Source organism: Arctopsyche grandis, chromosome 1 (assembly GCF_051622035.1).
Source record: "Arctopsyche grandis isolate Sample6627 chromosome 1, ASM5162203v2, whole genome shotgun sequence".
NCBI lineage: Eukaryota > Metazoa > Arthropoda > Insecta > Trichoptera > Hydropsychidae > Arctopsyche > Arctopsyche grandis.
This window is the reverse complement of record NC_135355.1, coordinates 35943978-36232335: the sequence shown is the minus strand read 5'-3', so window position 1 is coordinate 36232335 and position 288358 is coordinate 35943978. Positions and strand designations below refer to the sequence as shown.

The following is a 288358-nucleotide window of genomic DNA, read 5'->3' as shown; positions in this document are numbered from 1 at the left end:
TCCTGTGTACATCACGGAGAATTCCTACGTTGGATGGGGTTGTATATTCAAATATTGTTTCGTGTCGAACTCGGGCCACTGCATCGGGCATACTACGATTTATTCGGTAGATACGTTTGATTTCGACTAACCATAAGTTAGACTTGTCGTGTAGTTGTATGATCAAATACGTATCTGATATCTGGAATATTTTTATTACAAGCTTTCTATAAGCTTCACTCTGTTATGTAGTTCAGTGACATTCCTGCCGGTTTTGTGACGGCGCTAGTTACCTTATATGTGTATGTATGTACATATGTAAGTTATGTAGTCGTGGCGCAGTTTATTGATAAGTTAGTTCCTTAAAAGTTTTTTGTGGGTTCAAATTTAGATCAAAATCCAAAAAAAAAGTTTGATTTTATTATTGGTGGTAGCAATATTTGGATGTTTCTAAAGGGTCTACCTCACGGGCCGAAATGTGAAATTACCGAAAACGCAAATATCGGAAGGCAAAGATCGAAAATCGAAAGATCAAAAAAAAGGGTACTTGGTAAATGGTACATACTCACGTACATACATACTCACTTAATTTGCGCGAGCAGGATACAACAGGAACAAGAGGAACAGGCTTTTCCTCCCGTATTCTGCGCGCGCACATTAATACGGGAGGAAAAGCCTGTTCCTCTTGTTCCTGTTGTATCCTGCTCGCGCAAATTAAGTGAGTATGTCCGTTTACCATGCATCCTTTTTTTTTGATCTTTCGACTTAAGGTCTTTCGATTTTTAATCTTTGCCTTCCGATATTTGCGTTTTCGGTAATTTCACATTCCGGCCCGTCACGGAAACCGGTTTCTGAAAACATAAATCGTCTGTCAAAGATTGCTAGGTTTATTGAGATGGATGAAAAAATCTAACTCAACCATCAAAATCACAATCTATGTATTTCCACTTTACATTCTTGGATTTTGATTTTAAATGATTTTTATTATTACTAAATTTTCTTCATAATACATCTTATATATGTATATATTTTAATAGCTACTGATAATTTTCTATTTAACAATTTTAATTTAATTTTGTTAGTAATCATAGTATTATATTATTCTAATGTTAATGTACAGCATAATAGGAAATAGAGCTCGAAAACCTATTTACAATTCTTATAAATGCTCATAATATATATAATACATAATTTTAATTAAGAGGGCTGGACAGCAGCGCCTTGTCCATATAAACGTACTATACTTCTCCCTTCCTCAATTATGGCACTAGAGAAATTATTTTTTAATATGCTATGGATATCTACCATTGGGGTGCATCTATCGTTTTATTTTTTTGATTAATTATTTTTTATATGAGCTAGGAGCCGCCAAACATCTATAAAATCGCCTCTTTTTTACACCCACGAAACGAGTCCAGCGTGCTTATTTAACGGTCGATTTAAAAAAAAATTCGCCGATAGATGCACAGAAAGAATCTTTCTCAAACCGATGATGAAATTTTTTCAAAAATTGGTCCAGTTTTGGAGGAGAAAATAGGAGAATATGAAACTTCGATGTTGTCAATTAAAAATACGTTTTATCTGGTCGAAGCGCAACTGTCGCATTCACTCAATATATATATATATATATATTGATATATATTGTCGCATTCACTCAATATATACATACACTCAATATATATATCGAAGAAAGGAACGGTAACAAAATTAAGGTTTCGGGTGTACAGCCCTCTTAAGGACTCTTTAAAGTCGATGATCTAAAGCAGATTGTGTTTAGGTAATCTGTGTTTATACCTGAAGGGTATAGACATTTTGTCGTAATAGTGTGTTAGTATGGTTATTAGTGATTCTGTCATAGAATCTATGTACTGGTTAGTTTGATAGTAATGTCTGTAACTGACGGAATATTATTTATGCCATGCAGTTTTTTCAAGTTAGTATATTTGAGTGTGTTATAAATTATTTTTAGGTATTTATTTTGTATTATCTTGGAAAGGTTAGTATTCGAGACGTTATTCCATACAGATGAAGGATTTACATTTTTGAGCTTCTGAAGACAAACGGCAAACCATAAGAGATACAATTCTTTCCCAAGACAGCTTCACTCATTATGCATATGTAAATAGTACAAATGTTTGACATTTGGTGGAGCCTGCTACGCATGGAATAAAGTAATAGGTATTGTTTATATTATGCATTGTCTTCCGTATTAGCGATGCGTTATTGTTTTCCCGGGCGACGCCGGTTATATCCGCCGGTATTACATATTCTGAAGGCGTATAAGATTTTAAGCAATAGCGAATAAATCATGCATTAGGGAGGAGTTAACTTCTTCTGCGTTGTAAATCCTTCGAGATTTGTTCGCTGTAACCGAGCCAAAGTTGTCTCGATCGGTGCATGCGGAAATTCAAAAATGGTAAACAGGATTTTGTGTGGGTGCTATTTTCAGAAGTATTTTTTGCGAAAAATTTGACTTTGTGTTTGTATGTGTGTGTGTGTGTGTGTGTGCTGAAGGGGTTCAGGCAGAGGCGTTCAGATTTTAGGAGAAATTTCCGCATAGGAACTGGCAATTTTGCGCATATTTGATTCGTTTATGGAAAAAATCCACGTATGAAAAGATTCAGCTCACGTGTATATTCGAAACGGTTCAATAAAAGTGCGTGCAAAAAAAAAAACCGCACACCGTTGAGAAGTGGCGTCAAAAATAAACGTACGCACACATGTGTATATAAAAAATACGTGAGGTGTCTATTTATAAATTTACCTATCATTTTTACAATGTTAATTTTTTTTTATTTTAATACTATAAACTAGTGTACAGCATTATAAACTAGTAAACAGCAGTAAGAAAAGAGTAAACAGCAGTAAGAATTGTACATTTGATATTTAATACTATAAACTAGTAAACAGCAGTAAGAAAAATATTTTTTAGAACATTCTACATATTTTTTATTTTTTTATTTATTTTATTGTTACAAATCAATATACACTCGCCATTACATATTTGCTCCAATGCGACGGGTGTACGTTAACGAAATACAGAATACATAAACAATCATAAATCAGAAATACAGTAATACATACATATACAATTAGAATATATAGCATATAACAATTAATCAGAAATAATAATCATAGAGACATCTATGGATTATTTTTAGATTTTTTTTGTATACAATTTTTATACATATAATAAATACGAAATTATAGAGATATCTATAGATTTCAGATTACTGTGTATAATTATTACAAATTATACACGGGCAGATTTTTGTGACAACAGGATTAGATCTAATACCAATTTTCAGGAACCGTTTCAGCAATGATCAGATAAAATTGGCAAACTCTGATAGAGAAACGATCGATTTGGAGTCACAAAACCCCCAAATCTAACCAGCAGATGGCGAGGACTCGAACCTTTGACCTCAGTGGTGCTAAATATATACGCTACCACTTAGTCAAACTGCTGGCACATTATGGACACATTCATATGTTCCGTAATGTGCTATATATGTAACGAAACAGCAGTAACCAACACGATCTATAAATGTTACCTATGTATATACAGCGGTATATGTCACCAAAACGTATCATGCAAAACCGGTTTTTTTTGGAAACTGTAATCCAATTGAAAAGACTAGTGGTTAGCATATAATGCTTTGAACAAAGTGGTCATGGGTTCAAATCCCACTGGTTTTTGCTGGCCAGACCTTGGATTTGTGACTCCAGGTCGATCGTTTTCTATCACAGTTTATCAATTAGTGTGATTTTTCATTGAAACGGTTCCAACAAATTGGCAACCTTGTTCATTTTCTCGCAAAATATCGAGTTTTCAGCAATCTCGATTTCACTGAACTGTATAAAATGCTACAAATATTCAAATTTGAGCATAAATGTCTCTGTGGATTTTAATTGATACGTATTTAATGAATTCGCTGAATTGTTTAAAATGCCGCAAATTTACAAATTGTCGATCGTTTCCTACCAGAGTTTGCTAATTTATCTGGTTTTCATTGATACGGTCCTAAAACATTGGCAACCTTACAGATTTTCTCGCAATTGTCGAGTTTTCAGCAATCTCGAATTTCACTGAATTGTATAAAATGTTGTACATTTATAAATTTGACCATAAATGTCTGTGTGAATGTTAATTGATATGCTTTTTACTTTATGTAATACTAATAATAATCGTATCAAATGTACAATATTTCTGGTCAGGAAGGCGAATTGAGGGTTACTTGTTAGGCCTTCCTGGAATAAATTAAAAAAAATAAAGTATTCACGCATGACGCGTGACGTCATAGTGGCATGTGTACGCGTACTAATGAAAGTGATGCAATGCGCATATGAATATTTTCGGAAACGTCATATTGTGACAATATCGACTCGATGATATGAAACAAGCAATATTGGGTCGTATTGTCGCGCCCTGTAATGTATATGTTAGTCGATTTTGCCTTGCACTCGTCTAAAACAAGTATGAATGTAACGAAAACGAGCGATGCCGTATAGTATTTATTTATTTATTTACATACATATTTTTACATACATATATAAAAATATACCAGGAAGACTTAACAGGTAAACCCCAAATGCGCCTTCCTGGTCCACATAATTATTACATAGATACATGTAAATCTAAACAATATCTGACATCTATCGTCCGATATTACAAATATAGTATTAATACGATAAATAACGATGAATAACTTTCATGTAACAATACGAATTTTATATTCGATAAACAACCACAGAGACATCTATGGTGAGCAATATGGCGAAACCTAAGATATGACAATAACTACAGGTTCGCAACAGAAAATTGGGAAGGAAATGCCAATTTTTACAGGAATCGTTTCAATGAAAATCAGAAAAATTGGCAAATTCTGATAAGAAACGATCGACCTTGACAAATCAAGGTCTGGCCAATAGCGCGACTTAGCGGGAATCGAATACCGCGCCGATATGGCCGTGCAGGATAAAATGCCCATTTCATTCTTTTATCGAACGTTACTCCTAAATATTTTATTATGTACTAGTGAATAGCCCGATGAAACATCATCGCATGGGTATAAAATTATTATGTATATACTTGTATAAACCTAAAAAAAAATCCGGAACCGGAACCGTTATTTTCGTAGACTCTCATAGATAGTTTTCAATTCTTTATTTGTAATAATTTTCAATTCTTAAAGTTAAAGTTAACAAAATGTAAAATTTTCCGATTATACACAAACGGTCATTGACCTCGTAACGTTGAATATTATTATTACATATAACAAATTAAGTACATATTCATATGATGTGTATTTACAACACATTTCCTGGGCGAGGATATGGCGTGTGACGCGGGCCCGTGAGCACATCGCGTTTGGAATCAGAGGTCCGAGGTTCGATTCCCAGCGCCTGCCAGTAAATAAAATCAATTTTTTTCGAATATAAATAATTTAAAAATATAAATAATTTCAATTTCAATTTAATTAAAAATATATATTTAATTGTTTTATATGAAAAGAAAAAAAATGGTTCAAAACCTCGCTAAATAAAATTATTATAATTACACACACACACAGATTACCGTCTTTATATATACATATGATGATATTTTTTTTCGTCTTATAAGGTCTTAGGAATTGATTCCAATCGCCTTTATGCCGGAAAATTGAAATATTTTAGTAAAGCCTCTTTATTTTGTCGACGGATCAAACGTTTCCAATTCATGACATAATATTGAAGTGCTTTACGTATTCCGGATAAAAATAAATAAATAAAAAAAGGGGAGCGCTCAGCGTTTGTGAACAATGTAAGAGGGGGAGGGAAATAATGATTAATGACTGGTTGAAAACTGGATCCTTATATCTTTCGGTTTATTTCTCGATTTTCACGAAACGTGCATCGCGCATACATACATACATATGAAGACAAATGTGTTCAACGATAAATTGAGATATATCGAAATGTTCAAAAACACAATGCTCACCGATACGTCTTTTTTTTTAAGCCGAGAGACATTTGTACGTAAGCGCGTGCAGTTAAAATGTTTTATTTTGTACACACACAATGTCCGAGTGTTTCCTATATAGTAATAATTTACGTTTATTTTTCACGTGTTTTATAAAACCCCGGTCGAAGTTTTGCACTCGCCGATTTATTTTTTTTTCACCCGGGACAAGAATGAACTAGTAAAAAAGGGGTGTAAATAGGGTTTGATACGGTTTTCGGGACTTATGGCGATGATAAACCGTGTTTGTATGAAGGGAGAAGTTACATTTGCGAATTGGAAATGTATTAAACGGTCTCGAACGGCATCTAGTGTATATATGTATTATAATATTATTATATATAAATTTACGCGTCGGTGATTTTAACTCAAACCGACCCGCAGCTTCACCGTAAATCCGGTTCTGCGGTTCAAAAGGAATTTCGAACATCTCTTCACTGGTGTAATCTCGTCGGGTTATACATATGTATGTATGTATGTATGAATGTAGATTGTGTGAAGACATTTTCATATTTGACTCTGGGAAATGTCGAAGAAAAATATTGCGATTGCGTGAATTCCGCGGATCAGATATGCCGATTTAAATTGTTCACTATATGTATTTTGCGGAAATTTGAGTTTGTGTTTAAATTTGTATAAATGTTTAAAACCAAATGTAAGATATAAATTCGAAGTGTTCTGGTTTTAATTTATTGGCTTGGGTACATATATTTATGCCCAGCGGAAAAAACACACAACATAATGTATTTTTACTGAATTTTTATTTTTTTATTTGGAGAATATCATTTTTTTAACAATCTTAAAATAAAACTCTCACGTTTAAATATCTTTGAAAAAAAATATTTTTTAATACTTTTTGTGTTCATAAAATATACTGTAAAACATTTAGTTCTTGAAAAATCTGTCTCTTTTCCATATACATATGTACTAATTTTCAATTTATTGTGTATATAATTAAGTAATAATGAAAAGCATTTAAAAATCAAAAATCAACTTTAAATAAAATGGATAAATACGTTCCATGAAAAATGGGGTTTTTCTTTAGTTTTTCATCGCTTCTGTTTTTCATCCAGTATTGATCATTAGCTGACTTGTATTCTTCAAATGGACTGCGCGAAAAGTCATAGAAGATGAATTTATAGAAGTTGCTAAGCCGCTTTGAGTATAAAATCGTGTAAAAAAAGTTTGCATGAATTGAGGGACGTATCTATACATAATTCCCGTAGGTTTGAACGAGTAAGGCGACGCCTTGGGGCGGCACGTTTTAAGGAGCGGCAAACCGAAGAAGAAAAATGTACAAAAAGCAATTGAAATTATTATATTCCGTTTATATTTTAATACAAATAATTTCTCATACAATAATGTGATATAGAAAATAGTAGAAAGCTTGTAAAAAAAGGTTTTCAACGAAGTTGTTAAAACTCATATAAGCATTATTGAATAATAAAATGTAATCGACGTAGAGTTACGTGTTCAAGGTCTGGCCAGCAGCACCTATCCATAGATTGAACCCGTGACTACGTACTAGAAAGCATTACACACTGACCACTGATATATGCTGCTGGTTCACATATATAAATTTGTATGTACATATGTATGTGATCCCCGTAAATATATAAAGTGGAGACATTAAACAAACGTAGACGCAATGAATCATAAAATAAAGTTTGACGAAAAAATAAAAGGAGATTATGTGAGTTTTTGTAGGTGTTTTACTCGAGTGCGTACAAAAATATCATCAAAATATTACTTGTACGTATGTACGTACGCTTTTACATTGAAATAAAAGATATGGGGATGTTGTAGTTATGTTTTATATTTTTCCGGAAAAAAGCAGTTAATTTTTCGGTCATCCGGTGTGTTTTGGTGCTTATTTCCGGGCAGTTGCCTCCAACGAAGGCTTGTCACGCCACACCCAAGGCAGATACGTCAAGTGCTTAGACGGGTCTAACCAATGTTCTCCATAAGCCACCTATTTCCGGTTTATATGTATACGTTTGAGTGTTTTGGTTGCTGTTTAGAGTTTTGAATAATTCATCGCGAATGCAGTTAATTTACTGGAAAATATAACAGGTCATATTGTAGCTGATGATGTGCAAGTTATGAGTGATATTTTATCTAGGGAATTACAGTATTTAAGTGATTGGTTATGTGAGAACAAACTGAAAGTGAACTTAAGTAAGACTAAGATGATGTGGATGAATAATAAAAGAGTTGTGAGTGATGTGATTATGGATGGGAGAGTGGTAGAAGTAGTAGATAATATTAAGTATTTAGGCATTTATTTGGATTGTGAATTATGTTTTAAGGTGCTTGCAGATTATATTGTTAAAAAAATGGCAAAAAAAGTTGGTGTACTTTGTAGGTTAAGGAATTTATTAAGTATAAAAAGTAAAATATTGATATATAATTGTATTGTACGGCCTCATACTGTATACTGTGCTACAGTGCTCAATCTATTTAGTTGTTTGTGTATTGATAAACTGCAGAAAGTGCAGAATAGAACAATGCGTGCAATTTTGAATGTGAGGAAATGTAAGAAGTATGTTAGATGAATTGAAATGGTTGGACATTAGAAATAGTCTTAAAGTAAGCACTTTAAAGTTTATATATAAGCTAGATAAGAATCTATTACCCAAATATTTTAATAATCATATAGTTAGGAATAGAGATATACATAATTATAAAACGAGAAATAGGAATAAATTGATTATAGGTAGAGTTAAGAAAGCTAAAACTGCAGGAGGTGTTTTTCACAGAGGTGTTCAAATGTTTAATTTATTTTATTTATTTTATTGTCACAAATCAATACACACTCGCTATTACAGATTTGCTCCAATGCGACGGGTGTACGTTAATGAAATACATAAACAATCAGAAATCAGAAATACAGTAATACATACATATACAATCAGAATATATAGAATATAACAATTAATCAGAAATAATAATCATAGTGACATCTATGGATTTCAGATTACTGTGTATAATTAATACAAATTATACACAGGCAGATTTTTGTGACAATAGTATTAGATTTTTTAATACCAATTTTCAGGAACCGTTTCAGCAATGATCAGATAAAATTGGCAAACTCTGATAGAGAAACGATCGATTTGGAGTCACAAAACCCCCAAATCTAACCAGCAGTGGCGAGGACACGAACCTATGACCTCAGTGATGCTAAATATATACGCTATCACTAAGCCAAACTGCTGGCTGCAAACTAATGCCCTTCCTGAAGGCATTCGAAGTTCTAATAACATTGATGCTTTCTTGAAGGGTGTTAATGGATACCTTTGTGGAAGATGATTTATAGTTTTTTGTTATTTTGTGTTATATGTATTAGCAGTTTGCTAAATAAATATTTACAATATCCTACGAAGCTTGCATGATTTAGACATGATCTACAATATTTTATTTTATTTATTACTAACAATTCAAAACGTTACAAATACAATTATATTCATACAAAACTGTAACGTACGCAGCCGGTTAAGTGTAATCGGAATTATCCAGCGGCTTTATTCAGTGCATTTGAGGGCAACAATGGAGACCCTCGGATTAGAAGAGCATGAGACGGTGCGTGTTTGAGACTGTGGGACCGTACGTGACGAAATAATAGGTAAACAAACGTGTCGAGGAAGATGCATTGAGTGACCTGCCCTTTATAAGCTGGTACTTAGGCCATATCAAATCATTCTGGAAGGACCACTGGTGTGTAAATCTCCTTAATCACCTAATAAATGCTGTGAAGCGACTTTGGCCTTTCATTTGGATCCTCCACCCACCCCTACACAACAATACCATAGAAAAATCTATGGACAAATTCGGTATACAGTACATTTTTGCGAGAAATACGTACATTTTTACAGTATGTACGTACATAGGTGGGTGGCGTATTTTACAATAATCGACAAATTCGAAATGCTAGAAACTCAAATTTGTGAGAAACGGAGATAGGTTGCCAATTTTGTGGAACCGTTTCTATAATGAAATCAGATAAATTGAAAAATTCTGAAAGGAAACGATCGACCTGAAGTAACATATTCAAGGTCTGGCCAGCAACCCTGGGCCAGGAATTGATCCCCTGATCCTTCAGTTGAAAGCATTATATGATAAACTATGTTGAGCTATGAGCTTGTTTATTTTTATATATACGGTACTGAGCTACATATGTTGCTGGTCAATCTTTATATATGTATTTATATAAAAATTAATACCTATATGTCAGCTATCAAAATCTACAGTTTTCAATTAAGAATCGCTAAATTTGATGTAGACTATATCATGCTGACTTCAAAGTTCAATTTTTGAAGGAAATTTTTAGATATTTTACCAAATTCAGATATTTGTGACGGCGGGTAGGATGATTTTTGCCAATTTAATGGAGGAACCGTTTCAAAAAGGAAATCAGATACAATGGCAAACTTTGATAAGAAACGATTGACTTGGCGTCACAAATATTCAAGTTTAAACAGCAGTATTATAGTTTAGCACGGGATCGAACCCAGTAATCTCTCGGTGCTAAACATTAACGCAACATCCAAGCCATACTGTTTGGCAAGTGGACAAGGATGCTATTAAATATAGTAAGGAAAGTCTTGATTGAATAATTTGATAGGTTTTAGTGTACTCAAAGATGTATGGAACCCTGTATGCTTGGCATAATGAGGAGAGATAGAGAATGAAATTTATGAGTGAGAAGAATGACAAGGGTGGTTGATATAATGGAATGAGTAAATATGTAGATTGAAATGGCTATGGGTGGAGCACGTAGTTAGAAGAACGGACAATAGATGGACGAAAGAAGTGCTCGAATGGTACTGGAGATAATGTAAACGGGTGCAATGAAGGTCACAGGGGAGATGGTTCGGTGGAATTAGAGTAATATGTGGGATGAGATGGATGAGAGTTGCCAAAAACAGACACGAATGGAGAGGAAGCAGTGGATGGCAAATGGCTGTAAATGATGTAGATTTTATCAATGTTTAGCTATAGTAAACTTAATATTGCGTCAAACGCAATCGAATGCATTTTGGTTAAGAATTGCTATATATGGTATATTCCTAAACTAGTTTCTGTGATTTTTCTCATTAATAATCTTATTTCATATTATATCACAACATTATAAAATTAATTATAAAATTTTCGTTGAAAACAGTAAATTTTTCAAAATCTCGTATCAGGCTATATATTATGTTCGAAATACAAAAGGTTGGATAATTTTTTTCATAATGTGACGAATTAAATGGTGTGCCTCTCTCGTTTTCGTTTTTATTCAAGTTGTTGACATTTTTCATTAATTTGTTTGCTCGAATGATTTTTGCGAGAAGGAAAACGTGAATAGCTAATTTTTTGTTTATTCGACTAGATTTTTTTTTTCAATTAACCTTTTCGTTTCGAATTCAATGGCGTATTGTTTTGGGCTCCAAATTTATGGAAAACATCAGACGGCTTATTAAAAATCAAACAAAGGGCCTGATCCGACCGAATCTGATTATTACACCTTCGTTTTTTGTTTTTCACTTCGGTTTTCAGAGGGAAAAACTCCTCGATATGTATATTGTAAATACTTTTTGAATGTTATAATAAGAAAATAATGTTTTCCTGGTGTTTATTATATTATAATATATTATATTTTCTTCAAAAGAAAATTTTTATTTTTTCAATAATACTATTCTGTATGGATTTGTAGTTCGGTTCGAAGAACCATGTTGAGGAGTGATTGAAATATGTCTCTTCCTTCTTTGTAATACTTAATTATTTAACGATACTGTAGCGTATGCTAAAAGGAGCCGCCGTTATAATTAGTTTTCGAGGATTATCTCCAGGCTAAGTGCAAGTAGGCTAAACAATGACCACCGAATTGGCTTAGTAACGCCACCCGATACTTTCTCAGAAGTGACAGCGATAGCGTGGGACTGAGTGTCGTGGGAATACATATCCGGGTATATGCCTAAACAATAGGGAAGTAACCGGGCGTCGAAGATTCCCTGAGTGACCTGTCCTTTATAAGGAGATACTAAGACCATATCAAGGCATTCTGGACGGAGCACTGCCAGTGCGTGTATCTCCTGAATCACCAATAAATGCTGTGACACTTAGATCCTCCACCCACCCCTACGCAACAATATGGATACTTTCTCAGAAGTGACAGCGATAGCGTGGGACTGAGTGTCGCGGGAATGCATATCCGAGTATATGCCTAAACAATAGGGAAGTAACCGGACGTCGAAGATTCCCTAAGCGACCTGTCCTTTATAAGGAGGTACTAAGACCATATCAAGGCATTCTGGACGGAGCACTGCCAGTGCGTGTATCTCCTGAATCACCAATAAACGCTGTGAAACTTGGATCCTCCACCCACCCTACGCAACAATATGGATACTTTCTCAGAACTGACAGCGATAGCGTGGGACTGAGTGTCGTGGGAATACATATCCGGGTATATGCCTAAACAATAGGGAAGTAACCGGACGTCGAAGATTCCCTGAGCGACCTGTACTTTATAAGGAGGTACTTAGACCATATCAAGGCATTCTGGACGGAGCACTGCCAGTGCGTGTATCTCCTGAATCACCAATAAATGCTGTGACACTTGGATCCTCCACCCACCCCTACGCAACAATATGTATAACTTTCCTAAATTGCCCAACGAGGTGAACTGCCGACGACTCTATGCTTTCTTGGTGATTCGAGCTGCACGTCAAGAGGTCTGCTTCTTAACAGCGAATAAGCGTGTCTTCATGGATGCGTCTATGAAGAGCACCTTTATTTGTCGAGATGTGTGTTTGAGGACCACCTTCGCGTGTCTGATCAAATGTTCGTGAGCAATTGCCCTCATTGAGCATTGCAACGAGTGGTGGAGGAACGTATGTCATAACAGATGTAAATATAAGTCTTTCCAATTACTGTGACATTTTTCACAACTAAATAAATAAAATAAATTAGATTTGTAAGCATTTTTCATTTTTTCTAGAACAAATTATTGCTGAGTTTGCCTTTCAAGGAAAAGCTTTGTTGATTTTTTCGGTTGTTATTAATATTTATATATTCAATTGAAGTTGGCCTACAAAACTCTAGGCTATGACGAACGAGCGCACTGCACTAGTTTTATTAATACCCGAGTTGCCAAATTGGCCGGTATTTATCAACATTGCAAAATTGTGTACTTTCGCATTTCGTGGCAGTGAACGATGGCCGGGGTTCTATCGTTCGAATATGTAAATTGGAATTTCGCCGCGTATTCGCTCCTGCTTAATTATCCTAGAATAAGGCGATTATTTTCGCTCGCTTAGGTTTGGCAATCTCAGTCTTTGCGGTCGGTTTTTGAATTTTTTCCTCTTCTTTTCCCCTTTTTTGGACCCCTTTGGCGAGACAAATGGTCCAGGATACTGGGCGGAGCTATGTAAATTCTCTCGACCGCGCGGTGACACATAATTGCCGTTTTCCTCGCTTTTCCGGGCCTTAATATCTGAAATCTATACGGAGGGCGTTATATTTTCGCCGAGTTTTCAAAACGACTATATCTGATCTATTTTGTATGCTTTTTTTAATATCGCGTAATATGTATTAGAAATCATGAACTTTTTGGTCAAATAATGTTGGTAGACTTCTTAAATTCGACTAATTTTGAAAGTAGTACTACATATTTTTGTATTAATATTTTTATATTGTCTTATATATTTATTTATTTTTATTTCAATCGAAAATGTACACTCGCCTTTACAGATAAAATAACCAATACAATCAATACAAGCATTTATATAATGCGAATCCATCCAAACATCATCCACAGTGACATATATGGATACATTTTTGCAGCATTCTATTATACAAACTGGTGAACCTCAAGACGTTGAATAATTTGAGATTTGCAAGAGGGATTGGATAGGAGATGCCCATTTTACTGGAACCGTTTTAATGAAAATCAGAAAAATTGGCAAGGAGTCTACTTGGAGTCACAAACTAAGGACTAGCCAGCAGCTACTAGTGATTTATTTATTTATTTATTTATTTATTCTAAACAGACCATTGTGGCATAACAGGAATTCCTAAAGCGCCACAATGGTCAAAAAATATAACACAAAAAAAAACAAAATAACAATTAAACATAAACATAAATACATCCATACATAAACATAAAAAATAGCATAATCGTGATAATCAAACCGCGACCACTCTGCTCGAAAGCATAATATGCTAACCACTAGTCCACACTGCTGGTAATACATATTTATTATATATTGCAGCCAGCAGTATAGATCAATGGCTAGCATGTAATGCTTTCAATTGTGTGGTCACGGGTTCTATCCTGTATGCTGCTGGCCAGACCTTGGATATGTGACTCTAAGGTCGATCATTTATTATGAGAGTTTATCGAATTTATTTTAAATTTTTATGAAATTCAATTTAAATCGGATTTTATATACACAAATTAAATGGTTTTTCAATAAATGGTCATTTGTGAAAAGATATCTGTCTTCATAGCATTAATATATTTTGCAGAATTGAATACTTACGTTGCAATTTAAATGACAGATTTAAATAATTTTTTTTTGTTTTTTTTTTTTTTGAAAACTTCATGGAAAAAATTCAATTGTTAAAGTCGCTTAAATGCACGAAAAAATACACCATCGCTTTGAATTCAACTGTTAATACATAAAGTGGCAGCAAAAATGGCAATCAAGCCCTTTATGACACATATGGAGTATACAAAGCTTCATCCTAGTTATATTACAGGTAGGTGTATAAAAATGTATACAAAAATACAAGTATATTTGGGCAGCTAAACTTTGTCTATTTTTGGACCGGAAAAATTGAGGCTCGTTCGAGTTGATTTGACCGAACTCGCGTTGAACTTTTTGTCCGTTTTAAAATTTTATTCAAAAATGTTTCTGCTTTATTCACGTGAAAACGTGAATGAAGCAGACAATAGATATTTCATTGCATGTCATGTCGGAGAGAAAAAAATTGACACTTTATAAATCAACTAATCATTAAAAAATTTATTTCAAGAATATATTTCTTTATTGAACTAATTGAACTAATATTATCCTTCGTTATAGACCCAACCTTCATTTTCAGACTTATACTTGTATATCTCTTCAGTCATCTTCAGTTTGCAGACGATATAGTTTTTATAGCTCGCGATCCAGCTGACTTACTTAACAGACTAACACAGCTGGACAGTGAACGTTAGATTAAAAATTAACGTAGATAAGACTAAACTAATGTTCAATAGTTTTTGCATGCCGGAGAGCATTTCATTATATGATAAAATAGTATAGTAGAAGTAAATAATTATTTATATTCAGGTTAAATAATTGACATGTGCGGTAGTAAAGAAGAAGAAATAAAGAGACGTATGAGATTAGGATGGAGTGCATTTGTACGAATCAATGCAGTTTTTAAATCAATAATGCTACTTATCCTAAAGAAAAAGATCTTCGATCAATGTGTTTTGCTAGTGATGACGTATGGATGTAAAACTTGAACGCCAAGTTGCTACACAAAGTCTAATGCACTCAATGAAATATGGAACGTTGTATGATTGGCATAACGAGGAACGACAGGAAACTGAATACGTGGGTGAGAAGTATGACAAGGGTTATGAATATAGTGGATAGAGTGAAAAGATTGGATTGGCAATGGGTGGGCCACATGGTTAGAGGAATGGACGAAAGGTGGACAAAATAAATACTAGAATGGTACCCGAGAGAATGCAAAAGAGTAAAAGGAAGACCGCAGGGAAGATGTGTAGACGAACTTAGGAAAATGTGCGGAGTAAGATGAAGGAGAGTTGCGCAAAACAGAGACGAATGGCAGTGTGTCGGATTGGCCTTCATCCATCAATGGATGGCGAATGGCTCTAGACGATGATGATGATGATGATTATTTGTATTCCATAAACTAATTTAATAACGGCTAATTCGACACCTTTTTATCACGGTAAAAATTTAAATGGGTTTTTTTCAATAAAATTTTACATTTTTACATATGTATATACCAGAAAGCCTGACAGGCAGACCCCAATGCGCTTTTCTAGAATATTAATTACAAACTTTGCAGCTTTTTTTTTTACTAAAATCGCTGTATTTCGATAAGCTGAAGAGCACGAAATTAACAATTAATCAATTAATGAACTAATCCATAGAGACATCTATAGATTTAGACTTGTACATAAATTTTTACATATTGTACATATGTATGTATATCAAATTCAGATATTTGTAACAGCGGGTAGGATGATTTTTGCCAATTTGATGGAGCAACCGTTTCAACAATGAAATAGATAGATAAATTGGCAAACTCTGATGAGAAACGATCAACTTGGAGTCACAAATATCCAATTTTGACTAGCAGTTTTGAACATTAGCACGGGATCGAACCCGGTAACCTTTTGTTGCTAAACATAAACGCAACTGCTGTAAACTGCAACGGCTATATATGTATGTACATATGTATGTATAGATAGATGAAGATGAACTGTCAGTATGTCGTTTATTTTTTGACAAACAGACAATAGTCAAGTTATTGACTGATAATGTAATTAAATGAACATTTATATATTGACCAAAATAAATACAGGCTTTTATATACATATAAAAAGTGTTATTCCATTTTGATTTCATATTTTGAATTTTCTTTAACTATGACTTTTTCCAAGGAATTACGGCCATACAAATACAGTATTTTCTGTCAAAAATGACTCACACATTTTATTGCAAGCATCAAACACATATTATTTAAATGGGTCTACGTGACGAGCCAGAATGTTAAATTACAGAAAACACAAATATCGGAAGGCAAAGATCGAAAATCGAAAGATCTTAAGTCGAAAGATCAAAAAAAAAGGGTGCATGGTAAACGGTACATACTCACTTAATTTACGCGAGCAAGGTACAACAGGAACAAGAGGAACAGGCTTTTCCTCCCGTATTCTGCACGCTCACATTAATACGGGAGGAAAAGCCTGTTCCTCTTGTTCCTGTTGTATCCTGCTTGCGCAAATTAAGTGAGTATGTACCGTTTACCATGCACCCTTTTTTTTGATCTTTCGACTTAAGATCTTTCGATTTTCAATCTTTGCCTTCCGTTATTTGCGTTTTCTGTAATTTAACATTATGGCTCGTCACGGAGACCTTATTTAAATATGTATGTTGTGTTTTCAATTAAAATATTATATTTTAAGTATAATTAATTCTCTGTACTCCGGGTCACATCTGGTGTACTCTGTCTGCGAACCTTTACCGTCGATTTAAACACGAGGGAGAATAAATTCAACGAAATCTCTTTCTCGAACACGTTTAAAAGTATGTACGTACATACGTACATACATATGTACATATACGCGGCAAAAAGTAAATGGAATTGTGCGAATCGGCAAAAAAATATCCAAGGATAAATGCAATTAATTTGTTTAAAATGAATCGGTCCAATTTGAATCAATCTTGTTCAAGCGCGGGGGGAACAAGTTCTCTTTTTCCCAGATTTATGGGAACATTTATCTGGAGGCCTATCACCCCTTGGGTGGGGGGGGGGGGTAGGTTCAGAGTATTACAGGAGGATGGTGGACCATTTAAAAGCAGATTACCGTCAATGGCATTGAATCAATTGCGGCACATCGCGAAATTCTCGCAGGGCGAATAAAAAACGATCTTTTCAATGCGAATCATCAATACGTGGGGACGGGAAGAGGGATTTGCGCGATTCCCTACCATGCAGTCAAATTTATCATCTCAGTTTTCCTTCACCCTTGTACGTTTCGGTTTTCCGGCATCCTCCCCCGGCTCCGCTCTCTGGGGTGCTATCGAGGATGTTCTGGGTGTCTTTGTTGACCTATATTCTTAGAGGAATCGATTCGATGATATTTTGACAGTGCCATTTGTTTCATTGTCGCCTGGATTTATATCCTTGCGCGATGCATATCGCCTCTGTCGGAATCGTTAATATCGAAGATTTTCCGTTCGTGAGAAGAAAAGCTGTCTTTTGGTTTTTCTTTTTTTTTTTACATGACTTTGTTCAACTCGGGTTCTTGCGATCAATTTTGTTTTGCAGTTGTGCGGATTTTTGATGGCAATACCATGTTTTGTCAAAATTTTAGTTGACCCGCCCCCCACTTTCTTAAAATTGATTCAAAAAGTTTATGAACCGTCGTGACAGTGATAGGTTTTCTGAAAACCCGGGTTTTCACAATCCGACGGATCCGGGTCCAATATTATGAAAACCTGACGGATCCGGGTCCAAAATCAAAATCAAATACAAAAACAAATATAATACATTAAATAATATAATACATTAAATAATAATATAATACATATAAAGCATTGAGAGACGAACTCAGTTTAGTGCAAAAAATCTTCGATACCGAAAATGTTCTCTCGTTATCCGTAGATGTTGGTTTATCGGTGCAAAGAGCATTATAAAGTTTATCAAGATTCACGGAACGCTTTGTGCGTGTTTTTAAAATGAGAAAACTCTTACTTTAAATTCCCGAAATGATTAGTTTTATTTGTATTAGGATTTTTTGCGTTTTCCAGAAACCCTAGTCAGCGAGCTGGATAATGGTCTGTATATATTGGCACAGCGCAGATCGGTAACAGCTGTATTCATATTTATTTTATTGTATTTTATTTTAACAAATTAGCCACAGTGACGTTACAGAGTACTCTAACGCGTCACTGTGGCCAGTCATACAATCATAACACAAATAAAGGTATATAATAACACAAATAAAGGTATATAGCCAGCAGTATGGCTCACTGGTAGCGTGTATGCCTAGCACCAAGTGATTATTAGGTTCGCTATACCGCTGGTTAGACTTGGGTGTTTGTAAGTCCAAGTCAATCGTTTCTTATCAGAGTTTGCTAATTTTATCGGATCATTGTTGAAACGATTCCTTAAAATTGGCAAACTTTTGATCCTAAACTCACCTTTCACAACCATATCAAGACAGTCGTTGACGTTTCCTTTCGTCGACTAGGATTTGTCTTGAGATATGCTAGGTTATTCTCCAACCCTTTGTCTGAACGTGCCTGAGCGTGCGCTGCTGTATAGCATGAATAGAATCAGTATTTGTGTGCACTTCTGTGCCAGGCTAATAAACGTGCAGTGCTTTATGATATAAATATACATACATTAAATAGTATTTTTCAATTAATGGTTAATTAATCAACATTCAGTATTTGCGTTTTTGTTTTTCCAATAGTTGAGTTTTAGAAAAGAAGCTACCTTGTATTTTAAATTACATACTACAGAAGTTAAACTTGATCACAGAAAATATCTAGTTGAGTTTGTGAGATAATTACACCGAGCAACAAAAAAAAAAATACCAGAGCGGAGACTAGCCAATCTTTACTAAGTTTGACCCACTGAATTCGAATATGATATTGATTTTTGTTGGTGGGTAATCGTTTATGAGATATGAGCGTTTAAAAAAATCCGCGATTTTTACAGTTTTTTGGATTTTGCGGTCTTTAACTCAAAATTTAAGATTGTTACGCTCAAAGTGAGTATTGGAATCAATAGTCAGATATTTTTCCTATTAATTGTTATATTTCATTGCTTTAAAGTACTTCTAATTAATTGTCCGACCGCTGTACTCTGTGAGGTAGATTACATCCCATCTCGCTTGCACCCAAATATTACGCGCTACAACCATATACACAACGAAAGCATTTAAATTGCAATTACCGCTTGAGTTAGTACGTTTAGATAAAAAAAAATATTGAAATAGAAAACCAATCCTTATAAACGTGGTGAAATAAAAAATTTGCCAAATAAATGAAAAATAGGACGGGAAAAAAATCCGTAAAAAAAAATATATTTTTGACTTTTAAAATTCGCTAGACAATTAATTAGAAGTATTTTACAGCAATAAAATATAACAATTAATAGAAAAATATCTGTCTATTGATTCCAATACTCACTTTGAGCGTAACAATCTTAAATTTTGAGTTAAAGATCGCAAAACCCAAAAAACTGTAAAAATCGCGCACTTTTTTAAACGCTCATATCTCGTAAACGAGCACCCACCAACAAAAATCAATATCATATACGAATTCAGTGGGTCAAACTTAGTAAAGATTGGTTAGTCTCCACTCTGGTAACTCAAAAACGTGATTTTTTGTTGCTCAGTGTTATCGAAATCGGATAATCGAAATCAAATAATTTTCATGTAGTGAAATTATGCAAAGACGGAATTTATCTTCAATGGTTTTTCAATTACCTTCTGGAGTGGAAATAAGCCTGGAAAGTGGGAATGGATTATGACTTGTGGTGGTGCGAATTTTGTACGAAGCCGTCTCGATAATTCTTTTCTTATAAACAAATTGGTAACAACTCTGATATAAATCATCCAGATCTTGTTAAAAACGATAGACTCATAATTACCGAATAAATGATTTGATTTGTACCTACATACATACATACATACATATATGTAAATTATGCTCTAAAAATTCCCTTTTCGACTTGAAAGAGTGTTGTCGTTGGGTTAAATTTTATGCGACCAAAGTGCATAATTGATGTTGTACCAGTTTTGGAGGTCTACCACAGCTACTGCTCGCTCAGGTTTATTTTCAACCACTTTGACAGTAGTACTTGGTTTCTGAAATAAATTACTCGGTTAGTGTGTTGTTTTACTTATAAATTTCGCAAGTTGTCTGAACTGTGCCTTTTTTAATTTATTTATTTTTAAACTTTCGACTTTGTAAATTTCCCTTTATAAAAAAATTGGATTTTTTTCTTAAATACACACAATTTTATTTTAATATACATGTAATCGATTTATAATCGACTATTATTAAATTTCAAAGTCCACTTTTCTGTGTATCAAATCTACTGAATTCGGGCGCATCAATAAATGTATAGGTTCAACAAATATGTATGTACACACAAAGGATTTCGATTTCGATTTTAAGTATCATTCAAACTTTGTTAGCTTCGAGAAAATCTAACATATTTTTTTTAGACCTTTGAAGATGTTTTGGTTTGACTCAATGATATATTATTTTTCTCTCCTACATACATACATATATTCCGTTATTCGGGATCACAACATACATAAATAGCTCTTCCAGGAGAAAGACTTTTCTACAATGCTTTTCCAATAATTTAGTTTGATCTTCAATTTTTGTTCTGTAATCGTTTTCTTGTAAGTCCTCTTCATATATCTTCACCCTTTGAATAGCTCTAGTCATCTTAATTGGGACCATTAACTCAATCTCTAGTGAGTGTCGTTGAAAAATACATTTGTACATCGCCATACAACGTTCTACATATTATTCATTCATCTGATTTAGTTTCATTTGAATTTCACCTGTTCTTAAATTTTTATAAAATTAAATTTTACAAAAATTCTATTGATAACTAACTGGCTTACCTCGATAAAAAAAAAAACGAATTTTGGTTATTAATCCACAAGAATAGTCGAAATATGATTTTTTTAAGTGGAATTTTATTTAAATCTTATATAAAGACAATTTAATATATTATCCCTATTAATTCAATTCAGATTCGTGTAAATACGAGTAAATACTAGTACGAGCTTTTAGCTCGTATTTTTACCAATTTAAAATTCAACACACTTACAATTAACACTCTTAAACAAAAACAAAAAATAGTGTGGCCAGAACAGTATCTCAATAAACATTTTTCAATGGAAAATACTCAATATAAAATAGTATTAACAGTGGGAAAAAATCCCAAGTGAAAATACGTACTTTTGACTTTTGATTTGAACTGGACGACTATTTAGAGAAATTTGATAGCTGAAAAGTACTACAAATGAAAGATAAAATACCCGACTATAGATTCCAATATTCATTTTGAGCAGGAAATTGACAGATTTTTAAACGTCGACCGAACAACACGAAGATATAGAAAAATCGCGCGATTCAAAAAACACACATATCTCCGAATCTCGACCCAATCAACATTTTTTATTACCAGATTCGTGTTTACTGGGCTTAGATCTATAAGAAAAGTTTCGTCTCTGAACCATTTTTCGTGTCGAACAGTGTAATTGTCTCTTCTGAGGGTTTTGAGGGATGGAATGAAGGTACACTTACGTATGGGATAATGAGTGTCGAAGTTCAAGAAGATTATATTGAAAAATAAAAATTACCCAAAAATTAATTAAAAATTAGACTGAAATGTTTCAAATACTAAATATGTATGAATAATACGACTCACAGGTGATTACAGCCTGCGTATAATCATTTCGATAATGGGCGTTGTCGACTAATTTGAAAATGTCGCTGTTAATTGAATTTGCGGTCTGTGAATAGATACTGCGCGGAGTTTGGTATTAAAATTTGGGAAAAGCGTTCGTTAAAAAGTTATGGAGCAATTATTACACAAAGGTCAAGTTCCGATAAGTATTTATCAAATTTCCCGGACGTTTCATGTAACGAGACCCAGTCGGAACCCGTCAGAACCACTTTCGGGCAAAAGGCGAGATTACCACCAACCGCAAAGGTGTTTTAGCCGCTCGTTACCAAACTGGAACAATTCAATTTCGTTATTTCGCAACGGTCGGATTAAGCGGAAACGTACAATTTTGAAAGCCGAAAAGGACTTTTGGGATTTCGTGTCTATACTTTATCATCAAACTTCTATTATATTATATTATGTGTATGTAAAATACACGTTCTGTTACGGTGATTTTCTTTTCATCGAATTACCTGTCGTACAAAATAATCCATGGATAATTTGATTGCGTTATATATATATGTACATATGTACATATGTAGGATGGGGTGGAAACAATTAGACGATCATGAAAATGGACACCGGTCATAACTGCTGGGACTTTATGTCCCTAATAATTATGTGCGTGGTAGACATCATCATTTGATATCATTTAGACCGGTCTCCGTGACGAGCCGGAATGTCAAATTACAGAAAACGCAAATATCGGAAGGCAAAGATCAAAAATCGAAAGATATTAAGTCGAAAGATCAAAAAAAAGGGTGCATGGTAAACGGTACATACTCACGTACATACTCACTTAATTTGCGCGAGCAGGATACAACAGGAACAAGAGGAACAGGCTTTTCCTCCCGTATTAATGTGCGCGCGCAGAATTTGCCGTATTAATTTGCGCGAGCAGCGTACAACAGGAACAAGAGGAACAGGCTTTTCCTCCCGTATTCTGCTCGCGCACATTAATACGGGAGGAAAAGCCTGTTCCTCTTGTTCCTGTTATACCCTGCTCGCGCAAATTAAGTGAGTATGTACGTGAGTATATACCGTTTACCATGCACCTTTTTTTTTGATCTTTCGACTTAAGATCTTTCGATTTTTGATCTTTGCCTTCCGATATTTGCGTTTTCTGTCGTTTAACATTCTGTCTCGTCACATAGACCCGTTTACTTAAATTAATCAATATTCATATAACTCAAAATTTAACCAGGACATTTTATGACACAATCACTAACAATTTGGGTTTTTATTTGCCTCAATGCTATGTATGTTTCTGGTCAAAATTTATTTGATCTATATTAGACAGCAGTTCAACTCGGTGGTTGCGTTAATGTTAACAGTTGAGGGATTCACTGAGTGTTCAAGCCCTAGGTTGACCTCAATTGAAAATAATTTATTTGGAAGTATTTCTGTAGTGCTGCTGGTCAGATTTGGATATTTGTGACTTCGAGTCGATCATTTTCTATTGGAGTTTGGCAATTTATCTAATTTCATTGTTGAAACTGTTCCTCATCAAAGTGACAAAGAACAAGAGGAACATGCTTTTCCTCCCGTATTCTGCGCGCGCACATTAATGCGGGAGGAAAAGCCTGTAAAAATTAAGTGAGTATGTACCGTTTACCATGCACCATTTTTTTTGATCTTTCGACTTAAGATCTTCCGATTTTCAATCTTTGCCTTCCGATATTTGTGTTTTCTGTAATTTAACATTCTGGCTCGTCACGGAGATCGGCGTGGTAGACATCATCATTTGATATCATTTAGACATCATTTGATACCAGCAGCGTGGTCTAGTGGTAAGTGTTGTATTCTATCGTGCTGGAGGTCACGAGTTCGCTTCCCGCTGGTGTCTCGTTGCTGGCCAGACCTTGGTTTGTCGAGGTCGGTCGTTTCATATCAGATTTGAAACGATTCCTGTAAAATTGGCTTTCTTATCCAATTTTCTATTGCGAAAAAACCTTGAGTTATTATTATCTCTTAGGTTTCGCCAGATTCTCTCCATAGATGTCTCTATGGATGATTATTGAAATTTAAATATATCGTATTGCTACATAATAAAAAATGTTATTATTCATATTGTTTACGATGTTTATATTAATGTCTGCCCATAGATGTTAGATGTTATTTCGATTTGCTTGTATGTTTAATTATGTATTTAATAATATATGTATAATATGATGTATCGATTCTTAATCTGTTTAGCACATTCGCCGCTTTGGAGCAATCTGTAAGGCGAGTGTGCATGATTAATTGAAAATGAAAAATAAAATTTGTACCTCCTGCTCGCACAGTTCTTTATCGAATGGCTCCTATTCCAAGAGCTATCTTCTTACCTTCTCAATGAAATCGTTGCTGCTGAGTTTGAATTTAATATTTTCCATCTTAGCGAGCGTAGGTTGTCGGAGGTTATTTTAGCCTATTTGTCTGGTAGCCTGCGCTCATCATTATTTTTATAATTGAATGTTATGAATGAGTGGACTTACATCTTCCCTCTTCCATTTGGGCCTCGCTGGGAGTTTTGTATTTGCGGCTTGTTCTTATATATTGGTGCTGGCTTTATAGGTGCAAGACATTCCCTACTTTGTGTTTTATTATTTAATATTTTTACTTTATCTGCTATTATTATAATGCAATTATTTTTTATAATTATGTATAAATTTATTTTTTGTCTGTGTATATATGTATGTATCTATTTTTATTTTTCTCATCTCTTTGTATTTTCCGACCATATTGGCGCATTAGGGACTCCTGTAATGCCATAATGGACCAAACTTAAAATTAAATAATTAATCACATATGAATATGTATTTTATATTTTTCCATTATAACATTACTGGTTTTACCCTGAGGGACACCCTTGGTATTAAATTTGTACATAAGAATATTAATAGATTATAAATTTGAAATCATATTCAAATAGTGGTGATGGTTTTCCCAATTTGATGACGATCCGTTTCAACAATGAAATCAGATAAATTGACAAACTTTGATACGAAACGATCGACTTGGAGCTACAAATATCCAAGTTTGACCAGCAGTATTGCAGAAATTCTCTTCAATCAATGTCAAACCAGGGCTTGAACCACCTTTCATTGGTTAGCATTAATGCTACCACCGAGGGTTGCATTAATGCTAACCAATGATATATAAGCTATAATGTCATTTTTTAAAGATAATACCACTTATTTGATTGTATTTAACACCACTTTTCACTTTTCCACTCGGATATTATTCTTTAACTACTGCATACTCTTTTTCCTTTCAACACCTTTACAAAAATAAATATTGTGGTGATAAATCAGGCTTAGAAAGCAGTCAACGCCTCCAAAACAAGATATGAAGTATTTTGGGATATTTTCTTTTAATATGTACGTGTGAATATTCGATTATATATTAATATATACATACATATTTATATCATATGTGCCATGGCAGGAATTCCTCAAGACGACACATATGGCTAGATTATTTGTGTACGTAAGTGCTAACAATTTTTCAAACATAACAGTATATAGAATACAAAAGAGACATCTATGGATAATCAATATTTTTTTAATACACAGCAAATTTGCGAGAAATACATTATATTGTAGGTAGGATATTTTTATATGATTCAACAGATTCGAGATGATAATAACTGGACTTAGTGAGAAACTGAGGCGTAGGATATTAATTTATCGGATCCATCACAATAATTAAAAAATTGGAATACTTAAGATCCTGCCAGCAACATATTTGTATGGTATTTTGACCCATGACCTCTCTAATGGTATGTAAAAGTTCTACTAGTGCACTAGACTGTGCCTCATCGTAGTAGAACTTCAGGATTTCAATTTAAAATATCTAAAACTGGATTATTAGGAAATTCTGGATTATTTATTTATTTTATTTTTTATTTTTACATACATATTTTCACATACATATATACAAATATACCAGGAAGGCTTTAAAAGGTAAAACCCAAATGCGCCTTCCTGGTCCACATAATTATTACATAGATACATGTAAATCTAAATATCTGACATCTATGGTCAGTATACATACATATATTATAAACATCGTATTAATACGATAAATAACGATGAATAACTTTCATGTAACAATACGAATTTTTATATTCGATCAACAACCACAGAGACATCTATGGTGAGCAATATGACGAAACCTAAGATATAACAATAAATAAAGGTTCGCAACATAAAATTGGGAAGGAAACGCCAATTTTACAGGAATCGTTTCAATGAAAATCAGAAAAATTGGAAAATTCTGATAAGAAACGATCGACCTAGACAAATCAAGGTCTGGCCAACAGCGAGACTTAGCGGGGAATCGAACTCGTAACATCAAGTACGAAATAATTCAACATTCACCACTAGACCACGCTGCTGGTTATTATGTTATTATGTTCAAAAGCGTGTTTGATGCACGTTACGTCTTATCTAATTAATATTTTATTTGAAAAAAATGACGTGTTGACAAAATGGTTTCCTTTGTAGCTTGTTTGTGTACGTATATGTATGTATGTAGCTATGTAATCAGCATTTGCTTTTCAATTAGTGTTCATTTTGAAGTTACTAATCGCCTAATCAATTTCGTGGTCTACCCTGTATTGTACAAGTATGTGGTATAATGTGTTGTATGATTTGAATCATTCTGGTGGAAAATCACTCGTTGCGGCCGTTATCTTGACACATGTCGTATAGTGGTTTTGGGCGATGAAAATAAAAAGAAAATATCCCGACTAATATCGGTGCCGTTCGGAACATTTTGCAGGATTGTTGTACAATGCCGCCATTATCCTCGAAGATTTAAAAAGATATATGAGGCATACATTTCGGAACGAGATTAGTCGGCCTTTTGGTCTTTTTGGCTTTTGCCTAACAACCGGGAATTAAGACTTGAGCCCGGAGCTTGATCATCATCATTAATTACTCGCACACGTTCCAATCTATGTGTGTACGTATTGTTAGGATTTTCGACGAGGCAATTTTGACGATTAAACTAGACTAGTATTGATCGTCTTCAAATAAAAGGGTTACTCATATATGTATGTAAGGGTTAATTATTATTTTTTTCTGAATTAAAATAAGCTGTTTTTCCTTCTATTGTAGACCAATCAATCATCGCTTGAATTGCGTGCCCTATTTTTTCACCATGCAAGTATATGTATATGTAGTTTGACACCCATTTAGAACTGGACCAAAAGCGCAAGACATCATGTGTATATATGTATACATATGGATTTTGCCGTCTGATTTTATTCGTCCCTTTTCTCTGTTTTTTTGCCGATCCTAGTTTTTTTTCTACTTTTGTATTCGAAAGGAAAACTTACACGTTGAAAGCGTCGGTGACCGTATTCACTGCCAGATATATTAATATAATATGTGGAAACCTTTTTTGCGGTGCTTTAAATTGAATTGAGAAAACATTATGCCGAATGTTTGATTTTTATTACACCCCTATTTGATTCGAACAAAATGTTTTGAAGTCGATTGATGGAATCGATTTATCTTTGTTTTTATTGCGTTTGGCTCTGCTCGTACGTATAACGTGTATGTACGCTCATTGTTTATATTATGAGGTATTGTCAGGCTCAATATATCAATTCGCGTCGAACGGGAATCATATATTAATTATGTTATATAATATATCTTATCGTGAAGGCTGCGATTTTTTTTCGGTCGACACATAAACGGGATGACGATGACCGCGGTGATTTTATCTAGTGGTGAAAAAATAAAATATCCCCCATCGACAGAAAGGAAATCCATAATAGGAAAAGGTTTGACGGTAATAAATCATCGTTAGCTGACATTGTTCGATAATATTTTGCCACGCTGACAGCGTGTTTCTATTAACGATCATACAATTGCTCGTGAGGCTTTTGTGGAGATTTCCGCTTTTTCCGAAAATTTGCCAAAGCCAAGAGTCGTATTGGAAAAATTAAAAAAAATAAATAATGTACACAAAACGCTGACCGATGAAGTACTCTCGTGTGAATAGTTTATATGTAGTACGTCGATGTGCACTAGGATTTGCAATTTCGGGATTGGGTCCAATTATGTATGTGATTGGTAAAGCTGACATATGTATGTATTGGGTCTACGTGACGAGCCAGAATGTTAAATTACAGAAAACACAAATATCGGAAGGCAAAGATCGAAAATCGAAAGATCTTAAGTCGAAAGATCAAAAAAAAGGGGTGCATGGTAAACGGTACATACTCACTTAATTTGCGCGAGCAGGGTACAACAGGAACAAGAGGAACAGGCTTTTCCTCCCGTATTCTGCACGCGCACATTAATACGGGAGGAAAAGCCTGTTCCTCTTGTTCCTGTTGTATCCTGCTCGCGCAAATTAAGTGAGTATGTACCGTTTACCATGCACTATTTTTTTTTGATCTTTCGACTTAAGATCTTTCGATTTTCGATCGTTGCCTTCCAATATTTGCGTTTTATGTAATTTAACATTCTGTCTCGTCACGGAGACCGGTATGTACATACATATGTACATATCTTGTGACTTTCGGAATAGTATGTATGTGAATTTTCGTTTGACAGCTTATGTATATTTTGTCAAACAAAGTCATCAACCAGCGGCGTGGACCAGTGGTTAGCATATTATGCTTTCGAGCAGAGTGGTCACGGGTTTAAGTACCACTAGAGTCCCACTGCTGGCCAGACCTTGCTCTGTAGCTTCAGGTCGATTGTTTCTTATCAGAGTTTGCCAATTTTTCTGATTTTCATTGAAACAATTCCTATAAAATTGGCATAGATTCATTAATGTATTATTGCTTGATAAATTAATATTTTGTTGGAGTTGAAAAGTCGTCCCTTTAATTTATTGACCAATAGTGGTGCTACCCAGCTAGGTAAATGGAAAGTAAATGAAAATCATGAAAAAAAATCTTCATTTGTTTGTTTATTAAATGTATTTGAATCGAAAAAAAATTATATTGTTGCGTAGGGTTTTCTTTTTGAAACGGTTCCTCCATTAAATTGGCAAAAATCATCCTACCCGCCATCACAAATATCTGAATTTGGTTAATGTACAATATCTAAAAATTTATTTCAAAAATTGAACTTTGAAGTCAGCATGATATAGTCTACATCAAATTTAGCGATTCTTAATTGAAAACTGTAGATTTTGATAGCTGACATATGTAGGTATTAATTTTTATATTAATAGATATATAAAGATTGACCAGCAACATAGCTCAGTATCGTATATATAAAAATAAACAAGCTCATAGCTTAACATAGTTTATCATATAATGCTGTCAACTGAAGGATCATGGGATCAATCCCTGGCCCAGGGTTGCTGGCCAGACCTTTAATATGTTACTTTAGGTCGATCGTTTCCTTTCAGAATTTTTCAATTTATCTGATTTCATTGTAGAAACGGTTACAAAAAATTGGCAACCTATCTCCGTTTCTCGCAAATTTGAGTTTCTAGAATTTCGAATTTGTCGATTATTGTAAAATACGCTGCCCACCTATGCACATACTGTAAAAATGTACGTACTTCTCGCAAAAATGTACTGTATACCGAATTTGTCGATAGATTTTTCTATGGTATTGTTGCGTAGGGGTGAGTGGAGGATCCAAATAAAAGGAAAAAGGCGCTTCATAGCATTTATTGGGTGATTAAGGAGATCCACGGACAGCCAGTGCTCCTTCTAAAATGACTCCGATGTGGCCAAGTACCTGCTTATAAAGGGCAGGCCACTCACTGCATCTTCCTCGAAAAGTTTGTTTACCTATTGCGATCTGCGAACTGGTGGAGATGCCTCTCTCAGTGCCTGAGAACTCTAGCGGGAAAATTCGAAAATTGTAAGAAAATCGGTTAGGCTACCAATTTTTTGGAACCATTTCAATAAAAGTCAGATAAATTGGCAAAATCTGATAGGAAACGATCGATCTGGAGTCACAAATTCACGGTCTGACCAGCAGCAACCGGTAGGATTTAAATGCTTTGACCACCTTGTTGGAAAGCATGCTAAATATTAGTCTATACTGCTGGCTAATATATATAGCCAGCAGCGTGGCTCGGTCGTTAAGCTTCTGCTTAACACTGAGAGGCGCCGAGTTCGATCCCTTGAGCTGACCTCGATTGAATAGAATTTTTCTGAGTATATCTGTAATGCTGCTGGTCAGACCAGGATTTGTGACTCCTGGTTGATCGTTTCCTATCAGAGTTTGCCAATTTTCTCTGATTTCATTGTTGAAACGATTCCCGATTAAAAATTGGCTAAAAATCCTTCCTACCCACTATGTCACCACTATTTGAGTATGATTAATGTAAATATTACAATAAAAATGTATGTACAATTCATAGATGTCTCGTTAATTGTCGAGTTTGTCAGTGTCTCGTAATTTAGCGACTTACATATGTATGTATATAATAAAAAATGCTGTATTGTTTGTAATTTGGCCAGGAAGGCGCATTGGGGTTTACCTGTAATGCCTTCCTGGTATGAAATAAAATAAAATAAAATAATATGAAAATATGAACAAAAGCCCATTTATAGCTGAAGAGTCAAATCGTGGACATATTATCAAATGTGTTCTAACGAATATTAATAATAGTAACTTTTTAGATTATAAATATTGAAATCATATTCAAATAGTGGTGACATACATAGTGTGCAGGAGGGTTTTTTTCAATTTGATGGGGACTTTTCAACAATGAAATCAGGTCAAATGGCAATCTCATACATATAGGAAACGATCGACTTATCCAAGTCTGACCAGTTGCACTACAGATAATACTCGGAATAGATTCTTTTCAATCGAGGCTAACCCACGGGATTGAACCTGGCAACCTCTCGGTTGTTAGCTTTAACGCAACTACTGGCTTAAATATACTATGTATGTATGTAAGTTTTATAGATAAAAATAATTGAGAGTTTTTCCCACTCAGACTATTCTGACACTGCGATCCCGATATCAATATCTAACGTTCATGTTGCTCAACGTAACTACATATGTATGTATCATCATCATCATTTACAGCCATTCATCATCCCTACTGGATGAAGAACTCTCCAACACGCATCCAGTTGTCTCTGTTTTGCGCAAATCTCATCCATCTCACCCCAAATTTTTTTTTAATTTCGTCAAACAATCTTCATTGCCATCTTTCCTTAACCCTTTTACATTCTTTCGAATACCAATCTAGCACTTGTTTTGTCTACATTTCGTTGATTCTTCTAGCTATGTGACTCGTCCATTGCCATTTTAATTTCTTCACTCACTCCACTATATCTAATACCCTTGTCATACTTCTCACCCACGTATTATTCAGTGTCCTATCTTTCTTCGTTATGCCAAAAGTATAGCCTTCCATACTTCTTTGAATGCTTTGTGAAAAATTTTGACGTTCAATGTAAAATTTTTACATTCACACGTCATCACTGGCAAAACACATTTATCCAAGACTTTTTTCTTTAGGCAAAGTGGCATTTTTTATTTAAAAACATGCGTTGCAATGCCATAATAACGCATGAAATCCCCGTTTCAAGTGATAGTTGGAGCTCAACTCATGTCTCTTCAAACTCCGTGTCGTCATAAACCAACTGGTAACGTGGTTACCAACGAGCAAATTTCTTTGACTACACAGTGGCGCTTCAAACTTTCGCGTCAGTAAAATCGTAATTACTAATATTATTATTAAGAGGATTTTTTTCATAGTAAGCTTTCCCGGGCATGCATACAACAAATCCTGAAAGTTCCATCGTAATCGGTTGAGTGTCTTGGGAACCTATACGAGACAGATAGACAGACAGACAAACAGACAAACAGACAAACATTCATCCAAATGCATTCGATCCTTATTTCATTCGTCTCTTTATTTTCTCTCCTAAACTAAACTAAACTAAACATTCAGTGTCCTATATTTCTTCATTATGCCAAAAGTATAGCCTTCCATACTTCTTTGAATGCATTGCACTTTGTGAAACATGCATACAACAAATCCTGAAAGTTCCATCGTAATCGGTTGAGTGTCTTGGGAACCTATACGAGACAGATAGACAGACAGACAAACAGACAAACATTCGTCCAAATGCATTCGATCCTCATTTCATTCGTCTCTTTATTTCCTCTCCTAAACTACCGAATTCTAGTACTTTTTTTGTTCACATTTCGTTGATTCTTCTAGCTATGTAACTCGTCCATTGCCATTTTAATTTCTTCACTCACTTCACTATATCTACTACCCTTGTCATACTTTTCTAACCCACGTATTATTCAGTGTCCTATCTTTCTTCATTATGCCAAAAGTATAGCCTTCAATGGATGCGGTGCATCCGCTCTAAAATCGCCAGACAAATTGAACGACAGATTAACGGACGGCTGCTTTAAATGCAATGCTCGTCTTCTCGAATGATAGATTGCACATCAGATGACGGGTAACCTTTCGATGTGCACAGATGCAATTATTAAAATGGTAATTATTAAAATTGAGTTGGATCTTTCAGGCGAGTTTAATAAGGGAAGATTCGATAAGTTCCAAATCTTGCCTTATTAAACTCGCCAGAAAGATCCAACTCAATTTTTATAATTGCATCTGTGCACATCGAAAGGTTACTCGTCATCTGATGTGCAATCTATCATTCGAGAAAACGAGAATTACGTTTAAAGCTGCCGTTCCGTTAATCTGGCGATTTTAGAGCGGATGCACCAAACCCCCTTCCATACTTCTTTGAATGCATTGCACTTTGTGAAACATGCATACAACAAATCCTAAAAGTTCCATCGTAATGGGCTGAGTGGTTTAGGAGCCTATACGAGATAGACAGACAGACAGACAAACATTCGTCCAAATGAATTTGATCCTTATTTCATTCGTTTCTTATTATATTATATTATATTTAATATGTATATTATTTGTCTTAAATATTATTAGTTACTGGCTACTTCTATTATTTTATCATCATGCATGCAGGCATGAAATAACTATTGAACATTAGTTTGGTCTTATCTATGTATATACATTCATACATATATAGCCCAAATAATCCACAGTTAAACTTACGATTTTTTCCGTGACGCGAAATTCGCTTAATAGCGTCCGCCTTCTGCGTATTATGTGACAGGAAAATGTCATTTAGTGACGTGTGACAAAGTGGCGCATTTATCTCACGGCTAGGTGTAGTATCTAGCCGCAAAGCCACGTGGCGATGACCTCATTTCACCAGGTCCGAGGGTGAGCTCTTCTGAAAAATGATCCAATCTTGACTTGAAGCAGTCGCTCGTTATGCCAGAATCAAAACCCGCCTTCTATAATTCATCCCAAATTCCTAATAGATACTAATAATCAAGATTATCGAGAACTTTGTGTGATTTTTACACGATTTCATTTAACTTTACATTTATGCTTATTGGGGTTGACTCTTGCAATCAATTTTTAACCACCAATTAAATTTTCGATAGTGATGCAACATTCTGTCAAACATTAGGTTGGTTCCTCCTTCCCAAAGCTGTTTAAAATTTCTTCGAAATCTTCAGTGAGAGTTAATAGAAACTACGTTGGATTAACGGTATATGTATGTTTACTTACGGTCTCCGTGACGAGACAGAGTGCTAAACGACAGAAAACGCAAATATCGGAAGGCAAAGATCGAAAATCGAAAGATCTTAAGTCGAAATATCAAAAAAAAAAGTTGCATGGTAAACGGTACATACTCACTTAATTTGCGCGAGCAGGATACAACAGGAACAAGAGGAACAGGCTTTTCCTCCCGTATTAATGTGCGCGCGCAGCCTACGGGAGGAAAATCATGTTCCTCTTGTTCCTGTTGTATCCTGCTCGCGCAAATTAAGTGAGTATGTACCGTTTACCATGCACCTTTTTTTTTTGATCTTTCGACTTAAGATCTTTCGATTTTCGATCTTTGCCTTCCGATATTTACGTTTTCTGTCGTTTAACATTCTGTCTCGTCACATAGACCCGTTTACTTAAATTAATCAATATTCATATAACTCAAAATTTAACCAGGACATTTTATGACACAATCACTAACAATTTGGGTTTTTATTTGCCTCAATGCTATGTATGTTTCTGGTCAAAATTTATTTAATCTATATTAGACAGCAGTTCAACTCGGTGGTTGCATTCACTGAGTGTTCAAGCCCTCGGTTGACCTCAATTGGAAATAATTTATTTGGAAGTATTTCTGTAGTGCTGCTGGTCAGATTTGGATATTTGTGATGTCGAGTCGATCGTTTACTATTGGAGTTTGGCAATTTATCTAATTTCATTGTTGAAACTGTTCCTCATCAAAGTGAAAAAAATCATCCTACCCGCAATGTTACCAATATCTGAATTTGATTTATGAACAATATGTAAAAAATATTTACAAGTCTAAATCCATAGATGTCTCTATGGATTAATTAATTAATTGTTTATTTCGTTTTGGATAAATGCTGCAATATTTGTAATTAATTGTTTAGAAAGGTGCATTGGGGTCTTCCTGTTAAGCCTTCCTGGTATATATCTATGTAAAATATTTGTCACCACTATTCGAATATGATATCAAATATAGTATCTATAAATAAAGTTTTGTACAAGTTTAATACCATAGGTGTCACTCGAGGATAAACCCCTTAATGGCATAATGGGAAGATATAAAAAAAATACCAAAATTAGAATTTGCATGTACTATTTGGAATTCTCGTTTTAAAAAGGATATTATATACATACATATGTATGTATTGAAAAGGTTCAAAAAAGAATTTCAAAAATGTCTTCCGTTCTTACTATATGATGAAAGATTGAAAAGAATGAATCTTTTCACATCGGAGACGAGAAGAATGAGAGGCAATCTATAGGTTTTTGAGCTCTTTTTCCTATTATGCTGTACATTATCATTAGAATAATATAATACTATGATTATTAACCAAGTGAAATTTAAATTGTAATATAGAAAATGATCAGAAGATCAGTAGCTATTAAAATAGATATAAGATGTATTGTGAACATAATTTCGTAATAATAAAAAGTATTTAAAAATCAAAAAATGAGAGGCAATCAAATCAAATTTTACAAAATTATAAATAGCCATTATAGTTCAATGATTAATCTTCTAGTGTTTAAAAATAATATTCATCTGGGAGGTCAAACTTTCTGAAAAGTTATTTCGTAGAATCTTTCCTTACGAATAAATTTGTTAAATTTGGAATAGTCTACCAAAGGAATTAGTATGTAACTTACAGTAACCTAAACCTCTTCACAAATAAACCTTATGATGAATGTGTTGTGTTATGAATATGTTGAATATGTACTTTCCAATAGTCGAGGGATGCAAAATTGAGCTTTATTAAACGATGTAATTTAAAAACTGTTTTAATTTGTATTTCAGGTTTGATCCCGTCCCAGTCGAGGCATATCAAAATGGAAGCCACAAGTTCGTGACGCCAAAATGCAAGGATGAACAATCTGCTGCTGGGGGCCATGTGGATCCTACTCGTGCTAGTATCAGGTACTACATACATATGTACATACTTACTAGATATCTAGAGGTACTACCTATTGATCTAGGTGTCTACCGACAGGGGGGGGGGGAGAAACTCTTAATTAAGCTAGGTCTTTATTGGAAAGTCGATACCGCGCAAAGGGTTTCACTTACTGAATTAAATTGACCCTTTCACATTGGCACCAAAGCCCCTCCAAAGACCGACCGCCGAAGAAAACCACTAATTGGATTATTCATTGGTTTCGTACTTTATCGATGGATTACTTTCGAATCGAAAATACTGCGAATGCCTCGCGTTCGTTATCTTCGAGTGTGTTGTTCGGGGTGCCCCAGTCTCATTAATCACTTTACGAAAATCTCCCCCGAGCCGGGGCAGGGGTTGTATAATATTTACACGTCCAAGTGCAAAGAAATATGATGCAGTTTTTAATTTTAGTGATTTATTGTCGTCCGATTTGAAAGGATTGGGCTAAAATGCGGTGCAAATAAAAAACAAGTGGGATTTTCGATCAAATTGTGTAGCACTAGTACATATGGTGCATTATATTGTTTCTGTGCTTTAGTTTAAAGTTTGTGGATATTATTTTTATTTTTTTATATTTAGAATGTATTTTGGAATTATTTGGGATTGAGTTTTACGGTTGGATATTTGGATATTCATTTTATTTGAAACTTTACTGTACTTCTATAATACCTATGTATAAAATATAATCGTATTCGTAAGAAAAAAGTATATTTTTGAATTTAAAAATTCGCCAGAAAATTTATTATAAATATTTTAAAGCAATAAAAAGCCACAATCAATAGAAAAAAACATATGCGACTATTGATTTTTATTGAACAGCATTTTTAACTCAATTTTAAATCATTAACTGTTTGAATTAGTATGATCATAAAAAATATTGAGATGTAAACCAATCCTTGTAAACGTAGTAATATATAGAACTGGCCTAGTGGATATACATATGTATGTTATAGCTCGTATATTTTCGACTTTTAAAATTTACTAAAAAATTAATTATCTTAAAGCAAAATAAAAAATCACAATTAATAGAAAAAAAACTTCCGACAGTTGATTTTTTTAACAGCATTCCTTAACTCAATCTTAAATCATTTACCAAATATAAAACTTGAATATATAATATGTAAAACTGGCCCAATGTATCTACTATATAATTTTGAAAGAGACTTTGTATGTAAGAAACATTGGTTGGGAACTTCGTAGACAAGTCAAAATTTCTATGACGACGAGTCGATTTTTTTGTCGATTCAAATAAATTTAATAAAAAAAACAAATGAATATTTACTATTAGATTACCATGTTTACCATTTACCATGTTTACGCTGTTTATATTACAAATACTGGACGAAGCCGGATAAAACAATTAGTATATTATATGTACATATTATATGCTCGAGAATAAAACGTGTAAAAAATGAATATTTTTGACTTTTAAAATTCGCTAGATATTTAATTATTAAGTATTTTAAACACGCTCATATCTCCATAACGAGAAGAAGGCAACAAAAATCATTTATTCCAACTTAATGGATCAAATTTAGTAAATATTGAATAGTCTCCGCTCCATTAATTTTTTTTGTTGCTCAGTGTAAATGTTAGGTCTGCGATATCAAAACTTAAATGAAGTTCTGACAATTTCTATGGTTTTTTATACTATTTTAAAAATTTATTAAGACACTCGGTTTTTAAGCATTTCTTCTCTCGAATTATTTTTCCGTTTCTGGGTTTGTTGTAATAAATTACAGCAATTAACACTGCATCATGTACTTATGAAATATGTGACGGGAAAATATGCTTTGTTCTTTTCATCTCTGAGACAGAAGGTGTTTTTTTTACTTACCTCTTATTAAGTTCACATGGCTTTCGTATCAGTGGTCATTTTTATCTCTTATCCGATCGTTTTCATACTTTGCCATATTGCTCATTTTGGTCATCAATATACGTAAATGTATCGTCTGCCATTACGTTGGAGATAAAATATCGTATACAATGCGTATCAAATATCCAGAATCTCGGGTACGGTGACGTCTATGACGGTACGTAAGGCTACCATAATCTATCTTCAACCTTTTCGCCTTGATATGGCCATTTCAGATTTTAATTGTTTAAACGCCTATAATTCACTCTATATTTTATAAAATTTGCTCTATAGGTTCTCGTTATCTCTAATATTTAAATATTTATAGTTTTAACTCTCATATGTATATATAAATTTCAAATTTGGCGTCTAGCTTCGTGTAATGTAATACACGATATATATTGATTTTTGGCCAAATATGTCATTTAATTTTTTTATAATACGACGACGAAGGCTGTGCCGCAATGTAGTTCAAGACATTGTTTGCTTGCTATTTTTGTCGAAGTAAAATACCGCATCTTTAAAGTGATACAGCGTACGACGTTCGCGAAGACAACTTAATTTCCTCTCTCAAAACTTAAAATTAACCGTCCAACGTCCTGTGGGTAACTTTAAGTTGAATGTGAAGAAGAAAACGGCATATAATTAATATTTAAAGTTAACCTTTGAGGCTCTATAAATTATTTATTTACACAGGATCGGGGCTACTCCACTGAATAAACATTTAAAGTAACTTTCGTCCCGCGAGATCAGTACACTGAACACTGCATTATTCACTAATAATAATCGTACTTATTTACGACGGAGCAAAAAAAAATAGAGAAAATTTCTATGCGTGATAAATGTAACTACCGAATACACATTTTATACTTCCTTTCTTCGGTTAAAGGAGGTCAGTAATCCATTCGGTCGGGTCGCGATCGTATCTGAATGGTTCCTCCTCGAGTTCATCTCATCGCAATAATCCCTATGACCCTTTGTGATATTTTTCATGCTCTCGTACCGAAAGAGCGACTATCTTTTGTACTTAATTGTACCGTTTAACCGTTCTTGACAAGCTAAGAATTCGCCTTATCAAGTGTATGAAAAAATCAATGTCAGAGAGGAATCTTTTGAATTGAGCATTGTTCCATTGTAATGTATCACTGTGTGTGTATATACATATATTATTATCATATTCTGACAACCACTACCCTGACGAGGGTCATAATAGTGGGAAGTCAACGTTTTGTCTTAGCGTTAGTAATCTATTTCAAATAGAATTGTATTTAAATCGACGCTGTGATATTATATTGCAAATGTACGTATTATATGGATATAATAGTGTGGTGCTCGTTGATTTCAATGGGTGGCCTCGGAAAGGAATTGATACACGAATTAAAATAAAGTTATATGTTATATACATAGCTAGCAGCATAGCTCGGTCGTTAAGCTTCTGCCTAACACCGAGAGGCACCGGGTTCGATCCCATGAGCTGAACTCGATTGAAAACAATTTTTCTGAGTATATCTGTAGTGCTGCTGGTCAAACCTGGATATTTGTGACTCCGGGTCGATCGTTTCCTATCAGAGTTTGCCAATTTTCTCTGATTTCATTTTTGAAACGGTTCCCGATTAAAAATTGGCTAAAATCCTTCCTACCTACTATGTCACCACTATTTGAGTATGATAAATGTACAATAAAATTTATGTACAATTCATAGATGTCTCGTTAATTTGTCATTTTTTTCTACGAATTGTATAAAAAAATGCTGTATTGTTTGTAATTGGCCAGGAATGCGCATTGGGGTTGACCTGTAAGGCCTTCCTGGTATAAAATTAAAATAAATAAAATAAATAATATATGCCAGCAGTATGGTTTGGTGGTTGCGTTTAGGTTTAGTACCGAAAGGTTACTAGGTTAATGCTGCTGGTCAGACTTGGATATTTGTGACTCCAAGTCGATCGTTTCTTATCAGAGTTTGCCAATTTTTCTGATTTAAATGTTGAACTATTTCCTCCATCAAATTGGCAAAAATCATCCTGCCCGCTATGTCATAAATATCTGAATTTGATTTATGTACAATATGTAAACATTTATGTAGAAGTCTAAATCCATAGATAGCTCTATGGATTAATTAATTAATTAATTAATAGTTATTTTCGCGTTCTTCAGCCTCTCGAAATACAGCGACTTATGTAATAAAATGCAGCAATGTTTGTAATTAATTGACTAGGATGGCGCATTGGGGTCTACCTGTTAGGCTTTCCTGGTATACATCTATATGTACATATATGTAAAATAAAATAAAATATAAATGTGTGTACGCTCCCACGTAGCGAATCCGACACTGACGTCTCCCTTTCCAATTCAGGTGCTCAATATCAGGAGCACTTAGCACGCTCAACATCCCCCCCCCCACTTCCCCGCTTCCCTGTGTTTCCTCGGCACGAGCGGATGTGGAATGTTGATTAAAATGCACCCATTGGTCGGAATGTATCGTAAAATATCGCTATTCTGGGTGTGTATCTTTGTAAGATAATGCTTGCCATACTATAATAGTCGTTTTGATTCGATATATGTATGTCACAGTTAAAACACTAATAACAAAACGTACGAAAATAATAACAGATCAACAAAAAACTTCTATATATACTGTTTGCTACCAATGTTTCCTCTGGGCAAGTCTGTCTCTGAGCATTTAGCGCCATTTATTGAAAATTTATTTAATTAATTAATTGATTAATAAACTTTTCTATTGGTGTTTTATATTGTTTTATACAATTTTTTTCATATTAAACAATTAAATTTTAATATTAAATTAAATATATTTAAAAGGTATCTGAAAATGAGACTTAAAACTATAAATATTTAAATATTAGAGTTAACGAGAACCTATAGAGCAAATTTTATAAAATATAGAGTGAATTATAGGCGTTTTATCAATTAAAACCTGATATGGCCATATCAAGGCGAACAGGTTGGAAGACACGGGACGAACGCTTGTTAAACGTCAGTAAGGTCTACGGGCCCCGTTTTTAAATCGCGTTGTATACGATATTTTATCTCCAACGTAATGACAGACGATACATTTACGTATATTGATGACCAAAATGAGCAATATGGCAAAGTATGAAAACGATCGGATAAGAGATAAGAGATATAAAAAATGACCACTAACACGAAAACCATGTGAAATGCAAAGGAGGTATGTAAAAATACGACCGCGTGCGGATCGAAACACGACCGACACATTTCTTTTAATTTTTAAATATTTAATAACTTGATATGCCATAACCCATGCGATAATATTTCATCGGGCACTACACTAGTAAATATATACACGAATACAAATGTTTTTATATACATATGTATATTATTATGTAGACCGGAATGGATGGTCTTATCTAACGTTGTACGAAACTTTTAAGAAAATTGTATGGCAAGATGAGGAAATTATAAAAAGTTTTCAGTATACGTAGTTTATCAGTTAGAGGGGTAAGCCCGGGATGAAATTCTTAAATTACCCATTTTGACGCTACTGGGGTTTATATCCCGCCTTATCCACCAAAAAAGGGGGATAAATTAACATTGTTTTTGTTAGATTTAAAATGTATATGCACAGCGTGAATTCTTTTAAACTGGATACCATTATGTTGAGTTTCGCGTATTGAATTTCAGCTTTTAATCAAAATACAACTTGCTCTTGTGAACGTATCGTGTATCCGGCGCTCTCATACGAAGTGTTGCAAATTTAATTTTGAGATCTGTCAAATGTGGTGCAATGTTTGTATGCTTTTGAACGTCACACGTTGGAAGTATAAAGCGATTTCAATGTAACTGTTGGAATTATTGATTTGGAAGTGTGTGGTGTGTGTGTGTTGGAAAACTGTATCGGAGCCTTGGCAAAGTTCTTTGGTTCGAAATTATAAATTTATACGATTCGATAGTGTGCGGTTTTGTGCAACGTTGAGTTTTGAGCTTTCGAATGAAAATTGAATACGAGCTGGCGCCCTTGGGGCTTCGGAGTTGGGATCTCCCGTTGCGATTCCGAACAAAGGAAAGTCACCGGAATAGTTCCTCTGCGGAAAATGGGGGAAAAAAGAAAAGCGTCTGATACACGTACGTATGTATGTGGCCGAAGATTTATTCTCGAGTTTAAAATTTTAACGAAACTCAAATTTTGTACCAAGGTTTTCATCACAGTAGTTGTTTAATATAAGGGGCAAGTTGTTGTAAGACAGATATGTATTTTAACGAATAAAACTATGCTGAGATTTTGAAATTGTAATGATAAATCAAAGAGGCAATATATTTTTACTAACCTCTTATACGTTTCATGTGGTTTTTGTGTAAGCGGTCATTTTTTATATCCCTTATCTCGCAACCGATCGTTTTCATACTATGCCATATTGTTCATTTTGGTCATCAATATAAGCTAAGGTATCATCTGAAATTACGATGGTGAAAAAATATCGTATTAGACACGTTTGAAAATACTGCATCGTATTACACGGTGACGTTTATCTGTCACATTCATCATTCACATCGGTAGTTTCATTACTTTTCGCCCTGCCATCTCGCTGTCAAATTTTAATTATTTAAACGCCTATAACTTTTTCTTTTTTCATTCTATATTTTTTAATTTTATATCAAGCCTTATTTTGTTCTTAAGAAGGCTGACACCAGCGCTTTGTCCATACAAACCTATTACACTTCTCCCTTGCTCAATTATGGCACTAGATTTATTTAATATGCTATGGATATCTACCATAGGCATGTTTTTGTGGTTTTATTTTTTTGATTAGTTATTTTTTATAGGAACTAGGAGCCGCCAAACATCTATAAAATCGCCTCTTTTTTACACCCACGAAAAGAGTCCAGCGTACTTATTTAACGGTTGATTTTTGAATAAATTAGCTGATAACTAAAAATAAAACTATCACTGTTTGATCTGTGTACATATGTAGCTTTGTTGTTTTGGAGGAATAAACAATGAAATTTGAGGTAACGAGCTGCCGCCGGAAATATGTATACTCATTTATGCCGGGAACCTTACAGTTTAGAATAGTTTATTAATACTAAGATTGCTTTAATGATTTGCTTTAAGAATAGTTTATCAATGTATGATTGTCCATAAATGAGTTTATGTATTTACAGAAATGAACTTTTCGATCATCAGATAAATTAAATCAGCTGATAACTAAAAATAAGTGTATGTGATGTATGTATTTAAGCTTATTGTAAAAAACGAAATGTATGTAAGCTTATTGTCAATCATATTAACAATTAGATACAACATAACTTCTTATTGAATACTTATCTCGCAGATAAAACCGACTGAGGAGATATACAGTGAAATGTCAGATTTGACATATTTGGCCAAAAATCAATATATATCGTGTATTATATTACATGAAGCTAGACGCCAAATTTGAAATTTATATATACATATGAGAGTTAAAACTATAAATTTTTAAATATTAGAGATAACGAGAACATATAGAGCAAATTTTATAAAGTATAGAGTGAATTATAGGCGTTTAAACAATTGAAATCTTATATGACCATATCAAGGCGAACAGGTTGGAAGACACGGGACGAACGCTTATTAAACGTCAGGAAGGTTTACGGGCCCCGTTTTTAAAACGCGTTTTATACGATATTTTATCTCCAACGTAATGGCAGACGATACATTAACGTGTATTGATGACCAAAAAGAGCAATATGGCAAAGTATGAAAACGATCGGATAAGAGATAAAAATGACCACTAACACGAAAGCCATGTGAAACTTAAAGAAGGTATGTAAAAACTACGAGCACACAACCATAGAAAATATCTTTCTCATACTGATGATCACTCGTCACTCGACGCTCCGTGAGAACGGACGTGCCGAAGACGTACTCTCTGTGCGAGCGCTCATAATACAGCGATACGCCATACCGTCAAAAAACCCACACCTTTTAACATACAAAACAAACACCCCCCACAAAACGAACACCAAACGAACACATGTTGGCACCATGCGAGGATCCAACCTGAAAAAGCGAATTAAGAAGACACTGATAACTACAACCGAAGCTCCTCAACCAGGCTGCTCTCAGACCGCTCAGATGGAGACCGAGTGGCAGTTTCCAAAACATACGGCAAAGAACGTGAAAGATGTTGCTCCTGAATTTAAAATTCAGGAGAAAAACAAATTTGAAGGGCTCTTGGAAGTTTCCGATGTCCCCAGAAGCGGTGGAAGAATCCCGCCCATCATCATGACAGCTACTGGCACTCACGGCAGCATGATCGAGTCGATCAAGAAGTTTATAAAAGACTTCACAATGACTTACATTGGTCAAAATAATGTCAAGATACAATGTAAAAGTCTTGAAGACTTTAAAAAACTTCGGGATGGATTGACACCAGACCGACAATTCCATACCTTTTCCAGGAAGGAGGAAAAGGAAATAAAAAGTGTCGTACGTGGCTTGCCGAAATTGCCGGAAGCTGATATTAAAGATGACATCATCAGACAGGGATTCCCTGTAACCAAAGTCATACAGATGAAGACGAAGGAGCCTAGGAGCAACGCCACCGAGCTATACTTGGTGTTCTTCGAGCCATCGGTATCGGCAAAGAAGATTAAAGAAATCCGGTACATCTGTTACACAAAGGTCAGTGTCGTTAAATATACTAGTAAATCACAAAATATTACTCAATGTTTCAGATGCCAAGAATATGGACACGCTGCGAAAAACTGCAATCGGCAGGCCAAGTGCGTCAAATGTGCCGGCACTCACCTCACCGCACAATGCAATAAAGGAATAGTTACCCCTGCTGTCTGCTCAGGCTGTTCAGGATCTCACCCCGCTAACTTCAAAGACTGTCCAAAAAGACAGAGCTATCTGAAAATGCTGGAATCGAGGAAGAATCGAGCATCAATTGTCAAAGCCAACCCTTGGAAACTCCCAGTGGCGCAGCCACAAAATATCCCGGTCGTTAACGATCATAACTTCCCAAAGCTACCGACCATTAAAACTCCTTCACCAAATATCCCAAATATCCCTAAAAAACCCCACCAACCAACCAATCCCAACATTCAACCAACAACAGACCTAACTTCCATGGCGTCTATGACGAAGATGTTGAAGATCCTCCAGGAGATTCGTGCCAAGGCCAGCGGTTGCACCGACAAACTAGAGCTGGCACTCATGCTTGTCGAATATCTCGATGTCTTTGATTAACGGGAGGCGCCTGAACATTCTAGCTTGGAATGCTCGTGGACTTAAGAATAAGATTGACGAACTAGAGTCGGCGATCGGTGAGTACTGTGTTGACATAGTTTTAATCTCCGAGACCTTCTTAAAACCTCATATCCGTATTAACCTACCTAACTTTAACTGCTATCGCGAAGACCGAGAACAGCATGGAGGGGGAGTTGCCATTTTTATAAAATCGTCAATTAAACATTGTCGCGTAATAACTCCGCCACTAAAAAATTTAGAACTAACCGCCATCGAACTAACAATTAACAACACCCATCACATAGTAGCATCCGCTTACAATCCTCCCCAAAAACGATTATTGGCATCCGATCTTAACAAAATATTTAACATTGGTAGTTCGGTAGTGGTAGCTGGTGACTTTAATGCCAAACATCCGTTATGGAGTTGCGTAAACACTGACCTACAAGGCACAACTCTTTATAAATACATTCAACTAACAGATACAATCTTACTTCATCCGGATACATACACACACTATCCCACAAATAACTCACAACCATCCACACTAGATCTTGTCCTCGTCAAGAACTGCCCAAAAATATCGACACCAAATGCCCTTCAAACCCTGTCGTCTGATCATCTCCCGATAATCTTCTCAATCGACGGGAAACCCGAGGAAATCATCAAGCATAGTTGGGATTACGGGAGAGCTAACTGGCGAGAGTTCAAGTCATACATAAATGACCAAACCATTCTAACTTCTACCACACTCACAAACAAAACCGAAATCGACAGCTCCATAATACACCTAACGGAATCAATAACTCGATCCAAACACCTTCACATACCTAAGACACAATACATTGAACACAAATTAGAGATAACTGACTTTGTTGCAAATCTAATTAAAAGTAAAAATAAACTCCGTAAAATTTGGCAAACATCAAAAAATCCAGCATTGAAAACATTAATTAATAAGCTCACATATCAAATTAAAATTAGAATCAAAGAAATCAAAAATGAAGCTTGGTCTAAAAAATTAGAAAAATTGAGCTCAGTTGATGGCTCTCTATGGAAATTAGCTAAAGCGATTCGCAGGACAAAAAACTCGATTCCTCCATTAGATGATGCAGGAATCTCAGTGACGCGTGATTGCGACAAAGCAGAACTATTATCAAAATCCTTCCAAAAACATCACACACTCACACAACATTACAATCACATACCAACGCATAATAAAGTCAACCGGTCCATTAAAATCATCACAAAAACTCCCACTAACAGTACTAAAAATATAAAATTGGTGCATCCGTGTGAAATCCAAAATATAATACGTAATTTAAAAAATAAAAAGGCACCTGGGCGAGATTCAATAGATAATATCACAATCAAACAACTTCCATTTAAAGCTTTAGTCTCACTATCTAAAATATTCAACGCATGTTTACTCACCGGGTATTTCCCAGAATACTGGAAAACAGCCAACGTAATTCCCATACTTAAGCCCGATAAAAGCTCAAAAAACCCGGCCAATTATCGACCCATTAGCTTACTTTGCACGCTTTCAAAAATTCTGGAAAAAATAATCTACACACGTTTACTTAAAGTCGTAAATAAGAAATTAATAAATGAACAATTTGGATTTCGCACTGGACATTCCACGACCCAACAACTAACAAGACTAACTGAACACGTGACGAAGAACTTTAATATGAAGAGAAGTACCGGAATGGTATGTCTCGACATAGAAAAGGCCTTCGACACGGTTTGGCACGATGGACTCATTCATAAGCTCCTTATTAACAAAATACCAAACTACCTAATTCTCATCATCAAATCGTACTTAACTCGTAGAAAGCTAGTGGTTAGCGTAAATAATGAATTATCGTCTCCAAAAATAATCGCAGCTGGCGTTCCGCAGGGGAGCTTGCTTGGCCCACTCTTGTTCTCCATATATATAAATGACATACCTATTCCAAAAAACTGTCACATAGCCCTATATGCAGATGATACAGCTTGCTTCACAAGTAGCAAAAAACCAGACACTATTCTTAAAAATCTTGAATTTGCAATTAAAACAATGACTGAACACTTCACTAAGTGGAAAATTCAAATTAATCAAACCAAAACAGACGCCATATTCTTTAGTGTTAGAAAACATAAGCCAAGTTCAGATCTGAAAATCCCCTCTGGAGAAAGTCTGAAATGGCAGTCAGTAATAAAATATTTAGGAGTAACGTTTGATAAAAGAATAAGATGGGCACCTCACATTGAGGCAGCGAAATGCAAGGCGATGCGGGGTATATCCTCAATATATCCAATATTTAATCGCCATAGTTCTTTATCAACGCTAAATAAAATAAAATTATATCGCGCGCTCATATTACCATTATTAACCTATGCTTCACCTGTATGGAATAACGCCTCGAATACTAACCTTTCCAAGCTCCAAGTAATACAAAATAAATCCCTTAAAATAATTTATAATACACCCATATATACTAACCTGAAAAAACTGCATGCTATATATAATATTCCGTTTGTTACAGACATTACTAACAAACTAACCAGTAGATTCTATGAAAGAATCACTAATAACCATACTAACACACTTGTGAAGAGTCTCGGTGATTACAACAAAATGTCTATACCCTTCAGGTATAAACACAGATTACCTAAACACAATCTGCTTTAGGTCATCGACTTTAGATAGTCTTTAATTAATATTATGTATTAGATGTATTATGAACATTTATAAGGATTGTAAATAGGTTTTTGAGCTCTTTTTCCTATTATGCTTTAGATTAACATTAGAATAATATAATACTGTAATTACTAACCAAATTAAATTAAAATTGTAAAATAGAAAATGATCAGTAGATCAGTAGCTATTAAAATAGATATAAGATGTATTGTGAACATAATTTCGTAATAATAAAAAGCATTTAAAAATCAAAAAAATACTGATGATGATTTTTTTTTTAATTGGTCCAGTTTTGGAGGAGAAAACTGGAGAATAAGAAACCTCGATTTTTTCGATTTAAAATAGGTATTATCTGGTAGAAGCGAAACTATCGCATTCAATCAATATATATATATATTGATATATATTGTCGCGTTCACTCAATGTGTACATTCATTCAATATACATATATATCGTAGAAAGGAAAGGCAACAAAATTAACTGGAATTAAAATAAAGGTTGAAACAAGAGAAAACATGAAATGAAGAAAAGTGGACTAATGCCATAATATAATATATGCATTTTATAATACCTTGAAACTTGTCATAATGTATGCAGTCAACAAAGGAATATGTGCATGAGAGATTAGAGTAAGATAACAAGTAAGATTAGGCAAGCGAAGTATGGAAAGTTTATATGTACATTCAATTTAATGGATCTATTGTGATTTTAAATGATTTGTAATTTTTTTAAATAATTTTATCGTATTCTTAGGAACCGAATTGAACGGATATGATTGTAACGTTCGGTTCAAAGAATCGTTTACAAAGGCAAGGCTCGGTTTCACGTAGTACGTAAAATTATTCGTCTCTGATTAGATAAGTATAATTGAGTTAAGAGATTTTCACGGTACGGGATAGGACGAGGGAGAGAATCACCCTCGTCTGTATTTTCTAGAACAAATTTCCGCTAAAGAATGAAAATTTTCCAACGGAATGGTCGGCATTCTCGCACTAATCCGTACATTTTGCATACGAAATCCGTTGTTTACTTTCCATTACGTAGTTCGGCCGTAGACCGCAGAAAAAATCCGGTGATAAATGTAATAAATCACTTTGCGCGTGTTTTTTTTTCATTCTCCACCATTTTCCTTTTTGCATTCAGTTATCTCTGTCAGAGGACGTAACAAAAGTAAGAGCATCCTGAGAATACTCGTCTTTCAACTGAAACATCTTAAGGGATGCTGTTGATAATTTATATTATCGCTTCGTCGTCGCCACGCGTCCGAATAAACATAATCTAATACAAAGGTGTGCGAAATTTTTCAATTTATACCTCAGGTTAAGACAGTTTTGAGATACATTCTAGATAATGAATATATACAGAGAGATTTCTCATGAAATCAATCAATTACACTGTTCGACACGAAAAATGGTTCAGAGACGAGATATGACTTTTCTTATAGATCTAAGCCCAGTAAACAAGAATCTGGTAATAAAAAATGTTGATTGGCTCGAGATTCGGAGATATTCGTGTTTTTTAAATCGCGCGATTTTTCTATATCTCGGTGTTGATCGGTCGATGTCTCAAAATCTGTCAATTTCCTGTTCAAATAAATATTGGAATCTATAGTCGGGTATTTTATCTTTCATTTGTAGTACTTTTCAGCTTTCAAATCTCTCTAAATAGTCGCCCAGTTTAAATCAAAAGCCAAAAGTACGTATTTTCATTTGGGATTTTTTCCCACTGTTAATACGATTTTATATTGAGCATTTTCTATTGAAACATGTTTATTGAGATAGTTTTTTGGCCACACAATTTTTTGTTTTCGTTTAAAAGAGTTAATTGGAGTGTGCTGAATTTTAAATTGGTTAAATTGCGAGCTAAAAGCTCGTACTAGTATTTACTCGTATTTACACGAATCTGAATGGAATTAATAGGGATAATATATTAAATTGTCTTTATCTGAGAATTTAATAAAATTCCACTTAGAAAAATCATATTTCGACTATCCTTGTGGATTAATAATAAAAAATCGTTTATTTTATTGAGGTGAGCCAGTTATAGATCTATAAGAAAAGTCATATCTCGTCTCTGAACCAAAGAAAAGTCATATCTCGTCTCTGAACCAAAAAAAAGTCGTCATTTGTCGAAAAGTGTTATATATTAATACTTTTTGTATAAATGTATGTATGTTTCTATATGTAAAATGCAAATATTTACAATTCTGATACTATGGATATATGTATGTATGTATGTACATATGTGCAATAAAATCCAATTAATTGGGTCATTGTTTATACGTTATTATATTAGCGATAATCGGGAAAGTCGTTAAACAATGTAAATTGCTTATATACTTCGCTTAATTGGGTCATAGTGTTTTAACCTGGATTTAATTTTATTATAACGTATTATGCCATGGTGACTTAATGGGTTGCACTGACATGTCACTGTGGCCATAAATACGTAAATTAAAATTAAAATGGTGTCGAAATCTGGGTTCCATAAGCATTAGAACTTCACTTTTCTTACAAATCGCTTTACCAATCTTTAGATCGCTTTGATATTACCAACATACAGCTAACATTGAAGTAACCTTATGCGTTCGAAATTAAGCTAGAGGAGTTTAATTATTGAAAATGTCATCGGAATCTTGTGTCAGCTAGCTATCTAGACGCCACTTTCTACCACCCCTTCACTACTCACTTGGACATTGGTCAAAGTCATTATTATTATAATATGTACCTAGTAATAAAATATGATGTTTTGTGATCGTGTAAAATTCGAACTCGAGATTTTGACTGATTTGAACTGAAAAACTATCACTGGTCACGCTTTCAATTTGGCTTTTGTATTGAAGTTTTTATATGCCCGTGTAACTCCAGACAATGTGGCTTGTAGTATAGGAAAATATGATACAAAGTAAAATAAGGATTTGGTAAATACGAAGGAAAAACATAATACATAAATCCAAAATTACATTTTGTTCAGCGGGGAATGAAGACTTTGCTATCGACTTTTTTTTGTACCACTTTTATAGTTTTGAAATTTTATGCAGAGGAATAGTTCTAAAATATGTATTGCTTTTGGTTGAAATTCTGTTGCAATGATCTTAAATAAGGCAGAATGTACTTTATTTTGGTTGGTTGGAAAAATTTACTCCTCATATATGCATATGTACATATTTTTACGTATCCTGTGCCGCTATAGCACACCTTGTCCTTATAATATACTAGTGGTTTTACCCGGCTTCGCTCGGTATTTGTAATCTAAACAGCTAAAACATGGCAAAACAATCATTAATTTGTTTTTTTATTAAATTTATTTGAATCGAAAAAAAATAGTATTCAACGATGTCGATATCGTCACCACGCTATTTAACATTAATTTTAACAATTATTATACATATAACTTACTAGTGAATTAAAAATATATAAGAGAGATAAAGAGTGAAAAAAGGTGAGATAAAGAGTTTTATTAAACAAATTTTATAAAATATAGACTGAAAAAAGAAAAAGTTATAGGCTTTTAAACAATTAAAATCTGACATAGCGAGAGGTTGGCGAAAAGGGAAAAAAACGATCGGAACAGTGTGGATAAAAGCGGCAACGTGGATAAATACGGCAAATAGACGTCACCGAGAATGATAATGGAGTTTTTAATTCAAACGTGTCTATTACGCTTATTTTTCACCATCAGCACGATTATTGATGACCAAGCCGAGCAAAATGGCAACGATAGGAAGAGTGTGGAAAAGAACCCAAAATTCATCAGACGAAAAAATCGAAAGCGAAGTGAGAAGAGGCTAGTAATAAAAATAATTGTATGTCTGTATGTAAGCTTATTGTAAAAACTAAATGTATGTAAGCTTATTGTAAAAAAATAAATGTATGTAAGCTTATTGTAAATCATATTAACAATTAGATACAATATAACTTCTTAACTCGCAGATAAAACTCCGTGAAGAGATATACTTTTAGCCGTGAAATGTCAGATTTGACATATTTGGCCAAAAATCAATATATATCGTGTATTAAATTACATGAAGCTAGACGCCAAATTTGAAATTAAAACTATAAGTTAAAACTATAAATATTTAAATATTAGAGATAACGAGAACCTATAGAGCAAATTTTATAAAATATAGAGTGAATTATAGGCGTTTAAACAATTAAAATCTGAAATGGGCATATCAAGGCGAAAAGGTTGAAGATAGATTATGGTAGCCTTACGTACCGTCATAGACATCACCGTATCCGAGATTCTGGATATTTAATACGCATTGTATACGATATTTTATCTCCAACGTAATGGCAGACGATACATTAACGTATATTGATGACCAAACTGAGCAATATGGCAAAGTATGAAAACGATCGGATAAGAGATAAAAATGACCACTAACACGAAAGCCATGTGAAACGTAAAGGAGGTAAGTAAAAAAACAGCGTGCCACGTGCACCGCTGTGTGTTTTCGCCCTTAGTCCATTATGTGCTTAGTTCATGCTGTGAATTTTAAATCTAACTACAGGGTGAGAGAAATGTAAATATGGTAATTTTAGTGTAAATAAACCGAATAATTAACGATTTCATTAGGGTAATTAAATCACAATCGAGGCAATCTCGTATTACGAGTACATTAAATGGCGCGTTTGGATTTGGCCATTTCACTATTTATGGCCCTCATTATGCCGGCGCGCGAGATTTCAAAAAAAGATATTGTCGTCCTCTCAAAAAGATCAAAGAGGACATTACACGAGGGGGAGGCCCTCTTTTCGGCCCTTTGGTTCCGTTTTCCCTTGGAAGGTTTCGCTTCCCATTCCGCGCCGCTATTATAACGCACGTTTACCAAAGCAAACATTTGCTTAGGACTCGAGTCTCGAATGTCGGACGCATTTCCATATTAGAATTTACCATTTTAAAATTGTATTATCGTGTTGGGCGTTCAAGCGTGATATGCGTGTGTGTGTGTGCGAATTGAATGAGTTTTCAATTATTTATTTTGGACCTAAGCCAAAACTATTTGGTTCGTGGATTTAAATCATTTACCCATTGGGTTACTATTAAGAGGGCTGGACACCAACGCCTTGTCCATATAAACGTATTACACTTCTCCCTTCCTCAATTATGGCACTAGAGAAATTATTTTTTAATATGCTATGGATATTCACCATAGGCATGTTTCTATTTTTTTATTTTTTTGATTAGTAATTTTTTTATAGGAGCTACCAAACATCTATAAAATCGCCTCAATTTTAACGGTTGATTTTTAAAAAAATACGAAGACACAAACATAGAAAATATCTTTCTCATACTGATGATGATTTTTTTTTTAAATTGGTCCAGTTTCGGAGGAGAAAACAGGAGAATACAAAACCTCGATTTTGTCGATTTCAAATAGATATCATCGGGTCGAGGCGCAACTGTCGCATTCACTCAATATATATATCGAAGAAAGGAACGGCAACAAAATTAAGGTTTCGGGTATCCAGCCCTCTTAACACTGGCAACGAATTGAAGATGCCTTGAATTATAATACATATATCATTGGATCGCTTCCTCTTGATATACATATGTATGTAAAAATCATCCTCTTCCTCGGTTCTATTATTCTTGTATACAAAATATTTATCTGACGTCTATTAAAATTTACATAGTCTTGAAAGTAGTCAATTATTACCTATTTTTGAGGAACCGTTTCAACAATGATCAGATAAAATTGGCAAACTCTGATAAGAAACGATCGATTTGGAGTCACAAATATCCCAAAATCTAACCAGCAGTATAGCGGATCGAATCCACTGATCACTTGTTGCTAAAAATACACGCTACCATTGAACCATACTGCTGGCTTATGTACAATGTACAATTTTTCTGACCAGAAAGGTGCATTTGGGTTATCTAGGAGGCCTTCCTGGTATAAATTAAAAAAAATATATATGTATGGTAATTTAAAGCCTGGTGATTACGTATGAACATCAATTTTGTATAGTAGTAGAGTGTTAATTTTTGATTCAAGTAGTAGAGATAGAGATCGAGAATTGATTTTTATGGCTTTGTTACTCAAAGATACATACAGTCCCAGGACAGAATATTAAGCTGCGTTTGGGTCAATTTGTCACGGTGGTAAATAACTCATTATGGGACTTATTGGCCTCATTTTGTGATCTTATCCTTAAATGAAACTCTATTCACTAGCAAAAAATAGCGGTGCATTATCACTCAAAAGGTCTTCAAAAACCAATTCCTTTTCTTCCCTGGCCAGGCAATTCTCCCGATTTAAATCCAATAGAAAATGTCTGGCATGTTCTAAAATCTAAATTTAATAAGCTCCCGTGTACCAATAAGTCCATCCTCAAAGAAAATATTCTTTCAGTGTGGCAGGGTGATAGTGATGTTAAAAAAACAATAGTATCTTGTATCGAGAGCATGCCAAAGAGAGTGTCTCTTTGCCTTAAAAATAAGGGGGGGTATTACTAAATATTAAGTTATATATTATTTTTGTACATATTTTAATTGTAAATATAATCAGTAACAACAAAATAATACTTCTGTTTTTAATTCGTAAACCTATTTTGATAAAATCGTAAAAAAAATGTGGAATTTCCTAGGGTGGCGTAATATTCTGTTCTGGGACTGTATATTTAAAGCCGGTCTTAAAGCTTTGTGTTGAAAATTTTTAATTATGTTGGCTGGGGCATGTTCTCAAGTTGCCGAAAAGGATTATATTCGTAGTGCTGGTAGGTTAAAGATCGATGGGTCGCCCCGGAAGAGATTGGGATAAACATATGAACGCAATTGTGAAAGGTTGGGTCTCTGGTGAGTGGGAGCAGTTTCTGGTAGTAGTCGAAGATACTTATGTATCAGTGGCGTGCCGTCCATGGATGCTGTGGATGCTATGCATCCCTTAAAATTTACGTCAAAAATATTTTCATACCCTTTGTTTTCTGAATTTCTTAGTTTTATTTCTATTTGTTTATTTTTATTTTTGATTACATGATTATGATATATACGATCTTTTGTCTTATCCAAAATTGACATAAACGAGCATCCGCGTTGAACGGCCGTAGCCGTCAGCGCGACCGGTGCTTGTTTTACCATGGATGTTGAAGTTCTCTACAAATCATTTGCACATGCGCACAAGTGAGCTGTCACTCTTGCGTATGCGCATGAGTGAGACGACTCTTCAGTCATCTCGCTCGCGCGAAACTTGCTCTGGAAGCAAAATCTCCTTTTGCGTATGTATGCACTTGATTCGCTTTTTATTATTTATGGACTTTCGCTTGATTCGTTGATTGATATTTCGTACATTACATCCTAAGTTATTTACTTTTTTTATTTGATTGTAATATACTACGTCCTACATTATTATTTATTATGACCCTAAATATAAATAGCCAAAGTAACAATGCAGGTGGATTTAACGCCGTTGATAATAATAATTGCAATTGTTTAATTAAAAATGCACTAAAAAGGACATTTACTTCTCTACAATATAATGTAAAATCAGCTGATAACTAAAAATAATTGTATGTGATGTATGCATGTATGTAAGCTTATTGTAAAAAACTATATGTATGTAAGCTTATTGTAAATCATATTAACAATTAGATACAACATAACTTCTTATTGAATACTTTTCTCGCAGATAAAACTCACTGAAGAGATAAACAGTGAAATGTCAGATCTGACATATTTGGCCAAAAATCAATATATATCGTGTATTACATTACATGAAGCTAGACGTCAAATTTGAAATTTATATTTGGTTAGTAATAATTGCAATTGTTTAATTAAAAATGTACTAAACAGGACATTTATTTAATTATTTATTTACATATTATATATACCAGGAAGGCCTTACAGGTAAATCCCAATGCGCCTTCCTGGCCAATTACAAATACAAATGCAGCATTTTTATTACAAGTCGTTGAATTGCTAGACACTGAAAAACTCGCAAATTAACGAAACATCTATGAATTGTACATAAATTTTATTGTACATCAATCAAACTTCAAAATAGTGGTCACATAGTAGGTACGAAGGATTTTTAGCCAATTATTTTTTCCGGGAACCGTTTCAACAATGAAATCAGAGAAAATTGGCAAACTCTGATAGGAAACGATCAACCTGGAGTCATAAATCCAGGTCTGACCAACAGCATACTCTGAAAAATTCATTTTCATTCAGGGATTGAACCCGGCACCTTCTTGACGCTAAGCAGAAGCTTAACGACCGAGCTATGCCGCTGGCTATTTGATTTTCTACCATATAATGAAAAGAGATTATTTTTAAGAGCCCAAAACCCACACCAATATTGAATATTCATTCAAAAACGAAATCATATCAAAGACATTTTAATAAATATAAATATGACAATGTTTAGAACAATAAAATAAATTTAAAAAAACAAACTGATCGTGTTTTGGACAGCATCCTCTGGTTGAAAAGTCACCGCACGCCACTGGTATGTATGTATGTATGTAGGAAGTCTTCTGGAAGGAAGTCGATTTGGTTGGGGCTCCGATCGTTTTCGAGCTTGGGGGGAAAGATAATGTATGAATGTGTGCTATATTTTGGTATTTTGGCATGTCGAGATTACTAGTTGTTATTTCGCTCTGCGACGATCGTAATGATCTGAGTGTTCTGGGCCGAGACGGGCATTAATCTCGACGTCTTCACCGCAACTATAAATCACAGATCGCTGTTTGTTTCCGGTAAACGTTCGTACGTGAGATAGGCTAATGCCAACCGGATGGGATGAGACGAAGGCGATGTTGATATCCTGGATTGTTTCCATTCATCCGCTCGAGGAAATCAGACGAGATCAACCTTTGCCGAATCGCTAATGATCTCTAAACGCAATAATCAAGCTGACGCACTGCGTGGGGGATGCTATTGTTGTTTTGATTAAAAAGAGTTTAGGGAAATTTTGGGAAATGTTCCTTTTTCGGTGGTGGTAGAAAGGTAGGACTCGATATGTATGTTGGCAAAGTATTGTATTTCAATGCGTATTTTATTGTTTTCATTCATTTGATAGGCTTGTGACTCGAAACACACAACGCGATTACAACAAGTGTGAAGAAAATATGTACTACATATGTTCCTATTTATTTAAATGTACATATATGAATTCAAATGCTTAAAATAAAAGAAAAATAAACTTCCGGTTGACGGAATCTTATTTAACTTTTAGATATGAAATTTCAGTTCAATTAATTAAAATGTTTCTGAGAACAACATAAAAAAACCTCGATTCTCTTCTTCAAATAAAAGAACTACTACTTCTGGTTTAGGAAAAAATATTAAAAAATATAGGGGTATAAAATTTACAATTTATATTACATGTAAAAATTTTCAGTCCGATTCGATTAGCCGTTTGGGAGATAATTGAATTCAAAAACTGTATATAATAAATATTAAATAAAATAAAAAAATATATATAAAAAAATGTTTTTTTAAAAACTAACCTCTTCTATGTATATTTTGTTTATAAAATTCAGACAATATATAAAAACCAAATTAAGAAATCATGAATTATCTTCGTAAACTTTGATCATGAGTATGGAAAAGTGCTCAATCTGCCATAGCGAGAGGGAGGGCGAAAAGGGAAAAAACGATCAGAACAGTGTGGACAAATGGGACAGTGTGGACGATAGAGGTCACCGTGAAGGAAGATGCAGTATTTTCAACATCTTCTTAGTTCAGAATCGATTTTGTTGTCTGAAAAAGTTTGGGTTCTTATCCGATTGTTTTCAAACTTTGCCATTTTGCTCGGTTTGGTCATCAATACATATACATATATGGAAATCAAGTCCACCATTACGATGGTGAAAAATAATCGTGATAGACACGTTTGAATGATCTTTCTCGGTGATGTCTATTGACCGAATTAATTTTATAAACAAAATATAGAAGAGGTTAGTTTTTAAAAAATATATTTTTTCATTTTTTCTTTTGTCTTATTATTATCATGAACATTTTTGTTTTTATTTTATTATTTATATTGAGTCAAACCCCGTGGGTCTATCGGCTTTGCCGCCTTCTCCATGTATTTAAATAAAATAAATATTCATACATATTCTAATATATCATTTCGAAAGAGGCTTTGTAAGTATGTAAGTATTAATATGTAAGTAAAACAAAATTTCTATGACGACAATTTAATTGGTTGAATATTATATTTTTTCGATTCAAATAAATTTAATAAAAAAACAAATGAATATTTACTATTAGATTCGCCATGTTTACGCCGTTTATATAACAAATACTGAGCGAAGCCGGGTAAAACAACTACATATGTAGTACTATATAATTTCGAAAGAGACTTTGTATATATGTATGTATGTAAGTATCTTTGGTTGATCGACAATTCAATTGGTTGAATATTGTACTTTTTTCGATTAAAACAATTAAAAAAAAAAACAACAAATGAATATTTACTATTAGATTCACCGCGCTTACACTGTTTATATTACAAATACTGAGCGAAGCCGGGTAAAACAACTAGTATACTATAATACAGAACACTTGAAACACCCCTTGAGAATACTTGATTTGAAACTCGGCTAAAATTTAAACACGACAAGCTTTTGCTAACGCCTAATAGTTACAAAAACACAACAGACCAATTATGTCAACGCAAGAAAATAACGACCCGAGTTACGTTCATAGTCAACAACAAATATCAATTTATTTTCGCATAGACATATACATATGTACATAAATACGAACCAATATTTACCCAAACTATTGGTTCGTAGGTACATATACGTATGTATGTATGTTTTCATACATTTAAGCACATCGATTCCCGAATTCGGTCCGGTGTTTGATTTGGGCTCACCTGCTTGAGACGGTTAATTACACCCGGTTGCGGGGAGGGTTGTGTGTATGTAATCGACGATACCTGTATGTATTTACATACATACATACATACAGGTGTATACATATAGGTATGTAGATACACGTGTGGGAAATTTCCGCGGTCCCGCATTAGAGTTCTCGGCTATGCTCTGATTTGATTACCTCGATTTGGAGCGATAACGCTGCAGGAACCGTTAATGTGAACCGCGCGCGTCAAATAACGACTTTAACGGATATATGAATGTATGTACATACATATCATATGTATGCTCGTATGTAGCCATCTCTCCCCTGGTTGTTTTCTCGACATATTTTGCCCGGGGCTGTTCTTATCTCGTCCTCGACGTTATATTTCACCTGGTGAGGTAAAAATGAAGTTAAACGTATGTGTGTAATTGCACGAGCAAGTCTGTGATCGAATTTGTCCGTAGGTATGTTTTTAAAATGTGGTGAAATTCAATTATCCTCGGTGGTGTTTTCGCTCTCGAGGGAAATATTCTTAGTAACTGATATTGTTTTATTTTTACTTTTAAGGGCGTGTTGAGTTTTGCCTCGTAAATATGTGTGATGTTGATATTTGATAGGCTCTTGCATTTGCAAAGTAAAGATAACGAGATGGTTTGCTTAATACGAGTATGGCTGTAGCGAGATTTCATGTATGTATGTACATACATATTTTATTTTATTTTTTATTTTATTTTATTGTTACAAATCAATATACACTCGTCATTACAGATTTGCTCCAATGCGACGGGTGTACGTTAACGAAATACAGAATACATAAACAATCAGAAATCAGAAATACAGTAATACATATACAATCAGAATATATAGCATATAACAATTAATCAGAAATAATAATCATAGAGACATCTATGGATTATTTTTAGATTTTTTTTTGTGTACAATTTTTATACATATAATAAATACGAAATTATAGAGATGTCTATAGAGATATCTATAGATTTCAGATGACTGTGTATAATTATTATAAATTATACACAGGCAGATTTTTGTGACAACAGGAATGATCAGATAAAATTGGCAAACTCTGATAGAGAAACGATCGATTTGGAGTCACAAAACCCCCAAATCTAACCAGCAGATGGCGAGGACTCGAACCTTTGACCTCAGTGTTGCTAAATATATACGCTACCACTAAGCCAAACTGCTGGCTGTATATATAACTGTATATATGCTGGCTGTATGTATATAACGAATATAAAATGGTTTGGATGTATGTATTAGATTTTATATTCGAAAGTCGCGTAAGTGCACTTTTCTTCATTTCTAGAAATATGTAGCTCGCAAAACATTATTTTGCGTTTGAAAATATTTAAAAATACAAGTGGCTTGTAATACGTTTATTCTGCTTTTTCGAGATTTTGAACATATCGAATTAAAAAAGTGATACAAATGTGTGAATCAAGACAAACAGAAATAGAAATATGTATAACGAGTTCGTTGCAGGTTTACATTTTTCATTTTGGAAAAAGATACTTAATGGTTGCATAAATTCGTGCTTGAACTTTCATTTGAATCATTCAATGTATAATAAGCTTATTGTAAAAAACTAAATGTATGTAAGCTTATTGTAATTCATATTAACAATTAGATACCACATAACTTCTTATTGAATACTTATCTCGCAGATAAAACCCAGTGAAGAGATATACTTTTAGTCGTGAAATGTTAGATCTGTCATATTTGGCCAAAAATCAATATATATCGTGTATTACCTTACATGAAGCTACACACCAAATTTGAAATTTATATATACATATGAGAGTTAACACTATAAATATTTATACATGCATTTTGCATTCCACCACAAAGAACCACATCTAATTATGAAAAATGTCTTTAATAGATGCTATAAAAATATTTCGATAACTGAAATCCTTGAACAACATTATACAAATGTTCATTGTTTTTTCAAGATGATTTGTACTAAATTTAGCATCATCAAAACCGTTGCAATCTTTCAAAAGGCAATACCCGAGAAACATTCCCTGTGGACACTTGACACGTCAAGTATTCAAAAATAGAATACCTAACCTATTGTACATTCAAGATATATAGACTCAAGATATAGTCATATAGACTCTGATAAAATATAAGTACGCTTTAGTTTAAAAGAAAAATCGGATGGAGATTTCACTCATATTTCATATTCCGAGTAATGGTTCTTACGTGAAAATATTGTCAGTCCCTTGAGTCTAATAATAGTCGAGTTCAACTGTAATCCACACAAGAGCTTTAAAATTTCGCTTATTCTTTCTTAAATCCCGTCCATAGCCAGCAGTATGGCTCGGTGGTTGCGTTTATCTTAAGGACCGAGAGGTTACCGGGTTTGATCCCGTGCTAATCTTTAACCCTGCTGGTCACACTTGGATATTTGTGACTTTGGAGTCGAACGTTTCCTATCAGAGTTTGCCAATTTATCTGATTTCATGGTTGAAACGGCTCCTCCATTAAATTGCCAAAAAGCATCCAACCTGCTATGTCACAAATGTCTGAATTTGATTTATGTTTGTAAGAATTTATGTACATATTGAATGTATGTACAATATGAAGAATGAATGTATGTACAATATTTAAGAATTTATGTACAAGTCTAAATCCATAGATGTATCTATGGATTAATTAATTAAATTAAATAATTATTAATTTCATGTTCTTCAGGCTCTCGAAATACAACGATTTATATCATTTATTTTATTTTATTTTTTAACATATCAGCCACAGTGACATTACAGAGTACTCTAAGGGCCGGGCCGCACCGTGCGACTTGCGAGCGACTTGGTTGAGGGTGACCAGACCAATGCATGCAGGTAGATGGTACATGCTACACCCGTCAACTTGTCGCACACATTTCCATACATTTTTTCATGTCGCGCAACTAGTCGGCCGACAAAGTTGCACGGTGCGGCCCGGCCCTAAGGCGTCACTATAGCCAGTAAAACAATCATAAAATCATAATAATAATAACCTTTATCATAATAATAACCTTTATCATTATATTTTGATGGAAAAATCATTAACATTTATAATTGATAAAATTAGCCCACAACCTCTCAACCAGTTCATCACAGTTTATATTAAACAGGTCAATTTCAACAGCAACCCGTTTGAGCAGATATATCGCTCTAGATAGTGTAGACGTTGCCAACACATTTGTGCGAGCCACAGGAGGAGAAAACAAATCAAGATTATTCAGGTGCCTGAACTTACTAGGTGTATTAAACTTAAACTCATTAAGAACCTGAGGATTTTGTACTAACCCATTTAATAGTTTAAAAAGTGCTTTCCCAGAAACATAACACGACGAAACTCCAATGAGTTGAAGCTTAACGCCCCTAATAGGAATGCACTAGGATATAGCTAAGGATAATAACCATTTAATTTCATATAAAGATATCTGAGAAACCGTTTTTGGATTCTCTCAATCTTCAATGATTGAGTCATATGAGTAGGACTCCATATAATGGAAGAAAATACTAGAATGCTACTTACTAGAGATTCAGAAAGAATTTTAAGCACCAACGCACTCTGGAAAGGTTTACTAGCTCGTTGTTAGAATCCCAGCGTTTTTGTGGCTCGCAAACAAATATTGTCTATGTGTCGTTTAAATTAAAAATTATTTGAGAACACGACCCCCAAATCACAAAATTCATCCACAAACTTTAATTCAACATCACTTAGGCGATAGGGACAAATCAAGCGGCTTGAAGATCTTATTACATTTAGGACACAGCATTTTTACATGCTAAAATTTAATTTATTTTCGACAGACCAATTTAAGTCCAACTGGAGGAGAAAAAAGTTTTTTAAAAACTAGCCTCTTCTTTATTTTGTTTATAAAATTAAGACAATATATAAAAAACCTAATGTACTAAAATATAAAAAAATAATTATAAAATAAAATAAAAAAGGCAATTTAAACAATATTTCAATAAAAAATGTACGACAATATAAACTATAAATATATAAAATGTGTGGGATTTCATGATTGGGATTTAAATCAAAATTATGATCCCGGCTTAAACTAATGTAATTAAATACATATATTACTAAGAGGCTTGGGCCGCCTTTATATCATTACATACGTACTTACGCGAATAAATACTAACGTGTCTATTACGATTATTTTTCACCGTCGTAGTAGCGGATTGGATTTCCACATATATTGATGTATTCCACATTCCACATATATGTTTGCAAACGATCGTATAAGAACCCAAATTTTGTCAGACGAAAAAATCGAAGAGGAGGCTAGTAAAAATGCTGTAATGTTTGTAATTAATTGTCTAGGAAGGCGCATTGGCGTTTACCTGTTAAGCTTTCCTTGTATATATCTATGTAAAATAAAATTAAATAAGTACAATTTGACTAATTCTATTTGATTTTTAAATGCTTTTTATTATTACAAAATTATGTTCACAATACATCTTATATCTATTTTAATAGCCACTGATCTACTGATCATTTTCTATTTTACAATTTGAATTGAATTTGGTTAGTAATCACAGTATTATATTATTCTAATGTTAATGTACGGCATAATAGGAAAAAGAGCTCAAAAACCTATTTACAATTCTTATAAATGCTCATATCTAATACATAATATAGATTAAAGACTCTCTAAAGTCGATGACCTAAAGCAGATTGTGTTTAGGTAATCTGTGTGTTATACCTGAAGTGTATAGACATTTTGTTGTAATCACCGAGACTCTTCACAAGTGTGTTAGTATGGTTATTAGTGATTCTGTCATGGAATCTACTGGATAGTTTTTTATAGTATAATGTCTGTAACAAGCGGAATATTATTTATGGCATGCAGTTTTTTCAAGTATATATGGGTGTATTATAAATTATTTTTAGGGATTTATTTCGTATTATTTGGAGCTTGGAAAGGTTAGTATTCGAGGCGTTATTCCATACAGGTGAAGCATAGGTTAATAATGGTAATATGAGCGCGCGATATAATTTTATTTTATTTTGACTTGATAAAGAACTATGGCGATTAAATATTGGGTATATTGAGGATATACCCCGCATCGCCTTGCATTTCGCTATCTCAATGTGAGGTGCCCATCTCATTCTTTTATCGAACGTTACTCCTAAATATTTTATTACTGAGGGAGGAAATTTTATGGTTATTAGTGATTCTGTCATGGAATCTACTGTTAGCAATGTCTGTAACAAACAGAATATTATTTATGGCATGCAGTTTTTTCAAGTTAGTATACATATATGGGTGTATTATATATTATAAATTATTAATAGACCAATTCTATAGCATTGTCATATATGTACAAGTGCAATCAAATTTTGTTTGACTTTTTTAATGGGCAGTTAGTTGCACACTGTCAGTATTCTCACCGAATATTTCGCCTGGAATACATTAGGCGTAGAGTTTTCCGGAGTTTTCCGCACGTATCGACGATGACAGCGTAGCAGCGCGGTGCGCTTATCGCCGTAGCACAGCATCCGGTGTCTACGGCGGACGTCAACGTCTACTTAGCGGTTGGATGCGATCGTAACCCCCCTATCTCTTGCTAATATACCAATGTTGTTACGGTGCACAGGAAGTTCCGGCAACCCAGACGCTAAGAGGCTCTACGACGACCTGCTCAGCAACTACAACAAGCTGGTGCGACCGGTCGTCAACGTCACAGACGCCCTCACCGTCAAGATCAAACTCAAACTGTCGCAGCTCATCGACGTCGTAAGTACAACTGTTTTATATATTCCTCTTTGATAGGTAATCAACATGTGTGTGTGTGTGTGTGTATCGGGTCATCGGGTACAACACAAGTGATCGACCTTGAACGATCGACCTTGGAGTCACATATCCAAGGTCCGGTCGCCGTGACGAGACAGAATGTTAAATGACAGAAAACGCAAATATCGGAAGGCAAAGATCTTAAGTCCACCACCCTAGGAAATTGCACAAATTCGACTTTTATTTACGATTTTATCAAAATAGGTTTACGAATTAAAAACAGAAGTATTATTTTGTTGTTACTGACTATATTTACAATTAAAATATGTACAAAAATAATATATAACTTAATATTTAGTAATCCCCCCCTTATTTTTAAGGCAAAGGGACACTCTCTTAGGCATGCTCTCGATACAAGATACTATTGTTCTTTTAACATCACTATCATCCTGCCTGGTCTCCGTGACTTGACAGAATGTTAAATGACAGAAAACGCAAATATCGGAAGGCAACGATCGAAAATCGAAAGATCTTAAGTCGAAAGATAAAAAAAATGGTGCATGGTAAACGGTACATACTCACGTACTTACTCACTTAATTTGCGTGAGTAGGATATAACAGAAACAAGAGGAACAGGCTTTTCTTCCCGAATTAATGTGCGCGCGCAGAATACGGGAGGAAAAGCATGTTCCTGTTGTTCCTGTTGTATCCTGCTCGCGCAAATTAAGTGAGTATATACGTGAGTATGTACCATTTACCATGCACTATTTATTTTTGATCTTTCGACTTAAGATCTTTCGATTTTCGATCGTTGCCTTCCGATATTTGCGTTTTCTGTCATTTAACATTCTGTCTCGTCACGTAGACCCCCAAGGTCTGGCCACAAACACGAAGTCAGGAATAGAACCCGTGACCAAACAATCAAAAGTATTACATGCTAACATGGGGGCCCGCAGAAAATTTTCTAAGGGGGGGCAAATATTTTTATTAATGTTTTAATGTAGTTTTAATTGACTGTAGCGTATTTGTATGGTGAACGTAACGTAAAAACTAGTAAGGCATACCTGACACTCGGATAAAACTTTGTAAAAGGCAACAAGTCGATGAAATCTTGGCTACTTTTTAATAACCTCTTATACGTTTCAAACAAACATGGTTTTCGTGTAAGCGGTCATTTTATATCCCTTATCTCTTATCCGATCATTTTCATACTTTGCCATATTGCTCGTTTTGGTCATCAATATAAGTTAAGGTATCATCCGCAATTACGATGGTGAAAAAATATCGTATTAGACACGTTTGAAAATACTGCATCGTATTACACGGTGACGTTTATCTGTCACATTCATCATTCACATCGGTAGTTTCATTACTTTTCGCCCTGCCATCTCGCTCTCAAATTTTAATTATTTAAACGCCTATAACTTTTTCTTTTTTTAACTCTATATTTTATAAAATTTGCTTTATAGGTTCTCGTTATCTCTAATATATAAATATTTATAGTTTTGTGGAGGCTTGCTGACGGTCTTGGGTGTTGCCACACCAGCCTTTATGCAGGGTGGCAACACTGTTCGGTGAATTTGACAGAATGACGTTTAACCCATAACCTCAAATCAAAACAAACTTTCTAACGAATACAGGCTTAGTATATGTACACAGATCAAACAGTGAAAGTTTTATTTTTAGTTATTAGTTATCAGCTGATTTTGTATTCTCACGTTTTCCAAAAATCAAACCAACGCAAGGCTTCAGTTTCAAAATTATCAATGTGGATTAATAGTAGACATTATATCCTTAAACTGTTGACGATTCACTTTGCACAATTTCGAAGGATGTAGCAACGCTAAGTTAAATTGTGCACTGTTGGCTTCACAAAATCGACTCTCCATTGAGTTAGTTAGAGAATCTAAGTATGGAATGAAAACTGTTTGTCTGAAGTACTCTTCAACACTTGTTTTTTATTTTTTTTGTTTATGTATTTAAATATATACCAGGAAGGCCTTACAAGTAAATCCCAATGCGCCTTCCTGGCCAATTACAAATACAAGAGCAGCATTTTTATTAAAAGTCGTTGAATTGCGAGACACTGAAAAACTCGCAAATTAACGAGACATCTATGAATTGTACATACATTTTATTGTACATCAATCAAACTCCAAATAATGGTGACATAGTAGGTAGGAAGGATTTTTAGCCAATTTTTTTTCCGGGAACCGTTTCAACAATGAAACCAGAGAAAATTGACAAACTCTGATAGGAAACGATCAACCTGGAGTCACAAATCCAGGTCTAACCAACAGCATACTCTGAAAAATTCATTTTCATTCAGGGATCCGGCACCTTCTTGACGCTAAGCAGAAGCTTAACGACCGAGCTATGCTGCTGGCTCCCGGTTTATGGCTTATGGTTCCCGGATTACTTCGATGCTTTTGTCTTCCACACTGTCTTGGGATAATCAGTTCAATATCCACTTTCTGTACGAGTTGTACTGTTTTCTCAAAAATATCCCTGAAATAGCTATCGGAATCACCTCGGTGAAGTTTTACTACACTGAGCAGGTTTTGAACTTGCAGTTGGACTTCTGGAAGATATATGTATGTATGTAGCTCATACAACTAAATATTTCACTATTTTCAATCAATCCAGGGGGGGGGGGCAAGTGTCCCCCCTTGCCCCCCCCCCCTGCAGGCGCCCGTGCATGCTTACCACTGATCTACATATGTTGCTGGTTAGATAAAGTAATATATTGGTGAAATTTGTGGCCTATTGAAGTGCTTAGGCCAAATCATATTTTTTATAATGTTTGGGAAAGGCCGGTGAAATTTAAAGGATCCAATTTTATATTTTCCCATGATGCCATCTTCGGCTGCCTTTGAGGGACATCTATGATATTTTAGTGTGTACGTGTATGTAGATGGGTTTGAAAGACGCCGAAGTGTGGTAGACGTACAAAAGTTTGTTGCTCTTGATTCATTGGCCTGCCGGCTCCGAATGAAGCACACAGGTTGCATTTTGCTCGCATACAATCCCGACCAGGGTGCAATTCAAAGGAATTCGACCACGTGGTATATATTCAAAGGTAATTAATAAGTTTTCCCATTTTATTTTTTTTTTCGGGCTTGAGTTAGGGGATGTGAAGATATTTGGAAAATCGTACCTTCACGTAGCTCTACGTCAAAAAGATAAACGAATGGGTGAATATTGATGATATGATGATTGGGCATTAGATCGTATTTTAACGATCGAATTCTTATTTATCGCTCGGGATTTTTTTGCTTTGGGTAACTCATAAATGATGCAACGAGGAGCGCCGTGTTATTAATCATACGTTTGCGATCGTATCGGTGTTTTCATTTTCGTGCCGTGAAAATGTTGAGTATATTCGGTGAAACTTTTCCTTTTGCGTGCGCTTATATTTTATTTTAATATTCGTTTGTTTTGGATAATTTCATCCGAGGTTTTTGCGGTTTCTGTGGTGCTTAAGTTTGAATTTTCCGAAAATGAGATATCAATTTCGCTCTTTTTTTGCCCACGCTTTATGATTGGAATTTGAAATTGTGGAAAAAATTACGAATTTGTTTGAAAATTAATTTAACACTTGGTAAAGTTTTTAGATGTGGAGAGTTTATCAACTTTACATACACATAATCAATTTGATTTGGGGTTATTTGTAAGTTATAACTTATGTTTAAAGTTTTTCATAGTAAAAGTAGTGTGTTGCTTATCAAATACAGTATTTAACGGCTTTTTTACTATTCAGCATTATTTTATAAAAATATTGTTGCTTAGGGGTGGGTTCAGGATCAAAATGAAAGGCCAAAGTCGCTTCACAGAATTTATTCAACGATTCGAAAGTCCACACGGAACCACCATGTGTACCTCCTTATAAAGGAAAAGTTGCACACCAAAACTTCCCCGATCCATTTATGTATGTATCTATTGTCTAGGCACGTAATATCGTGGCGAGTCTATTGCTTACGCACTTACTCGCCCGGGTCTATGATAACTCCAGCGTATCCTTGGTTCGGGCACTTACTGATTCCCGTTAGCCTACTCCGGGGTCTCTATTACTCACCCACGAATGCACTTAGACAGTGGATACTCTCTCTCATGTTCACACGTTTCAATATTATATATATGTAAAATAAAGTAGTCCTTACTTCGTTGAAAGATTAATATTTTTTTGGTTTTTATAGTATGTACAAGACTGTTGATGAATATTTCTTAGTATATTTCATCTTTGTATTACATTTACATATAATAGATACATATATGTTACAGTCGAAGTATATTTTCAGTTGTTATATCATAGCGTTTTAGGTAATTCATATTCGAATACAATTCAACTAGTAAATAATATCTCTCCAAGTGGAAATACACTTTCAACAATGTGCGCTAGTGTAATATAGCAGTTTTGACAGCTGTGATCCTTTTAATAATGCTTTAGAATCCAATAATGCGTTAATATTTGCTAGATATTACGAATAAAGGTAATGAGTACCGTATTACGATAGCTCTAAGAATGTTTTAAAAACAAAAATGTGACTTTCCAACTCAATTTATTAGTCCACTGACGTTTTCACGAAAACCTTACGTTTCCGTCTTATCTGGTGCCAGCTTATAGTTGAAGTGTATTTTCAGTTGTAATATATTTTGACCAGTTGGAATGTATGTACTCGCCATATGAATCAACTTGCGTGGATTAGACGGAATATCTTCCAACTGGTTAATATATTACAAATGAAAATTCACTTCAACTTTAACGGAAGTTGGTACCTGGTTAGATGGAATATATTCCAACTAGTCAAAATATATTACAACTGAAAGAAACACTTCAACTGTAAGATATAAATATACATATATATGAACTATCAATAGATGAACATTTGTGATTGTAAGAAAATTTTATCACGAGATTTTGATTTAATCTAGTGTCGATGTTGTTATCATGGTTTAATACCTTAATAACACTGTTCGACACGAAAAATGGTTTAGAGACGAGAAATGACTTTTCTTATAGATCTATGCCCAGTAAACACGAATCCGGTAATAAAAAATGTTGATTGGCTCGAGATTCAGAGATATATGTATGTGTTTTTTACATCGCGCGATTTTTCTATATCTTGGTGTTGTTCGGTCGATGTCTCAAAATCTGTCAATTTCCTGTTCAAAATGAATATTGGAATCTATAGTCGGGTATTTTGTCTTCCATTTCTAGTACTTTTCAGCTTTCAAATCTCTCTAAGTAGTCATCCAGTTCAAATCAAAAGTCAAAAGTACGTATTTTCACTTGGGATTTTTTACGACTGTTAATACTATTATATATTGAGTTTTTTCTCTTGAAAAATGTTTATTGAAATAGTGTTCTGACCACAATATATTTTGTTTTCGTTTAAAAGGTTTAATTGGAAGTGAACTGAACTTTAAATCCGGAAAATTGCGAGCAAAAAGCTCGTACTAGTGTTTACTCGTATTTACACGAATCTGAATTGAATTAATAGGGATAATATATTAAATTATCTTTATATGAAAATTAAATAAAATTCCATTTAGAAAAATCTTATTTCGACTATTCTTGTGGATTAATAACAAAAATTCGTTTATTTTATCGAGGTAAGCCAGTTATCAATATCTATAGAAAATCTATAAGAAAAGTCATATCTCGTCTCTGAACCAAAAAAAAAGTCGTCATTTGTCGAACAGTGTAATTAATTTATACCATAAAAAGTAGAACTACATATGTATGTAATATATAACTGTTACTTTGTGTATCAATTCTAGCTTATATGGTTATTTTATATCCTTAAAAGGATATAATCAGACTATTTGACCTACAATGCTTTGTTGTCGGCTTTAATACACCGGATACTTTAATACACTTTGTTGTTTGCTTTAATGCGATAACAAAAAAAAGCTAAGAGCATATTTGGTGGAAAACACTGGAGTGTATATTATATGTATGCATGTATGTAGTACGAAGTATTGATAGATGAAGCATGGTTATTGTGAGGAATTTCTTTTCACCGATGTGTATATTGATATATTATGGTTTATTATAAATAGTTATTTTTGCCTGTCTATTGATTATTATACAAAATTTTTCATTATTTATATTTATTTTATTCAGATTCGTAATATGGACATGCGTAGCTGATCAAATTTCTTAAATTCCAATTGACAGAAATTCATATTTATTTATAAAATCAAATATGTAATTTAATGAATACAAACTGTAATTTATGTGAAATAATATAATAAGCTGAAGACGTTCGCATTTAATTAAATAATACAAGATATCCTTAAGAGTTGGTAATTAATTGCTACTACGATGTCTGCGCCGTATCATAAATTCTAACGACGTTTACGTTTGCGTAATTTAATTGTAGGTGTAATTACCGTGTAATTTAAACGAAGGTACATACCACGATTATAAAAATAACCATTCGAAAAATAAAAGCAGGTATTTAAGCGGATACGTACAAATTTCGCGTATCGTATTACTAAATTCACGGCATAAACTTTTTCGAATATCTGCCGCCCCCCTCCGACCGGAGATGTATTATTAATTTCAGTGTTTGTTTTTTGTTTTGTTTTGGGTATATAAAAATAATATATAAAATAAAAATAAAAACAACCCGTCTGTTTGTTTTATCTCGGCCAGAATCCGGTTGCATGTCAAGCTCGCGCAATAATCTCGTCTACGATATGTGCGAATTCTGCGTCGTCGTATCTCCGATTCTGTCAAAACGAATAAAAAAAAACGCGCGTGCAAAAATAAAATACCGGTTTTTCCATTTCGGTCATTTGCAACGGTGGGGTGTTTTTTTATGCGCGTTTCAACCGCTTGATTTATTATGAGATTTCGACGACTTCCGTTCCGGAAACGGTCTTCGATGAATGTTTAATGAAGAGTGAGAACGCTCAATTTTTTAACATTTAACGAGAAACCCCCCCCCTCCCATTTCAACTTTTACGATGCTAGAACGCGTATATGGCGATTTTTCAGGTTTATTATGTCATTTGTGATTGTTGAAGCTCTCGAAGTGATGTGGAATAATAATGAAAAGCGTTTTAATCGAATCAAAAACCACGTTAAAATGAAGTTGAAGCCGTTCTAAATATGGATTTTACAGTTTTTTCAATCGTAATATGAATTTAAATTGCCGTTTTGTACCCCTGTACAATATAATATGCATTCAAATATAATTAAAACTATCTAAATGTGTCGTATTATTCAAATTAGAAAAAGGTCATTCTTTGAATTCAACATTTGCACATATTTATGATAATATTTTTTACCTACCCTAAAAAGGCTCGAATGAAATGTGACATATCTATAATTGATTTTCAATGAATTTAAAAATAGTAGCTTTAAACTTCAATTAGTATTATATATATATATAATAATATATACGTACATACATATATGTATATGTAGATATTACATTTAAATAATCAATCAATTGGCAAATCAAGGTCATTCAATTCGTAAATGTTTAGATAATTCAATTATTCAATGTGCCTTTAATGTGTTACAATTATATTTTGCTCATTAAATAATCAATAGGGATTAATCATTTTAAAAAAGTTTGTTAAAAAAAAGTATTTTTGGATTGTTAATAGTATTTAATTATCAAAAAAAATTCGATTTTAAATCAATTTCTTGGTTCAATTTGAATTTGAATTAGTTTTTACTACAGCTTTGTTTTTGAAATGCTTTTTATCGTTTATATATTACGTTCATAATAGATCTTGGGTCTGTTACAATATTTTCTGATCTAGTGATCGTTCTCTATTTTACTAAATATGTATATTTTTTAGTATGTATTGAATGATCTTATTTGAATATTAGTGTACGACATATTAGGAAAAAAAACCAGTACAGTTTTATGACATCTATAAGAATATCTTGTGAAAAATATTATTTTTTACCACAATTTTTAGATTTATTAATATTTTCCATGAGAATATCTCATGGAAAAAAGTGAAAATGACGATTTTAATAATATTTTATTAAATAATTCTAAAAAATATACTATGAAAGTTCAGCTTTCAATTTTTAGAACTATGGCTGTTTCATATACATGTATATATAGAGGTTGTCTGTATATACATACATATAATACCAGTAATATTATAAGGTTTGTCGACTCAACGATTTTCCACAGAACGATATATTTGCGACTTTCAAGCAAGTTTTTATGCATCGATTCACATATGTGTGCGTACATACATACATACATATATTATTCAATTTATTTGTGTGCGAAAAATCTCTCCTCGTAAATATCCATGAATTATTTATACGTGGGTCTGATCGATTTTCATTTTGACCCCTGCTTTCCCCATCGAGCGCTTAGGTTATATTGAAAGACGTCCTCGTGCACTACGAACGAGATCGGCATGTTCAATTAAAAAGAGTCCTGGAATTCTCGGATTCCTCGTCGGTGTATTTCCACGGGAAAAGTGAAAACCGAGCTGGAATTGCTCGATGACTCTCGCGGGATCTCACCTATTGAAAATTACACACTCATACTGTGCAATTTTCGCGAAATCTCTCCCGCTCTCTATCGTTCTCCATTTATGTTGAAGAGTTTTTGAAAATAATATTATTCTTTTCTTACACTTGAATCGATTCAAAGCAACCTAAAAATAATTTATAATGCACCCATATATGTATACTAACTTGCAAAAACTGCATGCCATAAATAATAATCCGTTTGTTACAGACATTGCCAAAAAACTAACCAGTAGATTCTATAACAGAATCACTAATAACCATACTAACACACTTGTGAAGAGTCTCGGTGATTACATCAAAATGTCTATACCCTTCAGGTATAACACATAGATTACCTAAACACAATCTTATTTAGATCATCTTTAGACTCTTTAATTAATATTATATATTGGACGTATTATGAGCATTTATAAGAATTGTAAATAGTCTTATGAGCTATTTTTCCTATTATGCTGTACATTAACATTAGAATAATGTAATACTATGATTACTAACCAAATTAAATTCAAATTGTAAAATAGAAAATGATTAGTACATCAGTAGCTATTAAAATATATATAAAATGTATTGTGAATATAATTTCGTAATAATAAAAAGCATTTAAAAATCTAAAGCAACTATAAATACATTACATATTTACATACAAATGAAAACTATTTTTTCCTATAGAAAAGTCAAAAAAAGGCGGGATTTTTTCCTCTTAGAAAAGTCAAAAATGTTGTGACAACGATTCTTTCCACGCCCTGAACATATTTAGCTGAAAATTTATATTTGTATTCTTTTTTGGTCGGAATTCGTAAGCCGGAAGTAGAACTTTTGTTTTGTGTAAGTTTTCCTACATTTGTGTTCAATTTGTATTGAAAATGCTCATAGCCAGTATGTTTGAACGTGTATGTACATACATACATATGCACTTATCTTCTTATATTCCTCAAATACATAGATAAAGTCGTAAGTTGGTCACATCCGAATTTTTTACATAAAGTATTGTAATTGAAGTTTTTTATATTAGGTGGATTGTTTCGATGAATAATTACTAGACGGTACAAACTATTTGTAAAAAACGAATCAATGATTCAAAGCGATGTTTTTTACTATATTTAATTACATTTTCGGGATTACATTTTTATTTAATATTAACAATTTATGGATGCGAACCGAAAATTTAAAGAATGTAGCCAAACTCCCAAAATTCGTACGCCAATATGGAAGTATTTTTTGTGTGAAACATCGGGAGAGTTTTCAAAATGCAATTGAACGTTTTTGAAATATGAAAACATGCAGTTGAACTTTTTTTCTTATACATTTGAAATCCCAGTGCTAGCACCGGGATTCCGGGATCGGAAATTCCCAGCACCACAATCCCGGTGCTGAAGTAACCTTCCGGGATAGGAAGCACTAGTTATTAGATTACTTTTTATGAAATAGCATGATATGAAGTCGGGAAATGTTCAGCACAACTAACGCAGTATAAAAAAGATTTGATCTATTCTTTTAAATGGACTTTAGCGGTATATTGGTAGAATAAATTCAATATATGTATGTATTATGAATTATATTTGGTATTTCTATATGAAAGTTTTTCTATTGTTAAATTTATATAATAACACTATGTTCAAAAGCTTGGGCAAACAAATGTGTTGGTATTTGAATCAAAAGTTTGTTTGAATTTCTATTATACATATGTACATGTTTTTTGTGTCAACATGTTCAAACAACGGCTTAGTTTGTAAATAAATGATTAAAATGCAGGGATCTAAATTAAAAAATAAATAAACAGAATATATGTATGTGACAAAAGTTATTTTTTCCACTTGGATATTCTTCACACCACTTTGGTTTAAAACTTATATTATATTGTATATTTAAAAATGTAGTGTTTTGTTTTTACGGGTAAAATTTTCTGTGACTTTTTAAATTTTCTATACATACCAACAGCATATTATGTGGATTAGTGGTTAGCATATTATTCTTTCGAGCGGAATGGTCACGGTTCAATACCTATTAGTAGCTGTTGGCCAGACCTTGGTTTCTGACTTCAGGTCGATCGCTTCCTTTCAGAGTTTGCCAATTTTTCTGATTTTCACTGAAACGGTTCCAGTAAATTGGCATTTCTTTTGAAATCTCTCTTGCAAATCTCAAGTTATCCAATGTCTTGGGGTTTGCTAATTTATATAATAAAATGCTACAAAAAATTCTCCATAGATGTCACTGTGGATGATGTTTGTATGAATTCGAATTGTATAAAAATGCTTGTATTATTGTATTGTAACTGTATTAAGAGGGCTGTACACCCGAAACCTTAAGTTTGTTACAGTTCCTTTCTTCGATATATATGTATATATTGAGTGTATGTATATATTGAGTGAATGCGAAAAAAAAAAAAAAAAAAATAAATATATATATATATATATATATATATATATATATATATATATATATATATATATATATATATATATATATATATATATATATACATATATATATATATATATATATATATATATATATATATATATATATATATATATATATATATATATATATATATATATATATATATATATATATATATATATATATATATATATATATATATATATATATATATATATATCAATATATATATTGAGTGAATGCGACAGTTTCACTTCGACCAGATAAAACGTGTTTTAAATTGACAAAATCGAGGTTTCGTATTCTACTATTTTCTCCTCCAAAACTGGACCAATTTTTAAAAAAAATTCATCATTGGTATGAGAAAGATATTTTCTGTGCATCTATTGGCGTATTTTTTTTTAAAATCGACCGTTAAATAAGCACGCTAGACTCTTTTCGTGGGTGTAAAAAAGAGGCGATTTTATAGATGTTTGGCGGCTCCTAGCTCATATAAAAAATAATTAATCAAAAAAAGAAAACGATAGATGCACCCCAATGGTGGATATTCATAGCATATTAAAAAATAATTTCTCTAGTGCCATAATTGAGGTAGGGAGAAGTATAGTACGTTTGTATGGACAAGGCGCTGCTGTCCAGCCCTCTTAATACACTCGTCGCTTTGCAGCGATTTGTAAAGGCAACTGTACATGTTTGAATGAAATAAAAATCACAAAACCAAACGGTTCGCAAGAAACATAAAATGAAATGAGCCGTTATAAGATCGAAGCCACTATAGGTCGTAACAACTTTTTTTACCACCAACATTACTTTTACTTTCGCTTATATCACGATCAACGTTTACAACAATATGAGTGACCTAAATATATAAGAGAGATAATGAGAACGTATAGAGCAAATTTTATAAAGTATAGAGTGAATTATAGGCATTTAAACAATTAAAATCTGACATGGCCATATCAAGGCGAACAGGTTGAAAGACACGGGACGAACGTTTATTAAACGTCAGGAAGGTTTACGGGCCCCGTTTTTAAAACGCGTTGTATACGATATTTTATCTCCAACGTAACGGCAGACGATACATTAACGTATAATGATGACCAAAATGAGCAATATGGCAAAGTATGAAAACGATCGGATAAGAGATAAAAAGGCCTCTGAATTGTAATAGTAAGTGAAACGTAAAGGAAGTTTGTAAAAAAAAATAGAAATGAAGTACATACACGGGCCAAATGTTCTAATGAATTAATCATTCAATGAATAAGTAATGTTGGCATTTATAATCGTAAAAGGATTAAAATCGAGATACGGTCCAAATTATACGCCAGTTGAAAGCGTATACAAATGGCACGGTTCGGAAAATGTAGCACGTGTTAAAAGCGAAAGCTCGGAGATAGGAGATAAACAATCTCCCACATTGAAAACGAATTGATGGCCAGTAGTCATCGTTATTTTCTCGTAGGGTTTTTGGGCTAACATAGTTTGCGAATATATACGTACAATATAATATTTTGCGACGAAAGAAAATCCCCAGGGAGGCGTTGTTGCTACAACCACATTTTTGTTTACAGCGAGTTAAACCAACTCACGTACGGACGATTCTAATCTCGGGAGAATTTAGACCTTTATTCGCGTTTGGTAGGTAGAGCTCGGTGTGAATATTTCAGAGGTTTAATTTCATAAAAATGTATATATGTATGTATGTACGAAAGGTATGCGTTTTTATCTAGAAAAAAAACCGACCTCAAATAACGACCCAATTTATTTTTTTTAATAAACCAAAATTCACGTCGAAATTGTTTTCAATATGACTATCATAATGTGGTCGTGTTATGTTAGTGCGTAATAAATTCAGTGATAATATTGTGTTTATATTGAGAATTTTCCGAGCTTTCGCATCGCCAATTCCGCGCGCGATCTGCGAGAAAACATGTCGTGTTTTTCATTTCGCACTATCGTCAACCTGGATCGGAAAAGCTGTGTTCGAAATAAATGGAAAACAGGTTCACACGTCTCGGAATGTGAGAGGGATATGATGACAATGAAAAGGAAATTAAATGTCAGCTGCATTTGCATGCTCTATTCAAGAGTCGTATTCGTTTTGTGTGAGAGGATTGAGGGTATGGTCATACTTATTAGTGAAAAAGTAGTTGACATGTTTGTATTTGGTTTTAAATTGAATTACTAGTCGATTGTATCAGAATCAAATTCACAGTCAGTGTCAGACACTAAGTACTTGGTGTGGAGTTAGAATCATAGTCGATAAGCTTGAGCTCAAGTTTACGCTACGCTAAATATATACATAGGTAGTTGGAGTTGATGTAAGAAATAGGATCGAAAATATAAATATAAGTAAGTTTTAAGTTGATTTTTGTGTCAGAGCCGTGGTTGAGATTCAGAGTTCGAGACAAAGTCGTAGCTGTAGTTGGACCATAAGTTAGATATTATGTCACGGTCATAGTTAGAGATGATCTGAGAGTTAGAAGTTAAAGTTGGGGACAGAGTTGTAGTCGGAGCTTGATTCGTAGAAATTTGATTCGAATTCAAAATTGGAATTGAGGCTGTAGTGTAAGCTACATAGATATTTACATATGAAATTTGGCCGAATGAAATTTTTAATTGTTTAAATTTATGGAAAACATTAAAATTTAACGAGGTCCAGGTGATTTCTGAGTAATTTATTTGTTTTCAGTGAATTTTGAGTAATTTCGATACACAATGAGAGGTTGAAAATAATGGATCTCACCACATTGGAGACGAAAAGAATAAGAGGCGACTTAAATCAAAGTCTTTAAAATATAAAATAATCATTACAATTGTCCTATGTCCACTATTTTTATGTTCAATGACAACATTCATCTTAGAGGTTACTCACTCCGACTCGAACAAATTGAATAGAGAGTGGATCAAGTTTTTGGAAAAAAATTTCCAACAATGTAGTAATTTATAAAAACCTTAATATGTATATTTAAGTACAAGCTAGATGACTTTCGTAAAATTAAGAGGTTTTTATAATTCGTTTTTGCCTATGTCTTCATTTCTTTTTACAATTTCGTTTTCTTTTAGTTTTCATATTACTGTTCCATTTTTTTTATGTCTTTGTATTTTATTTTATATTATTGTTATATTGAATGTTTTATTTTTTTTCTTATTTAATTTATTTATTTAAGTTTAAGTTTGGACCACTGTGGCATCACACGAGTTCCTAATGTGCCACAATGGTCGAAAAAATAAAAAAATAGAGATGAGAAAACTAAAAATATATACCTGTAAATATATAAAAATCCATTTTCACATAATTATAAAGAAAGATAAAGTATTAAATAATAGCTGATAAAGTAAATATATCAAATAATATATAAACAAATTAGGGGATGTCTTGCATCTACAGCTAACACAAATATACATATAATAACCATCCGCAAATACAAAACTTCTCAAATGGAAGAGAGAAGATCAAAATTCCACCCAAACATCAAATTCAATTATGAAAAAAATGATGAGCACAAGCTACCAGACAAATAAGTTGAAATTATCTCTGATAACCTATGCTCACTGAGGTGAAAAATTTCACATTCAAGCTGAGCAGCAACTATGTATTTCATTTTAAAGTCGGATAGGTCTTGGAATATTTAATTTGTATAATTCTAATAATACTTGTATCAAATGTTTCTGGCCAAGAAGGTGCATTGGGGTTAGCTGTTAGGCGTTCCCGCTAAAAATTAAAATAAATTGGGAATGTCTTGCATTAATATATGTAAGTGCAAGAACAAGCCGCGAATACAAAACATCCCTGTGAGGCCTGAATGGAAGTGAGAAGATCAAAATTTACTCAAAAATCACTTCGAATTATGGAAATAATGATGAGTGCAGACTACCAGACAAATAGGTTAAAAAATCCTGATACTCTACGCTCACGATGTGGAAAATATTACATTCAGGCACGGAAGCAACGGTTTCATTGAGAAGTCAGATAGCTCTTGAAATAGGAGCCATTCGATAAAGTACTGTGCGGGAAGAAGGTACAACCATCAAATGATGATTTCTACCACACCTAAATTATTATGGACATAAAGATACAACTATTCCAGCAACGGTGGGCATTACGTATTATCATATAGAAGCTGAAGAACAAAACGAATTAATAAGTTTCTCCGATGTTTAAGGCAATTATACCCAAGCATGCCCAAAAGGAAATAATTGTATGTATGTGTAGATCAAACTAAAGAGTCTTTCGGCTTTTTCACCAAAGTATAGGAACCAAAATTAGAGTTAAAATTAATCAAGCTTGAGCTTAAATTGAAAACGATGTCGGAGCCTAAGTTCAATTTAAAATAGTGACCACAACATTTCTTGCCGCTTTAAAATTTATTCATATATTTTGCTACTAATAACTGAACAGCAATAAGACCGTTTATTACTATTGAATTTACAATACATACATATATATGTATGTATGTATATTCCTCACAAATCCTCCATCTTACAGACCCAAATCAACGGCAAGTTTCAAACGAAATATCTACACCAACTCTTTACACATACATACATAGCTTAAGGGCTAAAATTGATTGACACAACCAACCACCCACTAAGCAACATCGCCCACTGACAACTTCAACCCTAACGTCCCTTCCAGTATAATAAAAGCGGTAGGAAATGCATGTTTGTGATTGTGGCCAGTTTTGAAACCGCTCTCGAGCATTTAGTCGGTTTTAATCAGGTGTGTAAGTGTCATACATACGTCGACGACCTCTGGCAACATTTGCACACCGTAACCAGAGACACGCTGGTTGATTTTGCACAGTTCGTATCGTCAAGTGTGTATGTATATTGTGCATGCTAGTTTGTCGAGTGTTGCAATCAGAGCGTATAGCTTTATTTAGCGTAACTAAAGTAGGTTGCATACACTAAATTTTAAATGCAGCGAAGTTCTAGAATGCTCCACGCGCGGTTGTGCATGCTGTGATGCTCTCTCTGGCTCAGGGTTAAACTTCGTTTGTAATTTCACTTCGTTATTGTACGGGATTAACTTACCCCTAGGTGGGAGAACTTGCGCTTCTTAATAATTCAACATTTTTAATACGATGCTGGTATCTGCTTCATAATATAACATGCCATCAGTGTATATATATATGTAAATCAGTTAATAGCAATAATATAACAGGTTTGTCGAGTCGTAATAAAAAAACAACCGACTTCGATTTTTTTTTCTTTATTGCGGTATGTGTCAACTAGAGTCTTCAATTTTACTGTAGTAAATCTACCAATAAATTGAAATTGAATAACTTCTTTTTACAGTGTTTGATGAAATTTTAATTTTAATTTAATTTACCTCATTGTTGATATCCTGCAATAGCCGAGTTAGTCTATTCTAGAAACTATCTAGGGTGTTTAGCTATTCTTAACGTCTGACCAGCAACACCGCAGAAATATTAACATCAAATTATACAGCGTATGATGAAATTTTAATTTCAATTTAATTTACCTCATTGTTGATATCTTGCAATAGCCGAGTTAGTCTATTCTAGAAACTATCTAGGGTTTTTTGCTATTCTTACCGTCTGACCAGCAACACCGCAGAAATATTTACATCAAATTATACAGCGTATGATGAAATTTTAATTTCAATTTAATTTATCTCATTGTTGATATTTATTTATTTATTTTTACATACATATATACAAATATACCAGGAAGGATTAACAGGTATACCCCAAATGCGCCTTCCTGGTCCACATAATTATTACATAGATACATGTAAATCTAAACAATATCTGACATCTATCGTCAGATATAACAAATATCGTATTAATACGATAAATAACTTTCATGTAACAATACGAATTTTATATTCGATAAACAACCACAGAGACATCTATGGTGAGCAATATAGCGAAACCTAAGATATAACAATAACTAAAGGTTCGCAACAGAAAATTGGGAAGGAAACGCCAATTTTACAGGAATCGTTTCAATGAAAATCAGAAAAATTGGCAAATTCTGATAAGAAGCGATCGACCTTGACAAATCAAGGTCTGGCCTTGAATCGAACTCGTAACATCAAGTACGAGATAATTCAACATTCACCACTAGACCACGCTACTGGTTATATATAGCTGAGTTAGTCTATTCTAGAAACTATCAAGGGTTTTTAGCTATTCTTAACGTCTGACCAGCAACACCGCAGAAATATTTACTTTAAATTATACACTGTATGATGAAATTTTAATTTTAACTTAATTTACCTCATTGTTGATATCTTGCAATAGCCGAGTTAGTCTATTCTAGTAACTATCAAGGGTTTTTAGCTATTCTTAACGTCTGACCAGCAACACCGCAGAAATATTTAAATACATACTTCAAATTATACACCGTATGATGAAATTTCAATTTAATTTACCTCGTTGTTGATATCTTTTAATAGCCGAGTTAGTCTATTCTAGAAACTATCTAGGGTTTTTAGCTATTCTTAACGTTTGACCAGCAACACCGCAGAAATATTTACATTAAATTATTCACTGTATGGTGAAATTTTAATTTTAATTTAATTTACCTCATTGTTGATATCTTGCAATAGCCGAGTTAGTCTATTCTAGAAACTATCAAGGGTTTTTAGCTATTCTTTACGTCTGACCAGCAACACCGCAGAAATATTTACTTCAAATTATACACTGTATGATGAATTTTTAATTTACCTCATTGTTGATATCTTGCAATAGCCGAGTTAGTCTATTCTAGAAACTATCTAGGGTTTTTAGCTATTCTTAACGTTTGACCAGCAACACCGCAGAAATATTTACATTAAATTATTCACTGTATGGTGAAATTTTAATTTTAATTTAATTTACCTCATTGTTGATATCTTGCAATAGCCGAGTTAGTCTATTCTAGAAACTATCAAGGGTTTTTAGCTATTCTTTACGTCTGACCAGCAACACCGCAGAAATATTTACTTCAAATTATACACTGTATGATGAATTTTTAATTTACCTCATTGTTGATATCTTGCAATAGCCGAGTTAGTCTATTCTAGATACTATCTAGGGTTTTTAGCTATTCTTAACGTCTGACCAGCAACACCGCAGAAATATTTACATCAAATTATACTACATATGATGAAAGTTTGATTTCAATTTAATTTACCTCATTGTTGATATTTTGCAATAGCTGAGTTAGTCTATTCTACAAACTATCAAGGGTTTTTAGCTACTCTTAACGTCTGACCAGCAACACCGCAGAAATATTTACATTAAATTATACACTGTATGATGAAATTTTAATTTCAATTTAATTTATCTCATTGTTGATATCTTGCAATAGCTGAGTTAGTCTATTCTAGAAACTATCAAGGGTTTTTAGCTATTCTTACGGTTGACCAGCAGCACCGCAGAAATATTTCATCAAATTATACTACATATGATGAAAGTTTGATTTCAATTTAATTTACCTCATTGTTGATATTTTGAAATAGCTGAGTGAATCTATTTTAGAAGCTATCAAGAAGTTCGGTTAGTTTTTCGATTTCCCCCAGGACTTAATCAGTAGATCGGGATCAGCGGACGAGTTCCAATCACAAACAGCTGACTTCTAAACATCTCATGCAGCTGTCAAATCGCACGGCAGCGTGCTAGAGGTCCCAGACAATTTACATGGGGGTTCAGATCACGTTCTGAAGAAATAATTTTGGGAATATTGTCGCCACGTCTAATCGGGATTGGCTTTATTGGCGACGTGACGCCTTTATGCGGTTTCGGAGCCGGGGGGAGGGTTAGTGGGAGAGGTCTGTCACCGTCACGTTCGTCGAGGCCCGGTTCCGGATTTGCGTCACGTCACTTCACCGGCTGCACAATGGACTCCCTGATTGTCACCGTCACACCTCTGAGAGACCCTGACTTGGGGGTCTTAAGACGCGCACCACCTTTTGTCCGAGAAGTTCTTCAGACTCAGCGACAGACGAAACTTTTTCGCAACCGTAGCACGATTCGGCGAATGAGCGGTGGCCGGAATTCAATTTAATTTATTTTAAACCCTCCCCCTTCCCTTTCTCCGTAGTCTGAATCCGGCTTGGAAGTTTTGATCCATTCACAATATCGAATATCTATTACATACATCTATAAATATAACAAATGGCTAATAAGAATAATAATAATAATAATTTTTATTCCAGACAATAGGGAAAATTGCGCTATCTCCAATAATAAAAACAATATTGTTGCGTAGGGGTGGGTGGAGGATCCAAATAAAAGACCAAAGACGCTTCACAGGATTTATTGGGTGATTAAGGGGGTATTCTAGTCTAGAGGCATGAATTTTAGGTATTTTTTCAGGTGCAATAAAAAAAACAAAAAATACTTTTACCAGCCATTATTTTACCAATTATTTATTAATGTTTGAAGAATACATAGAAAAGAAAATCAAAGGAAAAAATTCAAAAATTCAAAAAGGTACAGGCTGATGAAGTGAGGGGTCTCGAAAAAATGGTGCGCCCTGGTTGACACGATTCCAACCCTCCTAGTATTCCAAAATCAAAAAAGCAAATTAATTCTTAATTCAAACAAATGCTGCTATAGCATGAACTACGGAAAAGTCGAACAAAATTTTTTTCGCAAAATAGCGGCTGTTTGAAATAAAAAGTCTATTTTTTACCAGTTTTTTTGACTTTTCCAAATATTTTAAAAATAGTAAAAATTTTGTCATAGTTCTAGTTCATGCGATAAAAAAATGTATAGAGAAGGCTCACAACAAATTTCAAGTAAATTGGTCCAGTAGAACTTGAGATATCATGTCAACCGTCTCGAAAAAAGTAGTTTCGAGAAAAACGCGTTTAAAGTTTCGGGTTAACTTACGTGCCGGTAAGATGCCACGTCACTAAAGCAGCTATATCTCCGAAAATAATTTGAATTTTGAAAAATCCTCTTAAGGACATGTTTTCAAAGGTTTAAGCTTTGAAAATATGAAAAAAAAATCGATTTTTTCAAATTTCTATACTAGAATACCCCCTTAAGGAGAACACAAAGACATTTATGGTCAAATTTGTAAATTTGCAGCATTTTATACAATTCAGCGAAATGTGAGATTGCTGAAAACTTGAAATTTGTAAAAAAATGTGTAAGGTTGCCAATTTTTTGGAACCGCTTCAATGAAAATTAGATAAATTGGCAATCTCTAATAGAAAATGATCGACCTGGAGTCACATATCCAAGGTCTGGCGACCTGGAGTCACAAATCCAGAATTTTCAAAACAATTCAACGAAATTCAGTAAATACATATCAATATTGGTTAAGCATTTGACCATAAATGTCAAACACAGACATTTATGGTCAAATTTGTAAATTTGCAGTATTTTAAACAATTCAGCGTAATTTAAGATTGCTGAAAACTCGAAATGTGGGAGGAAATGAGTAAGGTTGCCAATTTGTTGGAACCGTTTCAATAGAAATCAGATTAATTGGCAAACCCCGATAGAAAACGATTGACCTGGAGTAACAAATCCAAGGTCTGGTCAGCAGAAACCAGTGGGATTTGAGCCCGTGACCACTCTGTTCAAAGCATTATATGATAACTACTAGTGTATTCTGCTGGATTTGTATATAAATAATATAATATAAAGTTCTTAAAATATTGAGTTGTACGTGGTACGTGTTTTCTTTTTAGCTACTTTATTTGAAGACCCCTTATTTGAAGAAATGTAGGACAAACTTGTCGGTTGCATATGAATATGCAAATACACACGTGTGACCTCCCAAATATATTCATTCTGCACGTGCAACTATGTACACCCGAATTCGGTTTGGGAAACACCCACTATTTACGCTCTCGGAACATGATGTCCCATACCACTCGGTGAGTTTTCGCCCTTAGTGTGTTGGCCATTGCACGCATGTCGAATTATAAACATTTTAACATTCATTATATAGCACCCGGGAAGAGTCATATAAAGTAGTGCGTCGCAGTTTTTTTTTGTACATTATATAAGGGCCGGGCCGCACCGTGCGACTAGCGAGCGACTTGGTTGAGAGCGACCAGACCAATGCATACAGGTAGATGGGACATGCTACACCCGTCAACTTGTTTGTCGCACACATTTCCATACATTTTTTCGTGTCGCACAACTAGTCGGCCGACAAAGTTGCACGGTGCGGCCCGGCCCTAATAGCATTTTATATGCAATGTTAGTGTTGTGCCCGTTGATATTTTGACGGGTGATTTTGGGAATAAATTGATACGTGACCTTTAACATTGAAGTAAGCTAATTTCTACGACATGACGCTAAAGGAGTTTAATCATTAACAAACATGATCAGATCGAAGCGATAACCACTAGCTATCCAGACGCGGGTTTCTACCTTCTCTTTGCAACTCACAGGTTAAAAAGTTGATCAGTGGTAAAATTTAATTTTTTATGTATATATGTATGTATGTATCTTAGTATGCATCGTATTTGGTATAGACTGTCTGTTATGCCTTACTTTTTTTATATGAAAATTATCTTTATAGAAAAGTGATGTGGAAAATTACAAAAATAGTATTATGATTGAGATACGTACAAATATGAAAAAATAATTCAATTTTTTTATATTGAAAAATTTCATCTATTGATGCTACGTATTAAAATAGACTATGGAACATTCACTAAGACACTTGAAAAAGTGAACTTCAGCTGAATTTTTTATATCGCCACTTCTTACATAAAAATAATCATTCTTTTTATAAAAAATATTTTTTTAGACCTCATCTTTGGGGCATTTTCAATCAGCTGCTTCTGAGCCGCTCTAGCCTCCTCAAAGGTACGAGTGTAAGAGATCCCTGAAAATCCCCGGCACTTCCCGGGCACTCTAGTGACGCCGCTGTCGATGAGCCCTTCAAGGGCTCCGGACTCTCGTTGAATTGCGTCTTGCTTGTTCACTTTCGAGTTTAAGGTTTGTCTTTTGTGCGAATGGCGGATTTCGCTCGGCATTTGATGACGTTCTTTTGCCACTCGTCTCATCTCATATTTGTGTCACGGCTCGCTTGATCAAAGGACCCTCGATTGAGTAGCTACCCAATATACTCAATGGTAAATCGAGGGTTAATATTTATTATACACATACATATGTAGTGTGGCGTGCAACAACTTGACAGATGACGGTTAATGTCAAGACGGGCCTTGTTCAAGCGGTTCGATGAATCGTCTATTAGATGGGTATATATATTATATACATGTACATATACTCACTATTTTCGAACAGTCACTTTCAATTTATTCACTGGGAACATCAAAAGCTGTTAATCGATGTGCTATATGTATGTATATAGGTCTGTAGATAAATTTATAGTAGTCTTCCAAGATAACGCTTATCGCATTTAAATTAGTTCGCATCTACGATAGTGGGGGGAAATGTAGAAGATTGCGTAATTATATAACCTATCAGTGAAGTAAAAATATATATGAGAGATAATGAGAGTCTATAATGCTAATTTTATAGTGTGAAAATGATAAAGTTATAAGTGTTTTAACAATTAAAATTGGACAAGACGAGTGGGTGATGAAAAGTCAAACATATTGGTGAGGAATCGACTTGAATACGATTCCCCTAGTTCACAGGTACATAGTAATTCCATTGAGAGCGTTCAGAATAGATTTATTAGATTCATTGATTATAATTTTTTTACAAAATGTGACTCTGTCACCAACAAATATATTAAATTGAATATGATCAAACTACGTGACAAGAGAATAATCAATGATTTATTATGTCTGTTTGGTGTACTCGGCGGAGCTATGGACTGTAGTGAATTAGTGAACCTCATAAATTTTCATACAAAGGGGAAATTTACCAGATGCAACTATTTATTCCACATCAAAAATTATGCCTCTAGTTATAACAAAAATTCAACGTTACCCAGACTTCATAAACTGGGAAACGAATTTAGCCAATTTGATTTTTTTAATATTAGTAAACATTTTTATGATTTATACAAATGCTAAATGCATTTTATTTTATTGTTTTAATTCATTTATTTATTTATTCAATTAGTTTTAAAACTCATATTTTTTCTTTTCTTATATTAATATTGTGCTATTTTTTTTGTTTTATTGTTCTATTTATAATATTATTATTCAATGTGTTATAAATAGATCTTGCGGCCGTATATGTATAGTAAATAAATAAAAAACAATCAGCATCATGGACTAGTAGTTAGTGATCTTGCTATGGTCAGTATGATTATGAGTTCGACTCACACTGGTCGCTGCTGGCCATTTTTTTGTTAGATCAAATTTCAACTAGCTATTCAAATGCGGCTTTCTATCACCTCTTCACAACTCAACTAAACAAGTGTAAAAGTTATTTATTAACTCTCATTTATTATATCCTCAACTAAACCCGGTTCGCTTTTTTTACAAGCCTCTTCTATATTTGCCTTCGCTCGTTCCTCTGACAACATTTGGATTTGATACCCTACATTCTTCCGATCGTTTTGAAACTTTGCCATTTTGCGTGGTTTGGCCAACAATATATGTATATTCAAATCAAATCCACCAGTACTATGGTGAAAAATAGTCGTAATAGAAGTTTAAAAAATGATGTCTAATGGTAATTTTGACCCACCCTTTCGCTTTGTCAGATTTTATTTGTTTTAACGTCTATAACTTTTTCTTTTTCACACTATATCTTAAAAAAATTGCATTATAGGCTCTCATTATCTCTCATATATATTTTTATTTATATACATATATATATATATATATATATATATATATATATATATATATATATATATATATATATATATATATATATATATATATATATATACTAGCTGTATTACCCGGCTTCGCTCGGTATTTGTAATATAAACCGCTTAAACATAAATAATCTAATAGTAAACATTTTATTAAATTGGCTGTCACGAACAAACAAACATATTATATATAGTAAGTCACTTATAAAAAAATACATGTAAATCCCCGGCGTCTGCACCCCCTTGAGCTCCACCCTCGGCGTCTGCGCCCCTGACGTAAGCGCCCCCTAGGGGAAGAGCCCAAGGGCTTCAACCCCCAGGGCTAATATATATATATATATATATATATATATATATATATATATATATATATATATATATATATATATATATATATATAATAGTATATATTATATTAACAAATTTTATATTTAATATACATGTGTACATAAATATGTATAAGTTTATTTCGAGTCAATTAATATTAAACCATACAGTGATGCAATGTGCAAGATGGATACTGAGTATCGTGCGTGGGCTTTCCTTTGCGGTCACCGAAGAGAAGGGTCGTTTTTTGTAGGTTTAAGGGCTGGTTTATAGGGAGACCCTTCAGTCACAAGAAACATGTTTTCTCGTGGAGATTATTCCGTACTTTGTGTGTAGTTTTGTGGCTGCACGTGGTACGAAAGTCCTTTAACGTGTATTATACGCATTTGGCTTTTCTTACCACACTTCAGCATATATTTTTTTCTCGGTCGGAAGGTTTTTCTGATTATATAATCCATTTTCTTTTTTTTCACCTTATACTTCCAAGCAGCACGGAATTGTTACATTTTTTTCAATGCATTGCGTTCAACATACTTTTCCAAAAAAATTGTACGTAGTACCTATTATGTATATAAATTCCATTCGAGTTTATGTGGAGTAGATTGTTAGAGTCTGATGTAAATTTGCGATTGTATTCTTTAAGTGAATTTTCCCGAGGGTTATTTTCAACGTGGAATAAAATGAATGAAAAAGTTTTTGAGGTGTTTTTAACAGCTGCTTGACAGTTGTTCGGACGTTTACGAGTAAAGTGAAACATTAAAAATTTTATGCGTGTTTTTTTATTTTATAAATTATTTAAAATATATTTTTCAGCAACTGCAATAAATAACACCGTTGAATTTGTTTTGGAACGTTTTGCGTGCTAAATTTTTGAATAATACTATATTATAATATGCATGTGTATAAAATAAATCATCCGGCGGCGGAAAAACAGCTTCATCATCAACTTCGTATGGGAAAATTTCCAGTTAAAGGGATGGAAACAGCCCCCTGCTTACTACGGCTGGCAATCTATCATTTTTATATTGCAGGAAAAAAAGAAACTTTTATCATTTTTATGGTCTATGGTTGAGCGATGTGCTCCGAGTAACCCTAAGCAGGTTGTCCTATTAAATACCATCGTCGAATCGAATTCTTTTCATTCAAGAGCTTTTCCCTCCGTCATATTTCACTATAAACGTCACGAGCACACGTCGAAAGGTTAATTATTAACCATCGAGTTCGCATATAAATGCTACATACGATTTCGGCCACGTCGACGGCAAGAGAGTAACTGTCGGATTTGTACAGCAATTATAATTCTGTGCAAATATTTAGGAAAGGAATGAGCTCTTGTGAATTGTATATCGCGTTTGCGAATTAGCTAATGCGGCTCCGACGGGCTATATTATAAATAAGGGCGAGATCTCCGCGAAGGGCTGGTCCTGTTCGTGTGGGAAATGAGCCGCTTAATTTGTTATCACATAACAGTGCGGGAACGTTCGGTTAATCCCTTACATACGTAATCATTAGGAGAGCAACATGTGAATTTACGATAAGGATCCTAATTCACTCGGTCGCCAAAACTTTCTATATTGCATCAGAGAGAAATTATAATTACGATTTTCAAATGAATTTGGAAAATTAGTTGGGAATACGACTAGATGACAATCAGGCAACAGAACATACAAGAAGAACCTAATGCGCCACAATGGCCTACATTTAACAAAGATAATACAAGTAAAAAATAGAAAAATTAAAGCAGAAAACATGGTAAAAATAATAACAAAAAAGTAACAAAAGGAAAATAATAATACAATTAAAATAGTACATAAAAATGTACAAAGGAGAAAGAAAAAGTAAAATAAATCAACAAAATATGAATAAAAAATAAAATCACAGCGAGGCCCAAATGGAAGAGAGTAGATTAAGATTCCACTCATACATCACATTCAAATTAAGAAAGTAATGATGAGCGCAGGTTACCAGATAAATATGTTAAAATAATATCCGATAACCTACGCTCCCCAAGGTGGAAAATATCACATTCAGGGACGGCAGCAACGATTTCATTGAGAAGTCGAATAGCTCTTGGAATAGGAGCCATTCGAAAAAGAACTGTGCGAGCAGCAGGTACAACCATCAAATGATGATGTAATTATTAGGGACATAAAGTCCCAACTGTTCCAGCAGCAACGGGCATGACGTATTACCACGCAGAAGTTCAAGGGAATTATACCCAAGCATGCCCAAAAGGAAAGGAGTAGGATAGAGATATGGGTAGTACCCATACTCTTTCTTATAAAGAAAACGAAGAAATGCTTTTTGCACTTTTTCGATAATAAGAGAGTAGTTTGCTTCATGCGGATTCCACACAATCGCATTATACTCTAGCTTACTTCTAACAAGCGAGTTGAAAAGCAAGCGAGAAGACAAGGGGTTGGAGAATAATCTAGCATATCTCAAGAAAAATCTAAGTCGACGAAAGGAAACGTCAGCGACTGTCTTGATGTGGTTGTGAAAGGTGAATTGAGGATCAAAAGTGATACCCAAGTCGACCATTGATTCCACGCGCTTCAACAATACGGATCCAATGGAATATCCGTGACAATAGAGCGAATTCGCACGTCCATAACTCATAATGGCACATTTAATATAAATAAAAATTTTCTATATCTTTATTTTATTTTATTTCTTAAAATACATACATACATACATATACATATACTAGGAAGTCTTATTATATAAATCCCAACGCACCTTCCTGACTAATTAATAAAAAACATTGATAAACAGTTTATAGAGTAACTTTACGGAGCATCATAGAAAAATATAAATTTGCATTTTAGTATTATATAAATCGCCAAATTTCAAGGTTAAGAAAAAACTATAAATTTTGCTAGCTATCTATGGGCAAATTTGCAGCATTCGGGATGCTGAAAAGAGGTTGCCAGTTTGATGGAACTATTTGGATGAAATCAGATAAATTGGCAAACTCTGATAGGAAGTGCGATCACTTCCTATCAGAGTTTGCCAATTTAGAGTCACATATCTGGCCAACAGTACAACCGGGGATTGAACCCGTGACCACACAATTGAAAGAATTATACGCTAACTAGTAATCTATGCTGCTGGTGGAATGTGGCACTGTCTTGTTAAACCGAGTAGTGAATTATTTTATTTTTTAAATACATTTTATACCAGGAAGGCCTTATAGATAACCCAAATGCGCCTTCCTGGCCAATTTCAAACAATGCAGCAATTTTATTACACAAGTCGCTGAATTACGAGACACTGAAAACTCGCAAATTAACGTGACATCTATGAATTGTACATAAATTTTATTGTACATTAATCATACTTAAATAGTGGTGACATAGTAGGTAGGAAGGTTTTTAGCTAATTTTAATCGGGAACCGTTTCAACAACGAAATAAGAAAAATTGGCAAACTCTGATAGGAAACGATCGAGCCGGAGTCACAAATATCGAAGTTTGACCAGCAGCACTACAGATATACTCAGATTTTTTTTTTCAATCAAGGTCAGCTCATGGGATCGAACCCGGCGCCTCTCGGCGATAGGCAGAAGCTTAACAACCGAGCTATTCTGCTGGCTATATGGCTCTGATATGTCCAGTATCTTGGAATAGCAGAATAAATGTATTACAAGCCACCAGTATTTATTTTTTTTAATATTGTTAAACGTAAAACATTTAATTAATGTTTTGCAAAATATTTCTACGAAATAAATAAAAGTGCACTTTCAAATAAATAGAACGGCTTATATGTATGTCGTATCCTTGAGAAAAATCAATATCAAAATACTTCCATTGGAATATGTCTATCTTGCAAGCAAAAAAAGTGTATCTTGCAAGAAGATTGAATACATACTTTCAATTTCAGCTAGGATTTTGTAGTCACGATCTTTCAATCGATATTAAAATATATAAATTTTCACCCATGCATACATACTATTGCAGAAAAGGGATGTACATAAAATGATACTCATATATTTTTTAATATTTAAAGAAGAAATGTTTTCATATAGCAATAAATTAGTTTTGAATTTGAAGGAATTGAAAGTCATTTGGCTGCCATTTCAGAGTAAAGGCGAAAACACACTGAGTGGTATGGGAGGTCACGTTCCTGGCTTGTAAACAGTTAGTGTTCCCCAAACCGATTCGGATGTAGTTGCACGTGCAGAGTGCACATATTTCTCATATATTTCTTCAAATATGGACTTCACCGTTATCGATAACTGTCATGCAAGGATAAATACAAGGATAAAATATCACTGAAAACACTCCAGGAGGTGGTTTTTGGGACTGTGGACCATGTATATGGGATAAGTGTTTGTTTTCACCCTAAATATGTGATTATATGGTACCCAAAAGTAAACAAATATGGCAGATAGAATGTTGGAATGAATATAATGGATGAGAAAATTAATATTTATATCTTAGTGTGTTCACATTTCGTGAACTTACATGTTTGACGGTATGTAATTGGGTGCCTACTTATTTCTATTTAGCTTCCCCCTTTACAAATAAAGTAGCATTCCGTCTGCAGAGTAAACTCTACGTAAGGGCTGTGTAATTGAAAAATCTCTACACCCTTCCCGTAAAAGACACCGCTAAGGGTCGCTTACCTGCTCGGAAAACCGGTGTGAATATTTTTCTTCTAATATTTAACCGGATTTGTTTGGTTTTCTCGATTCGAACTTTACGGCGAATTAATAAAGCCCTCATCATCGCAACACGGTCTTTCTCGTCTGTATTGTAATTATTTATTCAAGCCGGATCTGAGTCGCTAATGGGAAAGTTGATTGTTTTCACTACAGGCAAATTCAAGCGAAAGCTTCAAAGTTTGCTTTAACATGATAAAAATCTTTTTCGGTCGTTGATGTAGACAGACGTCTGTTATGTCTCCAAATTGATAAATACTTTCAAAGTCGATCGCTTTCGCTAACACTTTAATTCGAAGTTGACATTTGTATTGTTCGTACTTAAAGTTTAAACCGTTATATATCGAATGAATTGAAAATAATATGAATTGGCTTCAGTTATTAATTTGAAAAGCTTCTAATAATCACTGAAAGCTTATTTTATGAAATTCTACATTGTTTCGAAACACACCTGGGTATATTTGTAATTATTATTCAGGCTGCTTTGAACTGTATTGTATTTAACGCAAGCAACGCATCTTTAATCGATAGTCGTTACGTATATATATTTATTTAAATACATTCATTCAAACATACATATATAAGGTTTGTTTTATATAAATAAAAGCTGGCAAGTTTGAAAGCAATTTTTTTTATTATATACTACATATTGATAAATAAGTAACTTCAAACGAATAGAGCGTTCAAGTCTTTCTATGAGCCATTCATAGAAACTTACTGAAACATATAGAATCATTTGATTTTTTTTGTATATCAGTCTGTTTTAATATTTAGTCAGAAAGATAAAATCAAGGGAGGGGCATAATATGTCGGAATTTCATGTAGACAGTTGTCCTCGGGGTCCTAAAAGGTATTTATGCAAAATTTGTTTCACATCGATAAAACGGTTTCAAATATAAAAAGGAACAAACAAACATAACAAATAGACTTTCTGCTTTACTTTATATTTTATCTATATATGTATGTACTAAATGTGTGTATATGAAAAAACAGTGATTTGAATACATATTGATTTTCTTTTACATATGTATATACAGGTTCGAAGAATTTGATATAAAATTAATAAGAACGTACAAGAAGGGAAGATCAAATATTTCATATATTTAATATACAAATGTATATATAATATGTACATATATGTATGTAGTTCTTCTGATAATAAACAGGCATATGTTCATAAATTTCTTTGTAAATTGTTTAAAATAGCTTTCTTTTATTTACAAAACACTATATAATGTATTTTTTTTAAAAATCCTTACTTCCGTATAGTATAATTCAGGGCTGTGGAGTCGGAGTCGGAGTCGTGGAGTCGCGCTGTTTTGGCCGGAGTCGGAGTCGTGAAAAATGAGCGACTCCGACCAAACTTTGTTTGCTATAATAAAGCAAACAAAGAAGACTCGATTTCAAAATTTAAAAATGAATTTTACGATGCATTGAAAATGGTGGAAAAAATTGACCGAGCTAATAATTTAAATGTTAAATTGAAATACAGCAGTATCCAGAAATCATAAAAAATTCAGCGTTGATCGTTACAACATTGCCGTGTCCGTAAAGCAGTTATTTTCCGCTCTTAAAATCCATAATTCTGATTTGAGAGCTTCTATGAATACAGATTTATTAGAAGCAATGTTGTTTTTAAGAATAAATTCAAATAAATAATTAATAAAGTTTTATTTTATCTTGTTTAATTATTATGCCTATAACATGAAAAATATTTGCAAAGATAGGAAAACAACCTGATAAAATTTAACATTTTTGAGTCAGAGTCGGAGTCGGAGTTGGAGTCGGAGTCGGAGTCGTGTTGTTGATAAATATCGGAATCGGAGTCGGAGTCAGAGTCGTGATTTTTTTTAACGACTCCACAGCCCTGGTATAATTAAATAAAGTAAAAATCAGCTGATAACTAAAAATAATTGTATGTGATGTATGTATGTAAGCTTATTGTAAAAAACTAAATGTATGTAAGCTTATTGTAAATCATATTAACAATTAGATACAACATAACTTCTTATTGAATAATTATCTCGCAGATAAAACTCCGTGAAGAGATATACTTTTTAGCCGTGAAATGTCAGATTTGTCATATTTGGCCAAAAATCAATATATATCGTGTATTACATTACATGAAGCTAGACGCCAAATTTTAAATTTATATATACATATGAGAGTTAAAACTATAAATATTTAAATATTAGAGATAACGAGAACCTATAGAGCAAATTTTATTAAATATAGAGTGAATTATAGGCGTTTAAACAATTAAAATCTGAAATAGCATATCAAGGCGAAAAGGTTGACGATAGATTATGGTAGCCTTACGTACCGTCATAAATGTCACCGTATCCGAGATTCTGGAAATTTGTTACGCATTGTATACGATATTTTATCTCCAACGTAATGGCAGACGATACATTAACGTATATTGATGACCATAATGAGCAATATGGCAAAGTATGAAAACGATCGGATAAGAGATAAAAATGACCACTGACACGAAAGCCATGTGAAACGTAAAGGAGGTATGTAATAAAAAATGTCTGTCAATGAAAAAAATCAATTATTTATATTCTAAATACTATATCTTTGATTGAAAATATATCTATAGAAAATTCAAAGATCCGGTGTCCCGGTTTGATTTGCATGAAATCTGACAACCCTAAATATATGGTATATTTAGAGTAATTTTGTTTGATGGAATCAAATTAAATGAGATAAATTTTCGACAAAAATAACTTTCATTGTGAAATTAAATCACCCAGGCTATTATAACAGTATATATAATGTACAATGTACGTAATATAACAATAACAAACTGTTGTTCGATTTCACCGAGCCTTCTTCCCTCGTCATATTTAACGAGCCGTTGAGCAAAGAAACATTTTTTGTGTGGACAAAAAGTTTCGTAATAAAGTTTACAAGTTTAAACGGGCATATAGCGACAGAATTCATTTATAAGTAAAGCGTTAGAGAAAATTGGCCATTGAGAATCAGTGACAATAAAGCTAACGAAGTCGGACAAAACTTTGAGACATCTTGAATTTTCATAATATATAAACAAAACTGATTAAGGCGCGCTTTAAATGAGTTCGTTTCATCCTTTTCGAAAGCGGATATTTCCATCTTTGTTGTGTGGATCTCGTTCGCGTTAAAATCCAGCCGTACATGCATAACGCGAACGTGTAACTCGTTCTGCTTATTGTTTTCGGAATCCATTTTACAACATAAGCTGATATTCATTTGAGGCACAGCCTCCACGCAGACAATTTATGTAAATCTATTCAGAGTAAAATTTGCCGGTTTCCTTTGATCGTTTCTGTGTAGAAAGGACCGCTTAAATTAAAGGTTCTCCCGCGAAGGCTGATTATATTATACTTTGTGGAAGTAAATTATCATTACGTATGAATCGACGTATGATTGCGAGATACTTGATTCATGGAAACTCGACTAATTTGTAGCGGAAGTTGTGTTGACATTAATCCTCGCCAACTTGAGAAAGGACTCGAAACTTGGTCGAGAACAATCGTATGAAAGCTGTGTAAATATAATAGTGTTCTCCCCAAGGCAAATGTGTCGCACGACATTCTGACACAATCGGTTTTGCAATATGTGTTTATCGCAATAAACAGCCGCAATATGAATATGTTTCGTATCGTTGAGTGTATGTATGTATAATTTAAACGCGAAAAGCGATAGGTTGACTAGGAATTATGTATTTGGGTAATAAACACAAACGTGGGACGTTTTGAATACATCGATTTTCATATCAAATGGAATGTTCAATCACGATTTGTATAATAGTCATTGTAGAGAAGATTTTGTGCAGTTTGAATTGAACATTGTATGTATTATACCGCAAAATATAATTTAATTGAAGTTAAAATACATAACTAAATCCAGCCAAAGTCAAATGTCATCATTTAAATATTTTTTAACCATTTCGCTTGGCTCTGCATCAGTCCTAGTTGGTAAATAAGGTTTTTATTAGTATCACTGTAGTATCATTGGTCTGAAAAACTTTCTATATTCTTCCGATCACTTTGAAACTTTGTCATTATTGGTTTGTTAAGTCGTTGATTAAATAATAAGAATCCAAAAAATTTGGAGAATATGCCAATCATCCACTGCCAATAGCCATGTTTGTTTGACTTTCCGCTCCCCACTATTTTTTTCAGATTTTAATTGTTTAAACGCCTACAACTTCATCATTTTCTCACTATATCATATAAAATTTACATTATAGGTTCATATTATCTCTCATTTATATTTTTACTTCACTTATTTAACCACTTAATCGCCACGCGTTTGTAGAAACCGATTCGGTTATTTTATTATATGTGTTTAGTGCCAACCCTTGACAGTACCTCTTGAATATATCACAAATTAACAAAAAAATATTGGCTTTTTTCAATTTCATTATTACATACACAATATTACAGGATATTTTTAGATGTCACTGTGAAGAAACCAAAATTAATTTCGAGTCATAGCCTTAAATTTGAAAGAGCGCACACCGGTACGCTTATGTCGATGATGTGGTTAAAGATTACTTTATTTAAATACACTCATTCACGAGAGATATGCCTAGAATATCTCATAACGTAATTTAAAATCAATTACCGCTTAAATTGGTACGCTATGATTAAAAGAAAAGTATAGAAAATCAAACATTAAAAACGTAGGAAAATATAAAATTGGCTTAATAAATGCAAAATATATATTTTTGGCTTTTAAAATTCACTAGATAATTAATTTTAAATATTTGAAAGCGATAAAAATCACAATCAATAAAAAAAAACATTTGACAATTGATTCCAATACTCACTTTGAGCACAACCATACTAAATTTTGAGTAAAAGACCGCAAAAGCCAAAAAGCTGCAAAAATTGCACATTTTTTTTAAATCTCATATCTTGTAAACGAGAGCGAACCAATAAATTCAATACTAAATTCAAATTGAATGGGTTAAATTTAGTAATGATTGATAACCTCCACTTTGGTAATTTTTTTGTTGCTCAGTGTTATTTAAAATGGTATAATTGGGTTACTGCGAGATATAGAAATATTTAAAACACACTTTCCGGGCGTTGCTCGGGCGTTTTTATATACACTTATATGTATATTCTATATTTTTATATTCACTTCAACCCTGGGCTTCACGCTTTTCCAAAACAAGTTTATGTTCTATATATATATTTATGTACGTAAGTTTAATTGCTATGAGATAATACACCAAGTTTGATGACCCGAAGTTGAAAACCACGGATTTGTATAGCAGACAATCAAACATTGATTTTTATACGTATGTAGATACCTTTATATAATCAGAAGAAATAAAGAGACGTATGAAATTAGGATGGAGTGCATTTGGACGAATGAATTTGTTTTTAAATAAAAAATGCCACTCTGCCTGAAGAAAAGGATCTATGCGTTTTGCCAGTGATAACTTATGTTTGTGAAACTTGGACATTGAACGCCAAGATGCTACACAAAGTCCAATGCACTCAAAAAAATATGGAACGCTCTATATGCTTGGCACAAGGAAGTGAAAGACAGGAAGTGGATTACGTGGGTGAGAATTATGACAAGGGTAGTGGACATGGTAGATAGAGTAAAGAGATAGAAATGGTAATGGGTGGGCTACGGTGGCTAGAAGAATGGACGAAAGCTGGAAAAAAGAAGTGATAGAATGGTACCCGATAGAATGTAAAAGGGTAAAAGATCGCAGGGAAGATGGGTAGACGAAATTAGGAAAATGTGTGGGGTGAGATGGATGAGAGTTGTGTTGGAGAGGCTTTCATTTTTTGCTGAGTGGCTGTAGATGATGATGATGATGATGATTACTTGTATACCACAAACTGATTTAATAACGGTTAATTCGACACCTTTTTATCACGGTAAAAATTTAAATGAGTTTTTTTTTCAATGAACGGTTAGTAACTTTTATAAAAGTTTAAGGATAATGGTGTTCTATATTTTATTTTATTAATTTGATTATGATTATGGTGATGATGTTATGTATTCACATTTAGACCTAGTTATATTGAAACATATTGAAACAAATACATACATTCATACTTGAGCGTGTTTCATTTTGTAGAACACATTATTTAGAAGTATTTTATAAATATTTATAAAAAAAAACACGCCCGAAATAGATACTGTCGTAAAAAGGTGTGTCGTTAGGGTGGAAAAAATGGCTTTGGAAATAAATAGTTCTGGTTGAGATGAAGTAGGAATTCGTAGAGTGGAGGTGGAATTCACGCCGTTTGACCCGATGGGGTCGTAAGCATTACGACCCCCCCAGGAGGCACGCGGAACCGACCCCTGTTATCCTTTAATACCGGTCGCTATGGCCGGATATCGGATATCAAAACCGGTTTAATATCATCTACCAATTGCTCCGCACTAACTTTACAGCGTCACAAATAAAATAACATCTGCGAACCGATCGATATCCCCATAGTGATCGCCACAATCAAAGTACAACTTAGACGGGTATCAAAAAGTGAAACTTTACTTAGAAAAAAATGTAAAAAAAATTGTGATAGACTGTTTACAAAGAATAAAGTTGAAATTGAGACGTGACGTATAATTCAGTGGTCGGGAACTATATATGTAAATGTATGTATATATGTACATACATTCTAAACATATAAATTCTAATGTATGTACATTATATATGTACATACATTCTAAATGAATGTATGTACATTCATATGTACATATGGAAATCGGAGACAATTTGTCTATTATCACCCCAATTCCTCAAGTGAGTTTATTTCACATTCTGGGGTACCTCAGGGGTCCAACTTAGGGACATTATTCTTTTTAATTTACATTAATGACATTTCCAAAATAATTAAGTATTCAGACTATCTTTTATTCGCTGATGACCTTTAACTTTTTAAGTTAAGTCTCATAGTGACGCAGCCCTTCTCCAGATGCGCTGTCAAGTTGGTCTGTCGAAACTAAATTATCTTTTAGCATTCAAAAATGCTGTGTCCTCAATGTGACAAGATCTTCAAATCGCTTAATTTGTCCCTATCGCCTAAGTGGTGTTGAATTAAAGTTTGTGGATGAATTTTGTGATTTGGGGTTCTTGTTCTCAAATATTTTTTAATTTAGACGACACATAGACAATATTTGTTTGCGAGCCACAAAAATGCTGGGATTCTTACTACGAGTTAGTAAACCTTTCCAGAGTGCTTAAAATTATTTATGAATCTCCAGTACGTAGCATTCTATAATTTTCTTCCATTATATGGAATCCTACCCATATAACTCATTCATTGAAGATTAAGAGAATCCAAAAACGGTTTTTCAGATATCTTTATATGAAACGGTATGGTTATTATCCTTGGCTATATCCTAGTGCATTCCTATTAGGGGCGCTGGGTTGCAACTCATTGGAGTCTCGTTGGGATATGTTACTGGGAAGGCACTTTTTTAAGCTGTTGAATGGGATAATACACAATTCTCAGGTTCTTAATGAATTTAGGTTTTAGGCACCTAGTAAATTCAGGGACCTGAGGAATCGTGATTTGTTTGCTCCTCCTGTGGCTCGCACAAATATGTTGGCAACGGCTCCTATATCTAGGTCGATATATCTGCTCAACCGGATTGCTGGTGAAATTGACCTCTTCAATATAGAGTATGCTAATCTGGTTGAGTGGTTGATTTTGTCAAGTATAAATGTGAATGATTGTTATTTTTATGATTTTATGATTATAATGATGTTGTGTTATTATTGTTATTATTATTGTTATCATGTTATTATTATTGAATGACTGGCCACAGTGACTCGTTGGAGCTCTCTGTAATGTCACTGTAGCTAATATGTATGTTAAATAAATAAATATGTACATAATGAAGTATGGCTCTCAGTACTGTATATAAAATTGGGAATATAAAACTGCTCAAAAGGTTTGTTTCAAAATATAAGTACATACGTTCATATATGTATGTATTTATGTACGTATCATTATTATGAATATTATGTATGTACATACATACATATGTATGTACATGTCATGAAATCAAACTTTGTGACTATTTATATATTTTATTGTTTTGTGTTTCTATAATCTCACGGGAAGATTGTATAAATGATAAAATAAACTGATATCCAATACAAGGATAATTGATGAAATTTGAAAATAGTTTTTAAGACATTTGGCTGTATTATGAATCTTTGGAATTAAAACTAAATCCGAATTATATAATTGATTTATATACAATATGATTTTGAACTTATTGAATAATTAATTAAATATTTATAATAAAATATGGTTCAGCTTTCAATGTCTGTTAATTTCGTAGAATTTTACTTATTTGGCTCGTTATTCAATAAATTTTCCCAGCTACTGGTATAATCGATCATATTTGTATATAATCTGAGATCATCTCTCACAAAATACATATATTACTTTTGTATATTACTTTTGTTTATCTTAGAAGAGAAAAATAATTACGCTTTGTTACGGTGATAATTAGTTTGCAACAAATAATTCACGTTTTTGAGTTATTAAAGCGGAAACTTCACAATTTGTATTCAGTTTGATCCATTTAATTCAAACATGATAGATATTTTTGTTGGTTTGCTTCGTTTATGAGATATGGGCGTTTAAAAAAATGCAGTATTTTTACAGTTTTTTGGATTTTGCGGTCTTTAACTCAAAATCTAGTATTGCCGTGCTCAAAATAAGTATTGCAATCAATAGTCAGATGTTTTTCCTATTGATTGTATTTTTTTTTTTCACTTTAAAATAATAATAAATGAATTATCTAGTGAATTTTAAAAGTCAAACTAAACTTTGCACTTATTTTTGGCCAGTTTTATATTTCATAATGTTTATAAGGATTGGTATTTTATCTCATTTTCTTTCCTAATTGTACGAATTCCAGTGTTTTCCATTATTTAAATTCGGTTAATTGAAAAATAATTCTAATAAAATTATACTATTGTTAAATCATAAGATTTTCTTTCAAATGAATAGTTTTTCTATCAGAAGATTAATCAAAATAGCATGTCATTTATATATCCGCCTTTTTTAAATTTCTCATCTTCTTGCTTACATATGTATGTACATATATAAATTTTTTTTTAGACTTTCATTTAAAATATCTCATCCAAATTTAGTTATTTTTCTGCTAATTAAAATATTGATTTACATAAAATATCTACATAGATCTTAATGAAATGCAATAAACCAATTTCATTCCGAAGACAGAACATATCATTATAAAAAATATATAATGAGTAAGACTTTGTTGGACAGGAATATTCCTGATTTTTTACATACCTCCTTTACGTTTCACATGGCTTTCGTGTCAGTGGTCATTTTTATCTCTTATCCGATCGTTTTCATACTTTGCCATATTGCTCATTTTGGTCATCAATATACGTAAATGTATCGTCTGCCATTACGTTGGAGATAAAATATCGTATACAATGCGTAAAAAATATCCAGAATCTCGGATACGGTGACGTTTATGACGGTACATAAGGCTACCATAATCTATCTTCAACCTTTTCGCCTTGATATGCTATTTCAGATTTTAATTGTTTAAACGCCTATAATTCACTCTATATTTTATAAAATTTGCTCTATAGGTTCTCGTTATCTCTAATATTTAAATATTTATAGTTTTAACTCTCATATGTATATATGAATTTCAAATTTGGCGTCTAGCTTCATGTAATGTAATACACGATATATATTGATTTTTGGCCAAATATGTCAAATCTGACATTTCACTGAATATCTTCTCAGTCGGTTTTATCTGCGAGATAAGTATTCAATAAGAAGTTATGTTGTATCTAATTGTTATTATAAATGCTTGTATGCATGTTGGATTTGACAGGGGCTAAATATCTGCATTAAATATCAATTTAAAACAAGATCGTATCATATAATATTTGTACGTTTCATTTCGGGGATTGGGCGACGTTATTGGAATTCGAAATCAATTACAAACGGATTTAAATATGATGTTTCCGATATTAGCTCGACATCGCTTTGTTAAAGTCTGTCAGGTTGATTTTGAGTACTCCAAGTTCGAATGGAAATTAAATTTATTCGGCCAAATATAACTAGGGCATTCGAAACGCTAAATTTGTCCGAATTCACTTATGCGACAACTTTTAGAGTTTGACTATCGAGACGTTGGTTTCAATGTGATATAACTCAATTAATTAAAAATGCTAAGAATAAAATAAAGTGATAGATTTTCAGCAGTCATATAAATAAATTCGAATTGAAATATTCAACTTGATATTTGCAAACGTGTTTAATTTATATATGTATGTACATATGTATGTAGTAGGGTGGAGGATTTTTTATGCGTTTATCTGTAAAAATAATTCAGATTCCGGCGATATTGTCTTTTGAGCTCATTGAAATTCTTCTCGACTTTGTTATAATTACAAATTCTGTTTTAATAGTCGTAACTTGAAATACTTGGAATAATTTTCATTGTGATAAAATGTTAAACGCAATGATAAACGATATGATTAAATATCTTTTTAAATTTGATTAAAATCATCATATCGCTCAAGTTATAAAAAACAATTGGATCGTTTGTATATTAAAAAGAAATCAATTTAATTGTAATATAATGAATGGTTCTTTTTGATTTTGAAAAATTGAAAACAATAAGCCTTTCATACTGTAATTGCGGATTTTCATTAAGGCTAAAGGCTAGATGTTAAAAGATATCAAAAGCTTTCCGAATATTTTCATTTAATTTTTGCGGTATGGGCTTTTTTCACAAATGAAAGATGTGAAACGAACGAAAAGATTTCTTTGCGTAAACGAAAAATCTGAAAGCGCAAATATTTCGTTTAGAAAGAAGGGTCATCGTTCATTTATTCCTTTGAATAATTCATAGAAGTTTGAAATTTTAATAACTTTCTTAATTAATATTAAATTTTTGAAGTACCGCCTTTTGGAAAATAATATTATATAAATTAAAATAAACAATCATTTCAAATTATAAAATAAATATCACGGAAAATGGTCGTTGTGATTAAATATACAAAAAAAAAACACGTTTAATTTATTAAAAGAGCTTACAATGACTTGATATATTTCTCAGTTAAGGGAAACGTGTTTTTAATGCAAATATTTCGCCCCGAGTATTTTATGCGGGGCTTGAAACGTTTAGCGAATTCACGAATCGGTTAACTCGATGGAAGGAAACCGTCGATGTTTTTCAATTTACTAAATTACTGCAAGATATTTCGCAAGTGAATCAGAGTAAAAGAATAAGGGATGAAATAAAGGATAGGAGTGGAGCCAGAGACGGGAGCGATGGGAGCGTTTATATCCAGAGGAAGTATTATTTTCCGACTACCAACGGGGCCGATGAAAATATTTCTCCTTTACAAGGAAAAATCTCGCGGAAAATCTCCCATATGGGCTTTTTTGCCTCGCGCTTTCGCGTTCTCTATTCTTCCCTCGCGTGTGAGACGCCCCGCTTTGATGTTGATGTGTATATATATATATATATATATATATATATATATATATATATATATATATATATATATATATATATATATATATATATATAAATATACATATATTTATATTTATAGATATATGTCAGTATACGTATGTGTGTGTGTGTGTGTTAATCCTCCGATGTTTCCCGGGAAAATTTGATGTCTCCATTGCTGTTGTTGTTGGATTACGTCTTGCTCGTTGTTATAATGCTATCTTTTGTGCGGTTTTCGCCAGAAAGTCAACTGCGTCAACTCGAATTATAACATATATTATATTATAGTTCTATGCGACAAACGACGCATACGCATTTGAATTTACATAATAAATGCAAGTAGTTGATCTTATTTATAAGTGAATAGGGATGCGGTGCATCCGCTCTAAAATCGCCAGACAAATTGAACGACAGATTAACGGACGGCTGCTTTAAATGCAATTCTCATCTTCTCGAATGATAGATTGCACATCAGATGATGGGTAACCTTTCGATGTGCACATATGCAATTATTAAAATTGAGTTGGATCTTTCAGGCGAGTTTAATAAGGCAAGATTCGATAAGTTCCGAATCTTGCCTTATTAAACTCGCCAGAAAGATCCAACTCAATTTTAATAATTGCATCTGTGCACATCGCAAGGTTACTCGTCATCTCATGTGCAATTTATCATTTGAGAAAACGAGAATTACGTTTAAAGCTGCCGTTCTGTTAATCTGGCGATTTTAGAGCGGATGCACCAAACCCGTGAATAGCAGTCACTATTTGATAATAAAATACGAACACACAAAGTCGTAGTTGATAACAAATTTAGACATGAGCACTTATGAATGTGTTTTGGTCATCAAATAAAATTTACACATTAGTACCTAAATGGTTCTATACATGGGCAAATTTTTTGTTTATGTTTTATTTTATTTTTACATAGATAGGCTTGACAGAAAGACCCCAATGCGCCTTCCTGGACAATTAATTACAAACAATGCAGCATTTTATAATTACATGAATCACTGTATTTCCAGAACGGAAGAATATGAAATAACATTTAATTAATTAATTAATTAATTGATTAATCCGTTGAGACATCTATGGATTTTAAATTTATACATATTTTTTACAAATTGTACATACAATAAATACAGAAGATTTGTGACAATAGGAAAGACGATTTTTTGCTGATTTTGAGGAACTGTTTCAACTATGATCAGATACAATTGGAAAACTACATATGATAAGAAACGATCGTTTTGGAGTCAAAAATACTCCCAAATCTAACCAGCAGTATACTGGAAAGATGGACAACAGGAAAGATGAATTTTTGCTAATTTTGAGGAACTGTTTCAACTATGATGAGATAAAATTGGAAAACTCTGATAAGAAACGATCGTTTTGGAGTCACAAATACTCCCAAATCTAACCAGCAGTATAGCGGATCGAACCCACTGATCACTTGGTGCTAAACATACAGGCTACCATTGAGCCATGCTGTTGGCTATAGTCTACATAAGTGTTCATTTTGTTCATTCATGAACATAATAGTTTGCATATAATGATTGAGAAAGTGCAAAAAGCATTTCTTCGTTTACTACATAGGAAAGAATATGGGTATTACCCATATCTCTACTCTACTTCTTTTCTTTTGGGCATGATTGGGTATAATTCCGTTGAACTTCGGAGAAACTTCTCATTAATTCGTTTTGTTCTCCAGCTTCTACGTGGTGATACGTCTTTGCTGGAACAGTTGGGACTTTATGTCCTTAATAATCATGTGCGTGGTAAACACTATCGAATGGCTCCTATTCCAAGAGCTATCCGTCTTCTCAATGAAATCGTTGCTGCTGAGCCGGAGTGTGATATTTTTCACCATTTTTAAACGTAGTTATTATATTTTAACCTATTTGTCTGGAAGCCTGCGCTCATCATTATTTTCTTGATTGAATGTGATTTATGAGTGGAATTTTGATCTTCTCTCTTCCATTTGGGACTCGCAGAGATTTTTTGTATTTGCAGCTGGTTCTTATATATTGATGCTAACTGTAGATGCAAGACATTCCCTACTTTTTATTTTATTATTTGATATTTTTGCCATATCTGCTATTATTATAATGCATTCGTTTTTTTATGATTATGTATAAATATATTTTTGTCTGTGTACATATATGTATATACAAATGTATATATTTATTTATCATATCTGTAATGGCACAATGGTCCATCAAAATATGTATAATATGTGAAACTCCAAAAAAGGGCAGAAATTCTCTGATAAAATACTACATATAATGGTTGATCTTGATACCATATTTTTTATTTATTTTTTATTTATTTATTTTTTTTTACATATATACCAGGAAGGCCTTACAGGTCAATCCCAATGCGCCTTCCTGGCCAATTACAAATACAAATACAGCATTTTTATTATAAGTCGTTGAATTGCGAGACACTGAAAAAACTCGCAAATCAACGAGACATCTATGAATTGTACATAAATATTTATTGTACATCAATCAAATTTTTCAAATAGTGGTGACATAGTAGGTAGGAAGGATTTTTAGCCAATTTTTTTTTCCGGGAACCGTTTCAACAATGAAATCAGAGAAAATTGGCAAACTCTGATAGGAAACGATCAACCTGGAGTCACAAATCCAGGTCTGACCAACAGCATACTCTGAAAAATTCATTTTCATTCAGGGATAGAACCCGGCACCTTCTTGACGGTAAGCAGAAGCTTAACGTCCGAGCTATGCTACTGGCTAATCTGCGGTTAATCTGATAAATAAATAAATGAACGGATATTAAAGCTCAAATGTAAAATTTTTCATTTTAACACTCATATTCGAAATGAATGATTTTCCCCCTGCGTATTTGATAATAAACGTATTTGAGAGTATTCTTGACTTTTTTTATGGCTTACAATCAGCCGATTCTTCCCATTGAATATTGCTGTAAATTGGGCGTATAGAGGGATTGTTTGAATACTGAAAGTGTGGGATTATATCGAGAAAACAAAGACACAATGCCGCCTATTGTATCTCGAGGATACTTCAACAGATATGTGTACGTCACTGAGTCAACAAAATTGAAAGCATTCCCAGTGAACGATTCAAGCGCTCTCCTTCCTCGCCTTTTTATTTGAATTCTTTGTCTTGTGTGTGTGTGTTTTTTTTTACTTTATTTAACAAAATAAAATATGTCGAATGAAACTTGAAACATATCATATATGCACATATTCGGAAATAGATTAAATCTGCGGTTCCAAAGATCAAATTTGTGTTAGTACGTGCTAAATGATTGAATGGGGATTGAATACTCAAATGTTACATTATTGAGATGCTTTTTTTCGCAGTCTTCTGAAGGGTATATAAGAGCAAGTATGAAAAACTGATGATAGGCTGTATGTAGTTGACTTTAGTAACTGAAAGAAAAAAACCAGGCGTCCCCCAGGTCAATTATTTATTTATTTCCAAAATATTTTGATTGAACGTATTCAATTCAAACCATCTAATAGTATAAAAATGTTCTTGAAAAGGTCTAGCCCAAACAAAAATGGACATTTATTTTTTATATACATACATACGTTGTTTGGTCCAAGGTTTATTATTAGCAGATATACTCTCCCGAGCATGTCTGTTAGTAATATATCTTCCAAAGTATAACTCGATCTTATATTTGGGCCATGTGAGTGATCTAATTACGTACATACGTTCGACCTGTATATAATAAACCTTTCATACTATTTTATATGTACAATTTAGGTTTGAATTTTAAATTGGATAGTTTTGACGTATTCGTGAGAGTATAAATATGTACATATGTGCGTATATAATTTCGTTAAAAATGCTTATTATCTCTTGTTCTCAATTATATTTAGATATGTATGTTATATAATAATGAGTTGTGTCAATGTTATGCGATACTATAATACATATATAAATGTAATTAATTATAAATTCCAATGATGGTTACGAAGTATATGTAGAAGACAATGATGATATGAACGAATGTTTATAAAACAGCAACTATGTTATTTCCGCGAGAAATCATAAGCTATAGCATACTTAGGAAATAACGTTTGATAAGGGAATAAAGGCTGCGAATCCAAGGAAATACGTATTATGTCTTCAATAAACCGAGTATTCAATCGTTATAGCTCGTTGTTATTACCAGATAAAATAAAAATATGTCGGACACTCATTAAGTTGCTGCAATTGTATGAAATATTGCCTCTTAGACTAACCACTCAAAGTTTTGAGTAGCCTTAAATAAATCGGTAAAAATACCTGAAAAGTCTATAGTCTCAAAGTAGTATTCCGATAGTCGTTGAAACTTCTATTAAACTTATCAGGATTTTTTTCTAAAGAATCACTAACAACCATTCTAATAGACTTGTGAAGAGTCTCGGTGATTAAAACAAAATATCTACATATATCCTTCAAAATATCAAAGAATTTCGTTGTTAAGAAATATTTAGTTTAATGTGGGATGTGATTGTCATGATATATAAGCTGTATAGTAAAATAAAATGAGACTCGTGGAGTGGTTTAAAACATTGGTCACTTGGCGGAATACCGCAACGATCTGTGTGTCACATTGCATGCTACCAACCTCAAAATTTATTATACTCATGCATGCCAACATTTTCATAAAAAAGCATTCTTCTAGGTTTCAAAATTAATCAAGTTCCTACTCCCGATTCTTATTTCAGTTCCGATTCCCAATTATATTTTAATTCGATTCCTGATTTCTATTTCATTTCCGATTTTAATTCCTATTTCAGTTACGGTTCCGATTCCGATTACAGTTTCGATTTAGATTCCAATTCCTATTTCAGCCCTGGTTCCGGTTCTGATTCCGATTCCTATTCCAGTTCCGACTTCGGTCCCAACTTCAGTTTTGATTTCCGTTCAGACCAAAGTCTGACTTCAGTTACGATTACGATTGCGATGAAAATTTTTGTTGAAATAGTCCAACCAATTATTTTTCCCAAACCACCCGTTGAAATATCAACACTAGTATACAAATGTATGTATGTAAAAATACGTAATTTTAATAATTTCATTTAGCGAGGTTTTGAACCATTTTTTTATGTATTTATTTTCAATTAAATTATAATTATAATTTAAATTATTTATATTTTGACGATATTCGAGAAAAAAATTGATTTCATTCACCGCGGGCGCCGGGAATCGAACCTCGGACCCTCCGATCCAAACGCAATGTCCTCATGAGCTAGCTTCGAACGCCATATCCTCACCCAGAATACGTGTTGTAAATACACATCATATGTATATGCACGTAATTTGTTATGTGTAATAATAATATTCAACGTTACGAGGTCAATGACCGTTTGTGTATAATCGGAAAATATTACATTTTGTTAACGTTAACTTTAAGAATTGAAAATTATTACAAATAAAGAATTGAAAACTATCTATGAGAGTCTACGAAAATAGCGGTTCCGGATTTTTTTTTTAGTTTTATACGGGAATATAATAATTTTATACCCATGCGATGATATTTCATCGGGCTATTCACTAGTATATATATAATGTGTAAAATAGACTCGGTAGCTATTAGAATAGACTGGAGATGTATTGTGAGCATAATATATGAAAAGCTTTTAAATATCAAAGTTCTTCGTTTAAACACAGAAGGCGAACTTATTTCAGCCCAGTGATATTTATACGTCATCAAGATCTTTTTTCGAGGCAATTGAAATGTCATTTGAAATTTCTCCGGTCAAAAGTCAGCGTCGGTATGCTCGGCCGGTCGTACCGGATGGCCGCCCCCTTCCGCCCACACACGGGGGCGGCAGGCGACGTGCCCGAACAAATCCACCCCGTAAAATTGCGGACGGGGCCGCCAGCGAGGGTGAATAATAGATCTGTCGGGGGGGTGGGGGAGGTTTTCGGGGTGGGGTGGATGCCGCCTGGGGCGGGAAACTGGAGCGGGGCCTTGAAGCTGCAGCCGCGGAATGTGGGTCAGAGCCGGGATGGGACACCGTGTACTGCTCTCTCTAGCCGATGCCCACAACAACTCGCACTTCAAAAGCATTTGTATGTATTTTGTAAAAGACGCATCGTCGATATATGTACCTGTCATACCTGTCGGCCGTGTGGTGAAGCTTTCAAATCGTCGCATACTATCCTCGAATTATCCGGTGAGCCGCACGTTGGTCGACCCTCACGCAGAGTACGTGCTAAAATGGATGAATGGATATTCTCCAATGGATTAAATAATTTATGTTGTGCTATGAATTGAAATTTATCCACACAATACCAGATCAGAGCTTCTCTTCACTCAATAATGATTTCACAGATTAGCTGGGGGGTTTCCAGCATTGCGAAGAAGATTCAATCGATTCTAGATTGGAATCCTCTCATTCTCGAGGGTGGTTTTGTTAGTGGATGTAACTTTACATTCTTAAAGCTTACCTACAAACACGTAGCATAGCTTTGTGGTTACGTTAATGCTAACCACTGAAAGGTTGCCGGGTTCAATCTGTAGGCGGGGTAGGAAGTTTTTCCACCCAAAACACTTTTAGCATAAAAATAATCACAAGAAAAGTTGTTTAACAACAAAATGCCGCGAACAAAAACAAGCATATCACACAAATGACAGGATTCGACTGCGACTATATTTGGCTAGCGAACTTAACCTAGGTAAGTACTTCAAAGCGTAACGTCATATATATCTATCTTGTTTGGGACCCCAACATAAACTCAATTTTTGAAATTTTGAATTTTTGCTTTTTGGCCAGCTTTTGAGGCAAAATACCAGAATATGCGCCGGGTACTAGGCTCAGTGCTGTATGGGTGGGTATGCATTGTTTCACACGTCCATTGGTAGTGGATTTGTAGGCGGGGTAGGTAGTGTTGACCGTATCCCAGCCTAACCAAACACTGTTGTGCTTGTTTTAAGTTGTTTTATTGTTTGCCTAAATATTGTACAAGTGTATTAGAATATTTGAGGAAGTTTCTCGAAGCAGCTATTGGCTGCTGACTGGTGTCGTGCGGCTGCTGGATCTGTAATGTGTCGTTGCTCTGGATCCGGCTGAGTTGCAAGCGTTCTTCCATTGTAGGGTAGTGTAGTGGTAGCTGGATGTCGACTGCTGTCGTGGTGGTTGCTGAAGTCTGACTGGTTGTTGTTCACTCGTGGTGGCTGTTGGAGCTTGACTGGTTGTCAGTGTAGCATGGTCTGCTGCTGCATGTTGACTGAAGTGGTCTGGGTTGGATCTCCTTTTATATTGTTTTTGGGAGTCCACGTGACTTGTTTACTGGCGATTGTTTCTGAGAACCGCAGGTGGTGTTTACCGGGTTTGCTTCTTGGAAGTACACATGTGGCTTGTTAACAGGAAGTAACGTCTGGTGTCTGTTTCTGGGAAGTACACGTGTGGCTTGTTGACAGGAAGTAGCGACTGGCGATGATTTCCGAGAACAGCAGGTGGTGTGCACTGGGGAAACCATTTCCTAGAATTACGCGTGTTGTTGACGAGTGTACCATCTCGCGTCCGGGGGGTGGGGGGGTAGTGCGCCGTGCAAGTGTTTACGTTCTTAGAGTGCGATTTGGGTGTTGACGCTTGTTTATTTATTATTATTTTTAATAAGTTAATTTCCGTTTGTGTGACGGGAATCCTACAGAACTTTTAAATCAGCTGATAACTAATAATTAAAAATAAAAACTATCACTGTTTGATCTGTGTACATATATTGAGCCTGTATTGGTTAGAAAGTTTGTTTTGATTTGAGGTTATGGGTTAAACGTCATTCTGTCAGATTCACCGAACAGTGTTGCCACCCTGCATAAAGGCCGGTGTGGCAACACCCAAGACCGTTGGCTCAGCAAGCCTCCACAAAACTATAAATATTTATATATTAGAGATAACGAGAACCAATAAAGCAAATTTTATAAAATATAGAGTGAAAAAAGAAAAAGTTATAGGCGTTTAAATAATTAAAATTTGACAGCGAGATGGCAGGGCGAAAAGTAATGAAACTACCGATGTGAATGATGAATATGACAGATAAACGTCACCGTGTAATACGATGCAGTATTTTCAAACGTGTCTAATAAGATATTTTTTCACCATCGTAATTGCGGATGATACCTTAACTTACATATATTGATGACCAAAATGAGCAATATGGCAAAATATGAAAACGATCGGATAAGAGATAAGGGATATAAAAAATTACCGCTTACACGAAAACCATGTGAAACGTATAAGAGGTTAGTAAAAAACTGACTATGCAGATAAGTATATTCTTTGATGAAAATAAATGCGTTTTGAATCTCACAATCATAGTATAATAGCTGTATTGCCCGGCTTCGCTCGGCATTTGTAATATAAACCGCTCAAACATGACTAATCTAATATTATACATTTTATTAAATTTATTTGAATAGTTTTATTTAATATAAATTTATTTGAATACTCATTTGTTTTTTTTTAAATTAAATTGACTGTCACGAACAAACAAACATATATACAGACATGTATAAGTCTCTTTCGAAATTATATGTATACCAGAATCCGGGCCCCCCCCAGCGCCTTCAGCCCCGACGCCTCCCCGTAGGTTTTACCCCCTAGGGCTTCGCCCCCCTAGGGACTGCGCCCCCGGGGACTTCGAATCCTTTGAATCGAATCATTTGTTCGATGACGTCATGGATTTACAAACCAACAATACATACATACATATATACAAAGTCTCTTTCGAAATTACATATATATTAGATCTAAATCGAATTCATATATGTATGTATGTAATTTGGTATTATATTCTTCGGTACAAATTATACACAGTATTAAATTACGCGAAAAATTACAACCCGTTTTTTATTCGTTCATAAGTTTAATCCTGTAATTACGTTTTACGTGTTGTATCATACATATTCAACTACATAGACAACGAGCGTGTTTAAAATGAATATTTATGATATTTTACATATTCGAAATATGTATGAAATTTTCCCGAGGCCGGTATGTTGTCCCACGAAGGATCTTTCGACCTCCTCGACAAAGTTCTTTGAATACCTTCTAAATAAAATAATTTTAATTACATTTCAATGAACATTATTCAAATGTATAATACTAATATTCAATTCACTTTTGTATTGTTGGAAAAGCTAGCCATCTGTAGATGCTACTCGAAAAGGAGTCCTTTCGTGTCGTTGACGGGCTCATTATATAACACCATCGAGCAATGGACAGGTTGCAATTAGTTTTCGCGTGTTTGAAACCCTCCCTTTTTAGATGGCCTGCTTCCAATCTGCGCTTAAACCACTGGCACTGCATTGATTTCAATGGAAGTATAACATGTACTAAAGCCTTTGATTAAAGATCCATTCGAGTAATTTATTTCCTTCATTCATATACCTATATAATACCTACATATAAGATGTTGAAGAAGGAGTCACTCTCTGATTTCAAATGTACTTATTTATTTTCCACGCTACAAATTTTATATTCATAATTTTTCTTTCAATTCTTCGGTTTCTATCAAGTATCGAGCAATGATTATATCTACAAATCCTTGAAACTTTTCTCTTATCATAATTTTATTATTTTGAAAACTTGCTGCAAAAAGTTTTTTACTTTATCGTTTCATTGAATAGGTGACCCAACACTTTCTTTCCATCCTACCATGTTTTCGATCAGCATCGATCTTTCTTGTAAAATATGCTATTTTTTTTTTACTTACCTCCTTTACGTTTCACATGGCTTTCGTGTCAGTGGTCATTTTTATCTGTTATTCGATCGTTTTCATACTTTGCCATATTGCTCATTTTGGTCATCAATACACGTTAATGTATCGTCTGCCATTGCGTTGGAGATAAAATATCGTATACAACGCGTTTTAAAAACAGGGAAAGTAAATCTCCCTGACGTTTAACAAGCGTTGTTTAACAACGCGTAAACTGTTCGCCATGACACGGCTTTATCAATTTTAATTGTTTAAACGCCTATAATTCACTCTATATTTTATGAAATTTGCTCTATTGGTTCTCGTTATCTATAATATATAAATAGTTATAGTTTTAACTCTCATATATATATAAATATCTCATGTATATATAAATTTCAAATTTGGCGTGTAGCTTCTTGTAGGGTAATACACGATATATATTGATTTATGGCCAAAGATGTCAAATCTGACATTTCACGGCTAAAAGTATATCTCTTCACGGAGTTTTATCTGCGAGATAAGTATTCAATAAGAAGTTATGTTGTATCTAATTGTGAATATGATTTACAATAAGCTTACATACATTTAGTTTTTTACAATAAGTTATTTTATATGGATAAACAGCTATTTCGTCGTAATTCTGTCAATCGATTCTACAATTAACCCTTTGAATGCTGACTAGCGCCGATCGGACTTTTTGCCAACAAGTTCATCAGCTTGAAATATGACTATCGGCGTATGACTATCGGAGTATGTAAAAATAAACAAGAATACTATCCGCTAAGTCTTTCCAAATAGCATTGAAAAAAAATGCAATGAACGTGGGTCGTGTAATCCGTGTCAATGTTTATAAAGACTGGTTGACATCGGAATTTCTGAATTTATAACCACAGCAGAATTTCTCGATGGAAATTCCTAACTGCTGAGTTTTTTAGATTGTGGCTTCGCATTTAGATTTTGAGCATTGCATTTTAACAACAATGAAGAAGATGGAACTAGTTTAGGAAAAATACATTAATTAATAGACTTATTTTGTTTATTTTATATTGTTGCAAGATATATGTACATATGAGAATCTAAACACACCTTTCAGCGTGGTGGGCTTTCAACAGAAAAGACGTCAGCACTCAAAGGGTTAAATGGTACTAATACTTTTATTACGGTTACGTTTAATAACGTAAGAGTAATTTAAATTATATGTGTAGGTGCATTTGAATTTTAAGACATGGAATAAAAGAATCCTGGGAAAGCGAAGAAATTTAATACGTATATAAGTTTAATGATTCGTAGTTGCCAAAATGTATTTTCATCGTTATTATGGCAAAAATACGAGGTTGAAGTTGAAAATATGAAGCATAATTCATTTTACTCTTATAAATGCATTGAATTTGTAAATAAATGTATGTACCTACATATATGAATGTATATTAAAAGTAATAACTATTGATAATTGATCAGAGATTGATAGTAGATAAAAATCTCAATTTCGTATTTTACAGGGTTGTGGAGTCGGATAATTACATATTAACCGACTTCGACTTTATTTTATAATTCAATTCCGACTCCGACTCCAAATCTAACGATTTCAGTAACATCAATTCTTCTTGCTAACTTATAAAATTGTTACTAGTAAAAATATAGCGGTTTTCAAAATATAATAATTAAAGGAATTAAAAAAATCATTCAAAATTGACATGTCACACAATCTATTGAATTATTTGTAATGGTATAATATAATAGGTATAATATAATAATAGGTATACATAAAAATTAAGTACATTAATAGTGTATGTGTATGAATTTCATACACAAATGCATCAATGCTAAAAATTAGAATAAAAATGATTTTGGCCACAAATATTAAAATATCGGCAATTCGACGATTTTATTTATAATTTAATTTAAAATCATGATTTTTATAAAGAAATTATTAAATTTAAATTTATTAGTTGATTTACATCAGTGAGATTGGAGACTCCTAATATGTATACTATTAATTAAAACGTTATACTATTAATTGAAGAAAATAATAAAAAGGAGTCACAGTTGGTTGTTTTTTTACGTCTCCGACTCCGATTAAATGGCTCCGACTCCACAGCCCTGATATTTGGCACATTTTTTTTCTTCCTCTTCTCTGGATCTAGGCGGTCTCTACTTTTAAGCCTTTTTGTAGCTTTACTGGTTAGCAGGCCAGCTTAGTGGTAAATAGTGATAAAATTGGAAAAATGTGTGGGATGAGATGGATGACAGTTGCGCAAAACAGAGACCTCCTGTTGTAGAGGCCTTCATCCAACTGTGGATGGTGAATGGATGTAAGCGATGATTATGATAAATACATATACATATGTACATATATAAGTAAAAATTATAAAATATAGAGTGAAAAAATAAAAAGTTAAGCAATTAAAATCTGACATAGCGAGATGGTGGCGAAAAGTAACAAGAGGCTAAAACGATCAATGTGACAGATAGACGTCAAGAAGAATTATGATGGAGTATTTTCAAACGTGTATATTACGATTATTTTTCACCATCGTAATTGCGGACGTCATTTCCACATATATTCATGACCAAACCGAGCAAAATGGCAAAGTTTGAAAACGATTGGTAAGAACCCAAATTTCTTCAGACTACAAATCGTAAGTGAAAATAATAAGAGGTTAGTAATAAAAAGTGTATAAAGTTAGTAAAAAAGTGTAAAGAGTTTTTTTTCGATTTGCTTACAAAACTAATCTACAATTTTTTGAGTGAGGACTCTAAAATGAAAGCTATGCTGTAGAAAATAATAAATAATAATACGGAGCATTAACAAATCAATTGATATTGATTTTTGATTTTTAAATGCTTTTTATTATTACTAAATTATGTTCACAATACATCTTATATATATTTTAATAGCTGCTGATCTATTGATCATTTTCTATTTTACAATTTTTTTTTTTTTTTTTTTTTAATTATAATATTATATTATTCTAATGTTAATGTACAGCAGAAAAGAAAGATCAAAAACCTATTTATATTTTGATATACAGACGTTTGAAAATGTGAATTTGAATAATTCAGTATGACAGTATTTCGGTATTGTCTACAAATATAGGTACAAGATGTTTAACAAATAATAGATTCCATTCTGTAACTGTAACTGGGTCATCTTGAGGTGTTTCAACTTCAAAAACGACCGTGGTTTCGATAAATAATTCAATTCGTCGATAAAAGCAGTCGGTGCGATGCAGTTGCAAGGAAAATGCCTTTCTAAAAACGGAATCACCAACGGGAAGAGAATGTCTAATGTGAAAACATACATACATATAAAGATATGCGGTGAATTTTAACCTTTTGAACTCTGACATTACGAACGAGTCAATTCATCGAGTGTGACTGCAAATCTACATTCATAGATATACTACATAAATTCTGTTCGATGTTTGTTGTTTTTTTTTTAAATGTTGTCGTTTTTTTAATTTCTTTTTTGATTTTATTTTTTGTTCGGGTTCCGGTCTGAGGAAATTAAATTAGTTTTATGTTTGTCACAGGGGTGGGATGGGGAGGTGAGCTTCTCGTTCTTGCTTTCGCGGTTCGAGCTTTAATCTGAGCGCTCCACTGGGCACGAGTCACTCAATACGAGGGAAAAAGTATATATGGACAATCTGGCGCCATATAATTCCTTTTTAATACCAAAAAGGAGGAAAAAAATAAGATTTATATAAATTTTTCCTTTGATAAAATATTAATTTAAATGTCAAACCCAATTACATACGATCGATTATAACAAAATGTAATAAATCAGAAAACGATATAAATATGTATTTTGCTGATTTATTATATTTTATTTTGACTATGAACCAACATCTTGATTTATATGCATTTTTTAAACCCCCTTAGCTTATTTTCACTTACCTCTTATTAAGTTCACATGGTTTTCGTGTTAGTGGTCATTTTTTATATCTCTTATCTCTTATCCGATCGTTTTCATACTTTGCCATATTGCTCATTTTGGTCATCAATATACGTTAATGTATCGTCTGCCATTACGTTGGAGATAAAATATCGTATAGAATGCGTAACAAATATCCAGAATCTCGGATACGGTGACGTTTATGACGGTACGTAAGGCTACCATAATCTATCTTCAACCTTTTCGCCTTGATATGCTATTTCAGATTTTAATTATTTAAACGCCTATAATTCACTCTATATTTTATAAAATTTGCTCTATAGGTTCTCGTTATCTGTAATATTTAAATATTTATAGTTTTAACTCTCATATGTATTTATAAATTTCAAATTTGGCGTCTAGCTTCATGTAATGTAATACACGATATATGTTATATTGATTTTTGGCCAAATATGTCAAATCTGACATTTCACGGCTAAAAGTATATCTCTTCACGGAGTTTTATCTGCGAGATAAGTATTCAATAAGAAGTTATGTTGTATCTAATTGTTAATATGATTTACAATAAGCTTACATACATTTAGTTTTTTACAATAAGCTTACATACATACATCACATACAATTATTTTTAGTTATCAGCTGATTTTTATATGATTTTTTTTACATACCTCTTTTACGTTTCACTTACGATTACAATTCAAGAAAAAAATTGCCTCTTATCCGATCGTTTTCATACTTTGCCATATTGCCCATTTTGGTCATCAATATAAGTAAACGGATCCTCCGCCATTACGATAGAGATATAATATCGTTTAAGACGCGTTTGAAGTTTGCAAATTTGAAATCTGGGTGACGTCTATGTAGTCTTTAGTTTTATACATAGATGGCGGTAGTAAGATAAAATTATTGGTATTTTTATTCAAAATAATAATTGTTAGGTTTTTTTCAACCACGCCCGGTTAGTATAATATAATATAAAAAATAATGTGTAATATAAAAGCATCGCTTTTCTTTGGGATTTTCGTATAGGATTTACCTTAATACTTACGATAAATAAAGCTTACATTGTTTGACATAAGCTTTCAGTAAAAACTTAAACGACGGAAGTCAAGTAAATATAAACAGGCGAAGATTTCCGCCGTTTTGTTTTATTAATAGCTTTTTGGTAAATGTTTTTATTTTTGTAACACACGGAGTAAACATTAATAAGTTCGCAGCTTTTGATCCGTTCTATCAAAATAACAAATTTAAATATATAATATTATACATAAAACCGTAGACAATATAATTCATATTTTTCGTTTTTATTTATTTATGAAGTTGGCTTATTTGTTATACCGAAAGAAAAAACGATATTTTACGACTAATTGACATTCAGTGAAATATTTCATACATATGTATCTACATATAAATATATGAGTCACTATAATTTAAAGTGGCATAAGTCCACTTTCCTTTACAAACTTCGAGAAATATCTCGCACAACATTAAATATTATGTTTTGCGTTTAACAATATTTAAAAATATTTGTGGCCTGTATTACGTGTATTATGCTTTTCCTAGATTCTGGACATGAAAATTGTTATATTTGATTTTTCAATTGGCGATTTCTTATAATATAAATAAACGATACCCAATTTAATAGACGTTGAGACTTAAAACCGCCCTCAATATTTATATGTATACTTATTTTAGTCAATTATTCTATTTAAATTGAAGTTATAGCTTATATTGATCAAATTACATTTTTTCTCAATTTTAATTTATACATATGTACATAAGTAATAACATTTCTGTATCGAATATACTATCCTTTTATTTTTCATAGTACTTAAATCATTTTTTCAGAGTTTTAAATGTATTTAGAGCCCAGTATCGAAAAGCTTCCATACGAAGACGCCCGGGCAACGCTGGGCACGTATGTTTGTCTGCTAGACAATTTCACAGTTGTCAAAATAATGTATACCATTCTATGATAACCTAAAGATTCAGATACACAGAATGGTACGAGGCACGTGTATTTTCAAATTGTTTTGCATATGCAAGAAAAAAAAACGCGACCACATCTATGCCATTATGATTCTTGGCAAAACTCACCCCTTGAGTGTTTTTGGTGATGTCGTATCCTTGTATTGACATAGTTTTGACAGTGATCGATAACCGTAATTCACATATTTGAAGAAATGCAGGAGAAACTTGTCGAAACACCTTGACACGAAGAAACACCTTCCACAGCTGGAGTATATCTAGGCGTGCTGTGCCGTACTTTTCAGTTTATTATTACCAATAAAGGTTCAGACACACATAGTCTTACGCGGCATGTGTTTTTTTTAATAGTTTTGAACATGTAAAAAAACGCTCGCATTCCTAGTCTATACGATCGCGATACCTTCCAAAGCTCACCCCCTGGAGTGTTTTCGATGATGTTTTATCGTTGTTTGACGATGATTTCCATATTTGAAGAAATGTAGGAGAAACCTGTCGAAATAATAAGATCGTACGAATTAACAATGATATGAAGACACGCCTATCCTAGCTGGGGTTTACATAGGCGTGCTGTGCTGTACTTTTAAGTGTATTATTACCAAAAAGTTACAAACACATATAGTGGTATGCAGCATGTTTTTTTTAATAGTTTTGCACATTTAACGCTTTAATGGCTAATCTGTACGATCACAATACTTCCCAAAAATCACCTCCTGGAGTGTTTTCGATGATGTTTTATTATTGTTTGACAGTTATCGATAACGTTGATTACTATATTTAAAGAAATATATGTAGGAGAAACAATAAGATCGTACGAATTAACTTGAACATGCAGACACGTCCACCACAGCTGGAGTCATCCTAGGCGTGCCCTACCGTACTTTTGAGTGTGCTCTTACCATAATTTGTAATAATTCGACCTTGTCGGGCTACACCGGCTATTCGAATGTAAATTAATGTGAATGTATTCAGTATGTTTCGAATAAATAGTAAAGAGCTGGAATCTTTTTTTTTAGTTTAGTTTTCAGACATGAAAGAAATATATGGGGCAGTTTCGTTAAGAATTTACATTCCACGTGTATTTTGAAAAGAAATGTGTGTAAATAGGAGCGTTCGCCTTTGAAAAATTGGCGTGCCGTTTTGAATACGAAAACGCATTAAGTGTGAAATTGCCGTTTAAATACATTATGAAACGAAAGCTCAAAATGATATAAGGCGGGTGAATAAAGAGCTTTCATTTTTTTTTTAATTTTTATTCTTTTCGGCGTCCGGAAACGGCGAGTACATCCTGAGGAAATTTTAATTTAAACGCAATTATGTACATGGGACGACAAAAAGCTCGCTCTCTCTCTCTCCTTATGTATCCAAATTGATATAAATTTTTCCTTTATCACTTGAAGACGTCCACTTCAGGAAGCGATTCCAATAATAATAAAAAAATCGAAATAAAAACCTATCTTCAAGATATCGTCACGCGCTTTCGCACAATCGATGGCGCGTTGTATCGTAAATTTCGCCGTTATTAGTCGACGGCCGATTGTGATTTAAGGGCTACAATTGCGACCGACCTTTTGCGAATTTTCCCAAATTTTCCCCTGGGGGGAGGAGGGTTGAAAAAAGGCTCTTTCGAGGGTGAATAATGGACGCTGCGTGCCGGGTGTGGCCTTCATAATCGCCCCATTAATACGGCTATCAACGCGGAATTTGTCAAAACTCGAGCGAAACGAGTGTCACTATTGTCGTTACCCCGCGCACAAAAACGCGCCGATAATAAACGTCGACACTGAATTAATATTATCGTTTTAATTTTTTTATGTTTTCTGTATTCGATTTCGATCCGTCTGTTCTTTTAGTGTTGATAGTTTCGAAGATGAATTATATTTTTGTAGGTTGACTCCAGCTGTGGTGGACGTGTCTTCATGTTAATTCCTACGATCTTATTGTTTCTCCAACATATATTTCTTTAAATATAGTAATCAACGTTATCGATCACTGTCAAACAATAATAAAAAATCATCGAAAACACTCCAGGAGGTGAGTTTTGGGAAGTATTGCGATCGTACAGATCAGCCATTAAAGCGTTTTTTACATGTGCAAAACTATTAAAAAAAAAACGTGCTGCATACCACTATATGTGTTTGTACCTTTATGGTAATAATACACTTAAAAGTACGGCACAGCACGCCTATGTAAACACCAGCTAGGATAGGCGTGTCTTCATATCATTGTTAATTCGTATGATCTTATTATTTCGACAGGTTTCTCCTACATTTCTTCAAATATGGGAATCATCGTCAAACAACGATAAAACATCATCGAAAACACTCCAGGGGGTGAGTTTTGGAAGGTATCGCGATCGTATAGACTAGAAATGCAAGAGTTTTTTTACATTAAAACTTCTCTGTTTGTTTATATTACTCGCAAGATGGGCAAGAGCATCATTAATAAAAATTGCACAATGCATTCAAAAACACACAATAAGCAACATAGAATACATTTTTATAAGTAAATTGATCATTTAAGTAACATATTATTCAATTAAATTGTAGTTTCACAGTTTTTGAAAGTGTTATGGCGATCACCCGCCTTCTACATAAAATTTCAGGGGTGGCACTAAAGAAATGTAAAAATTAGTTTTAAATAAATGTAAAAACATTTCTATTGGTGGCGCCGAATACTCAATTATATTAATAACCAATTATTTAAGTTTAATTAATATAAACATCGTTCATTTTATATTATACATATTTTGTTGAAACTATACATTGCACGTTAATTTAAGAGTTCCCAAAGACAGACAAATACAAAAAGTGGATAAAAATAATCTTCCAACTGAGAAATGAAACGGATTGGCCACCAACGCTCAACACCACCATTTTATTTATTTACTCAAATTGTAAATAAATCTATATCAAAATAAAACTTTAATTTCTGTAGTGAATATGTGATGACGCTGATTATATTCCGTGCGTTGTAGCTTATTTCTGAAGACGTACCGCGTATTATTGACACAATGTATTTATTCGTAAAGGCACTTCTATTATTATAACATTTCTCTGACTATAACCTTCTACTGTGGGATGAAAATGGCTTATATAATCTAGTATGAAAAAAGGTTTGTTAAATATCGCAGTGCGGAAATCAATTCAAAACGTCGAAATCAGAGAGTTGAAAACAAATAAATATATATAGATGGGATCGAATAGAGAGACGTCAAACAAGCGGCGAGAATGCCTCGGCCAAAGAACGAACACCGCATCGGCCATTTCAATTTTATTAAAACATATTTTTATCATTCATTATATAACATATTAGTGAAGTAAGAATATGTATGAGTGATAATGACATCCTATAATAGAAATTTTATAAGATATAGTGTGAAAATGATAAAGTTATAGGCATTAAAACAATTAAGATCAGACTAAAGGAGTGGGTGGCGGAAAGTCAAACAAACAAGTATATACGATTATATTTCACTATCGAATTAGGAGACACAATTGAAATCTCTATCGAGCGAAAATGGCAAAGTTTCAAAGTGTTAGGAAAAATTTTAGAAAGGGAACACATATCGTTGCAGAAATTAAACTAAGAAAAACCTTATAAAAACCGAATGGTAGTGATTGACTAATCCAAATCGTTTTTTATTTTATTTATTATCATATCCCTTGAACACACATACAAACATATGTATATACATATTTACATTGAATATTTTTGGAATGCCGTATCGGTGGGTGTTATTTTTGTTGTTTATGGCTGTTTGCAGCGGGAAATTTTACTGGCTTATTGCTTGTCGGAATGAGACTGAACTTTTATAATTAAAGCGTTTGTGCTTTTTGGCAGGGTTGTCCACTATTTTATTATATTAATAATTATTGTTATATGTACCTTATATATTATATTTTCGATATATTGATATATTGTATGTACCTTATATATTTCGATATATGTATTATATTATTCTAAACCTATTTACAATTCTTATAAATGCTCATAATATATCTAATACATAATATTAATTAATGACTCTCTAAAGTCGATGATCTAAAGCAGATTGTGTTTCGGTAATCTGTGTTTATACCTGAAGGGTATAGACATTTTGTTATAATCACCGAGACTCTTCACAAGTGTGTAAGTATGGTAATTAGTGATTCTGTCATATAATCTACTGGTTAGTTTGTTAGTAATGTCTGTAACAAACGGAATATTATTTATGGCATGCAGTTTTTACAAGTTAGTATATATGGGTGTGTTATAAATTATTTTTAGAGATTTATTTTGTATTATTTTGAGCTTGGAAAGGTTAGTATTCGAGGCGTTATTCCATACAGGTGAAGGTAATATGAGCGCGCAATATAATTTTATTTTATTTTGAGTTTATGAAGAATTATGGCGATTAAATATTGGGTATATTGAGGATATACCCTGCATCGCCTTGCATTTCGCTGCCTCAATTTGAGGTGCCCATCTAATTCTTTTATCGAACGTTACTCCTAAATATTTTATTACTGACTGCCATTTCAGACATTCTCCAGATGGGATTTTCAGATCTAAACTTGACTTATGCTTTCTAACACTAAAGGATATGTCGTCAGTTTTGATTTGATTAATTTGAATTTTCCACTTAGTGAAGTGTTCCGTCATGGTTTTAATTGCAAATTCAAGAGTTTTACGAATAGTGTCTGGTTTTCTGTGAATTGTGAAGCAAACGGTAAACGGTCTATACAATTTTAAATAACCATTACAACTCCAAAAATATATTTACTACATAATAATTAGAGAATCCTTCTTTTCAAATAGAGTGATTAAAATTTTGAATAGTCGATCCAATGAATTAATAATTTAATACTATTTATTAATACTAAATATTAACTATCTAAAAATAAACTTGACGATTTCCTTAAAATAAATGGGCTTTTGTAGTTTTTCCCTTTTATAGTAAAGTTTATCTTTTGTATTTTAACTTGTTTATTTTATTTTCGTCTGAGTTGTTTCAAACTCCTAGGGTCCATCGGCTTTGCCACCTTTCTCAAGTATTCTCAAATAAATAAATAAATATTATTTCTAATGTAATGTATTACATTATAAAAGCGATCTAAAGAGTGGAAGTGTTTCCAAATCAGATGACAAAAAGTTTTGAAGAGCAGGAGTTTCATGGAGCTAAGAAAGTGAAGATAAGAAAATGCTTGTAAAATACGCGAAACATTTTAGTGATTAAAATTAGAATAGACTTTAATTGAAAGTGTTTAACAGCATATTTTTATATCAGCAAATTTGAGATGCTATCTTAGAATCAAAAAAATTGGCAATCTCTAAAGAAAACGATCGACCTGGAGTCAGATATCCAAGGTTTGGCCAGCAGCAACGAGTCTGGGAACGAACCCGTGACCACTCAATTTACCCACTCATTACCTGCTAACCACTGAAATATGCTGCTGGTTAAACGCTCTGCTAAAACTCTTTCTGAAAGTGCAGGTTTTCAGGATTTTCCGGATTACTAGACGGAAAATATGAAATATATTTACATAGCTCCAAATTCTTCAGGTGAACGTTAAAAACCTGTCTCTTTCATACTTTACTCTTGAAGAATAGAGGGATTTGTATTCCTGTCCAAAAGCGAAGCTTTCACATCAAGGATTGGACGTTTATTGTTTCGGTGTTTGAAATAATCTCCGATATGTCATCAACATTGTAGGAAACTCATTCTTATCAGCGAAAGGAAAAGGCTGGTTTTTAAGCTTTCGTTGAAACGTCTGAACTTTCATCACTGACCTATTCCTTATAAAATATATTATATTTTATTTCATAGAACATGAATACTCACCTTTACAGATTACTTCAAAGCGAGGAGTGTACTTATAAAGATACAATGCAATCAATATCCGTAAGAATTTTATACAATGCGAATTCATACAAACATCAACAGTGACATATATGAAGAAATTTTTGCTGCATTTTATAATCAAATTGGTGAACCTCAAGACGCTGAATAACTTGAGATTTGCAAGAAAAATACGAAGGAGATGCCAATTTTACACGAAAAGTTTCAATAAAAATCACAAAAATTGGCAAATTCTCACAAGAATCGATCAACCAAGTCACAAACCAAGGTCGGGACTCTAGTGGGATTCGAACCCGTGACTCAGCTCGAAAGCACAATATGTTTACCACTAGTCCACGCCACTGGTTGTCATTAATACATGTTATATGTTATATAAGTTATAGCTCTGATGAGAAACGATGTACCTGGAGTCACAAACCAAGGTCTGGCCAGCAGTGGGTCTCTAGTGGGATTCGGACCCGTGACTAAGCTCGAAAGCATAATATGCTAACCACTAGTCCACGCCACTGGTTGTCATTAATACAAGTTATATGTTATATTAGTTATATAAGTTATAACTCTGATGAGAAACGATGGATCTGGAGTCACAAACCAAGGTCTGGCCAGCAGCAGGACTCTATTGGGACTCAAAATCGTGATCACTCTGCTCGAAAGCATAATATGCCAACTACTAGTACACACCACTGTGATTGTCTTAAATACATATCTTAGACTGTATTCGTTGGGAGGATGGTGGCCTCATATTGAGGACTTTAAGGGTCAAATTCCTTGACCTTGATGTCTTTAATGCTGCGTACGGACCAAACCAACGACGATTTTGGGCCAACTTTTAAAACCACTAGCGTACAAAATATCGAAATAAAAATTAAATTAAAAAATTGAAATTAAATATCAAAATTAAGCTAAAGAGCGAGATTGAGCTAAAATTTTTGAATAACAACAATGTTTTGAACAACGACGATACGCATTTACAACCAGAGAAATATTATAATTTCTCTGATTAAGAGGGCTGTACACCCGAAACCTTAATTTTGTTACCGTTCCTTTCTTCGATATATATATTGAGTGTATGTATATATTGAGTGAATACGACAATATATATATATCAATATATATATTGAGTGAATGCGACAGTTGCGCTTCGACCAGATAAAACGTGTTTTAAATTGAGAAAATCGAGGTTTCGTATTCTACTATTTTCTCCTCCAAAACTGGACCAATTTTAAAAAAAATTCATCATCATTATGAGAAAGATATTTTCTGTGCATCTATTGGCGTATTTTTTTTTAAATCAACCGTTAAATAACCACGCTAGACTCTTTTCGTGGGTGTAAAAAAGAGGCAATTTTATAGATGTTTGGCGGCTCCTAGCTCCTATAAAAAATAATTAATCAAAAAAATAAAACAATAGATGCACCTCAATGGTGGATATCCATAGCATATTATAAAATAATTTCTCTAGTGCCATAATTGAGGTAGGGAGAAGTATAGTACGTTTGTATGGACAAGGCGCTGCTGTCCAGCCCTCTTAAGAGTGAAAAAAATCTTATTATTTCTTAAAAGTCGTCACGATATACTACTGTATTTCAGCCGTCAATGAAACATTTAACAAAAAAACCGTCGGTGTCAGATGTCGGTGATTTGTCAAAGGGTTTTTTTTCTATCGTCGAAATAAAATTAATAATCACACATTATCCGATAAATTTTACCTCTGAGATGGATTTAATTATTTGATTTATTTCGACGAGAGAAACAATTGAAGACTAAAAAAATTTCGATTGATGTATCGACAACACAACGGATTGGCGTCCAATAGCTGGATCACCCATACTAATACATGATATATTCTCTGTAACTGTGCATTACGGGGAAGTAAAAATAATAATTCTTTGATTTTTTTTCGATCTTAGTGCGTATCTTCGTAAGTCAAAACATCTTCGACAAACAACAGTCGAAGATTACCTGTATGTGATTGTTGATGATCTAATTTTAGATCATCTCGAAAATTTATTTAAATTGTGCATGTTCTGTTTTAGCTTTCAATATTTAATTTTAAATTTAATATAATGATTATAATTTTATTTTGATATTTGAATTAAATTTTAATATAATAATAATAGTTTTAATTTTGATATTTAATTTCAATTTTTAAATTTAATTTTTATTTCGATATTTTGTACGCTACTGGTTTTATCCTGCTGGTTAAAAAGTTGGCCCAAAATCGTCGTTGGTTTAGTCCGTAAGCACCATAATACATGTTGTATAAATATTTCGATTACCGAAATCCTTGAACGACATTATACAAATCATCACCAAAACCGTTGTCATCTATCAAAAAGCAATGCCCGAGTAATATTCCCTGAGGACACCTGACACTTCTAGTATACAAAAAATAAAACACCTATCCTATGCCGCTGGTTTACATTAAACAATAAATTCAATTCAAACGTCGATACAGCGAAATTCACCGCAATTGTGGAAATATTGCAGCACGACACAGTTGCAAAAAGGGGATAATCTCCCGAAACAAAGATAACCGTTGGCCGTTGCGGATGAGTTGCACGAGTGGAGGACAAGTAGCACACAATGAGTGTAAGCAACTGAGCAGAACAATAATTCCGGTGACAATAATTGAAAGCATTGTTAAGTTGATCCCATTGTGGCCGAGTTAAGCGAGTTCACGTTAATTTTCCTTTATGCGGGAAACCGCATATGACACACACACACACACACACACACAGTCGAACCCCGTGGATGTTAAGCAATCATTTCGTATGTGCGAAAGCTTAAACTTTAACGTGCTGGTTACTCTACTGGAAAAATTTCAACGTTTCAACACGCTCAGGAACAACTTTAACTCGGCCGGCTGAAGGAAATTCGGGTAGTTTACGCATTGAATGAATGAATGAATTTAATTGTTTAAGTGTACTTTTGTATAAAAGGAGTGGGTGCCCGTAAGGGTATTAAAACGCATTATGTTCGTATATTTATATAATAAATATTCGGATTTATATATACATATATATGTATACCAGTGGCGTGCGGTGACTTTTCAACCATAGGATGCTGTCCAAAACACGATCAGTTTATTTTTACTTACCTCTTTTACGTTTCACATGGCTTTCGTGATAGTGGTCATTTTTATCTCTTATCCGATCGTTTTCATACTTTGCCATATTGCTCATTTTGGTCATCAATATACGTTAATGTATCGTCTGCCATTACGTTGGAGATAAAATATCGTATATAATGCGTATCAAATATCCAGAATCTCGGGTACGGTGACATCTATGACGGTATGGCAAGCTACCATAATCTATCTTCCACCTTTTCGCCTTGATATGGCCATTTTAGATTTTAATTGTTTAAACGCCTATAATTCACTCTATATTTTATAAAATTTGCTCTATAGGTTCTCGTTATCTCTAATATTTAAATATTTATAGTTTAAACTCTCATATGTATATATAAATTTCAAATTTGGCGTTTAGCTTCATGTAATGTAATACACGATATATATTGATTTATGGCTAAATATGTCAAATCTGAAATTTTACGGCTAAAAGTATATCTCTTCACGGAGTTTTATCTGCGAGATAAGTATTCAATAAGAAGTTATGTTGTATCTAATTGTTAATATGATTTACAATAAGCTTACATACGTTTAGTTTTTTACAATAAGCTTACATACATACATCACATACAATTATTTTTAGTTATCAGCTGATTTAATTTAATTTATTAAACTCGCCTGAAAGGTCCAACTCAATTTTAATAATTACCATTTTAATAATTGCAGCTGTGCACATCGAAAGGTTACCCGTCATCTGATGTGCAATCTATCATTCGAGAAGACGAGAATTGCATTTAAAGCAGCCGTCCGTTAATCTGATTTTAGAGCGGATGCACCGCATCCATACAAGTAAATGTTTCTTTCGCCATTACGATGGAAAAAAAATATCGTTTTAGACGCGTTTGAAATTTGTATTTCTGAAAAGTGCCTGACGTTCATCCAGTTTTTAGTTTTACACATAGATGGCATTAGTAAAATAAAATTATTGGTATTTTTATTCAAAATAATAATTTAAATTTTATTTCATTCTTCCAAACATTGTCATTTTTATTAAAGTTGGTGATACGTTATTTTAATTTTAATTTTATTTATGTACGTAGTAACAATAGTAGAAGTTTTGTGACTAATGCGAAAATTCGAACGCGAGATTTTGATCGATCAGAATCGATCATTGATTATGTTTTCATGATCTAGAAAAAAATGTGTGTAAGTGTATTTTTATTTATTTATTTATTTAACATATTAGCCAAAGTGACATTACAGAGATCTCCAACGCGTCACTGTGGCCGGTCATTCAGTAAAAATAACATCATAACAGTAATAATAACTTATAAAAATAACAATATTGACACAACATCATTAAAATCATAAAATCATAAAAAAAAACATAGATAAAGTAATAACAATCATTCATATTTAATAGGCAAAATCAACCACTGGCATTCCTCAACAACCACTCAACCAGATTAGTATATTTTATATTGAAGAGGTCAATTTCACCAGAAATCCGGTTGAGCAGATATATAGCCCTAGATATAGGAGCCGTTGACAACATATTTGTGCGAGCCACAGGAGGAACAAACAAATCACGATATCTCAAGTCCCTGAATTTGCTAGGTGCATTAAACCTAAATTCATTTAGAACCTGAGGATTGTGAATTATCCCATTCAACAGCTTAAAAAAGTGCCTTCCCAGTAACATATTCCGACGAGACTCCAATGAGTTGAAACCTAACGCCCCTAATAGGAATGCACTAGGATATAGCCAAGGATAATAACCATACTGTTTCAAATAAAGATATCTGAGAAACCGTTTTTGGATTCTCTCAATCTTCAATGAATGAGTTATATGGGTAGGATTCCATATAATAGAAGAAAATTCTAGAATACTACGTACTAAAGATTCATAAAGAATTTTAAGCACCAACGTACTCTGGAAAGGTTTGCTAACTCTTAGTAAGAATCCCAGCATTTTTGTGGCTCGCAAACAAATATTGTCTATGTGTCGTTTAAATTGAAAATTATTCGAGAACAAGACCCCCAAATCACAATATTCATCCACAAACTTTAATTCAACACCACTTAGGCGATATGGATAAATCAAGCGATTTGAAGATCTTGCCACATTGAGAACACCGCATTTTTGAATGCTAAAAAATAATTTATTATCGACAGACCAACTTGACAGCGCATCTAAGTCCAATTGGAGAAGGGCTGCGTCACTATGAGACTTAACTGTCATAAAAATCTTAAGGTCATCGGCGAATAAAAGATAGTCTGAATACTTGATTATTTTTGAGATGTCATTAATGTAAATTAAAAAGAATAATGTCCCTAAGTTGGACCCTTGAGGTACCCCAGAATGTGAAATAAACTCATTTGAGGAATTAGGGTGAAAATAGACAAATTGCCTCCGATTTTCAAAGTAATTTTGTATAAGTTGCATCAAGCCATTTGATAACCCAAAATTTCTTAACTTCACAAACAAAACATTATGGTCTACCATATCAAAGGCCTTCATGAAATCGGTATATACTACATCAACTTGGTTTCCCGCATCAACCGATTTGGTTACATAATTGGAAAAACATAATAAATTAGTAACTGTTGAACGAGAACTTCTAAATCCATGTTGTTGATCGATCAAATATGGTTCACAGTGATTGTAGATATACCGATGTAAAATTGCCTCGAACACCTTGGCAGGAGCAGAAAGTAGCGCAACCGGTCTATAATTTGTAATTGATAAAATGTCACCTTTTTTAAAAATGGGAACAATTTTAGTGATTTTCCAAAAATCAGGAAAAATTCCCGAATTTAATGACAAATTGAAGATAAAGCATAGTGGTTGCGTTAAAGGAGCTTTGCAAGCTTTCAACACATACGCAGGAATGAGATCTGGACCAGCCGACAGTTTTGGTTTCAGTCTGTTAAAACCATAAATTAAGTCATTTTGATTGCAGCAATCTAGGTTTAGAAAAGGGAACCAGCCATTGTCTGATATACTGTTAGACTGACCTTGTACAGATTGACAACTCCGCACAATATTGCTAAAATGTTCACCAAACTTATCAGCAATATTTTGGGAACCATGTACCTCACAGTTTTCATAAATCATAGTGCCAGGCATATTTTTAGTAAAACGTTTAGAATTAATAAGTGACCAGAAAGCAGACGGCTCCTTAGATAGTGCAATTTCACAATTTAAAATATATTTTTTACGGCATTCATCCATAGTTGATTTTACTAATTTACGCAGATATACAAAATCAGCACGTGCTATGCAACATTTCGTTGTTTTCCAAATTTTATGGACGTAAATTTTTCTTTGAATAATCTTAATTAAATCTTTTGTAAACCATTTAGGATACTTATAATCGTTGGATAACTGGGCAAATTTCTTTTTATTAAAAATGCCATTACATTCATTATATACAATATTATAGAAGGTGGAAACAGCTATATTTACATCACAACACTTATACAACTCATTCCAATTAGCCAGACAATTGGTCAGACTATTTCCTAATTTAACCAGCTTATCTCCATATTCAAATTTCCATCCAGGTATCATTTTTCCATCAGAACACAACATATTATTAATATTAACTTTAGCTGAATTAAAAATAATATCAACATCAAGTGCTGGATGATAAATATCCTCTGTAACTAAAGGATTAGACGCTCTTGATACAGATATATTAACACAATCAATATTAGTGAAGATTAAATTTAAAATAGAACCATTATAATTGTTTTTAATAAAATTGATTTGACTTAAATCTAACAAAGATAAAACAAAATTAAGATCCTCACTCGAACAGTTCGAGGAGATTAAATTAAAATCCCCAATCAAAATTACACGCCCCTTGGATAAATCTAAAACATTTGAGTTAGGTGGAAAATATGTAGGTATTTTCTAATTTTCGTCACCTGAAGATTGGCATGTGGTGCTCCTGAACCACGCATAAACGGTTTAGTAGAACGAGGTAGCGAGGGCCGCAAGGGTTGAGATGTCGCCAAAGGATCAGTAGAAGGCTGGTCGACATCGTGAGTGGATGGCACTGAAGCAGGAACAGACACATGTATGTCTGTATTTTGGAAATTTTTGAACACTACCGAACAAAATGTGTGTCTTAGTATCGGTTTTTGAAATGCTTTTCGATAGGACGTAAATTTTTGAGTTGACCGAAAATGGTACCTCGCCTTATATGTATGTATCATCTTTTTTACATACCTCCTTTACGTTTCACATGGCTTTCGTGTTAGTGGTCATTTTTATCTCTTATCCGATCGTTTTCATACGTTGCCATATTGCTCATTTTGGTCATCAATATAAGTAAATGGAGCCTCCGCCATTACATGGTGCAAATATATCGTGTAAGACGCGTTTGTAATTTTCCCGCCGACATTCTATTTGACGTTTACGGTTGACGTTTGTTTGTTAGTTTTAAACATAGATGGCGATAGTAAAAAAAAATCATTGGTGTTTTTATTCAAAATAATAATTTTTTAGTTTTTGATTCAATTATGTCCCAAACCACTCAACGGATCATGATTTTTTTTTAAATGTACCTAATAGAAATTATAAATTGTATGCACTAATATTTAAAAAATATTTTTATCTGAACCGGAAGTAGCACTTTTACTCAAGAGAATCGTGGTTTTTTTAATGTTTTTTCCAGAAACCTTTCAATGTATTGAACTAAAATTTCATATCTACAAATTTAAGCTTAATACCAAGTTAAATATAAAATTTGGTGAACATCCGTCAACCAGAAGGGGCAGTTTACTCTTGCTTATACTTGTTATACATATTCCAAAAGACAAAATAGACTATGAAACTTTCATCAAGAGTCTTTTACTAAAAAAGGCAGAAGAAAAATCAAAATTACTTTAACTAATTTCGAAATTTGCATTAAGTGGACAAGTCCCAGTTTCGAACAGTTTCCTCAACATTTCAAACTCTACATATATGTACATATATAAGCCGTTATAAGTCCACTTTTCTTCATTTTGAGAAATTTCTCTTCTTTGTTAAATATTTTCTTCATTTCGAGTAATGTTTTGCGTTTAACAATATTTAAAACCACCAGTGGCCTATTTTTACCATATTCTGGACATATCGAATTAAAATAAGTGATAACAATTTGTGAATTAAGTCAAACCGAAATAGTGTTTTTGTAACCGAAAATTGAATTTCCGCCATTTATGTATATGTATGTACAGGTTTTTCATTCCAAATTAAACCTTTTTCGTTTCAAATTGACCCCTTTTCAAAGTCAATTTGGAATGAAAAACCTACATATATAAAGAATGACGTTTTGAAATGAGAATTCATTAAATACACACTTCTAACTGTAGCTAAAATCTAAGGCTAAGGTGCTTCAGTCTCAACAGAGATCTGTTGTAAAATTAGTACGTCTTTCAAGTACTCTTCAGATAATTCTTTTGGTGAATTCTTTTTCAAAACTAAATAACGATTTAATTTTATATCGTAGGCTATGATTGTTTCATTTGTGAAAAGAAATATGTCTTTAAACTTTCAATATGTTTTGCAGAATTTAAATAATTACGTTGCCATGTTTATAATAAGTTCAAATAAATCATCATTTGTTTTTTTTTCCTTTTAAAACTTCATGGAAAGAATTCAATTGTTTGAATCGTATACATTCGTGCATGAAAATACACTATCGCTTTGAATTTTATTATATAAAATGTCAGAAAAAATCGCAAACAAGCCCACGATAAACCCATATGCAGTATGCAAAGCTTCATTCTAGGTATTATACAGGTGTGTGTATAAAAATGTATACCTCAATATAGGTACATTTGTGCATCTAAACTTTTGCTATTTTTGGACCGGAATAATTGAGGCTCGTTCGAGTTGATTCGACCAAACCCACTGTTGAAATTTATGTCCGTTTCAAAATTTTATTCAAAAATGTTTCTGCCTCTTTCACGTGAAAATGTACACGAAGCTAATTTCCTGTGTATTTTTTTAATCTAATTAATACAGAGAAATGTTTTAATAATAGAAGTGGCTTTAGGCGTTATATTGTTATCAAGTGTCGATTGTCCACAGACATTCCTAAATCATTTTAGCATCAGTCGTATTTGATGCTTGGTGCTCGACGTATGTCCGATAAAAACTTCTCTGGGCCTTGGGCAATGGGCAAGTGCATCGTTAAAAGTTGCACAATGCATTCAAAAACACACAATAAACAACATGGGATACATTTTTATAAATAAACATATTATTATACAAACATATTTAAGTAACACATCGTAGTTTGACAGTTTTTAAAAGTGTCATGGCGATTGCCCACATTCTACATAAAATTTCAGGGGTGGCACCAGAGAAATGTTAAAATTATATTTAAATAAATGTAAAAACATTTCTCTTGGTGGCGCCGAATACTCAATTATAACTATAAATTATAATTATAAATATAAATATACTCAATTATAATTATAATTATTATTATATTAAAATAAAAAGCTTTAATTTAATATTATACACATTTTGTTGAAACTATAAATTGCACGTTAATGTAATTGCACGAGTTCCCGAGGACAGACAAATACAAAAAAGTGGATTAAAATAATCCGCCAACTGAAAATAAACGTATTGGCCACCAACGCCTAACACCACCATATACTCAAATTGTAAATAAATCTATATCAAAATAAAACTTTAATTTCTGTAGTGAATATGTGATAGCACTGATTATATTCCGTGCGTTGTAGCTTATTTCTGAAGACGTACCGCGTATTATTGACACAATTTATTTATTCGTAAGGGCAATTCTATTATTATAACATTTCTCTGAATTAATATTAGCGCTTTGATGGAATGTCTGGTGAAGAGCGACGTGTAGAGTACTTGATGAGTTATTTTATATCATAAATTTATTTGATACTAGAAATTCATTAACAATATTTATTTATACTAAGCTCCGTCATGCACATATAATTTTTTGATTTTCTCATATTAAAAGTGATTGATTTACATGAAAATAAAATTCATTTACATAGCTACCCGGGAAAACCTTAGAGACTGTCACTCCCTAGATACCTAATTGCGTGCTGGGGAGAAAATACTCAAAATCAACTCACCATTACAAATTTTCTTCCAAGAAAATATTTATTTATTGAACTAATTTAACTTATACATATATTCTTGCCTAATAGACCCCCCCCTCATTTTTAGACTAATGCTGGTCCATAAACTGATAATAATTTAATTTAATTAATAATTTTTAATTTAACACCTATTTTATCATAGCAACATTTTAAATGGTCTTTTTTCAATAAATGGTCAGTAACTTTGTCAAAAATTAAGGGAAAATAAACAAAAGTCAATAAATTGCTTATTATTTAAAGTATTTTTTGATAAACAGACAATATTCAACCAGTCGGTGATCGATAAATAAACTAACAGGTCATCTATGTATTTACTGACCAAATCAAACGAAGATACTGGCCAAATAAATACAATCCTTTTATTATAGATACATACATATGTACATATATACATATATTATGATCTGGAAATATTACTTTATTATTTTTTAATCCTGTCTAAGCGTCCATTTTGATATAAAACATTAAATTTGATTGACGTGTGTTTATATTAGGAATAGTTATACCCAATGGAGTCAAACCCATATTAGTGTTATTTTTACTTGAATTATTATACATACATGAATGAAGAAGAAAAATTATAAATATGTATATAAAAATGAGTGTGAAAAAAGTAACTATTATCACTGTTTAATTGAGTTTTGAAGGGGCAGTAGAAAGCTGCGGTATAGATAACTAGCTGTCATTGCCTCGATCTGACACAAAATTCCGATATAATTTTTAATGATTAAACTCCTCTAGCTTCATGTCGGAGACATTAGCTCACTTTAATGTTAGCTATCCCCCGTATTTAGGTAAAATATTAAAATGATCTAAAGAGTGGAAGTGGTTTAAAACCAGATCACACATTTTTGACTGGCAGGAACTAACAGAGTGAAGCAAAAGTTAATAAAAAGCTTATGAAATGTCAATTATAGTAGTAAAAGTACGCCGTTTAGTCGTATTAGTGGCTTTATGAATGATCGAAGTGGATATATAATATATAGCCAGCAGCATAGCTCGGTCGTTAAGCTTCTGCCTAGTACTTAGAGGTGCCGGGTTCGATCACATAAGCTGACCTTGATTTGAAAATAATTTTTATGAGTATATCTGTAGTGCTGCTAGACTTGCATATTTGTGACTCCATGTCGATCGTTTCCTATCAGAGCTTGCCAATTTTTCTGATGTTCAAGATTAAAATTGGATAAAAACCTTCCTACCTATTATGTCACCACTATTTGAATATGATTAATGTACAATAAAATGTTTGTACAATTCATAGATTAATTACGAGTTTTCAGTGTCTCGTAATTCATTGACTTGTGTAGTAAAAATGCTGCACTGTTTGTAATTGACCAGGAAGGCGCATTGGGCTTTACCCAGAGTAATGTAATAATAATAATATAAGGGCCCTTAAGAATAAATAAATGTTGTCAATATTACGCGGTACGTCTCTATAAATACGCTTCAACGCACGGGATACTATCGAATCAATTTACTTATAAAAATGTATCCCATGCTAAAATTATTAGGATTATCTGTGGACAATCGTCAACATGACGCCTAAGGCCACTTAAATTTCTCTGGGTTTACCTTTAAGGCCTTCCTGGTATATATTTATGTATGTATGTAAAAAAAAATACATATTGTTACGTAGGGGTGGGTGGAGGATCCAAGTAAAAGTCCAACAGTCGTTTCACAGCATTTATTGATGATTAAGGAGATACACGCACTGTCACTGCTCAGTCCAGAATTACATGATATCGCCTAAGTATCGCCTTATAAGGGATAGATCTCTCAGGACATCTTCAACGTCTAATTTGTTTACCTATTGTTATGGTCACGTACGGATATGTCTTCCCACGACATTCGCTCCCGCGGAACAGGTCAATTCTGGGAAGTGCAATCATTGTTTAGCTTTCATGCACTTAGCTTGTCGCTAATCTTTAAAACCACGTGCACTGGTCACACGGTCTCTCAGGACGCTACCCGGCCTAATCCGATCGCAATTACTCGGCGGCTCTTTTTAGTATACGTACCAATATTATAAAAAAAGTTTTTTTCAAAACATAGGTACCTCTTCTATAATTTGTTTATAAAATTATTATTTTGAATAAAAATACCAATAATTTTATTTTACGACCGCCATTTATGTTTAAAACGAAAAACTGGATAAACGTCAGTCAATTTTCAGAAATTAAAATTTCAAACGCGTCTTACACGATATTTTTGCACCATCGTATTGGCGGAGGATCCATTTACTAATATTGATGACCAAAATGAGCAATATGGCAAAGTATGAAAACGATCGGATAAGAGGCAAATTTTTTCCTGAATTGTATTCGTAAGTGAAACGTAAAGGAGGTATGAAATAAAAAATACACGAAGGTTAGTTCCATTTTGCAAAACTGGGTTTTATAAGGATTTGTAGAGGATGTCTGTAAATCGTAATGGCTGTGAAATGGCTTCTTCATACGAAAAATTTAACATTATAATTTGAATTAAATTTCATGCGATGTTTCGTCCGGTGCTTCTCGAACGTTGGGTCGCGTCGTCGAGCACCCCCGGTGGGATTTCGCCATTGTGTTTGTTCAGAATTGTGTTGTGTTTACTTTTACGTTTTCCCCGGCCCTTGTATCCGTTTCACTTTTATATTATATATGTACGTATATACAGTGCTGGATTCGCGTATTCAACTCGGCCTGTGTGTATGTACATTGTCGACTGCCTACAACTCTTATTTACATTGAATTAAAAAATATATATGTGTGTGTGTATACAAAATAACCCGACGAGTATATTGATATATGTGCATATGTTCATAATCAAGCGTAGCGGTTCCGTCTGATAATGCCATTAACTTGTATTTTTTCCATCGAAATTTGATAATAAAAAAGGGGAAGTATCATTCAAGTTGGTGAATAAATGTTCATTTTACTGTTCGAAAAGCTCACTGGTCGTTTAAAGTAAATTCGCTCAATTTACGTCTCACGTAGCCATTAAAAAACGTTTAAGAGTGTCTTTTCCTACTTCCAGTTGAATGCGAACGACTGTCTAGTAAATACAATGTATGTAAGTTTGTCGTAAAACTTTAACCGCGTAAACTACTTACTTACATTCTGTATTATTCGATTAAAAAGTATTTTGCACTCGTTGAATTGTTTGAATCTATTCAATGTACGTATATATAATATGTATGGTCATTGTCTAAGAATGAACTTGACGATAATTTTTAGATTATTGTCAAGATTAATTTTAGATTATTGTTGGTATATTAATTTTGGTACTAGACGGTGAATTGTAATGAATTATTTATCATTGGGACCCAACAATGGAGAAATGTGAAATTATTTTTTTAAGAATACTTGGGAAAAGTTGATGGACCAAAGGGGTTTGATAATCATAAATTAGAACAGAAATACAATTATCAAGATAATATATTTCTAATGTATGTAACAAGTAAAGCCCGGACCCAGAGGGTGCCGCGTATTGTTTAAATGTTGTAAATGCATTGTTAAAGGCTTTACAACAATGGAACAATGAACGGCACCTTGGCTATCCTACTTCTAGTAATAAGATTATGATAGCATAAAAATAAAGAAAATATCACCAACTCAAAAATAGATGAAAATAAAATAAGCAAGAGAAAATAAAATTGATAAACGAAACTTAAAATAAATTTTAATATACTTTAATATAATAAAAGATAAACTGAATAGACATTTCCAAACTTCGGCCACTATATTTGAAAAGGACAATTCTCTAATTATTTAGTAGTAAATATCTTTTTGGACTTTGAGATTATGATTTCTCAGTTGTTAAATGTAAGGAGGCTTATCATACGACAATTATAATGGTTATTTCTACTTTTATAGACTTCTCTTAGATCTCCTCTCATTCTTTTCAATCTCATATCATATGAAAATGATTTCAGTTCGGAAAGCATACATATTTTTAATTCTTTGTTGTATCCTTTCTAAACACACAACCTTTTTTTTAAATAAGGGTTTCAAATGGAATATGAAAATTCAAGTTTTGGTCTAATATGTGTTTAATAAATTTCGGTCAAAAGTTTGGCATTGACGCAATTAAATACATGTTTATATGTTTTATTGATATAATAAATATTAGTTAACTATTTTAAATCACAATTGGTAATAGCTAAAAGATCAGTCTTACATAATTAACATAATAATTTAATTCATCTTAACAAATTTACATAATATTTTGTATTAAAAAGATAAAAATTGTTTCTTAGGACCATATTGAATCAATACACTATAATATGTGAGGCTTACATTATATCTATGTATAGTTTGAAAGATTAAACCGTTAATAGAAATACTGTCATGTTCCAGGAGTTGATTGTATTTTTAAAAAGTTGATTAGGATGTTGACATCCCAATCAATATTTCTGTATTTTTATTTAATTTATGATATTTCAACGTTCTAATACAAGTTAACATGAACGAGATTATTTTAACACTGAATCTTTAATTTAAGTTACAAGGTACACTTTTTACAAACCTCCTTTACGTTTCACTTACGATTACAATTCAGGAAAAAAATTTCCTCTTAACCGATCGTTTTCAAACTTTGCCACATTGCTCATTTCGGTCATCAATATAAGTAAATGGATCCTCCGCCATTACGATGGTGCAAAAATATCGTGTAAGACGCGTTTGAAATCTGTCCCTCGAGATAGTGCCTGACATTATTCGCTGTAAATGTTCAGTGGCTTTGTTCGCCCACTGCGCTCGCCTCGGCGTTTTCTTGGTGAATATCCGTTTTCGCCGTCATCTAGCTCTAATTTCTTGAACGCCTATAACTATTTCTTTTTCATTCTATATTTTTATTTATTTATTTATTTGAAAAATTTACAGTTTATTAAGTTACATAGAGTGAAAAACATAATTATGTTAAGTAAACCATTAATAATTTCACATATAGGTAAAAAAAAGAAAAGCTCAAACATTTAAAATAAGAAAAAAAAATGATAATAGAGTAAGATAGTTAGAGAAAACAAAAAGAAAAAAATAGAAATAACAGTATAGTAAAAATATCAAAATAATAAGAATAATAATATGATAAAAATTATGAAATAATAAAAATAATATAATATATAACAAAAAACAAAAAGACAAAATAAATACATCAAAATAAAAATTCATAATCACAATCGTAAATTTTCAATAAAATTAATCATCGAAAAACAAATTTGCAATAATCAGTCTAGCTTGTATAGCATTAATATTAAATAAATCAAACATAGAAATTGTTAAAATTAGTGTGTTGACGGTGGAGCTTGCACGCCAGATGAATGAGCTTCTTCCATAATTAGAAAAAGTATTAGGTATGTAAAGGAGCTCATTACATCTAGTCATTCTATTTGGCACACGCAATGATAGTCTGCTCAATAATTGAGGACAGTCGATCGAGCCGTTAAGGATGTTCAAAATTGTTGAGATGTCAGCTATCTCCCTTCTTTTGACAAGTGGAAGTAGATGCTGACACCTACAAGCATCTTCATAGGAAGTATAGGATAATCCAAAACGGCTACTGATGTACCTCAAGAATCTCTTCTGAATGCGCTCCAATCTGTCTCTTGCACCAGAGTACTCTGGGTTCCAAACTTGGGATGCAAACTCAACAATACTTCTTACGTATGCACAATAAAGTATTTTGTATGATTTAATAGAAGTAAAGCATTTGGAGGACCGGATGACGAACCCGAGGGCCTTCGACGCTCGAGCTACAACATTGTCAATATGTTTACTAAAGGATAGATCAGAGTTTAAAAAGACTCCCAAATCCCTAATTTCCGATACCCTTGTGAGTCTATGTCCGTTGATTGAATGAGGAAAGTCAACTGGACATAGTTTTCTGGTGAAGGTTATGCAGGAGCATTTTGCTACATTAATTTCCAACTTATTTATGCTGCAATAAGCCTCTAGCCTGAACAAATCATCTTGTAGGGCCAAAGCATCATTTCGGTTGTCTATTCTCTTGAAAATCTTCGAATCATCAGCAAATAATAGTACACTTGAATTCTGAAAACATTTTTCAATATCGAAGATGAAGATATTGAATAATAGAGGTCCCAAGAGGGAGCCTTGCGGAACACCAGAAGGAATATTCATCCATCTCGATATAAATCCATTTATTAAGACAGCCTGTGATCGACATTTTATAAGATTTGCTCTATAGGTTCTCATTATCTCTCTTATATATTTAGGTCACTCATACTGTTGTAAACGTTGATCGTGGTATAAGCGAACGTAAGAAGATGTTGATAGTATTTTAAATTCTTACGACCTACATATACGGTTTGGCTAACGGTTAATTTAGTTTGATGTTTCCATGCGGACTATTGTGTTTGTGATTTTCACCTTTAAATCTGAATCTGACCGTTCCGCCAAGGAGTTCAACTATTTTTAAACCGCTTTGCGATATTTTATTTAATTTGTCAAATGAGTTTGTATGTGTGTTTAAGTTGTTGTAATATATATATGCTAGGCTTATTTTGCACTCGTTATAAGAATTGTGTATCTGGTAAATATATGTAATATTATAATAGCGCAATAAACATAGCACGGCGGAAGTGTTGACCGCTTTACAGTGTCTTTTAAAAGAAAATGCTATCTCGTTGCCTCGCCTGAAACACATTCAAATCCTCCTGAATGCTTTCTTCACGTTTCCTTCAGCGTCGAGATGGTGCTATCTCAGCGGAGATAACGACAAGAAAGCGAGCAAGCAAATTCGAAATATCTAGACAAAGCACTCAACGTTCGTTATGCTTAGGAAGTTCGCTAGTCAAACAGCTTTTAATGAAAAACTCCACTCAACGCTAACAATCTGTCGACTATTTTCCATTTGACTCCGTTACTTTTCATTGTTATTCATGCAGTTTTTTTTTGTTTTTGTTTCAGAATCTGAAGAATCAAATTATGACTACCAACTTGTGGGTGGAACAGGTAATTCGATTTGTATTTAATATAATCTATTTGCCATTCGGTTGGTGTTATCATACATACATATGGGGGGTATTTTAGGGGGTTTAATTTTTTCTTTAAATAAAATTTTTACTAGAAAATTTATTATTAAATTGAATTTATTTTTAATAATAATATGGTTTTTACCTTTTATTTCTGTTAGAAGATTAAGAGTTTTAGGTTTAAAAAATAGAAATTTATTATTAAAATTATTAGATTATGGTTGAACTGAAAAGTTTGGGGGTCAGGGTATGTATTTATATATTCATAGAATTAGTAATTTAAATTACATTATTCAATTAAATTTCTTTAAGATTTTTTTTATTTATTTTTTTTTTTTTTTTATTTTTTATTTTTTTGGGGGGTATTTATTTAATTTAGTGATTATTACTTAGATAACTTATAAAGAGTATTATATTGAAGTTATAAAAGAGATTAAATTTTAATCTTTAAGTAAAGGGTTTATTAAGTTTCAAATATCATACTAATTTATAAAAAATAATTATTTAATTTTACAGTGAAAATGTAATGTTTTTAGTTAAACTATATAAATTTGAAATATTAATGATTTTATTCACTATTAATTAAATTAGAAGTTTAATGTTTATATATTTCTAATTGGAATTGAAGTTCAATTTTATTATTAACAATAATATACCTCTGTTTTGGTTTCAATTAAAATAAGGGAAAGTATTATTTCCTAATTTTAGGTCGAAACTAAATATATATATCTATATTATATTTCTTATTAAAGATAAATTGATATAGATTCAATATTTATTAAATGCAAGTTAATTATTTTAAGTAAATTATTATCCTAAGATTTTCAATTTAAAAGATTTTGATTTCATTCATAAAAAATTCCTAAAATTAAAATTCTAATAAATATGGATGATGTTATAAATCAGGAAATTATATTTGAAATTTTATATGAGAGAATTATTGGTAAAATAATAGAAATTTCTACATCAAAAATTAAAAAAATAACTGTAATGATAAAGAATTGTATGGAGAATGGAAAACGAGTTAAGGATTTGGGGTCAAATCCACATTCAAAGGGAGAGATTTTCTCTCGGTCTAAGGCATTCTTTTTTGAGATAATTAAAGAAATAAAGATTATTAAGTTTGTAATTAATAAAATAATTGTTATTAAAAATTTTACTAAGAAGATTATTTATATTAATTATATTAAACTTTTTAATTGGAAATTAATTATACTAAATTATATTATACAAATATTATTATTATTTATTTCATCAATATATAAAAGTGTATAAAAAAATTCATACTACATCTACAAAATGTCAATATCAAGCTGCTGCTTCAAATCCAAAATGATGATTATTAGAGAAATGGTTAGATTTAATTCGAATTAAGTTAATTATTAAAAATGAAGTTCCAATTAATACGTGAAATCCGTGGAATCCTGTAGCTATAAAGAAAGTTGATCCAAAAACTCTATCAGCTATGGAAAATGATGCTTCTATATATTCAATTGCTTGAAGACCAGTGAAGTAAATCCCTAAAAGAACTGTTAGTAAAAGACTTTTAAAAGTATTGTTAAAATTGTTTTCTAGTATGCTATGATGAGCTCATGTGATTGAAATTCCAGAAATTAATAAAATTAATGTATTTAAAAGAGGGATTTGGAAAGGATTAAATATTAAAATGTTTTTAGGGGGTCATATTATTCCTAATTCAATATTAGGAGATAATCTGCTGTGAAAAAATGATCAAAAAAATGAAAAAAAAAAAAAAATTTCGGAAATAATAAATAGAATTATTCCTCAACGTATATTTATATTAACTTTTAGTGTGTGTATTCCTTGAAAGGTTCTTTCTCGAATAATATCTCGTCATCATTGAAATATAGTTAATATAAGAATGATTAATCTAATAATTATTAATAAGTTAGGTTTTCTTTCATTAAATCATTGAATTATTCTTATTATTATAGTTATAGTTCCTAATGCTCCTGTTAGGGGTCAGGGTCTATAATTTACTAAATGGAAGGGGTGATTGATATTATTTGACATAGGTAGTTAAATTTCAGATGTATAAAGAGTTCTTAAAATAGTAAAAACATAAGATTGAATGATAGCAACCGAAGATTCTAAGATCATTAAAATAATTTCTATGGAAATAATTAATCAATATAAGTATATTGGGACATTTCTGCCATTATTTCTGAGAAGTGAAATTAGTAAATGGCCGGCAATTATATTAGCAGTTAGTCGGACTGCTAAGGTTAAAGGGCGAATAATATTTCTAGTAGATTCAATTAATACTATAAAAGGTATTAATATGGGGGGAGTTCCTCTGGGAATTAAATGAGAAAATATTCTTTCTGTTTTATTTAATCAGCCAAAAAATATTAAAGTTAATCAAAGAGGTAGGGAAAAGGACAAATTAAAAACTAAGTGACTGGAAGAAGTAAAAATGTAAGGAAAAAGACCTAGAAAATTATTTAAAAATAAAATTATGAATAGTACTATAAATGTTATAGAGATTCCTTTAAAAGAGTTAGATTTAAGTAAAGTATAAATTTCATTATTTAAAATTTTAAAGAGTTTATTTATTAATATAATTGAACGATTAGGAATTAATCAAAATATTAAAGGAAAAATTATAATTACATAAATTGATCTATTTCAATTTAATGGGAGATTTATAAATCTAGAAGAGGGATCAAAAATAGAAAATAAATTATTTATCATTGTCACTTAATTTTACTTATTTTATAATTTAAATATTTTATAGGATTAGATTTAGGGGTGTAGAAAAAAAAAATAAGGGAATTTATTCAGTAAAATATTGAAGAAAAAAAAATTAATAAAGATAATCAGTTTAATGGTATAATTTGTGGTATTTAAAGAATATTTAAAATATAAATTATTTAAATTTGACAAATTTATGTTATTAGTTAACTAATTCTTTCATTAGAAATATGTGCTAATATATTTTATTATGATTTAAGAGATCATTACTTGCTATAAGTTATCTAATGAATTAAAATTTTTAATTCATTTAATGAAATTGGTTATATTAATAATTTCTAATCTAATAGGTATGAATCTATGATTTGTTCCACAAATTTCAGAACATTGTCCAAAAAATAAACCTGGACGATTAATAAATATGGGGAGTTGATTTAATCGTCCTGGAAGAGCATCAGCTTTTACTCCAAGAGTTGGAATTGTTCAAGCATGAATAGTATCTGAAGATGTAATTAAGGCTCGAATTTGAATTCTAAAAGGTAAAATAACTCGATTATCGGTATCTAATAGACGAAATGAATTTAAATTATCAACAGGTGATATATAAGAGTCAAATTCAACTGGTATAAAGTCTGAGTACTCATAAGATCAATATCATTGATGACCAATAATTTTAAGAGTGATTGCTGAATTTTGTGATTCATCTATTAAGTAGAGTAGATGGAGAGATGGTATAGCAATTAGGATTAAAAATAATCTAGGTAACGTAGTTCAAATTAATTCAATGTTTTGATTTTCTAGAAGGTTATAATTAGAAAATTTATTAGTTCAAATTGAAATTATCAAATATAGAACAAATGAGGTAATTAAAGTAATAATAATTATTATAGAATCATGAAAAAATAGTAATTGTTCTATTAAAGGGGAGCTTCTATTTTGAAAGTTTAAAGTTGATCATGTAGCTATTTCTAAAGAAAGATTAATCTTTATAGATGGATTTTAAATTCATTACATAAATTCTGTCACATTAGAATTTAGCAATTAAAGGAAGTTCAATGTATCTATGGTCGTGAGGAGGTGTGAAGTGTATTCATTCAATTGAAGTATAATTATTTATAGTAAATAAAATAAATTTTTTATTAATTATTCTTTCTCAAATAATATAAATTATAATTATAATTCTAGTAATTGATATTATTGATCCTAAAGAAGAAATAACATTTCATCTTAAAAATGAATCAGGATAATCTGAATATCGACGGGGTATCCCTGAGAGTCCTAAAAAGTGTTGGGGAAAGAATGTTATATTCACTCCAATAAATATAGAGAAAAATTGAATTATAAGTAATGATTTATTTATAAATAATCCTGTAAATAGAGGGTATCAATGAATGAAACCTGCTATAATGGCAAATACAGCTCCTATAGAGAGAACGTAATGAAAGTGGGCTACTACATAGTATGTATCATGTAAAACTGTATCAATAGATGAATTAGATAGGATAATTCCAGTTAAACCACCAATGGTAAAAAGAAAAATGAATCCTATAGTTCAGTATAGAGAGGGGTTTAAATTTAATTGGGTTCCGTTTAGTCTTGCTAATCATCTAAAAATTTTAATTCCTGTCGGGATAGCAATAATTATAGTAATAGATGTATAGTAAGCTCGTGTATCGACGTCTATACCTACAGTAAATATATGGTGTCCTCAAACTACAAATCCTAGTAATCCAATAGAGATTATAGCATAAATTATTCTTAATCTACCAAAAGATTCTTTTTTTCTTCTTTCGTGAGTTGAAATATGAGAAATAATTCCAAACCCGGGTAAAATTAAAATATAAACTTCTGGGTGCCCAAAAAATCAGAATAAATGTTGATATAGAATTGGATCTCCTCCTCCAGCAGGATCAAAAAAAGAAGTATTAATATTTCGATCTGTTAATAGTATAGTGATAGCTCCAGCTAATACTGGTAAGGATAATAATAAAAGAACTGCTGTGATTAAGACAGATCATACAAATAGTGGTATTAAATCTAAGTTTATATTTTTAAATTTTATATTAAAAATTGTTGTAATAAAGTTAATAGCTCCTAGAATTGATGAAATTCCTGCAAGGTGTAAAGAAAAAATAGTAAGATCTACAGATCTTCCTATATGAGAAAGGTTAGATGAAAGAGGTGGGTAAACTGTTCATCCTGTTCCTGCTCCATTATTAATTAGACTTCTAAAGATGAGGAAAGTTAGTGATGGGGGGAGTAATCAGAATCTTATGTTATTTATTCGAGGGAATGCCATATCAGGAGCTCCTATTATTAAAGGAATTAATCAATTTCCAAATCCTCCAATTATAATTGGTATAACTATGAAAAAAATTATAACAAATGCATGAGCTGTAACAATTACATTATAAATTTGATCATTTCCAATCAGTCTCCCAGGAGTACTGAGTTCTGTTCGAATAATTAATCTTATGGATGATCCGATTATTCCAGATCATATTCCAAAAATAAAATATAAAGAGCCAATATCTTTATGATTTGTTGAAAAAAATCATTTTTTCATTTATAAAATAAAATGACTGATATAAAGTGGTAAATTGTAAATTTATTTATGAATATAATATATTCTTTTATTATAGATGTGTAGTTTTATATTTTTATATAAATATTAAATTGCAAATTTAACGATGTGTGATGAATACGCACTAAAACTTAAAGAAAATTTTTATCTTTATAATTAATTTTGAAAATTAATAGTTTATTTGTTAACTTAAAGTTTTATGGTTTATTTTAGTTTATATATATATATATATATATATATATATTTAATTGATATAAAATATGAAAGGGGTGATAAATAGACTAATTAAGGGTAAAGTTGAAATAAAAAATTTATAATTGATTAAATTAAACTTTAAGGTGAAATTATATTTAATCAAAATTTTTTTAAAAATCAGTAGTGGATAAATTAAACGAAAATAATATAATAGATTAATTAGTGAAGTTAAAATTATAAAAAATGTAATAAAACAATTAGATGGAATTAGATTATTAATAATTATTCATTTAGGAAGAAATCCAATTATAGGAGGTATTCCCCCTAAAGAAAGAAAATTCAAGATTAATATTAAATTAAAAAAGGATCTAAGTTTAATTATTATAAAAAAATTTATATTAGATAATTGAATGAAATTAAATAAATAGATTAATGTGAATAATATTAGTGAGTAAATAAAAAAAAATAAAATTCATAGAGTTTCATTAATCAAAAATGTTCTAAATATTCAACCTAAATTATTAATAGAAGAAAATGTTATTAATTTACGAATATAAAGTTGATTTAATCCCCCTATTGATCCAATTAAACAATTAAAAAAAATAATGATTATAATTAAAAAGGAATTAATTAAATAAGTCATTAAAAGTAAAGGTGCAATTTTTTGTCAAGTAGACATTAAAAAAAATGCAAATCAAGTTAATCTTTCAATAATTTGAATTAATCAAAAATGAAAAGGAGCTCTTCCTAATTTTATTATTAATGAAATATAAATATTAAAAATAAAAAATAATAAAATATTATTATAATAATTTAATAAAAAAATTATAAATATTAAATTAGAGGAAGAAATTGTTTGAATAATGAAATATTTTATTAAAAATTCAGATCTTATTAAATTATTGTTTTTTTTTAAAATTGGAATAAAAAATATTAAATTTATTTCTAATCCTATTCATCTGATTAATCAAGAATTAGATGAAATAGAGAGGAGGGTTCTAAAGATTAATAAAATAAAAAATATTATATTTGTTAAATTTATAATTATTTATAAAGAAAAATTAGTTAAAAATATTATTTATGAGATGTAATTTTCATTAGCATTAAGCTTATTTTTTAAAATGCGTTTATAAAAATAAATTTTAAATTTATATAATTTATTCTATCAGAATAATCCTTTATTCAGGCATTTTATATTTAAGTGTTATTAGCACTAATGATTTTGAATCATTAAGTTTTAGTTAGATTTCTAAAAAATATAATTATTTGTAAAATAAAATATATTTTATATTATTAATAATTAAAAAAAAAAATTTATTCTTTTATAAATGAAGTATGAGTTCATTAGCTTAATTAGCTTATTTTTTATAAGATTTATTTTGAATTTTTAAAAAAATTAAAACCTTCGATTTGGGTGAATTAGGTATATATATAATATAATATTAATATCAATCAGTTATTTTTACATTTATTTAACATTAAAAATTTTTAAATTTTTAAAAATTTTTAATGTTAAATAAATGTAAAAATAACTGATTGATATTAATATTATATTATATATATACCTAATTCACCCAAATCGAAGGTTTTAATTTTTTTAAAAATTCAAAATAAATCTTATAAAAAATAAGCTAATTAAGCTAATGAACTCATACTTCATTTATAAAAGAATAAATTTTTTTTTTTAATTATTAATAATATAAAATATATTTTATTTTACAAATAATTATATTTTTTAGAAATCTAACTAAAACTTAATGATTCAAAATCATTAGTGCTAATAACACTTAAATATAAAATGCCTGAATAAAGGATTATTCTGATAGAATAAATTATATAAATTTAAAATTTATTTTTATAAACGCATTTTAAAAAATAAGCTTAATGCTAATGAAAATTACATCTCATAAATAATATTTTTAACTAATTTTTCTTTATAAATAATTATAAATTTAACAAATATAATATTTTTTATTTTATTAATCTTTAGAACCCTCCTCTCTATTTCATCTAATTCTTGATTAATCAGATGAATAGGATTAGAAATAAATTTAATATTTTTTATTCCAATTTTAAAAAAAAACAATAATTTAATAAGATCTGAATTTTTAATAAAATATTTCATTATTCAAACAATTTCTTCCTCTAATTTAATATTTATAATTTTTTTATTAAATTATTATAATAATATTTTATTATTTTTTATTTTTAATATTTATATTTCATTAATAATAAAATTAGGAAGAGCTCCTTTTCATTTTTGATTAATTCAAATTATTGAAAGATTAACTTGATTTGCATTTTTTTTAATGTCTACTTGACAAAAAATTGCACCTTTACTTTTAATGACTTATTTAATTAATTCCTTTTTAATTATAATCATTATTTTTTTTAATTGTTTAATTGGATCAATAGGGGGATTAAATCAACTTTATATTCGTAAATTAATAACATTTTCTTCTATTAATAATTTAGGTTGAATATTTAGAACATTTTTGATTAATGAAACTCTATGAATTTTATTTTTTTTTATTTACTCACTAATATTATTCACATTAATCTATTTATTTAATTTCATTCAATTATCTAATATAAATTTTTTTATAATAATTAAACTTAGATCCTTTTTTAATTTAATATTAATCTTGAATTTTCTTTCTTTAGGGGGAATACCTCCTATAATTGGATTTCTTCCTAAATGAATAATTATTAATAATCTAATTCCATCTAATTGTTTTATTACATTTTTTATAATTTTAACTTCACTAATTAATCTATTATATTATTTTCGTTTAATTTATCCACTACTGATTTTTAAAAAAATTTTGATTAAATATAATTTCACCTTAAAGTTTAATTTAATCAATTATAAATTTTTTATTTCAACTTTACCCTTAATTAGTCTATTTATCACCCCTTTCATATTTTATATCAATTAAATATATATATATATATATATATATATAAACTAAAATAAACCATAAAACTTTAAGTTAACAAATAAACTATTAATTTTCAAAATTAATTATAAAGATAAAAATTTTCTTTAAGTTTTAGTGCGTATTCATCACACATCGTTAAATTTGCAATTTAATATTTATATAAAAATATAAAACTACACATCTATAATAAAAGAATATATTATATTCATAAATAAATTTACAATTTACCACTTTATATCAGTCATTTTATTTTATAAATGAAAAAATGATTTTTTTCAACAAATGAAAAGCTTGGTGCATTTTGTCGATGGACACTTCACATTGACGATACGTGCAAGCAACAGCAATGCAACTGGACGATTTTCAGATGTATTCGTGCATCTATTCATCGTAAGAGATAGAGACCTTCTACAATTTGTATTTAGAGCTCCACCATCAGACGTCATCAGAAATCTTCCTCACTTCTCATCAGAACTACAATCCTTATTGAATCCAGCTGGACTATCGCTTCACATGTTTGACGCGCAAGTTCTGGAGCAAGACAATACACTAGATTTCAGCTCCACCAGGATCGACGTCAATTCGTTAAGTTTGGGAGTTGCTTTTCTTATGAGTATGTTGCCACTTCTGGGATTCCCCAAGGATCAAATCTTGGCCCTTTATTATTCCTAATATTTATCAACGATATTCAATCTTCTATTCACCATTCTAAATTTTTATTATATGCGGATGACTTAAAAATCTATAAGAGAATAATTGATTTACCTGACGCTCTTTATTTGCAAGAGGATTTGAATTCTATTTATGAATGGGCTAATGTTAATAAACTTCCCTTCAATATCCTAAAGTGTCGGGTCATTTCTTACTCTCGTTCTCGTTCTCCTATTAATTATCCGTATAAATTTCATGATTCTCTTCTTCAGAGAGAATTATTTATATCTGATCTGGGAATAGTCTTCGAAAATAGTTGGAGTTTCAACATTCACATTGAGAATATCTGTGATAGGGCAACAAAAATCCTTGGATTCGTAATCCGTAATTCGTCCGAACTAGGGCTCACTGCCATTCGTCTCTTATATTGTACATTAGTTCGCAGTGTGCTCGAGTTTGGCTCCATTATATGGTCTCCCTATCAACTTCGTTACTCTCTAATGTTGGAACGAGTCCAAAGGAAATTCCTTAGGTTTTTATATCTGAAGACATTTGGATTTTATCCATATCTGTTCCCTAGTGCCTTTGTCTTGGGATCTTTGGGTTTCAACTCCCTGGCAAAGAGAAGAGATTTATTTCTTGGGAAACATTTCGTAAAATTACTTAGAGGAGAGATTCACAATCCCACTATCCTGGAGAAACTAAAATTCTGGGCCCCGGAAAATCGTAGAGTTTTAAGAAAACATGATATATTTTTACCAATTAGGGCTAAATCAAACGTGCTCATGAACTCCCCCCTCTCGAGAGCTGTTCGACTCCTCAACTTACTGGCACATTACTTGGACCTATTCGATGCCAGTTATGTTGAGTTGGTGGAACACATCCTAAATAGCACGATATAAATTTTTCAATCTTATTTCTTTGTTTTTATTTTGTGTACATATTTTTTACTTGATTTTTATTATTTTTTTATGATGTTTTTTTTTATTTATGATTTTTATTATTTTCTTATGTTTTTTTTTATTTATGATTTTTATTATTTTTTTTATGGTGTTTTTTTTGTAATTTTTATGATTTTTATTATTTGTATTAAAATCACATTGACGCTTTGGGGCAACCTGTCAAGTCTCTGTGGTATTGATTTTTTAAAATAAAATAAAAATAAAAATAAAAATATGTATATCCAGATGCAACTCCAGAATGTACATACATACATATTTGTTTATACATAAATTCCGCTTTGTTCCTGTTTTCATTTTATATTAGGGTACTTTATTAACTGTTACATAACACTATAACATTGCATTTTGTTGTCAATTGTATGTACAAAAGTTATAATTTGATTTAATGTATCAATTCCTTTCCAAAACCACCCATTAATATATCAATTGGTTTAGTACGAGTAGAAAATAAAATACAAATGAATTGAAAGCAGAAAATCGTGAGAATTTTGAAAAATTATCATTTTTACATACCTCCTTTGCATTTCACATGGTTTTCGTGTTAGTGGTCATTTTTTATATCTCTTATCTCTTATCCGATCGTTTTCATACTTTGCCATATTGCTCATTTTGGTCATCAATATACGTTAATGTATCGTCTGCCATTACGTTGGAGATAAAATATCGTATACAATGCGTATCAAATATCCACAATCTCGGGTACGGTGACGTCTATGACGGTGACGGCAAGCTACTATAATCTATCTTCAACCTTTTCGCCGTGATATGGCCATATCAGATTTTTTATTCAATTCTTTTGATATATAGCACTTCCTCAAACAATTATTTCTTGAGTAATCATCATTGCGCTCTAAAGACACAATATGTATGTAAGAATTTTTATTTTAATTTTATTTATTTACATATTAGCCACAGTGACATTACAGAATACTCTATCGCGTCAGTGTGACCAGACATATATGTACATACATATGTAAGCACAATACAAATACTATATGTAAGAAAATTGGCAAGACATCTATGTATGTTATAGATAATAATCTTTTTTGTAATCATATTCAAATAGTGGTGACATAAATTACATAAATTGTTGTATTTCGAGAGCCTGAAGAACACGCAACTAATAATTAATTAATTTAATGATCCATAGATACATCTATGGATTTAGACTTGTACATAAATTCTTACATATTGTACATATGTACATAAATCATATTCAGACATTTGTGACACAGCAGGTTTTGCCAATTTGGCGGAAGAACCGCGTCAACAATGAAATCATATAAATTGGCAAACTCCGATAGGAATTGATTGAATTGGAGTCACAAATATCCAAGTCGGACCAGCAGCATTAAATATTATACTCGGAATAATTTTTTTTCAACCGCGGTCAGCTCACGGGATCAAACCCGGGTACCTCTCGGTGCTTAGTATCAACGAATCTACCGAGCCATGCTGCTGGCTTATATTTATAATAAATTTTATTTCATGCGCTTGTGTTTTAGAAATAAATTTAATTAAATAATTTTGAAATTCTACTGACAATGAAATACGGGCAACAAAGATTTTGAGCAAAAAATCAAAATTTGTGTTAAATGTTAATATACAAAAAAAAACATAGATAAAGTAAAAATTCCTTTGAATTTGTTTCCCATTGGCACTAGTAAGCATTTTATCTGAGTATAAATGATCTTAGCTGATCCTTAAAACAATGCGATTTTCATAGAACTTGCCATTTCAAATACTTGACTTAAAAGTACGACTTAGTTCCAGATATCAGACACCAGATGGGTTTTGACAGCTTTGTAAAAGTGACGTAAAGGTTGCAATTTGGCCAAATAGGGCCTTGAACTTATACAATATATTACTTTATTTAACCAATTAGTGAATTAAAAACGTATATGCGAAAGTGTAAAAGCTTTTTATATTAAGTTTATACAAAATGAGAGTAAAAAAAGTAATTGTATCACTGTGGGTTGTGACGGGGAGGTAGAAAGCCGCGTTTGGATAGCTAGCTGCCATCGCTTCGATCTGATACAAGATTCCGATATGATTTTAATGAGTTTTTTAATGATTCAACTCCTCTAGCTTCATGTCAGTGACATTAGTCACTGGCATGAAGCTAGAGGAGCTTCAATGTTACTTCACTTCATTAAACTTCAATGTTAGCTAACCCCCCCCCCGTATGTCGGTAAAATATCAAAGCTATCTAAAGAGTGGAAGTGATCACAACTTTTTGAGTGAAACTAATAATTAAGCTTATTGTAAAAAACTAAATGTATGTAGCTTATTGTAAATCATATTAACAATTAGATACAACATAACTTCTTATTGAATACTTATCTCGCAGATAAAACTCACTGAAGAGATATACTTTTAACAGTGAAATGTCAGATCTGACATATTTGGCCAAAAATCAATATATATCGTGTATTACATTACATGAAGCTAGACGCCAAATTTGAAATTTATATATACATATGAGAGTTAAAACTATAAACATTTAAATATTAGAGATAACGAGAACCTATAGAGCAAATTTCATAAAATATAGTGAATTATAGGCGTTTAAACAATTAAAATCTTATATCGCCATATCAAGGCGAACAGGTTGGAAGACACGGGACGAACGCTTGTTAAACGTCAGGAAGGTCTACGGGCCCCGTTTTTAAAACGCGTTGTATACGATATTTTATCTCCAACGTAATGGCAGACGATATATTAACATATATTGATGACCAAAATGAGCAATATGGCAAAGTATAAAAACGATCGGATAAGAGATAAGAGATATAAAAAATGACCACTTACACGAAAACCATGTGAAATGCAAAGGAGGTATGTAATAAAAAGCTTGTAATTTGTTCGTTGAAATGTTTGTAAAAACAATTATATATCATGTAATCGGTTGTTTTGGGTGTTATCCTTTTCTACGACCACAATATGGCAACCCTATATTCTGTGTGATGCATTTCGGGAAATATAATCCCGCAATTTTGAAAACACATATGTATTATACATATTATGTACATAATATGAAATTGGATTATGAGCAATCAAAACCATTGAATCGGTCGACGAGCCACGAGAGCACATTCGATCGAATTGCAGACACATACACTTATTGTGGACACTATTAGAATTTCCGGTTTAAGTACTTAATTAAGCGCAACCCACTTTCTGGATCCGAATAGACAGTGGCACTTCGATTAAATTCCCGGCTATGTCTATGTAGGGAACGTATTCGGACCCGAATCACGGATTCCATTAAAGCGGTTCGAAAATGCGAGACGACGGGCTTTACATGCATCAAAATGTTCGGAGCTCGGGACGAGCTTTCACGCTTTCAGACTTCAAAACTTTAAAGACAGCTGCCAAATTGTGATCATTGTAAATATAATGGGCTATTTCCTTGAGACATTCTCCGGCGGGAGTTGTGTCGCCCACCCCATTCCCATTCGTCGACTTTGATAAATTTTCGAGCTGTTCGTTTCAATTAAATTCAAATTAGCCCAATAGAGAGGCGAAAGACTCGGTCGACTGGTGCAAAAATACCTTGCATATATTTTAAGCATTTATAATAATGTGAACGAAAAAAGAAAATGGAATGATGAATTAACTCTCTCCGAGTTGTAAATTAGCTCGCTGTGCTATTAGAGCCAACTGTTGCAAAAGCACCAAAGCGAAAGCACGTATAAATTCAGCTATTATAATGATTTTTACTTTATCTATTTATGTATGTATGTAGTAACAATGGATGGTTTTGTGACATGCGAAAATTCGAACTCGAGATTTTGACTGATTCGATGTACGTTTTTTTCAAATTTATAAGATGACCGGAAGTGATAGCTCCCATTATATATAAGTGTCCTTTTTTTTAAGTTTCTCTCCTAAGCCGCTCAACAGATCACACTGAAACTTTTTCAATATGTAATAACAATATGGCAAAGTATGAAAACGATCGGATAAGAGATAAAAATGACCACTAACACGAAAGCCATGTGAAACGTAAAGGAGGTATGTAAAAATAATAAATTTCATCCATTTATAAATTTTTTTAAATAGTTTACCTCGACCGGAGGTACATAGTACTTTTACTCTAGGGAGTCGAGGCTTTTTAAGTCCTAGTCCGAAACTTTTCAGTGTATTGAACTTAAATTTCATATCTAGAAGTTTAAGATTAATACCTATAAGTCTGTGATAAATTTAGTAAAGTTCGGTCAGCCGTTACTCTTGCTCCATTTTTGTTCCATTATTTTTTTCGACCCTTTTAATATGGGTGTTCTTCATGAGAAAATTCAAGTATAATCCTTGTATCAATGTTATGAAAATAATAAAAAAAAATCATTAAATTTAACAAACCGGAAGTGGGATTTTTTCCTCTTAGAAAAGTCAAAAATGTTGTGACCGCACGATTTTTTCCAATCTACTGATCGTATCGAGCTGAAAATTTATATTTATATTTTTTATGTTGATAAGGTTTTGGCTAAAATTCATAAACCGTAGAATTCGTTTTTTTAAATAACATTTCATTACTTTATTTTGACCGTTTAAATTATTTTTATCTTCTTGATATTTGAACGTGTATGTGTGTATGTGCGTCATTATCGAATTTTGTTTTTTATACATCTTATATTCACATGCGATTTTTTTTTATAATATAATATAATATAATAGTACATAAATATGTATATTGAGATTTTCAATGAATTTAAATAATCATATTTTAGGACTAATATAATTTTAAATTTATATTATAGATATATGTAGTCTTTAAGATATATAATATAGATATGCATAGTCTGTAAGGAGATGGGCTTTTATGGCCTTTAAAAATTTACTCGATTATTTTCGTATGCAGATTTCAATATTTTTATATTGGATTCGGATCGGTAGGGTCAAATTAGGTTTGCTGTTTTTAATTGATTTGATTTTCACCATACCATTGAGAAGGTGACGTGAAATCACCGAATAACCTTTTCTTTGTGGAAAGTTCTTTGACGGACTGCTTGGTGACTATAACTTTAACTTAAAAACATAAAGTTAAGACTGTAGAGTGTATAAAGTAGAACATTATACGTTGATCTCAAACTTTATGTCAAACTATAATATTAAATAAGTTTTCCCACGCCATGAAATGCTCACCACAGCAAAATCAACTCTAGTTTTTTATTTATAATATACTAGTGGTTTTACCCGGATTTGCTCGGTACTTGTAATATAAACCGTTTAAAAATGGCCAATCTGAATAGTTTTGTTTCATTCAAATTTATTTGAATATTCATTTGTTTTTGTTTTATTAAATTTAACGTCACGGATTCTACGAACCAACGATAGTTACATACATACAAAACCTCTTTCGAAATTATATATTAGATTATACCAGAATCTGGCGGCCCCCCCAGGCCTTCGCCCCCGGTGCCCCCCTTGGCCTTCGTCCCCGGCGCACCCCTGGGCCTTCTCCCCCGGCACGCCTGGGGCCTTCACCCCCAGCACGCCCCAGGCCTTCGCCCCCAGTGCCCCCCTGGGTCTTTGCCTCCAGTGCCCCCCTGGGCCTTCACCCTCGGCGTGTTCCGGGCCTTCGCCCCTGACGCACCCCGGGCCTTAGCCCCCGCCACACTGGGGGCGATGGCCCGTCCCCCATCTACATGTCGTCATGAAAACTTTGACTTGTTTACAAAGTTTCCAACGAATGTTCCATATATACATACATACATACATATATCCACTGTTGGTCAGATCTGGATTTGTGACTCCAGGTTGATCGTTTCCTATCAGAGTTTGCCAATTTTCTCTGATTTCATTGTTGAAACGGTTCCCGGAAAAAATAATTGGCTAAAAATCCTTCCTACCTACCATGTCACCACTATTTGAAGTTTGATTGATGTACAATAAAATTTATGTACAATTCATAGATGTCTCGTTAATTTGCGAGTTTTTCAGTGTCTCGCAATTCAACGACTTGTAATAAAAAATTCTGCATTTGTATTTGTAATTGTAATTTGTAATTGGCCAGGAAGGCGCATTGGGATTTATCTGTAAGGCTTTCCTGGTATATATGTAAATAAATAAATACATTGTTTATACAAAGTCTCTTTCGAAATTATATATTAGATAATCTACATTTAAATATTTTCTCCAAGCTAATAAATGGCATATTCAAATAGCTATCGTTTATTTTTACGTACAATATTGTTGCTTCTTCTTGTTATTTTATATTAATTTGATTTACACATAATATGTTTATTGTAAATATTTTACGAACTTTCGTCAATTTTACTGTACGATGAAAGACGTGCCATCCCATTTGTACATTAGAGTGTTTTTTTTTTATTATTAGCAAAAACGTTTCAAGTACAAGACTTATAGCATATATTTCTATTTGAGATGTACATACACACATATACAATATGTATGTAGAAAAAGCATAAAACATTTCAAAGTATTATCTCGTTCTAAAAGAGCGCAATTTTCTCAAGCTTTTTGACGAAAACAAAAAACCGTACCCATTTCGAGTGGAGATACAATTTTTAAATTTTTTGCGCTTATTCTTCACTCCAAAAAGAAATAACAAAAACCAGACCATGAGAGGTTCGTTTCTTTTTATTATAGATTTTCACTTATCGAAAAAATATCATTTTTCGTTATAATATATACGTCTAAATTTCAACTTTGTATTTCCGATGATACAGATTAACCCCTTCCGCGCATACTATACATATGTACATATGTATATAGAGATACATTTTTGGGTTCGTGCAGATTCATCATTTGCATTGGCCGCGATTTATCGAGTTCGTGTGTTGAATCCCCCTCCATTGTCGGTAGCGTCTTCATTATTCTGTGTGTCTTTATCGCTCCGGGGTGAATGGGCAAACCCTACCCAATCTTGCGTGCACTTCAGACCTTTCGCCACGCAGACCCTTCAGCTTTTCAGGTGTCGTGTTTACCTTTTAACGCGTTCCAACCCCCCCACCCACCCTTTCCCCTCCCTACCACATTCCCGTTCCCCGCCCTCCGTTTCAGCTTCAGCTTCACCACTCGTCGAGATAACAGTCGACACTGAGATAAACCTAACGACGCGACGCCTAAGAATTGCCGAGCACTTATCAACCAGGTCAGGTTTATGGTATCGTATATCCAGTATGTATGTATGAGCGTATACCGTGTCTACTGGCGAGCTTTGCACCACTTATCTGCGGAATTTTCATGAAAATTTATACGTGCGTGCGATTTTTTTTTGGCGTAGAGCAACGTGGGGGTGCATATTAGCGGTGCGAAAATATGTCGCTTTTAAAATAGCTATACATTTTTACTGTCAGTTTCAATGCACGAAACTTCAATGATGTTCATATCGTAAATGTATTTATTTAATTATGCTTGGGTGGGTATACATTTTATGTTTTCCCATGATGCCGTTTTCAGGTTGTCCTGAGCGATATCTATGGTATTTAACTTGTACGTACATATAAATTTACAGACTATTTATTTAAGTTAATGTTTGGAACATTGTGGTGTTACAGGAGTCCCTAATGCGCAACAATGGTTGAAAAAGTACAGAGAGACCTGAGAAATAAATATATGTATAGTATACATATATTTATTTCTCAGGTTACCTCTTATACAGTTCACATGGCTTTCGTTTTAGTGGTCATTTTTATCTCTTATCCGATCGTTTTCATACTTTGCCATATTGCTCATTTTGGTCATCAATATACGTAAATGTATCGTCTGCCATTACGTTGGAGATAAAATATCGTATACAATGCGTAACAAATATCCAGAATCTCGGATACGGTGACGTTTATGACGGTACGTAAGGCTACCATAATCTATCTTCAACCTTTTCGCCTTGATATGCTATTTCAGATTTTAATTGTTTAAACGCCTATAATTCACTCTATATTTTATAAAATTTGCTCTATAGGTTCTCGTTATCTCTAATATTTAAATATTTATGGTTTTAACTCTCATATGTATATATAAATTTCCAATTTGGCGTCTAGCTTCATGTAATGTAATACACGATATATATTGTCTTATGGCCAAATATGTCAAATCTGACATTTCACTGTATATCTCCTCAGTCGGTTTTATCTGCGAGATAAGTATTCAATAAGAAGTTATGTTGTATCTAATTGTTAATATGATTTACAATAAGCTTACATACATTTATTTTTTTACAATAAGCTTACATACATACATCACATACAATTATTTTTAGTTATCAGCTGATTTAATTTATCTGATGATTGAAAAGTTCATTTCTGTAAATACATAAACTCATTTATGGACAATCACTCATTGATAATCTATTCTTAAAGCAAATCATTAAAGCAATCTTAGTATTAATAACCTATTCTTAACTGCATAAATGAGTATACATATGTATCTCCGGCTGCAACTCATAACCTCAAATTTAATTGTTTAATCCTCCAAAACAAACTTTCTAACCAATACAAGTTACAAACATATGTACACAGATCAAACAGTGGTAGTTTTATTTTTAGTTATCAGCTGATTTAGTTTATCTGATGATTGAAAAGTTCATTTCTGTAAATACATAAACTCATTTATGGAATTTTAAGATTCAAACATCTTTGCAACTGGACTTGATGACTATGATTTATAGAAATACTACATATAGAGATTTTAAAGTGCCTTTAATTGTTTCCATTCGTTCACCGGTACGGTACGGTCAACAAGCTACTACAGCCCGATTCATCTCTGCAGCCCCGCCACTGTGAATTTCCACGAGCCGCCACTGATGTATACATATGTACATATGTATATACACAGACAAAAATATATTTATATATGATCATAAAAACAATAGCATTATAATACTAACAGATAAAGTAAAAACATCAAATAATAAAATATAAAGTAGGGAATTTCTTGCATCTACAACCAGCACCATTTCTGGACAGGAAGGCGCATGGTATAAATTAAAAATACATAAATAAAAATAAAATAAAGTTTAAGTTTGGACCATTGTGGCATTACAGGAGTCCCTAATGCGCCACAGTGGTCGAAAAAATATACATAAAGATTACATAAAAAATCCATTTACACATAATTATAAAACACGCATTATAATAATAACAGATAAAGTAAAAATATCAAATAATACAATACAAAGTAGGGAATGTGTTGCAACTACAGCCGGCACCAATGTATGAGAACCAGCCGTAAATACAAAATATCCCTGTGAGGCCCAAACGGAAAAGAGAAGATCAAAATTCCAGTCATACTTCATCACATCCAATTATTAAAGTAATGATGAGCGCAGGCTACCAGAAAAATAGGTTATAATAATCTCCGAAAACGCTCATCGAGGTGAAAAATATGATATTCAGGCACAGCAGCAACAATTCGGATAGCTTTTGGAATATGTAGGACAAATGAAATTATAAATTTCGAAAATGTATTCAAATAGTTGTGACAGTTGGGTAGGTTGAAGTTGCTTTTTGCCATTTCAACAATGAAATTCATTGCTGATAGTTAGAATTAACTATTTATAAAAAAATATATTTTTTCATGAAGCCATTACGGGCTGCCCCTGGGAGACATTTATGGTATTAAACTTGTACGTATATAAATTTATAAATTTTAAATTTTAAATCATATTCAAATAGTGGTGACACAATGCGTAGGATGGTTTTTGCCAATTTGACGAGGAGCCGTTTGAACGATGAAATCAGATAAATTGGCAAACTTTGATCGCAGACGATTGACTTGGAGTTTGACCAGCAGCAACACAAATAATACTCAAAATAAATTATTTTCAATCGAGGCCGACCTACGGGATCAAACCCGGCAACCTGTCGGTGGTTAGCATTAACGCAACCGCCTATCTATGATGCTGGCTAAATCAAATGTATACGATAATGATAACTAATCTTTATTTATATATTAGAAGATTTACTTTTAATCCACTTTTTTGTGTGTCTTTACGTTTCTGATTATTCGTTTGATCGTAATTGTCGGTGTAATATTCCTGTTTGTCTGATGTTCAGTCGGAGCACGTTCGTTATTCTGAGGTGTTGTGAAAATATTTTCCAAAGGAATTCGCATTCGTATGCTTTTCGTGCGGTCGTAGATTTTCACGCTCATTTTCACGATTCCTTTTTCCTTTGTGATCCTCTCAATTAAATGTATTCCATCCAATTCGGACGCGGCCTTTCTTTGTGTGTGCTTCATATGTATGTACATATGTACGTGTGCACTTTCTCTCTCTTTCGACTTTCGGGATGTGAGCTGGTTAAGTTGGACTATAAAGCTGATAGTCTCCCGGGACGATTGTCGGAATTTTCACGTGTCGTGTTCTCTTGATGGAATTTTTCGCACTGTACCGTTTGAAATTGTTATTGATTTGATTTGTATTTTAAATGCTTTTAATTATTACTAAATTATTTTCACAATACATCTTATATTTATTTTAATAGCTACTGATCTACTGATCATTTTCCATTTTACAATTTTAATTTAATTTTGTTGTTAATCATAGTATTATATTATTCTAATGTTAATGTGCAGCATAATAGGAAATATAGCTCATAAACCTGTTTACAATTATTATAAATGCTCATAATACATTAATACATAATATTATTTAAAGACTTTCTAATGTCGATGATCTAAAGCAGATTGTGTTTAGGTAATCTGTGTTTATACCTGAATGGTATAGACATTTTGTTGTAATCACCGAGACTCTTCACATGTGTGTTAGTATGGTTATTAGTGATTCTGTCATAGAATCTACTGGTTAGTTTGTTAGTAATGTCTGTAACAATTGGAATATTATTTATGGCATGCAGTTTTTTGAGCTGCGAATATGAGTGCGCGATATAATTTTATTTTATTTTGAGTTGATAAAGAATTATGGCGATTAAATATTGGGTATATTGAGGATATACCCCGCATCGCCTTGCATTTCGCTATCTCAATGTGAGGTGCCCATCTCATTATTTTATCGAACGTTACTCCTAAATATTTTATTACCGACTGCCATTTTAGACTGGATTATTTGGAGTTTGGAAAAATTGGAAATTTTCAGCTTTCGTATTGTTGTAATATAATATATTGAACTTTGCATTTGAAGTGCAAGACGACAGTCTGAAATGTTTTCCGATATACTTGCACGTTCGACGGCATTTCCCGATGCGAGGAATCTTATAAATATATATTAAAGATTTTCAGACGATATCATGTATCGTCGGAAACGATTGCAATTTTTTTTATTTTATTTCAATAAGATAATATATTTTTCCGCCTTGTTTATAATATTTGTTGCTAATTTTTATCGTTGTTTGTGTATGTTTTCATTTTGGAGGCAATTTGTGGTTTATTATTTCAAACGTGCTTTTGTGTGAATACGTGTGAATGTAAATGCATGTACGTGCGCATATTTTTCGCAACCTTTGTTTGCTTTAGTGTCGTTTGCTTATTTTATATTCTGGTGTGTGTGTGAATTTTTTCGGAAAAGAAATGTTTATGTGTTTTTGAAATCGCGTATCATAAATGCCCTTACGTATTTTAGTTCAAGCGGATAATTTATTAATATTTTTTTAAGTTTTCATTATTGTTTTTATTGGTTTGAAATATGTGCATATTTAATATGAAGAATACTGGTTGAAAAGTGGTGTTTTATGTAAGTGTCATTTGAAAGTATGTCTCGGTTCGTTTTGTTGAAAAATGTATGTAATTCTTTCCCCTTCGTTAGGAGGTTTTAATAATTGAAACGAATTGCAACTCTTTGCCAAGTCACGGGATGTTGAACGTGTTGATGTAAAACAAAGTGAATTAATTATTTAAATTGCGATGCTGGAGCTCAACTAGTAGACTATATATGTATGTATACATGTTTGAGGAAAATTTTTGATTTGACGTTGTTATTTTATGTAAAAATACTGTTTGGCATTACAGCTAATGCCAAACGCCAAGCAACGGTACGGTTTATATCTGAGGGTCTTATTTTCATTTAACATACTTTTTATGAAACGTAAATAATGATTTAATATGTTTGTTATTATTTTCAACGTACATATGTATTTGTTTTACCACGAGAATGTTTGCTTATAAATTTAATTAAAATCATTATATTTGAAAGGAATAATACCATACATATATACAGACAGAACTGCTTATCTTCAAACGAAAAGGTGACATTGAATTTAGCAAGATAACAAATTTATTTAATATACACGTATGCATGTAGATATAATATAGATTTGTAAATTAAATTATGTTATATTCTATATATTACCCCCTCAGATGCTAATGAACATTTCATTTGTATTTCGTCTTAACGACTACACATGTTTATATGTACATATATGTATGCCTATCGTTTTTTACATACCTCCTTTACGTTTCACATGGCTTTCGTGTCAGTGGTCATTTTATCTCTTATCCGATCGTTTTCATACTTTGCCATATTGGTCATTTTGGTCATCAATACACGTTAATGTATCGTCTGCCATTACGTTGGAGATAAAATATCGTATACAACGCGTTTTAAACACGCGGAAAGTAAATCTTCTTGACGTTTAATAAGCGTTCGTTCCGTATCTTCCAACCTGTTCGCCTTGATATGGCGATATAAGATTTTAATTGTTTAAACGCCTATAATTCACTCTATATTTTATGAAATTTGCTCTATTGGTTCTCGTTATCTCTAATATATAAATATTTATAGTTTTAACTCTCATATGTATATATAAATTTCAAATTTGGTGTGTAGCTTCTTGTAGGGTAATACACGATATATATTGATTTTTGGCCAAATATGTCAGATTTGACATTTCACGGCTAAAAGTATATCTCTTCACTGGGTTTTATCTGCGAGATAAGTATTCAATAATAAGTTATGTTGTATCTAATTGTTAATATGATTTACAATAAGCTTACATACATACATCACATACAATTATTTTTAGTTATCAGCTGATTTTTGTTTATTTTCGTCATACCAAGAAGTACTCCGTTTCATACTTCTCAAGGCTATATGCAGTGACACATTTTTGCTTAATTGCTTACATATGTACGTACATATGTATGTAAATATATGAATTGATAATTGTCTTCGAAAGGCACAACATGTCTAGTTTTTGACATTAACATTTGTCGCACTGTTATGGATAGCGTGTGACTAGGACTTTTATTTTATTTCTCCAAATATACTGAATTCAGGGTCTTCATATTTATGTATTCCTCATAAAAACCTTTATGATTCGAATTATGTCATTACGAAATAAAAACATTGATAAATATCAACGGAAATGATAATTTTCACGGGAAGCCCGTGCCTCACAGATGTGAGAGAGAAGGAATTCAGTACGCGCCGCGCTCAACGGTCAGTGTGAGAATGATATTCTCCTTGGAATGACGGCTCTGCTATCGATAACTATCATACTGTTACGTATACTAAAATAAGAGGTTAGTAAAGAGCCGCCGGTTAAGTGCAATCGGATTAAGCCGAGGCGCATCCCTGACACTGTGCGACCGTTATAATTGGTTTCGAGGATTATCTGCAAACTAAGTGCGAGTAAGCTAAACAATGGCGTAGTAGCGGCACTCGGTCGTATTCCCGTGGAGTTCTCATGGACCAAATGTCGTGGGAATACATATCCGAGTACGTGACCATAACAATAGGTAAACACGGCAGACGTCGAAGATGTCCTGAGAGACCTGCCCCTTATAAGGCGGTACTAATCAAGACATTCTGGACTGAGCACTGCCAGTGTGTGTATCTCCTTAATCACCAATAAATGCTGTGAAACGACTTTGGCCTTTTACTTGGATCCTCCACCCACCCCTACGCAACAATACTAACGAGAACTCGAGTGCCAAATATTCCGTATTTGCGATTTTCATGGCAAAAATTGTCATTTATTTAATATTATTCGACGTTTAATACGACAAGTGTTAACACAGCGATCGTTCGTTCAAGGATGCCTAAAATCTTTCATGTCCAAATGTTTTCTCCTAAATCATTGAAAAAAAAAAACCAAAAAATTACACGCGAATTCACAGAGCGACCGAATAATACGATAACGTCACAAATTATTCAGCCAACGTTTAATGGCTTGCAAAATATATTTTTTTCCCCATGCAGTGTAGTATTACGTACATTGTACATAATTCAAACAAGAATGAGAGGGACAAGCGACCAGGATGTACCCAGCATGAATAAAATATCCATACGTAATGTGACCGGATTCCGTATCCACCAGAGCTTTGAGTTTTCCGATGAATATTGATCGAGCGTCCATCATACATCATACATTTTCACGCGTGTGTCCTTTTTCGATGAATTTTTCATATTAACTAAAACTTTCCCCGCCGAAAAATCACACAAAATTTAATATACATACGTAAATATTACACATGTATATTGTGATAATTCGTTCGGCTGTCTAATGGGTCGTTTCCCATTACGCGGAAGACTCGTTCAAATGATCGCCATTCATTTTGTTGTTTAGATTAATTGGGCGCGCAAAGTCTTCGAGGATAACCTCGACCTTACGAGAGGCACGGACCTGGCTTTAATGAAGATAAGCGGCCGACTGTATGACAAGGCGACTTGGGGTCACGCCCGAGTCCTGGAAAAGGGACGCAAAGCCCTCGAAGGGTCTTGAGAATGCTAGTTTCATACATATGTATGTAGTATGTGCATGAATACAATACGCGGTGGGAGACAAATCGGACTCAATGTTAAGCCGCACAAATGCGACCTAATAACGGTTAAATCGAAAATCAAATTTGAAAATGTGATGTCGATATCGAAGGCGAATTATAACAGCGAACGTTGCGAACTCATGTATATTTGGTTTGTGTATTTTGATTGCAATATGATTGGATGATTATTCGTTCGGTTTCGTGTTGATTCGTATCGGGTGATAGAAAAGTATATGTACCTACATAATGTACAATTTTCAATGTATTATTTTTGATTTTTACTTTATCTATGTACGTAGTAACAATAGATGAAGTTTTGTGATCATGCGAAAATTCGAACTCGAGATTTTGACTGATTCGAACTCAGAATCGATCACTGATCACGTTTTCATGATCTAGAAATAATGTGTGTGTGTGTGTGTGTGTGTGTGTGTGTTTGTGTATGTGTGTCTGTGTGTGTGTCTGTGTGGGTGTGTATTTTGGGGATATTTTTAACACCGTTAGTCCTATCGAACTGAAACTTAGTATCGGTTACTGAAATTCTTATCGACACGACGTAAATTTTTAAGTTGACCGGAAATGGTACCTCGCCTTATAGGTGTCCTCTTTTTTTAAGTTTTTGAATTCAATTATCTCCCAAACCACTAAATGAATCGGACTGAATTTTTTTTAAATATAATACAAATAATAATTTTTATAACCTCATATTTTTTAAATATTTCTATCTGAACCGGAAGCAGTACTTTTACTCTAGAGAATCGAAGTTTTTTATGTTTTTTTCAGAAACCTTTTGGTTTATTGAACTGAAATTTCATATCTAGAAGTTTAAGTTTAATACCAAGTTAATTATAAAATTTAGTTAGCATCCGTCAACCGTCTTGTTCGATTTTTCTTCCACTATTTTTTTCGACCCCTTAAACATGTGTGTTCGTCACAAAAAAATTCAAGTATAATTCTTGTATCAATTTGATGAAAATAAAAAATAATTATTATATTTTAAAAACCGGAAGTGGGATTTTTTTCTCTTAGAAAAGTCGAAAATGTTGTGCCCACTACTCTGTCCGCACCCCTGAACGTATTAAGCTGAAAATTTATATTTCTATCCTTTATGTACTAACTTAGAGCTGGTAGGGTTTAGGTCAGAATTCGTAAACCGGAAGTAGTATTTTTTTTTAAACAATATTTCAATATTTTATTTTGATCTTTAAAATTATTTTTATTTTCTTGATATTTAATGAGTATGATACTGATAGTGGTTGGTCACACCCGAATTTTTTTCTAAGTTCACTTATTTTAATGTAGTCTTGAATTTCACCACGTTACGATAGGTTAGGTATTTTATTTTTGAATACTTTTATTACTTTAAGTGTTAAATGTCCTCAGGGATTATAGCTTGGGCATTGCCTTTTGAAAGATGACTGCGGTTTTGGTGATGTTATATTTAGTACAAAACATCTTGAAAAAAAAAAAAATGTGTACAATATTTTTCGAGGATTTCGGTAATCAAAATATTTGTATAATTTGAATTACTGACAAGCAACGGCGTGGACTAGTGGTGAGCATATTATGCTTTCGAGCGGAGTCACGCGTTTGAATCCCAATAGAGTCCCGCCGCTGGCCAGATCTTGGTTTGTGACTCTAATGTTGGTTCGTTGAACTTGGTTCGATTTCCACTAGTAGCTGCTGGCCAGACTTTGGTTTGTGACTCCAAGTCGATAGGAAACGATCGACTTGAAGTCACAAACTCTGATAGGAAACGATCTACCTGGAGTCACAAATACATATACATACATATATACAAATATACCAGGAAGGCTTAACAGGTAAACCCCAAATGCGCCTTCCTGGTCCACATAATTATTACATAGATACATGTAAATCTAAACAATATCTGACATCTATCGTCAGATATTACAAATATCGTATTAATACGATAAATAACGATGAATAACTTTCATGTAACAAGACGAATTTTATATTCGATAAACAACCACAGAGACATCTATGGTGAGCAATATGGCGAAACCTAAGATATAACAATAACTAAAGGTTCGCAACAGAAAATTGGGAAGGAAACGCCAATTTTACAGGAATCGTTTCAATGAAAATCAGAAAAATTGGCAAATTCTGATAAGAAACGATCGACCTTGACAAACCGGGAATCGAACTCGTAACATCAAGTACGAGATAATTCAACATTCACCACTAGACCACGCTACCGGCTACTACGCTAAATATCCAGGTCTGACCAGCAGCACTACAGATATACTCAAAATTCTTTTCAATCGAGGTCAGCTCATGGGATCGAACCCGGCTCCTCTCGACGCTAAGCAGAAGCCGAACGACCGAGCTATGCTGCTGGCTAAATATAAATATTATAAACAAGAGTTCTAATTTTTCAAAACAACTAACCTGAATATTTTAATAAAAGCTCAAGTGATTTTTTGGACAACCGATACGATACGGCGGGTGCCATAGCTATTCAATCTGTGCTTTCCTCTCAAAATCGAACGAGTAATTAATTTTATATAGAGACACCATTTTGCGGCAGTCCCGTGTGTGTGCCGTGCACGCTTGACCGGGAATAATATCTTTGTTGAATACAAAACGGCTTTGTGTGTAGATTCACAATTTCAATATCGATACCGAGTGCCATTTTGGCAGAACAGCCCGAACTGACGTTTTAACGTAGAGGGGTTTCGGGGGTGGGTCGAACGGGTTGAAAGCCGACCGTGGTGTGAGGGTGTTGGATGTGTCGTTTTGGCCAGCGGACGCTGCAGATTTTTTGTTTGATTTTTTTTTTATTTTCGGTCGAAACTCTCTTGAGGTTTCTCGACATTTGGGAAAGTTAACCCCGTCGTGATGATAAAAAGATTAAGCTCGTTATGGGTCACTGGACTGGAGTGCACGTCGTGATAATTACGCCAAGTGTATGATGTTAGTTTCGTGAAGTTGGTTCATTTTATATTAAGATGTTAATTGGTTGTTTTTATCAATAAATCGATTGATTGAATTTCATTAGACATATATGTACATACTTGTGTGTATGTAGTATTTACAATATTTAATATTTTTTGCTTGTACTAAGCCCGCTTTAAAGGTCAAGGAATTCGACCCTTTAAGACCATCACCCCCCCCCCCCCCCCCCCCAACTAATACAGTCTAAGATACCCTTTCGTCGGAGAACGAGACGTTCATGAATAGGGCACAAGAAAAACTGCATATCACTGCTCTAATGACAAAACCACACTGTACATAACCAAGTACAAAATAAACAATAGCGCATGAACACATAAAGCGCACATGCGTTAGGAATTGATACCTGAAATGTGCCGTGCAATGCACGCACACCTCAAGTAAACATACATGTATGCATATGCGTACATAAGCACACACACACACAAACCACAAATACATACACACACCTAAACAGCAAACGCACATTCACACACACACACACACACACATTCCCAGATTATTTATTTATTTACATATATACCAGGAATGCCTTACAGGTAAATCCCAATGCGCCTTCCTGGCCAATTACAAATAAAAATGCAGCATTTTTATTACAAGTCGTTGAATTGCGAGACACTGAAAAACTCGCAAATTAACGAGACATCTATGAATTGTACATAAATTTTATTGTACATCAATCAAACTTCAAAATAGTGGTCACATAGTAGGTAGGAAGGATTTTTAGCCAATTATTTTTTCCGGGAACCGTTTCAACAATGAAATCAGAGAAAATTGGCAAACTCTGATAGGAAACGATCAACCTGGAGTCACAAATCCAGGTCTGACCAACAGCATACTCTGAAAAATTCATTTTCATTCAGGGATTGAACCCGACACCTTCTTGACCCTAAGCAGAAGCTTAACGACCGAGCTATGCTGCTGGCTGCATTATAAAAAAATAAACTCATTAATGCTTTTGCAATTACATAAGTGATGCGAACGTCAGATGGGCTGACAGATGCCCGCGAACTCCTCGCGAAGACCACAAACAACGGCCACGGCCACGGCCACGAGGGCCTTTGGCTCGAGCATATGTCTAGTCGATAATAATAAAAATTTCGTAAATAAAAAGAATTTGAGAATATTTTTGTTTGTGTGACCAATTTTAAATTTTTGGGTGTGACCAGTTTTCTCGTGACCAGTTTCAGCGTGTGACCAGTTTTCTCGTGACCAGTTATAGCGGGTGACCAATTTTCTCGTGACCAGTTTTAGCGTGTGACCAGTTTTCTCGTGACCAGTTTTAGCGTGTGACTATTTTTCTCGTGACCAGTTTTAGCGTGTGACTAGTTTTCTCGTGACCAGTTTTAGCGTTACGGATGATCACGAGTGACCGATCTAGAGCGACCAGTTGTCCTGTGACAGGTTCACATTTGACTAGTAATCACCGAACCCCCCATGATGCAGGGGGCCAATGAGAGTACCCCTGACGCTGTTCAGCAAAACCCTTCTCTCAGCCTTCATCCCAGGAGAGGACCAAAAAATGTGATCTGCGTCCTGCTCCGGAAAAGAACACGGACAAAAGGATTCAAATACTAGCCCCATAGATGCAAGCTAAAGTAGCCATAAAGTTATTACTTGTGGGCCTAAAAATAATTTATAACACACCCATATATGTATATATAATACTATGAAAGAACATGATTTAATGGTAAAACGTACATGACAAACTACTCACAGAGTCCAGGTAATAAAACCTTTTAAAAAATAATAGTGGCATAAAGTGGTTGAAAAATCATCAATACAGGTCTTTTACATGGTATTTTTTTATGTCTAAACGCCGAGTATTGTTTTTTTCAAAAGCGTCCGTTTCTTGTGAACCAGCTTGTATGTAGTGTTTGAAAACCGCGATAACTGGATCTGGTTGAGTACTCACAAAACAACACGTTATTAACATGGTAAATTTTCATATTGTTTTAATTGGTTTCGGCGCGATCCAACTATCACAGTCTCGTTGAAATTATAGTGTTAATGTTTGATTAAAATTGGTCATAATTTAAAACCCGTCCAAGTGAGTAAAAGTTAATATTTGCCGCGGAAAAGCATCGTGGCGTCGAACGAGCTCAAACTCTGCCTCCGACCGAACTCAGACTCGGAAAGTAGTTTTGAAATATTTCCAACAATTTCACTCCGGAAAATCTCGACTGTTTCAGAACTTCCGGTGGTGGCTAAATGTACATATGTATATGTATGTTATTTTTTAGTATTTGAAACGAAAAATATACATTTTTTACAGGAAGATATTTATTAAAGTTTAAGTTTGAACCAATGTGACATTACAGGAGTCAAACAAAAATATGTACAAACAAAAAATACATTTATACATCATCAGAATTTGCCAATTTTTCTGATTTTCATTGAAACGATTCCTGTAAAATTGGCGTTTCCTTCCCAATTTTCTGTTGCGAACCTTTAGTTATTGTTATATCTTAGGTTTCGCCATATTGCTCACCATAGATGTCTCTGTGGTTGTTTATCGAATATAAAATTCGTATTGTTACATGAAAGTTATTCATCGTTAATTATCGTATTAATACGATGTTTGTAATATCTGACCATAGATGTCAGATATTGTTTAGATTTACATGTATCTATGTAATAATTATGTGGACCAGGAAGGCGCATTTGGGGTTTACCTGTTAAGCCTTCCTGGTATATTTGTATATATGTATGTAAAAATAAAATAAATAAATAAATCATAAGAAAAAATAGCAGATGAAGTTAAAATATAAATACAAATATAAATATTTATTTATTTTATTAATAAGCTTAATTTTGTGGTGTCACTAAATCTTATAAACTCTTGGGATTTATTTGCCGAGTTGCGAAGCCCTTTAAGAATCCCCATACTCTGATTCTACTCTATTACAGTTTGGTTCGTAGTAATATGGAGTATGCCTCAATCATATGGTCTCCCTATTACCAAACTCACATTGAGCATTTAGAAACAATCCAGAAGCGTTTTTTGCGCCATTTATCCTATAAGACTGGTCTTAAAAAACTGTTACCATCTTATAATGACAGACTTTCTTTTTTCCATATTGCAAGTTTGTCTCAGCGTAGAAGGGTTTCTGATTTGTTAATTTTATATAAGATTGCTAATGGTATTCATGACACATCTGTTTTAAGCGAGATTAATTTTAACGTTAATGCCCGATTCACCAGATGCACAAATCTTTTTTATCCACCAATTTGTCAAAGCAACACCTCTTTCAATAGTGCAATCGTTCGTATATGCCGTATTTACGATAGCTTAGATGATTGTCCTGACCTCTTTAGTGGCTCTTTTAGTATTTTTAGGACAAAGGTGAAGAAAATAATATGTGGTTGATTTGCTTCTTCACCTTTATAGTCTTTCTTTTTCTTTTTTACTTTATCTGTTTCTTTTCTTTTTTTTTAATCTTGATGTTTTGTAATTTTACATTTTTATATCACCATGTAAATGGAATATTATATTTTTATTTATGTTTATTATTATTTTTTGTCTCAGTATACAACTTTCTTTTTATATTTTATTCTGTATTAAAATAAAATTTAAATAAAATAAAATAAAAATATGTATGTACGTGTATTTTCAGCATGTAAGTGTACTTTTTTGTTGTTCTTTTCAATTCAATTTCGATTGGAGCTCGTCGAGGCCTTAAAGCACTCGCGTGCAATGCAACGAAGAGGGGTTTGCGAGATAATTTCGGAGGCAATTTCGAACCGGTGGTTAATTTACGGTGCAACTCGCAACCGGAAGTTTTAACCATTATGTTGTTTCGCGTGCGCTTCGGAAGTGCACTTGCAACCATTCCGCGGTCGCGTATTTATCGCCTATAAATTATTCGCAAATTAATGACCCCGTCCGATTGTTATTATGAACACAATGCGAGATATTGAATTCAGAACGCAGTGCTTTATGTGTGGGTTTGTGTGGCTTATATAGGGCCGGCAAGACGCCAGGACGAGTGTTTATTGAATTCTATAATGAATCATTTATGCTCTTTTTCTAAGCCAATTACATACATTGTTCGACAAATGACGACTTTTTTTTATTCAGAGACGAGATATGACTTTTCTTATAGATATATATCCAGTGAACACGAATCTGTTAATAAAAAATGTTGATTGGCTCGAGATTCGGAGATATATGTATGTGTTTTTTAAATCACGCGATTTTTCTATATCTTGATATTGTTCGGTCGATGTCTCAAAATATGTCAATTTCCTGTTCAAAATGAATATTGAAATCTATAGTCGGGTATTTTATCTTTAATTTGTAGTAATTTTCAGCTTTCAAATCTCTCTAAGTAGTCGTCCAGTTCCAATCAAAAGTCAAAAGTACGTATTTTCACTTGGGATTTTTTTTCACTGTTAATACTATTTTATATTGAGTTTTACTATTGAAACATGTTTATTGGGATAGTGTTCTGACCACGCTATTTAATTGGAAGTGTGCTGAACTTTAAATCGGTAAAATTGCGAGCAAAAAGCTCGTACTAGTATTTATTTACACGAATCTGAATTTAATTAATAGGGAAAAATTATTAAATTATCTTTATATGAGAATTAAATAAAATTCCACTTAGAAAAATATATCTCGACTATTCTTGTGGATTAATAACAAAAATTCTATTAATAACTGGCTTACCTCGATAAAATAAACGAATTTTTGTTATTAAGCCACAAGAATAGTCGAAATATGATTTTTCTAATTGGAATTTTATTTAATTCTGTTTACAGGGCATAGATCTATAAGAGAAGTCATATCTCGTCTCTGAACCATTTTTTGTGTCGGACAGTGTTATTATATGTATGTACATATGTTGTGTTTTTTACCTTTCAATAGATCTTATGATTTACACATCTGATATATAACCTCTCAGGTACATATGTATCTCTTCCTCTCTCTGGAAGAGGTCTTGAATTTAATTACTGTGCGATTAGCTCTCAAGGCCTCTCATATGTCATAGTGTCTTGGGTCAATTCACCGGTCAAGGGTTTATCTTAGATTTATAATGAAAATCTATCAACTGTATGGTCTATTGTTTTGATTTAATTATACTTAAAGTTTTGTCTAGGAAAGACAAAACTTTTTTCGACCCCTTAAATGTGTGTGCTCTTAACGAAAAAAAATCAAGCATAATCCTTGTATTAATGTGATGAAAATCGTGAAATTTAATAAACCGGAAGTGGGATTTTTACCTCTTAGAATGGTCAAAAATTTTGTGACCATACGATTTTTTCCACAACACTGAACGTATCAAGCTGAAAATTTACATTTGTATTTTTTATATGCTAATTTAGATCTGATGAGGTTTTGGTTTGGATTCATTATTTTATTTTGACCTTATAATATTTCTATTTTGATATTTTATGTTTATAATATTTAGTGATTTTTTTTATACAATTTAAATTTGTTGCGATTTGAATCAAAGCAAATAAATTCCTTATGTTATATTTACATATACACTGTCACGTTTCTCTGGTTGTTTATCTTTTTAAAAAATTCATTTAATATTATTGCTATATGTATGTATGTACATATATTATTATAATCATTCTATTATATCTATTTACTTTATCATTCATTTGTATTATATATATATTATTTATATATACGATGGGGATCGCACTGTTCTCCCAATCGTCTGGAATAAAATTATTATGAAATAGATTGTTTTTCACAAGGTTATCACTAAAGAGCGGACCCAGAGCGCGCCGTTCATTGTTCACATGTTGTAAATGCATTGTTAAAGGTTTTCCGAACCTTTTTTACAAAGCATTTACAATAATTCAACAATAGACGGCGCGCTCTGGGTCCGCGCTTTAGTTATCACTATTATATTTGAAAATCACTTTTGAACTTGATGTTGAAAGTCGAATTTTATATTGGAACGATGAACTTGAGAGACTCGTAGAATTGTTTATTAAGAGCTTTCGCTCGCACTGTATTGACTATTAAAAGCTTTTGCTCATGCTAGTTGAATCGATGCACACACATTGACTGACTCTCGTACGTCAGGTACCGTTAACATATTAACCAACAGCGTGAACTAGTGGTTAACATATTATGCTTTCGAGCAGAATGGTCAGGGTTCGATTATCCCTAGTACATAGCTGTTAGACAGACCTTGGTTTGTGACTCTAGGTCGATTTTTTCTGATTTTCACTGAAACGGTTCTTGTAAAATTGGCATCTCCTTTCCAATCTCTCTTGCAAATCTCAAGTTATTTAGCGTCTTGAGGTTCGCCCATTTCTATAATAAAAAAATTGCAAAAATTTCTCCATAGATATCATGTGGATGATGTTTGTATGATTTCGTATTGTAGAAAATGCTTGTATCAATTGTATTATGTCTATATTAGTACACTCGGCACTTTGGAGTGATCTGTAAAGGCGAGTGTACATGTTGGATTGAAATAAAATAAAAATAAAAATAGATTAGATACAACTCGGAGTACATCTATGTACTCCGAGCGTATCTAATCAAATGTTAATGTTCGAGCGTACCAAATGTAAATGTTCGGCGTTCGCTCGAGTCGCACGTCGCACTGTGCTGTGTTTTGAACAAAATTACAACTACTTCTACCATGGAGGATATTATATCTTTGAGCCGGACGATACTTGCTGACCTTTCAAAGAAGGGTTCTGGTGCCAATGTCCTTACCAGGGACAGGGTGCAATTTATCAGCGCCTCAATTAACAGTATAGTATCTATCGCACGCGTCGCTTTTGACAGTCTGGCCTCGCTGAAACAGTCTGTGGAGTTCCTCCAGACTGTCCACTCAGATATCGGCGAAATTAGGAGGATGATGTGTCGTCCTTCTCCGGCGGCAATCCTGGCTCCAGCTGTTTCTGGCGTACCTACGACTCTGCAATCGGGTGAGGTAACATTACATGTACTCTCCACTTCGACAACACACACGGAATGCAACAATACCACTGTGTGTAAACAAACACCTGTCAGTGGCCAGTACGACGTTTCAGCGGTATCCTCTGCCGCTTCACCTCCGCATTCTTCAGCTTCAACTTCACTTGCATCTGCTTCAGCTTCAGCATCTACTCCTGGTTGTGCTACTGTTTCTGCTTCTCCTGTTTCTGTTTCTGCTTCTCCTCCTTCTCCTATAAAACCCACGAAATCTTACAGTCAAGTCGCAGCGCTATCTTCTTCTTCTTCACATCTGCCATCTTCAGCTTCAGCTACACTTACATCAGCTTCTGCTCCAGCATCTGCTTGTGTTCCTGTTTATTGTGCTCCTGCTTCTGCTTCTACACCTGATAATATTCTACAGAACACCGCACTATCTTCGTCTCCAGGAACATCATCTCTTCCTTCTCGACAATTCTTTACTGGTACCGGTTCTACTAGCAACCTATTATTGCCAGCACAACATAGGAAGTTTGTTCATGTTCTTTATCTTCACAAGGACACCACCATTGACTCATTAACTAATTATGTTAACATGAAATTGCCATCCAGTGATGCTATAGCTGTAAAATTAAACTCGAATGGTCCTAAAGCTTACTCTTCTTTCAAATTATCTGTCATCGAAGCTGTCTATACTAGTGTTTTGAATCCGGACTTTTGGCCCGCTGGTATAGCTTTCAACCCATGGAAATTTCGTCGGAGCCCGGCACCCTATAACAAATAGGGTGCGCAAGATTCGCAAGATGACGATGCTGTACCAGAATGTTAGGGGTCTTAACTCCAAAACTGTTGATTGCCTTTCTTCTGTTCTGGTACAGCATCATGACTTCATTGCACTTACGGAGACTTGGCTAAATGAATCTGTTTGCGACTTCGAGATATTCGATGATAGATACTTAGTTTTCAGAAGAGATAGGGCCAGCAGAGGAGGCGGTGTTTTACTGGCTGTTCGTGCCGATCGTGTGCGGTCTGCTCAACAAATTCACCGTCTTCAATCAGTTGGTGAACATCTTTGGGTTCGAGTTGATCTTCCGCGGTGTTCCATCTATATTTGTGTAGTATATTTTCCTCCAAATCAAAACGATAAGATCTCTGAAGTTTTTTTTAATAAATTACAAGAGGAATTTAACTTTCTAAAGAGTAAAAATATTTTGATTGTAGGGGACTTTAACACTGTTTCTTTGAAGAATGTAAGCATGGAACTGTCGCATATGTGCAATCTTTTTAATTTATCAGATTTGAATAATGTATGCAATGTTTATGGCGGAAAACTTGACTTGGTGTTGTCCAATATTATTTGCAATTCCAGTAGAAGTCCCTGTTTTATTGTTCCTGAGGATAAGTTTCACCCTACGCTCAGTATTGATTTTGATGCTACATGTTCCCATTTAATGTTAAATGATTCTGGGTACAATAGTAATCGTAATTGTAATTCTGTTAATCTTGATTTTTATGGTTGGAAATTTAATAATGTTGACTTTGCTGGCCTGAATTCTGTTTTGTTGGAATCGGAGTGGATTGATCTTTTCGAGTGCTTGGATGTGAATGCTGCTGTCGAGATATTTAATAGGATTGTGCATTCTTCTTTTAACAAATGCTTTAACAAAAAATTTCCTAAATCCAGAAGAATTTTTCCTAGTTGGTTCTCAGCTGAATTAATCGTAGTCATCAGTCGTAAATGTTACTTGCACAAACGCTGGAAGTTCACTAAGGACTCACATGATTACGTTGAATTCTGTCAGTTGCGTTCTCATTCCAAAAAATTGATCTCAATTTGTCACGCTGACTTCATTAAGAAATGTGAAGATTCCATTTCCATAAACCCAAAATTATTTTGGAACTTTATAAATTCTAAACATAATAACAATTCGAATTTGACAATGATGTTCAATGGTGATGAGTCGTTCTCAGGTTCGAAAGATATCGCTAAGGGTTTTGCTGAGCATTTTAAATCTGCATTTGTAGACTCATTCACTCAATCTTCAAATAATAAGTTTCAAATAAGTCATTCCTTCATTCTGTCAGTATTTGAATTTAATATCAGTGATATGGAGTATGGGTTCCAGAAGCTGAAACCTAATAGATCTTTTGGTCCTGACTTTATTCCCGATTTTGTTTTAAAGGGATGCAAGTCCAGTTTGTTATATCCTTTGCTTCATATCTATAATTTATCACTGAAATATTCTCTGTTCCCTGACTCTTGGAAATGCACCAAAGTCACTCCAATTCACAAAAATGACGATAAATCTTTTATTAATAATTACAGACCAATAGCCATTGTTTCGGCTCCAGCCAAATTATTCGAAATAATTTTGCAGAGATTACTTTATAACCATTGCAGTCGGTTTATCATAGACCAACAGCATGGTTTTCGTTCAGCACGCTCTACGACTACTAATCTTTTGTCTTTCTCAAACTTCATTACTAAATCGCTAGATGCAGGGCATCAAGTTGATGTGATCTATACCGATTTTGCTAAAGCTTTTGATAAGGTTGATCATTCAATACTTATTAAGAAATTGGCCAATTTTGGTCTATCGGATAATCTTACTGATTTTTTTACTTCTTATTTAAGTAATCGTCGTCAGTTTGTTTGTTTTGATGGCCATTTCTCTGAAGTATACCTCACATCTTCTGGCGTGCCCCAAGGCTCTAATTTGGGACCTTTACTGTTTTTAATATATGTGAATGATATTGGCTCGGTACTTTCAGATTCAAATTTTTTACTATATGCTGATGACCTCAAGTTATTCATGAAAATTGATAGTGTTTCTGACTGTGAGGTCCTTCAGAGTAATTTGAACTCTTTATGGTGCTGGGCGACTAATAATCATTTACCTCTTAGCGTTAGTAAATGCAATATTATGTCTTTTTCTCGGTCTTCTAACCCCACCTTATATCTCCTCCACTGTGTAGAACATTATCCAAAAAAGACCTTGGCGTTACGTTTGAGAGCAGATGGAAGTTTGGTATCCATATTTCCAATATGTGCAATAAAGCTTCAAAGATGCTGGGTTTCGTTTTACGTAATGCTCACAATTTCAATAATTTAAGAGTTTTGCGTCTTCTTTATAACGCATTGGTCCGAAGCATTTTGGAATCTGATGCCATTATATGGAGTCCCAGTGAATTAACTCACTCTCTAAAAATTGAAAGAGTTCAAAGGAAGTTCCTCCGCTATCTATATATGAGGGAGTTTGGATACTACCCTCAACTGTTTCCTAGTGCTTTTGTGCAAGGTTCTGTTGGCTATAGTTCCCTATCTCATCGGCGGGATATGCATCTTGTGTGTCATTTCTTCAAATTATTAAGAGGTGATATTTACAACTCAACTATATTGGAAGAAATGAAATTTTGGGTTCCATCTCGCCTCATTGATTATCGATTGCGTCCATTGTTCCAAACTATTAAAGCAAGAACTAATGTTCTTGCTTTTTCACCAATCGCTCGAGTCTTACGCTGCTTGAATTTGGTCAGCAATCACATTGATATTTTCAATATTTCACCGGATAATCTATCCGTATTTTTACTGTTTTTTACTTTTAATTCAATTTAAACTATTTATATATGTGTTTTTTTTTTGTGTATTATTTTCATTTTTGATTTTTCAATTTATTAATTCTCAATTTTTCAATTTTTAATTTTTATGTACAATTTTTTAAATGTTTTATTTTATTTGTTTTTCTATTATTGTTGTTTTATTTTTTCTTATGTATTTGATCTTTTATGTATTGTCTGGCCACAGTGTCATATTGGGGTGACCTGTAAAGACTCTGTGGTATACTTGTATATTAAAATAAATAAATAAATAAATAAATAACACATGTTCAGTTGGATTTCTGTGAATTAAATTCAAATTTGTTTAATTTTGCAGAGTTGGTTCGATTACAAACTCAAGTGGGACCCCAAGGAGTATGGCGGCGTCGAAATGTTGCACGTTCCATCGGATCACATATGGAGGCCAGACATCGTGCTGTACAATAAGTGAGTGTCTTTCATGTTTTATTTATACATAAATATATAAAGATAGATGTGTGTGTGTGTGTGTTTATATTTGCGTGGAATCCGCGAAATCTCACGCAAGAGTGAATAGAATGTGCACTTTAATAAAATTGATACACGCGTAAAATATATGGGGTGCGTAATGCGCAATATGTATGGGGAGCGTGACCGAATTTACATCGCGAATCCGGGATAAACTTTCCTCGGGAATCGGGGATTCTTACGTCGAAATATTTCAATTTATCTTTTCAGATGTTGTATGTATATACCTATATGTACAAATGTATTGTATATCTTTTTAATGCATACTAAATTGTGAGCGTAGCAGATCTCAAGTGGTTTCTTGTTTGTCTTGTGGAACAGAAGGATGAAAAGTGCAAGTGGATTATGATTTTGGTGGTAATTATCGTCTGATTATTTTGATATAAAGCCGACAAACTTTAAAAAGAAGGTCCGAATTTTCGAAGCAAAACTTCTTTACAGGCAGCATAGTGAATTCTTTTATGTGGCTGAACGTGTAACGAAAATTTGTAGTGCTAAAACATTTCACAAAACTAGAATGGGATGCTAGAAAGAAACTCACAGCTACCCCTGAGTGTTTTGTCGCGTAAGCCTCCCCGGTGTCACTAAAAAACGCTCACGGACTTAACACTCAACGACACAACGCGCACGACACAATGCTCACGCGACAATATGCTCACGGACATTCTATATGTATATATATTAGATCAGCGGTTTCCAAACTGGGAGGCGGAGACTATTGCCAGGGGAGACTGTCTATTGATTATTCTGTCTATTGAAGTGTTCAGTATTTTTTTTAAATAAAGGTTTATTATTTAAAACGTGTCTATATTATTATATCTATTAATAAGAGGCAAATTTTTTCCTGAATTTTAATCATAAGTGAAACTTAAACGAGGTTTATAAAAAATAAAAGGTAGGGAGGCGCGGAAAAAGGGAGGCGTAGTAGCATAAAGTTTGGAAGCCGCTGTATTAGATAAACCAGTTTAATCTGAATTTATTCATGATATATAAACTTTATTATAAGATTTCTTTTATTCCTTCGGATTAATAAGGACTTTTGGATAGTTGCGGTTAGTTTTTACTCTATCTATGTACGTAGTAACAATAGATGAAGTTTTGTGATCATGCGAAAATTCGAACTCGAGATTTTGACTGATTTGAACTCAGAATCTATTACTGGTCACCTTTTCATGATCTAGAAAAAAATTGTGTGTCTGTGTATTTTTTTAATTGGTGTTAATTATAAATGCTTTTCTATGTAAAACAAATCAACGGGATTATTTTACGTATATCGTTTTTATATAAGCGTTTTGTCTGTAAATATAATGTCCGTGAGTGTTATGTCACGTGAGCGTTTTATTTGTGAGTATAACGTCCGTGAGTGTTTTGTCGCGTAAGCGTTATGTCGTGCGCGTTTGTCGTTGAACCCCCCTCCCCCTTCTTATGAAAATGCTGCAACATTACACGAAACTAGAATGAGATGCTGGAAAGACGTTTGGCTTTCCCAACTTCCCCGCCCTCTTCTTGAAAATTTTCCCACAAACCTAGCATGTTTCTTATCTGGTGTGTACGTAAATTTTAAATAAGGCAGTTTTGCTTTTGTAGTGTGTAGTAGCTTCTTTTGTATTCCACTATTTATTAGGCTTGACATACAGATTTGGGTCGTCTAGGTCTTGAGTTGGGTCACTTCCGATCGTCAAATCGATCTGAAATTTCGGCTAACTACACTGAGCAACAAAAAATCGCATTTTTACTCACTAGAGTAAAATTAAATATCTAGCAAATTTTTAAAGTTACAAATATATTTTTGTCGTTGTACATATGTATGTATTTTGAGCTAATTTTGCTAATTTTTGACTTTACTTTTATTATTTTGGAATTTGATATTATTGATGCGTCATCAAATTAACAACAACCATCCTACCGACTATTTTTCACCACAATTCGAATATGATTTCAAATTATTTATATGTATAAAAGTTTAGTACCATATGTGTCGCTCAGGGGCAATCCGTAATGCCATCAAGGTAAAACATTAATTTAATATAATAATAAATAAATAAATTTATGTGAGCCACTTTTCTTCATTTCAAGAAATACCTCGAAAAACAGAAATATAGTGTTTACATTTTGCAATATCAAAAAATATTTAATTCTCAACATATTTAATTAAAATAAGTTATAACAATTTGTGAATCAAGTTAAACAGAAAAAGAGTTTTAGGAATTGAAAATTGGACTTCTGCCACTTATTTTTTCGAAATTTGAATGTTGAATATTGCTATGGGATCGAGCAATTTGTCAAGGAAATGTCGACGACAATGATTACAAAAGTGGCAATGCGAAGGATTAATAAGTGCTTCGTACCGAGTGCGATTTTAAAAGACGTCCCGAAGGAAAGTTTAAGGGTTCGTGTGACCCTGAAAGTTTTCACTGAATTTTGTCGTCGTCTGCTTTCTTTTCCCTTTCTTGTGTTTTTCTTTTTTTTTTCGTTCAGTGAAATTCTTACCCCGTTTCCATCTGGCTTAGTTTGATGCGATAAATTTGACTTTCGCTTTGAATTTATCTATTACGTATACATGTGCTTTTGTAAAAGGACTTGTTACTAATTGGTAGTCCCGTTTCCCGACCGGGATATTCATTAACGTGTTTGAGTATTTAATAGCGTAATATTATTGAACATTTCATCTTTGAAAGTTTGACTTTCATCCTAATTAATTGAAAATCATACTTGAAATGAATAATGAGAGTAAGAGTATACCTAAACAATTGAAAAAGGTAACTGTTATATGTAACTGCTTAATAGGGCTGAACACCAGCGATTTGTCCATACAAACGTATTACACTTCTCCATTCCTCAATTATGGCACTAGAGAAATCATTTTTTAACATGCTATGGATATCTACCATAGGCATGTTTCTATATTTTTATTTTTTTTGATTAGTTATTTTTTATAGGAGCTAGGAGCCACCAAACATCTATAAAATCGCCTCGGTTTTACACCCACGAAAAGAGTCTAGCATGCTAATTTAATAGTTGATTTTTAAAAAAATACGAAAAACATAGAAAATAGCTTTCTCATACCGATGATGATTTTTTTTTTAAATTGGTCCGGTTTTGGAGGAGAAAACTGGAGAATACGAAACCTCGATTTTGTCGATTTAAAATAGGTATTATCTGGTCAAAGCGCAACTGTCGTATTTACTCAATATATACGTATATTGATATATATTGTCGCATTCACTGAATTTATACATTCACTCAATATATATATCGAAGAAAGGAACGGCAACAAAATTAAGGTTTCGGGTATCCAGCCCTCTTAACTGTTGAGCTTGTGAATTATGAAGCGGTGGTAGAAACACGGGATTCGATAGCTAGCTGTCTTCGCTTCGATTTGACACAAGATAACGATGTAATTTTTAATGAGTTACTTCACGATTAAAAACCTCTAGCTTCACTTTAATAATCTCCGTATGTTGGTAAGATATTAAAGCGATTTGAAGAGTGGAAGTGGTTTAATTTCAGATCACAATTTATTCACAGGAAGGAATGTAACTGAACTAACACAGTGAAGCTAATAAAAAGCTTGTAAATAAGCTTTATTACAAAATGTGTACAATACTTGTATTTCAACAACGGAATTTAGACAGCTCTAACCTTCGACATGTGGGATGAAAATGTCTATTAAATCTAGTATGATAAAAGGATCATAAAATATTGCAGTTCGGAATATTAAGACTTCATACGACAGTCTCAGTCCAAAATCAAGCCAAAAAGTTAAAATTAGAGAGTTGAAAACAAAGATAGACGAAACCGAAAACAAAGACGTCAAAAAGTGAGGCTGCAAATGGCGAGAACGTTACATGCCATGTATAAATAGTCGGTGGATTTGTTCCGTGATTCATTCGGAGCTGGCTGGTTGATGGATCGACAATAAACGATATCTACTAGTATTCATTGTAACTTTTACTCTGATCAATCGAAAGCTTCCCACGCGGAACATTGTACTATCCGTCCCATATACTACCCATCGGGATCCGAAACTGAAATAGGAATTCGGATCCAGACCTGAAAAGGGAATCCGGAACCGAAACTGAAAAAGGAATCAGGATCTGGAACTGAAAAAGGAATCGGGAACCGGAACTGAAACAGTAATCCAGATCTGGAACTGAAATGGAATCAAAATCCGGAACTAAAAAACGAATCGGGAACTAGAACTGAAAAAGGAGTACGGACCCGGAACCGAAATAGGAATCCGGATCCGGAACTGATAAAGGAATCGGGAACCAAAACTGAAAAAGTATATATACATACATACATAATTTGCGTCTGCCATATAGTCACATACAATCATACCGACGCGACGGTCCGTTTTTACATACATAACTCTTTTTACTTACCTTTTATACAGTTCACATGGCTTTCGTGTTAGTGGTCATTTTTATCTCTTATCCGATCGTTTTCATATTTTGCCATGTTGCTCATTTTGGTCATCAATATACGTTAATGTATCGTCTGCCATTACGTTGGAGATAAAATATCGTATCCAATGCGTAACAAATATCCAAAGTCTCGGATACGGTGACGTTTATGACGGTACGTAAGGCTACCATAATCTATCTTCAACCTTTTCGCCTTGATATGCTATTTCAGATTTTAATTGTTTAAACGCCTATAATTCACTCTATATTTTATAAAATCTGCTCTATAGGTTCTCGTTATCTCTAATATTTAAATATTTATAGTTTTAACTCTCATATGTATATATAAATTTCAAATTTGGCGTCCAGCTTCATGTAATGTAATACACGATATATATTGATTTTTGGCCAAATATATCAAATCTGACATTTCACGGCTAAAAGTATATATCTCTTCACGGAGTTTTATCTGCGAGATAAGTATTCAATAAGAAGTTATGTTATATCTAATTGTTAATATGATTTACAATAAGCTTACATACATTTATTTATTCTTCACTTTTCCTCTTATCCGATCGTTTTCATACTTTGCCATATTGCTCATTTTGGTCATCAATATAAGTAAATGTATTCTCCGCCATTGTGATGTAGAAAAAATATCGTTTTAGACACGTTTGAAATAAATTTGAATTAGATATGTTTTTAAAAAAACTTTTTTTTGAAGATTATTTTTTTCGATCAAAATAAATTTAATTTATTATATATATATTATTGTATACTTTTTTTCTTTTTTTGTTTAGCCATAGACTTAGAACTGCTCTGTAATGTCAATATTTCAAAATTGTAATAAATAAATAAATAATATTTGATGCCTTTCAATGAGGAATTGTCGAAAATTACTTACGATGTTGTTTTTACGGCTTGTGTATATAATATGTCAGGTTAAACGCCGAAAATAATTAAAGCGTGAAATTTCAGCGAGTGTCGTCGATCAACGGTGGGGAGGGATGTTTTTATTTTATTTTTTTTTTGTTTTCAGCCTCTGAAAAATGCGTGGTATTATTTTTCCCGCGGGACCGCTAAAAATGAAGACCCGTTTCGGGTCCCACTAATAATTCGTCGACCCGGGAGGCTGAGCGTTGCGTCGGGGAGAGCGAGGGGTGAACTCCCGTCGATTTATTTATGTCTAACCCACCCCTCCACATTGCGGTGTATACCTGTGATTTTTGTTTGTTCGTCGCTTTTCCAGCTTTTTACGACGGCCTTAGTGTGTAGTGAAAAAAAAAAAAACACCAGTCGATTTTACGCCGGAAACGAAGCGCGACCCGTACCATTGTTTTTCATCCAATTCGCATGCTATTTTTTTTGCGTGGAGGAATCTTCAGACGATTGTTTAAAATTTTAGGCACATAGTCGTAAAATGTGTGTGCGTGTGTGTATGTCCATTTATCACACATTTGTAAGACCGGCAAACTGTTACAAGTGTAACGCAGACAAATGGTACTAACTCACTTGCGTTGTTTTTTGATGTTCACAACTTTATGAATGTTTTTTTCACTGTGTAAAAGAAAAATCGTATAATTTAACGGTTGTATACAACAGTATATTATTGCTGGTGTTGTCTGCTATTATCAAATTTTATGTTTGCTTTCATACTGTACAAAAATCTTATTAAGTTGCGCATATACTGTGTGTACGCAAAAAATTGCTCAAGTCAGTTATTTCGATATGGCATTTTTACGTCTATTTAATTTTGATTTTAATTAAAATATATATAGGTTTCTTTTTTAGACTGTTATGTTTTAAATGATAGAGATTTATTGTAAAAAATAGTGCAAATAACGGTGATTATATCTTAAAACAGATCATCTGATAACCAAGCTATTTCTTTTTGATGAGATTATAGTATTGTTATAACACATATTTTTATTTATTTATTTTTTTATTTTACATATATACCAGGAAGGCCTTACAGGTAAATCCCAATGCGCCTTCCTGGCCAATTACAAATACAAATGCAGCATTTTTATTATAAGTCGTTGAATTGCGAGACACTAAAAAAACTCGCAAATTAACGAGACATCTATGAATTGTACATACATTTTATTGTACATCAATCAAATTTCAAATAGTGGTGACATAGTAGGTAGGAAGGATTTTTAGCCAATTTTTTTTTTTTTCCGGGAACCGTTTCAACAATGAAATCAGAGAAAATTGACAAACTCTGATAGGAAACGATCAACCTGGAGTCACAAGTCCAGGTCTGACCAACAGCATACTCTGAAAAATTCATTTTCATTCAGGGATTGAACCCGGCACCTTCTTGACGGTAAGCAGAAGCTTAACGTCCGAGCTATGCTGCTGTATATTTATATATATTATATAAAACATAACAGTCTAAAAAACCAAACTAGATAATATTTAAAAATCATGTTCATGTATGTATGTATACTATAATATTAGTTAAGTAAAAATATATATGAGAGTGAAGTAAAAAATATATATCTCATATATACTGTTAGAGAAGTAGAAATATATATGAGAGATAATTTATTTATTTTATTCTAAACAGAACATTGTGGCATAACAGGAATTCCTAAAGCGCCACAATGGTCAAAAAAACAATGAGAGCCTATAACGAAAAATTTATAAGATACATATAGTGTGAAAATGATAAAGTTATTGACGTTTAAACAATTAATATCTAACGAAACGAGTTGGGAGCGGAAAGTCAAACAAATAAGGCTACTGGCTATTGGTAGTGGGTAAGCTATCACCCACTATAAGCTATAGTTTCCAAAAAATTTAGATTCTTAAACGTGTTTATCGACATCGACATTTAATTGAAATTTCTATCGGCGGTCAAATCTCGCAAAATGGCAAAGTTTCAAAGCGATCAGAAGAGTGTAGGAAGTTTGTCAGTCAAACTGACGAAGTAAAACTAATAAAAAAAGGTAAATTATACGATATCGACTCCATTTCTATAAGCTTCTTTGTTATTTAACTTCTTATTGAATACTTATCTCGCAGATATCACTCGGTGAAGATATGTACTTTAAGCAGTGAAATGTCAGATCTGACATATTTGGCCAAAAATCAATATATATCGTGCATTACCTTACAAGAAGCTACACGCCAAATTTGAAATTTATGTATACATATGAGAGTTAAAACTATAAATATTTATATATTCGAGGTAACGAGAACCTATAGAGCAAATTTTATAAAATATAGAGTGAATTATAGGCGTTTAAACAATTAAAATCTGATATGGCCATATCAAGGCGAACAGGTTGGAAGACACGGGACGAACGCTTGTTAAACGTCAGGAAGGTCTACGGGCCCCGTTTTTAAAACGCGTTGTATAGGATATTTTATCTCCAACGTAATGGCAGACGATACATTAACATATATTGATGACCAAAATGAGCAATATGGCAAAGTATAAAAACTATCGGATAAGAGATAAGAGATATAATGATGATGACCACTTACAAGAAAACCACGTGAAATGCAAAGGAGGTAATAAAAAGCTTGTAATTTGTTCGTTGAAATGTTTGTAAAAATAATTATATATTATGTAATCGGTTGTTTTGGGTGTTATCCTTTTCTACGACCACAATATGGCAACCCTAATTTTATAAATTTTTATAAAATATAGAGTGAATTAAAGGCGTTTAAACAATTAAAATCTGATATGGCCATATCACGGCAAAAAGGTTGAAGATAGATTATGGTAGCTTGCAAGACGTCACCGTAACCAAAATTGTGGATATTTGATACGCATTGTATACGATATTTTATCTGCAACGTAATGGCAGACGATACATTAACGTATATTGATGACCAAAATGAGCAATATTGCAAAGTATGAAAACGATCGGATAAGAAATAAGAGATATAAAAAATGACCCCTTACACGAAAACCATGTGAACTGTATAAGGTAATTAATAAATATATGAGCTGTTTTCAACTCTCAGTGATAATTCAACGACTTGTGTAATATTGCTGCATTGTTTGTAATTGGCCAGGAAGGCGCATTACAAACAATGTAAAATATACATATGTAAAAAATAAATAAATACCCATATACCGCGTCCGTTTTTATATTATTTAATGTTTTGCGAAATATTTTAAGAAATTAAGAAAAGTGGACCTACGCCAATTTCAAATATATCGGCTCATATGCACATTCAGTTTCAGAAAGTGCATAGTTTTACAATATGTATTTCTTAATCGATGCTATTCAATTATTTGATTTAAAGTATATAATATTACGATACATAAGGTTGAAAATTGTGTGACACGCAGGGTCAAAAACCTGTTTACATATTCATAACAAGGAATGGCGTGTCCTTTGCGAATGTCAAACTACTCCAATGATCCCCACTGCGTTTCAACTCGATGAATAGTTTAGCGAAAGCCGTCGTTTCGGTGTCTCATATTTAATACGCATTTTCCCATCTCGCAATCAATCACTCGAAGGATCAGAATCGGCGAACGTCTCCTCTAGAGGACGAGATATAAAGAAAGCCGGGAGGGAATATTGGGGTTTTCTCTTATTACTCACGTCCGTAAGAAGTGTGGCGAGAACTCGATTTATTATTAAGTTTAAAGCGCGCTCATTAAGGAGAATGCCGAAAGAATACTTATGAAAATATGGCTTCGCTTGATTAGTTCTTTTGTCCGTTTCGAACCGCTGCGCTGCGCTGTTCTGTGAGGGGCTTTTAATTTTTATGCTTATTTAAAAATAGCACTCTGTGTGAAATATTCGCAGATGGGCAACTTTTTTTTGGTGGGGAGGGGGTGGGGGGGGGGTTGTTTATGAGGGTGCCGAAATCCGCGTCGATGTCATAAATTGAAATAAGACCTCTTAAATTTTTAACGACCCCCTGATTGCCATTCAACGTCCCGTGTCAGTTTTATGTCGTCATTAAAATATCTTAAAGGCTTCGACGACGATCCGTCTTTTTTTCTCTGATCCCGTTGAACCCTTTAAGGGCCCCATTAATATTTTACGTTATTTCCTATGCGCGAATCTCTTCTTCGGATGACCAAACGTAGGCTGATACAAATATAAATAATTAATTACTTTTTTTTATTTTCCAATTTGATCTTCGTTTATTCGAATATCAAGTGCAAATTTCGGTAAATAATGTATTTTTATTACAAACCTCCTTTACGTTTCACTTACGATTACAATTCAGGAAAAAAATTGCCTCTTATCCGATCGTTTTCATACTTTGCCATATTGCTCATTTTGGTCATCAATATAAGTAAAACGGATCCTTCGCCATTACGATAGAGATAAAATATCGTTTGAGACGCGTTTTAAGTTTGCAAATTTGAAATCTGGGTGACGTCTATGTAGTCTCTAGTTTTATACATAGATGGCGGTAGTAAAATAAAATTATTGGTATTTTTATTCAAAATAATAAATGTATATGGTTAATATTAGAAATTAAGTTTCAGTAGAATGAAATGTGAAATTCCATTCAGTCCACACGGATGTGTTTTGAATCGCGTTCTTGATGTTTTTTATAAATAATTGGATGTACAATTAATAAATAAAATAAACTCAACACAATCTAAAGAACGAAAAGAACGCAAACATACACAAACACACACAAATTAACATGAATATATATGTATATACATATATGTATATATATATATATATGTAAATATTTATTTATTTGTTTAAGAGGGCTGTATACCCAAAACCTTAATTTTGTTGCCGTTCCTTTCTTCGATATATATATTGAGTGAATGTATATATTGAGTGAATGCGATAATATATATCAATATACATATATATTTAGTGAATGCGACAGTTGCGTTTCGACCAAATAATACATATTTTAAATCGACAAAATCGAGGTTTCGTATTCTCCAGTTTTCTCTTCTGAAACTAGACCAATTTAAAAAAAAATTCCATCATCAGTATGAGAAAGATATTTTCTATGTTTTTGTGCTCGTATTTTTTTAAAAATCAGCCGTTAAATAAGCACGCTGGACTCTTTTCGTGGGTGTAAAAAATAGGCGATTTTATAGATGTTTGTCGGCTCCTAGCTCCTATAAAAAATAGCTAATCAAAAAAATAAAAACCACAGAAACATGCCTATGGTGGATATCCATAGCATATTAAAATATATTTTCTTTTGTGCCATAATTGAGGAAGGGAGAAGTGTAATACGTTTGTATGGACAAGGCGCTGGTGTCCAGCCCTCTTAATACACAAGTACATATACCACAGTCACCCCAATATGACACTGTGGCCAGAAAGTAGGAATCTACATGTATATGTATGCATTTATATGTATCTACTCAGTAAATACACATCTATCTAATATATAATTTCGAAAGAGACTTTGTATGTTTGTAACTATCGTTGGTTCATAGAATCCGTGACGTTAAATTTAATAAAAAACAAATGAATATTCAAATAAATTTAAGCGGTTTATATTACAAATACCGAGCGAAGCCGGGTAAAATCACTAGTTATCTTTATATGTACATATATAAAAATCAATGTCTGTCTGTTACATATGTGTTCCTATATCATTCAACCGATTGCGATGAAACTTACATGAGTTATTGTTTGCACGTCCGTGATGGTTTCTGTAAAAACAAAATCGCCCAAAAACGGGAACGGGAATCGCATGCGTTATTGTGGCATTTCAACGCATGCCGGGTTCAGCTAGTACTAAATAAAAAAATTACAAAATGAAAAAAAAAAATGTATCGATCAACTCATTGCGAAAAAACATCAAGTAACCTTAGAAATATATATTAAAAAATAATTTTTGTTTTTTGTATGAAGTTTGTAGGATTTAAAAACACACGCTGTGTTGATGGCCTTTTGAAGTTTTATATTTTTTGAAGTCCATAGTGAGTTAAGAGATAAATCTCACAACTAGCTACGGCAGACAGATTGTCTGCAGACAAATATCTACTTCAATAGTCAAATTTAGTGCTAACATTTTTCCGAAAACAGTATTATATACATAAATCATAAAAACAATAACGCTATATTACGTTTACGCCTCTCTGTATATACTTATGTATGTATGTATGTATGTACATATGTATTTGTATATTTTTTTATTTTATATTTCATTATATAAGAGCGGGGGAATCTCTTCAACCTCATTAACCTTTTTATTGGACATCACTCAGTTTTTGGTTGGAAAAGTTTGAACGAGCGAATTATTTTGCTTGGTCCGTCGTGGCGTAAAGCGCTAAATAGACGTCGGATGATTAATCAAACTGTTTATATCGAAAGTTTCGTGAGATCTAGTCTCCTTTGTACGAATACCGATTCATTTTCCGACGGTGAAAGACTTTCGAGACGTCGTTAAAGTTTTCCCAGTCGCGTGGCGTGTTTAGAAACGCGTTGCGTGCCATACGAAATGTATATACGTAAAATACTATCATGCGAAAAAAAATCAATTCACATGCAGATGTGAATAATTCAATGATATATTATATAATACATATGTATGCACATGTGTGGGCATTCCTTCACAAATTTACATTTATCGCATTGTTAAAGTATCGCAGCTTTTCCTTTGTCACATGCGAATAACTTCGTACGAGCTATAAATTTTATTATCATTTCGCGAAATACGATCGTTTTACGGTCGTTTCAATTTGGTGCCGTTTCGTCTTTTTTTTTACGCATATATTTAATGCGCACTTTATATTTTTTTAGCGTTGACAAAACGTGCAAGTTCTGAGAGGATCGCACTGTGTGATTAATCAAGTTGTTTAATTTAACCGGAAAATATGTACGGACATGTACATTCGTCGGCATGTCGCGCAAAGTTAATTAAAAAGCTTTCACGAATGTATACGCGAATTCGTTTGTTCATCGGTAAAACGTTGGAAAAAGTAGCTTATATTTGTGATATATTATATACATATGTATGTACTTGTGTTGTTGTGTGTTGTATTTTAACGATTGCATGCGAAAGCCCGTTAGCAACGTCCGTTCTGGACGTGTAGTTCTGAACGAAGTGCATTCGGTGTTGTAATTTTTCTTATTATCTTTTGGAAATCTTTCGAATTGCTGTGGTATATATATATATGTATATATATATATAGTCGATTTTTAAATTTAAATTTTGTTGTATAATTTCATTGGCGCAGTTCGTTTTAAATTGTACCTGCTCGGAACGTTCCACTCGTCAATTTGAAGTATTAATGAGAGTTGCTAACTAGTTGAAAGATTTCCGAGAGTTTTGACTGTTTTAAAGGATGAGTTCATTATGACTCAATTAGGGTAATGATGAGTTTATATTAAAAGTACGCCTACTATGTATTATTATGGCAGGGGCTATTATACTTGAATCATTCAGGGTTGATTGCAAATAAATCTTTATGAATTTTGCTTCCGTGAGGATTTTTAATCCCTTGGGTATTTTGTTTTGCGACTTATGCCTATGTACATATAGCCAGCAGCATAGCTCGGACGTTAAGCTTCTGCTTACCGTCAAGAAGGTGCCGGGTTCTATCCCTGAATGAAAATGAATTTTTCAGAGTATGCTGTTGGTCAGACCTGGATTTGTGACTCCAGGTTGATCGTTTCCTATCAGAGTTTGCCAATTTTCTCTGATTTCATTGTTGAAACGGTTCCCGGAAAAAAAAATTGGCTAAAAATCCTTCCTACCTACTATGTCACCACTATTTGAAATTTGATGGATGTACAATAAAAATTTATGTACAATTCATAGATGTCTCGTTAATTTGCGAGTTTTTTCAGTGTCTCGCAATTCAACGACTTATAATAAAAAAATGCTGCATTTGTATTTGTAAGTGGCCAGGAAGGCGTATTGGGATTTACCTGTAAGGCCTTCCTGGTATATATGTAAAATAAAAATAAAAATAAAATAAAATTTATAATTCAAAACGGTAGGCTTATAGTTGGTAAATACAGTATTATACGGGTAGTGCCGGGGTAATTAATTTCGCCAGAAACATTTCGTTTGATCAAAAGTAAGGATTTCAGTTGAAAAAAAAAGAATATATCAAATACTACTAGTATAATATACATTAGAGTAGTTTTTATTTTGACAAATTCTTTAGATTTTTAATACGTAAGTACAAGTCTTTTAATGAAAGTCTTACAATCTATTTATTTATTTAATTTTTAAGAATGTATAGGCATATGTTACAGTCTGTGCTCTCTCCGGTTCATACACTAACTATGTACATTGTTCGATATGAAAAATGTTTTAGAGACGATATATGACTTTTCTTATAGATCTATGCCCAGTGAACACGAATCTGGTAATAAAAAGTGTTGGTTGGCTCGATATTCGGAGATATATGTGTTTTTTAAATCGCGCGATTTTTCTATATCTTGGTGTTGTTCGGTCGATTTCTCAAAAATTGTTAACTTTCTGTTCAAAATGAATATTGGAATCTACAGTCGGGTATTTTATCTTTCATTTGTAGTACTTTTTAGCTTTCAAATTTCTCTAAGTAGTCGTCCAGTTCAAATCAAAAGTCAAAATTACGTATTTTCACTTGGGATTTTTTCCCACTGTTAATACTATATTATATTGAGTATTTTCTATTGAAACATGTTTATTAGAATAGTATTCTGGCCATACTATTTTTTGATTTCGTTTAAAAGGGTTAACTGGAAGTGTGCTGAATTTTAAATCGGTAAAATTGCTAGCAAAAAGCTCGTACTAGTGTTTACTCGTATTTACACGAATCTGAATTCAATTAATAGGGATAATATATTAAATTATCTTTATATGAGAATTAAATAAAATTCCACTTAGAAAAATCATATTTCGACTATTCTTGTGGATTAATAACAAAAATTTGTTTATTTTATCGAGGTAAGCCAGATTCGTGTTCACTGGGCATAGATCTATAAGAAAAGTCATATCCCGTCTCTGAAACATTTTAAAAGTCGTCATTTGTCGAACAGGGCTATTGGTTTTAGTTCAAGTGCTAACAGTCAAAGCTTGTCTTCAAATCGTGCTCGGACTTTTGGCCGAATGGGCACTTGACCGATGGACTTTTTTGGTCGAACGGTCATTTGACTGATCAAACATTTGGCCGAACGGACATTAGGCCGATAAACGTTTAGCGGAATAGAAATTTAGCTGATTGTGTATCGGAATTACTCAAAACTCACTGAAAACAGATACATTATTCAGAAATCACCTCGACCTCATTAAAATTTGATATTTTTGATAAATTTAAACAATTGAAAATTCCATTCAGCCAATTGTCCCTTGGTCTAGTGTCTGTTCGGCCAAGTGTCCGTCGGCCTAGTGTCCGTTGGTGAAGTGTCCATTCGGCCAACAGTCTTCACCAGGTGTCACATTAAATTTTTAGCTGTCAAATCTTTTGAGATGTCAAAACGCCAATTTCCTAAAAGGGACATTCTATAAAAACTACATGCTACAACTTTGCTTTAGTTCCTGTTTTCAGAATACCTAAATATAATCGGAAAATAAATATCTAATTTCTACTATACATACACGTGTGTGTAATGATATTGTTGCGTTGGGGTGGGTGGAGGATCCAAGTAAAAGGCCAACAGTCGTCTCACAGCATTTATTGATGATTAAGGAGATACACGCACTGGCAGTGCTCAGTCCAGAATGCCCTGATATCGCCTACGTACCGCCTTATAAAGGGTAGATTTCTCAGGACGCCTAATCTGTTTACCTGTTGTATAGTCACGTATTGGGATATGTATTTCCCCGATATTGGGTCTCCCCGTACCGATTCTGAGAAATAACTAATATCGGTCATTGTTTAGCCTAAATGCACTTAGAATCCAGATATAATCCTGGAAGTAAGTGCAAGCACTTAGTTAATCCGTTAACAGATATCCGTTGGTCCTAAGTGCAAGCACTTAGTTGATCCGTTAACAGATAACCCTTGAACGGTCACATAGTCTCTGGGATTCTATTTGCTTAATCCGCGGCGTACGTAACAATATCAAAAAAAATATAGTACATATATTAAAAAAAATCGAATAAATTATATGTATGAATGTTGTTGAGAGTTTAATCACTTGCTCAGATTCAAGTGTTTGGAAAAAACATATGAGCCAAGTCCTTAAAAAATTGGAGTCAGCAAAATAGCCTAATAAATAAAAACGAAGATATGAACCGTTATATTTGAAAGTGGCGGAAGTCCAATTTTCAGTTCCAAAAACACTATTTCTGTTTGACTTAATTCACAAATTGTTATTACTTATTTTAATTCCATGTGTCCAGAATCCAGAAAGAAGAACAAACGTATTACATATAGGACGCCAGTATTTTTATAGCGCATTATATATATATATAATGGATATGAAGAAAAGTCGACTTATGTCATTTTCAATTATAAAGGTGTATAATATTGGTATTTGATACTTTGTACAAAAACTTGATGTCATGTAGATGTCACCTTCGGCAACCCTAATGGCAAATATGATACTTTAATGGAACATATGTTTGTGTTCTAGATTTAGCACACTATTCATAGCTACTTTTAGAAATTGCGGTCTCTTAGTATACGTACCGTATATGATTTTAATCAACCCACATTTACCTGATTAAAAATATGACTCATTCTTATTTATGTTTTGATTGACGACCGGTGAGCTCACGTGGAAAAGTTGACGCTCGGTAAACGCTGGCCATAATGCATAATTACAGAACAAGCTCTAATCGAAAAAGTTCAATTATGTAAGGGATGAGACCGTGCGAGCGCTCGAGGGTTAAAGCATAGCGAATAATTGATAAAGAGTCTGCCGACCCGACAGGATTAATTAGCCTCGCCGTTTACCAACCCGTATCGTATAATGTGTGTATTACGGTATGTACATAGCCCCGTCTTAAGATTTGTCATCACTTATTAGGTGATTGGCCAAGTTATATTTTATATATTTTAGTTCAATCAATTTAAAGTCGGCAAATCGCCCAGGTTGGGTTCGATCGCGTGACTAGGAAGTTTGCGTGTCGATATAACAAGTTCCAGTCGAACATGTTGAGATTGTTCAGGAAGTATCTTCACACTGACAGGAGCATGTATTATACATATATGAAGGCTTAGAGCCGTTTATTTATTTTATTTAAATTGGCACACATACAGAATAAAATATAAAAAGAAGCAGTACGCAGTGAGACAAAAAAAATATACAAAAATAAATGAAAATATAATATTCCATGTACAGTGAGCACCACATGGTAATATAAAGCAAACAAACAAGAAAAATTACAAAAACATATTAAAATTAAGAAACAATGAAAGACAATGAAGGTAAAGAAGCAAATCAACCACAGATTTGCTTCTTCACTTTTAAAAACATACCTCTTCTATAATTTGTATATAAAATTATTATCTATATACATATATAAAAATGAATGTGTGTGTGTGTGTGTCTCGAATAGGCTGCTAAACCACTGAACCGATTACGATGAAACTTTCATGATTTGTTGTGTGCATGTCCGGGAAGATTACTGTGAAAAACAAAACGGGGAAAAACGGGAATGGAAACGGGAAAAACGGGAGTGAGTGTCATTCGCTATAATTTCAAATGTTTTCGCGTTGCGACCAGGGTGTTCGCTGCCTGCGTTGTTCCGAAAAATGGGAACGGCAACGGGAACGGGAACGAAAACGGGAAAGGGAACGGGAAAGAGAACGGGAACGGGAATTGCATGCGATATTGTGGCATTGCAACGCATGCAGGGTTCAGCTAGTCTATGTATATATAGAGCAAGCAAGCCAAGCCAGCAGTTTGGCCTAGTGATAGCGTATATATTTAGCATCACTGAGGTCATAGGTTCGTGTCCTCGCCACTGCTGGTTAGATTTGGGGGTTTTGTGACTCCAAATCGATCGTTTCTCTATCAGAGTTTGCCAATTTTATCTGATCATTGCTGAAACGGTTCCTGAAAATTGGTATTAAATCTTATCCTGTTGTCACAAAAAAAATCTGCCTGTGTATAATTTGTATTAATTATACACAGTAATCTGAAATCCATAGATGTCACTATGATTATTATTTCTGATTAATTGTTATATTCTATATATTCTGATTGTATATGTATGTATTACTGTATTTCTGATTTCTGATTGTTTATGTATTTCATTAACGTACACCCGTCGCATTGGAGCAAATCTGTAATGGCGAGTGTGTATTGATTTGTGACAATAAAATAAAATATAAAAATGAATGTGTGTGTGTGTGTCTCGAATAGGCTGCTAAACCACTGAACCAATTACGATGAAACTTTCAGGATTTGTTGTGTGCATGTCCGGGAAGATTACTGTGAAAAAAAAAACGGGAAAAAATGGAAATCAGTGTCGTTGCAACGCAATAATTTCAAATGTGTTCGCTACCTGCGTTTTACGGACAAATGGGAATGGGAACGAGAACGGGAACGGGAACGGAAATTGCATGCGTTATTATGGCATCTTATATTACTTGTTTTTATATTAATTTTCTTGTTTATATATGCATTGCGCGATTTTGTTACCACGCTTTTTTGTTTAGCGCGAATTTGTCGCTGCACAATTTTGTCCCGCGCGGCTTTATGACGGCGCCAGTTGACACATACTGTAATATTATCAATTAAAAAAATAGTAAAAATGAGTCCGCGTCGATTGATTTTTTTACGGTTCCAACTCCAACTCCGACTCCGACCCCGAATCCACGGCCCTGATTGTATTTAATAACGATTTTCTTCTCTCTTCAACTTTGTACGATAAAATATCACTGAAAGAAGCACAATCAATTGATTGTTATATAAAAGAGTATATCTTTTAATTATTATGATATACAATATATTTATACGATATATCCTAGTATTTTCGGAACATCCTGTTCACGTTCCGAAACATTGATGGGACAACTACATACATACATAAATACATAGCGGTAGGGCTGTTCTGGAATTGTCGTCGACAAAGTCGTAATCTAGTGTTTGAAGTTAAAATTAACTTTTGCTGCCGTTGCAGTTTCCGGACGCCCCTGCAACAAACCGTAGGCGAGGATTCATTTTAACCGGAGAAAATGTATTCAATTCAACCCTCTCTTGCCATCTTTCCTATCGGCCGTTGTTTCGTGCTTAATTAAAACACTCGACAAAGGGCGAAATATTGTACGAATGTATGTATGTATGAGCTAAAATAAAAATAAAAAGCTTTGCCAAAACTCTGTACGAACAAGGGCTTATTGCCAATATATAAGTACATATGTATGTACATACATAATCGTATATGAATGTATGCATATACTTAATGAGATTTTAGATTTTGGTGTAAAATATATTGGAAGAATCATCATATATTTTTATATACATATATACATATGTATATATATATATATATATATATATATATATATATTTTATTTTTTTTTTTATTTTTATAATGACTTGTAAAGGAAATGGAAACCTTTCAAAAGTCAAGTTCGTTCAATTCCACTCGACTTGTTTTTAGGCAGTATAATTTTTTTTCCACTTGACTTTCGACGTCTGAAAGGTTTCAATGTTTTAATAGCTTTTCGCTCATTTTTGTTCATTGAATTCTGTGTATATTTAAAAAACACGCAACTTTTTATATATACAACTATTATACATGTATATTCGTTAAGGTCTATTCATACTGGCACAACACAGACTGCAAACTGTGCAAACAAACTGCAAACAAACTGCACGTAAATAGCAGGACGAAATGGTAATTGGACTATTCGTCACATTGCGGTAGTCACAAAGACAGTTTTTGCCATGAAAATCGCGAATACACAATATTTGGCATTCAAGTTCTCGTTAATATGATGGACTTTTCGGCTGCCAAATGTTCCGTTGTAGAGATTTTAGTGACTTTGTGACCAGTAATCACCGTACCGGACGAATTCTATTATATTCTTTGGTATGTTCTATAAGGACACATTCATACATACATATGTTCCGTAACGTGTACGTGCAGCAGTAGCCGACAAAATCTATTCATACTATACAGCAGTACATGTCACCGTAGCGTATAATGCAAAACCGGCTTTCTGTAGCGAGTACTGGTGTACTAACGAATGTGTGCATGTGCAAATGAATATTTTCGGAAACTTCATATTGTATTAATGTTGACACGATGATATGACGCGAGCAATATTGTGCCAAATTGTCGCGCTCTGTAATGCACATACATATATGCATATTTTACGAGCGGCGTGGATTAGTGGTTAGCATATTATGCTTTCGAGTAGAGTGGTCACGGGTTCAAGTCCCCCTATAGTTGGTGACTCTAGGTTGGTCGTTTATTATCAGAGTTTGACAATTTTTCGGATTTTCATTGAAACGGTTCCGGTAAAATTGGAATCCCCTTTCCTATCTCTTCTCGCTAATCTCAACTTATTCAGCGTCTTGAGATTCGCCAATTTGATTACAAAAATGCTGCAAAAATTTCTTTATAGATGTCATTGTGGATGATATTGATTGTATTGTATCTGTATAAGTACACTCGTCGCTTTGAGCGATCTGTAAAGGCGACTGAACATATTCGATGAAATATATATTGTAAAAATATTATATAAAAATAATGCGATAAAGTCAATTTTGCCTTGAACTCGGCCAAACTTATCTAATCATGCGCTGCTGTATAGTATGAATAGAAGTATGTAGTAATTTCCGGACAATGTATTTTCCGTGCAAGGCTGGATAGTATGAATTGATATTTATACATAATTTTCACACAAGCCGCTCCATTTGACGGTAAATTAATTTTAATAAAAATTAATATTTAAATTCATTTGAATAATATTTTCATGATAAAATACATTGCGTCATATTTAAGTACACATTCACAGTTAATTAGTATACCTAATGTAAGAGCTATTAAATTGTAAATATTTCCATATTCAATTTCGTTTTTTTTTTGTACTAGAACATACATAAATGTATGTACGTACTTTGGATCATTGAATATTTAGATATTTTCTTATGAAAATGCTTTTTCCATTTTATTTTAGTGTCTGCTTCTCTTTAGTACTTAATGTACATATAATTAAAATGGAAATTGCTTTTCCCGTCACAGTGATGATGAATTCGGAAAAAATGCAATTTGAATTTACGACCAATTTAGCACACGTTTTTCTAAAATGAAATGTCAACCTCTTAAATGAAAAGTCGTGAAAAATAGATGATGTGGGTATTGCGGGTGAGTGAAGCACGTCGTAGTTCTCGCTCTTATTCCATTTTACCGATGTTCATAAATACTTTCTACTTTACGATCAACTTAAGACCTTTTCCCAATACCGGAACGTGTTTAAAGGTGGTAGGTTTTCAAAGGTAACTTTCGGAAATGAGACAAACTGGGACAATATGTCCGAGCGGACGAGATTTTTCTAAATCATACATTGTACATAGCTTTATTCGTTGAAATTTACGATTATTGTATTGATTGTTTGTTTGAATTGTATATGTATGTACATAGTATGAATATAAAATCTTCAAGGTGTAAACTTACATATGTATGTAGGTACGAACACAATGTATTGTATTGTACGTAAATGCAAAGACGTGTTTTGTATTGTGCTCGTATACATATGTGGCTATTATTTTGTGAATAAACTTTGTCACTATATAAGAGAATGTTTGGAACATTTCACTTAATTTTTCGTTTTTTTTAAATAAACATCGTGTGCAAACTTTGCTCAGCTATTGAAAAGTGTTGAAACTCGGCTCGGAACAATCTTGTGCTAATTATGTATATAACCTATTAGTGAAGTAAAAATATTGTAGCATATGCTAAAAGGAGCCGCCGTTATAATTGGTTTTCGAGGATTATCTCCAGGCTTAAGTGCTGTCGGCTAACAATGGACTTAGTTGTCGGTAACGGCTCCCAGCCACTTCCCGCTAGAGTTCTCAGACTGACAACGCGAAAGCGTGGGACTGCATGCCAAGACCGTGGGACTTCATATCTACATAGTACGTGACTATAACAATAGGTAAACAAACGCGTCGAGGAAGATGCAGTGAGCGACCTGCGCTTTATAAGCAGGTACTTAGGCCATATCAAGGCATTCTGGACGGAGCACTGGCAGTGCGTGGATCTCCTTACTCACCCAATAAATGCTGTGAAGCGACTTTGGCCTTTTATTTGGATCTTCCACCCACCCATATGCAACAATATACATATATGAAAGATAATGAGAGCCTATAATACAAATTTTATACAATATATGTAGTGTGGAAATGATAAATTTATAAGCATTAAAGCAATTTAAATTTGACAAAAAGAGTGGGGGGTGGAATGTCAAACATATTTATTTATTTATTTTATTGTCACAAATCAATACACACTCGCCATTACAGATTTGCTCCAATGCGACGGGGGTACGTTAATGAAATACATGAACAATCAGAAATCAGAAATACGGTAATACATACATATACAATCAGAATATATAGAGTATAACAATTAATCAGAAATAATAATCATAGTGACATCTATGGATTTCAGATTACTGTGTATAATTAATACAAATTATACACAGGCAGATTTTTGTGACAACAGGATTAGATTTAATACCAATTTTCAGGAACCGTTTCAGCAATGATCAGATAAAATTGGCAAACTCTGATAGAGAAACGATCAATTTGGAGTCATGTATAAGGCTATAGGCTAGTGGCAAAGGGTTAGCTGACACCGTTTCTTTTTTGGGTTTTTAAACATGTTTATTCCGATTATATTTCATCATCAAATTAGCGGAAACAATTGAAATCTCTATCGGCGACCAAACCTCGCAAAATGGCAAAGTGATCGAAAGAATGGATGAATTTCGTTAGACCGATTGGCGAAGTGAAGCTAACAAAAACCTTGTAAAAATACTTCATTTACCATTATGAGATGGTGTCTTGATGGTTGACGGACTATTGACAAATGGACACTTGGTCGACGGGCATTTGACTGATGGATATTTGACTCAATGGACACTTGGCCGAACATACATAAGGTCAAATGAAATTTTAATTGTTTGAATTTATCAAAAATATAAAATTTTTATGAAGTCGAGTTGATTCTTGAATAATGTGTCTGTTTTAGTGAGTTTTGGGTAATTTCGATACACAATCGGCAAAATTGTGCTAAAAAAAAATTACTATGTACATATGTATACTTAAATTCTGTTTATTTAACGTATTTAAGAGTGATCGTCACTTTTATTCTTGATTATTTTATATACAAATGTCTTGGTAAAAGTTGGATGTGCTAGTTTTATTATTAAAAAATGTACGTTTCAATTCTAAATAGACTCGATTATTTGTTTTTATATATGTACGAATTATATGTGTTTGATTTTATTTATTTATTTAAAATACATGGGGACGGCGGGAAAGCCGATAAACCCACGGGGTTTGACTTATACAAATATTAATATAAAAACAATCATGTATGATATACTTTATTTTATTTTATTTTGAATCGGTCTTGAACATGAGAGAGAGAGTATGCACTATCTAAGTGCATTCGTGGGTAAACAAATAAGACCCCGGATTAGGCTAATGGGACTAAGTTAGTGCCCGAATAAAGAATTCATTGGAGTTCTCACAGACCGGGACGAGTTCGTGCGTAAACAATAGACTCATTAATGGATCGGGGAAGCTGTGCTGTGCAGCTTGCCTTAATGAGGTTCACACAGCAGATTAGATTATTATGGAGTGAGCGGGGATTCCGTATGAACCTCTGGGATCGTTGAATAAATGCTGTGAAGTGACTTTGGCCTTTCTTTTGGATCCTGAACCCACCCCTACGCAACAATACTTTTGACTTTTAGCCACGTTGACGCTTGTTTGCCACTTTTCTACTTATTGAAAAACAATTCTGGAACTAAAGAATATGTTCATATTTTTACTAGCATTATTTAGATTCACTCTGTTAGTTCAATGAAATTCCTGCCCGTCAAGAGATTGTGATCTGATTTTGAACCACTACCACTCTTCGTGTCGTTTTGACATCTCATCGATTAGTTTACATTGAAGTAAACCAATGTTTCCAGCATGAAGATAGATGAGTTTAATCATTAATGAATTCATTAAAATTGACATCGGAATCTTGTGTCAGATCAGAGCGATGACAGCTCCAAACGCGGCTTTTTACCACCCCTTCACAACTCAATTAATGCTAATCAGTTCGGAAAGTTACTTTTTCACTCCCCTTTTTTCTCCTTTTTGTTTCGATTCTTTATAAACACACACTTTTACGAGTTTTAATTTTAAGATCCCACGTATTTTAGTCGTTTAACATTAATATTAAACTGGGTTTTTGTTTTTTTGCAGTGCCGATGGTAACTTTGAGGTGACCCTGGCTACCAAAGCGACCTTAAATTACACGGGTCGTGTAGATTGGAGACCACCGGCCATCTACAAGTCATCTTGTGAAATTGACGTAGAATATTTTCCGTTTGACGAGCAAACTTGCGTTATGAAGTTTGGCTCGTGGACATACGACGGCTTTCAGGTACGTGTTTTTTTATTGATAAATATTATTTACTACACACATATTCAGTTATATCTCAATCGAAACCTTCGGTGGACCAAGCTAATAGTGCCGAATGACTCTACACAAAAATTTGGTGCTTAATTGAAAACTGTAAATTTGCATAGTCAAACAAACCGGAATTCATATTAACATACTTACATATATATGTATATGTAGAAGAGTTGCAAAAATTTCCAGCATTGCTCGAGTGGTTGCAGTTTAAGCAAAAAGTTGAAGTTTTTCATAACATTTTGTACTCTACCGTCTAAGTGCGAGACACATGAGATACTGTATATATTTTTGATATGTTTCAAGATTAGACGCTAGAGCTTATACGAAGCGGTGTGTAATTCACATTTACGATCTTCGTAGAGCGTATATTTTTGAATGACTTGATGCGTCAGTATTTTTACAGCACAATCAATCATCCGAACATTTCTTCAATTTATTGCCCCGATGTTTTATAACAATACACTGAGTGCTCGTCGTTCCGATTCAAAATTCATCCCCCCCCCCTTCCCCAAATAAATAATAATAATATTTATGACTCGAATCGCAAACGATCAATAGCGAATAGATAGATGTTCGGTGATTAAGTATGATATTTATTTATTTACGTTTAAGTTTGGACCATTGTGGCATTACAGAAGTCCCTAATGCGCCGCATTGGTCAAAAAAATACACAGAGATGAGAAAAATAAAAATATATACATAAATATATAAACAGAAAAAAAACGAATGCATTATAATAATAGCAGATGAAGTAAAAATATAAAATGTTAAAATACAAAGTATGGAATGTCTTGCATCTATAGCCAGCACTAATATATAAGAAACAGTCACAAATATAAAACATCCCTGAGGTCCAAAATCGAAGAAAGAAAATCAATATTCCACTCATACACCATATTCAATTATGGAAATAATAATTAGCGCAGGCTACCAGACAAATAGGTAAAAATAATCTCCGATAACCTATGCTCACTGAGGTGGAAATATCACATTCAGGCTCAGCAAGAACGATTTCATTGATAAGTAGGATAGGTCTTGGAATAGGAGCAATTTGATAAAGAACATACATATATTAGTCTAATAAAAAGGGCATATGTGTGAATTGTATAATTGTCATGTTAGAAATAAATAATAAATTACAAAGTAGGGAATGTCTTGCACCTATAGCCACCACCAATATATGTACATGTAATATAAGAACCAGCCGCAAATGCAAAACATCCCTGCGAGGCCCAAATAGAAGAGAGAATATCAAAACTCCACTCATACATCACATTCAATTATGAAAATAATGATGAGCGCAGGCTACCAGACAAATAGGTTAAAATAATCTCCGATAACCGACGCTCACTGAGGTAGAAAATAACACGTTCAGGCTCAGCAGCAACGATTTCATTAAGAATTCGGATAGCTCGTGGAATAAGAACCATTCGATAAAGAACTGTGTGAGCAGGAGGTACAACCATCAAATGATGATGTTTACCACGTACATAAATATTAGGGATATAAAATCCCAACTGTTCCAGCAATAACGGGCATGATGTACATACATATTACCACGTAGAAGCTGGAGAATAAAACGAATTAATGATAAATTTCTCCAAAGTTCAAAGGAATTATTTATTTATTTATTTTATTTTATTCTAAACAGACCATTGTGGCATAACAGGAATTTCTAAAGCGCCACAATGGTCAAAAACATAACACAAAAAAAACAAAATAACAATTAAACACAAATCAATACACAACGAAAATAATACACCCATCAATTATACATAAAAAAAAATACATTTGAACATAAACATAAATACATCCATACATAAACATAAAAAACAGCATTTAATAATAACAGATAAAGTAAAAATATCAAATAAAAAAATATATAGCATAAGGAATGCCTTGCACCTACAGGCAGTTTCAATAAATATGTAAGAAACAACTACAAATACAAAACATCCCTGTAAGGCCCAAATGGAAGAGAGTTAATCAAAATTTCACTCATAAATCACAATCAATCATGAAAACAATGATGAGCGCAGACTACCAGATAAATGGGTTAGAGTAATTTCCGACAATTTACGCTCTTTAAGGTGGAAAATATCACATTCAGTCTCGACAGCAACGATTTCATTAAGAAGTCGAATAGCTCTTGGAATAGGAGCCATTCGAAAAAGGACTGTGCAGGCAGGAGGTACAGCCAGCAAATGATGATGTCTACCACACACATAGTGATTAGGGACATAAAGTCCCAACTGCTCCAGCAACAACGGGCATGACGTATTACCACGTAAGAGCAGGAGAACGAAACGAATTAATGAGAAGTTTCTCCGAAGTTCAAGGGAATTATACCCAAGCATGCCCAAAAGGAAAGGAGTGGGGTAGAGATATGGGTAATACCCATATTCTTTCCTATATAGGAAACGAAGAAATGCTTTTTGCACTTTCTCAATCATCACAGAGTAATTTGCTTCATGCGGATTCCACACAATCGCATTATACTCTAGCTTACTTCTCACAAGCGAATTGAAAAGCAAGCGAGAAGACAAAGGATTGGAGAATAATCTTGCATATCTCAAAACAAATCCAAGTCGACGAAAGGAATCGTCAGCATATTATAGGAATTATACCCAAGCATATCCAAAGGAAAGAATTAGGGAAGAGGTATGGGTAATACCCATACTATTTCCTTTATAGAAAATGAAGAAATGCTTTTTGCACTTTCTCAATCATTAGAGAGTAATTTGCTTCATGTGGATTCCACACAATCGCATTATACTCTAGCTTGCATCGCACAAGCGCGCTAAAAAGCAAGCGAGAATAAAAATGGTTGGACAATAGCCTAGCATATCTCAAGACAAATCCGAATTGACAAAAGGAAGTATTGATGTGGTTGTGAACGGTGATCTGAGGATCAAAAGTGATACCCAAATCGACAATCAATAAGACGGATCCAATGGAATATCAATAGAGCTAATGTGCACGTCTATAGTTCATAATAATATATGTATGCGTACAAATAATTTTCATATAAAAGTGTCTCAGCTCTGTCGTGACGAAGGTCAACAATTTAGCGTTGTAAGTCGTCCGTTTACACGGTCGATAAATTAAAAAAAAAATGAGAAGCTTCGAGATATCGGAGGAGTTACCGGTGTGCCGTTTGATTTATGGTCTGGTGGCGCAGCGGGCAATTTTCCTCGCGGAAAAGCGAGTTTTTCCACGCGCTCATCGCTATTCCGTTCGCGTTGCTCTGGGAAATCGGCATCCACGGTGGCTCGGTGTGGATATCGCTTCCGGCAACTTGACGGTATTTAAATTAGCCCTTTTGCCCTTTTTGCCTCCAATACGGTTGCATTGCTAAAAAAAAAAAACCAACCCGTCTGAGGAGAAAAAGTATCCTCGGGAAACAATAAAAGCCGTGAACTTGCTCCTGGCTTTCTACCGCGGTTCCATTTAACGCTTTTGTTTGTTTATTTTTCATTGGTTTATCGGAGACCGACGTTCTGTTTGCTATAAATAATGATTCATCGTTAAAATTCCGCCAACGTGAAATATCGTTTTGTTTCAAGACTGTCGTATAATATATACTGTTATATGATATACATAAGTACTGAATGGAAAATTTATGTTTGAGGCTCACCGAATGCAATCTCGTTTTATGAAGTACTGGTGAACGCAATAATGAGCTTATTTTCTGAATGCATAATGCATAAGAGCGTGTTATTAAGCAAGGGGTTAGTTAGGTTTATATGCTTCTTCATATAAAAAAATTCCTCACTGTAGTTTTTCATTATGTTCTTTAGGAGTCTAACGGTGTATATGATATACGTATGTATGTATATGTCAATTAATGGAGTTGTCGTGTAATTATCTCTACAAGAAATCCGTCGTCAAAAAGGACATGAAAATTCTTTTATGTAATTAGTATTCGACAAAAAGAAAGCAACAGCAAACTGCTAGACTTGCCTAACAAAAGATTATAACATACTAGTGGTCTTACCCGGCTTCGCTCGGTATTTGTAATATAAAATGCTTAAACGTGACTAATATTTTTGTAAACCATTTATTAAATTTATATGAATAGCTTTATTTTATATAAATTTATTTGAATATTCATTTGTTTTTTTATTAAATTGACTGTCACGAACAAATAAACATATGTAGTAAGTCTCTTATAAAAAAAATATATGTACACCCTCGGGGTCTTCGCCCCCTAGGGCTCCGCCCTCGGCATCTGTGCCCCTTAGGTTTTCGTTTGTTTTTTTTTATTAAATTGACTGTCACGAACAAGCAAACATATATACTAAGTCACTTTCGAAATTATATGTATACCAGAATCCGGCGCCTTCGCCCCCGGAGCCTTCGGTGCCCCCGGGGCTGAGGGCGAACTTATTTACCTATTCACAAAGTTTCCAACGACAGTTACATATGAATATACATCTCTTTCGAAATTATATATTTTGAAATTATACATTGTTTGAATACAACAGAGACATCTATGGACAATCAACATTTTTTTATATAAATCAGCTTTGCGGAAAATACTTTATGTAGGTAGGATATTCGACTAATAACTCGATTTTGCGAGAAACTGTAGGGGAAAATATACTGATTTATTGGATCCATCACAACAATTAAGCTAGAAAAATCGGAAAAGTTTTATAGGGGACGGTTGATTTATGTTTTAATAATCAACATCTCTCCAGTAGTGCATTTGGCCAGGACTTGAATCCATGACTTCTCTAATGTGATATGCAGCTACTCTCAAAACGATTCTGGATGATATTGTATTCAAAAAAAATTATATTATTTATCATAATCATGGAAGAAACTTCTTTATTAGAAATGGAAATATCCAAAATTAAGGTTGGAAGCATCTATTATCTGCTAATTCTCTAAATGGAGTTCAATCTTCAACTCTTGTGTCACACCCATCAATTCCTTATAACCGTGTTGTATTATATTTGATATCATAGCTTATAGATACTCCTCTGATTATCTTCGAGTATTTTTATATAATATTATATATACGAGTATCTAATGTACTATTTGAATCTATTCTAAATAAATCTCCAACCTTCTATAGACGGAGTTCATCGATTTCTTAAAGCTTTTATGTCTTTTATTTATTTTGAAGACAAACCTTCCCTAAGCTCTCTTAGAAAGTACCTCAGAGAGCTTAGGAAAGGGTTAATAGTCCTCTTAATTGAAATTTATCAATATAAAAATTTAATAAATATAAATCTTAATGGGTTGAACTCTTTTTTCTGATATTAATTTATTTACAAATATACATATATCTAAAAATAAGGCGATGTCAATATTTTTCTGTTCATGATAGTAAAAAAATGTTTTCCATCAGATGAAAATTCCAACTTCAAAGCACCAATTTAGGGAAAGAATCTGTAATAAAAGTTGCACTATGAATATATGAACATACAAACATATGTCCTTCCAATAACGCTACGCTAATCCATGAAGATTCTCATCATTTATCCTTTTGCATCTCAATAATTTACAACAAATCTTCACCCTTGAATTATAATTATAATAAAACTTTCCTCTTTAGAAAAGCTGACTATGCTACAATTATTCCAATTTTAAGCGATATCAATTGGAATTCACTTTTGTCCAATTTAAATATTGATTTAGCTTGTAAAAAATTTTACGATACCTTACAAAATATTATTGAATGCCACGTCCCTTTTACTCTTAAATCTAAACGTACCAAATATCCCCCTTGGTTTACATCGTCTCTTATTAAAATAATAAAAGAAAAAAACAAATTCCATAAAAAATTTAAAATTTATTCAAATCCCTTAGATTATCAAAGTTTTTCACTATTAAGAGCTCGAATTAAAAAATATTCTTTAATCTGCTTTAGAAATTATATTTCTCTTATTCAAAATAATATTAAAACTAATCCCAAATCATTTTGGTCATATATAAATTCAAAAAAAAATACCTCCTCTTCATATCCTTCCGTAATGTATTATGGAAATAAGTCGGCTTCACATGGTTCTGAAATCTGTACCATTTTTGCTGACTATTTTGACTCCACTTTCAATAGTGATTCTACCATTAACCTTTCTATCTCTAATACAGATACTTCTTCTTGTAACTTATCTACTTTTCATTTTGACTTATCTACTGTACTCAGTCACATCAACTCTCTCAATGTTAATCTTGGTGCGGGTTGTGATGGTTTGCCTTCTTTTTTCCTTGTTAAATGTGCTGTCCCATTATCTCTTCCCATAACAATCCTTTTCAATCTTTCTATGTCGAACGGTAAATTTCCTGACTATTGGAAATTATCTTACATCACCCCTATTTTTAAAAAAGGTGATAAGAATCTTATTGAGAATTACCGTCCTATATCTAAACTATCTGTCATTAGTAAAATCTTTGAAAAAATTATCTATAATTTCCTTTTCTCCAATTTCAAAAACTACATTATACCTGAACAACATGGTTTTTTTAAGGGGAGATCGGTAGAGACTAACCTGCTTAATTTCACTAGTACTCTCACATCTTATATGGACAAACGAATCCAAATAGACGTCGTTTATACGGATTTCTCTAAAGCTTTTGATAAAATCAATCACAACCTTTTACTCAATAAACTTTGGTCCCTCGGAATCCGAGGAAATTTATTTCGTTGGATCTCTTCGTATATACTAAATCGTCACCAAATCATAATTCTCAATGGTTTTAGATCATCACTTAGACATATTCCTTCCGGTGTCCCACAAGGGTCGCATTTAGGTCCCTTATTCTTTTTACTCTATATTAATGATATCTCATACATCTTCAAACATTCCTTTATACTTCTTTACGCTGATGATTTAAAAATTTACAAACCTATATACACCATAGACGATTGTCATAAGATACAAGAAGATCTAGATAGATTCTCTATATATTGTTTAAATAATGATCTTTTTATTAATCTAGAAAAATGCTCTATTTTAAATTTCACTAGAAATAAGTCAATTATTACTAATCAATATCAATTAAATCATTCAATCCTTAACACGTCATCTTCTATTAAGGATCTTGGTGTAATACTCAATGATAAACTAGATTTCTCTGAACATATTTCTTTTATTACCAACAAAGCATTTAAATCTCTTGGATTCCTACTCCGCTCAACAAAACCCTTTAATGATCCTTACGTACTAAAATTACTTTATTTTTCCTTTGTAAGGTCTCACCTTGAATTTGCCTCAATTATCTGGTCACCTTTTTATTTATCCCATATTAATTGTATTGAGAAAGTTCAACTTAAATTTATTAAATCCTTACGCTACCTTTTTCCTACCTATACCCATTCTACTGTTTCCGACATTTTAAAAATCCTTTCTTTTAACAATCTTTCTGTCAGGCGACGACATTCTGATGCTATATTCTTCTTTAAGCTCATAAATGGTTTCCTTGATTGTTCTGATTTACTGAATAAGGTTAATTTCAGAATCCCAGTTCGATACCCTAGACGCGTTGCACTCTTTTCACTTGATCCTTTCAATACTAATTCCCAAAAATATTTTTATCTGCAGCGCGTTTATCGTATGTTTAACGGAGAGCTGAATGAGGTTGATCTGTTTGGTATTTCCCTACATCAATTCAGGTCTAACATCAAGAGAATCTTGACCGATTGATTCATTTTTTCTTCTATTCTATTTTTCCAATATTTCCATTATTTTTATACTTTAGTTTAGTTATGTAATGTGCTATTTAATCATATTATAGCTTTCATTCCTTTCCATTTCATTTGTTTATTTTGTATTTACCTTTTTCATTTGTTTTTTATATTTGTAAATTTCAATTTCTTCTTATATTCTATCTTATAACCTTTTCCAATTATTTTAATACTATAGTTTAATTATGCAATGTACTACATATTTTGTCATGCCTTTATTCTTTACTTTTTAATTTGTTTTCCTTATATTTATCTTTTTCATTTTTGTAAAAATCTATTATTGGACTCGGGTGTTACATATATTATTTATTTACTTTTTGTGTTTTTTATACCTATCTCTGTACATCCTGTCTGTTGATTTTTCAATTAATAAAATAATAAAATAATAATAATAAAATAATAACAAAGACTTGCAAAATCGTCAAAGACCGTCAAATAAATTCAATATGACTTGTAACCTGTATAAGTAGACGCTAATGCTATAAAATAAAATGTAAGATGCCAATTTTCAAATAATCGATTATTATTTACTGTAAATAAACAGGCGCAAGTTGAATTATTTATTATAAATAAAAATAAGCATCACAATAAGCATCCTTAACATCTGAATTTTACTTATTACATTTCATCCGCCGCTATTATTTCGGCTCGGTAATAATAATCATTATTTAGATTTAGTATGATACGACTAAAATTAACAACGGCATATATTACGCTCGTTTTGCGCTTTCGTGAGATGTCTGCAAATTCGCCAGAACGAGCAAATCCCTGTTTATTTTCTGCAAGCTTCGTAATAAGAACAGCATGTGTTGGATTTTTTTTTCGCTCTCATACTTATCCGGCTTTATTTTAAGGGATTTTTTTTACTGTTCGCATTGTGATTCCTCTTTCAATATGATAACATACTTAGTTTCGTAACTAAATATTGAAACGCCGTTGTTTCGTGCGTGTGAATAATAAAGCGAACGTAAAAGGAAAACTTTCCGCAGTGAAAACTCGCACGCGCCCAAGAAAACAAAAAAGTTTTCCAATTTGCGCTAGGTTTTGTATACATAAATATATAAAATTATACACACGGATGCGAATATGTTCCACGTGAAAGCGCAAGTCTGGAATGATCTCTTCAACAATGTATATACTTCAAAAAGCAGTCGTTATTCGTAAATATGTAGAACGTTTATAACTAATGGATGCAAGTGCAAACTTGCTTTATATTGTTTTGATATTTTGGATTTCATATTTACTTACGAAATAATACATTGGAATCTGATATTCTTATCACAGTTGTATACATGTATAAGACAATGCTTTAAAGAAAGTCACTAATTATGAATGGATTAATCGTCATTAACATTTAAAATGACAGGTAGTATAAAAAACAGAGTTGTGGAGACTTAGGCTTAGGTACATACATATATGCACAGGAAAAGCTTTCTATTTTTCATTGCAATGGATGCTAAAGTTGTAGCGCAAGACTTTTTATAGTACAGTTGATAGGATTGAACATTATTACTACTATAATAGAAAGGCTTTGAAACGGTTGATACACTATTTTGAAAATGTTGTTGAAGTCAAAGTTGTTGTTGAAAAAGGGGTTGAGTCACTCGTGATATTCAATACTTGGACACATAATCTTGGATATACATATGTAGTATATGACTCCAGGACGATCGTTTCCTATCACAGTTAGCAAATTTATCTGATTTCATTGATGAAACGGTTCCATCTAAATCAGCAATCTATCATGTCTTTCGCAAATTCAAGTTTATAGCATCTCGATTCTTTTGATTATGATTTAGAAATATGTTACTTACTTTGTATTTCTCGAAATATCAGTATTATCAAATTTGTCCACAGATTTCTCTATGATTCTGTATAGATATAATTGTTTATCGATGTTTGCAACTGGCTAGGAAAGGGCATTGGGTTTTCCTGTTAGGCCTTCCTGGTCATTATACCGGAGCTGACAGCCAATAAAAAATGTGAAGAAATCATCATTTGTTTCGATCCACGGATCCAGGATTTAGCTATCGAACTATGTATGTATGTAGATCGTGATCCAACATTTGAATCAGTTCAACTCGCAACATTTGGTACTATTGTCCAAATATGTACTAATACAGATACAATATAATAATACAAACAATACGAGTATTTTATACAAAGCGAATTCATACAACATCATCCACAGTGACATCTATGGAGAACTTTGTGCAACATTTTATTATAGAAATTGGCGAATCTCAAGACGCTGAATTACTTGAGATTTCAATAGAGATTGGAAAGGAGATTCCAATTTACAGGAACCTTTTCAGAAAAATTGGCAAACTCTGAAACGATTGACCTGGAGTCACAAACTATGATATATCCGAGGTTATGTGTCCAAGTATTGGATATCATGAGTGACTCAACCCCTTACACATTTTCAAAATAGTGTATTAACCCTTTTAAGCCTTTCTATTGTAGTAGTAATAATTTATAGATAGAATTAATGAAGCAAAAACTGCAGGATGTGTTTTCCACAGAGGTGTTCAAATATACAATGCCCTTCCTGAGAGCATTAGAAGTGTTAGTAATATTGGTGCTTTCTTGAGGGGTGTTAATGGTTACATCTGTGGAAGATGACGTAATTATATATGTAAGCTTAATCAAATGTTATGTTTGGAATTATATTATATTATTTTAGGGTTGCTAATTATAGTTTTGTTAATTTTGGTAACTATGTTATATTATAGTTGTTAGTTTCAGTTTAAAATTGTTAATTGTGAAATAATCCATTATCAATTTGCAATTTAATAATAAATATATAATAATAAAGAAACAAAACCAAGGTCTGACCAAAAGCTACTAGTGGGAATCTAACTGTGACCACTCTGTTTGAAAGAATAATAAGCTAACGACTAGTCCACGCTGCTGGTTAGTATAATATGTAATAATTGTATGTGATGTATGTATGTAAGCTTATTGTAAAAAACAAAATGTATGTAAGCTTATTGTAAATCATATTAACAATTAGATACAACATAACTCATTATTGAATACTTATCTCGCAGATAAAACCCAGTGAAGAGATATACTTTTAGCCGTGAAATGTCAAATCTGACATATTTGGCCAAAAATCAATATATATCGTGTATTACCCTACAAGAAGCTACACGCCAAATTTGAAATTTATATATACATATGATAGTTAAAACTATAAATATTTATATATTAGAGATAACGAGAACCAATAGAGCAAATTTCATAAAATATAGAGTGAATTAAAGGCGTTTAAACAATTAAAATCTTATATCGCCATATCAAGGCGAACAGGTTGGAAGATACAGGACGAACGCTTATTAAACGTCAAGAAGATTTACTTTCCACGTGTTTAAAACGCGTTGTATACGATATTTTATCTCCAACGTAATGGCAGACGATACATTAACGTGTATTGATGACCAAAATGAGCAATATGGCAAAGTATGAAAACGATCGGATAAGAGATAAAAATGACCACTGACACGAAAGCCATGTGAAACTTCAAGGAGGTATGTAAAAATAATATATATTCGGACAAATGTCCGTCTGACCAAACGTCCGTTGGACTAGGGTCCGTTCGGTCCGTTCAGCCAAATGTCCGTTGGCTTAATGTCCATTCAACCAAGTGTCCATTTGGCCAAAAGTTCGCGCACGACATTTGGTTGTACCTCAATCCCTCGTCTATAGGAATTGAGGTACTTTAGTATCCCAACCAAATCGGTTTTTGAATATGGACGAGTTCATTCAGTTCCCGTAAAATCATTTTCTACGGGCTATCGCTGTTAGTGTCCTTTTGGATACACATTTTGAGGACTTTTTGTTCGTAATTCTATGTAGTTGGTTACACGTTTCGCTGTTCCCATATGATTTTCCTATATAAATACATATATTCATACGATGGTCAGTATTTTGAGGTAACGAAGGTACTTTATAAATGCGAAGCTGTAAGCGTGTCGCTGATGAACATTTGGTTAAGCCCGATACGTGTGGTTATCACGCGTCGGTTTTATTTAATATACGTGCGAAAACGTGTGGGCGGCACGTGCTGACGAAGTTTTTATATTGCACGTATGTATGTATGTATATATGTATATGTATATCTGTGCGATATTTTATACTATGTTACGGTGCGACGAAATTGTGTTAATTTTTATTAAAAAGATCTTTTTTAGTGCGAGGAAATATGCGGTTGTAAAAATAAAAAGTTATTCGGTGGGCGAGTAGACGACGCGAGATGAAATTGTTGTGATTTTTTTTTTGCCGTCGAAAGACAAATATTGTTTTTCTTTTCTTTTGTACCCTCCCCCCCCTTCTTCGTCTCTCTCCCTTCTCTCTCGATGTGCTGGAGATAATCGTCTTGCGAGGGGCGAGTGACCTTTTCGCTTAAATCGCCTTAAATTTTCCACTATGTTAACTTTGAAGACGATAGCCTTTTTATCTGGCGACGAAATGTGGAATCTAAATAATAAAATAGAAGTATATTTTCATGCTTCAAATAAAATAAAATAAATCATTTAAGTATTTATGAAACGTCTATTGTGATGTCGTATGTGTTTTGTTAAAATAAATCAGCTGATAATTAAAAATAATTGTATGTGATGTATGTATGTAAGCTTATTGTAAATCATATTAACAATTAGATACAACATAACTTCTTATTGAATACTTATCTCGCAGATAAAACCCAGTGAAGAGATATACTTTTAGTCGTGAAATGTCAGATCTGACATATTACAAGAAGCTAGACGCCAAATTTGAAATTTATATATACATATGAGAGTTAAAACTATAAATATTTATATATTAGAGATAACGAGAACCTATAGAGCAAATTTTATAAAATATAGGGTGAATTATAGGCGTTTAAACAATTAAAATCTGATATGGCCATATCAAGGCGAAAAAGTTGGAAGACGCGGGACGAACGCTTGTTAAAGGTCAATAAGGTCTACGTGCCCCGTTTTTAAAACGCGTTGTATACGATATTTTATCTCCAACGTAATGGCAGACGATACATTAACGTATATTGATGACCAAAATGAGCAATATGGCAAAGTATGAAAACGATCGGATAAGAGATAAGAGATATAAAAAATGACCACTAACATGAAAGCCATGTTAAATGCAAAGGAGGTATGTAAAAATAGTCAAGAATATGTTTCGTTTGTTATCGTTTTTTTATGTTATCTTAAAATTTTAGTTATTCAACACAGACGCCGATATTAAAATAATAATCTTATTTATTAAATACAATTGAATTTGATTTCTATGAGACTTGAAAAAATTATATTATCACAAGTTAAATAAGCACACATTCATACTTGTAGTATAGACATGTTTTATGATCTCTTTTCAAATATATGTTGTATGTACATATTCGTCTTTTTAAATTCAATAAGTATTGATATAAAATTTTGAATCAATTTTACACTTCCACTGTGATTATAAGATCGAAAAAATTAAGACACGGTTCAAATCGTGTGCGGACTTTTTGCCAGATAGTCACTTGACCGACGAACGCTTGGCCGAATGGACACTAAGCCGACAAATTTTTGGATCGATATTCTTTGAAAACCGATACATTTTTCAGAAATCACTTTGAATTATTATTAAAATATGATATTATATTGTTATTTTAGGTAAATTCAAACAATTGAAAAATTCATTCGGCCAAATGTCCATCAGTCTAATGTTCCTTTGGCCATGTGAGCATTCGGTGAAATGTCCGTTAACCCAATGTCCATTTGGTCAAGCGTTCGTTGGCCTAGTGTCCATTGGCCTAGTGTCCATTGGCCAAGTGTCCATTTGGCCAATAGTCCGTCAACCGGTTAACATTCGCTGTAACGTCTTGCGTTAAAAATGTAATGTTTTCATAATAATAACAGCAAATACACTAGTGGTTAGCATATACTGCTTTGAACAGATTGGTCACGGGTTTAAATCCCACTGGTTTCTGCTGGCCGGACCTTCGATTTGTGACTCCAGGTCGACCGTTTTCTATGAGAGTTTGCCAATTTATCTGATTCTCATTGAAATGGTTACAAAAAATTGGCAACCTTACCCATGTATTCGCAAAATCTCGAATTGTATAAAATGCTGCAAATTTGCAAATTTGATCGTAAATTTCTATGTGAATGTTGATTGATATGTATTTACTGAATTGTATAAAATGCTGCAAATTTACAAATTTGACCATAAATGTCTTTGTGGATTTTAATTGATATGTATGTATGTACTTTGTATAATACTGATAATATTTGTATCATATGTACAATTTTTCTGGCCAGGAATGCACATTGGGGCTACCTTTTAGCCCTTCCTGGTATAAATTAAAAATAAAAAAATAGCACTAAGCAACAAAAAAATATATAAAATATGTGTATAAAATATATATTTTTGACTTTTAAAGTCGCTAGATAATTAATTATACTTATTTTAAAGAAATAAAAACGACAATCAATACAAAGAACATCTGACTATTGATTCCAATATTCATTTTTATCACAGCAGTACTAGATTTTGAGTAAAAGACTGCAAAATCCAAAAATCTGTAAAAATCAGGTTTTTTTCTCATAAACATTCTTCTCGTTTACAAAAATCTCCGTCACATTCGAATTTAGTGGCTCAAAATTAATAAAGATTGATTAGTCTCCGCTCCGGCTAGAAAAGAAAAAGTAATTCTCAGTGTAGTAGTTATTATATGTATATGTAATATATTAAGAACATAATATCACGTATACTTATCCATGTAACACGTGTATTAGTACACATTGTACGTATGTACATACATATATGTATGTCAATAGTCTCCAAGTTGCCTATTGAAACTTTGTAAGTGTGTTTGACTGAATTATCGAGATAGTTTGTATTTGTGTTCACTACATAGTTTAAATTATCCATTGCGCCTTGCTAATGATCGATTTATCATATGGAAAGACGATTAACCCTACACACTGTAATAAAATTGGAAGAGATTATAATCCAAATAGGGAATCGATTTGTTTTAATATCAATTAGAACGTAATCGTTTTAATTAAAATAGCTTGAAGCAACGCTTTGATTGACGCAATTCTCCGCATATTACATTTCTATGTATATGTATTTTCAAAAGTACATTTTATAGTATTGATTGATTCAAATTATTTAATATGTCATAATAATAAATTGATCTTATGTATGTATTATCTCTATATTATAAATATGTACATATGTATAATATAATACATTCACAGTGCTTTACAATACACTTAAACTGTATTGGTGATCAATGATCATAAAAATCTTAAATGGAAAAGTTGCGCTTAACTCGTCCTCACTAGTTTTTGGAAAATATTGCAAGAGTTGTTTTCAAGTTATATATGTAGGTGTTCTAAAAATATTCAAACGTTCATTCATGTAAGGCAGGAAAACTATCAACATTTTTAGATTCAACTAGATGCAATTTTATCTCTTGTATTAAAAATTGGAATACTTTTGCCTTGTAATGATAACTTTACTTCATTGCAATTGGTAAAAATATGTGCCAGATATTTAAGTTTTCAACATGAATTATTTTGAATATATTATTTGAATTATTTTGTTTTGTTGAATTATTCAACATTAAGTAGAAGATCTTTAAATGTGTTAGAGTGTATAAAACCTTTGCAAATTGTCGCGGAATAGTTTGGGAAACCCTAACGTAATGTATTGAAGAATTTTAGAACATTAAATACATATACATACATATGTATGTTTTCTCAATGGATTTCTTTTTAAATTTCGCTTTAGTTAATTTTCATTGTCGAACGAAAGTAATCAGCTTTATAGTAGTCTGAAGATCGATCACTTCTTTTTAACAGTAAACTACTTTCCGTTGTAGCGGACAGATTAATTCTATAGAAGGCTAGATGAGCTTGAAACGTTGTATTGTAGTGATTTTTATTTCGATCTCTCCTCTCCTTCGAGCTAAATGCGAACGGGACTTATATATCACACATATATATACGTATGTTTGTATATATATATAGATGAATAGAAAAAGAAGAAACCAATTTCGCGATGGCAATTTTCAATGGCGATTGTCGACAGGCGTAGGGCAGATCACTTCCCCCATTAAACCACCATTTAACTGCTCCAGACCCCATTGTGCTCACGTATTTTGCATAGTTTTGGAAATAGTTCAATCAGTTAGACATGCTTGACGTTTCCTATAGTATATGTAAATGTATATATGTATATATACATATATAACTAAACGGTCATCTGGACAGTTCATTAGATCGTGGGGTGGTCTTCTATCCTCTCATCTGTCATAATTTAAATTATTGGAATATTTGAATATTGTGAAATCCGAAATTGTCTTTTGTTAGGCATTATGTACAATGCTGAAATGAAATTGTTTGATTTTTACTTTATTTTATATTGAATGCAAATATGAGTCGTATTTTTTAAAGTGGCAGAAGTCTACTTTTCAGTTCCAAAAACATTATTTCAGTCTGTAAGTCAAAGAAACTGCAGTGCAATTGTGTTTTAAGCACTATATAGCTTTGGCCGATTTCGTTTGCCAGTTTTTAGAATTATTATAATCAATAAAAAATTTACAATCATACTATTCTACAAATCGAGTGAAATGTATTTTTTATTCGAAACATCTGTAAGTTGTTTCGTATGTTTGGCATCAAAACTCTATACGTATATGAGCCGTTATATGTATTTGAAAGTGGCCGAAGACCAATTTTCAGTTCCAAAAACACTATTTCTGTTTGACTTAATTCACAAATTGATATCACTACTTTTAATTGAATATGTCCAGAGTCTTGGTAAAGAAGAATATACTCATTATAGGCCACCATTATTTCTTTTATATTGTAAAACGCACATCGTTTTATTTAATGTTTTTTGCGAGATATTTCTCGAAATGAAGAAAAGTGGACTTACGCCAATTTAAAATATAATGGTTCATATATTGATTAAGTCTCTTTTTGATAAAACAAATACAGATTTCAGTATTTTGTTCCTTTTCAAATAATAAAATTTAAGGCGATGAAATTAGACGCAATCAACATGACAAAGAGTTGTTAAGCCGCTTTGCCGATCAAATAAATTTAATATTGGCAAAGGAAGCTTGATTTTTTTATTATATAATATATATGTTTGTACCTACAGACTCGACGAAATCATTTTTTTGTATTGATAATTTGATTTTTGTTTAATTTCAGGTCGATCTTAGGCACATAGACGAAGTAAAAGGATCAAACGTTGTAGATATAGGTGTGGATTTATCAGAATTCTACACATCAGTAGAATGGGACATATTGGAAGTGCCAGCAGTGAGGTAAATATCTTATATTCTTTTTATGTAAATTTAAATGAAGGGAAATTGCAGGCGATTTTCGCAAATCGGCCGATATTTTCGATCGCCATATAACGTGATACGTACATGTGTATGATTGATGATCACTTTACCAAGACAAATTACCAGCATCTGAATTCGAAAAGATAACATTCGAGATTGTATATGCGTGTTTAACATGCTCGCTGACAAGCTAAGGGTTCGCGTATAAATCATTCAGTTTCTTTTCCGCAATACCACCTACGACGGCGGATTTGTTTCGCATATGATTTTTTATTTTTTTGAAACGGACGGGAAATATAAGCCTCTCTAAATACTATATATGTATACTGTGTGTATGTGTGTGTGTGTGTGTATTTATGTAATAAGCGGTAAGTAAACAATGATAAAACGCGAAAGGAAAGCGAGAAATGGGTTTAAAACAGAGCCTCGGTGAAAGCCCGTCGACAATGTGTGGAAAATTCTGAACGGGTTGTCAGTTTCACTCACGACGTTTTACGGTATGTATGTACGTAGTATGTATCCCTTGAAAATATTCACACAGTAAATATGGCTATTTTATTTCTGTGTGACGCTGAAGATATAGTAGGAAGCTTTGAAAATTTCAGTTCGTAAGAAACGTGAATGTTTGTATAAAAAGTGAGATGTATGTAGGTATTTATAGAAGCACAGAGGTTCTTATAATATACTCCATTGTTCGACGAGTCTTTTCATTACTGACGAAGCTTAGTTCAATGGCTCTTATATGTGTGTAGGTTTGCATTAAATAATCCATTAGATTTAATTAAGGAGATTTGTAGAAGGTCGTGTATGACCTGAGGGGTGTTTTGGGTTACAGTTCTCGCATGGGAAAATTAATTGATGGATTTATTTGATTTTCTATATTGTCTCTAGTGTTCCTGTGGGTGCTGAAAGCACGTAGTTTGTTGTTTAAATAGCATTAAACATTTGCATGTTTAATTCGTTTACATAACATATGTATCTGTAAAACATTGCTTTCGGCAACGGCTACGGTTCGTCAAATAAATGTAAACAATGAGTGAAGTTAAATTATATATGATAGATAATGAAAGCTTATAATGCAAATTACATATATAGTGTGAAAAGGATAGAGTTATAGGCGTTTAAACAATTAAAATCTGATAAAATAAGTGTGGGGCGGAAAGTTAAACATATAAGGCTACAGGCTAGCGGCAACGGGTTTGCTGTCACCGTCTTCAAAATTTTTGGATTTGGATAAACGTGTTTATTACGATTATATTTCTCTATCAAATTAGCGGAAACAATTTAAATCTCTATCGGTGGCCAAACTTTGCAAAATTGCAAAATTTCAAACCAATCGGAAGAGTGTGGGAAGTTTATCAGACTAATTGATGAAGTGAAATTAATAAAAACCTTGTAATAAAATCATTTTATCGTGTATTTAAGTTTCAAAGCACACTGTTCGATAAATGACGACTTTTTTTTTGTTCAGAGACGAGATATGACTTTTCTTATAGATCTATCCCCAGTGAACACGAATCTGGTAATAATAAACGTTGATTGGCTGGAGATTCGGAGATATGTGTTTTTTAAATCTATTAATAACTGGCTTACCTTGGTAAAATAAACGAATTTTTGTTATTGATCCACAAGAATGGTCGAAATATGATTTTTATAAGTGGAATTTTATTTAATTTTTATATAAAGACAATTCAATATATTATCCCTATTAATTCAATTCAGATTCGTGTAAATACGAGTAAATACTAGTATGAGCTTTTAGCTCGCAATTTTACCGATTTCAAATTTAGCACACCTCCAATTAACCCTTTTAAACAAAAATAAAAAATAGTGTGGCCAAAAAACTATCCCAATAAAAATGTTTCAATAGAAAATACTCGATATATAATAGTATTAACAGTGGGAAAATATCCCAAATGAAAATACGTACTTTTGACTTTGATTTGAACCGGACGATTACTTAGAGAGATTTGAAAGCTGAAAAGTACTACAAATGAAAGATAAAATACCCGACTATAGATTCCAATATTTATTTTGAACAGGAAATTGACAGATTTTGAGACATCGGCCGAACAACACCAAGATATAGAAAATTTTGCGATTTAAAAAACACATATCTCCGAATCTCGAGCCAATCAACATTTTTTAATACCAGATTCTTGTTTACTGGGCATAGATCTATAAGAAAAGTCATATCTTGTCTCTGAACCATTTATCGTATCGAACAGTGTTATTAGCATGTTACGTTAATGCTAACTATCGAGAGGCTACCGGGTTTGATCCCATGGCATGACCTCGATTGAAATGAATTTATCTCGGGTATTATACATATGTAGTGTTGTTGGTCAGAGATGGATATTTGTGGATCGTTTCCTATCAGAGTTTGCTAATTTATCTGATTTCAATAAAATGTATGTACAATTCATAGATGTCTCGTTAATTTGCGAGTTTTCAATGTCTCGTAATTCAGCGACTTGTGTAATAAAAATGCTGCATTGTTTGTAATTGGCAAGGAAAGCGCATTGGGGTTTATCTGTAAGGCCTTCCTGGTATAAATTTCACCAAATGGTACAACATGAACAAGAGGAACAGGCTTTTTCCTCCCGTATTCTGCGCGTGCACATTAATACGGGAGGAAAAGCCTGTTCCTCTTGTTCCTGTTGTATCCTGCTCGCGCAAATTAAGTGAGTATGTACCGTTTACCATGCACCATTTTTTTTTTTTGATCTTTGCCTTCCGATATTTGCGTTTTCTGTAATTTAACATTCTGTCTCGTCACGGAGACCGAGAAAATCTATCTAGATCTTCTTGTAGCTCATGACAATCGTCTATAGTATATATAGGTTTGTAAATTTTTATATCACTAGCATACAGAAGTATAAAGGAATGTTTGAAAATGTATGAAATATCGTTAATATAGAGTTATTATCTGATTTCATTGTAGAAATCAAATTGGCAAAAACCATCTTACCAACGATTTCAGACATTTATATATTATCTATTTATATATATCCAGCAGCATAGCTCGGACGTTAAGCTTCTGCTTACCGTCAAGAAGGTGCCGGGTTCTATCCCTGAATGAAAATGAATTTTTCAGAGTATGCTGTTGGTCAGACCTGGATTTGTGACTCCAGGTTGATCGTTTCCTATCAGAGTTTGCCAATTTTCTCTGATTTCATTGTTGAAACGGTTCCCGGAAAAAAAAATTGGCTAAAAATCCTTCCTACCTACTATGTCACCACTATTTGAAATTTGATGGATGTACAATAAAAATTTATGTACAATTCATAGATGTCTCGTTAATTTGCGAGTTTTTTCAGTGTCTCGCAATTCAACGACTTATAATAAAAAAATGCTGCATTTGTATTTGTAATTGGCCAGGAAGGCGCATTGGGATTTTCCTGTAAGGCCTTCCTGGTATATATGTAAAATAAAAATAAAATAAAAATAAAATTATACGTATGTACAAGTTTAATACCATATAAATATGTCACTTGGGGGTAATCTGAAAAAGGAGCCGCCTTTTTCAAGTATAAATAAATAAATAAAAAAGAGGGGTGTTTTAAAATGTATATTTTATCTTTTACAAAAACTTACGATGGGTTGAATGTATGTACGAGAATGAAATGTGTATTTTATGTGTTTGCAGGAACGAGAAGTACTACACGTGCTGCGACGAGCCATATTTGGACATAACGTTCAACATCACGATGCGCAGGAAGACGTTATTCTACACGGTGAATCTCATCATCCCCTGCATGGGCATTTCGTTCCTGACAGTCCTCGTGTTCTATCTGCCTTCCGATAGCGGCGAGAAGGTAATAAAGATAACAGCTTCCACCACCAGATAACAGAAATCGCGTATTCATTTAGCGGCCATAAAGTGGAACGCGTCCATAATGCACCGCCCCAAAACTTTACGACTTTTCATAAATTCTAATATGCACGTCTGCTATCATCTATCGACTAGGCCTTGAAACTCACCTACGTACATTTTTGACGAAATTTTAAATCAATAATTATTTTTTTTTATTTTAAATCATTAATCCTTTGAATGCTGATCAAGGCGTCGTATTTTGCAAATACCCCAGTGCACTCCTTCATTCGATACTGATTGTAAAATATACCATTAGGGCGAAAACACAGTGAGTGGTACGTGATTTTTTTTAGATTCTTCCAAACATGCGAAAATAAGCTTATTGTAAAAAACTAAATGTATGTAGGCTTATTGTAAATCATATTAACAATTAGATACAACATAACTTATTACTGAATACTTATCTCGCAGATAAAACTCACTGAAGAGATATACAGTGAAATGTCAGATCTGACATATTTGGCCAAAAAAGTTTTGTAGAATGTCGGATAAAGTATCAGACCAATAAGCAAACTGAAGTATATTTATTTATTTATTTACATATATACCAGGAAGGTCTTACAGGTAAATCCCAATGCGCCTTCCTGGCCAATTACAAATACAAATGCAGCATTTTTATTACAAGTCGTTGAATTGCGAGACACTGAAAAACTCGCAAATTAACGAGACATCTATGAATTGTACATAAATTTTATTGTACATCAATCAAACTTCAAATAGTGGTGACATAGTAGGTAGGAAGGATTTTTAGCCAATTTTTTTTTCCGGTAACCGTTTCAACAATGAAATCAGAGAAAATTGGCAAAATCTGATAGGAAACGATCAACCTGGAGTCACAAATCCAGGTCTGACAAACAGCATACTCTGAAAAATTCATTTTCATTCAGGGATTGAACCCGGCACCTTCTTGACGCTAAGCAGAAGCTTAACGACCGAGCTATGCTGCTGGCTAATATATATATAGAAGAGCCTTGTAAAAAGTACGATGTCTTGTTTCATATTTTCTAACCCTTTGAGTTCTGACATCTTTTCTATTGAAAGCCCGCCACGGTGAAAATTTCGCCAACATTTCCAACTAGAATTATTTAGAAATCCAATATAAAGTAGGTATAAAAATTGTAGCTAATCTAAACAAACCCTAGATAACTACCGCCGAGGATTTCGAGTTTTGTAAGGGTGTGTATAGACTCTCTAATATATCTTGCAACAATATAAAACAAACAAAATAAATAAATTAATGAATGAATTTTTCCAAAGCCAGTTCCATCTTCTTCATAGTTGTTAAAATGTAATGCTCACAATCAAAATGCCAAGCCACAATCTAAAATACTCAGCAGTTAGGGAGTTCCATCGAGTAATTCTGCTATGGCTATAAATTCATAAATTCCGGTGTAAACGAGTCCTAATAAACGTTGACAAATGAATGACATGGATTACACGACCCATTTTCAATGCTACCTTTATGTAAAGGCTTAGACGGTAGTATTCTTGTTTTCTTTGTACATGCTCAATATACAACGCCTATCGGTGACTTATCAGAAAAACGCCGATCGGCGTTGGTCAGCTTTCAAAGAATTAGGGAGTATATATTTTTTGGCTCTCATTTCTTTTGGCTGCCTTTATATCTCGGCCAACGGTTCACATATTTGTACAAATGATAGGCGCGGCCCTGAATACATGTACATAATATGTATATTTTTATTTATTTTATTTTATTGTCACAAATCAATACACACTCGCCATTACAGATTTGCTCCAATGCGACGGGTGTACGTTAATGAAATACATAAACAATCAGAAATCAGAAATACAGTAATACATACATATACAGTCAGAATATATAGAATATAACAATTAATCAGAAATAATAATCATAGTGACATCTATGGATTATTTTTAGATTTTTTTTTTTTTGTATACAATTTTTATACATACAATAAATACGAAATTATAGAGATGTCGATAGAGATATCTATAGATTTCAGATTACTGTGTATAATTATTACAAATTATACACAGGCAGATTTTTGTGACAACAGGATTAGATCTAATACCAATTTTTTTAATGTTAATAAAAAAATATACGCTTTAATCAAATTTCAAAGGTCGTGCTAAAATTTCTAAAAAAATAAATGATCCATGTTTAATTTAAATATCAATGGTTATTAACAGTCATCATAAAGACGCGCCTTAATTTATATTTGTAGTCACGCAATGTTTATTTTTGACGATTGTTCGTTAAATTAATTAAAAAATGTTCGGCACTAATGATAATTTGATGAATGTTTGTTAATTATCAAATATTCACTGGTACTTTAAAACGTAATTTATACTTATTGATTTATGTGAGCGGTTCTTATGTTCTATTGCATTTATTTATACGCGAATGCTATGGCGTGCTTTGTTCAATAATTTATGTATGTATTGTGTGTAAGTAAGTGGTCGTATAATTGGGGGAAATTTTGTCTTTGTACGTGTTGTGTTCGATTGAATATGCCATTGTGAGGCTGTCTGCGGATGTTTGGATGTAGTTTTGAAGTGCCACACCAGTCCTGTTGAGGTTTCGTTAATTGAATTTCGGAACATTCGTAGTTTCGAGGTTAATTTTGGCGGGAAAATGATGTATAGATTCTGTCGACCGCGTGTCGGAAAACGTTCAGTATCTTTTTATAAGCAAGGTCTCTCGTAGAATGTGAAATTCGAGGCTTTTCCATAATTTTTTAGAGGCACTTAGTAAATTCGCTTTTTGAAAACCTGTTTATGAACATATTTATATATGTATGTAGTGCTAGTTTTTATTTTTTTAACGTGTTGGCAAATATGGGAAAATTTCCTATGAAATATCTGATAGCGTGAGGGAAAAAGGTTCCATTCGCCTTTTCTTTGATAGTGTGTTAGGATTCGTGTGTTGTTTTTCTACCTTTTTGGTATTTAACACCATTTGGATCCTTAAAATTCCATCCCATATACCCGTTTCCGTTTTTTGATCTTTCGATCTTCTTTTATAAACCCATTTTCAATAAAGAAAGCTTACAATTTGGTAAATTCGTAAAACAATTAAACATTTAAAATACATTCGTATATGGTGAATTTCATATAAATATGTAGTTAGTAGAAATGCTTTATTTTATTCCATATTATTAAAAAATACAATATTTCAATTTTAAATCAATAAATGGTGCGATATAAAAATTTTGCATAAAAAATCAACTTTTCATTCACTCAATTTCTCTCAATGATTTGTTATATTATATTTCATTTTATTTGATATGAAAGCATCTAGTTAAGAAAATAAATTGAAATAATGCGGAAAATAAAGCACAATATGCTAAGTCTGTTTTTGTAAGGGAGAGAAAGTTATGAGATACAATTTAATCAGTTAATAAAATATTTTGAATAGGATTTAGCATACGCGAATGTTATTTTATGTTTGTTAGTGGTTCATAGCATCGCTTATACTGTTGTTTTAAACGGTTTTGGACGGCCTGTATTTCTTATGTCAGTAACTTCATTTGATTTGGTCAGTATATATGTGCATATATTTTTTAGTTGCATTGTATTTTATTTTATTTTTTATACGTATATGTATTTATACACCAGGAAGGCTTAACAGATAAACCTCAATGCACTTTCCTGGCCAATGACAAATATTGATACATTTTTATACAGTATCATAGAAATATCTATGGACAAATTCAATAATACTTTAATATTCGAGATGTACAAATATTTTCCGAATGGGTAGCATTTATTATATCAATAAATTCTAGATGATAAAAACTCGAATTTCGCAAGAGATGGGAAAGGTTTTCCTAATTGGTGGAATCGTTTTAATGAGATCAGATAAATTGGCAAATTCTGATAGGAAACAATCGACATGGAGTCACATACATACATATATCCAAGGTCTGGCCAGGAAATGAACATATAACCACTCAGTTGAAAGCATTACACGCCATACATTACCCTGAGCTATGTATGTCGCTGGTAAGGTTAGGTATATATGATCAGTAATTTATATGTATTATAGACCATCAACTCGTTTATTATTGTCTATTTTTCAAAAAATACTTAAAATAATAAGCAATTTTGTGACGACTTCATTTTATTTTCCCTAAATTTTCGTAAAAGTTACTGACCATTTATTGAAAAAACAACCATTGTTGCCACGATAAAAGAGGCAACAAATTAAACATTATTAAATTAGTGTATGGACGAGTATTAATCTGAAAATGAGGGTGGGTCTATTGGGCAAGAATATATAAGTCATATCAGTTCAATAAATAAATAAATATTTTCTCCCCAATAAACGGTTGATTTTTATTTATAATATATACATATTTAGTATTTTTAGTTATTGAGTTACTGGCCGTTTTGGATAGCCACATATGGTTTATTTCGGTATGAACCTATTCCTCCTTTGAATTCCAATTACTTTCAGATTTTTATTCTGAAGTTAAGTACGAACTTTATTTTTTACATACATATTTTTATATACATATATACAAATATACCAGGAAGGCTTAACAGGTAAACCCCAAATGCGCCTTCCTGGTCCACATAATTATTACATAGATACATGTAAATCTAAACAATATCTGACATCTATGGTCAGATATTACAAACATCGTATTAATACGATAAATAACGATGAATAACTTTCATGTAACAATACGAATTTTTATATTCGATAAACAACCACAGAGACATCTATGGTGAGCAATATAGCGAAACCTAAGATATAACAATAACTAAAGGTTCGCAACAGAAAATTGGGAAGGAAACGCTAATTTTACAGGAATCGTTTCAATTAAAATCATAAAAATTGGCAAATTCTGATAAGAAACGATCGACCTTGACAAACCAAGGTCTGGCCAATAGCGAGACTTAGCGGGAATCGAACTCGTAACATCAAGTACGAGATAATTCAACATTCACCACTAGACCACGCCACTGGTTATAAGTGGACGGGTTGGTCATGTAAGTATGTATGTACATGAAATAATAATTTTCCGGGGGAAAACTTTTATGGGGCGACAAGTGCACTTATAGTGCCGCAGAGCGATGTGTAGAGGAATCTCGTGGAAAAAAATCGAATAGGCTCTCGCGCGAGAGTCACTTGATATTCAGTGGATGCTTTTAAAAACCATTTCGTGTCAAACGGATGTTCCCCATCCGTTCAATATTTTTTTTTTGTTTCTCCCGATTGGGACGTCCCCACGCAGGAAGCTTTTGCATTCCCTCGGGAGGGTTGCCACCCCCCCCCCTCGCAACCTCCTCCCCCCCCCCCCGAGCATCCTTCGGATGGAAGTAACGAGTAGCTTTTAGAATCCGCGAGAGACCCTCGAACATCGTCGGAACTACGGAGCTGGTCGAAATTCTTCGCAACTTTGAACGTGACAAGGGGAAAACTTTTCCCACGTGAAAATAAAATATGGATTTTTTAACCATTTGTATGAGAGTGGAATAATTCCATTAAAATTAGAAATGATTTTAAATTCGAAAGGTAATATCAATAAAATTCTATTTTTCTGTTCACTACAGATTCATACTATGGATTCATACATGTGTTCATATAGTAGTTGTTTTACCCGGCTTCGCTCAGTATTTGTAATATAAACAGCTTAAACATGGCGAATCTAATAGTAAGTATTCATTTTTTTTTTTTGTTATTAAATTTGTTTGAATTGAAAAAAATGTAATATTCAACCAATTGAATTTGTCGTCATATAAATTAAGTTCCCAACCAACAATATTTACATATATACAAGGTCTCTTTCAAAATTATATATTAGATTTTTTTTTAATAAGATTAAAGGGATTGAGATTTTTTTAAATTTTATAGTTAATAGTTAATTTTATTTTATTACTCAAGTTATTTATGGGTTACTTTTAACTTTTTTGAAATACTTTAGATTTGAGATAGTTTTGAGTATTGTCAATTTATTTTATAGTAAAGTTCGATTAAAGACGATTTCTAAACAGTTTTAAGTTTAGCGATTATTCCTTTTATAGCCTATATTTGGACTTAAATTGAATCAATTGTATCTAAAATATCACTTCAAAGATTCTGGATAATAACCTTTGGTATTTTAAAAATATATAGAATTTAAAGATATGTACTGTAATCTTATTTGTACATATATAAAACCGAAACGGCGTCTGTAATTCGTTTCTGATTGGCTGTTGTCAAAGTCGTTTCTGATTGGCCTGATTGGTCAAAGAAGTTTGTGATTGGTCTGTCGTTAAATAGTATATATTTTTTCGATTCAAATAAATTTAATAAAAAAAAACAAATTAAGATTTTTTTCATGGTTTTCATTTCCATTTACCGAGCGAAGCCGGGTAGCACCACTAGTACATATGTATGTACATATGTACGTACATGAATGGACGTTAGGTCAACGGACGCTTGACCCAACGGAAATTAGTCCGATGGACTTTTGGCTGAACGGACATTTGGCCGACGGACTTTTGACCGAACGGACATTAGGCTGAAAGATGTTTGACCAAACTACCACTTGTGTATCAAAATTATTCAAAATTCACTGAAAACAGATTAAAATATTTGTGATTAATGAAAACTTCATTCGGCCAAATGTCCGTCTGCCTAGTTTCCGTTCGGCCAAGTATCCGTTCGGCCAATTGACCGTCGGCTAAATGTTTTTAAGGCCAAGCGTCCGGCAGCCTAGTGTCCATTCGGTCAATAGTCTGTCAACCATTATGTATGGCTCAAATCATTAGTAATTAAAATAAAACTGTGATAGCTGTGTCTTTTAAAAAATAGGGCGGATTTTTAATCAAGTGACAGTTTTATTTTATAATTTATATTTGAAATTAATATTTATTTCAACATCAGAATGTTACGTCGCTTAATTGAAATCACAAAGGAATGTTTTCTTATTGTATAAGAACTAATTTCGAGTTTGTACGAATGCTAAAAAAAAGTATACAATTTTTCCACCTCGAAGAAAGAACAATTCATAGAAAGAACGGTTCGAGTTCTAAAACACTAGCTTTTATACATTATTCATAATTTATCTTCATTAGCATCAAGTTCATTGCTCGTTCTTTGCCATTGTCTGAGGGGCGCTTTTTTCGCGGAACTTCCACAGCAAAGTTCACGACCATTCTGAAAGTTTTCGGCAGAAAAACACCGTTTCGGAATTATAATTACCGAAAGGCTTAAAAAAATTAGGACGAAGATTCAACCTACTTAACCATATTATAATAATTATCAACGAAGTGGCATCCGAAATAATCAAATTTCATTCGCGATCAATGGACGACGATTCATTATATACATACATATGTAGGTACATACTTTAGCAAACTTTTCATATGCCAGCACCGAGAGTCCGCCAGGTTCAATCCCGTGCTAATATTTAATGCTGGTTGTCAGACTTGGATATTTGTGACTCCAAGTCAATCTTGTCCTATCAGAATTTGCCAATTTATCTGATTTTATTGTTGAAAGTGTTCCGTGATTTATGTTCAGTGAAATTTATTCACAAGTATAAATCCATTGATTTCTCTATGACTTAATTAATTTCAAGTTTTTCACAATCTTGATATTCAGCGATTTATGTATTTATGCATTGGAGTTTACCTGTTAGGCCTTTCTGTTATGTACATATATGCAAGGGTACCCCGACATAACCGCTCCGGCATTAACGCGCGGCGGCAAAGCCGCGCGCCGACAAATCCGCCTCAGCAAAAAGTTCCCGGCTACAAAAGCGCACCAGATAATATATTAGCCAGCAGCATAGCTCGGTCGTTAAGCTTCTGCTTAGCGTCGAGAGGCGCCGGGTTCGATCCCATGAGCTGAGTATATCTGTAGTGCTGCTGGTCAGACCTGGATATTTGTGACTCCAGGTCGATCGTTTCCTATCAGAGTTTGCCAATTTTCTCTAATTACATTGTTGAAGTGGTTCCTCCATCAAATTGGCTAAAACAATTCTGCCCACTATGTCACCACTATTTGAATAAGATTTATTATCTATAACATACAAAGATGTCTCGCTAATTCTTATTTATCATATTTGTAGTATGATTAATTGTCTATGATTACATTGTTGAAACGGTTACCGGTAAAATTGGCTAAATATCCTTCCTACCTACTATGTCATCACTATTTGAGATTGATTAATGTACAATAAAATGTATGTACAATTCATAGATGTCTCGTTAATTTGCGAGTTTTTCAGTGTCTTGTAATTAAGCTACTTGTATAATGATAATAAAAAATGCTGCAATATTTGTAATTGGTCAGGAAGGCGCATTGGGGTTACCTGTAAGGCCTTCCTGGTATAACATATATGTAAAAAATAAATAAATAAATAAAAAATATATCATATTTCGATTTCGACTTCGATTATGACTTCGATTATGACTTCAATTCCGACTTGCTTTTCGGTTATGTCTCTCGAGGTTTTGTCGCCGCGCGGTAATGTCGGGTTGCTTATCAACAGAGCGGTTTTGACTGGACACCATATGCAGGTGGAGTCGCAAAAATTAGATACTTATTATCTCGAAGATGAGGACTTTCATTTGAAAGTTAATTAAAATTCAACTATAATACATAGTATGACATCGTACTAGTCATTTTTTTTTAATTATACTATCACTCAAAGCTCAGCATGTTGTCAAATATTACACATATGCACATGTTCGTATGTACATCATTTTCCTTAGTATAATCTTGGAAATTTGTGAAAATTCTAGTCGGATGTTATTGTTCAACTTTTGAGTAATTTGAAGTTGATGTAGAAGAAATAAGGCCAGATAACATCTCCGAAATGAGACATGACATTTTTAGGACGACTTCCATGGTGGAGACAAACTATTCTAGAATTTCAGAAATTCCAAAAAATAATCCAAAAGTTTTTCTAAAGAAAATGGTGGAGTCTGATAGTTCTCCAACACACTATTTATGTTTGTACCTACAATGTATGTATATATGAACGTATATTACAGCATCAGTGCTGGCCCTGAATATGGGTCAGGAGAGTCCCTTTTCTTCTGATGCAGCACGCGAAAGGAAAATTCGATCGATACAAACCCTTCGGTGTTGGATTAATGAACCGAAAAAAGACTACTTTCGCTCGTTGTACGAAATCAAATATTTCGTTTCGTGAAAGCACTTTTCTGTATATCTGTATTTGCTGCGAATTCCGTCGAATTTTATTCGCACAAGGCGATAATTTAATAACTTTCGATATCTTTTGAGCGAGCTCATATCCCTCTCCAGTCGTTATGCCTTCACAGTTCTTTATTAAAGCACAATGAGGCGCTCAAACAGAGTCTACGTCTCCCGGTTAGATGTTTTCTCGTATTTATCTCGCCTATTATCCAGCGAGAATGCCCTCAGAATAGTGGAGCGTAAACCTACCTCTCACTCGGCAAAGGCCATTTGAATTACCTTCAGCATAAAATACAATGAATTGGGATGAGAGCAAAAGATGAAAAAACACACAGGCAATTGTGTGAATCATCTATGTATATACATATATATATTTTATATACGTGCAGAAGTCGTAAAAGAGAATCGCCATCAATTCGAAGCGGGGAAAATGTGCGGTAATCGAAATTCGGCGAGAGCGGCCGAATGTCGGATATGATCCGACAGTTTTACACGGCGACCGTGTCGTAAAAGCTCGTCGTGTACATCTTTACAAGGGCCATTTAGTCGACGAGGAGCTTTTTTGCGAAGTGTGAGATGGGAACGAAAATCGTGCTCGACTTTTGGCGGTGGATTTTCCGTACGTTTTTCCGGAAGCCGCGCGTCGCGCACGGGAAAATCTCCGTGCTAAATCTGTCGCTTATTCAATTTAGATAAATTCACCTTACTATTGTGTGTGTCTGTGTAGCTTTCACTTTTTTGTGTTTTTAAATAAACATATGTACATTTCCCGTCGTTTGTTGTTTGAGTAAATATGGATTGCGTTTGAATTGGACTTGTGTGTATCATTTATGGATGTTTGGCAAAGAAACTGTAGTGCAATTGTGTTTTTAGCACCATGTAAATGGCTTTGACCGATTTCGTTTGCCAGTTTTCCGAATTATTATAATCAATAAAAAAATTTGCATATCATATTGTTACGTATGCTAAAAAGAGCCGCCGAGTAATTGCGATCGGATTAGGCCGGGTAGCGTCCTGAGAGACCGTGTGACCGGTATAAGTGGTTTCAAGGATTAGCGACAGGCCAAGTGCAAGTAAGCTAAACAATGGCGACCGAGTTGGCTGTTATTGGTCCTTTCTCAGAATTTACCTGTACCATGGGACCGAATGTCGTGGGAAGACATATCCGTACGTGACTATACAATAGGTAAACAGATTAGACTTCGAAGATGTCCTGAGAGATATATCCCTTATAAGGCGATACTTAGGCGATATCATGTCATTATTAATCATCAATAAATGCTATGAAACGACTAAGGCCTTTTACTTGGATCCTTCACCCACCCCTACGCAACAATATTATTGGGTGAAACGATTTTTTTTATTCGAAATATCTGTCTATACGTTGTCATGTTCCAAAATGCAGTTTATATATTTATTAAATTACTTGGTTTAACAAACCAAGATTTCTTTATTATCATAAAAACGTTACATTTATGTTATTGGTAGATATTTTTGAAAGCTACAGATTTAATTATGGAACGGTAATGAATTTTAAATGAGATACGTATAACTTTGTTTCACTAATTAACTTTGGTTCACTTTGTTCTGCTGCTGTGCTGACCGTCACTTGCGGGGTCGATACTAATGACTGCCACTCTCGGAGTCTCGATGGTGATGACTAACTTATGTGATTGAATCGTGATCTATATAAATGATTTTTATCTTTTGGGTTGGGCAAAGTCCGGCATTCCTGGATTGGGCAATGTCCGGCGCTCCTATCTTATCTGACTATCCCTTTACAGAATTACATACATTGATGAACGAGGTATGTAAATAACAACGTATGCATATAGCCGTTATATTTGAAAGTAGCGGAATACCACTTTTCAGTTCCAAAAAAACGATTTCTGTTTAACTTAATTCACAAATTGTTATCACTTCTTTTAATTCCATATTTCCAGAATCTCGGAAAAGCTGTGTAAACGCATTATTATAATCATATTATATTTCTAAATTTCGGGCAGGTACTGTACGGTAAGTGTAATCCCGACATCTTCAGTTTTACACTTTATATTGTTTTTAACCCTTTACTCGTGGCAACTTTCGCGATACCTTTTTAGCGAATTTGTAATTCGAGTTATCGACCATAAATACACATTGTAAGATTTATAGTGACCAAATATGCCAATTAACACCTGATGTTTTTTTTATATTAAATCTTCTCTACACGGTGAATCACGCCATTCTGATTACTGGAATTTTACGCATGACGTCTATAACGGTCATCCACGGGCAAAGGGTTAAAAAAATATGGCTTTTGGAAAATGGTGGGTCTTATTACTTATTATTTTTAATGGTTCCTTTTTCATGTATGAATTTATTGTTCTTTTTTATCGAATATAAAAAACAATAATTTGAGCGCTAGCGTCGGTGTCCTTAATTCAGCGCGCTAATGTCGGGAGCACTTAAATCCCGCGCGCTGAAGTCGTTGCATTCTTCAAATTACATATTCAAATAGTTGGGTCGAAAAATTTTATCTACCTTTAAAACTAAACAAAATCAATAGTTTATTTTAATGTTTTTACCAAAGTAAACATTGCATATGATGTTTTATAATTGAAAAGTTTTATTTATCACTTCTTATATTTTTCCCTAAATATTTATATTTATGTAGTCATAAAAAACACTTTAATTTACTGATTTATTTTTTTAGCGACTGAAGTTCGTATTGATTTGACTTCTCAATTTAGCAGCATAGCTCGGTCGTTAAGCTTCTGCTTAGCGTCGAGAGGCGCCGGGTTCGATCCCATGAGCTGACCTCGATTGAAAATAATTTTTCTGAATTGGACTTTCAATAGAAAAGATGTCAGAACTCAAAGGGTTAGAAAATATGAAACAAGACATCGTACTTTTTACAAGGCTCTTCTATATATATTAGCCAGCAGCATAGCTCGGTCGTTAAGCTTCTGCTTAGCGACAAGAAGGTGCCGGGTTCAATCCCTGAATGAAAATGAATTTTTCAGAGTATTCTAGTCAGACCTGGATATTTGTGACTCCAGGTCGATCGTTTCCTATCAGAGTTTGCTAATTCTTTCTTATTTCATTGTTGAAACGGTTTCCGATTAAAAATTGGCTAAAAATCCTTCCTACCTACTACGTCACCACTATTTGAGTATGATTAATGTACAATAAAATGTATGTACAATTCATAGATGTCTCGTTAATTTGCGAGTTTTCAGTGTCTCGTAATTCAGTGACTTGTAAATTAAAAATGCTGTATTGTTTGTAATTGGCCAGGAAGGCGCACTGGGGTTTACCTGTAAGGCCTTCCTGGTATAAAAAAATGTAGAAAAAAAAATAAGATTACCGTTAGAGGCAATAAAAATTGTCTGATAAATTCTAAAAAAATTACAGATACTTCAAATCAATGCCTGTTTCCATATAATCTACATATATATATGATATTGATTCTCAAAATTTAGTTGAAAGAACTCTATTATGTACGCAATGATGGATAGTACATTTTGTTCGGGGAAAAATGAAAATGTCATAATGTGAATAAGCGGCACATAGTAAGGCCATTTTTCACAGATTGTACACTGCGAGCTGTGTGTGTGTGTATCGGTTGAAAATAAATTTCCCAAGAAGACACACACAGCCTTCGGGCTAAGTCGCGAGATGACTGCTTAAGTGGGGAGAAAAATGTTGACGATCCCCGCTGCAGGATAATAAATATATGAGGAGATCCTTTTCATGGAAGTCGACGGAGATAGTTTGGAGATATGGGCCGCTAGCCTTTCGAGTATAGTTTGCGGTGTCGTCGCCACAAAGAGAAACGGAAGAAGCTCATAAATTTCGAATAGGGGATCGATGGCCTCCGGAACGGCTTCAGGCATAACCGATTCGGTATTTTTCAATTCGGAAATGTATATAGTAGGTATGCGTCAAATGCAGATGCCGGTCTGTGGTTGTTGGAGTACGTGATAATTCGACCATACAACCGAGGGATAAATAAATGCGCGTGTCTCCAAACAACATTCGTTGGATTAAACTGCACACGAAAAGACCGCATAGGAAAAAATTCCGATGTGACCAACCCACGACTTTATCTATGTATGTATTTGAGGAATACAATAAGTATGAAAAACAAAATTCAATAGTGAAACATGCATAAACAGTGGTGCAGCGTGAATTCCTGGTGCCCCCCCCGCAAAATATTTTAAGGCGCCCCCCCCCCTATATATTCATATTATTTACTTAAAATAACTTTCCAAATTAATAATTTTTAACTTTTTTACGTATCGGTATATGTACCTACATATATACATATATCGAAGTGCATTAATAGTTTAATCTGGACGACCAACAAGCAGTGCACAATCTGTTTAAAGGAACTGATGGTGAATTTTCCTTAAAAACTTCCCACCTGTTAATGGTGACAGCGAAAATTTATAAATTTTATAGGTTTTAATCATATAATTTTGTTTTATTGTTTACACATTGTAAAAATATATACATGAATAAGAGAGAATTGTCAGCAAATAGGTTGAAAAGTGGCACTGACGTTCAAAAGATTTTTTATTTTATTTTATTTATTTTTTATTTATTTATTCAAATAGCAAAACTGCTAATACATACAATAAAAAATAACAAAATAACAACAAAAAATTATAAATCATCTTCCACAAAGGTATTCATTAACACCCTTCAAGAAAGCAGCAATGTTATTAGAACTTCTAATGCCTTCAGGAAGAGCATTATACATTTGAACACCTCTGTGAAAAACACCTTCTGCAGTTTTAGCTTTCTTAACTCTACCTATAATTAATTTATTCCTATTTCTCGTTTTATAATTATGTATATCTCTATTCCTAACTTTATGATTATTAAAATATTTGGGTAATAGATTCTTTTCTAGCTTATATATAAACTTTAAAGTGCTTACTTTAAGACTATTTCTAATGTCCAACCATTTCAATTCATCTAACATACTTCTTACATTCTTACTTTTCCTCACATTCAAAATTGCACGCATTGCTCTATTCTGCACTTTCTGCAGTTTATCAATACACAAACCACTAAATAGATTGAGGACTGTAGCGCAGTATACATTATGAGGAAATTGTGGAATTTTTCCGCTATGATTGAACGATTGTCCTTCCAAAAAAAAAGGATTTTTTTTAATTAAAAACGATCATCGTCGTGATAATGTCAAATTTTTAATTAAGGCGACGTCAGGTTTGTCGCTTTATGGGGGTTGAAAATTTTCAACGCTCTACTCGCGGTTACCGTTGAATTTTCACGGTGAAAATTGAAAATTATTATTATTATCATTATTGGCCCGACGTTAGCCTAATCAAGTCGGTTAAATTTTGATGCCTGTATTTTTTTAATGAACACCTAAAATTCTTTTCATTACAAGCTACCTTCTCAAATGAAATTGAATTTCGTTCGAAGTTCGTGTTTCATCTACCTAGCCATCAAATACAAATTTTGTCAATATTGTGAACTGTTTTATTTACAATTTTTAGTATTGTGAATAAAACAGGTTTTAAATTAACAGTAAATTTAAATGAAAAATCTTGTCAAATGATCAAAATGTATATAAAAACGTACAAAATTTCAAATACTTCATTTCAGCGCATAATTTTTTTCCAAGTATATAAAAAAGTAAAAGAAAACATTTTTTTTTCAATTTCATTAGTTGTAAAAACTGTTCATAGACCTCGATGCAAAGTAAGTAAATTTAATTTTAAATGTAGCACCTCTGTGCTCAAGGGCAGGCGCGTGGCGATGTCGAACCTAGCTAAAGCTCCCACCGGTAGGCGCACGGTGAGAAGTAATATGTGCTTGATCTCTTAACAATTGTAAAAAAATTATTTTTCCATTATAATTTTTACGATTTTAATTGTTTATACTTTTTAAATTATTCAATGATATTTTTCTACAATATTCAACATACATACATATATTAAATTTAAAAAAATCGTATTGAATCTATTCTCTTGTGAAAAAAATCTCTATATGAAATTCTTCCAATGAGCAATCTTTTGTTTTGACTATATATTACTTCATTTGCTTTACGATATTTAAAAGTACGAGTATAGTGTTTTTATCCACGAAGCTGTCATTAAATTGAAATAAACAATTTTGTAAGTTTGGTTTGATAAATTCTACATATAAAAGAGAAAAAAAAATGATATATGATTAAGGATTGCAATTTACCATTGAAAAAAAGGTAAATGGTAAAAGGTAAAAGATTTCTCCTACTACCGGTATACCGGTATTTACCGGTAAATAAAAACTTTTTTCGAGAATTCCATAACTGTATGTGGTAACTCAATCTATATTGAATCGTAAATAGTTAAAAATAAAAGTAAATTTTTATTTAAACCAATTTATTTAAATTTTATGACCATTTGAAAGTTTGGATCATAATTGAAAAATCGCATTTATTTTGATTTGGTTCGTCTGAATTGCCAGTGAATTTATCATTTTAAAATTGCCACATTTAATACTAAAAATACATATAAATAAATTCCAGACAACCTAATACGCCATTTATATCTATTTTAATACGCCATTTTTAATAATAATACGCCATTTTCATCGATTTTTATTGTAATATTATGCAATAATATGACTATTCATATGTACTTAATTCGCGATATAATAGTTTCCGGAAAATACTGTTATTTTCCAGATGGCGAAATTTTGGCGATTTACCGGAAAACCGGTATTCAAGTATTGCAATAATTAGATATGATGCTCCTTTTACTATTGCGAATCGTGAGATAATTACGTGTCAAATAAAAATACAGTTTGATTAAAGCATAAAAGATTTTGAAAATCAGAAAGACATTTTTCTAACCACCAGTGTGTACAGAAAGTTTTCGAAATTTTATATGCGCCCTGAGAGTGATTTACTTTCTAAAGGAGCATTCCAAGATTTCTCTCTGTTTCTCGAATCTTTCAACTTTGAAAGTTGTATACAGTTCGATTGCTCGCAAAAGTTCCAAACTAATCGTTTTATTCGCCAGGAAAAACTTCACGAATCCGCAGGCACAATGAAACTCTCGTCGATGCTTTTTCGTAATAATCGGCTCATATCTACGGGAGGGGTTGGTTGCATTTTGCCCGAGGGTTGATGGACTGGACACCCTGTGTAAAATTTGCATCATATATTATACATCCTGCTTACTCTGGTCGTTTTCAAAGGAACCCTCGGCGAGGAGAGTCCCTTTGTGTTACCGTCGTATCAAGATTGAGTGAGATCCACCACTAGATATAAGCTTATTTCATTTCCGCAATTTCGTATTTTTTCCGGAACGAGAAAATGTTAATGGAAATGCCAATTCTTATCATATTCGCCTACTATATATGTACTAATATTACGCTCGTTGATATCTTAACGAGTGGTTTAAGAAGGGATTCGATTAGGATTCAATGCGTTTGATTAAAAAGATGAACGGAATTGATGAATAAATAACCGGAGTAATAAATAAATATTTTTTCAAGCACTTATGGTCGTAACATTAAGCTTAGCGATTCACTTGGCATGATTTTTACTTTATCTATGTACGTAGTAACAATAGATGAAGTTTTGCGATCGTGCAGAAATTCTAACTAGAAATTTTGACTGATTCGAAATCAGAATCGAACACTGATCACATTTTCATGATCTAGAAAAAGTGTGTGTGTTTGTATTTTGGGGATTTTTTGAACACCGTTCCTCCTATCGAACTGAAACTTCGTATCGGTTACTGAAGGCCTTTTGGTATAAAATGTAATAAAATAAAATCTAGTATATATGTATGTATGTAGTATGTAGTTAATAAATTTTGAAAAAATAGCCATTTAGCTTTGAATTATGAATTAAAACAATCCAATATAGAAACTTATTCCTTTTTCAAGACTACTGTGCAACTCGAATTGTTCCCGGAAGTTGGTTAATCAACGCGAATAATAAAGCAGTGTTTAGTAAACGCTTTCTCATTTCAATTTAGGCATTCGAGTCGGCTGTCACGTCGCTTAAATTCCTGGCACGGCCCTGGAATAGCGACGTTCATATTTAATAAGTAAAGAAGGGGATGAACGAGAGACACAGATTAGATCGGAACGAAAATCCTCCTCTATTATGAAGCGAGCGAAAAAAATATTAATTAAAAAATAGCAGACATACGGAGCAATAGGATTCGTCAAATATAATAATCACCGATTTAACTGATGCGCATATATTAAAATTAATCATACAAATGGGCAGTGCTTTGAGGGCTCGAGAAGACAAGCGAACGCTCAAAATCTTACACCGGATATATGGGATAATGTCTCCTCGTGTCTCCTCCTCTGTATCATATGAACATATGTAGATAATTAATGCGCGATTTATTTAAATTAGTGTAATTTTCCCGGGATCGGAATAATTTGCGCGTAATTTATCGGGAATGCGTGCGCGTGCATATGGCGTAAGGATTACACTCGCACACTTGCTCGGCAATTAGGCAGATGTTTTCGCAGAATTCCTATGGATGACTAGATCATTATTATTTTTTTCAGGTGAGCTTATCCATCTCCATCCTGCTGTCACTGACTGTGTTCTTCTTGCTGTTAGCAGAAATTATTCCTCCGACTTCGCTGGTCGTACCGCTCTTAGGGAAATTTGTGCTTTTCACAATGATATTGGACACATTTAGGTGAGTTTGAATTGTTTTTATTATTCATTTTATCATTAAATGCAATCTATGTATGATGATTTTGAATCGCATAAATTTTTTTTCATAGAAATATGTATGTATGTATTCGCACATGACGTCAAACGTCATCTCTAACTAAATGTACATTTCATTACTTGTGTATTTGTCCCATTTGCTTTGTTCTAAATCTTCTTGAATGCAGGTCTACATATGTAAATATGGTTATCGATGTGTCGTAGGGTCTCTATTTAAGAAATTTGTCGTAGCTAGAGACATCACGATAGAACCTACGAGAGATTGTACATATCTACATATAAAAGTTATATGTATATTTTTTTCATTTTTGTGGTAAAATAAATATTCTTAGTAACCTACCTTGTTTAAAAAAAACTTGTTTGTCTTCAAAACTTAATCTTGACTGATTTGTCGAACAATCAATCGAGAATGCAATAATCCAAAGTCAGCTCCACACTGATTTGTCCTGAGGAAATCATTTCGTGAGCCGGCTCCTTTGTCATAATTGTATTCAAGAAGTTCCGTGTAAATATGCTATTTTAACAACAACAAGCATCGAGTATTCAATCGAATATCGAGTCAAATTGTCCGATTTATTATAGATATGGAGCGTTTTATCAACCATTATTATTTTTTTTATATTTTGTTTTCGGAATTTTTGTGGCTGGAACGGACCTTTAACCGGTTGGACGATTTTCGGTCGGACGTTTTATCATCTGGGTTTTTTATCGTCTGGATCACTTATCAGGTAGACATTCTAACGGGTGGATCTTCTTTCGTGGTACCTTTGTCGTTGGATCTTATATCATTGGATCTTATGTCGTGATACGCAATCCACGACTTCAGGTAGGGTCGATTCCGGTTTATGAACTTCACTACTCCGAGTGGACAATATCAATATAGACAACGATTTGAATTTATTGTAATTGCATTGCTGATATTTTTAAATTTTAGATAAAAGTTTTTGGGGGACTATCCCAGTCTCGTTAGTCCAATGACAGCACGTCACTGATATGTATGTATATCGACTTGATTTCTGAGGATATTTTATTGAACTTTATGATATTTGCATTAAATCCATATGTAAATGAATTAAAACGTATATGAGAAAGTATAAAAGCTTTTTATACTAAGTTTACATGAAATAAGTAACTTTTAGCATTGTTTCATTGAGTTGGGTAGTAGAAAACCGCGTTTGGGTAGCTTCGATTTGACACAAGATTCCAATGTAATTTTCAATGAATTCGTTAATGATTTAACTAATCTAGTTTCATGATAGAAAAATTAGCTCACTGTAATGTTAACTAACCCACTATGTCGGTAAAATATCAAAGCGATCTAAAGAGTAGAAGTGGTTCAAAACCAGATCAAACTTTGTTAACGGCAGAAATTTCGTGGAACTAACAGAGTGAAGCTATTAAAAGTTTGTAAAATACAAATCACAGTGGCATATAAATATTATATCTATATACTTATGTAAAAAATATTATTTGCTGAAAAAAAATTACTCGTCACGAACACTAAAACACTTTTTGTGATAACACTATCTGGTTTAATTACAAATATCACTTAAATTCTCATTTTTCGATTTGAAAATATGAAGAAATTGACGAGATTGCCCAACTGTCTGGTCTGAACTATTTACAGATCCAGCCCTCAAGGGCCGGATTTCAAAAGGGTCTCGAAAACTTTCGAGTACTTTGGAGCAGGTTTCATCTGCGTAATTAATTGGTGAATTATATAGTAATAGATAATTAATTGAAAATTTACGCTTAAGTAAAACAAATTTATGGTCATGTTAGTTTATGGCTTAGCAAAGTGTGTTTTGCATGTTAATCATATGTACATATATAAAGGTTGCATACTAAATAATGATGTGTCTTATTTTGTATATACCGTTTAATTATGAAAAAAACCTACAAACATATGTACAGTCACGATTCAGGGGTTGTTTTTATTAATAAAAACGTTGATTAGAATGACGATCAATATATCGTTGTTTTATTTATTTATATTGAAAGTTTTAAAGTTCTGAATAAAATAGATTCTTTAGGACCTTATATTTTATTTCAAAATATACATATTAAAAATATACAATACAAAAATATACAATTTTAATTTTCACTAATATATTCTAATAACACTTTAATATTATAACGAGGAACTTTAAGAGATGCGTAGAACTGTTTAAAATTTACTGCGCTGATTTTCTCGGTCTGGATTTTATGATGTTATTTATGATTTTACCACGTTGATGGAGTCTGATGTTGTGACTGATAGTCGTGTCGTACCTCAGGCACGGTTTAAATACTGAATCAGATTATGTCAGTGTTTATCTTATACAAATCCATTAAGTTTGTCCCACCACTTTTATAATTTTATATTCCCCATGTACGATTCATGTATTTATTACATACCTCCTTTACGTTTCACATGGCTTTCGTGTTAGTGGTCATTTTTATCTTTTATCCGATCGTTTTCATACTTTGCCATATTGCTCATTTTGGTCATCAATATAAGTAAATGGAGCCTCCGCCATTACGATGGTGCAAATATATCGTGTAAGACGCGTTTGTAATTTGCCCGCCGACATTCTATTTGACGTTTACGGTTGACGTTTGTTTGTTAGTTTTAAACATAGATGGCGATAGTTAAAAAAAGTATTGGTGTGTTTATTCAAAATAATAATTTTATATACAAATTATAGAAGAGGTATGTTTTTAAAAAACTTTTTTTTATTAAGTTTTTGGATTGAATTATTTAAAATAATATCAAAGCACGCTATAGCGTCACGGGATACGTAACAGTACATATTTTATTTTTAATTTACATTGAACATGTACATACACTCACCTTTACAGATCGCTACAAAGTGACGAGTGTACTAATAACGATACAATACGATCAATAAAAGCATCATACGTACATATGTATGTACATCATCAGTATAGAGACATTTTTGCAGTATTTTATTATAAAATTCGGTGAACCTCAAGACGCTGAATAACTTGAGATTTGCAAGAGAGATTGGAAATTTTACAGTAGCCGTTTCAATGAAAATCAGAAAAATTAATCAAACTCTGATGGGAAACGATCGACTTGGAGTCACAAACCAAGATCTGGCCGGCAGCTACTATCGAGAATCGAACCGTGACCACTCTGCTCGAAAGCGTAATATGCTATCCACTAGTCCACGCTGCTGGTTATATATGTTATATATTAGCCAGAAGTTTGGCTTAATGGTAGCGTGTATGTTTAGCACCATGTGATCAGTGGGTTCAATCCGCCATACTGCAGGTTAGATTTGGGGGTATTTGTGACTCCAAATCGATCGTTTCTTATCAGAGTTTGTCAATTTTATCTGATCATTGTTGAAACGGTTCCTCAAAATTGGCAAAAAAACATCTTTCCTGCTGTCACAAATCTTCTGTATTTATTGTGTGTATAATTTGAAAAAAATATGTACAAAATCTGAATACATAGATGTCTCAATGGATTAATTCTGTGGATAATTAATTAATTAATTGTTATTTCGTGTGCTTCAGCTTCTGGAAATACAGTGATTTATGTTTTAATAAATTGCAACATTGTTTGTAATTAATTGTCCAGGAAGGCGCATTGGAAGGCGCATATATAAATAAAATAAATATGTATTGTATTAAAAATCCACAGGTTTCAACATAAGGCCACCAAATTTGATATGCTTTTTGAAATACCGATATATGTATGTATGTATGTAAAAAATCTTTCGAAGGCATTTTTAAATTTTATTTCCTCAAGCAATTCTAAGTAAGTATGAGTATCGCCTACAATATCCAAGGATAAATGTAGTTCATTTTGAATTCAAACTACATACGTGTATATTTTGCATGAATACGACACGACGTATTTTGCTGTGTTGAATTGTTAGGTATACGCCAAGGTCTCAATTTGGAAAATTTGGAAGGAATAATTCAAATAAAAAAATACTAAAACAGACTTCCATCACGTTGAAGTGCAAACTTTCAAAGTTTTCAAAGAGCTTTCGGTTTGTCCTGGTAATTTTAATTAACGAAAAATTTCGCTTTAGTTGGTCTCTTAGAGCCTTAGGGTTTAAGTTCACGGCGGTAGGGAAAAAAGGGGATTCACAAAGCAGGAGCCTAAGGCCAAACGTGGCACTTAATTATTTTTACTGCCAGACTGCCGCGAATTTATTACGAAGAGCCGCTGCTTCTGACAGACTTCCTGATTCTTCATTACGTTTAAGCTCGAAAAAAAAACATGCGAAAAGGGGGGAAACAGAGTTCGAAAAAAATTGGAAAATCATAGATAAACGGCGTCGTCACGGCCGTCTGACTTTTCCGGGAAAATTTGGAGTGCGGTTTTCCGAGGGGAGGGGGTGCGATTAGACGTTCCCGCGGGAACTGTTGCTGTGGCTTCATTACGTCGAACGGTTCGAATCTCCGGTTGGCTTTGTTCAACTTTTTACCGTGGATTCAAAGTTAAATGTAGTCTTTTCGGTTCGAGTGTCATTTGTCTTTCGCTGGAGAAAAACTTTTCTGATTTCGTGCTAGCGATTCATTCCTGTGCGTATTTTCAAAGGACAATATTCAATACGAACTTATGTATATACCTATCGAGAAATTTATTAAAAACTCAATACGTGCTTCGAATTTTGCATGAGATTGAATTTCACCGCAAACAATCGAAAAAGTATTATAATCGAATTATGGTTGATATGTCAGGAGGTGTCCGTTTTTTTTAACCCTCCCTCACCGAAGTGGGGTATGCAAGTGCCCCAATTTTTACGTTTTTCGTAATAGCTACATGGTTTTCAAAGCAATACACCCTATATTTCTTATATTCCTAGAATGAATTACAAGAAATTTATTTTAATAGATTTTGTATGATTCAGAAAAGGGTTACATCGTAATAAAATACATTTATACATTTCTACGTTCCAAAGTATATATGACTTAAAGGCGGTAGCGATAAGTCATGTTTTTGACTGTTCACTTGCATATTCTTGTTGATCGATGAATCAATGCGAGAGAAAGAGACAGCTATATTTTCGTAAGCTGTTGTTTTCGTCGCTTTTGGCACGTGGTTACTGAGTCATACAGTTACCTGTTGGCCTTACCTATGTACGTTTGCATGTCGATGTTAGTCGTTATTTTTTAATACAAAAATTGTCAAAAACATGCTATAGGACTAAAACTATTTTTATGTTGATGTATAAAATGATTTATAAGATATATATTGAACCCATTTGTATTGAGAAAACCTGTATTTTGATTAAATAATACTGGGGTCTTACTCGACCCCGGTTCGGGACACTCGTTCGATCTCGACGCTCCGTCCTTCAAAGGTTAATCGAAGGCCCAAATCTTATTCAGAACTTTTCGTATAGATATATGTATATATCTAAACCCCAATGCGCCTTCCTAGAAAATTAATTACTAATATTGCAGCATCTTTATTACATAAAGTTTGGCTTAATGATAGCGTATATATTTAGCACCACTGAGGTCGAAGGTTCGAGTCCTCGTCAAACTGCTGGTTAGGTTTGGGGGTTTTGTGACTCCAAATCGATCGTTTCTCTATCAGAGTTTGCCAATTTTATCTGATCATTGTTGAAACGGTTCCTGAAAATTGGTATTAGATCATTTCCTGTTGTCACAAAATCTGTGTGTATAATTTGTAAAAATTATGCACAGTAATCTGAAATCTATAGATATCTATAGACATCTCTATAGTTTCGTGTTTATTATATGTATAAAAATTGTAATAATAATTGTATACAAAAATCTAAAAATAATCCACAGATCTATGATTATTATTTAGTCTCTATGATTATTATTTCTATACTGATTAATTGTTATATGCTATGTATTCTGATTGTAAATGTATTATTGTATTTCTGACCGTTATCGTACACTCGTCGCATTGGAGCGATCTGTAATGACGAGTGTATATTGATTGTAACAATAAAAAATAAAATAAAATAAAATAAATCGCAGTATTTCGAGAGGAAAACATCAATGGATTTAGACATAAATTTTTACATATTGTACTTAAACCAAATTCTGATATTTGTGACATAGTGGGTAGGATGGATTTTGCCAATTTGACGGAGGAATCGTTTCAATAATGAAATCAGATAAATTGGCCAATAGGAAACTATCGACTTGTAGTCACTAATATCCGAGTCTAAATAGCAGCATTAAATATTAACACGGGATCGAACCCGGTAACCTGTCGGTGCTAAACATAAACGCAACCACCGAACCAATTTTAAGTATATAATTTATTTAAATTTAATAAGTGTTAAATATATAATGCTTAATATTAGACCAAAATATTCGCGATTTTGCGGATGTCATAAATTTACTGATAAGGATTAGGTTCATTATGCGTGTTCAGATTTATATAATATACTAAATATATTAAATATGTGGTTAAATCGAGGTGGTTTTGATAAAATTTCACTCTTCGTATGTATTGTATTATAATGTTTATGTACGCTCAAATACAAGTGCCATGAGAAAACAAAACAAATAGGAAAGTTCCTTTGTATACTTGAGTACGATTTATGTAGAACGAATTCACGTGGAAAATACAAACATACACTTCTTCGGAGCTTTATAAAATGCAACAGACAGTGAAATTATTTCATCAAAAACAGAATTACTCGAAAGGAAATTACTTTGGCGAAATGTTTTCAAACCGGACGTCATATGCGGTGCGGACATTGCGGAAATTTTCGATTCGTTTGCAGATGTACCTACTCGTAAAAGCCTCATATGATTTTGGCAGATCAGAGGGGGAGTATTAATTTAAATAAAAATTTCACATATTTATTTTTATCTAGAATAACCTTCAAACTCCGAAGATAATAAATCTGCAATAGCAATTTTTCAGTTGTTATTTATTTTATTTAAAAAAATTCGGATGTGACTAACCCATGACATTATCTACATATGTATTTGAGGAATATAAAAAGGTTACAAAACAAAATTCGATATTGAACCAAACAGACACATTCACACATACGGGATCATTATGAAATACTAATAGCTATGACAGCATTTTCGATATAAATTGAGCGCAAATATATGGAAACTTCTAAAAGTTCTACTTCCGTTTGTCGGATTTTGTTCAAATTTTTTTAATTACTTACAATCATTATCAGTAATATACACATTATATATCAAGAAAATAAAAATAATTTGAAAGATCAAAATAAAATAATGAAATATTGTTTAAAAAAAATACTACTTCCGGTTTACGAATTCTGACCAAAACCTTATCAACTCTAAGTTAGTAGATAAAAAATACAAATATAAATTTTCAGCTTGATACGTTCAGGGGTGTGCACATAGTAGTGGTTACAACATTTTTGACTTTTCTAGGAGCAGAAAATTCCACTTTCGTTTTATTAAATATAGTGATTTTTTTTTAATTTTCATCACATTGATACAAGAATTATACTTGATTTTTTTCGTGAAGAGTATATATGTTTAAGGGGTCGAAAAAAATAGTGGAAGAAATATCGAACAAGAGTAAACTGCCACTTCCATTGACGGATGCTTACCAAGTTTTATATATAACTTGGTATTAAGCTTATACTTTTAGATATGAAATTTCAGTTCAATAAACCAAAAGGTTTCTTAGAAAAATATACAAAACCTCGATTCTCTAGAGTAAAAGTTCTAAGCAGGTTCAAGTAAAAATATTCAAAAAATATTACGGTATAAAATTTATAATTTCTATTACATGTAAAAAAAAATTAGTCTGATTAATTAAGTGGTTTGGGAGATATTTGAATTAAAAAACTTAAATAAAAGAGGACACCTACATATAAAAGGAGGTACCATTTCCAGTCAACTTAAAAATTTGAAAAAAATTTACATCGCGTCGATAAGAATTTTAGTAACCGATATTAAGTTTCAGTGTGATAGGACTAACACAAAACTTCATATATTGTTACTACGTACAGAGATAAAGTAAAAATATATGTATTTGAAAACAAAGTAAGCAATGTTTGTCTGGTACTGATGCGAAATTATATAAATGTTGTTACATTTTATCATTAAACTCGCCACACTTTCATGATCAATTCGCCACATGTGGCTTTTGGTGACACGGTTGCCCAGGCTGGTTATAATTTAATAATGACTATTGTAATATACAATACTAAGTATAATCTTATTATGCGTGGAAAGCGTGAAAGTGTGTTTAAATTGTAATAATACGGTAGGTTGTTGACAATTTACATTGTATAGGTTTATATATGTAAGTGTTCAATTTGTTATTTACTTTATATGTACATCATACTGAATGCGAGAAAGTTAATACATAATTAATACATCCTTAACCAGCAGGATGGACTATTTAGTGGTTAGCATATATGCTGTCGAACATAGTGGTCACGGGTTCGAGTCCCACACTTGCTGCTGGCCAGACCGTGGTTTGTGACTGGCCAGAGACCAGGTCGATTGTTTTCTATCAGAATTTGCCAATTTATCTGATTTTCATTGAAATTGTTCCAACAAATTGGCAACCTATACCCATTTCTCGCAATTTTTGAATTTTCAGTATCTCGGATTCGTATAAAAATCATATATCTGTGTTTATAATTGGCCAGGAAGGCGCATTGGGATTTACCTGATATTAATTTTTATTTTATTTTTACGTAGATACATATATGTATACCAGGAAGGCTTGTCAGGAAGACCCCAATGCGCCTTCCTGGACAATTAATTACAAACAATGCAGCATTTTAGTATTAAATAAATCAATGTATTTCCAGAAGCTGAAAAACACGAAATAACAATTAATTACAGAATTAATCCATTGAGACATCTATGGATTTAGATTTTGTACATAATTTTTACAAATTATACACACAATAAATACAGAAGATTTGTGACAACAGGAAAGATAATTTTTTGCCAATTTCGAGGAACCGTTTCAACAATGATCAGATACAATTGGCAAACTCTGATAAGAAACGATCGATTTGGAGTCAAAAATAGTCCGAATCTAATGGTAGCGTGTTAAACATACACGCTACCATTAAGCCATACTGCTATATATATATATATATATATATATATATATATATATATATATATATATATATATATATATATATATATATATATATATATATATATATATATATATATATATATGTATATAAAATATGTGTGTGTGACTGCTTTTGGCAAAATGATCCAATATTTGAATATATGTATGCACGTATATATGTATCTACATACATGTGTGGAAGTTAAAATTTGAGTTTTGAACAGAAAAACGGCACTTAAAATCGAATGTCTGTAAGTAAATAATAATTGAAAGATATGTACATACATATATGCTTGGGACAGCCTTTTATATATGTATATGTAAAATGAACTCTTTTAAAAATGTTTCAGATTTCATTAATTTGGGATCATTTAATTTAATTGTACTTATACATATGTATTTATTTTAATGAAAAAGGTTATAGGTTAAGGTAAGTTTTGGTTTTTAATCATAGATATACGGATAAGTTTTTTGGCAAAATTAACTTATTGGTTTAAATTAAGTTATTTTAAACCGAATCAAATAATTTGATAGTGATCTTCATACTATTTTCACATATCAGATTGATAGAAAGTTTTCAGGATTTTAGAATAGTTTATTTTAAGTTTATTACATTTGCCAAAAGCATACATGAAATTGGACAGAAATATTATTTCCTTCGTTCTTTATCCTATTCAAAGAGCTATTTTACTTATTTACGAAATTAATGCTGTCAAGCCTGAATGTGAAATTTTTCGCCTTAGTGTAAGTTATTAGAGAATGTTTTAATTTATTTATCTGGTAGCCTGCGCTCATCATTATTTTCATAATTGGGTGTGATGTGTGAGTGGAATTTTGATCATCTTCTTTTTTGCATTTGGCCCTCGTGGGGATGCTTTTTATTTACGGCTGGTTCTTATATATTTTATGGAAAACATATTGTTAATTTGACATTTTTGTGCTATTTTTCATTCGTTTTTTTAATCCTATTTTTCTTATTTGGCTTTTTTCTTTTCATTCTTATGTATCTTTTTTTGTATTTTTACTCTATTTAAATTTGTACGTAGTAACAGTAGATGAAGTTTTGGGATCATGCGAAAATTCAAAGTCGAGATTTTGACTGATCTGAACTTGGAATCGATCACTGATCACGTTTTCATAATCTTGAAAACAAATGTGTGTGTTTTAGTATGTATGTCTGTGTATTTTGGGGACTTTTTGAACACCGTTAGTCCTATCGAACTGAAACTTAGTATCGGTTACTAAATTGCTTATCGATACGAAGTAAATTTTTAAGTTGACTGGAAATTGTACCTCCCTTTATAGGCACCCTCTTTTTACATACCTCCTTTACGTTTCACATGGCTTTCGTGTCAGTGGTCATTTTTATCTCTTATCCGATCGTTTTCATACTTTGCCATATTGCTCATTTTGGTCATCAATACACGTTAATGTATCGTCTGCCATTACGTTGGAGATAAAATATCGTATACAACGCGTTCTAAACACGTGGAAAGTAAATCTTCCTGACGTTTAATAAGCGTTCGTCCCGTATCTTCCAACCTGTTCGCCTTGATATGGCGATATAAGATTTTAATTGTTTAAACGCCTATAATTCACTCTATATTTTATAAAATTTGCTCTATAGGTTCTCGTTATCTCTAATATATAAATATTTATAGTTTTAACTCTCATATGTATATATAAATTTCAAATTTGGCGTGTAGCTTCTTGTAGGGTAATACACGATATATATTGATTTTTGGCCAAATATGTCATTATAAGTTATTTTATTCAATTATCTCCCAAACTGCTCAGCGAATTCAACTGACTTTTTTCAAATGTAATTATTAAATTATAAAAATCTTGGGCTGGTGACATCTGAATTTTTTTCCTGTTTTCTTATGTAGACCATTGCATACCACAATGCTCCAAAACTATAAATAAATACATTGTAGTTATGATTGTAACTTCACATCGTTTATATGTACATTATGTTTAACTTTTCGGTATTAAAGATATTAAATAGGATGTTGGGGAGAGGTTGTGCGAGTTCCAACCGAGAAAAGTTTCTTCGATTGGGAAATTTCTCACCATTTTCCGGTTACGAAAACAAACGAGTCATTGTTTGAATCCCGTTGACGCTCGGTTGATTTTCAATTTGCATTGTTCACTTCTCCGCCGATTACTTCTGCGAAAAAGAAAGAGTCGCTGTGGATGGGGGCGCGGGGGCGGAGCACCCCGTCCAGGGCTCTCCGACGAGATCGTTAAAAATGCGTTACGCCATTCATCGCCAATATCCGCACCATTGAAATACCCCGGTCGTATTGTTGTTTGCCGGATTCCAGATGAACCGCTCAGATTTTCCGGATTACGGAAAATGCGTCGGGGAAAATCGTCCGCCAAAGTGGAATGGCCACTCGTGGATATTGTCCAACTGTTGCTTATTTTGCATGTGATGCGACACTTTAGAACGATTTTCATTTAACTTTTAAACGTTTTTTTCGAATAAACTTTACATTAGAATCTATATGAATATATCAATATAAAATTTTGAGTTTTTAAACAACAATTCAATTCAATATATACAAAAATTCAATGTATATATAAAATTTAATGTCTGTTTGTCTGTCTGTCTCGTATAGGCTCCTAAACCACTCAACCGATTACGATGGAACTTTCAGGATTTGATGAATGCATGTCCGGGAAGCTTAATGTGAAAAAAAAACGGGAAAAAAATCTCTTAATAATAATATTCGTAATTACGATTTTACCGACGCGAAAGTTTGAAGCGCCATTGTGTAGTCAAAGAAATGTGTTCGTTGGTAACCACGTTACCAGTTGGTTTATGACGACAAGGCGTTGAAGAGACGTTAGTTGAGTTAGTTAGCTCCAACCAACACTTGAAACAGGAACGGGAACGGGAACTAATAGCTACTGATCTACTGATCATTTTCTATTTTACAATTTTAATTTAATTTTCTTAGTAATCATTGTATTATATTATTCTAATATTAATGTACAGCATAATGGGAAAAATTAAATCAGCTGATAACTAAAAATAATTGTATGTACATATGTAAGCTTATTGTAAATCATATTAACAATTAGATACAACATAACTTATTATTGAATACTTATCTCGCAGATAAAACCCAGTGAAGAGATATACTTTTAGCCGTGAAATGTCAAATCTGACATATTTGGCCAAAAATCAATATATATCGTGTATTACCCTACAAGAAGCTACACGCCAAATTTGAAATTTATATATACATATGAAAGTTAAAACTATAAATATTTATATATTAGAGATAACGAGAACCAATAGAGCAAATTTCATAAAATATAGAGTGAATTATAGGCGTTTAAACAATTAAAATCGTATATCGCCATATCAAGGCGAAGAGGTTGGAAGATACGGGACGAACGCTTATTAAACGTCAAGAAGATTTACTTTCCGCGTGTTTAAAACGCGTTGTATACGATATTTTATCTCCAACGTAATGGCAGACGATACATTAACGTGTATTGATGACCAAAATGAGCAATATGGCAAAGTATGAAAACGATCGGTTAAGAGATAAAAATGACCACTGACACGAAAGCCATGTGAAACGTAAAGGAGGTATGTAAAAAGAGCTTAAAAACCTATTTACAATTCTTATAAAAACTCACCTAATGAAACACACAATGCCTATGAAAGCGCTCTCGATAAATACGTTTCAGACTAATTCTATACATTTAGACAAAAGTTTATTTGATTTTCCAAACTTTTATTAGAAAATCACAGATATGGACAGAGAGGACAATAAAAAAAATTCATCTATTGTTACTACGTACCATACATAGATAAAGTAATAAAAAAAACCCTAACGCTTTTGAATGGTATTGTTACGTATACTAAAAAGAGCCGCCGAGTAATTGCGATTGGATTAGGCCGGGTAGCGTCCTGAAAGACCGTGTGACCGGTGTAAGTGGTTTTAAGGATTAGCGATAAGCTAAGTGCATGAAAGCTAAACAATGATTGCACTTCCCAGAATTGACCTGTTCCGCGGGAGCGAATGTCGTGGGAAGACATATCCGTACGTAACAATAGGTAAACAAATTAGACGTCGAAGATGTCCTGAGAGATCTATCCCTTATAAGGCGATACTTAGGCGATATCATGTCATTCTGGACTTAGCACTGACAGTGCGTGTATCTCCTTAATCATCAATAAATGCTGTGAAACGACTGTTGGCCTTTTACTTGGATCCTTCACCCACCCCTACGCAACAATATTATTGGGTGAAACGATTTTTTTTATTCGAAATATCTGTCTATACGTTGTCATGTTCCAAAACGCAGTTTATATATTTATTAAATTACTTGGTTTAACAAACCAAGATTTCTTTATTATCATAAAAACGTTACATTTATGTTATTGGTAGATATGTTTGAAAGCTACAGATTTAATTATGGAACGGTAATGAATTTTAAATGAGATACGTATAACTTTGTTTCACTAATTAACTTTGGTTCACTTTGTTCTGCTGCTGTGCTGACCGTCACTTGCGGGGTCGATATTAATGACTGCCACTCTCGGAGTCTCGATGGTGATGACTAACGTATGTGATTGAATCGTGATCTATATAAATGATTTTTATCTTTTGGGTTGGGCAAAGTCCGGCATTCCTGGATTGGGCAAAGTCCGGCGCTCCTATCTTATCTGACTATCCCTTTACAGAATTACATACATTGATGAACGAGGTATGTAAATAACAACGTATGCATATGAGCCGTTATATTTGAAAATAGCGGAATACCACTTTATGACATAATAATAGTGTAGCGTATGCTAAAAGGAGCCGCCGGTTAAGTGACACTGTGCGACCGTTATAATTGGTTTCGAGGATTATCTCCAGACTAAGTGCAAGTTATGCTAAACTAAACAATGGCCACCGAATTGGCGTAGTAACGGCACCCAGTCCGTTCTCAGAAGTGACAGCGATAGCGTGGGACTGAGTGTCGTGGGAATATATATTCGGGTACATGCCTAAACAATAGAGAAGTAACCGGACGTCGAAGATGCCCTGAGCGACCTGTCCTTTATAAGGAGGTACATAGACCATATCAAGACATTCTAGACGGAGCACTGACAGTGCGTGTATCTCCTTAATCATCAATAAATGCTGTGAAACGACTGTTGGCCTTTTACTTGGATCCTCCACCCACCCCTACGCAACAGTATATTCTACCCAAAATAGAATCAACTTTGAAATAGTACAATAATATATACATATTTTCATTGGCCGTCATATGAACGATATTGTGTTCGGCCATAAATCAAACATTCAGATACGATAAATATTTCCGATGTTCATTCATAAAATATGTGTTTTATTTAAGAAAACTTTCCATTATATTGAGACATTGTTATAACGTGGGTAAAATCGCTTCGCAGTGGTAGGCCCGCACAGTTCGCTCACTTTTTCATTTTCGAGCAGGTGTGTATATGTATTTATTTCCTCCGGGGGGGAATATTTGAAGCTATAACAGGGTGTAAATTACTCTTTTTACGATTCCATCTGTGCGATAAAAGCAAGCCACAAAATTCACTCACTCACCGTGGCAGATGTTCGTCAAAACGTAGCTACGATTCGAATTTGTGACACGTCTCTTTATTACCTCCCTTTCACGTTAACGTCTCAATTTCGCATGTTGAAATTCCTAAATGAAATTCACTCCTTTGTGGCCGCCAAACTCGGAAAATTTTCACGGCACGTACATATTATATAATATATGCACGTGTATTATCGTGTAGTTTTGATGGAGGAATCGACTAATGCGCAATATGCCTTCGACAGATTGTTTGTTTGATTTGAAAACATGCCTTTGACGGGATGATTTTTCGAGCAGGGCGACCTTCATCCTTTTGCTATGTAGATGTATAAATATTATTTTAGGATCGGCTGTCTTGTTGCCAAAAAAAAAAAAGAAATATTGCAAAATTTCCAATTTCGAAGCTTTTGTACAACGTTTCCTCTTTTTATTTCGGTATAAGGAAAATATGTCGCATTTAATATTTTACATTCTTTCAAAGCCTTTGACATGGAAAATTAATATATTTTTTTACGTAAACAATGCATATCCCATTTTAAGGCATTATGATCGATACTTATCCCTTTCAGTATTTTTTTTTTTATTTTTAAATGCTTTTTATTATTACGAAATTACAAATGTTCACAAAACATCTTATATATATTTTAATAGCTACTGATCTACTGATCATTTTCTATTTTACAATTTTAATTTAATTTTGTTAGCAATCATGGTATTATATTAATCTAATGTTAATGTATAGCATAATAGGAAAAAGAGCTCAAAAACCTATTTACAATTCTTATATTCAGTATGTAGTTTTTTATATATAATATGTATATATAAAGAGGTCGATAGTTTCATATCGGAATTTGTCAATTTTTCTGATTTGAAACGATTCCTGTAAAATTGTCTTTCTTATCCAATTTTCTATTGCGAAAAACCTATAGATATTATTATCTCTTAGGTTTCGCCTGGTTTTCTCCATAGATCAGCGGTTTCCAAACTGGGAGGCGCGCCTCCCTGGGGAGGCGCCAAAACTTTTTATCTACAAATAAATAAAACTTCATATCGTAGTTTAACAGTAAAATTCAATGCATGAATGTTTATTTTTGTTTTTCTTTCATTTATATATACACATTTAATTAGCAGCCTTTCTCGTTTGAGGATTTGAGGATGAGGAAGAGGCACATTTGTGGACGAACGATAATTTTATTGTTAAACTTGCCTATTTGGTTGAAATTTTTGGAAAATGAGTGGTTTAAATAAATCAATGTAGGATCACAAATACATTCACTTCAAAAAGACAAAGTAAAAGCTTTCATTAAAAAGTTGAAGTTATGAAAATTAAATTTACAAAAGAATGAGTTGGATATGTTTTCACTTTCCAAAGATTTCTGGGCCACAGCCAATATTGAAGCAAGTAAAAATCTTTTTACTGACCACTTGGATGGTTTAGCGCTGCATTTTTCCAATTATTTCTAATACCTTGATTTCTCAAAGTTTTTGTGGATACAGAATCCATTTAACTACCATGAAGAAGACGAATTCGAGCTGCCAATCATCGAAAAAGAAAAATTGATAGCTCACTAAAACAAAAGTTTCAAAATTAAACCATAATTAAATTTTGGACAAATCTTAGTGGAGAGTGTGAATCTTTGTATTGCAAAGCAATGCAAGTGCTTCTACCGTTTGTAACGTCTTATTTATGCGAAACGGGCTATTCGGCACTAGCTGCAATGAAAACCAAATTCGAGCCAGGTTAACTTAGTGCCAATAAACAACAATGTACAAATTTGATGTGTTAGATTTAGTTTAATTAGTAATTTAATATAAAAATAAATATACGTGTTCGTATAAATTTATGTTATAGCAAAACCTTTTTATTTTTCTGTCTATTGTAGTGTTCAGTTTTTTTTTTAATAAAGGTTTAATATTTAAAACGTGTCTATATTATTATATCTATTAAAAAATAAACGGTAGGGAGGCGCGGAAAATAAAATTTTAGGGAGGCATAGTAGCATAAAGTTTGGAAACCGCTGCCATAGATAATTGTTGAAATATATGTAAATATTTCGTATTGTTACAAAAAAAAAATAATGTTATAATTCGTATTTGTTTACGACGTTTATATTAGTGTCTGACCATAGATGTCAGATGTTATTTCGTTTTGTATGTATAATAATATATGTATTGTATGATGTATCGATTCTTAATCTGTTTGGCACATTCGCCGCTTTGGAACGATCTGTAAGGTGAATGTGCATGATTAATTGAAAAATGAAAAATAAAAATAACATACTTTGCACCTTGATATTTCAAGGAATTGATACATGAATTAAAATAAATTTATATCTATAGTAATAACAAAAAACAATATTGTCATCAACAAACTGCAATAGAACAGTGGTCTATTATGTAATGGGTTGAGAAATTACAAACCACGGGTAGAATAATGACGATAAAATCACCAGGCATTCCAAGATTGGTTAGAGCAGAATATGGCCAGGATTGAAAATTGCATCATGGATAAGGACATATCCCCTCAAACATGTTATATAATATTAGTTAAATAATTATTTATTTTGTTTTTCATTTTATTTCTCCAAATATACTGAATACAGAGTTTTCATATTTTATGTATTCCTCATCAAAACCTCTATGATTCGAATTATGTCATTACAAAATAAAAACATTGATCAATATCAACAGAAATAACAATTTTCACTGGAAGCCCTTTGTACACGTGCCTCACTGATGCGAGAGAGGGGCAATTCAGTACTCCGCGCTCAACGGTCAGTGTGTGAATGAAATCTGCCTTGGAATGACGGCTCTGATTAAACCGTTATTTTTTTTTAATTTATCTTTTATATTATTCGACGTTTAATACACGATAAAATGATTTTTTATAAGGTTTTTATTAGTTTCAATTCATTAATTAGTCTGACAAACTTCCCAAACTCTTCCGATTGCTTTGAAACTTGGCCATTTTGCAAGGTTTACCCGCCGATAGAGATTTCAATTGCGTCCGCTAAGTTGATGGTGAAATATAATCGTAACAAACATGTTTAGGAATCCAAAAACTTTGGAAACGGTGACAGCTCACTCAGCCAATAGCTAGTAGTCTTGTTTGTTGTACTTTCCACCCCCCCACTCGTTTTTTCTGATTTTAATTGTTTAAAAGCCTATAACTTCATCATTTTCACACTATATCTTATAAAATTTCCATTGTAGGCTCTCATTATCTCTCATATGTACAATATAGCCAGCAGCATAGCTCGGTTGTTAAACTTCTGCTTAGCGTCGAGAGGCGCCGGGTTCGATCCCATGAGCTGACCTTGATTGAAAATATTATATCTGTAGTGCTGCTGGTCAGACCTGGATATTTATGACCCCAGGTCAATCGTTTCCTATCAGAATTTGCCAATTTTCTCTGATTTGGCAAAGTATGAAAAGGATTGGATAAGAAGCAAACTTTTTCCTGAATTGTAATCGTAAGTGAAACGTAAAGGAGGTATTTAAGAATGACAACGCTCCTCTTTGTATTTATTAGACGGATTCAAACAAATATGACCGCCAAGTGCAGTCATCTGTTTTTATAATTGAACGCTTTGACTGACAGTTTAATTGGCGGGTATACCGTGTTCAAATAATTCGTTCGCCTTCAAAACTACACATGTTTATGGCGGTTGAGTATTCAAGTTGGAAAATAATGTTTTGTTTAATCACACTACAAACCTATTATTTTTCTGACAACGTTCATATGATTTTTTTAACACAACAGGTACGTTAATTTTTCGCGTTACTTTTACATGTATAATAAATTTACGTTGCAGACTGGAATTTCGTCGAAACCGTGGTGTATTTTCAGCAACCCTTTCGGGATTCAAATGTGGAAATGTCGTTCCGCTGTAGCCGTACACACGGTTACGGTTTTTGTGGTCTATTTCACTATAAAAACATCGTTGCACACGTTTATCCCATAAAATTAAACGAACTCGTGTATTTCTCTTTATATTTATATATTGTATATGTATGTATGTATATGATGTAATAGATACGTGTACGAGTTCGCATCTACATAGATAGGTCGACTGTAGGGTGATGTTGGGATAATATACGGATTTTACAGTTCACTAGTTCGGGTAAAACATGCAAATTTGCGTTGAACAAAATGAATTTCAGACGAGGGTTTTCGCCGATGTAAAGTGTGAGGTTTTGCCAAGGCTTTTGATAATTTCATAATTTTCATGGACCCTTGACGAGTATGAGAATATTATATTAAATTTCTTAACTCATCTATGACATCTATGGTCAGACATCGTATACAATACTATTAATACACATTTTTATGCAAGAATTCGAATTTATACAATAAACAACTACAGATATGTACATCTATGGAGAGAAATCCGGTGAATACTGAGATATACATATATATATATATATATATATATATATATATATATATATATATATATATATATATATATATATATATATATATATATATATATATATATATATATATATATATATATATATATATATATATATATATTTTATTTTTTATTTTTTTATTATTACATTTTATACCAGGAAGGCCTTACAGGTAAACCCCAATGCGCCTTCCTGGTCAATTACAAACAATACAGCATTTTTATTATACATGTCGCTGAATTACGAGACACTGAAAACTCGCAATTTAATGAGACATCTATGAATTGTACATACATTTTATTGTACATTAATCATACTCAAATAGTGGTGACATAGTAGGTAGGAAGGTTTTTAGCCATTTTTTTTTATCGGGGACCGTTTCAATAATGAAATCAGAGAAAATTGGCAAACTCTGATAGGAAACGATCGACCTGGAGTCACAAATAGCTAGTTCTGACCAGCAGATATACTCAACAATAACTCAAGATTTCGCGAGAGAAATGGGTAAGGGAAACCAATTTTAAAGGAATCGTTTCAGTGAAAATCAGAAAAATTGGAAACGACCGACCTGGTTACAAATCAAGGTCTGGCCAGCAGCAAGCAGTGTGACTCGAACTCAGAACCACACTGACCATAGCAAGATATGCTAACGACTAATCCATGCTGCTGGTTATAATGGTTATAATATTACTAGCTGTATTACCCGGCTTCGCTCGGTATTCGGTTAACCATGACTAATATAATAGTAAACATTTTATATAAATTTATTTGAATACTCATTTGTTTTTTACAAACCTCCTTTACGTTTCACATTAATTTATTAAATTGACTGTCACGAACAAACAAACATACATATATAGTAAGTCTCTTATAAACAATTATATGTACGCCCCCGGCGGCGTAAGCCTTCGGCCCCCTGGGCTCTGCCCTCGGCATCTGCGCCCCTAAGGGCCGGGCCGCACCGTGCAACTTTGTCGGCCGACTAGTTGCGCGACACGAAAAAATGTATGGAAATGTGTGCGACAAACAAGTTGACGAGTGTGGCATGTCCCATCTACCTGCATGCATTGGTCTGGTCGCCCTCAACCAAGTTGTTCGCGAGTTGAGCGGTGCGGCTCGGCCCCAAGTCTTTGCTCTCGGCACCTACGCCCCCGGGAACTTCGGAAAAAAGTGAATTATTTACTACGAACGAAGGATACATACATACATACATACAAATATACAAAGTCACTTTCCAAATTATATATTAGATAATGATACTAACCAGCAGCATAGATCAATGGTTTAGCTGTAATGCGTTCAATTGTGAGGTCATAGGTTCAGTCTCTTGCTGTGCTGCTGGCCAGACCTTGAATATGTGATTCCAAGGTGGATCTTTTCTTATCAGAGTTTGCCAATTTATCTGATTTCATTGAAACGGTTCCAACAAATTGGTTCCATGGGCGCTTAGGGAAATTTCCATCGTCTTTTTTTCCATTGCTAATATTCTAATGCAAATTGCTATCTATAATTTTTATGTATGACATTACATATATGTATCATTGTATTATAAATTTATGTACCTATATTGTATATAAATTTATGTACATTATATATAAATTTATGTATCATAAATCTCATACATCTGTTTTTGTTCAAAACAATATTTTTTTTTTATTATCTTTTAGAACTATTTTAAATCTTTCTCTGTGTGTTATTTTGAAACTCTAACTGTTGAAATAAGGTTAAAAAGGTGCAATAAAAGCGAAACAATGTAAAAGTCAATAAAAGTTTTCATTCTATCGAGAACAAGACGTAATTTTGGATTTATGAGGTATACAGGTTAGTGTAACGATATTTTTCTATGAAATTTCAGGACTTAAGACATTTCCAAAACTTTATTCGTAGATATTTTTAGAATTAATTGTACATATGTGTGTATGTATGTATGTACATCATTTAAACATTATTACAAAATTAAAAATTGTGTAAATAGTCTAAAATTAATTAATTCCCTAATATTTGTAAAGACGAATGTTTAAAAATCGATTTTTCAACCTATCTTACAATTTTTAAAAACTACATATGTAGTACAGAATCGTTATAGTGGTTTTATTGTTTAATGTTTATTGTAAATTATTTGTCTTACCCGGCTTCGCTCAGTATTTGTAATATAAACAGCTTAAACATGGCGTATCTAATAGTAAATATTCATTTGTTTTTTTTACTAAATGAATTTGAATCGAAAAAAAAATCGAATCGTTGACATAGAAATTTTGATTTATTTACAAAATTCCCAACCAACAATACACATACAAAGTCTCTTTTGAAATTATATTTTAGATTATCAAAAAATGCTATATAAATAAAATAAATAAATAAAAAATACATTTATTATTTATTTATTTTATTAATTTAAGCCTAATTTTGTGGCATTACAGGAGTCTCTAATGCGCCACAATAGTCAAAAATACACAGAGAGATGAGAAAAATAAAAATATATACATATATACACAGACAAAAATACTTTTATACATAATCATAAAAAAAAACCGAAGGCATTACATATAACAATAGCAGATATAGTAAAAATAGCCAGTACTAATATATAATATAAGAATCAGCCACAAATACAAAACATCCCTGCGAGGCCCAAATGAAAGAGAGAAGATCAAAATTCCACCCATTAAATTATGAAAATAATGATGAGCGCAGGCTAGCAGACAAATAGGTTCAAATAATCTCCGATAACCTACGCTCACTGAGGTGGAAAATATCACTTTCAGGCTCAGTACAATAGAAACATATTTATTTTCATATAATAAAATACAACAGCTCGGCGCAAAACTGCACGGAAAAGACTACTTACATTTATACTATACAGCACCACCTTTTTTCGACACTTTCATAAATTTTTTCTTTGGAGTACAAGGCAAAATTTACTTACATATACCTATGCATATAACGGGGAGCTGAATGACGTTGATCTATTCGGTATTTCCTTACATCAATTCAGAACTGCCATCAGGAGAGTTTTAATTGATTAATCCATTTCTATTTCTATTATATATTCTTTATCAAATTATGTTTAATTATGCATTGTCTTATTTAGTCATATTTTAGTTTTTATTCTTTTCTTTTTCATTTGTTTGTCTATATGTACTATGTAGATATATTTTGTAAAAAATCTATAATTGGGGCTCAGATGTTATTTTGTTATATGTATTCTTTATTTTTATGAATTTCTACATCTGAGGCATGTTGATTTTTCAATAAATAAATACATTACATAGCGTGACTAAACAGCACAATATTACTTAAGCAACATTGTCACATGAAAGGAATTTCGTTAGAACTGGTAAATACGTTTCGGTGACATGTACTGCCATATAGTATGAAAATATCGTGTCGGTTGCTGTTGTTTCAATACGCCATGTATATATTACGGAACATATGAATGTGTCCATGTAGAATGTACTAAAGAATATTTTTCGTGCTGCCGTTTACGTGCAGTTGCCGGCTTGAGCTGTGTTAGTATAAACGAACCTTTAATTGTAATCACTGCTTATTTCAATTAAGAATCAATTGAGTCATCTCTATACTGTACTAGAATAAAGCGTAGCTTTTAAAGATTTAAAGCTAAATATGAATCCGTTTGAAGACATAGTAAATGCAAACAAAATTTGTGCAATGAGAGTATATGAAGCAATAGCGGGTGCACGGGTCAATGGCAATAAACTGGCAGCACTCGCTCGCATGGAAAATGGAAGAATGCACTAAAATGTAGTCTGAAGAAAAATACGAAAAGCCATCTCGTATGTTTCAGACGTAGTAACCATAAAATTGTAGCAGTCACGAGTGTGTTCAAATCGATATAGTATGTTCGCTTGCACTAAAATACTCCTTTTTTTCAGCGTCTACATCAAAAGCGAGTCTACATATTTTATTATTCGTGCATTTTAAACGCACTTATATTACGTTTACCCATTTTTACAAGATTTTTACAAAGTAGAAGGGTCTCATTTTTACAAGGTTTTCATTAGTTTCACTTCGTCAATTAGTCTGACAATCTTTCGATCGCTTTGAAACTTTACTATTTTGCAAGATTCAGTTGCTTTCAATTGCTTCCGCTAGTTTGATGATGAAATATAATCGTTAATAATAATATGAACAAGTCTAAGAATCCAAAAATTTTGAAGACGGTGACAACTCACCCACTGCCTTGTTTGTTTAACTTTCCGCCCCCCACTCGTTTTGACAGATTTTAATTGTTTAAACGCCTATAACTTTATTATTTTCACACTACACCCAATCAAATTTGCATTATAGGCTCTTATATATGTATGTATATATATATTTTTACTTAATTTATAGGTTATATAATTATTGTTAAAATTTTTATATTATAATGTTGATAATTACATATGTAGATATGCATGCTATGGCCAACACGCTAACGCTTACTTTTTTGACATCTCTCTGCTCGAAGCAGTCGATCTTTGTTTTCAACTATCTGATTTTGAATTTTTGTCTTGATTTTTTCCATTGATGATATATGTACATATGTACTACATGGGTCTACCTCACGGGCCGGAATGTGAAATTACCGAAAACGCAAATATCGGAAAGCAAAGATCGAAAATCGAAAGATCTTAAGTCGAAAGATCAAAAAAAAAAGGGTGAATGGTAAACGGTACATACTCACTTAATTTGCGCGAGCAGGATACAACAGGAACAAGAGGAATAGGCTTTTCCTCCCGTATTCTGCGCGTGCACATTAATACGGGAGGAAAAGCCTGTTCCTCTTGTTCCTGTTGTATCCTGCTCGCGCAAATTAAGTGAGTTTGTACGTGAGTATGTACCGTTTACATGCACCCTTTTTTATCTTTAGATTTTCGATCTTTGCCTTCCGATATTTGCGTTTTCGGTAATTTCACATTCCGGATCGTCACGGAGACCGGTACTACATATTTATATGTACATATAGACAGGTGATATGTATTTTTTGAAGTTTTCATTTTTAAATAAATTATTATTATGAAATAGTAGCAGTACGAAAAATATTATTTAGTACATCTAATATGGACACATTTATATGTTCCGTAATACATATGTACGTAGCCTACCCGAAACAGCAGTAACTGACATAATTTAATCATATTATACATACAGTAGTATGTACATGTCACCAAAACGTATCAAGCAGAACCGGTTTTCTTCAGCCACTTCACAAACATTCACGCATGGCATGACGCCATACTGGCGAGTGCACCCGTATTCACGAAAGTGTTACCATGTGCATATGAATATTTTCGATAACGTCATATTGTGACAATATAGACTCGATGATACGACGTAGGCAATACTGCGCCATATCGTCGCACTCTATTATGTATATTTGCGCCGATTTTGCTTTACACTCGTCCTAAACAAGCATGAATGTGCCTAAAACGAACGGTTCTGTATAGTATGAACATAACTAGTCTTTTCCGTGCAGTGCTGTGATGAGCAGTTGACGTGCAGTGTTGAATAACATTGACGGCTTTTTACTAATTATGTTCAAATTCATTTGATTATTGCATAAGTTCTTACCCGATTGTTATATAGCGGTATAAAACTGTATTAGTGACCAATATAAAAATAAATATTGTCACGTAGTGTTTACGTGATTGGTGCTCGTTGACATTTCTTTTACTAGCACTGATCATCTGATCAACAGCCAATGAGATTTCGCCGTCCATCGACCAATCATCGATCTCTCTGTGTTGCGAGTACACGCTGCATATAAATAATCGGCGGATTTGTTCCGTGATTCATTTGGAGCTGGATCGTCGACGGAACAACAACAAACTTCCTCTAACTCTACTCGTTACAACCTTCACTTTGATTTCGGAAACTATTATACACGCCCACGCTATAATATTTTATATATTGAATAGATTTTAACAATGGAAGAAATTTTACTAATGCCAATTTTGATGCTAAGTATTCGATTGTGTGTCTTTCTTAAGAACATTGTATGTAAATTGAAGTAAAATAAATATTTTCAGATAAGTACATTATTATACTACAATTAAATAGCATTTTTATCAAATTACAATGTAATTTTAAGGCAGCATGATAGGATTATGTCCAACATTCGTATTTAATACTCCAGTGTAGCAGTAATGACAGTCTTAGCTGCACGTAAATTCGATTCGTTTTAATTTTCATTCATGATTACATTTTTAATACAATACAGAAAGATGCAAGTATCCTATAATTTTCTTCCCTTGAGACGATGGGTTTTCCGACATCATTATGGGGTTACATATACATATGTACGTATGTATTATATGAACATCTTGGGGTAATCTTTCCCAACAAAGTTACAACGTGTGCCACTTACTCAAACGCACAATTCGGTTAAGTTTTAATAGTCGTAAGCTTTTTAAGTCGTTCGAGTTTTGTTTCGAGCTATTACTTCCGGTCGAAGATGTTATTCTCGGTTCGTTAAGTTGTAATATGTAAATGGGGCGCGTAAATATGCAAACTTTTTCGCTGTGTCGTCGAGTGTTTGACTTTGTCCGAATGGCCCAAATCGCGTTACATTATTTAGTGTATCTCCTTGGTATTAATTTTTGAAGTTATTCAACGCTGTCTTTTATCCGCATTTTATCCGAAAAGTTAAATTAAAAGTCCCACTAAAAGGATGATTCTGATGCTAAGTGTAACGCTTTGCGCCATGGATTATTGAGATACATATGTAGTCCTAGTGGTGAGTGTTGTATTATGTCGTGCAAGGTGTCACGGGTTGAATTCCCACTAGAGTCTCGTTGTTGGCCAGACCTTGGTTTGTCAAGGTCAATCGTTTCTCATCAGAATTTCTGATTTTCATTGAAAGGGTTCCTGTAAAATAGACCTTTCCACTCCAATTTTCTATTGCAAACCTTATATTTAGAGTTATTGTTATATCTCAGGTTTCGCCAGATTTCTCTGTGGATGTTTATTAAATGAAAAAAATCGTATTGTTACATGAAAAATGTTATTAATCGTATTTATACGATGTTTGTAATGTCTTACCATATATGTCAGGTATTGTTTCAATGCACATGTGTATGTTTGTAATAATTATGTATTTAATATATGTAATATATAATTTCTCGAGTATTAATCTGTTTAGCACACTCGCCGCTTTGGAGCAATCTGTTAGGCGAGTGTGCATGATTAATAAATTATTGGGTTCGATGATCATATCTGACACAGTGATCGCTTCCATGAAAATAGCCCACACCGAAAATCACCCACTTGGAAAAATGGTCACACGAAAACTGCCCATATTTTTTTTTATCAGATACAGTAAATTACTTATAATAAACGCTGCTGAAGCATAATTGTCCAGCAGTACAGCTTGGATGCTACGTTGGTGCCAACCACCGAGAGGTTTCCGTGATGAAGCCCTGGGTTGACCTCAATTGAAAAGAATTTATTTGGGTACACTCAGATCTCTTTCACGGGATACTGCATAGTAAAATCCATAAAAGCCAGCAGCATAGCTCGGTCGTTAAGCTTCTGCCTAGCTCCGAGAGGCGCTGGGTTCGATCCCATGAGCTGACCTCGATTGAAAATAGTTTTTCTGAGTATATCTGTAGTGCTGCTGGTCAGACCTGGATATTTGTGACTCCAGGTCGATCGTTTCCTCACAGAGTTTGCCAATTTTCTCTGATTTCATTATTGAAACGGTTCCCGATTTAAAACAATTGGCTAAAAACCTTCCTACCTACTATGTCACCACTATTTAAGTATGATTAATGTACAGTAAAAATGTATGTATGTAATTCATAGATGTCTCGTTAATTCGTGAGTTTTCATTGTCTCTTAATTCAGCGACTTGTGTAATAAAAATGCTACATTGTTTATAATTGGCCAGAAAGGCGCATTGGGGTTTATCTGTAAGGCTTTCCTAGTTTAAAATGTAATAAAAAATAAATAAAGAAAAATATGTAAAAAATATTTAAATTTTTAATATCGTTGGTCAGTTCTATTATGTAACCAAACACTCAAACGATCAATTCGACACATGCAGCTATTACTATAACAAGGTTATCCACTACGTAATAGAATGTACTTTGCCTACCCGAAAGCATCCCTTTTAGACGTGAAAAATTAAGAATAAATAAATCAATACGGTTTTAGGAGGAGCAGGTGCTTGGGCTTAGTGGTATTACGCAAATTCCTCGGAAAAGCGGCATTTTCCGAGAAAAATGGGGAAACGTCAGGTGTCGGCACGTGGGTGCCAAATACATATTACCAGAATATTTCGAGCTTTTCCGAGAAAAGCTTGCCTCGATTGGTGTTTCCTTTTAGCGAGGATGTCCAGGACACTCGTTAATTGGATTCGTAGCGGGATATGGCTAAGGAGGGTGGGTGAGCACACGTGTCGAAAGGGGAGGGGAGTTGGAAGTAAGATGGGGTTGCTCAACCCCGAACGAGGTTTAGCATAATTTTCGTATTAATCAGACGTATCTAGAGAGAGCGTTATTAAATTTGAAACGGCCGCAACTTACTCTCCGACACATTTAAACTGCAATAGATGGAGTCAATTTTAATTTGTCCTCGTGGAGTCGTATCGTCATTGTCTCAGGTTATTGTCGAAAGCTTTCTATTATACTATTTGTATACGGAACGTTTCTGCACGTTGCAAACTCATACGGATGCAGTCGCATAGATGTTTCAAAATAATAATCCTGATGGATGATAATTGTGAGTTGTTCTCTAGTTTGTCTTGGGTTAAGCTTTCAGGTGGTAGTTGTTCCATTGTGCAGTTAGCACGATACACATTTGTAAAAGTACTCAGAATGCTTGTAGTCTTCTTAAAGTATCTTTCATGATTACAATTACTTAGTGCTGCAGTTTGTTCTCTTCTCCTGTGGCACGTACTGATTTGATGGCTTCATTTGGTAGATATCTGCTAGTCAAGATTTGTTTAATTTAAAGTACATATCTATGTATGCCGATATGGTTAAGGAATTGTTTGATTTGAGATCGTAAATTTATTATATGTATTCGTTTTTACATATTGATTTATTTATTACATATTTGACATTATCTTTGTATATTATCTCAGTCTGTTTTTACATTCATGTTTCTTTGTATTCTTTTTTTGCTTATACAAATTAGAAATTATGTAATATCACTATTGAAAAATTTTAAATAAATAATGATATATTTCAAAGCTTCAAATCCAGAAGAAACATGGCAATTCAAAATTAAAAACTAATTATCATGAAATCAGTTTATATGGTTCTGAATCCTAACTAGAAAGGTTAGACCACAATCTTAAGAACTACCATAAGATATCTTGAATAAGTAATTGCTATGAAAAAAAGACAAATGGAAAAACCAAATGTAGTTATGAATCCCAAATTAGGAAAATGCACGAATCTCCTATAAGCAAATTAAACACATTAAAAGTAGATCATAACAAGTTCAATTTGAAAAGCTTTTTGTATCTGATCTTTTACAGGTTATAAACATAAGTAATAAGATCACACTTTCAACAAAATTTTATTTATTTATCGTCCAATTCAATTCCTTTCGTATCACATACTTCACGATTGCGTAGATGTTTTCGATTTCAACTCTCTAATTATATAATAGTGTTACGTACGCCGCGGATTAAACGAATAGAATCCCAGAGACTATGTGACCGTTCAAGGGTTATCTGTTATCGGATTAACTAAGTGCTTGCACTTAGACCAACGGATATCTGTTATCGGATTAACTAAGTGCTTGCACTTACTTCCAGGATAATATCTGGACTCTAAGTGCAATTAGGCTAAACAATGACCGTTATTAGGCTTTTCTCAGAATCAGTACGGGGAGACCCAATGTCGTGGAAATACATATCCGAATACGTGAGTATACAACAGGTAAACAGATTAGACGTCCTGAGAGGTCGACCCTTTATAAGGCGGCACATAGGTGATATCAGGTCATTCTGGACTGAGCAGTGACAGTGCGTGTATCTCCTTAATCATCAATAAACGCTGTGAAACGACTGTTGGCCTTTCACTTGGATCCTCCACCCACCCCTACACAACAATAGATATGGAGAAGTAGCGTGCATTGGTCTAATTGGACTAGGCTAGCCCAAAAACTTTTACCTAAAATTTAGAAATATCAACAATTCAATTACAATTAATTCAAATCATAGTCCCTATTGATATTGTTTACTCGTATTAGCGAAGTTCAGGCACCGGAATCGACTCTAACTGAGGTAGTTGTTGTGGTAGTGGATTGTTGTGGTATAGTCCGCCGTGTCGTTCGCTTGTACGGACTCGCCGTCTCAATGATATTGCCTTCGTGGTACTGGCCAATTGGTATGTACCCATGTACATACATACATATAAAGGCGTTTCGTCGAAGAATTTTTTTTTATTTTTTCGTCTTTTAAAGCATTTTTAGAATTTTCACTTTCACATTTTTAGTAGCACATATTGACACAGAACTTCTTGAGTACGTATAAATTTGGCAAGGGACTTGACTCACGAAACGATTCCCTCAGAACAATTTGGCAACAAACAAAGAGTTGGAATATTTTATTCTCGATCGATTTTTCAACAAATAATTTTTCGAGGAATTGAACACTGTAATTAGTTCGGTTCTAACCTCAACAGGTAAGAAATTAGGTGGATTCAGGAAACAGATTAAATTAAGCAAAATTTCAGCGGAAACAAAAAACCTAATTAAGCATAAAAGGAATTTAGATAGGGATAATAATAAGCAAGAATACAATCTAGTAAATAAGGAAATTAAAAAGAAAATAGTCAGGGATGTCAGGGATTTTAACAGCAAGCTAATAGAAAATACCATTAAGAATAACCGTAGCCTGAAAAAGTGCAAACAGGATCTTTTCTTAGGCAAAAACCAAATGATCGCAATCAGATCAGAGAGCGGAGTAATAATTAGGAATAGAGAAGAAATCATAGACAGAGTTTACACGTTCTATGCAAAACTATACGAGAACGACAACGGCCAATTCCCCGCTCTGGAATCGACACACGGCCAAAGGGTTCCTGCAGTATTGCCTAGCGAAGTAGAGGCCGCGCTAAAAACTGCAAAGAACGGTAAAACCCCAGGGGAAGATAATATTCCCATTGACTTACTAAAATGTGGCGGCCCCCCCCTAATTAATATCTTAGCTAGGCTTTTCAGCAAATGCATCCAGAACCAAGTTATACCAGAAGGATGGAATAACGCAACTATCATTTTAATACACAAAAAAGGCGACAAAAGCGATATCAAGAACTACCGACCCATTAGTCTACTTTCAGCGGTCTACAAGCTCTTCACGAAGGTTATTACAGAAAGGCTGAAGAATATCCTCGACGAGAACCAACCTATAGAGCAGGCAGGGTTTAGGGCAAATTTCAGCACAATGGACCACCTCCAAGTAGTTGGCGAACTAATCGAGCGCGCCAACGAATATCAACGGCCATTGTGCCTAGGTTTCGTCGATTATGAGAAAGCCTTCGATACAGTTAGTCATAATGCAGTACTTAACGCTCTAAAAACACAGGGAGTGCCGGAACCCTATGTGGGACTGTTAGCTGCAATATATAAGAATGCCACAGCTTCGGTTAAAATTTTTTCAGGTACAGATAGATTTAGCATAGGAAAAGGAGTAAGACAAGGAGATACAATCTCGCCCAAGTTATTCAATGCGGTGCTTGAGGGAGTTTTCAGGAAATTGGATTGGGATACAGCCGGAGTAAGCATCAATGGTCGCTTTTTGAGTCACCTTCGGTTCGCAGACGATATAGTTTTAGTAGCTCGTGATTCAGCTGACCTACTTATCAGACTAACACAGCTGGACAGGGAAAGTAGAAAAGTAGGATTAAAAATTAACGTAGATAAGACTAAACTAATGTTCAATAGTTATTGCATGCCTGATAGCATCCCCTTAGATGATAAACCAGTAGAAGTAGTAAATAATTATTTATATTTAGGTCAAATAATTGACATGTCTGGTAGTAAAAATGAAGAGATAAAGAGACGTATGAAATTAGGGTGGAGTGCATTTGGACGGATGAATGCTGTTTTCAAATCAAAAATGCCACTCTGCCTGAAGAAAAGAACTTTGATCAATGCGTTTTGCCAGTGATGACGTATGGATGTGAAACTTGGACACTGAACGCCAAGATGCAAAATAAAATCCAATGCACTCAAAGAAGTATGGAACGCTGTATGCTTGGCATAACGAGGAAAGACAGGAAGCGGAACACGTGGGTGAGAAATATGACAAGGGTAGTGGACATAGTGGATAGAGTGAAGAGATTGAAATGGCAATGGGCGGGTCACGTAGCTAGGAGGATGGACGAAAGGTGGACAAAAGAAGTGCTTGAATGGTACCCGAGAGAAGGCAAAAGAGTAAAAGGAAGACCGCAAGGAAGATGGGTGAACGAAATTAGGAAAATGTGCGGAATGAGATGGATGAGTGTTGCGCAAAACAGAGACGAGTGGAAGCGTGTTGGAGAGGCCTTCATCCAGCAGTGGATGGCGAATGGCTGTAAATGATGATGATGAATTTTAAAGATTTAGATGTTATAAAGAAAGAGAAGTTAAGTAGAATATTTTTTCTAGCACAAAAATGAAAGATTATATTCATCACTTCGAGACAGATTATTATATTTTTTTTCCGTACCTAGTCCCCTGTTTTAAAATGCCGCCACTGATATGAAGATATGTCACTTGTTCTCTCCACGCCATCATTCACAAATTTATTTCTTCTTATAAACTGAAAGAAATTATATAATTTAATTTTCTACTTCAGTGCTGTAAATTAATTAGCCAGCGCGTTTACTTAGTTTAATAATGGCAGATTTTTATCTCAAAGAGTACTATGTGATAATGAGTCGTAAATATTAACATAATTTAAAAACATAATTTGTCTGTGGCAACCGTAATGGGGAATGTCTTGCTTAGGCAAAATTTCGCGTGGAAGCAAATGGCGAATATTTACACTATACGACTTTTCATAATTAATATTGCGAGCCATGTATTCTAGACTCAAAGCGTTGCTACATAGTAACAAGATTTATAGGTCATATTGTACGATACAAGAGACCTAGATTCTTATGTATTGTAAAGCCGCGTCTACATCGAGAGTATTACTGTCACAGTATACGGCATTTGAAGGATATATTATACATATGTATGTACATATGTATATATGTGCTATCTACAACCGGAAAATGGCACTCGTTGTAGGAAAATAATATAAAATTTCGCATTCAATTCTGAATTATGTACCTACATACATACATATATGTGATCGTGATAAATTGCATTCATTACCTAATTTTATAAAAAACTAGACAAATTGACCAGCGTTGCTCGGGTGGGTTTACTTTAAATAAAAAAGTAAAGATGCGGAACTTTTTCAAAAAAAATGTATACATTAACATGAGTTGCAACAACATATGAAAAAATGACCAACGAGCAGCTGCATTTTGCACCAAACGTATTGCAAAAGTTGCATCAACTCAAGTTGAATTAATATAAATTGCATCGACTTAATAATGCGAAAATGGAATATTTCTTAATCCAAACACGGGACCCTTCCTAAAATTATATCTAATATATAATTTCGAAAGAGACTGTATATTTTTTTTGATTTTTAAATGCTTTTTATTATTACGAAATTATGTTCACAATACATCTTATATATATTTTAATAGCTACTGATCTACTGATCATTTTCTATTTTACAATTTAATTTAATTTGGTTAGTAATCACAGTATTATATTATTCTAATGTTAATCAAAAGCATAATAGGAAAAAGAGCTCAAAAACCTATTTACAATCCTTACAAATGTTCATAATACATCTAATACATAATATTAATTAAAGACTCTCTAAAGTCGATGACCTAAAGCAGATTGTGTTTAGGTAATCTGTGTTAGACTTTGTATATAAGAAATGTTTAATGTAAGGTTTGGGTGGTAGAATAAAGAAAAAGCCTGTTTATTGTTTGTTATCGATATTTCGTCTTGGAAAATACACGAGCATTTAGCGCCATCTATTGAAAATTTATTTTATTTAAATAAATTAAATTTTCTATTGCTATTTAATATTGTTTATATATAGGTAGTTTTTAATTATAATACACTTGATGAATTTTTATCGGGTCTATCGCTAGTAGTCTATAAGTATTGTTGCGTGGGTTTGAAATGGGGTTGATGTCGATTTTTTTTATACTTCCTGTTGGAATCATATTACTAGCAAATGGTATTTTAATTCAAATTCATAATAATACATCAAACAACATGGATAGTCCCGTTCAAATCCAAGGGGGGCGGCTGCCCATCCCAGCTCACCCAAATGACGCCCCTGTATACAAAGTTTGGTGGTCTTAAATTTAAAACAGTAGATTTACATACCGGACAATGGTAAAATAGTGTAGCATATGCGAAAAAGAGCCGCCGTTATAATTAGTTTTTGAGGATTATCTCCAAGTGCTGTCGGCTAACAATGGAGACCTCCGAATGGACTTAATGGTCGGTAACGTCATTCGGTCACTTCCCACTAGAGTTCTCAGAACTGACAGCGCGAGACCGTGGTACTGCATATGTGGTACGTGATTATAACAATAGGTAAACAAACGTGTCGAGGAAGATCCACTGAGCGACCTGCCTTTCATAAGCAAGTACTTAGGCCATACCAAGGCGTTCTGGACGGAGCACTGGCAGTGCGTGGATCTTCTTAATCACCCAATAAATGCTATGAAGCGACTTCACTGATGAACAGTTGGCTTTTTATTTGAATCCTCCACCTACCCCTACGCAACAATAGTAAGTTCTTTATACATATATGTACTGACGAAGTGCAAGAAAAACTTAGTTTTCCCCCAAAGCAGACTTATCGCTTTTTGGAATTAGATATTTAATATCAGACGGTTTCCAATTTCAATGTTGACCTAAGGACAGTGAATCAATATTGACATTTCGTATCGGAAACATTTGAATAAGTAATAGCATTATGCTCGTATATATGTATGTAACGACAAATCTGTTGTTTCGATAGTATTCAAACTTAATCTTGTTGTAATACGTAGTGTAGCGTATTTTGCGTAGCATTACATCATCTGGCTCGTTTGTTTGTGCGCATCCGAACGAAAAAGAGGACGAAGGGACTTTTTAATAATAATAAGTGTATTTTTTCTCACACCTTGTGTTGTGTTAGAACCGTATGCCGGAATGTAAATGCAGTGAAAAGGTACTCGATTTCGAATTTGCATATTCATGAGTGCTCCACGCTTGCGGAACACGAGGTTTTTTCCCTCTCCTGTCGTTATTATGTTGAGGCACCTCGACACAAAAGGCTCGTTTACTTTACGTATAGCAGTGAAGGGGCTAGAACGACATAGAAACAATTGGAACGAGCCTCGGTTATTGGATGTCATAAAAGTCGGCTTTAATTGCCTTTTGATATTCTTAATTTATTCGCGATTTTAGCATATGCACCTGCACTCCAAGATCGCATCTACGACTTGATAACGCAACGTTGTAGTTGTTGGCCACGAAAAAATCACAATTCCAAAGAGTAGATGTGGAACTTTTTAAATGAAATGATATCAACAGCTTATCACAATAATCTGTTTGATTAAGTGCCATGACAGGTTTCCTCAAAGCAACACCTATATTATTATTATACAATACAAAAGAGTCATCTATGGATGGGGTTGCCATAATTGTCAAGCATTGATACGGGACATTTAAGTGCTACATAAATAAAACATGGAAAAGTAGGTAGGTAATAGTTTATTTCAAAAAATTAGTCTTTTTTAGCCCAATCGTATTTTAAGGATGATTTAACTTTTTTAATTAAATGGTTTTCCTCTTTTACATGATTAATAAATTGCCTCAACTGTCTCAACTGCCAGCTTATTTCTTTCACCCGACCATTGTGTTGACATCAGGGAAAGTATTCTCTCCACATTGGCATTGTGAGCTGGAATGGCAAATATTCACATAGTTTTATTAAACATGACTTCTGTTCAATATGCTTGGTATCTCTAAAAAACTTCAGCCATTTCTATTCCATACTCAATTTCAGCGTTGTCTCCCAGTTTTCATTGGTATTATTTTTATTTAAATAATCTTTTAAATATACGAACTGGTTGAAAAGAAGTTCATTGTTTTCAACATCGATGTTCCTTACTTGCAAATATTCAACGGTTCGTTCTATTTCCCTCCATTCAGGAGCTTGCTTGAGAGTCATTCAATCGAAAGCATTATTTTTTTTTAATGATTGGGACCACTTATCAATGTATTCCACAGCAGTGTTAAAGAAATCGACAGTCTGTTTTTCGAAAGTTTCCACTTTGGCACTGTTTCCAAAATCAAGCTTTAAGAGATTCAAGATTTTTTTTGTCGTCTTCCAATAAAATTGGATTTTTTTCTCTCGATCATATGTCGTTTTGTCTCTTCTAATAAAGACTTTACTTCCAGGACTGTGATGTTTGATTTTTCTATTTTTTTATTTGAGATTCAAATGTATTGAGCTGTGAATGCAAGAAGCAAAAATAAGCTTCACTCATTGGATCATCAAAAAAATCTTTAAGGGCTTTTGGTGGTCTGTCTTCGTTAGCGAAAAAATCTTTTAATGGCTGCCACAGATTCAATATTCTTTCAATTGCAGGTAAAAGTGATAACCACCTAGTCCCAACGTAGGATAATAAGTTTTGGTAGGCAGCACCAACATATTCACAAAAGTATGAGTTTTTCAGTCCTCACGGTGTAAATGTTAAAGTACTTGAATATCTTGACGACTATTGATTCAACATCGACAGTCAAAACATCAGCGGCTATTGATAGTGTTATGAAAAACGTGTGCTGGACATCCTATGCCTTGAATATCTCTTTCCAATTCAGAATTCAGTTTAAAAAATACATTATTTCTTCCAGCTAGGTTTAGACCTCCGAAGTAAGTGTTCGTATTATCTCCACAAAAAGCGATAAGCTTATCCATGGGAATATTTAGATTTAGATCCTCGCCGCGCCGATTCTCTCACGCAGAGTTTCGCAGGGAGAAAACGGGACAAATACGTTAGAAAACGGGACAAATACGGGACTAATTGTAATATGGGACCGAGCAGTGAAATACGGGACATGTCCCGTTTATACGGGACGTATGGCAACCCTATCTATGGACAAACTCGAATAATCAACAATCAACTAGGACTAGAACCCACGACATCTCTACTGGTATACTTCGGCTTTACCAGTGAGCCTAATAATCTGTGGCCATGATTAAGATTAAACAAGTAGGGAAGGAGAATATGACAAACACACAATATTCTTATGGGATTTCTCAAGACTGTCAATATGTGTTTTATATTGATGTAGTGTTCAATGATTGCATTATGTTCACCTAATTTTTTGCTCTCCTTCCCATCCATCACCCTTGCATCGCATCTGGAACATCATCCCAAGGGATCATCAAACTTTCCTCGTTAACTTCTGACCACCCTCCTTAACTACAGCTGAGCCGAAAATTATACCCTACCTACCTTAATTGAGACCTCTAAATCAATGTTGAGCACCATATCCACTCTTTTCATAAGATTCATGTATAAATTGAGTGCATTTGATCTAAACATGTACATATGTCTATTTCTGTTCAAATGAGGATAACTCTGTCTTCCACTGCTCCCATCAGAAATTTCTGAAAATCAGTACCTGTGTGTACGCTCTTTAGCTAATTTTCTCGTAAAAAAAAATTGTTTCGTTTGTAATATATTATATTAATAAATTACCAAATGAGCAAATATTGGTAGTGAAATGGGGGTAGGCAGGTGCAACCACCCCTTCGGTTTAACAAGAAATACAAGCGTCGATGCGGTGGTTTTGTGTACGTCTAAATTGACGGGTATAAAAAGCAGCGGTGAAATTTAAACGAAGCAAGCAATCTGGCGTAATGAGAACTCGTATTTTTTAGAAGCGAACCTTGGGTTTTTAGGATATTGGCAAAGGTAGGCTACCATTGATACGCTATTGCTTTTTACGACCCATCGTCATGCCAGGAAGAGGCACGAGGCTTTGCACACCAGCCTGACTGAATTTTACGAGGATAGAGTGAGAGAGTCTGATACGCAAAACATCAGATAAAGACACCACTTTACGACTCATGCACACTGTCACATTATCAACGTGAGATTCGAGATGTGCAAAATGATAAAAAAAAAGCAAAGTAGAGCAGATGGATACTTTGTTTGAATGAAATGTTGCGAGGCTTTTTTATACAACAATAGATATACATAAATAAGATTGAATATCAAAGTAGTAGTAGTAGTAGTACAAAAGTAGGGTAAAATGAGACTCGTTGAACGGATTAAAACATTTTTACTCGGTGGAGCTCCGCAACGGTCTGTTGCATGTTACCAACATCATCATTCATTCTAGTCATGCATGCCAACTTGAACATTCATACATACATTCTTCTAGATTATAATACTACATAGATCCCAAATTAGTGTGATATTCCAATAATATTGCAATCGGTTAAGTGCAATCGGATTAAGCCGAGGCGCATCCCCGACACCGTGCGACCGTTATAATTGATTTCGAGGATTATCTGCAAACTACGTGCAAGTAAGCTAAACAATGGCGTAGTAGCCGTACTCGGTCGCATTCCCGTGGAGTTCTCAGAAGTGACTGATACCTTGGTACCGTGGGACCGAATGTTGTGGGAATACATATCCGAGTACGTGACCATAACAATATGTAAACAAATTAGACGTCGAATATGTCCTGAGAGATCTACCCCTTATAAGGCGGTACTTAGGTGATATCAAGACATTCTGGATATCACCTAAGTACTGGACTGAGCACTGCCAGTGCGTGTATCTCCGTAATCACCAATAAATGCTGTGAAACGACTTTGGCCTTTTACTTGGATCATCCACCCACCCCTACGCAACAATATATATAAAAATATTTAAATATTAGAGATGACGAGAACCTATAGAGCAAATTTTATACAATTAAATTTGCTCTATAGGTTCTCGTTAAACAATTAAAATCTGAAATAGCATATCAAGGCGAAAAGGTTGAAGATAGATTATGGTAGCCTTACATACCGTCATAAACGTCACCGTATCCGAGATTCTGGATATTTGTTACGCATTGTATACGATATTTTACCTCCAACGTAATGGCAGACGATACATTTACGTATATTGATGACCAAAATGAGCAATATGGCAAAGTATGAAAACGATCGGATAAGAGATAAAAATGACCACTGACACGAAAGCCATGTGAAACGTAAAGGAGGAATGTAATAATAATAATAAAAACGGACGAGATGGTTGTATGTATGTATGTGTGAGTGCATCAACAAGTAGGAAGATTTCAAAAAAACAAATTTTAGAATACCAGGAGTATACGTTATGGATAGGTATGTGGCGTGATGACCGATCGTGTCGAGGAGGTGCGAGAAAGTGGAGAAGAGGGGGTGGAGTATCTGACATGTGCTCCTGATATTAAGCGAACTGGAATGGATGGCGTCAGCGTCCCGAAGACGGGTTTGCTACAAATGGTTGCAAACCACGCGGCTGCATGCTCATTTCTATTGAATTTTGACTGTTTGAATTTCAGCATGTACGAAAGTAGAAATATTCATGGGGTTGCGCAAATGACATTCCGATGTATGTACATTGATGATTGGCAATTCCTAAAATTGAGTTGGATCTTTCTGGCATGTTTAAAATGGCAAAAGCCAGAAATGAGCATGCAGCGAAATTAGCATGCGGCCACGTAGTTTGCAACCATTTGTAGCAGAGCGATAAATATAATTGCGATGCGGTGCAAACGACCGAAAAGCGCCAGACAGACTGAACCACAGATTAACGACACGTGTACCTTATGCGTGCGCACTGCTCGCACTTACACTAAGCGATATCTACCCGAAGTCTCAACATATCTACCCTGTATACGTTCTGTGCTTCTGATACTTTAGTTCCGAATTTTTCCTTATTAAATTATTAAAAACTCTCCAGAAAGATCCAACTCAATTTTAATAATTACCATTTTAATAATTGCATCTGTGCCATTGATGTATAATACATAGATGGGCCCTGACGTGTGATTTTGGTCGGAGATCTTGTCTTCACTAACTGAGTGGTGCGGGGGGTTTAACTAGCGGGGAAGTTGGGTTTTTTTCCCTACGACGCAACGGTACCTACCTTGTAGAAAAACTGTGCATGCGCCTACTAAGAGAAACTGTGCATCTACCTACTAAGAGAAACTGTGCATGCGCCAAAAGGGAGACCAGTATAACACGTGAGGGCGGATCTAGTGTATTATACATCAATGATCTGTGCACATCGAAAGGTTACTCGTCATCTGATGTGCAATTTTTCATTCGTGAAGTCGAGAATTGCGTTTAAAGCAACCATCCAGTAAATCTGTGGTTCAATCTATCTGGCGCTTTTCGATCGTTTGCACCAAACCCATATAATTGTATTTGTAAAAAAAAAAGTGTTCCGAGTCTTATTGAAAGCTTTTTATAGACTTTGAAGGCACTTTAATAGCCATTTGATTATAAATTGTCTAATAATTTTATCATGATATAAGTAGTTCATCCAATTTAGAAGCTGAGAACTGAGTTTGGATCTCATTTGGCTAATAATTTCTTTTTTTTTTGTTTCAGTATATGCGTCACCGTAGTAGTGCTGAATGTTCACTTTAGATCACCTCAAACACACACTATGGCGCCTTGGGTCAGAAGAGTCTTTATTCACATACTGCCGAGGATGTTGGTGATGAGACGACCTCACTATCAATTCGACAGAAGAGCGTAAGCTGCATAAAACTAATTTCTTTAATTTTCCATGCAAGTACGAGTCTTAAATGAATTTGAACGTTTTAGACTAACATCGTCGAGACAACGTGTACTGGTACGCACTTGCAATGGTTTAGAATTGAGAGCTCCTCCTCCTTGTATGGCTCCTCCTGTTCTTACAAGGTACTGTATACTCTTCATGTAATGACATTTTGCATTAAAATTATATTTGTTGATTTTATGTCTCATTTTAGAGAGTTGGATCCGAGTGTGTTGGGTAGCTCTTGTCGAATTCATGGATCTCCTCCTTTGACATCGGTCACAGATCCGCTAAATTTGGAATCTTTGTGTCCGAGGCTGCAGCATTGGCATCAGTGTCCGGAGTTGCACAAAGCAATAGACGGTGTTAGATACATTGCCGACCAAACTAAGAAGGAGGAAGAGTCGACGAGGGTAAAATTGTCTTAAATTTAATAAACATTTTGATTTAATGTATTATAGTTACTCGATTGTAATGATTGTGTTGAAATTTAGGTGAAAGAAGATTGGAAGTATGTGGCGATGGTGCTTGATAGACTATTTTTGTGGATATTCACATTAGCCGTGGTGGTCGGTACGGCGGGTATAATTTTGCAAGCTCCGACATTGTACGACGACAGAGCACCAATTGATGTACGCCTATCGGAGATTGCTTCAGCTACTGCCAAACCGAGACCAGCTCCACCTCGCTAAAATGTCTTCCTTCAAAATACATAAAGAATTTCTTCCACTGCACCAAAAAGCACTGCCGAGCCAACAATAGAAGTGAGATTGTTGGTTCTGACAATTTAATTGCCAATCTGTTTGACGAAGGTGTAACTCCGAACAGGATTCATACGTTTAATATGGATTGTACGTTAGTCTTTTTATGACAGTAACTTTTCTATGTTTGCAACAAGATGATATATTGATGCAATTTGTATGTAACAACACCTAAACCGTATATCTCAGAATTAAAATCTAGTATACTGCATACTTATATATTTATAAGGTTCATAAAACGACTCGAAATATGTGTAGTTAGATTAATCTTACGATGATTTTATGATTAAGTTCACTTCAAGTGCAGGTGTTGATCTCTTCTTTAGTTCAATTGTATGATATTTCATTACGGAATATACACATGTATGTATGTATGTATTTAAAAACTTAATATCCCTGTGATTTGGTGATTGTAAAATTATTGACATTAAAGTCAATTTAAAGTGTTTATTGACAAAGAAAGGAACATTATAGTTATATTAAATAAATATTCATATATTAAAATATATTTAGTAACTTAGGACATCAAAATGACGATATATTTATATGAAATATATTTATAAACATTATTCGTTGTTTATAAAATTATACTTATTTTATTCATTAATGAGAAAATTTTAATGCAATGATTTATAAAATAGAGTTGAAAAATTATAAAAAAAAAATCTATTCGGTTTCAATGACTTGTATTGAATTATGCAAGGTTTGAAACACTTTTTAGGAATAAAAATAATTAACGTATGAGAGATGGTTAGCTGGTTGATGCAATTTTAATGAATAAAAAATAAGTGTAATTAATGAATTAAATACTTGGAATTGAAACATCTAATATGCTGATTGCTTATATTGATTTATTTCCTTGAATATGAAACATGATATTAATTTAGTTTAAATCTTCAACGTGATAAATTCGATTAAAGAAGTGTAGTGGATAAAAAGATAAAATTTATTAAAAAAAAAAGGTATCCTTCACAATTGCTCAGCTTAAATGTAAGTGTTTTACTATAAATGAATAATAAAATTATTCTTTTCAAGATAATTGTATGCAAATTATATTAAAAAAAATCTATTATTTATATTATATAAACTAGAAAAGAAAGGAAATTATTATGATTATTATTATTATAATATATACATACATACGACTTAGTGAGCGTCCAAATCGAATTTGAATATTTAAAAAAATATTAGGGTACATAAAAATTAGATCATACATATATGGTTTTATCTACAAACCTTTGTTTTTACTATACATACAATTACTGCATTTTTTTCCCAGCTTTTAATATTGTAAATAAAAAATAGTTATAATCACGTTAATTTACTTTACATGCATAAGTCGGTAACTACAAACATATGTTTAGTTTTAATTTTCTCAACAATATTTGGTGCAATATTTATATGATATTTACAATAAATTTATTTTGTTAATTAATACATTATAGCAAAACATACTTCAGTATATGTAAATATGTGTTTCATAAAATTACAATTAAAAATCAAATTACATTCTATTAAAGATATTTATTGATGGGTCCATTTATTTGAATATCAAATATTATCAAAAATAAAAATGTTATGTTGAGAAAAAAGTAATAAAAAACGAAACGAAATATAGATCTAATTATATTGTATTGAAGTATGAACCTTAAAATTTTCTATAAATTCCATGTATAATATTATTATAGTATTTATGAAGTATATGTCTACGTTTGTATGTATTACACATATTAATTTTAATTTTTAAAATGTTTTATTTCAAATTATTTATTGTATTGAGCGGGAAAATTTTCGACATTCAATAAATAAAATGTTTCCACAAGAGATCAGGGTGATTTTGAGTAATTTATTTTTAATAACTAGTGTGTCAATGCTTAAATTTTGTTATTTTAATCAATCAACTTTAAGTATTTTGCTTCACAATTATTATTTTCATTTAATACACTTGTGTTTGAAAAAGAACTATCAGTATGATAATATTATAACAGATTTGTAAATTAGCTCATCCTTTTAATTTTTATTATGGTGTAAAATATATTTCAAATATTTGTTGTTCAATTAAATGTATATCAACACAAATTCATTAGTGCACACTAGCATAAGAAATATTTTTAACTACTCCACATCAATAATAAAAATAAATCTATAATGGACATCTGTAAACAAGATTATAAATTATCAAGCACATTTTCTCAAAAGAATACATTCTTACATACATTTTATTTATAATTTCTAAAATATAAGTCTACGTCTCATGTTCAGAGAGTTAACGTTTCACGTTGAGTATTTTTAAGTATCGTTTCAAAAATAAATTCATGAAAATAATGTATCATAATAATTATTTCCACTTTGTAAAACATTTATCGTTTATATAATAAATAATATGTCGCCCATATATAACTTTTCAATAAAAGATTTGATAAAATGTTACTTATGAAATCGGGCACTGAATAAATATTATTCATAGCACATGAAATATAATAAAATAAAGAAGTATTTGCACTAATTTATTTTTATTTTCACCTTTCTTATCCCTCCACTTTTAATTTGTTAGACGTAGTATAGCGTATGCTAAAAGGAGCCGCTGTTATAATTGGTTTCGAGGATTATCTCCAGGCTTAAGTTCAAGTCGGCTTAACAATGAGAAACCCCCAAATGCACTTAGCGGCGATAGCGGCACTCGGTCGCATTCCCGTGGAGTTCTTAGAACTGACAACGCCAAATCGTGGGACTGCACATCCGAGTACGTGACTAAACAATGGGGAAGATGCCGTGAGCGACCTGTCCGTTATAAGGAGGTACTTAGGCGATATCAAGACATTCTGGATATCGGAGCACTGCCAGTGAGTGTATCTCCTTAATCACCAATAAATGCTGTGAAACGACTTCGGCCTTTTACTTGGATCCTCCACCCACCTCTACGCAACAGTAGAAAACAAAGTTTGTGAATTTAAAACCTACTGATATTGAATATTGAAATTTATGTAATCGTGATAAACATTAGTAATTTCAATTGGAGACGAGGAAAATATTTAAAAGAAGATTTTTGGAAGAAAACAGTCGACAAAAGTTAAGCAGTTTATTAAATTTATAAAAGTGACAATATTTTGAAAGAAAAATATGTAATTGATTGGTTCTGTGATTATTCCGCACAAAACGATCTCGCAAAAGTCACTAAAATCTCTATTACGGAACATATGGCATCCAAAACGTCCATCCATCGAGATTTACTCACGCGAACTATCATACTAACGATAGCTTGAATGCCAAATATTCCGTATTCGCGTGGCAACGATTGTCGTGTGCGCGATCGCGATGTGCGAAATAATCCGTTTACCGATTGAATACAGTCATAGCTAAGATTTTTTTAGGGAGAGCACAAAATACAGACACCGCAGATGGCTAAGAGTTTTTAAAAAAAGCTTTTTCGGATGTTTGAGAAAGCCTGGTGTAGAATATGAGCTCAATGGACCACTGTTCGAAGAAGAGTATCTTTATATCTACATATGTATGTATTATATGTATTCATAA

General features: G+C 33.2%; 5 protein-coding genes across 5 annotated transcripts; 2 read left to right on the top strand and 3 right to left on the bottom strand.

The window, feature by feature from the left end:
- Window positions 1-43394: 43394 nt before the first annotated feature.
- On the top strand, window positions 43395-47691 carry LOC143913876 (uncharacterized). The gene is made up of 2 exons (XM_077433917.1): window positions 43395-44839; window positions 47294-47691. Exon 1 carries the CDS (start codon window positions 43554-43556, stop codon window positions 44760-44762), a length of 1209 nt encoding a protein of 402 aa, XP_077290043.1. The 5' UTR covers window positions 43395-43553; the 3' UTR covers window positions 44763-44839; window positions 47294-47691.
- Window positions 47692-63868: 16177 nt separating this feature from the next.
- LOC143914384 (acetylcholine receptor subunit alpha-like) lies at window positions 63869-284758 on the top strand. The gene is made up of 11 exons (XM_077434587.1): window positions 63869-64027; window positions 142695-142739; window positions 181293-181402; window positions 205167-205347; window positions 222298-222413; window positions 226084-226252; window positions 243992-244128; window positions 283895-284041; window positions 284114-284209; window positions 284281-284479; window positions 284561-284758. Exons 1-11 carry the CDS (start codon window positions 63869-63871, stop codon window positions 284756-284758), a joined length of 1557 nt encoding a protein of 518 aa, XP_077290713.1.
- LOC143914407 (ATP synthase subunit a-like) lies at window positions 144800-145474 on the bottom strand. The gene is given in 1 exon segment (XM_077434624.1): window positions 144800-145474. A coding segment is annotated over 1 exon segment (675 nt).
- LOC143910737 (cytochrome c oxidase subunit 2-like) lies at window positions 145318-146700 on the bottom strand. Its single transcript, XM_077429338.1, is given in 2 exon segments — window positions 145318-146436; window positions 146694-146700. Coding segments are annotated over 2 exon segments (663 nt in total). The 3' UTR covers window positions 145318-145780.
- LOC143910728 (NADH-ubiquinone oxidoreductase chain 2-like) lies at window positions 147804-174299 on the bottom strand. The gene is given in 3 exon segments (XM_077429328.1): window positions 147804-147838; window positions 148452-149251; window positions 174097-174299. Coding segments are annotated over 3 exon segments (1038 nt in total).
- Window positions 284759-288358: the final 3600 nt, after the last annotated feature.

Bases quoted from the DNA above. Each gene is read 5' to 3' on its own strand.
- LOC143913876 (XM_077433917.1), top strand. From the start codon at position 43,554: ATGCGAGGATCCAACCTGAAAAAGCGAATTAAGAAGACACTGATAACT.
- LOC143914384 (XM_077434587.1), top strand. From the start codon at position 63,869: ATGTTGTTACGGTGCACAGGAAGTTCCGGCAACCCAGACGCTAAGAGG. The intron at 226,253-243,991 runs GTAATAAAGATA...TATTTTTTTCAG, and splicing joins CTTCCGATAGCGGCGAGAAG to GTGAGCTTATCCATCTCCAT. The intron at 284,210-284,280 runs GTACTGTATACT...GTCTCATTTTAG, and splicing joins GCTCCTCCTGTTCTTACAAG to AGAGTTGGATCCGAGTGTGT.